Source organism: Scyliorhinus torazame, chromosome 15, assembly GCF_047496885.1.
Source record: "Scyliorhinus torazame isolate Kashiwa2021f chromosome 15, sScyTor2.1, whole genome shotgun sequence".
NCBI lineage: Eukaryota > Metazoa > Chordata > Chondrichthyes > Carcharhiniformes > Scyliorhinidae > Scyliorhinus > Scyliorhinus torazame.
The window spans coordinates 24205841-24494198 of NC_092721.1; the positions used below are offsets into that span (position 1 = coordinate 24205841).

The window sequence follows — 288358 nt, forward strand, 5'->3', positions numbered from 1 at the left end:
CTTCAGAATTCTTTCATATCACATATATATATTGCATCATCTGTAGAAGTGCAAAGATTCTCTGTCCTCCCCGCGCGCGACATGTTTCTTGGCAGCGGGAGGCGGTTCGCCGTTGGCCGTCGTGAGATCTTCCTGTCCCGCCGCTGTTAATGGGATTTCCCGCTGAACCTGTCGCCGTGAAGCCCGCCAAGGGGCCGCGCCATCGGTGGGACCGGAAGATCCCACTGGCGTGAACAGCCGGAAGATCTCGCCCTTTATGTTCACTGGGGAGTTAACCCGAGAGGCTCAATTGGCATTTATTGAATTGTTGGCTTCCCAATTGCATCACAAGAAATGTACAGTAAAGTTGAAGACATTACAAGCTGGGCCGAAAGGCCTGTTTCCATGCTGTAAACATCCATGACATTAGCTTTTATAAAATCTTTGAAAGCTTGACCTGCCTTGAATTCTTAGTGCCTCTTGTCACCCACAGCGAATTTAGATTTAAACAAAAGAATTCCTGTGCTGAGAATAAGTGTATTAGCAGGGACAATATTCTGATGGCTCTATCATTTATCAGAAGCAAACAATGAGAACTCCCATACAAAATGATATGTGTTAAGTAAAATGTGCTATGTACTAATGCATGAATATTTAGGAAGAGAATATGTTGGTACAGAGATAGTTTGTTAATGAGCTGTAATGTTGTGTTAATATAAAAGAAAGAACTGACCAATTGGTAAATACTGTTGTTCCTAATTATGCAGGTGTTCCGTTAGTCACTTGAAAATCACCCCACTTCTCGATTTAAAAAAATTATTTTTGAAGTTTTATTTGACAGCCAAATCCTTTCTGATAATATTCACAAAATTGTATCAGATCATTTAGTCAATTTTATGCATTAGTTTACCTTACATATATTTTCCTTTCTTTATTCATCATTCGATACTTTTGAAAACATTTTGGCAAATGTTTTCACTCTACTCATGTATATTCAGTACCTCAAAGAAACATTGGATTTAGCTCAATGAAATTTTACCCAATTCTCCAATTCGTGCCCCTGATGTGTGAGACTATCCATCAACACAACTTACTACCAACTCCCCAGACACAGGGTCATGTGGTAGGTTTACACTGCCACCTTGTGGTTGGAGGTTGTGTATAATATTATGTACAGAATTGCTTTATGCAGGTCATCACAGTCCTTCAGCAATTCTTGTCCTCACTTTGGGAGTAAAATTCCTTCTTTTGGTTAATCAACTGGAAATTGCTTGGTAAAATGATCAACTCTGACATCAAATGCTCTTGCATCTCTTCTGTAAAGAATGCTGACTCCAAGAAATGCAATTATTTCTTTTGTGACAAATACCATTTTTTCCCCTCAGTAACATAGCTCTTAAGGGCAACCCTGAAAACGTCTTGATTATTGCTCCCATGTCTTAGGGAGGTTCTGCTAGTGACTCCATTTTTTTGTATGGCTGGACAGAATGCTAGAAAAGGTTTGCGGTTCAATAAGCAATCCCTGTCAGCTTCTGCCTCAAAACTCTACACCCGCGACCATTCTTACTTTTCACTGTTTTATCACTACCTCTGCGAGGGTGGCACGGTGGCACAGTGGTTAGCACTGCTGCCTCACGGCGCTGAGGATCCGGGTTCGATCCCGACCCCGGGTCACTGTCCATGTGGGGTTTGCACATTTTGTCTGCGTGGATCTCACCCCTACAACCGAAAATATGTGTAGGGTAGGTGAATTGGCCTTGAAAATTGCTCCTTCATTGGGAAAAAAAGAATTGGATATTTTCAACTTTAAATAAAAACCTCTGCAGCCCATGTTCCTCTGAACGTTTCTCTCTGTTCATTCTGAGTTCTGCTCTTTAAGCTTTTCCTCTGCTCTGCATCCTGTTGAAATCAAGAGTTGCCATAGGGTCTTCTATTACCTTCCCATTCTTGTCTCATAGCTCACAACTGTGTAACTATTTATCCCTAATGTTCTTTCTTCCACAGTCTTCCATGCTTTTAATATCCAAATTTGACATTGGCTTAATCCATGCAACATGACTTACTTCATCTTCTATTTAGTTATTTTCAGACTTGCTGGCTTTCTGTACAATCGGTCTTTATGCTCATCTTAGATTATCAACTGACTAGACAAAAAACTGACACATTTAATATATTAATTGTATGAATATATATAGAACCGTAGAATTTCTACAGTGCAGAAGGAGGCAATTTGGCCCATCAAATCTTTACCGGCCCTCTGAAAGAACACCCTAGCAAGGTATACTCCCCGCCCTATCCCTGTAACATGACCTTTTGCATCTTTGGACCCGAAGGGGCAATTTAGCATGGCCAATCCACCAAACCTGCACATCTTTGGACTGTGGGAGGAAGACGCAGACACAGGGAGAACGTGCTAACTGAACACAGACAGGCTGGAATTGACCCGGGTCCCTGACGCTGTGAGTCAGCAGTGCTAACCACTGTGCCACCGTGTCATATATAAAATATATATATCTACACAGCTGATCAAGTTGAGATTTGTGTGTTCAGGGAAATACAACCATTTCCATTTTAGGTCCTGATGCAACATCACTGCCAAATGCAACATTGAGAACCTTCTGCTTTGACCTCAGCTGAGAGCATGCACACATTTTTCGATTTGATCTACAAACCATCCTGTGCCATTTTCGAGTAAGATGATCAATTTTTGCGAACATTATTTCAACAACACAAAAGCAGAATGCTGCACATTCTGGAAATACGAAATATTGGGCGAAACCTAATGGCCACACCACGCCAGAACTGGGGTGCGAAGCGGCCAGTAGATCCCATTAGATCTCGCGAGGTGTTGCGATCTGGATCTGGCTAACCTGCATATTAAAATGCTACAGTAAGCAGCACTTTGATATGCACTTGCTGGAGTTACCCAAGGCACGGGATCTATCCCCCATTCCTCGGAGACGGGTTAATATTGGTCTCCACAAATGGGGAGTAGGCGTACAGGGGCTTGGAGGGGTCTCCCATTGGGGGCCCCATGGGTGGCTGGGCTCTTGGCACGGTGGTACCCTGGCATCCCTGATGGATCCCCAGGGAACACTGGCACTACCATGGTGCCGAGATCGCACTGGCAGGGGCACTTCCAGGGTGCCAAGCTGGGAGCGCCAAGGTGACTGGGTGGCATTTTGCCTGTGCTGTGGATTGGGCCCCTGGGTGCCCTTATTAGCTGGGGTGTGGGGGGGCTCAATGCCCCCCCCTCTTTGTGCTGCACAGTGGTTGCGTTGGGGCGTCTCGAGATCGGGACACCATTTAAAAATGGGACTAAATGCGGCCTCGGTGGGCCGCTGAGGCTCCAAAATGAAACAGAGTCTCGCTATATTGCGGGGGTTTTATCAGCGCTATGAATGCCGGGAGACATGCAGCTAAACGCGCTCGACACGGGACTCTGTTTCATTTCTGTTAATGAATGCTGGAAATGTTCAGCAGGTCTAGCAACATCTGTAGAGAAAGATACATTTCAGGTAATGATCTTTCATCAGAACATATTGTTTATGTCATTGGCATCAATACAATTGGAACTGGATTGAAACTGGCAAACTCAATTCATCAGAACTCACTAAATAGTTATAGAAATTGAAGTATATCATATATGTATATGTATCATACATGTATACATATGTGTGTGTCCGTGCATCTTTGTTGAACCATATTGAACTGTCCGTACATAACGTCTTGTGTTACAATGGGTAGCATCCTTATGTCCAAGCCAGAAGGTTAGGACTTAATGGCCAAGAAAAGTGCATTCATAATGTGGCCAAACAGGTTGAGTGTCAACCTCCAAATCCTCCCAACACATGCCAATGGCAGGAGGTAAGAGCAGGAGAGGTTTCAGGTCAGCCTTTTGATGGAAAGAACTTTGCATACTCGGTGCATTGAAGTCCTGTACATAAGCAAAGTCTCCATCACCCCAGGTGACCAGAGGCTGCTCTCTCCTTCGAAGGGGGGCAGCTGACTGGTAGTAATTTAACCTGAGGATCGCCACACCTCAGGCAAAGTGCGAGGTTGGGAAGGCAAGTCTTGATGAATAACCTCAGCCAGTACAGGAATTGAGCCCATGTTGTTAGTCTCACTCTGCATCACAAACCAACTGTCCAGAGAACTGAGCTAAACCAGCTAGAAGCATATAGACGCAGGTATGTGCACCCTAATTTGTTGTGTCAGGGCATCTCATGGTGTCACCATTACCTAGACTTGCCCTTGTACGTTGAGGTTTTTAAACATTTGAGAGGCAAGTTGTTGAAAGTGCCTGTCGTTAACAGTGCAGCAAAGGAAAGGAAACATGACATTAGGAGCCCAGATGAACAACACAAGCAACAGTATACCTCCTTCATCAATTGGATTGAACGATTGAGAAATTAACAGCACTAGGATAGAGGAGAAGATCGAATGGGTGAATTCAATGCTAAACCATGTACAGAAAAAGAGAGGTTAGCAGAATAGGCAGGCAAGTGGCAGATGCAATTTAATACAGACCATTGTGAGGTGATGCAGTCAAGCAGAAGGGAGAGGGAGAGGAATGCTAGACATGATGGTACAATTCTAAAATGTGTGCAGGAACAGAGGGACCTGGGATGCAAGTGCATCGATCTTCAAAGTTGGCAGGATATAGTGAGAGAGAGTGAGGTTAGCAAAGTAAGTGGGTTCTTGGGCTTCAGAAATAGGGGCATTGAGTACAAAAGACAGGGAAATTGTGCTGATACTTTCTACAGCTCTGGTTAAGCTACAAATGGGACTATTGCATCCAGCTCTGGTCAACACACTTTAGGAAGGGTATGAGGATCCTTGAGAGGGTGAAGAATAGATTTACCAGAATGGTTCCAGTTGTGGGGATTTTAGCTCCACAATGTTAGATTGTAAATGCTGTGGTTGTTTTCATTGGGATGAAAGAGATTGAGGGGAGATTTGATTGAAGTGTACAAGATTATGACAGACTTGAATAAAATAGACAAGGAAGAACTGTTCCCATTAGCTGATGGCACAAGGACTAAGGGACAGTGATTGAAAGTTTTAGGCAAGAGATACAGGGGGGAATGTGAGAAAGAACTTCCTTATGCAGCAAAACGGTAGCACGGTAGCATAGTGGTTAGCACAATTGCTTCACAGTTCTAGTGTCCCAGGTTCGATTCCCGGCGTGGGTCACTGTCTGTGCGGAGTCTGCACGCTCTCCCTGTGTGTGCGTGGGTTTCCTCCGGGTGCTCCGGTTTCCAACCACAGTCAAAAGATGTGCAGGTTAGGTGGATTGGCCATGCTAAATTGCCCTTAGTGTCCAAAATTGCCCTTCGTGTAGGGTGGGGTTACTGGGTTATGGGGATCGGGTGGAGGTGTGGGCTTGGGTAGGGTGCTCGTTCAAAGAGCTGGTGCAGACTCAATGGGCCGAATGGCCTCCTTCTGCACTGTAAATTCTCTGAAACACTGCCCACGAGCAGTAATTTCAAAAGGAAATTGGTTAGGCACATGAAGATAATACATCTGCAGAGCTATGGAAATTGAGTGGGGGAGTACGATTGACAGTGAGCTGGCATGAACCTGTTGGGCCGAATGGCCTTTTTCTGTATTGCCAATTCCTCTAGGACTCTATGAAAGAAGGGTAGAGTTATGAGATGGGGGAAAATAAAAAAAAACATTTGTTTCTAATTTAAAGTTTTACATTTTAAAATCTCTGACAACAATTAAAAGTTAGAGGAATGAGACTCCACACTTGTAATGATTGTTAGCACCAGAGCAATTAACTGACAGCAGTGTTCACCTCTCACATTATGCAAATGACACTGAGGATGAAATAGGCAAAACTTCATATTCTTTGGTGAGTTTAGTTCGTATGTGCAACGTTACACGAACGGCATCGACTGTTGCATGTCTGGTGGCAAATTTTCGATTTCGGCAATTAACGTGCATCTGCCATCACCCGGAATCTGGCGACAGCATTTGTGCACGAATGACCACCTTGCTGTTCTTGTTTTGTTTAGACACAAGGAAAGCAGTGCTCCACTGATCAAGAGCTGCATGTGTGTTGAGGAACATACGCAAGTTAATGTGCTAAACATGTTGAAGCATATTTCTCAGCAGTAAAACAGTAAAATATTCAGAGGACAGAATGGGGAGGGCAATGAGGGTGTTTGCAAGCCATTTGTGGTCAAGGGGACATTCCTCCATTGAAGTGGGCGGTGCTTTGCTGGGGCAGTAGCACCAGCCCCCCGCCCCCCCCCCCCCTCCTCAAAAAACACCCTCAAAATTAAAGCTTTAAGGGATTGAGAGAAGAGAGGAAAATAAGTGTCGAATGATGGCGTTATTAGTGGGAGAGATAGATGAAAGTCGGCACAGATTGGCAGACAGGATGAGTGCTGCAGTTTGAGAGAGTTGGCACAGATTGGGAGAGGAGGGTTCTGCAGGAGTCGCAGTATTCGCCAGCTCTTTGTTGTGTTGGAGAGGGAGAAAAAGCTAGGGGCTGAACTGGAGACAGCAGCAGCTCTTGTTCACCCCCATCGACACACACACACAGCAGAAGGAGGTTTTTTTTGGGGGGGGGGGGGGGGGGTGGGAGGGATGGAGGTGATGAAGGTGATGGGGGCTGCAGCCGGGGATATCAGCTCCAAGGTGAGCGCCGAGCTGGAGGTGAAGAAGCTGCAGGAACTGGTGCGGAAGCTGGAGTGGCAGAACGAGCAGCTGAAGAGCCGGGCGAGCGCCGCCTACCCCTCCGCTGGCAACCCGGCTTACTGCCCCGCTCCTGGCCCGGGCTCGACCGCTTACCCCGGCAGCTACCTCCACCCCGCTCCCACTCACTGCCGCCAGCCTCCCGCCTGCAGCCAAGCGGCTGGCCGGCCACTCGGCTCCTCCGGCCAGGCCCGGCTGCTCCTGGAGGAGGTGGATACCCTGGACCTGGACAGCGGCCGCTGCAGCGGAGACGAGGACAACTGGTACTGTTCACCTCTCCTTACTGCCTTTGTCACCCGCTTGCACATAGCCATGTTTGTTATTGCTGGGGCGAGCTCAATGTATTTTCTTCTCCTCCTCCCTGTCTTTCCTCTCCCCCTCCTCCCCATCCTCTCCCCCTCCTCCCCATCCTCTCCCCCTCCTCCCCATACTCCCTCCCCCTCCTCCCCATACTCCCTCCCCCTCCTCCCCATACTCCCTCCCCATCCCCATTCTCTCCAACTCCCCCTCCATCCCCATTCTCTCCCACTCCCCTCTCTCCCCATCCCCTCCCCCCCATCCCCTCCCCCTCCCCCCATCCCCTCCCCCTCCCCATCCCCTCCCCCTCCCCTCCCCCTCCCTTCTCTCCCCATCCCCTCCCCCTCCCTTCTCTCCCCATCCCCTCCCCCTCCCTTCTCTCCCCATCCCCTCCCCCTCCCTTCTCTCCCCATCCCCTCCCCCTCCCTTCTCTCCCCATCCCCTCCCCTCTCTCCCATCCCCCCCTCTCTCCATCCCCCTCCCTCCCCTCTCTCCATCCCCCTCCCCCTCTCTCCATCCCCCTCCCCTCTCTCCATCCCCCTCCCCTCTCTCCATCCTCCTCCCTCCTCCCCTCTCTCCATCCCCCTCCCTCCTCCCCTCTCTCCATCCCCCTCCCCTCTCTCCATCCCCTTCCCCTCTCTCCATCCCCTTCCCCTCTCCCCCTCCCCTCTCCCCCTCCCCCTCCCCTCTCCCCGTCCCCCTCCCCTCTCCCCCTCCCCCTCCCCCTCCCCTCCCCTCCCCTCTCCCCCTCCCCTCTCCCCCTCCCCCTCCCCTCTCTCCCCTCCCCTCTCCCCCTCCCCTCCCCTCCCCTCCCCCCTCCCCTCCCCTCTCCCCCCTCCCCTCCCCTCTCCCCCCTCCCCTCCCCTCTCCCCCACCTCCCCTCCCCTCTCCCCCCCTCCCCTCCCCTCTCCCCCCCTCCCCTCCCCTCTCCCCCCCTCCCCTCCCCTCTCCCCCCTCCCCTCCCCTCTCCCCCTCCCCTCCCCTCTCCCCCCTCTCCTCTCCTCCTCTCCCCCTCCCCTCTGCCCCCTCTCCCTCCCCCTCTCCCCTCTCCCTCCCCCTCTCCCCTCTCCCTCCCCCTCTCCCCTCTCCCTCCCCCCTCACCCCCCACTCCCCCTCCCTCTCTCCCCCCACTCCCCCTCCCTCTCTCCCCCTCCCCCTCCCTCTCTCTCCCCCCCTCCCTCTCTCTCCCCCTCCCCCTCCCCTCTCCCCCTCTCCCCTCCCCCCCTCTCCCCCTCCCTCTCCCCCTCCCTCTCCCCCTCCCCCTCCCTCTCCCCCTCCCTCTCCCCCTCCCCCCTCCCTCTCCCCTCCCCCTCCCCCTCCCTCTCCCCTCCCCCTCTCCCCCTCCCTCTCCCCTCCCCCTCTCCCTCCCCCTCCCCCTCCCCCTCTCCCTCCCTCTCAACCTCCCCCTCTCCCTCTCCCCCTCCCCCTCCCCCTCTCCCCATTCCCACCCTCTCTCCCCATTCCTTCCCCCTCTCCCCATTCCCTCCCCCTCTCCCCATCCTCTCCCCATTCCCTCCCTCTCTCCCCATTCCCTCCCTCTCTCCTCATTCCTTCCCCCTCTCCCCAGTCCCTCCCCCTCTCCCATTCCCTCCCCATCCTCTCCCCCTCTCCCCATCCTCTCTCTCCCCATCCTCTCTCTCTCCCCATCCTCTCTTCTTGTTCCCATCCTCTACCCCTCTCCCCATCCTCTCTCCCCATCCTCTTTCCCTCTGCTGCCATCTGCTTCCCAATCTTCTCCCTACTCTCTTCCCCCTCTCTCACCCTCTCCTCCTCTTCCTCACCCTCGTCTCTTCTTCCTTTCCCGCTACTCCCTCCCTCACCCTCTTCCCCCTCCCTCCCCCTCTTCCCCTTTTCCCCCTCCCACCCTCTCTTTCCCCTCCCTCACCCTCTTCCGCATCCTATTGCCCCCTCCCCTCTCCCCTCCCCTCTCCCCCTCACCCTCTCCCCATCCCCTCTCCCCATCCCCTCCCATCCCCTCCCACCCTCTCCCCATCCCCTCCCCCCTCTCCCAATCCCCTCCCCCTCTCCCCATCCCCTCCCCCCATCCCCTCCCCCTCCCTCCCCATCCCCTCCCCCTCCCTTCTCTCCCCATCCCCTCCCTTCTCTCCCCATCCCCTCCCCCTCCCTTCTCTCCCCATCCCCTCCCCCTCCCTTCTCTCCCCATCCCCTCCCCTCTCTCCCATCCCCCCCCTCTCTCCATCCCCTTCCCTCCCCTCTCTCCATCCCCCTCCCCCTCCCCTCTCTCCATCCCCCTCCCCTCTCTCCATCCCCCTCCCCTCTCTCCATCCCCCTCCCCTCTCTCCATCCCCCTCCCTCCTCCCCTCTCTCCATCCCCCTCCCTCCTCCCCTCTCTCCATCCCCCTCCCCTCTCTCCATCCCCTTCCCCTCTCTCCATCCCCTTCCCCTCTCCCCCTCCCCTCTCCCCCTCCCCCTCCCCTCTCCCCGTCCCCCTCCCCTCTCCCCCTCCCCCTCCCCTCCCCTCCCCTCTCCCCCTCCCCTCTCCCCCTCCCCCTCCCCTCTCTCCCCTCCCCTCTCCCCCTCCCCTCCCCTCTCCCCCCTCCCCTCCCCTCTCCCCCCTCCCCTCCCCTCTCCCCCACCTCCCCTCCCCTCTCCCCCCTCCCCTCCCCTCTCCCCCTCCCCTCCCCTCTCGCCCCTCCCCTCCCCTCTCCCCCCCTCCTCTCCTCCTCTCCCCCTCCCCTCTGCCCCCTCTCCCCTCTCCCTCCCCCTCTCCCCTCTCCCACCCCCTCTCCCCTCTCCCTCCCCCCTCTCCCCTCTCCCTCCCCCCTCACCCCCCACTCCCCCTCCCTCTCTCTCCCCCTCCCTCTCTCTCCCCCCCTCCCTCTCTCTCCCCCCTCCCTCTCTCTCCCCCTCCCCCTCCCCTCTCCCCCTCTCCCCTCCCCCTCTCCCCCTCCCTCTCCCCCTCCCTCTCCCCCTCCCCCTCCCTCTCCCCCTCCCCCTCCCTCTCCCCCTCCCCCTCCCTCTCCCCTCCCCCCTCCCCCCTCCCTCTCCCCTCCCCCTCTCCCCCTCCCTCTCCCCTCCCCCTCTCCCTCCCCCTCCCCCTCCCCCTCTCCCTCCCTCTCAACCTCCCCCTCTCCCTCTCCCCCTCCCCCTCCCCCTCTCCCCATTCCCACCCTCTCTCCCCATTCCTTCCCCCTCTCCCCATTCCCTCCCCCTCTCCCCATCCTCTCCCCATTCCCTCCCTCTCTCCCCATTCCCTCCCTCTCTCCTCATTCCTTCCCCCTCTCCCCAGTCCCTCCCCCTCTCCCATTCCCTCCCCATCCTCTCCCCCTCTCCCCATCCTCTCTCTCCCCATCCTCTCTCTCTCCCCATCCTCTCTTCTTGTTCCCATCCTCTACCCCTCTCCCCATCCTCTCTCCCCATCCTCTTTCCCTCTGCTGCCATCTGCTTCCCAATCTTCTCCCTACTCTCTTCCCCCTCTCTCACCCTCTCCTCCTCTTCCTCACCCTCATCTCTTCTTCCTTTCCCGCTACTCCCTCCCTCACCCTCTTCCCCCTCCCTCCCCCTCTTCCCCTTTTCCCCCTCCCACCCTCTCTTCCCCCTCCCTCACCCTCTTCCGCATCCTATTGCCCCCTCCCCTCTCCCCTCCCCTCTCCCCCTCACCCTCTCCCCATCCCCTCTCCCCATCCCCTCCCCATCCCCTCCCACCCTCTCCCCATCCCCTCCCCCCTCTCCCAATCCCCTCCCCCCTCTCCCCATCACCTCCCCCCATCTGCCCCTCTCCCCATCCCCTTCCCCCTCTCCCCATCCCCTCTCCCATCCCCTCCCCCTCTCCCCATCCTCTCCCCATCCCCTCCCCCTCTCCCCCCACTCCCACTCTCCCCACCCCCTCTCTCCCTCTCCCCACCCCCTCTCCCCCTCTCCCCATCCCCTCTCCCCCTCTCCCCACCCCCTCTCCCCCTCTCCCCACCCCCTCCCCCCACCCCCTCTCCACCTTTCCCCACCCCCTCTCCCCACACCCTCTCGCCCTCTCCTCACCCCTCTCCCCACCCCCTCTCCCCACCCCCTCTCCCCCCTTCCTCTCCCCCTCTGCCCACCCCCCTCTCCCCCTCTCCCCACCCCCTCTCCCCCCTCTCCCCACCCCCCTCTCCCCACCCCCCTCTCCCCACTCCCCTTTCCCCATCCCCTCCCCCTCTCCCCACCCCCTCCCCCTCTCCCCACCCCCTCCCCCTCACCCCACCCCCTTCTCCCTCTCCCCACCCCCCTCTCCCCACCCCCTTTCCTATCCCCTCACCCTCACACTCACCCCTCCCCCTCTCACCACCCCCTCCCCCTCTCCCCACCCCCTCCCCTCTCCCCCTCTCCCCTCTCCCAACCCCTCTCCCCTCTCCCCACTCCCCTCCCCTCTCCCCCTCTCCCCACCCCCTCCCCTCTCCCCACCCCCTCCCCCTCTACCCACCCCCTCCCCCTCTCCCCACCCCCTCCCCTCTCCCCCTCTCCCCACTCCCCTCCCCCTCTCCCCACCCCTCTCCCCTCTCCCCACCCCCTCCCCTCTCCCCCTCTCCCCACCCCCCTCCACTCTCCCCATCCCCTCCCCCTCTTCCCATCCTCTCCCCATTCCCCTCTCCCCATTCCCTCCCCCTCTCCCCATTCCCTCCCTCTCTCCCCATTCCCTCCATCTCTCCCCATTCCTTCCCCCTCTCCCCATTCCCTCCCCCTCTCCCCATTCCCTCCCCCTCTCCCCATTCCTTCCCCCTCTCCCCATTCCCTCCCCATCCTCTCCCCCTCTCCCCATTCCCCTCTCCCCATTCCCTCCCCCTCTCCCCATTCCCTCCCTCTCTCCCCATTCCCTCCCTCTCTCCCCATTCATTCCCCCTCTCCCCATTCCCTCCCCCTCTCCCATTCCCTCCCTCTCTCCCCACCCCCTCTCCCCATCCTCTCCCCCTATCCCCTCACCCTCACCCCATCCCCTCCCCCTCTCCCCACACCCTCCCCCCTCCCCCTCCCCCTCTCCCCACCCCCTCCCCTACCCCCACTCCCCTCCCCTCTCCCCCTCTCCCCACCCCTCTCCCCTTTCCCCACCCCCTCCCCTCTCCCCCTCTCCCCACTCCCCTCCCCTCTCCCCCTCTCCCCACCCCTCTCCCCTCTCCCCACCCCCCTCCCCTCTCCCCGCCCCTCCCCTCTCCCCATCCCCTCCCCCTCTCACCATCCCCTCGCCCTCTCCCCATCCCCTCTCCCCATCCCCTCCCCCTCTCCCCATCCCCTCCCCCTCACCCCATCCCCTCGCCCCATCCCCTGCCCCTCTCCCCATTCCCTCCCCCTCTCCCCATACCCCTCTCCCCATTCCCCTCTCCCCATTCCCTCCCCCTCTCCCCATTCCCTCCCTCTCTCCCCATTCCTTCCCCCTCTCCCCATTCCCTCCCCCTCTCCCCATCCTCTCCCCCTCTCCCCATTCCCCTCTCCCCATTCCCTCCCCCTCTCCCCATTCCCTCCCTCTCTCCCCATTCCTTCCCCCTCTCCCCATTCCCTCCCTCTCTCCCCATTCCTTCCCCCTCTCCCCATTCCGTCCCCCTCTCCCATTCCCTCCCCCTCTCCCCATCCTCTCCCCCTCTCCCCATCCTCTCTCTCTCCCCATCCTCTCTTCTTGTTCCCATCCTCTCCCCCTCTCCCAATCCTCTCTCCCCATCCTCTTTCCCTATGCAGCCATCTGCTTCCCAATCTTCTCCCTACTCTCTTCCCCCTCGCTCACCCTCTCCTCCTCTTCCTCACCCTCATCTCTTCTTCCTTTCCCTCTACCCCTTCCCTCACCCTCTTCCTCCTCCATCCCCCTCTTCCCCCTCCCTCCCCCTTTTCCCCCTCCCTCCCTCTCTTCCCCCTCCCTCACCCTCTTCCGCCTCCTATTGCCCCCTTCCCTCTCCCATTGCCCTCTTCCTGTCATCCTCTCCACCCTATTCCCATCCTCCCTCATTCCCTTTCCTCTCACCATCCCTCATCCTCTTGCCATCTCTCTCTCTCTCGTCCTCTTCCACCCTCTCTCTCTCATCCTCTTTCATCTCCTTCTCAGCTCCATCTCCCACCATTTGTTCAATTTCAGAGATTCACCATATCCACCAGCATTTCACAATGAGTTGTCATTACAACCATGCCGTATGTTCCCCAAGGTTTACTCTCATGTTTGTGTTACAAGTCCACACTGTGTACAAGGCTGTATTTCATCGCCTAGATTTAGTGTCTGTTATGTTTTATTGCATCTGCCAATTGACATGTGATGCTGTTTAATAATAAAACAGTTTCATCCTGTCCTGGGACTAGGGTTGACTGGTCCAAGGTATATTTTTCTGAAGCTTTAATGTTGTGCCATTTGATGTTAATCTTCCTTTTGATTGAAAAGGAGGTCAATGATCATAGTGAAATCAAATTATTATTTACCAGTTTAACGTTCTCATTAAAAATTAAAACACAATTTAAAACCATTGTGTGTTGGAAGTGTTTAGCAGCCCATCACATTTTGACGTGATGTTACAACAATCCTTGGTGTATATAAGCCCACAGTGACGTACTTTGTGCTCAAATATAACAGAGAATGAGAATGCAGGAATCTATTAATTAACTCCAGGTCCACAGTTCCAGTGCTCAAACTACTCGACAGTGCACAATAACCACTGATAGAAAATATGTTACTTGTCTGTTTTATATTATTTTGCTTTGTTGATGGTCGTATTTTTAGGCCTTTTTAAGCCAATAGCGGTTACACTCGGTTTCTCCAGTTCCATCGAACAGGAATGTAAAAGCATTGTGGCAAATTCCCTACCGTATCAGTAATATAATGAGCAAAAATGTCAAATTAAACAGTATGTTTAATAAAGCAACAGAGGTCAAAGTACGTTATGATATTATTGGCATTGATAATACTCTTTTATCCCACTGTGTCCGTTGTCACAGCACGGCAGCACAGTGGTTAGCACAGTTGCTTCACAGCTCTAGGGTCGATTCCTGCCTTGAGTCACTGTGCGGAGTCTGCATGTTCTCCCCGTGTCTGCGTGGGTTTCCTCCGGGTGCTCCGGTTTCCTCCCACAGTTAGGTGCAGGTTAGGTGGATTGGCCATGATAAATTGCCCTTCGTGTCCAAAAAGGTTGGGTGGGGTTACTGGGTTACGAGGATAGGGTGGAGGCGTGGGCCTAAGTGGGGTGCTCTTTCCAAGGGCTGGTGCAGACTTGATGGGCCGATTGGCCTCCTTCTGTAAACTCTGTGATTCTATGATCGCGAAACAGCTTTATTGATCATTAGAATGTCATTTTTCAGTTTCAGGTGTATCCTCTACCCAAGACACTATAAGAAAATTTTAAGAAAATTGGATAGGAATATGGTTATACTGTAGGTACTGGTACCTGTTTTGAACAATACATATTCATCAAACTCAAGCTATACTGCTGACTGCACAGCATTCTCTCACCAGGGGAAAATAAATCTAATCACTTACTAGCAGGCAGGTACGGCTAAATTTTAATGTTAATTAATTGCTGGTAGGGCAATGTTCTCGACAATAATGTTGACAAGAGACAGAAGAGACCCTGAAAGTAAGTTCGAAAATGTTATTTTCTGGCTTGCCCTGTAGCATAGTGGTTAGCACTGTGGCTTCACAGCTCCAGGGTCCCAGGTTCGATTCCGGGCCTGGGTCACTGTCTGTGCGGATTCAGCACGTTCTCCCCGTGTCTGCGTGGGTTTCCTCCGGGTGCCCCGGTTTCCTCCCACAAGTCCCGAAAGTGAATTGGCCATTCTGAATTCTCCCTCTGTGTACCTGAACAGGCGCCAGAGTGTGGCGACTCGGGGATTTTCACAGTAACTTCATTGCAATGTTAATCTCCCAAACCACTACTTCACTGACTGGAGATCTCCTTGATGCGCAACCTCCTTGTGCCAAGGCCTGTTTCCTGGGTCCGGCTGCCACCTAATTTTAACGGCCAGGCATCTGCTTACTGCCGACTTTTTGGCCACCTTTGGCTGAGTGATTAAAATTACGGAACTATCCTGTAACACCCACTGGGTGGGCTAGCTCCCTGGGTGGCCTAGTTCCAGTCCAGATGATAAATGTGAGCCCGATATCTCAGTGTTGCCTCTGTACTGGCCTGTGAATCTATCCATGGGGTCGGGAGGAGGAGACATGGGTTTAAACCCACTACCCCTCACATCTGAAGGTTCAAGTGCCACCAATGAGCGAAGCTGACAGGAAATAGCTTCAAAATGGTAGTATTTTCAACGGCTGGTTGTTTTCCTGATGTAATCACAGATGTTGCACAGACAACTAAATAACACAACCGGGAAGCTACATTTACTGTTATGAACCACACTCTCGTGGATTTTTGGAAACAAAAGCTGAACATAAAAATTTGATAAAGTGGATGGAAATCTGATGGGCGGAGTCTCTGCTATTTTCCCCGTGTTGTGTGTTGATCAGGTGCTTTCATTCATAAAATTTGTTGTAATGTGTTTCTAATATCCCTTAGTAAAGCACAGATGCACATGGCATTTCTGGAACCTTGGGTCAGAACTATGAACAAAAATTGCCTGAGCAGGAGTACTATTGAAATGAAGCAAACGCAGTATATTTTAAAAACCAGGAGTATTCTCGTCGCCGAATAAAAGCTGTCATTATCCCTCTTCCAAAAAATAAGGGTTTGCGGTTGCAGTGAATCAAAATAATTCAATCCAAACTGTTTTGTTTTATTTTATTATTTCCTAATAGCCTGTCCTCAAAAAAAAAATCAGGATTCTCTTTTCCAGCTGGCAGCGCACCCCTGCCCGCGGGTTCCCCGGCAACGTGGGATGACTTCAATGGGAAATCCCATTAACAAGAGGCAGAATTAGCGAATACTGCAGCCAGCAAATGGTGCACCGCCGAGATACACGGGGCTGGGGGAACAGAGAATCCAGCCCCATGTGGTTTAACAACAGCAATCTATAATGCTGTACTTGTGAGCATCTATCATCATCACGAGGGCAACTAGGATTGGGCGATAAATGCTGGCCGAGCCAGAAGCCCACATCCCTTCAATGAATAACGAAAAATAAACTTTCGCTCAAGAATAGCTAATGTCATTTGAACAAGTGAACAATTGTTTTTCTTGAATGTTCTTCTAATGGAAATAAAAAAATATATAAACTTGGGGATTGGATGGTGTATAGACTGTGTTGTTTTGGATCCTGGATTGAACCCAGGCCAGATGGTACAATGGTTAGCACTGCAGTCTCACAGCACCAGGGAGCCGGGTTTGATTCTGGCGTTGGGTGACTGTGTGGAGTTTACACATTCTCCCCGTGTCTACAAGGGTTTCCTCCGGGTGCTCCGGTTTCCTCCCACAGTCCAAAGATGTGCAGGTTAGGTGGATTGGCCATGCTGAATTGCCCCTTAGTGTCCAAAGGGTTAGGTGGGGTTATTGGGTTACAGGGATAGGGAGGGGGTATGGGCCTAGATAGGATGCTTTTTCAGAGATTGGTGCAGACTAAATGGCCTCCTTCTGCAGTGCAGGGATTCTATGAATTTCCTCTATCTTCTAACTGTTCTAGATCCGACATGAAACCAGTGCGGGCAACCTCAGTCAGGTCCATAGGACCTCTGATTCGCAATATGGTGCAAGTTGGAAGTTTCATTCAGAGGTTATAAAGGGTGGCTGGGGTGACGTCATGGGAAACAAATACCAGAATGGAGTTTGTACCCTTCTGAGGTAGCACCTCATTTTTGAGGCATTTTGGAGAGAACCTCATTTCAGTTTCGGCATTTAGGCATTTGGTTAGGCTTACTGATTTCAGGCAATAGCCTTTCTTTTTTAAATGTAGAAGTGGAGATGGGGGGAGGTGGTATCCTATGACACAAATAATAAGCCGATTGTAATTTATTCTACAACGTGGGCTTCACTGGAGACCATAAAAATAACACACGGATTTCTGCACCCATTGGCACCTGTATCCTTTGCAATTGTGATTCCTCCAACCTGATTTTGTGGCCTCTGTCTGGTGAGCTACACCAAGATTAACTTGTCAGATTTAAACGTAAGCTGTGAATTCCTTAACTCACCATCTAAAAAAGTGTGCGGCAGCCGTACTAGAAGCAAAAGAAGTAGAATAGAGGCCGATCGGTGAACGATGCATCAAATGGACTGAGGGTGAGAATAAGGCAGGCAGGCAGACAGTTATAGAAGGAATGCCACCACAGAGTAGAAATGTAGATTTTTGAGGTTGGAAAATGGTTTTTCAATTTCAAAACAAAATACCTACATGGCGACCAGCTGAAACACAAAGCTTTTTCCTTCATCTTATTTGGGATTTTCAGTTGGTACAATATTGTATCATCGATAACTGGGAGGTCCGGTGGCCATGCGTTTTTTCCACTTCTCCTTTGAAGGCTGCCTTTCCGATTTTATCATTCCAGTGGTTGAAGGAAAATTTTTGTTTAGTCAAACAGGAATTTGTATGATTTTGTGGCAACTTATGTTACAATAGTAACTGACTTTATCGACCAAATGTCAAGATGAAGACGGCAAGTTCAGCCATCGGCAAGATCTTTTGATATCCTGGATAAGATGGAGTGCAGGAGTTTGATTTGAGATACTAAACTAATGGTAGCCCCTTTGAAAAATAATGGTATCTTGTATTTCAACTCCAGCTTATGTCAGTCAGGCACAGTGGTTCCCATTGCTCGTAAACATTAAAAGTATGCAAGCCTATAGACATTTGTTGCATCTTCAATGACTGGTTGATCAAGGGTTGACCAAAGGTACGCTAAGAGGGTTTCCCGTGCGTATTGTTCAAAATCATTATCCAAAAACCACCCAACTCCAGGTCAGGACCGAAGGAGTTACTTCACCATTAGAGGCATTCTCTTCCTGAAGAGATCCCCTCTCAGGTGGGCACAACTTACCTTGTGAACTATTTGAAGAGCAGATCAATGTGCATTTAGATAGGGCGGCACAGTGGTGCTGTGGTTAGTGCTGCTGCCTCACGGCGCCGAGGACCCGGGTTTGATCCTGGCCCCGGGGACACTGTCCATGTGGAGTTTGCATGTTCTCCCCGTGTCTGCGTGGGTCTCACCCCCACAACCCAATGATGTGCAGGGTAAGTGGATTGGCCACGCTAAATTGCCCCTTTGAAAAAAAAAGAATGGGCACTTAAAATTTGTTTAAAATGTGCATTTCAGTAGTAACTACATTACCGCAGGACCTCCCAATTATAGCCAATGAAGCACTTTGCATTGTGGTCACTATTGTAATGGATGACAAAGAATAGAGGAGTTTGCCACAATATTCAAGCCAACTTTTATTCCTCAACCCCAATGTTACTAACAAATGAATTATCCAGTCACTATCACACTGCTGCTTCTGGGACCATGCTGTATAAAGCTTGACTGCTCTTTTTCCTACATTTCAACAGTGATATGTTTCAAAAGTATTGCATTGGCTATAAAGTGCCTTAGTATGACCTGAGGTTGTGACTGGCACTATATAAATGCATGTTCTTTCTAAGATTTGGTTTTGTGCCCTTTTTCATCAAAGAAGAGCATCAAATACAATTTACAGTGCATCCTGCAGTTTTCAAATCTTTGAAATGGTCCTGTAATGTGGGTGTGCTTACAGGACGCTTCACCCAATGTCTGTGTCTATGTATTTACTTTGCGTATCTATCATTGTCCTGTGTTTTTCATGTATGGAACGATCTGTCTGGAGTATAGGCAGAACAACACTTTTCACTGTACCTCAGTGCACGTGACAATAAATCCAAATCCAAACATCAAGCAGCAATTTCTCAAACACATCTAGGTGGACATATAACTTTGCTGGATAATTTGTTGCATAATTCTCAAGAAATCAAGGGGACCAGCTGTGTTTTATCATAGAATTTACAGTGCAGAAGGAGGCCATTTGGCCCATCATTTGGGGCAGCACGGTAGCATTGTGGATAGCACAATTGCTTCACAGCTCCAGGGTCCCATGTTCGATTCCGGCTTCGGTCACTGTCTGTGAGGAGTCTGCACATCCTCCCCGTGTGTGCGTGGGTTTCCTCCGGGTGCTCCGGTTTCCCCCCACAGTCCAAAGATGTGCAGGTTAGGTGGATTGGCCATGATAAATTGCCCTTAGTGTCCAAAATTGCCCTTAGTGTTGGGTGGGGTTACTGGGTTATGGGGACTGGGTGGAGGTGTTGACCTTGGGGAGGGTGCTCTTTCCAAGAGCCGGTGCAGACGCGATGCGCCGAATGGCCTCCTTCTGCACTGTAAATTCTATGATAAAGGACTCTACGTAAAACCCTCTTCCCATTTAAAGTCCATCGCAGAAGCTACTGAAAAGAACGAGACCACTCTGGGCAGCTTGTGTTGAATCAGTTAGCATATTTTGAGGTTTCTTTTCAAAATTTCCTAAGTTCAGACCCTTGCCTCCCCCCTCTGTTTTTTCTCTGTTCAAGGTTATGGATGGACAATCATAGTGGCTTCCAAAATTCCCATAATGCACTCCCAAAAAACAATGTTCTGTGGCCCGAGTGCGAATGTGTAAAATTACCCAATATTGTAATTCTAATAACATGCCAGAGTATCCTCTTTTTTTGCCCTGTCCAGTGTAATGTGTAGCTATTAGCAAATTGAACTATTTCTTCTCAACTGAACATAGTCTAACGGTGCGATATTTACTGCCTCGAGTATCGTCAGGCATCTTGCATTGTATCTAGTTTACTGTAGTTAAGGAGTCACTGTTTTCTCTGTAACAAATTACTCTAGTTCGTGTCAAGGACACAGCTATGGTCACAGGTATAAAGTTTTCAGAATAACCTGACTTGTAACAATTCCTGTTTGGTGTGTTCAAGGGAATCTGTTTCATAGTCTTATTAATGGGAACTATTTATTCATTGAAAACTTGTTTTGAAGAAAATGTTCAAATACTTGAAATCCACCAAGCAGTGGTAGCTCTCAGGCTGTCCCTCGTGGCAATGGAACCCAATTACAAAGGAATAAACTGGACTATTTTTTAAGAGAACGCTTTGAGGACCTTATGTTTAATGTTGATCACAAGTTGTGAGCAATAATTCCTTGGGATGCCCGATAGGCATAGCATTTTCCTCTACCTCTTAATGTCTAATACAGTACTGTATCTGATGTTGCTATTAACTGTTTGAAACATCAGTTTGCTATACAGTAAGCTTCAGTAGCTTAAGATTAACATGGGGAACTGCACCAAAATGAATTATTCTTTGAAGGTGATGAAGTCAGGTGTGAAAGAATGCCATTTGGCGCATTGTGCCTTTTTTTGTCAATCTGGATTTAGAGGGTGGCTATGTTTCAGATCTCCCACTCAAGACCGTTGCAGTCATGCTGTCACGAGGAGGCTGTTGTAGGATTGCGATGAAGTGTCTTAAACCTCCAAATCTTTGAAGTGCAATCCACAATTGATTTAGCACAGTGGGCTAAATTGCTGGCTTATAATACAGATCAATGCCAGCAGCACGGGTTCAATTCCCGTACCAGCCTCCCCGAACAGGTGCCGGAATGTGGCGACTAGGTGCTTTAGGGGCTGTTTAGCACACTGGGTTAAATCGCTGGCTTTGAAAGCAGCCCAAGACAGGTCTGCAGCACGGTTCAATTCCCGTACCAGCCTCCCCGAACAGGTGCCGGAATGTGGCGAGTAGGGGCTTTTCACAGTAATTTCATTTGAAGCCTACTTGTGCCAATAAGCGATTTTCATTTCATTCACAGCCTTGTGTTTTACTGAGCCAAATGCTTAGGTCAGGTTGACGGCTGCGATGAAGGGTTCCTGGTGTCGTTCTTGACATTTTTTCTTGGATTTGGCTGGCAGCTAAGACCATGTCGAAGGTCCCCTGAAAGGTCTGAAGCCACACTGCGTCTCTGCGGGGATTTCATAGGATGTGCAGTGTGTCCGATTGTACAGAACAGGTGTAGTCACCATGCTCCTGCACTGCAATGAGAAATAGGCGCATTGGAGAAATTCCATCAGCAATGTCTCAGCTGCATCAACCTCTGGATTCAATAGTAGGACCGTCAAGCAAATACTGGTGTCCTTCGTGAATCCAGCTCCACAAGCAATCAGACAAAACTCCCGCAAAATCGACACTTTGACTCACTGGAAACTGTTGCTGGTCGGTGACATGAAGCCTCATGGTAGAAGCTCCTGACCCTGAGTAGATGTCACCCTCGAATCGTGGGACAGTTGGAAACGGCCTTTGACATCCAGAGTTTCCATTTGCATCATTTGATCTTGAATTTAATCCGCACCATTTGTTGCCAGGGCTCATCTCCGGCTTTACAGAATTATAAATTCCTCTGCTGGTCTGGACTTCGAAAATGAAAACAAAAGTTGCTGTAAATAGACCAGACAGCATCTATGTGGAAAAGCAGGCAGGTGATGATGTTTTGATTGTGTATTGATCTGAACTGTCATAATCCCTTCTTTCCCTCTTGGCAGCATTTTCTACTTTTAGTGTATTTTCTGTCGTGTGTCCATTACCCATTTGGGCGATGGAGAAGGTGGGGTGGTTTTGTGATTTACCTATGAACGCTATAATCTCATCTAAACATGTATAACCTGGCCCACTATGGTGCACTGACCAAGTTCGAGACGCTTGGTTACCATGTTGAATGTTTCATTATTTTGAAGATCTGTGTTGTGTCTCTTTGACGAAACTAATTTTCAATGGATAACAGCCACTTGAGCCTCTTTTCATAATCTAGTCCAAGGATTCTTAAAATCACCCTGGTCACCTTTGTTAAACAAATATTTGTGATTGCCCAAAAATTGGATCCCCTGCTGTACACTTGGTCTGGTCCATGACTTGTACAATATCAGAATAGTGGAAACTGTAACCAGATGCTCTGTAGATGGATCTCAGTCCTCAACCTGCTTTAGCATCAACTGCTTTGAACTAACCTGGTGCTTTCGGGAAATTATATAAAATCCATTTCCTGTTCAGCCTCAGCCGATCGGCGCTACCTACTTGTTTATTGTGCACTCGGAGAACAGAGAAAGCTGATTGGCCAACTACTTGGTGGATTTGTTCTGTGGCCCAGAAAAGTATCCAAAGTGCAGGTCCACGATTCGTAAGATTATTGGGCCAGATTCCGTCCTACTTTGCATTGGGTTTTAGACTTGATCAGTCTTTTTTGAAACTTTTTTTCCCGGGACAACGTTTTGCCAACTGACCAACTATGGCGACCCACGACAAAGCTCACCTATTTTTAATGCGAAAGGGGAGCCTACTTGGCCCTCACGATCTCACTCCAATCAGGTTTGCAGGAGGACAGGGAAATGCGCATATCAGGTGCAGACTTCAGTCAGTTCTTTTGTGCCGTCTTCCTCTTTGTGAAAACGGAAAATCTAACCTCGCACATGTAGGTTGTCGTAAAGGACAATAGCAACAAAATGCTTGTTTTATTCAGCACTGGATACTCTGAGAGATGCTACTCCAGAATGCTGACAACCCCATGGGCTTTTGGCGTATTTTTTTATGTGCTGTCACATGTCTGATACAGCAGCATAGCCTTTTAATTTGGAGTCAGCTGTAATTTAATGGCTGACTCTGCGCTCTCAACCTTAAAAGGGATTTTTCACCCGCCACTTCTCTTTCAATATCTGAAACTTCGCCTCTCATTTGCCAGTACTTCCCTGCATATGACACACATGGGCTTTGCATCCTTATTTGCATTGACACAATTGACAAAATCATACCTCAAGAAATTATATTTATACTGCTTTGCTCCAGAGATAAGTTTCTCCTTTGTAGGCTGTTAACCAGGGGTCCTGGAGCTCTGTTCTGAGCTAACATGAACACTGCTCTGTCCTGCCTTGGACACTGCTGAGAAGCTCTCTCCAACAGATTCAGATATGAGATCCTGACCAGGAGATACACTGCTCATTTGTGTCTCTGCCCATCTCTCTCTTGTGAGAAAACAATCCATTTGCACAGTCCTCTTGCCTCGATTACCAGCAGCTAGAAAATGGAAGAAGCTCTTTTCTGTGATTTTGTGCCAGAAGCATGGACATAGCGGGTGCTTGATGTCAAGTATACATGCAGGGCCCGTGACCTGCTCACTACTGCCGCTTCTGACTGGAAGACTGCACACGGCTTAATTTCCTCCTTATTTAAAAAGTGACAGCGGCCGCCATTCTCAACAAAAATATTGGTCGCATCTGTCGGGCACCTCTTCTATGATCGGGACCACCGTGGGAATGGCGTGACCGATCGCTCCATGACACCCCCGAAACCTGCGACTCACACTTTGAAAAACTAGATGACAGAGTATCAATCTGCTGTGTCTACTGGTCCTCTCGATTTCTTCTTGTTCTGTTGAAGTCTGTTTGAATGAATCATCTTCCTGAATTTTTCATGGTGTCCTCCTTTTAAAAGACGATGCATCCTGTTAATGTATCCTGCAAGCATTGGGCTGACGACAAAATAAAGCTCTTGCGTGTTATGCATATTTAAATTTCTTCTGTTTTGGTGAGCATTGTCCCACATTTATCCTACGTTAAAATCTCTTGGACTTTAAATCATTGTTGACTGCAAGTCTCCACCAAAATAAGATAGTTAGACTTGGCTTTTTAACCCCTGCGGCTAAAGAAATGTGTGTTTGTTTACATGCAGGATTTCAAATATCTTCAGACCTCAAGTGCTTGGAATTTCACCGAATTGGGAAGATTCAGGAGCCCTTTAAAAATAGTGGGTGGGTCACGATTGTGAGATTCACTAACCTATTCCTATTTTTAAAGTCAATTTAGAGTACCCAATTCATTTTTTTCCAATTAAGGTGCAATTCAGCATGACCAACCCACCTAACCTGGACATCTTTGGGTTGTGCGGGGTGAAACTCAGGCAGACACGGGGAGAATGGGCAAACTCCACCCGGACAGCGACCCGGGGCCGGGATCAAACCCGGGTCCTCAGTGCCGTGAGGCAGCAATGCTAACCACTACGCCACCGTACCCCCCCTCCCCCCCACTCCACCCCCACCACCCCATTCCAGGACGGTCCGGTTTTCAGGTTTGCCTTTTAAGGTTGTGGGTTAGTTTGGATCAAAACCCCACACCCTGCACTCTTGACCTGGCCTGTTGTGTTGTGGGGAAAGACGTGCTCGACGTCTCCACTTTTTTCATGGATTCAGGCCATGTTTTAAAGGACTCATGGTTCACAACCCCTCAAAGGAGTCATGAACTTACCTTTTAAGAGGTCCTCTTCATGACCCCCATGCCTAAATATGGCCCCTCACCCCCATTGCAAGCTATGGTATTTCCATGTTAATTGACCCACTATGCACTCTATAGATGTAATGTAAAAAAAGCTTTTAAAACGTCATTCATTATTTATTTTCCACTATATTTAAAAAAAGTCCTTTTGCTGCAACCCGATAAAAGTGTCAATCACCCCTTTAACATTTCAACAGCTGAAACTGCAAGCACTTGAAACCTCTTAACTTTGTGTAATCAAACATTGTGAATTCCACAGAAGAGATCAGAGAGCCAGAGATGTCAATGAAGCAGTGTTTTCTCTGGGGTGCAGGTATTTTTCAGCTCTTCTTGTTGGGCAATCTAGAACTGTTTAAAAATAAGGGGTCACTTATTTAAAATGTAGATGAGGAGAAATATTTTATCTCAGAGGATCGTTAGTCTCTGGAACTTTCTTCCTCAAAAGGCAGTGGAAGCAGAATCTTTGAATTTTTTTTAAGGCAACGCTAGATAGATTCTCGATTAACAAAGGGTTCAAGGTTATTTGGGGTCGGCAGGAATGATGGGTTGAAATCAGATCAGCCATGAACTTATTGAATGGCAAAGCAGGCTCAAGAGGCTGAGTGGCCTACCTCTGCTCCTAATTCATACCTTGTGGATTTATGGGCTCCTTAGTAAGTTTTCTTGAGTTTTTCTAAAATACATTTAGAGTACCTAATTTATTTTTTCGCATTAAGGGGCAGTTTAGCGTGGACATCTTTGAGTTGTTGGGGCGAGACCCACGCAAACACTGGGAGAATGTGCAAACTCCACATGGACAGTGACCCAGAGCTGGGATCGAACCTGGGACCTCGGCGCCGTAAGGCAGTAGTGGTAACCACTGCGCCACCGTGCCGCCCACATTTTCTCAAGTTATAGTGAAAGTACTTTTTTAACATAGTGGAAAGTAATGAATGAATGACTTTTTAGAGTTCTTTTTACACATCATATTGTTACGATAATGTTCATTAGTTGCATACAGTGAATCGTGGGTAAATGGACACGGAAGTGCCATATTTTGGCATAGCAGGCAGGAGAGGCCACGGGAGGGTAGGGAGGGGGCATATTCTGCCATGGGGAATGTGTTGGGGTGAGGAGTATGGGGGAAGATGGGCCTTCCTGTTTTCATTTTGACAGGGACAAAGTCCCACGGCATCTTGACGGTCCTTTTAAGCATCCTGCTTTAGCACCTAGCAACCCCTATGGATGCCTTCAACTTATTCTTGAGTGGGCTGGCTCAACTACAGGCATCACCTGCACCCGGACCATGAAGATGTGGGCACTGCCACCTGAGGTGGGCAGGTTAAGTCGGGCATGTTACCAGCCTCTGCCGCTTCGGTGATGCAAACCCAGGCTGTATTGTGCGTATGGAAAGTTCTGTGAAGGAAACTATAACTTACAGGTTTATGACCAGCAAATCAGTGCTACCTGCGAAAATAAGCTGGATAGGATTTTTGCAGTCCGCCACTTTGTGACATCTTGATTTTCGTTTGTGTGTTCTAAATGTGCGAATACTGTTTTGGACTTTACCTGAAATTCTTCAGTTTGTAGGAATGAGCAATGGCATCGCACCCCCAGTAAAACAAGTTTCAGTAAATATAGCGTGGCTCGGGTTCCCTAACTGAGAACCCTCGTCACTGTATTCTAGCTGCCCGGAATATATCACGTTGCCCTGTGTTTTGTCTGGTGTTCGTTGTCGCCACCAATTTGCAAAATAATAATAATAATAATCACTTATTGTCACAAGTAGGCTTTAATGAAGTTACTGTGAAAAGCCCCTGGTCGCCACATTCCGGCGCCTGTTCAGGGAGGCCGGTACGGGAATTGAGCCCGCGCTGCTGGCATTGTCCTGCATTGCAAGTCAGCTATTTAGCCCACCGTGCCTCAAACCGGCAAGTGATAGTGCTTGCCACATATGCTGCAGTTTCCTCCAGCTTGTACAAAAGATCAAGGAATTTCAAGTGCAATTTACATCCAGTGTAATTAGCTCGCTGCAATGTTTTGTGTTGTTGTAGAAAATCATGGTGCTGGAAACTAGGTATGCCGCAGATTAAATTGTGGTGAGTTTCTGCTTTTTGGTCGCATAAGGAGGCTCTTAATTTTTAAGCTTTTATTCCAGTTGCATGGCCACTAATGGGCACTTTTTAGAAGCCTTTAAATAATTAAAAAAATACTTAATTACTAAGAATCTAACTACTGTATACCAATGAAACTAGAAAGCGGTTTTGTCTAGCTTTCAAGACATTTTCGGTTATTTGAAATCTGATTTTTTTTAAAGGTGTTTTGTGACAGAAAAACATTTTTGACTGCATTAATAAAACTGCACCAAGTTATCAGTATTGAACATATTAATCTTTTAATGCACGAGAAACCGTCCCCCCGCTCTCCTCCCCCCCCCCCCCCCCCCCCCCCCACCCTCCGTCCGCTCTGGCAGATGCAGTAAGCCATTTAAGTCTCTATTCAGTTCTGTGGGACCATAATATCCCACCAGGTGGGAGAGACAAGGATTGCTGATTCACGGAAGAGTTTGCATTTGTGAATATGCAGATTTTTTGTGCGGTAGCTCGAATCACAAATTCACTTTGCAAAGCGACAGTGCAATTTTGCCGACGATATTGGAGATATTGCTGATAGTGCCCAAAGGGGAAACTCGATTCCTGTACATGCAATAATTATAAACTTTCCCAGCCTCCTGAGAATCCGAAACAAAGACACAATGCTGGTTCTTCGGCTCTCAAGATACGCAACTCGTTCACAGGGCTGGATTCTCCATTTCTGAGACTGTGGGCGGGATTCTCTGTTGGCTGACTCCAAAATCTCAAAACGTGATTGGGCGAAGAATAGATTCTGACGCCAAAACTGGGTCGGGCGGCAATTTGACGGCAAATGGCAATTCTCCGTCACCTCGACAGCGGCGTCGATGCGGCCCGGGACGCACATACAGTAAACAGCATTTGCATATCATTAACGGGCCCGACCCGGTATTCTCCAGGGTCTCAGCAATGCTCTGCTTATGATGGGCCGAGTTCCTGATGGCGCGGTTCACTTGTGCTTTTAAAAATCGTGAAACCGGCGTCGTGGTTGCTGAGGGAGAGAGAGGGGGTACAAAAGGTGTCCAACATCGCCATAGTTTGCTGACAGTTGTGCCGCTGGCCGGGGGGCTTCTGCCAGGGCCGGAGGGAGTAGCTGATGGGGGGGGGGCAAGTGGTGGGCTGTGGGGTCGGGGTGGATGGGGACGGAACCCCATTGCCGCACCGGAAAGGGAGCCATGCAGCTGCGTACACCGCTAACAACCCACTGTGAACATAGGGCCACGGGTAGTATAGGTGTCACCCTAGGTGCCCTCTGGCCCCAGCCGCCCTATCAGCTGTATGGGCGTGCTCCAGCACAACCAGTGCTATCTTGTTGGTTGGGATGGTGTGTGTGGGGAGCTAAGTGTTTCTCATTGTGGAATCGATTGTGTTCCACATGGCGCAGGTGGCAGTCCTTCCACAGTTGCTGAATCGATCCAGGTTCGGCGCCAGTTTTGCTGTCGTGGAACTCCACGAAACCTGCGTCGGCGTCAACACTTAGTCTCAGAAACGGAGAATCCAGCCTTAAGTGTTGATGCCGAAGCAGGATTTGTGGACTTTAACGACAGGAAAACAAGTTCCAAACTGACTGCCGTCTGGCTGCAACACGGTTAAGATAATTAGCTCCAAATTTCTTTGATGTGATCACAGAATAGAGGCAATTAAGAACTGCATTTCTGGTAACTACTTTTAGGTAATCCGGCACCATTCACGGGATATGAACTGAGTAGCTTAATCTCTTTCTGAGAAACGTACTGATCTGTTCTAACCCCTTTAAACATCTGATTGAAGAAAATTAACACTTATCCAGGCAGACACTGGCTGTACTTTTAATCAGAATAATAGTTATGTCAGAATGCCCGTGCTCTCCTGCTTCCCCAAATCAAGATGCTTTGTATGGAAAGAGATGTGGCTTTTCTTACCTTTGGAGTGTATATCCCAAGTAGATAATTCAGCAACAACCTTTTGTGAGTTTAAAATTAAAAAGAAGGTTACTTATTCTCACGCACCCACAGCCTGAATTAATGCAACGTCACACACTTGGTTTCACACACTTGGTTTCACAAACAAGTACATAGAGGATTGTGTACAGGACCAGATAGTGCACTCTTACAGATTGCGTTTACTTCAGACTCTGATTAAAGGTTTCTGTTCTCCCACGCAGCATCTTGAATAGATTTGATGATTATTAAAGTTGAAGTGAGGGTCATGTAAAGAAAAAGGGTTCACAGCAGGTCGCGAGGTTTCTTGCAGTGGAATATCTAGGCGGTTGGCTTTCAGGTGAACGTTGAAACTGGAACAGGTTGGCTGCTTGATGACTTGCAGCTGGTTTCAGGGTCTGGCTCTCTGGCTGGCTGACAACTAACGGTCCTGATGTGTTGGCTCCTGGGGTAGTAGTGGCACAGTCCCTTAAACCAGCTTTGATCACATCACTGCTGGGTTAACACTTCTGAGGCCCACACAGTCTTGTTTATTAGGGGGAAGTAGTGATGCCGTGAGAAGTAGATAGCGGTCATTGATTTTTGACCTTCCCTTCTGTCCAATATGAAACATGAAGACTGGCAGTCTGAAAATTGCAGATTCTTCAGGAATGGCCCACCCTGAAACTGTGGAATGTGTGAATTCCTGAAAGGGTTGAGAGGTACCCTCATTAATATTAACATTAAGGTCCACAAAGCCTAGCTTTTAAAGGCTCACCTACCACTGGTAACAACACTAAAACTTTATCTCTACTGGCAAAACTACGAACTTTGGATTTCTTGTCCCCTACCCGTTTCATCACATTTTGTGCAACTTTCAAATGTTGTCTAGCCAATTCACCTACTCTATTTAATCATTCCCCAAAATTTGACACGTAATCCAATAATGTAATTTCCGATTTCTCACCCATCAATTTTTCCTTAATCAATTTAAGTGGTCCTCTTACCTCATGACCAAAAATTAGTTCAAAAGGACTAAATTTGGTTGACTCATTAGGTGCATCCCTAATTGCAAACAGTACGAATGGAATTCCTTTATCCCAATCCTCTGGATAATCTTGACAAGAAGCCCTTAACATTGTCTTTAATGTCTGATACCAGCTTTCTAATGCTCCCTGCGATTCTGGATGGTACGCAGTTGATTTAAATTGTTTTATTCCTAAATTATTCATAACTTCTTTGAATAACTTTGAGGTAAAATTTGATCCTTGATCCGATTGTATTTCTGTGGGTAGTCCATATCTAGTAAAGAATTTAAGTAACTCCTCCACAATCTTTTTAGCTGTAATATTACGGACTGGAATGGCCTCTGGAAACCCAGTAGATGCATCCATTATAGTCAAAAGATATTGATTTCCACTTTTTGTTTTAGGAAGCAGTCCTACGCAATCAATTAGGACTCATGTAAAAGGTTCCTCAAAGGGTGGAATGGGTATTAAGGGCGCTGGTTTTATCACTGCTTGAGGTTTCCCTATCACTTGACATGTGTGACATGATTGACAAAATTTAACTACATCTTTATGTAGTCCAGGCCAATAAAAATGTTTCTGGATTTTAGCTTGAGTTTTCCTTATCCCCAAATGACCTCCCACTGGTACCTCATGTGCCACTCACAACACCTCCTTTCTATACCCTACCGGCAATACTACTTGATGAACTACTGCCCACTTTTCATCCGCCTGCATATGTACAGGTCTCCATTTTCTCATCAAGACATCATTTTTACGGTAATAACACTCTGGCATACTCTCAGATTCCTCTTCCGTATATTATTTCTGATATATCTGTTTTATTTCTACACCTTTCTATTGTAACTCCGCCAATTTTCCTGAACTAAAAATACTCGCCTCATCCTCCACCTGTTCTTGTTCTTTTTCAACCATCTGATCAAAAATCGTTTCTGGTAATTGCACTTCAACTTCATCTTCACTCTTTGATTTCTCCTCTTGTCTTAACCTGTGACTTTGCGACCTTGTTACTACACAATCCGGAAAAATCCCAGGATATTCGTCCTTCAACAATTCAGTTGTCTGATTTTCCACTGGCTTATCAACCACAGTAGGCATCAGTCCCACTGCGATCCAGCTATATCATTACCCAAGATAAACTGTATTCCTGGACAAGATAGTTTCTCTATTACTCCTACTACCAATTCACCACTCTTCACTGGACTTTCCAACCTTACCTTATATAATTGAACACTACTCCTCTCACCCTAAATTCCACATATTACCACCTTTTCTGGTAACATTCTTCCCAAAATACATAATTCCTCATCTCTTACCATTAAAGATTGACTAGCTCCCGTATCTCTTAAAACTGTGACTTCTTTACCTGCTCCTGATACACATGAGTAAACTTTACCTACACAAGTAAATTCTTTAAAGAGATCTGGCATCTTCTTATCAATCACTTCTTGATCAGGCTGTACAATCTTTTGCACCTCCTTCACTTCCCTTAGTCTTTCCTTTACCATTCTAACAAACCCCACTGTCTTATCCTGTTTTACCACATCAGCCTTCCCAGTGCTTTTCTTCAACCACCAACACTGTGACTTTACATGTCCTAGTTTATTACAATGAAAACATTTGAAACTTTCCATTTCTCTTCCGCCCTCCTGGATTTCTTTTTTAATCTGAGGTACACTCTCTTTATTGTCTCCCATCAGATCACCTTTACCTTTACCACTTGAGTATTTCTCATGTCCCCAGTTTCTATCCCTCACAGGCTGAAACTGATGTCGGAAACCAAGCTTTGATTTATGAACTAATTAATAATCATCTGCCATTTCTGCTGCTAATCTCGCAGTTTTAGCCCTCTGCTCTTCCACATGAGTTCTCCCTACATCAGGAATTGAATTTAAACTCCTCCAAAAGTATAATTTCTCTGAGAGCTTATTGCGTTTGGTTATTTTCAAAGCCCTTTTCCACCTATCAAAATTACTCTGTTTGATCCTTTAAAACTCCATGTATGTTTGACCAAATTCTTTCCTTAAATTTCTAAATCTTTGTCTGTAAGCTTCAGGCACTAGTTCATATGCACCTAAGATAGATTTTTTTCACCTCTTCTTACGTTTCAGATACCTCCTACGGTAGTGATGCAAACACTTCACTAGCTCTACCTACCAGCTTTGTTTGAATCAGTAATACCCACATGTCCTGTGGCCATTTCATTTGTTTAGCTACCTTCTCAAATGAAATGAAAAAGGCTTCTACCTCCCTCTCGTCAAACCTTGGCAATGTTTGGACATATTTAAATAGATCCCCACCACGTCTTCGACTATGATGCTCTGTCTCACTATCCTCATCAATCTCATCCAACTGTCTGCCAATTTTAACTGACTGTCATGTTTCATGGCCATTTTCCGAAGTTCAAACTCTCTCTCTTTATCTTTTTCCCTGATCTGTATCTCCCTTTCTATTACTTTTTGTTCTGCTAGGGCTATTCTTTCTTTTTCTTTTTGTTCTGCCAGGTCTATTCTTTCTTTTTCTCTCATTGCATATTCAAGCTGCTTTAATTCTTTTTCATGTTCAAGTTGCTTTAATTCTTTTTCATGTTCAAGTTCCGTAATCTGCAACTGGGGCTTTGCCATTTCTAATGAGTCAAAATGTATCTCAGGCAAATGTAAATGCTCAGCGGTAAGTACCTCATCTTTTCGCAATTTGCCAGGCAATGTTAACTGCAATGTTTTTGCCAAATCTAACAGTCTGCTTTTAGTCTCTGTCCGTAAGGTACTGCGTGTTACCGTGTCCACCCCCAAAAACTTCTGAGCCTCTGAAAGAGCCATTGTCTGCAACACACTCCCCACTTAAACTAAACTAACACACCTGAAAAGCAACCACACTATATGCTCACCCCTTACTGTCTTTAAGTTCACTAAGCCAATCCAATAGATAGGCTTTTATCCCCCTTGAGCCCCCAATTGTTATGGGTCAGAGTTTAGAGAACCCCAAAGTGTAGCATGGATTTTAACTGACCCACAACTTTTAATAGATTGTGGTGTGGGGCGCACATGGCGCACTCTACAGGTGTGATACAGCATAAATGGACAAGTGTTTTTTAAAACAAAACAATGTTTATTCTATCAACTCAAGTTAACCTTTTTAAAACAACCATTGAATATCTTAACACCCATTACTTCAAAGATAACCCCCAAAGACTAAGTAATCGTTTCAGCTGTTCTTTTAACATCCAAAAGACTTAACCAACCTTCAAACAGGAGCACATTAGGTTATATTCAATATATATGTAGTGAGAAAGGGTTCAACCGTGCTGCTGCTTTTGGTTACTTCAGCTACAGCCCCTTTGTTTTCTTCATGCAGCTCACTGGAAACACACAGACACACCCAAGCTTCTCTCTCAAACTGAAACTCAAAAAGCAGAAGTGAGCTCAGCTCCTCCCACCCTCTGACATCACCAGTAATATGATCAGCTCCATTTCTTAAAGGTACATTGCTTAAACATCCAATTCTTAAAGGTACTCTCAAATGACAGTTTGCATGACTAATTGGCAGTTACCTTTATGGAGACTGAGATGGGCAAGAATGAATCCAATAAATAATCTATCACAGGTTCAAATCATTTGTGGCACAGTATACAAACATGTGTGTTTCAGTGTGTGCCTGCATGTGTATGTGAATGTATGTTTGTGTGTGAGCATCTCTGTGTGTATGTGTGTGTGTGTATGCTTGTGTGAGTCTGCGTGTGTGTGCATGCATGTGTGTCTGTGTGTTCTGTGTCCATGCATCTGTCTGTGTGTTCATGTGTGCATTTCTGTGTGTTTATGTGTGTGCGTGTGTCTGTCTCTGTGTGTGAGTGTCTGTGTGTGTCTCTGTGTGTTCATGTGTGCTATTCTGTGTGCGTCTCTGTGTGCGTCCTTGTGTCCGTCTCTGTGTGTTCATGTGTGTGTCCGTGTGTGCATCTCTGTGTGCATGTGTGTGCGTCTGTGTGTGTGTGAGTCTGTGTGTGTCTCTGTGTGTGCACCTTTGTGCACGTGCCTCTCTCTGTCTGAGTGTGTGTGTCTCGGTGTGTGCATCTGTGTGTGTGTTTCTGTCTGTGTATGTGTGAGTCTGTGTGTGTCTCTGTGTGTGCACCTTTGTGCATGTGCCTCTCTCTGTGTGAGTGTGTGTGTGTCTCGGTGTGTGCATCTGTGTGTGTGTTTCTGTCTGTGTGTGTGAGTCTGTGTGCCTGAATATTCTTGAGTTTTTGTTTGCCTTGTTTATGGTGCAGCTGGTTCTTCGAATGGCCAATTTAGAATCACTACATGAATAATTCAGTACTTTGAGCTCTATATTCTGCCTATGTGTTAGTTTGAAGTTTTAATATACGCTTTCTGGTCTGAAGATGACATTTTATTTGGTTCCTGAAATATATATTGCATATTTGCATACTGTGTGTTATATTTCTTTGATGCCACAAAGCGAAAAGGTGCTCACAAACTGGATTCATGGAGAAGACGATGAGAGGTTATTAAGAATTTTGCTCAATACAGTCAAGATGGCGACCTGCCAAAAGCCCGCGCAAACACTCTGACGTCACTATACATCACATGATGCTAAACCGGCAGGAATGTATCCTCTGATACATCACACCCCTCCCCCTTTACTTTATTAGTGCAACAACAACAATGAACATTTATACAACAGATCCACTATGCATTAATTCTATACATATATAAAATTCAATAAAACAGTCTCTCTGAAGGACATTTATTCCTTTTTTGTAGAATTCAGTGTTGTTAAACTTGGCAACTTGAGACTTCAAATGTGTCCTCATTCCTTTCTGTAGATGGTACTTGTTGAGTAGTTATTTCCGTATCTGTCACTGTAGCTATTGAAAAGTCCCAGAAACAAAATCTGAACTCGTCACTGTGTCTGGTCTTGGTTTTGAAGTATCACTTTCTAGATTTTCCAAAGGTAGAACCTCTTGAGAGGTTTCTTTGAACTTACTTTGTGAAGCAAGTAATTGATCAGCGTGAGGTCGCCAAATTCTTCCCTCCTCCGTCTGTATGGTGTACGATATTGGACCTGACTTTGCTCAGGTCACAGCAGGTACCGATTTCTTGTTGGTGGTGTAGCTCCTAGCTAACACTCTTTCTCCCTGTTAAATACTCACTTTTTAGTGTTTTGCTCCCTCTTGACAATTTGCGCTCGTTGTGTCGTTTGACAATCTCTGAAGAATCAGCTGGAGTTAACAAAATCAAACTGTGTTCATGGTTTCCTCTTGAACAACAGCATTGCCGGTGAACTTTGCGTTACCGGTAGCATGTACCGTGTTCCGGTAAGGCATTAGGAATTTGTTTATTCTTCTTACCATTGTCCCGGGTCTTTCGCCGCTTTGATAGAATGTTTTAATTATTGCACAAAACATTCGGCCAATCCATTAGTTGCAACATGATGTGGAGCTGACGTGATATGGTGTGTCATGTTCCACTTCAAGAAGTCCTCAAACTCCTTCGAAGTAAACTGTGTACCATTATCATTGACAATCTGCTCTGGCGTTCCAAATCTTATGAATATGTCATCTCAAAGATCTGCCCAATCATCATTGACTTCATTATCGTGACTTCTGGCCATTTTGAGTGCATGTCCACAATCACTAAGAACATGTGACCCTCCAGTGGACCAGCATAATCAATATGTATTCTCTGCCATGACTGAGTCAGCCATTCCCCCGGGTCTTCATCAGTAAGGTTGTCGCCCCGCTGCTGAGCCAGGTTATGTAGGGAACAGAAGACTGCCATGATGTGGGAGATCCTCTGGGAAGTATATTGTAGGGCCTCACTAGACCTGTCGAGGCAGCAGAAGCGCAACTTGTGGAGGCCGAAGCACCCCTCGATCACAGATTGGGTGGCACTGTGAACCTCATTGTATCGGGCCCCTACTTCGGTCTCAGGCCCCAAATCATCAGCCAAGACGTGAGTGGATAGCCTTTTCCCCCAACAAGCCCATCCCTGTCGCCTGGGGTGACCCTCGGAAATTCCAGGAATTTTCAATTGCCCAAGGATGAAGCTGTCATGCATGCTCCCTGGAAAACATGCACACACGTGCATGAACCTCACCTGGTGGTCACACACCAGCTGGACATTGAGGGAGTGGAACCCCTTTCTTTTGATGAGGGGGATTCCCTGAAGCTGCAGGATGCATAGAGCGATATGGGTACACTCAATCGCCCCCCGAACCTGAGGCAGACCGGCTATGGTGTTGAATCTCACAGACCCCTCATCCTGCTGGGCTAGGTCCAGGTCAAAATGAATGAAGTCCCATGGCCTTGCATGCCCTTAAAGTTGAGGGCTGCCGTGACCTTCACGTCCACAGGGACTGGGTGTCCTCTGCCTCCACGTGGCGCCAAGTTGGGCTGAATGTAGCACAGATACCACAGTGTCTCCTTGGTGAGGTGGTGTCTCCTGTTGTCCAACAGCTCTGGAGGACACACGGATTCTCTATGCCCTCGGTCTCCTTCTTCACTTTCGAGCCCCCTGTTCGGCTGGTGTGACCTCCGGCCCGTCGGCCTGTCCTGCAGCCCTTCAGACTGTCCTGCAGCCCTCTGATCCCCTGTCTTTAGGTGTTCCCTGGGTGTGGCCGCTCGTTGCTCCTGGAGTCTGTGTTCCTCCAGCGCAGTAATAAGCAGTATGGCCCACTCCCCTGATTCTATCACAATATCTCTCGGTATTCTATGAGGGATGAGAGACAGACAGTCAGGTACGTGTTGCAGCTGCTGAACTTCAGTATCTCCCCTCACCCATTGGCCTCCTGGTCCCGGAAGGAGTCAGTCCTACACCTTACCCGGCAGCTACCACTCACTCACATCTCAGGTCCCCTTCCACCTCCGTTGCATGACTGACCCTGGTTAGTGTCCTCGCCCCGTCAGAGTCACCTCTGACCTCTCGTCTGGTTATCCCCTCCCTTAATCTCTTTATCACTGGGGTTTCTGACAAGTGGCTTCGCTGGTCGCCCATCCCTCATGGGCAGGGTCAACTGTGCGGTCATGTCCACCTTGTGGCCTATTGGAGCCTCTGTGGCAGATGCTGGAGTCCGATACATCTGCAGACGCAGTCTCTCTTGATCCAAACGTTTATCCTTGAATCCTGAGTTTTCACCCCTATCCTGGACTTTAAGACTGTGGGCCACTGACATTGTTAAGGGTTAACTCTTGATGGCCAATTAGTTTAACGATTATGAGTCTCCAGAATCTGAGAGGGTACAATTGTTGCCTGCTTCAGGGATAGACACAGTTAATAGGTACCCTTCTACTCAGGCTGCATGATTCCGAGATCTGATTGCTGTCAGGCCTTTACATTTAAGACTCCTGGACGACCACTCCATTAATTTTTGCGCACCCCCACCTCACCCCCTGCCCCCCCTCCACCTCTTCTTGCATGGCTCCCCTCCCCCGCCCTAGACAGGGCATCATATGGCCTCCGCTTTTTGGGTTTCATCCACCCAGCTTATTGGGCTCTCCCCCTTCACTCTCATCATACCCTAACCCATACCTCATGTGCCCTGTACCCACAGCTGCACCACACTGCCAAGCCTCAGTCAGCTTACTAACATAGTGCACTGAGAACGTTTTAAACAACACAGGCAGCAGACTAAACCAACGCGCTAAGGACTATTGATAGAAAACGGACAGCAATCTTCGGGACCACACATCAGCCGTGACCCCCATCCCTAGATAGCAAACTTTGTCCTCTTGGACTTCTTGGTGCTAGGCGGAGAGGGGCTCACCTCCCTCCTCCCTCTCACGGCACCTGGTTCGCACTTTTAGAAAGCAGTAGTAATTCATGCCCACATGACGTCACGCCTGGTGGATGGATAGATTAAATTAGGTCTGAAGATTCATCTTTAACCTTGTTAAATTCATTATAATGCATTCAAATCGATGCAAATCAGGTTTGCGCCCTTCCGAGACGTGGACCAAATCACGTTATCGGGGAGGGCCGGAAAGATCACATTCTGAAATCTGGCTGGCGCAAATCCCTTTTTTTGCCTCTTGCGATATTTTGCGGCGATTACGGGATTTGTACCCATGGCGACTGGGCCCGGTAAATCCCGGCCAGTGGTTTTTCTTTTCAAGCTTTAAATCCTTCCTTGTGCAGATTTTCTTTTGCCTGAAGCGTGATCGTTTGTGCTTAATTTGCACACTTGTGCGTTTGCGCAGCTTTAGATATTTTCCCGCTCGCGCTCAGTGATTAGGTGGTTAAATGAGCTGTGTGTTGCTGTTTATGACAAAACATGTGCCACAATTAATGCCTCCCAGTTGCTTCCTGGTTGCGAATTCTTATGCAGGGTAAAAAAATGAGCTGGTCGTGTGGCTTAATCGTGGATATACTTTGTACACTGTTCAGTGGTAAGAAGCGAGTTTTCTTCAGGTTCCTTTTGGATTCCCTCCAATCCAGCTTCCACCCACTCTCCGCATCGAGAAACAAAATAATTCGCTGGGACTTTGATTTCTGTAGGACAGTGTTTATTGAACATGATCACTTAAGAATAACTACTTTTAAACTCCCCATGAATTTCTAGAAATTAGAATTAAATGTGGTAAAGATCCATTCATCGTGTTAAATGATGATAAATGTTACACTTCTTCATTACAGGTTGTATGTTTCACCAAGGAAGCAACCCACAATGGAACAGAAAGCTCGGAGTCCTTTAGAATGGTGCAGACAAGTGCTTGATCATCCAGGCCATGAAATTCAGGCAGCAAAACGCTCCTTGTGTTTCAGACTTGACCAAGGTAGGAACAAAGTTCTTAAAAGACCTCCTGAGACGTGTTGCGAACAGCAATCTAATCCTTAAATACACTGTAACTCCTGACACTGATCGGCCAGGCCCCAGGAACGTGCACCCGGCTCGCGCCGTGTCCCGTGACGCATGCACGCTTCCCCCCACCACTGGCAACATTGGGGTGTGCCCATCAGCCGGTGCCAGTACTGATGTGTGCCTCCCATCTGCTTACTTCCTGCTTCCCCCTGGCTCCTTCCCTCCGCTGCCCCGAGCCCTCACCCATCCTGTCCTGCGCCCCTCGCTGTGCGGTGGCCCCGTATATGGTGTTGCGAGCTGTGATCTAGCTGGAATCCCACTTTGCGCATATTCAAGCTCTTTCCGCATTGTATTGTCTATAATGTTCTGAACAACTTTGGGTTTCAAAACAGTTAAATTGAAACTGCCGACCCGTCAAAATAAAAATGCAGGTGGGTCTTCACTCCCATGAAGGTCGATGGGAATAGCCTCAGTTTGTATGTGATAGAACAAGTTTGGGAAATAGTAGGTTGCAGTTTCTTTGGGTTTGAGGTCACAGGCGGTGCAAATACATGTGCAGGAAGTGCGCCCCTCCAGTTGGGGCTTCACTTAACTCAACCCTATAATTGCGAAACTTGTTTTAATCTGAGCACATTTGTTTCAGTATGCATTGGAGGACAGTTTCTTCTCTCTCCCTTAATTATTCTAAATGATCCTTTATTAAAGTTTCAATGAGTCATTTCAGGCAGAAGATAAGAAGGGAGAGTTTGCATTACAATGATGTGCATTGATGGCACTCGAAGCAGCTGAGAGGTTGCAAAGGTTAACAACAGTCCTGAAGTGTTTGCTATCCCAGAGTCCTTTTCAGGACGACCACCTGTTTTCTTCGATAGCGGGTCCGTGAGGTTGGGCGCCTTTTGACCGAGAGCTGCACAACAGCAGTCATGTCCCGCCACGGAATACAACGCATAAACCCCCGGTTGCAAAATAAATGACATTGGGGCTGGATGATTTGGTGTCTTTCTGTTTTAAATATTGAAATTAGACAAGATGGGAGTTCTGGAAATGGCGTGGGCATATTACATTTTGACTTTTATGGTTTCACCCTGACTTACTGAAAGCAGTTCTGTGATGTCAACTCTAAATAGAATGATTCAAGCTTGTTCATATTTGTAAATTGTTACCACAGTTACACAAAGGGGTTTGTGGTCTCTGATTATTTTTGAATAGCAGTGTTGTTGTTTCGCACGATTAGTTCTTTGTGAAAGGCCAGAACTACAGGCTGCTGTTTAGTGGATCAAATGAGCTTTTGTCCCCTTTTAATTTAGCTTTGCTTCTTGCTGTGTGTTGTAATGATACATTCATATTTCAAGGCACATAAATGTCTTCGACTACAAAGAACGGAGGGCTGAGAAATACTCTACGTAAGAAGAGGTTGCTCAAAGGGTTTTGGTAGTAGTTGTGATTGACGAGTATTTTGAATTCAGTAGAAATCCACCCTGCGTTTGACTATTTATGTTTCCAGGTGACCAGTCCTGTACGACTGAACTCTGATTAGTAATGAGATAGTCAGCGCCTGAAGCACATGCACCGTATCGAAGATTTTAGAGATTTGAAATCGTTGACTCGTCCATTTTTACCCAAGATGTTAAAACTAGTGTTCGTGTATTCCGGGAAATGGCACAGCTCCGTCATTTGCCTATATTGCTATCATGTTAGGCAGCAAATATATCACATCCACGGTTGATGTTCTATGTTTCAAGATGTAAGTTTGAGACGTGGTTCACAAGAGGCCACTGGGATAAGAATCTGCTTTAGTGTTACGGTGCTTCGTTGCTGAACTAAATTGGGGAAGGGGGCGGTAAAGAGAGAGCAAACAATAAATGGGGACAGTGTTAAAAAGTATTGATTGGTTCTTAAAGTCTGACTTTTTCAAAGATTTAAGCGGACATGGATTAAGGTACCCAGCCAGCCGCACCCGCCAACGCCACCCCAGCCCACGACGCCGTTTTGGTTTGTCAGCACCACTGTTACTTTACCCACAATAACTGAATAACCATGGGAAACACAAGTTGGGGAGCTGCCATTTCCTGCTTTAAAGGGAAGCCTCAGCTGTTCTGATTTAAAACGGAGCAAAGGCTCAGGCAACATTTTGGAGACGCTCACAGCTGTCTTTTGGCGACTTAGATAAATTCAATTGCTTTGTTCACTTTTGCCAACATGGCGCACTCCGGCAGGAGGATGAGAAGCGAATGAAGTGCAGATGGTCAGAGAGCAGACGGAAGGAGGCAAGTTTACACAAATGCTTACCTCTCCCAGCAGGAGGTTATCTGCACATGTGGAAGCCGCACTGTGCTGGGGAGCCGAATGTGGATTTATGTCACCTCCTGCAACCCACTGACACACCCGCCTGCCCAGGGGCACTACCACTCTGGGCTCTGCTTCTGAATCCTTCCGGGCGAAACAAAAGATGCTCTGAACACCAGTCAGTCTGCAGTTCAGTTGCGCTTTTAGCAGGCGCTTATGTTACACCTACAACATAACAAATCATGGTACCAGGACTGAACTGTTTCAATCCATATAGCCATACCTCAGTGTACAGTGACAACCAGCAACGATACCCAGGCAAGATGTTCGAGATCCGGGTTTCGCAGCGGCTCCAGGGCCACGGCGATCTCCGCGAAAACTGGCGGGCATTCCGGCAAACGTTTGAAATCTTCCTGGTAGCAGCCAAACTAGAAGACCTGGCCGATGCTGAAAAAACAGAGCTTCTCCTCACCATCACCGGTGCCAGAGCAGAAGAAATCTTTAAAAAGTTCAAGTTCTCCAAGGGGCAAAACAGGAGTGACTTCCAGGCAGTCCTGGACAAATCCGGCAAATACTGTGAGGAAAACACACTCCAACCAGCAAGAAAAGGTAAGAGAAGCGCCAGTACTCACCACGATGCCGAGATCCCGGAGCAGAGAACAGTTTTGATCGGCGGCCATCTTCCTAAAGGATCTGCACTTGCACAGTTGCGCGAGAAGCGCATAGAACGGGAAGGTCCGTTTGCGCATGCGCAAGACGCCGCGCATGCGCAATCACGAAAACGGTCATCGGTAAAGGAACAGCGATCTGCGCATGCGCAATCGCTTCCTACGCGCTACGTCACATGTGTCATGACGTCAGAGGTCCCGGACCACGCCCATTTAAAGGGGAAACGTCCCAAATCAAAGAAATAATATTTTAAAGCCGTAAAACAACCTTCCTTCATCTGGAATGACAGCACCATGCCTCAAATTGAACCAGGAAATGAAATTAACCTCCGAAGAACCCTGCAACAAGCAGTTACCAACGGCCAAACCGACGATTCCAACCTTGAATACATCGATACCGACCTTTATATTTTCTCTGGACCTCGCAAGCCCAATGCCAGCTCCGACGCAAACAGTGATGATATGGTCCTAGAAGACTGCGACTCGGACGAACCTTTCACCTTGGGAGGCTACCCCAGTACCAAATCCGAACCGCAGCTAGACGCGTTGCACATTGGCAACCCTCGTATTGAATCCGACGCAGACGCGGTCAAAGGTCAGCCATGATTCTATTGATCGGCGCCGCAGGCCCATGGGTGCACGGCCCTCTCCTGCCCCTATTTCAAAGCGTTTATTCATTGTGGTCTCCTAAATTGGGCATCGCCGTCTCAGAATCTGTGGTCTAATTCTTGGGCCAGGCAGGTCACAAGCACTGAGTGTTGACCAGCCGGCTGAGCTCATTAGTGGGACCCACAGGGAGTCAGGACTGTTTCCACTCAGCTGCATGTCAATATCTCATCATTAATCTTGACTAAGAAGGAAAAGCGGGACGTCTGCCGGTAAAAGGACAACAGTGCAGAAGGTAAAACACATGAGTTTCAAAATAGGAAACTCTGCAATCGTATTGCTGGCCATGCAGCGTTTAGGAACGAAAAGGCAAATTAATCCTTTGGGTGGATACCTTTGGTCAGAACTGAAACCTAGAAGTTAAGCAGGCATTTTAGTAATATTGGAGAGATGGTCAGAAAAAGAGAGGGGCAGGTTTGTGACCAGTGCAAAGACGGAGAAATATGACTTGCAAACTACTAAATCATAAACAGTTGGGTCATATACAAGATCATCCCACTGAAGCAATGAAAATATATTAACAGTAAAATAAATAGTTAAGAGGATAAAAAAAACGAGGAGTCTGCAGATGAAAAGGAGGGAGATACCGGAAAGAGAGAGAAATTGTAATTAATGGTCCAGGTTTGAAAGCTATCTGGTAAATATAGACTTCTGATAATTTTGGGCTATTTTTCTTGTTTTTATTGATGTTTCTGGATAACTTTAGCTCAGGCAGCATTATGACTTTTAACTGCCCTCTCCCTGGCAGCCTCCAAAATTGTAAAATACAAATTCAGTCACTCAAGACCAATTAATTTTATTCCCGCCACCATGTAGAACTGGAAAATGGCGGCGGCTGAAAGACACCCACGAATAACCACGGGGACTGCACTTTGCTATCCCTTAGCCTCTGCTCTTGCTAATAAAGCAGCTATCAGTTTAGATTCGCAAAACTAGGTTCTGTCCCTATGGGATGGGGCAGTGGGGTGTGTGTGGGGTGGGGGGGGGTTGTGGAGGGGAACGAGCGGAGGTGGGCCGTGGATGATATATTCCAGGACAGCCGTACAGAAGCTCTACTTGTGCAGATTTTCCAGTAGTTTGGTTCACAGGCACCTAAACGTGGCGATGAATTTCCACTTGTGACCGATACCCAGCTGACTAAAAATGTTCCATCCATCAAATGAATCTAAAACTATGGGATTCTATTTTTTACGACTATTTTGCCAGTATTTTCTTCACTACATAATAATGCACTTCTTACATTAGTAAGGCATTTATCCTTCGTTGATAGTTAAAGAAGATCTTGAGTGGAAGTTGATCAGTGTACCACTCACAAATTGTCCAAATTGGATGAACATCCAATTTAACATAGGAAGGTACAAGAAGGCAAGTCACAAGCAATAAAGCCGAAAGCACCAAGCGTTTTAGCAGGGTTAGAAGCAATGACTGGAAACTACTTTTGTTATAGAAGAACTTTCAAAGTGGGGAAGAAGGTAGAAAGATTGAGGGACTTATGGAAAGGAGAACAGAGACATAGCACATGAAAGGGAAATAAAGCTGGAGACAATGGGGTTATGAAGTGGTTTGTAGATGAGAATGAGACATTTAAATTTACTCCATTGGGACAGCAGGGTTAGGGTAAATAGTGAGATTTTTAAAATTCATTTAACGTGATGTGGGCTTTGCTAGCTAGGTCAGAATTTATTGCCCAACCCTAGTTGCCCTTCTGAAGAGGGTGGTGAACTGCCTTCTTGAACCACTGCAGTCCATGTGGTGTAGGTACTGTGAGGGAGGGAGTTCCAGGAATTTAATCCAGCGACAGTGAAGGAACAGCGACATATTTCCAAGTCAAAATAGTAAGTGACTTGGAAGGGAACCATCAGGTGGAGATGCTCCCAGGTTTCTGCTGCCCTTGCCCTTCTAGATGGTAGTGACTTGGGTTTGGAAGGTGCTACCTAAGGAGCTTTGGTGAGTTCCTGCAGTGCATGTTGTGGGGTGGCGAGTGAGCAAGGTTTATTGTAAGATAGTGTCGTAGATGAGTCCGGTACATGGTTAATGTAAGAGTACAGTACTGCCCACACTGTACTGTAAGAAGGCACATGACCTAGACTCAGTGCGGTATTGACAGAGATTTGTTAAGATCAAAGATGGAGTTAGCTCCATGTTGGTACCCTTTACTGTCTGCTCGTATATAGTTACAAGTATTTAATAAAGACTCGCTTTTAAAATATAGAAGACTACAATGATTTATTTAACAGACACATTCTGTAACCAATAGCATCTCAACATGGTGGCAATGGTGGGATTGCCTCCACAAAGATTGGAATCTGAACCATGTATTGACACAACAGCTGAACCAGCACGGTTTAACATAAAACAATGGAAGGAAAGAGTGGAAACATCCCAAATACCAGCCCAACCTTCAAGTCAACAACAAGTACCAGAACCAACAGAGCCTCCCACTCTCCTAACAGAGTGGTGAACGAGAATTGGAGATGTTACAAGGCCTCCAGTCCACCTGAACCTCTCACCTCCAGGACGTAAAGGGGGGAGATGGGGGTAGTGAGAATGTTGTTAACGCTGATACTGTAACGGGAATAATGTTGGAATAGCGTTGAGGTTGTAACAATAAAGTAAAGACTTAAGACTTATAACAATGTAAGACTTGAAGTAAACTGATGGAACTCTATATCCATGGGGTAAAGACTTAGGGGAGATATAATAGAAGGGTCTGGTATATTCAGAGTTAATGGTGGGACTGACTACAGTCCTGTCTCTATACAACCCTGCAAAGATGATGCAAGAAGGCACATGAATTAGGGTCAGTGTGGTGTCGACCAGAGATGTGTTAAGACCAAGGGTGGAGGTAGCTCTATGCCTGTATCCTTCACTGTCCATTTCTATGTAGTTAGGAGCAGTTAATAAAGTCTTGCTGTTAACATAAAGAAGTCCTTGTAATCTCGTGTGACAGACACATTCTGCAACCAGCATCATCCCAGAGATAGGACATGGGCACTGGAAATTTGGACAATTTGGAGCTAATAGAGACAGCAAGCATCTCATTGGTCAGTTTTACAGAGAGCGTTATGGTGACTGATGCACTATCAATTACGACGAGACGAGAGTAGAGAGTAATCGAGGCTTTATCACGCAGAGATGTGTGGCCTCCTACAGCTGCTGCCGAAATGGCTGCAGTTCGGAGAGCACACACATTTATACTCCGCCTACTGGGCGAAGCCAGCAGGCAGGGATCTACCCCCGTATCTGTAGTACAGGGGCCTTACCGTAATACACCTTATATACGATATATACAACACAACAATACAACAGTGGCGACTACCACATTCACACCCTTTTAAAAAAGAGTCCAGTGGGGGTGGTGGAAGGCTATTTACATGCAGGTTTTTTAACGTCTTAGAAAAAGTTTACAAGTTCAGATGATCGGGCGCCTTGATCCGCCGTTGCGAGCGCCGCAGTCCCGGTGGCGATGTAGGCGTCGGTTCGGGCGTGGGTGACTCCGGGAGCGTGTCGGCCTCATCTTCATCCCCGGGTGGGACTAAGGGGAGGACGGATCGTCCTGGAGCGGGAGATGTGTGGGGTGCGCTGGGGGGGAGGGTGGGTGGCGCCAGGGCAGAGAGGGGTGTGTGTGGGGACCCAGCTGGTGGCAGGTCCCTGAGGGAGACTGTGTCTTGGCGGCCATCGGGGTACGCCACGTTGGCGTACTGTGGGTTCGCGTGAAGAAGCTGTACCCTCTCAACCAACAGGTCCGCCTTGTGGAGCCGCACGTGCTTACGGAGGAGAACAGGTCCAGGAGCTGCCAGCCACGTTGGGAGCGAAACCCCGGAGGTGGACTTCCTGGGGAAGGCAAAGAGACGTTCATGGGGGGGTTTCGTCAGTCTCAGTACAAAGGAGCGACCGAATGGAATGAAGAGCATCGGGGAGGCCCTCCTGCCAGAGGGAGGTTGGGAGATTTCTGGACCTTATGGCCAGCTGGACGGCCTTCCAGACCGTCCCATTCTCCCGCTCCACCTACCCGCTTCCCCGGGGGTTGTAGCTGGTCGTCCTGCTCGAGGCAATGCCCCTGCTGAGCAGGTACTGGCGCGGCTCATCGCTCATAAATGAGGATCCCCGGTCGCTGTGGACGTAAGCGGGGAAACCGAACAGGGTGAAGATGGTGTTGAGGGGTTTGATGACGGTGGCAGATGTCATATCGGGGCATGGGATAGGGAAGGGGAACCTGGAGTATTCGTCGACCAAGTTAAGGAAGTACGTGTTTCGGTCGGTGGAGGGGAGGGGCCCTTTGAAATCCACGCTGAGGCGTTCAAAGTGGCGGGAGGCCTTCACCAGGTGCGCTCGGTCTGGCCGGTAAAAGTGCGGTTTACACTCCGCACAGACCTGGCAGTCTCTGGTGATAGCCCTGACTTCCTCGATGGAGTAGGGCAGATTGCAGGCCTTTATGAAGTGAAAAAAACGGGTAACCCCTGGGTGGCAGAGGTCGTCGTATAGGGTGCGGAGTCGGTCCACTTGTGCAGTGGCACATGTACTTCGGGATAGGGCATCGGGGGGGCTCGTTGAGCTTACCGGGGTGATACAAAGTATCGTAATTGTAGGTGGAGAGCTCGATCCTCCACCTCAAGATCTTATCATTTTTGATCTTGCCCTGCTGTGTGTTGTTGAACATGAAGGCAACCGACCATTGGTCAGTGAGGAGAGTGAATCTCCTGCCGGCCAGGTAATGCCTCCAATGCCGCACAGCTTCTACAATGGCTTGGGCCTCCTTCTCGAAGGAGATGTTCCGAATTTCGGAGGCGTGGAGGGTGCGTGAAAAGAATGCCACTGGCCTGCCTGCCTGGTTGAGGGTGGCGGCGTCGCTCTCGACTTGGAAGGGTAGCATCTCGTCGACCGCATGCATCGCAGCCTTGGCGATGTCGCCTTGATACGGTCGAAGGCCTGGTGAGCCTCGGCCGTCAAGGGAAAAACGGTGGAGTGAATGAGTGGGCGGGCCTTGTCCGCATAGTTCGGGACCCACTGGGCATAGTACGAGAAGAACCCCAGGCATTGTTTGAGGGTCTTGGGGCAATGGGGAAGGGGGAGTTCCATGAGGGGGCGCATGCGGTCGGGGTCGGGCCCTAGGACCCCATTCTGGACCACATAGCCGAGGATGGCTAATCGGTTCGTGCTGAACACGCACTTCTCCTTGTTGTAGGTTAGGTTGAGGAGTTTTGCGATGTGGAGGAATTTGGAACGGTTGGCGTCGTGGTCCTGCTGGTCGTGGCCGCAGATGGTGATGTTATCCAGGTACGGGAAGGTGGCCCGCAGTCCGTACCAGTCAACCATTCGATCCATCTCCCGTTGGAAGACCGAGACCCCGTTAGTGACGCCAAAGATAACCTTAAAGAAGTGGTAAAGGCGGCCGTCCTCTTCAAACGCAGTGTACGGGCGGTCCGCCTTGCGGATGGGGAGCTGGTGGTAGGCAGATTTCAGTCCACTGTAGAGAAGACCCGGTACTGTGCAATCTGATTGACCATATCAGACATGCGTCGAGCTGCGTGTACCGATTGATGGTCTGACTGAAGTCAACGACCATCCTGTTTTTCTCCCCAGTTTTTTACAACTACCACTTGAGCTTCCAGGGGCTGTTGCTGGCCTTGATAATACCTTCCCGTCGCAGACACTGGACTTCAGACCCGATGAAGGTCCTATCCTGGGCGCTGTACTGACTGCTCCTGGTGGCGACGGGTTTGCAATCCGGGGTGAAGTTCGCAAACAGAGAAGGCGGGTCGACCTTAATGGTCGTGAGGCCGCATACAGTAAGGGGTGGTAGGGGCCCGCCAAATTTCAGGGCTAGGCTCTGGAGGTTGCACTGGAAGTCCAGGCCGAGTAATAAGGCAGCGCAGAGATTGGGGAGGACGTAGAGCCGGATGCCGCAGAACTCTACGCCCTGGATGGTGAGGGTGGCGGTGCAGTACCCCCGGATCGCCATGGAGTGGGATCCGGAGGCCAGGGAGATTTTTTGATTAATGGGGTATACCGTGAGGGAGCAAGCCTTATTGTATCGGGGTGGATGAAGCTCTGTGTTCCCGGAGTCCAGAAGGCAGGATGTCTCGTGCCCATCAACCTTCACTGTTGTCGACTGTTGTATTATCAGGTATTGCGGTACCTAAGAGGCTGATGACCATTGGTTAAACCTAGGAGTTTATCATTGGCTGTTGATACGTAGCTCCGCCCTGACAGGCGGAGTATAAGAACCGGTGCCATCCCAGCAGCCTTCACTTTCTGTACCGAAGCTGCTGGGGAACAAGTTCTAGTCGATTAAAGCCTTCAGTTATGAAATCATTTCGTCTTGAGTGTAATTGATCGTGCCTCATCGACGCGGTCGTGAGGTTGTGCGGTCGGGACTGGTTGATCGTGATGGAGGCGAGACGTGGCTGATCAGCGGCGGTTGCAGGTGGTGATTGGCCAGATGAGGTGCCCGACGAGCAGGGGTCCTGCGGCGGGGAAGATGGCGGCGCCTATGAGGCGCACGTGGCGTGCGGCGTTAAAGATGGCGGCGCCCACAGCCCGCGTGTGTCGTGAGGGGGACAGGATGACAGCTCCCATGGGCCGCATGTGTTGTGAGGCGAGCAAGATGGCGAGCAAGGTGGCGGCACCCACAGGTCGCACGTGGTCTGAGGCGAGGAAGATGGCGGCGCCCACGGAATGCACGTGGGGGGTGCAGGGACAATAGCGGCGATGGAGCGGGCCTGGCACACAGCAGCGAAATGTCCTTTCTTCCCGCAGGCCTTGTAGAGCGCGCGCTCCGCGCCGGGTAGCGCTGCCGGGGGTGTTTTGTCTGTCCGCAGAAGTAGCACTTGGATCCCCCGGGGTTGGCTGGGGGCAGCCGCTTGTGGGGTCCACGGTGGGGTGTTCGCCAGCGGGGTCCATGATGCCCAGGAGGGGTGGGCCGAGTGGTCGGGGGCATATGCCTGTACATTTCGGTAGCAGCTGCTGGAGGCTACACATCTCTGCGTAATAAATTGATGCACTATCAATTATGACGAGACGAGAGTAGAGTGTAATCGAGGCTTTATTAGGCAGAGATGTGTAGCCTCCCGCAGCTGCTGCCAAGAAGGGATTCTTTCCCTGTGATTTTTACTGCTCCCGACCTCCCGTTGAGGGTACAAACTTGGGATTTTCTTTCTTTGATGCTGTCGTGGCACATGTGGGGAAGGGGGGAATTCTGCTTTTACACTTCCATTGTTGCATTGGGACAAAGCAGTTTAAAACAGGGTAGATTATTCCATACACGCTTCCTTGTTACTTTTGAATGTCAACCATAAACCATCAGAATGTCTGACAGTGTAATTGTGAAATGAAAGAAACATCTTTGCCTTGATGCTTTTCATTTGCGCTGATCTGCCTTCGCTTTTTAATTTAAGAAGTTAATGGGAATATGTTAAGTGTTGTACCTGTAGTCATTTCCGCAAATTAATTTTGCAAATGTACATTTGCTGTTGATAATTGTGGAAAGGCTGCCTGTTTTCCAGAGCAGGAATCATGCCACATGCTTATCATTACTAAATATAACCTCTGTTTACAGATAATGTGCAGTGAGATCGTTGCTCATTTATTCACTGCAACTATATGTTACCCAGTTTAATTACAGATCTCTGTACAGTGCATGCAGGAATGACATGATAATCACTGTGTTCCTTGGCTTTACCCATTTGCAAATAAAAGAACAGATGGTGAAAGACTATTGAAGACCTCAGTACTTAAATTAAGATTTGTATTGTTTTGGAAAGCATTCATTGTCTGCATCAGATGTTTCTTTTCCATATTATAACTATCTCCCAAATTACACAGCAAATGTAACCCAGAAAGTATGAAAATAAATTACCTTAGTTAGAAGCACCATCATAATGCGCCAGTTCATTTTGCTGCTTGCAGTTTAGAAGTTTAGCCTATTACAAAAGGTTAGTACATCCTTGCCAAGGCTGTAGTGATAAGCATAAGCAATTGCGCATGTAACCATGTTTGATCTCCGGCCACTAGGTGGCAGGAAAGTTATAACCATGTGACACTAATCGACAGGGAGTCTGTAGGAGACTTCATTGTGGCTAGTTGTGTTTGTGACTATTCCAGTTTGTTAGCATTAGTTTCCAACCCACAGTTAGTTATACAATAATAATAAATGACTCAGCTGATGAAGGAGCTACGCTCTGAAAGCTCGTGATTCCAAATAAACCCGTTGGACTTTAACCTGGTGCCGTAAGACTTCTTACTGTGCCCAACCCAGTCCAACGCCGGCATCTCCACATCAATAATAAATGTGACTAGTCGAGAACTAAATGTTCTTTGGTAAGCAAACTCAATCGTTGTCATAGTACTAGAACATAACAATAGCCACCAATAAAAATAGATAACTTTTAAATGCAATGGAATGATGATAGCTGGTAAGTGAAGGAATTTGCACAGGTTAAGTTTTATCATGACTTGAAAGCATTTCATCTGAATAGTGTTCAAAGATAGTAAGACAGTGCCCCGACAAAGTTACACCTTAGCTTTGAAACTGCATATTTTGGGAAGAAAGTGCTGGTGTAAATTATTGACGAAGATGCACAATTTTGTCCAGAAGCATGAAGTATTTGATATTTAACTTTGTAAAGGAATACAGTGCCTTTGTGGCCTAAGACTCTGAAAGCACCCAGATGAAATGCAGGGTTGTCCAGATTTTGACAGTTTCCATGGCAGCAGCGTGGGACTAACATGCCATGTTTTAAAATCAGGTTGCAAACGCTTGATATGAGCTGAAACCAGCCTTCATGGCCTCTTTGTTTTTTGCAACCCCCTGCTGGATTAACACCAGGTGAAAGTCGGATCCATTGTGGGATTCAAAATGAGGCTTTCTGCCTGCAGAGCTTCAGCAAAGCGGCTTCGGAGAGCAATCAAGAGCAGCAAATGATTTGTCCCCTTTGTAATAATGGCATTAAAGGAACCAAGAGACTCATTTATTTTATTAGTTATGAAATATGCAAGCAAATTAAGCACTCGCAAGTGTGAATCTATGCAAATGCTACGGTGATATTCAACAGGATGAGTGTGAGTGAACGATTGTTGTAATAATACTTGGATTGTAAGACAGGCATTGTCAAACTCAGGGGCGCGACCCGCGGGTGGGTTGCGGGCGGGTGAAGGAGGGTCGCGGAGCCATCCGTCGCGGCGCTCCCGCTCGCGCAAATCTGCGTGCAACAGCCGCACAAGCCGGCTGTTAATAATGCCTGCTGCAAGCGGCCTTCAAAATGGCTGCGAACATGTAAAAAAAAATGCGGCCGCACTGCTCCTCACATTCGCCGACAGCTGCCTTCACTTCCCAAAACTGGTCTGATCCTCCCCAGTGTGGGTACGACCCACACTGCTCCGGGTCCTTATCCTTCTTTAAAATCAGGGAGCTAGAAGCCTGCGACAATGCAGGGGAGAGTTCCCCCACTCGCTCGCCTCTTTATATATCCTCATCAGCAGTGGCTCCAGTTCCGCCCCAAACTTTTCATAAATCTCTACTGGGAACCGGTCCAGCCCCGGGGCTTTCCCTAGCTGCATCGCCCCCGTGCCATCCATCATCCCCCTCAACCCAATCTGGGCCCCCAGGCCTTGAACGCGCCTCTCCTACACCTTGAGAAGCTCCAACCCATCCAGGAACCACTGCATCCCCTCTTCTCCCGACAGGGGCTCCGACTCATCCAGCTCCTTATAAAAGGCCTCAAGTGCTCCATTCGTCCCCTCAGGGACCATCATGACCTTACCTCGTCCCTCACTCTACCAATCTCCCTTGCCGCTGCTTGCTTTCTCATCTGATTGGCCAGCATCCAACTCGTCTTCTCCCCATTCTCACACACAGGCCCTCCGCAACTGCCCCACCTCCCTCCCAGTAGACATGAACCCAAGCTCCATCTGGAGCCTCTGCCTCTCCTTCAACATCCCCTCCTCTGGCGCCCCCTAGTGCCTCCTGCCCATTCTCAAAATCTCATCCACCAGCCTTGCCCTCTCCTCCCGCTCCACCCTCTCCCTGTTCAGCTGTGACCGCCTCCGTGTCGTTCAACTCCACAGAGCCCCGAATGGCAACCCGCACCCGCTCTAACTCCACCTCATCCGCCAACAGCCCCATATCTAACCTCCACTGCGGCCGTTGGGCCTCCCCATGAACCACCCAAAAATCCACCCAGTGCGGCACGTGGTCAGAAACCACGATCGGCGAGTACTCCAAGTCGGCCACCCCCGCCAACAGCGCCTTATCCATCACGTAAAAAATCAATCCAGGTATACACCCGGCACATGGGAGAAATATGAAAACTCCTTCGCCCTCGGCTTCCCAAACCTCCATGGGTCTGCCCCCCATGCACTCCATGAACCCCCTCAGCTCTCTCGCCACTGGCAACACCCTCGATGACTTAGGACTCGACCGACCCAGACCCGGGTCCAGGACAGTATTGAAGTCACCCTCCCATAATCAGCCAATGGAAGTCCAGGTCTGGAATCTTCCCCAACACCTGCCTCAAAAAGTCCACATTGTCCCAATTTGGGTCATAAACATTTACCAGGAGTGCCGGCATCCCCTCCAGCTTCTCAATAACCATCACAAACCTACCCCCTGGATCGGCCACAATGTTCCCCACCTCAAACGCCACCCTTTTATTAAGCAACACCGCCACCCCCCTCGTCTTCATTTCCACCTGCCCCACCCATCCTTTCCTCAGCCTTGTCTGATCTCCCAACTTCTGGTGTGTCTCCTGTAATAACACCACGTCCGCCTCCAGACTCCTCAGATGCGTGCACTCATGCGGCCGTCTAACCGGACCATTCAGCTCCCTCTCGTTCCACGTGACCAGCCTGGTCGGGGGACTCCCTACCGCCCTCCCGTGCTAATCAGCCATACCCCTTTTTGAGCCAGCCCCCGGCCAGCATCATGCACCATTCCAGGCCCCTCACTCCTTCAGTCCACCCCTCCCGCCCATCCTCCCAACCACCAATAAACAAAGAGAACAAATGGCACACTCGCCATTGCCACTCTCTCATCGAAACTTACCCTAAACTGCCCACCAAGTACACTTCGCAATGATTACAAAGCTCCTCTCCAAGTTCAATGTCCTCCCAGTCCATGGTCCCTCATGAAGTCCATCGCCTCCTCTGGCAAGTCAAAATAAAACTCCTGTTTCTGATGTGTCTGGGGGACACACTTGCGGCCTTAGAAGAGCTGAAACTACCAAACGGACAAGAACTCTGATATTTACAAGGCACAAACTTTCTCCGCAAGCAGGTGACGAGGTACCCTAGGGCCCCGAGAGACACAATGTTGGAGGAACTACTGGACGCGGACAGTACGGAAAAAGGGAACTGCGGGGATGTTTACGGACAACTTTTCGAAAGGACATGCTCCCCACTGAACGAAACAAGGTATAAATGGGAGGAAGAATTAGGGAGGAAGTAGGTTGGGGCTCTGGAGTGAGCACTGAACAGGGCCAGCCCCATCCTCTGGCTTGCCCCAGACTTGTCGGGTTTTGGACAGCTTTCTTCAAGGCAATGTCCAAGATTGTGGGGGTGAGGGTGGAGCCGTGCCCGAAAGTGGCTGTCTTCAGGGTAGCGGACCAGCCAGAACTTCAAACGGGGAAGAGGGCCATTTGTATTTGCTTCCCTAATCGCCCGCCAGAGAATCCTGCTCGGCTGGCGATCAGCAGCACCATCCACAGCTGCAGACTGGCTCACTGACCTTTTGGAATTTCTCAACCTGGAGAAGATTAACTACGCCATCCGAGGGTCGGAAGATGACTTCCACAAAATACGGGGGCAACGCATCAGCCTGTCCATGACCTGTTCAAAGCCAACAACGGATAGAACAGGGTGGGGATGGGAAGCGGGGCAGGGGAACGCATGAAAACCACCAGGGCCACAGAAAGCAGATAGGAACTAAGGGGGGGGGGAAGAATCAAAGGAAACACCAAAGGGGAACCAAGGGAGAGACTGACCAGAGAGCCCTTCACAAAGCTACAAGAGTAAAACAAGCCATTTACGATGAAGGGTATTGCTCTCTTTGGTTGGCTCTTGTTGCTCTTATTAGCCTTAGTTTTATTAGCTCTAATTTTGTCACCTTTGCTCACGAGTCGCCAGGTATCTTTCTGATACCGCCACGTGGTTCAAGCTCTAGTTATGATTCATAAAACAGCACACCGCTTAGTAAGATTAAAATCAACGGTCATTTATTATGTACAGCAATAAATACTTACACAATAATCCTACTTTCTAGACTACTACCTACCACTACTGGCCAATACTTAACTTTTGGGAATGGCTTATCGAATTGGGTCTGGCCTGCGGGATTCAAAGGCTGATACTGGTCGATGGCTAGGAGTCTCTATCGGGTAGCGAACGCTGGAGTCAAACTTATGGTTTCTGGTCGATGGTTCTTGCGAAGGTTGCGAGCAGGAGAAGAAGGGAGAGAAGGGTCGATCTGAACTTGGCCCCTATCTTTTATAGGCCCCAGGGGCTTCCCACTTCTCGGGGCGGACCTTGACCCTGGTCCCAAGTGATTGGACTTGTTCCCAATCACTGGGTTCGATATGCTCCAATAATGGGGCGATTCCTTGATCGGGGAGTGGTCATTCACCTTTCTTTGTCTCGGCCACTGCTGGCGCTGAGAGGTCTGGATCGGCATTCAATTGCTAATATGTTGCAATTGTTCCCGGGGATAGCCGATTAAACTGCAGATGTCTGTGTTGATGTGCTGCTAATGGTCGCAGGTATCGATCTGGGCTGACTTCCCCAGAGCCGAATACGCTATTCTGTCTGCAGCTGTCCGTTTGTGCCCTGTTGGCTGCTTTTCATATCAGCCTTTTCGGTTAGCCATTTTACATTGGGTTTTGGCCAAATTAATCGGGAATCAGCCATTTTAGGTGGCTACACTCTGAATATGGCGGTCAATATAGTCGCCTTCCTTAATTCTAATTACGTTTGCTCTAGAGTCGCCAGGTATCTTTCGATACCGCCACAAGGTTCAAACCCGAATACTGATCAAAGGCTCGATACGCCAGTTAGTTAGTTCAAAGTCAATGCTTATTTATTTACACGTACAGTTAAATATACTCATGCACAAAACTCTACAGACTAAACTATCACTACTGCTAAAGCCTATACTTAGCTTTGGGCGCCCACTCAGTCAGAGGAACAATGGCCGTTGTTCGGTTCTGAGGCTGCTGGGGTCGAAGTGGTAGAGGGGAACAGCTAAGGTCGTCTGTCTGGTAGCGTGCGTTGACCTTGGACTTACTTGTTCCTGGTGCAGCTGGTGGACAGGTCTCTCCTCGGTGAGAGCCGGGTCCAAGAGAACGATTCTCTCCTGGGGGCTCCTTCTTATACCCGAAGGGCCTTCGCGCTCTTTTGGGCGGTCCTTGAACTTGGCCCCAATCAATTGGGCCGTTTCTTGAACATTCATATTGATCTCGTCCAATAAAGGGGTGGGTGCCCTGATGGCTGGGCGTGTCCTAGGTGGCCGTTGGCCTGCTTTGTTTCGGTCTCCTCTGGCGCCGGGGTGCCTGCCTTAGTATCGGTTACTCAAATGTTACTCTTTTGTTCCCGGAGATGGGCCATTACTATGCTAATGGGCCTACAGTTTTGGTCTTGTCTGGGAGCTGCGGCTCCAACATATAGACAAACCCTGAACCTGCTTGTTTTCTCAGCATTGTCCATTTCCCTTGCAATCTTCGCAAAATGTCCATTTTGTAATCAGGAAGTGGCCATCCCAGATGGCTACAAGGGGGGAGGGCCTAGGATAGAACGTGGAGACAGCAGAAAAGGGGAGGGAGGGAGCAGAGGTGGGGGAGAGCAAAGGTGGGGTGCCGGAACGGAACAGTCTTCAAACTCTTCTGTTCATTTTTTACCTCGGCATGATTGAGCTTTCCCTGTCACTGTCGTCGTCTTTCTTGATTATCTTTCTCATTATATTTCTTGCGGTTCATGGAATTTAATCCATCTGACATTCTTCCTTACCGTCCAATTTTCTTGGTCAAAACCATTTCTCGCTCTGATTGATGGAATAATGGCCACTTGTCTTTTGAAGCTCCCTCATATGTAAATCTTACCCTCCTGCGAGCTCCTCTTTAATTTTGTATTGTTATTGTGCAAAACACTCTTCCTTCACTCGAAAAGATGATATTTTTGGCATCAGTAGCCCATTGCGAATTGATTGCTAGTTTTCTACCTTGTGGAAGACTGAGGCTTACAGAGCGTGTGACAGGCATTAAATAGACCTGTTATAAGCTCACCTAGAAACTCATAATCCACTTTTAGCCGGTGTGGGAGCTGCGCATCTGGATCAGTAAGATTCCAAATCCCACGTAAATTAGATAATTTTCCCCTAATATAACTAGAGCAGCAGAACTGCACTTCATGGGTTATAAATATGCATGGTTTGGGCTTTTGGATGAAGGAGGTAAAGCAGATATTGTAGATTTATTTAAGGTATGAATGGATTCTGCAATTATTTCTTTCTTTGTGATTGAACTGAGACAGACCAGACGAATGGAGATGGAATGATCAGAAAATCACTGGCAGCCGGCATCAGAATTTCCGATCTGAGCAATTAGAAATTCCAGTTCGTGGAAAATTAGCCATTACTTGGGGAACCAGGTTTGGTAGGTGATAGGAAATCAGTGACGAGCCCACAAAAGTGCACTTTGAGACAAGGTACTTTGTCAGTTTGTCAAGTAGGGAGCTTTAAGGCTTGACATCTTTCAAAATCGAGTTGATTTTGCCTTTGGCAGTAACCTTAATGGCGACAGTAAATTGTAGTTCTTTTCAGATATCTTTTAGATATAAATAAGTGGTCAGTGCTGGAGGCAACTGTAATTAGTTAATGTTGGGTCAGTAATTTGAACTGGTTCCCTAGTCAGTAGTAGCTGAGTCTGCTCATTGGAATTGAAGCTTGTATTAATGTGTGAGGATTAGCAGATGTACAAAGTAAGTCACATGGGTGGCACGGTAGCACAGTGGTTAGCACTATTGCTTCACAGCTCCAGGGTTCCAGGTTCAATTCCCGGCTTGGATCACTGTGCGGGGTCTGCACGTTCTCCCCGTGTCTGTGTGGGTTTCCTCTGGGTGCTCCGGTTTCCTCCCACAGTCCAAAGATGTGCGGGTTAGGTCGATTGGTCACGCCAATCCACCTAGCCTGCATATCTTTGGACTGTGGGAGGGAACTCTGGAGCACCCTGTGAAAGTGTACAAACTCAGCAATAGCATGATGGAAAAAATAGGCAACTTATGTAACCAAGTGTAAGACAGCTGTGTCAGCTAAGTGCCAAGTTCAGACCCTGACAAACTAGACAAAGCTAAGAATCCACATAATCGTATCATACAAGGCCAGAAGAGGGAAAATAGTGCCTGACCTTGGTAAAACCTGATAACAAAGCCACGATCTAGGAATGTCCTAATAACACAACCTCCTCATGACCTAGGTCCATCTGCGTCAAGGCATCATGAGGGCAGAGGTGAAAAACAAAATAGGACCACGTCTTAAATCCTCTAAAGACAAAATACTGCAAATAAGCCGAGTCAGGGTCTTTCCATGACAACATGTTTGATCAGAAGTTATGACTGTATTGACATTTTTGAACAAGGTCTGTTTTTGTAAAATGATACAGCTTTTGTATAAATATTGAACTTTTTCTCCATGTCTTTGCGAGCTTGAAAAAGAATGAGCAGATTTACCTTAACAGCTCTCTCTCTCTCTAACCTGTACCCATCTGCATGCAGACTTTGGTCAATAAAGACAAAGTTATTTATTTCGAAACAGAGTTGTAAAGTTGTTTTCTTCACAGTCTTGAAGTAGGAAAAATTTTAAATGACGACAACCCGGAGGAAACCCACGCATGCACGGGGAGAAGGGGCAATCTCCACACAGACAGTCACCCAAGTTTAGAATTGAACCCGGGCGTCTGGCGGTGTGAGGCAGTAATGTTAGCCACTGTGCCGCATTTTGCAACCTGGCCTTTTACAAGAAATGAGTCACCCAAGAAAGGGAGCCAGAGAGAGTGGAACTCGAGAGTCAAAACTGAGGCACAAATTAGGTGAGCAGGTAGGTGATTGTGAGATTTTAGTTCTCACTAAACTTGGTCTGTAAGTTTAAACTGGTACTGGAGAGATAGAAATATACATTAAACTTATAGTGTAACTTGTTAATTTGCACAATATAACTACAAGTATCCTTGAGTGATATTTCTAAGCTTGAAACCTAATTAGCTAAATAAATAAAGATGGCAGGAAGAGTGTTGCAGCTGTACCAGGTGGCAAGAGATTGGACGCAGCTTCGGAAGCTAAATATTACTTTCTTGGTGAGCAGGGTGAAGGCAGACTTACAGAGATGAGATAGTCTCGCACTGTCGTGAGCTGGGCGAGTGCAATCAGTGAAGATGAATATCTCATCATGGTTCTTGTCCCTGTTTCAATGCCTGCAGGTAGTTCCTACCAAAGGTATTTTTGGTAGGGGTGGAAGGCATGATTTTGTCGTGTATATGGACAGGGAAGGTGGCGAGGATCCAAAGAGTGGTCCTACAGAGGGACCGGTAGTCAGGTGGGTGGGGGCAGCCGACCCTGCTTTAGTACTATTGGGCGGTGAGTACGGAGAAGGTGTTGGGTTGGTGGGGGGTTCAGGAGTCAGTTGATGGCCCCATTCCCAGTTTCTCTGAGGACGCTTTCGGGGAACCTGATGGTGGTGGCTACGCTAAAAATATGGAGGCAATTACGGCAGCACTTTAAAGTGGGGAGAGGGTTGAGGATGATACCGATCAGGGGCAACCGTATGTTTGAGCTGGCTAGGGTGGATGCCAGGTTTGGGGATGGGAGGATAAGGGGCAGTAATGGGGGATTTGTTCCTGGAGGGGCCGTTTGCAAGTCTGGGGGAGTTAGTGGAGGAGTATGAGCTTGCACAATCAGAGGCATTCAGGTACTTGTATAATCAGGTACTTGGTATAAATGTACCCAAGATCAACCTACATTCTTAAAGCGCCTTTCTAGTGTGCCCGACACTATGATTTGCACCAATGTTGACATGTTTTCCAAGATCTGCAAAATGCCCACTGAGAACTGGGTCGAGGGCTGGCAGCCGTTTGCTGCAGTTTTCCACCTTTGGTATTGAATATATTTGATCCACTTTCATTCAGACTTTGTCAGTGATTCTCTTTCTGAAATCATGATTTTCACCTCTTTTCTGTCCTCCAATGAAAAAGGAGCCCATGAAAATCAAAAGTGGCCCTCGACAGAATTAGCCCAGGCAGTTTTATTCAATCAAAAAGAGCCCTTGAAAGAAATGATTATTTTGACCCTTCAAACAGTGATTCCTCTAAGCTGCATGGCTGCACGACAGTCCATCAAGTGCACCACTTGATTATTACGGCGTGCACATCCTGATGGTTAAATGAGGTTTATTGCCAGTCTAGCTCACAAGCAAAGAAGTAACTTCCCCATGACAGGAAATTAAGAGATGGGAGCCAAATCTGCCATATTGACCAGATGGAATTAACAGCCCAAATTTCTGGAGCCTAAATGTCAGCACTTGTCTTTACTAAAGGATGAGGGAGGATGGGAGGCAGCCAACAAGAGGGAAGTGTCATGTGAGAGTGCCATTAAGAATTGAGTGTTTATAAATGGGTGTGTATATAAATATCTGTGGTGAGAGTACCTTTAAGAAATGGGTGTTTACCTATGCAGTGATGACAGAAAGTGGGTGATGCTGGGCTGCCTGTCAGCTTTTTACTTTCATTTTAGGCTGTTTACTGCAGGATGTGTTTTAGTTTATGGATAGCTGCAGTCACAGCCAAAAAGGTGTATGAGTTTCTCTCTGTAATCTAAAGACTGCAAATCGATCCTGGTGATTTAAACCTAATAACAATAGTGACTTTGACCTGATGTGCTTCTGGTAAAAGGTGTTTTAAGTCTTCTGGATGTTAAAAGGAAAGCTGAAAGGATTACTTAGTGTTGTATTCTTTGGGGGTTGTATTTGAATTAATGGTTGCTAAAACGTTCGCTGTATGTTTTAAAAAGGTTTACTTGAGTTCAGAGAATAAACATTGTTTTGCTTTAAAAATACTTTTCCATTTCTGCTGCACCACACCTGTAGAGTGGGCTGTGTGCTCCCCATACCACAATCTATTAAAAGTTGTGGGTCAGGTGATCTCCATGATACACTTTGGGGTTCCCAAAACCCTGCCCCATAACAGAAGCGATGAGGTAAAGTGTTGGAGAGGAAAATGGCGAGTCAGGAGATGTAGCGAGCTTGAGGTAACTTATTTCAAGTTAGCAAGAGGATTCTGGGGCCATTTATTACCACTGATCTAGTCATTCTGCTTCAGGTGGATTTGTAAAACGATTAAAGCAAGATTAATCCCAAAGATATTTGACACGTTGAAAATGCTCAAGCCCTTAACTGGACAGCGCTGGGCCTTCCCAAGATCACGGCATATGGGAAAGGAGGTCCTGCCTACCAATCAGAGGCTGGCAGCTCTATTAAACGGCAGTGCCTCCTGGTACTGCGCCCATTTAAGGCCTAGTATTGCTGCTGCTGCTGCAGGCCACAGGTAAGCAATGGTAGGTGCGGTTGTGGGGGAGGGAGGGGCAGCAAAGACATGGGGGTGCCTTGCTGCAAACCACCCCCCCCTCTCCCTTTTCACCCCCCAGTTCTGATGCCAGGCGCCTTGAGCCTTGATCAATGATTGAGTGCCTTTGAATGAGGGTCCCCTCCCCCTCTCCCCCGAGAACCTGAAAGCAACCCTACGCAGGTTAGCTTGTGAGCTCCCCACATTGCATGACCACCCCGTTTCCCCCCCACTCCCACCCCTGCCCACTGCTAAGTAACTGTCAGCGGCAGCAATTCATGGACTTAATTTGGGTGGAATTAGAAGTCGGGGGTGCCCACTGCCACCCTCCTTCCTGTTTGAATACCAGCCACTGCCACTAACCTCGCAATGAATGAGGGCATTAAACTCCGCCCTGTGTCTCACACCTTCAGACCTTCACCTGCCAGTTCAAAAAAGTCAACCTCTCTCCAAGTTCATAATGACACTTTACCTCTGTTTGATTATGTTTTTTTATAAATTAATGAGCTATTTTTCCCAATATTCACAGCAGCTTTATGTAAAGAAAATACTGAATAAGCTGAAAAAGACATTGCCTTCTGCACATTTTCCATCAATTCAAAAGGCTTGTCTCTTTCTATTTTGAGCCTGTCAAACTGAACTAAAGATCTTCATCTTGTGCCATTGCTATAAATTCATCTTTTCGCCTGTCAAATGACTAAACTACAAGCTAGAATATAAAAACGAACAATTGCCACTCTCATACATGGTAGTGCAGTGATAATGTTACAGGCTTAACGCCTAGAGGTTGTGAATTCAGATGCCACCCTGGTAAATTTAAAATTGAATTCTGTAAATCTGGTCATTTGTGGAGAGGTATGTGTGGCTGGGCTGAGTTTTCTTCCATAACTAAGGTAACAACAAAAATGGCCATTCGGCGCCTCGAGCCTGCTCCTCCATTCAGTAAGATCATGATTGCTCTGTTTGTATTTCTGAGTCCAGATTTCTCCGTTAACCTTTCATTTCTAGGCCTAACACAAATCTATCTACGTCCACCTTGAAGATATTCAATTAACCCAAAGTTCTATAGTTGCAAAACCCTCGAAGAGCAAAGGTTTCTCCTCATTTCAATATGAGAGAATGAGCCCTAATTTCACAACCGTGCCCCACTAGTCCTGGACTCACCCACAAGGGAAAACATCATTTCCACGTCCACCTTGTCAAGACCGTTTAGGATCTTCTAGGTGAAGTAAAGTCGCCATAGTCCCAGATGACCAGAGGCTTCTTTCCCCTTGGAGGGGGAGACAGCTGACTGGTGGCGCTTTGACCTGAGGATCACCACACCTCAGGTGAGGGACAAGGGTGAGAAGGCGGGACATTCATGAATAACCTCAGCCAGTACGGGAATTGAACCCACGCTGCTGGCCTCGCTTCGCATCATGAACCAGCTATGTAGCCAAATGAGCGAACTTAACTATACTTCAAACAAGTCACCCCACATTCTTTTGGGTATGGGTTCTTTGTTCCTCCTGATGGTGCACATTGCCACACAGTGCCTTGGATATGGGTGCACATAACCATAAGACCCGTTCAATTCCCGTACCAGCCTCCCCGAACAGGCTATTATTCCGCCCGTTGGTTTCCGACTGACGTTTTAGTCACACGTTTGAGCAGTGTGCACTGCCCCCCCATAAAATCCAGCCCATTCTTACTTCCAGATTAAAGGATATGTCCTTAAATTCCCTGTAACCATCAACATGTGCCAACTGTGAGGCCTGCCAGTATACTTGGCTCTCCAACTAAGCTAGTCTCAATCAATAACGAGGTCACACATACGAGTTAAGTTAAACCAATTTGATGTGAAATATTTACAAGTGCAATTTAAATTTTGGAAAAAACCACCTGTGCCACCTTTATAGGGGGTGGTTTAGCACACTGGGCTAAATAGCTGGCTTTTAAAGCAGACCAAGGCAGGCCAGCAGCATGGTTCAATTCCCGTACCAGCCTCCCCGAACAGGCGCCAGAATGTGACGACTAGGGGCTTTTCACAGTAACTTCATTGAAGCCTACTTGTGACAGTAAGCGATTTTCATCTCATTTCATTTCAGATGGATTTCAATGTAAGCAAGTGTGAGGTTAGGGTAGATCAGGGTACTTTGTAGATAGTGTGAAGCTAAATTCAGTGGCTGTCCAAAGAGACCTGAGGGTTCAGGTGCATAGATCTTTAAAATGCCACAAACAAATTCTTGAACAAATCAAGAAGGCCAATGGAATGCTAGTCTTTATATCTAGAGGACTGGAGGATAAGGCCATAGAGGTTATGCTGCAGCTTTACAAAACTCTGGTTTGACACCACTTGGAGTACTGCGAGATCTGGGCAGCACACCTTAGGAAGGATATTTTGGCCTTGGAGGGCGTGCAACGTACAAGAATGGTACCCGGACCTCAGGGGTTAAATTATGAGGAGAGGGTATGCAGATTAGGTCTGTTTTCTCTTGAATTTAAAAGGTTAAGGGGTGACCTGATCAAAGTTTTCAAGATATTACCAGGAAAAGACAGGGTAGATAAAGGTTAACTGTTGTTTACCGATTCTAGAACTGGGGGTGGGGGGTGGGGGGGGGGCGTAGTATTAAATATTAGGACCAGTCCATTCAGCAGAGATGTTAATGGTAGGAAGTGTTACGGGCCAGGGCTTAGAAATTCCAAAGTGTATTATGAAGCTCACCTGACCTATAACTTTTTTGTTGAATTTTGCTAGGATGAGCACAAAAGCGTTCACCTCAGGTGTGATTCATCGGACTTCCTAGGCATTTTTATCAAAACAAACTTCATTATAAGAATGTCGTTAACATATATAGAACACGTGGCAAGAATTTGTTATCAATTACAAACATGAAAAAACACACAACAGCTACAGTAATCCATGTGTATAACTCTTAATGCATCCCCCTTAGCTGTTCCAATTCAATAACAAAATCCAATAAAACCAAAACCCCTTTCAAGGGTGTGGCCCAGCACACTGTAACCTCATTTGAATGGGGCTGGTCCTTTTACTGAGATTCTGGTCCAGTTTCCAACCAGCAGGTTCAAAACTCCTTGCGGAAAGCAGCTCCAGCTTTAAGGTTGCCAAGGCAGTTTACCACACCCAATGTGCTTTCACTTCACTGGAACAGCTTTAAAATTAAAAGAGAGAAAACAGAGAAACTCCGTGCAGTCCAAACCAACAAACCGAAAACGATACCAAAACACTAAACCCCCTCTCGCCTGACGGCCACAGCCCAGCCCCACCTACAAATGGCATCACTGAAGCCGTGCTACAAGCCATGTGGTAAAACAAAACCTTTCTTAAAGGGACACTCACATGACAGGAAGTACTTCTACACACAAGGGATAGTCGAGGTTTGGAACTCTCTTCCACAAACGGCAACTGATGTTGAACAGTTGTTAATTTTAAATCTGTGATGGATAATTTTTTGTTAAGCAAAGGTATTAAGGGATATGGGGCAAAGGCAGGTATATGGAGTTAGGCCATTGAATAGCGGAGCAGGCTTGCACGGCAGCGTGACCCATTCCTGGTACCATGTTGCTATGCTTATGGCCGTCTCAGGAATGTAAGCACACTACAGATTTAAGTTCTCAGGACAGAACGATTAAAAAAATAAATCAATTTAGAGTACCCAATTCTTTTTTTTTTGCCAGTTAAGGGGAAATTTAGCACGGCCAATTCATCTATCCTGCATGTCTTTTTGGGTTGTGGGATTGAGACCCACGCAGACACGGGGAGAATGTGCGAACTCCACGTGGACAGTGACCCGGGGCCAGGTTCAAACCCGGGTCCTCGGCGCCGTGAGGCAGCAGTGTTACCACTTCACCACCTTACTGCCCAGGACAGAACGAATTAACTTGAATCTTTGCTCCTTGATTTATCCTGTTGAAAGCAAACATTTGGGACAAAGCACCAGCTTTGAGATGTAAAATACCAATGTGCTTCTCTGTTCGTGGTGTAACTGATCTAAGTGTAAACTGAGACAAAGGTCTCATTTTGCCGCAATAACTCGAGCCAGCATGGCATGATGTGAATCTTTCAATCTCCATTTTTGTTGCCACAATGCACCGTTGTCTGAATGAATGCTAACATATTTGAGAAATTGTGACTTTTGACCAGATATGTAGCTGTTAAGAATTATATGATTTTTCAGACTAAGCTATGCATATGGGCATTTCTCTATTTGGGTTGCGGTCTTGCTGCTGATCAAGCCTGCTTGTTCCAAGTCTGCATAATCGTAAATACGTTTCTGCTTCAAATTATATCAAAGCTTCAACCCCAGGGGAAGCTTGTGCCAGAGTGGGATCTAAGCCAGCTGTGAGAGTCTTGGTTATATAGCAAGCATTAGTGAAGCACATTACATATTGTCACCTCTTTGCATTTCCATGGTTACCTTGGGTGCTGGAATACACACTGAAACACACTGAAACCTTAATGCCGTCTCAGTCACGTTCATGTCACAATCTCCGTGCAGTCTTGACTTTTGAAAAAAGCCAGCAAAATGCCCGTCACATGCAGCAAGAAAGGCAAAACTGCACATTGTAAATCTAGTCATCACCAAGAGGCCATTGGTGCTTGTGGGGAGGGGGGGGGACACTCGAACCAGTAAGTATGGGGTAGTGGAAATGAATATCCGCCAGTTGTACGGTGGTGGCTCGGCAGAGATGATTTTGCAGAATTGGAGAAACTGGCTTCTTAATTCAACCATTTTTCTGCTGGATCTGTTTATTGTGAGAGTAAATTTAGCACAAAACTCCATGCTGGAGAAAGCCGGAACCAGAATATAGATCAGCAAAGAAGACCGTTCTGAGGGAAAGTGGAATTCTCTTTTCCCCCTGGCAGCAGCGAAGGGGTTTCATGTGGGCATAGGGTGGCTTCAATGCAAAATCCCATTGATAAGCGGAGAGAATCCCGCCACCAGCAACTGGGGCGCGGCCGAGAAACGTGCAGCTGGGGGTCAGAGCATTCCGCCCGTTATGTCTCAGTGTCTCAGTGTGAAGTGTGGTGCATTCATAAGATTTTTATTTCTCAGAAACTTGACAGCAAGCAAAATAGGAGCGCGGACAATGGGTGCAATTTTCCCGCCACATGCAACGGGTGAATTGCGGGAGAGCCCCAAATCGGGCTCCACGCGGGAAGTCTTGTGCGAGTCACCTGACGCGCGCCGCCTGGTGCGACCTGCATCACACCCTCGCTGCTCATGATCCAGATGTGGCTCCTTTAAATATCCCAGTGCCAGTTTCACCCGGTGCCCGGGAGTCAACGGCCGCACCAGCAATGCCTCAACCGAGCATTGGCTTCCACAGTCGTGGATTAGGTATGGAAGTACTTTGGGGGGTCTCGCAGGCCATTACAGCCTCCCAGATGGTTGAAGACAGGGCACGGTAGTACGATGGCACTTCTGCTGGCCCCCAGGTACCTTAGCACCATCAGCCTGGCACCCCTGCAGTGCCACCCGGACACCTTGTCAGTGCCAACTGGGACACTGCCAGGGTATCCTGGTTGACACTTCCAGGGTTCCTGGGTACTGCCAGGGTGACAATGGCAATGTGCCAGGGTGCCAGGCAGGCAGTGCCAATGTGCCAAGTTGACACTACCAACGGTGGGAGCCTGAGGGGGCCTTGTCCATGAAAAGGGGGGAATGAGGGGGTCGCAGAAAGGTTGGGGTGGGGGTTAAGGTGGAGGAGTCTGAGGGCAGTGAGTCCTGAAAGGGACGGGGGCTGCAGAGATCAGGGCAGCCTGTCAAAATAGCACCTGATCTTGAGGAGCCGGTCCTGCTAGTGAGCTCAACCTCCCAGTGCAGGAAATCATCGCAAGTGTGAGAAACTCCCTGAGGCGCTAAAAAACGTCTAAGAGCCATTGAATAGCAGTGTCAATCTCGGCATTGTAGCCGTCGAGAAACACCCCACCAAAAGCGCCCCAAACCGGACTTTGGATTATTTCCAGTGAATCGCGCCCTATGTCTGCTCAAATTATCTAAGTAAAGATTGCTGCATAAAAATAAAATGGAAAATACTGGGATTGTATCTCATGCCAGTCAACAAAGTCCCATTTATTTCTTTCATCGCAAGATGCAGCATTTGTGGGTTTTCATTGTACCTGTTTGTATAAAGATAAAATGCCATAAATTCTTTGCTCATGGCTTTATTCACAAGAAAATTGAAAATGTAATTTTTTTGTCATAGGTAACACAGAAGATGCAACACAGAAGCAGGTCATTCAGCCTAGTTATGCTCCGCTTGAGCCTCTCTCCAGCCTTCCTTACCGAACTCCATCAGCACAATCTTCTTTTCCCTTCTCTCTCCTATGCCTGTGCAGCCTCCCCTGAAAGGCATCTATGCTCTTCTTCTGGTCATGTCTGTGTGTCACTGGCAAGGTTCATCCGCGGTCTTTGTCTGCTGTTTCGTAATGCAGATAAAATTACAGAATTATGTGGTAAATCTTGGCATCCTGACTGGAGTTGCGGAGGCTGACACTGCATGGTTTCTGCAGTGAAATACAGATGACTTTTAAACAAGGCTAATATTGTAGTGATATTGCAGATATTCAATGGGGAATAATGTCGGCTGCAGCTCTCTCTCTCTCTATGCTGTGGTAGGATGGATTTGGGGGAAAAGACTGCTATAATTTCTGGGTCATTTATTTTTGTTCCAGTCTTGAGTCAAGAAAATTATCCGTGTACCCACCCCCCATGCTTTACACAGTTACTGTTCATGCTGCAGACGTAACAATCATTTCAATTCAAAGAGGTCCAATTGTCTTTCAACAGAAATACATAAAATTCTTTCAGTAATGAGTGTTGCCTTCATTGCCGAAAGCTTTTGTAATGTATGCATAAGCACTTGAAACTGCTTTGTTCATCATTAGGTTTTTGTGCGACTTCTGAACCTTGGTTCCTCATGTAATGTCCTAGTTGCAATGGGTGATGCATTCCCTGTCACTTGAATCTAGCTGTAACTCGAGTTCTTGTGCTCTGAAGATCCTGTTGTAACTTAGAATGGAGTGTGTACGTTAAGCATCCCTGATTTCAGGCAGGATATTACAAATTCGATTTCAACTACACTGCATTTTTAGAAAGTAGTTTTAATTATAAATTGTCATATGAGAGTACCTTTAAGAAATGGGTGTTTATAAATGGGTGTGGATATAAGTATCTGTAGTGTGAGTACTTTTAAGAAATGGGTGTTTATTACTGCAGTGATGTCAGAGAGTGGGTGGAGCTGGGCTGTCTGTCAGCTTTTTACTTTCGTTTTAGGCTGTTTGCTGCAGGGTGTGTTTTAGTTTTGTTTTCAGAGCTGGATAGCTGCAGTCACAGCCAGAAGGTCAATTAGAGTCTCTCTCTGTAATCTAAACACTGTAAATCGATCCTGGTGATTTAAAACTAATAACAGTAGTGACTTTAACCTGATGTGCTTCTGGTAAAAAGTTTTTTTAAAGTCTTTTGGATGTTAAAATGAAAGCTTAAAGGATTACTTAGTGTTGTATTCTTTGGGGGTTGTATTTGAATTAATGGTTGCTAAGATGTTCACTGTATGTTTTTAAAAGGTTAACTTGAGTTCATAGAATAAACATTGTTTAGCTTTAAAAAATACTTTTCCATTTCTGCTGTACCACACCTGTAGAGTGGGCCGTGTGCTCCCCATACCACAATCTATTAAAAGTTGTGGGTCAGGTGAACTCCATGATACACTTTGGGGTTCTCTAAATCCTGGCCCATAACAAATTAAAGAAATTTACTGAACTTGGTGACCTTCAAATAATGCTATGTACAGAGGCATGCCAGTGAAGGGTCAATTCTTACATCTCAGTGTAATTCAAACACTAGAGGGAACCGCCAGTTCTCAGTATAAATATCAGACCTCAGGTAATAATGGGCAGTTAGCAAAGGAGAAAGACTGAGTACAGCACGAGGAGTAAAATAGATTGGATGGAGTTAACACGAGGATATCATTAGTAACTACTAGATTATTGATTACTGCTAGACAGATTCAATTTGACTTTATGATTAGTTATAGCTCAGTATTGTGGGAAAACTTCATTTAATTAATCGTTATCCAAAAAAATAGTTTTGATTCAATCTAACGATTGGTGGTTTCTTAGTCATCAACTCATCGGACCATTTTGGATCAAAAGGCAAATTTTCACCAAAGGTAATATAACACTCCATAATTACCCAGACATGAACAGAATGTTAAAACAAAAGATTTGAGACAAGGCAGTAAAAGAGAATTGAAAACAAAGGTTCCTGTCCTGATATTGTGACTGGAATTCTTCTCTTCCCCCCCCCGCCCCCCCCCCCCCCCAACTCCTACTGTCGGGTTCAATGGCAGTCAGGTTTGGGGGGGGGGGGAGAATTCAGCGGGAGGCCCACAAATCGGTTTTACACCAGCGTGACTTTACAGCGAGATCTTCCGCTGGTGTCCGGCACGGTGGATCGGGAAACCCATTGGAGGCCGGCATGAAACTCAGTAGCTTCCCGTTAATGCCTGGGGGCTGCCTCTGGAGTTCAGGATAAAGTTTACCCGGATCCCTGGACCTCAGAACACTGCAGCATTGGGTGGGGGGAACATCTTCAGGTGGACCTTCCAGATTCGATGTGTTGGAGGGAGTCCATCGTCCAGCCTCTGAATGTTCCTGGAAATCCATGCTATTTCTCAGGGAGCCCATGTTTCAGCCTCAGTGTGATCCCGGAGATCAATTTTCATTTTCAGGAGATCCACCTTCTATCTTCAATAGTGGGTCAGTGATGATTGGCACCTTTTCAGTATGGTGCCTGGATAGAATGGCAGACTACATGCCATCAGGCCTGCTCAACTGTGGAATATAGCACAGTTGCATAGTTGATAAGGTTGGGGCAGGAAGATTTGACGTGTTCCCCCTCTGGCCTCCTCAGCGGGAAACACTCCGCGTTCCTATTCTCCGTGTAAAACTGGCCGAGTTCCCGATGGCATGGTTCTAACCTAGACCCAAACTGGGAGAATTCCGCCCTGCAACTCCTGTACATCAATGATTTGGATGTTGGATGAGGGGAATTGATAACCAAATTTTTAGACGATCCTGAAATGGAGGGCATAGGAATAATCCTGAGAGCACAAGGATGCAAGAAAGAGACATTACTAAGATGGTGGACCAAGGAAAAGAAAAAATAGCAGAAGAATGCCAGAAGTGGCATTCAATTCTCAGTAAATGTGGTCTGCTCGAGCTGGGTTTGAAAAAGAGTAAAGGAAATGGGGTAAGCAGGAACATGTGAAGGGGCAGAGAGAGTTGGTGATTTAAATCAACTCTATATTAGAAGCAGGACCTCCAGCAGATGAGGCTATTTAAATTTAAAAAAAGATTTTGAACAGTACACTGGGATTTATAGGTCTGGCATATGAATGTTGAAATGTAATGCTGAACTTATATTAGATGTGTTGGAGATGACTAGATTCAGTTTTCAAACTAGTAAATAGATGGAGCTCATCTTGAGCAAAGGAGGAACTGGAGAAATCTGTCAGCCAAGGGCCGGTTTAGCTCAGTGGGCTAAACAGCTAGTTTGTAATAAGAACATAAGAAGTAGGAGCAGGAGTAGGCCATCTGGCCCCTCGAGCCTGCTCCACCATTCAATGAGATCATGGCTGATCTTTTGTGGACTCAGCTCCACTTTCCGGCCCGACCACCATAACCCTTAATCCCTTTATTCTTCAAAAAACTATCTATCTTTATCTTAAAAACATTTAATGAAGGAGCCTCTACTGCTTCACTGGGCAAGGAATTCCATGGATTCACAACCCTTTGGGTGAAGAAGTTCCTCCTGAACTCAGTCCTAAATCTACTTCCCCTCATTTTGAGGCTATGCCCCCTAGTTCTGCTTTCACCCGCCAGTGGAAACAACCTGCCCGCATCTATCCTATCTATTCCCTTCATAATTTTATATGTTTCTATAAGATCCCCCCCTCATCCTTCTATATTCCAACGAGTACAGTCCCAGTCTGCTCAACCTCTCCTCGTAATCCAACCCCTTCAGCTCTGGGATTAACCTAGTGAATCTCCTCTGCACACCCTCCAGTGCCAGTACGTCCTTTCTCAAGTAAGGAGACCAAAACTGAACACAATACTCCAGGTTGACCTCACTAACACCTGATACAATTGCAGCATAACCTCCCTAGTCTTAAACTCCATCCCTCTAGCAATGAAGGACAACATTCCGTTTGCCTTCTTAATCACCTGTTGCACCTGTAAACCAACTTTTTGCAACTCATGCACTAGCACACTCAGGTCTCTCTGCACAGCAGCATGTTTTAATATTTTATCATTTACATAATAATCCCTATTGCTGTTATTCCTACCAAAATGGATAACCTCACATTTGTCAACATTGTATCCCATCTGCCAGACCCTAGCCCATTCACTTAGCCTATCCAAATCCCTCTGCAGACTTCCAGTATCCTCTGCACTTTTTGCTTTACCACTCATCTTAGTGTCGTCTACAAACTTGGACACATTGCCCTTGGTCCCCAACTCCAAATCATCTATGTAAATTGTGAACAATTGTGGGCCCAACACTGATCCCTGAGGGACACCACTAGCTACTGATTGCCAACCAGAGATACACCCATTAATTCCCACTCTTTGCTTTCTATTAATTAGCCAATCCTCTATCCATGCTACTACTTTCCCCTTAAGGCCATGCATATTTATCTTATGCAGCAACCTTTTGTGTGGCACCTTGTCAAAGGCTTTCTGGAAATCCAGATATACCACATCCATTGGCTCCCTGTTATCTACCACACTGGTAATGTCCTCAAAAAATTCCACTAAATTAGTTAGGCACGACCTGCCCTTTATGAACCCATGCTGCGTCTGCCCAATGGGACAATTTCCATCCAGATGCCTCGCTATTTCTTCCTTGATGATAGATTTCAGCATCTTCCCTACTACCGAAGTTAAGCTCACTGGCCTATAATTACCTGCTTTCTGCCTACCTCCTTTTTTAAACAGTGGTGTCACATTTGCTAATTTCCAATACGCCGGGACCACCCCAGAGTCTAGTGAATTGTGGTAAATTATCACAAGTGCATTTGCAATTTCCCTAGCCATCTCTTTTAGCACTCTGGGATGCATTCCATCAGGGCCAGGAGAGTTGTCTACCGTTAGCCCCATTAGCTTGCCCATCACTACCTCCTTAGTGATAACAATCCTCTCAAGGTCCTCACCTGTCATAGCCTCATTTCCATCAGTCACTGGCATGTTATTTGTGTTTTCCACTGTGAAGACCGACCCAAAAAACCTGTTCAGTTCCTCAGCCATTTCCTCATCCCCATTATTAAATCTCCCTTCTCATCCTCTAATATTTACCTTAGCCACTCTTTTTTGTTTTATATATTTGTAGAAACTTTTACTATCTTTTTATATTCTGGGCAAGTTTACTCTCATAATCTATCTTACTCTTCTTTATAGCTTTTTTAGTAGCTTTCTGTTGCCCCCTAAAAAATTCCCAGTCCTCTCGTCTCCCACTAATCTTTGCTACTTTGTATGCTTTTTCCTTCAATTTGATACTCTCCCTTATTTCCTTAGATATCCACGGTCGATTTTCCCTCCTTCTACCGTCCTTCCTTTTTGTTGGTATAAACCTTTGCTGAGCACGGTGAAAAATCGCTTGGAAGGTTCTCCACTGTCCCTCAACTGTTTCACCATAAAGTCTTTGCTCCCAGTCTACCTTAGCTAGTTCTTCTCTCATCCCATTGTAATCTCCTTTGTTTAAGCACAAAACCCTAGTGTTTGATTTTACCTTCTCACCCTCCATCTGTATTTTAAATTCCACCATATTGTTATCGCTCCTTCCGAGAGGATCCCTAACTATGAGATCCTGAATCAATCCTGTCTGATTACACAGGACCAGATCTAGGACCGCTTGTTCCCTCGTAGGTTCCATTACAGACTGTTCTGGGAAACTATCGCGGATACATTCTATAAACTCCTCCTCAAGGCTGCCTTGACCGACCTGGTTAAACCAATCGACATGTAGATTAAAATCCCCCATGATAACTGCTGTACCATTTCTACATGCATCAGTTATATCTTTGTTTATTGCCTGCCCCACCATAATGTTACTATTTGGTGGCCTATAGACTACCCCTATTAGTGACTTTTTCACCTTACTATTCCTGATTTCCTCCCGAATGGATTCAACCTTCTCCTCCATAGCACCGATGTCATCCCTTACTATTGCTCAGATGTCATCCTTAAATAACAGAGCTACACCACCGCCCTTACCATCCACTCTGTCCTTCCGAATAGTTTGATACCCTCGGATATAACCTGCCGCGTCGCTTACCATTAATGTTTTTACTTCCAGTTTTATTCCTTTTAGTATTCCTGGCCCTGTTCACTGAGCTCCCTTCAGTCACTGTACCTTGTACTGTCGCCCTTTTTGATTTTTGATTGTGGCTTCTCTGCCTTACACTTTTCCCCTTACTGCCTTTTGTTTCTGTCCCTGTTTTACTACCTTCCAACTTCCTGCATCGGTTCCCATCCCCCTGCCACATTAGTTTAAACTCTCCCCCACAGCTCTAGCAAACACCCCCCCAAGGACATCGTTTCCAGTCCTGCCCAGGTGCAGACCGTCCGGTTTGTACTGGTCCCACCTCCTCAGAACCGGTTCCAATGCCCCAGGATTTTGAATCCCTCACTCTTGCACCATCTCTCGAGCCACGCATTCATCCTATCTATCCTGACGTTCTTACTCTGACTAGCTTGTGGCACTGGCAGCAATCCTGAGATCCTACCTTTGAGGTCCTACTTTTTAGTTTAACTCCTAACTCCCTGAATTCAGCTTGTAGGACCTCGTCCCGTTTTTTACCTATATCGTTGGTGCCTATGTGCACCACGACAGCTGGCTGTTCATCCTCCCCTCCCAGAATGTCCTGCAGCCGCTCTGAGACATCCTTGACCCTTGCACCAGGGAGGCAACATACCATCCTGGAGTCTCGATTGCGTCCGCAGAACCGCCTGTCTATTCCCCTTACGATTGAGTCCCCTATCACTATAGCCCTGCCATTCTTCTTCCTGCCCTTCTGCGCAGCATAGCCAGCCACGGTGCCATGAACCTGGCTGCTGCTGCCTTCCCCTGGTGAGCCATCTCCCTCAACAGTATACAAAGCGGTATATCTGTTTTGCAGGGAGATGACCGCAGGGGACACCTGCACTGCCTTCCTACTCTTGCTCTGTCTTTTGATCACCCATTTTCTATCTCCCTCAGTACCTTTCACCTGCGGTGTGACCAACTCGCTAAATGTGCTATCCACGACGACCTCAGCATCGCGGATGCTCTAAAGTGAGTCCATCCGCAGCTCCAGAGCCGTCAAGCGGTCTAACAGGAGCTGCAACTGGACACACTTCTTGCACGTGAAGGAGCCAGGGACAGTGGACGTGTCCCTGAGCTCCCACATCATACATGAGGAGCATGACACGGGTCTGAGATCTCCTGCCATGTCTTAAACCTTTGGTTAACTTCAACAACTACAATTTCCCCCCCCCTGCAAAATAAACGAAGAAAAAATACATAAATATACCAATGAAAAGAAAAATAAAACAGAAAAACAACTTACCTGTCACTTACCAGGGATAAAAAGCACTTCCTCCCCACCCAGCCTTGAATTCCCACCTAGATTCAAATTACCAAACTCACTCTGCTGTCTCACTCTGGCTGTGCCTTCTCTGGCTCACTGTGAGAACTCACTGGGAGAGAGTTTACAAGTTGCTCTTTTTAAATTGGCCTGAGTTGACTCCCCTCCCCCACCTGCTTTTAGATCAAGGTAGATTTAAAGTGACTGACACTTAACTGCCAACCAGTTATGTGAGTGGGTGCGGCAGCCCTTGTTAACCTACACTGCACAATTCTAGACTAATTTAAATTAATTTAAACTCCTGAAATTTAAAAGCAGCTGACTTACTGATTTGATTTGATTCAATTCCCACCTAGATTCAAATTCCCAAACTCACTCTGCTGTCTCACTTTGGCTGTGTCTTCTCTGGCCCACTGGGTGAACTCACTCACTTAATGCAGGTTTAATTCACGTACTGGCTTACCCAAACAGGCGCCGGAATGTAGCGACTAGGGGCTTTTCACAGTAACTTCATACTTGTGACAATAAAAGATTATTCTGAAAAAAGGTTGAAGGCTAAATCAAACTTTGCACAGTTTTCTTTTTGAAATTTCGAGTACCCAATTCATTTTTTCCAATTAAGGGGTCAATTTAGCATGGCCAATCCACCTAGCCTGCACATCTTTGGGTTGTGGGGGCGAAACCCACACAAACATGGGGAGAATGTGCAAACTCCACACGGACAGTGACCCAGAGCCGGGATCAAACCTGGGACCTCGGCGCCGTGAGGCAGCAGGGCGAACCCACTGCACCACCGTGCTGCCCAATTTTGCAGTTTATTTATTCCTAATGATCCATTTGTAGAGTAGGTTTGCACCTACAAATGCCAATTAAGTTTCTTGAAGAATACAGTGTGGTTAAAAGTTGTATTTCTAGGCTAGAAAAGAAACATTAAGCAATACTTGCCACACTTAATTGGGTAAAAGCCCGACCGTGCCTGGTTTAGAAATCCAGTGCTTCGTGTTTACTTTAGTGTTGGGAATTCATTGTAGCGATCTCCATTATATACCCAGTCTGCCTCTCAAAGATCAGTGCTCAGGAGTGCTGTGATGTTAATGTGCTGAGAACAGCTGAGCCAGTTCCTTTTCGGAAGCCAGACCCTTTATGACTGGATGTTAGAAATTCCTGACAGATGCCTGTTTTTTTTTTCATGGGAAATGAGGAAGAGAGCAGTTTAGCTTGACCTTATATTCAACCCATTCATCGTAATTAATACTTATTCAGCAACGAGAGATCAGGCCAGCTTTTTCTTTGTTATGATATCAGCCTGGGCAATTCGCGTTTTTTGGTGTCTTAAAACTCCTGGGGAGGGGATTTGCCTCCACCCCCGGCGGTGTGTTCTACAGCGGCCAGCAGCGGGATCTTCTGGGCTCGCCGTTTCCTGTTGAACCAACGGGGGAGGGACTACCGTCGGCGTGACAGTAAGATCCCGTCAGCGTAAACGGACAGAAAATGCAGCCCACAATGTTACAGGAGGAGCCATCCACTGAATTCAAATGCCAAAATGGCTCTGATTTACTTGGTGGGGAGACTTAACTGAAACAAAGGGCGGGATTCTCCGACCCCCTGCCGGGTCGGAGAATCGGGGGGGGGCGGCGGCGTGAATCCCGTCCCCGCCGGCTGCCGTATTCTCCGGCTCCGGGGTTTTGGCGGGAGCGGGAATCCGGTAGCCTGGCCCACGGTAGCCTGGCCCACGATCGGGGCCCACCGATCCGCAGGCGGGCCTGTGCCGTGGGGGCACTCTTTCCCTCCGAGCCGGCCGCTGTCAACCTCCGCCATGGCCGGTGCGGAGAAGAACGCCCCTGCGCATGCGCTGGGATGACGCCAGCACACGCTGGTGCTCCTGCGGCAACTCGCGCCGGCCGGCGGAGGTCCTTCGGCGCCGGTTGGCATTGCGCCAAGCCCTTCCGCGCCGGCTGGCGTGGAGCCAAACACTCCGGCGCCGGCCTAGCCGCTGAAGGTGCGGAGGATTCCGCACCTTTGGGGCGGCCCGAGGCCAGAGTGGTTCACGCCACTCCTCGGCGCCGGAGTGACCCTCCCCGCCGGTTCCTGCCCCATGACACATTTTACAAATGAGCTCCAAATGAACCTTTAGTGTGTGAGTTATTTGTCTTCCTCCTCATATCGCAGCTTGGGTTTGAGTATAACGTTTAAAGGGTGGGTAGTTTTCCGGTCATGATGAATATGAATAGATCAGTGCTGCCTTATCCATAATTTAGATTAGTTTGCACAAGGCCATGCGTAATCGCTCGTTCTTTTGGGAATACAAGATGATGTGACAGATGGGCTTAGGAGGGGGCTCCTTCGTGAATTGTGTCCAGGGAATTATATTTTGTATGTCTAATCCTGAGGTAATCCCAACATATTGTAACATTGGTCCTCAGCCTGCACATTTTGTGCAAAAGAAAAATGTGACCATTTATGGCCATGGGACAAATAAGCCTCAATGGGAATAAGGGGCTGAATTCTCCAAAAATGTTCCCACGATAGTCCAGAAAGTACTGAGCGATCCTCTGACTTGGCAGGGTCCGGAATGCTTCTCGCAGTTCTGGCTGCGGTTACGGGACTCCGCACTTCCGGTTGGGAGTCTGCGCGTGCGCACGGCGGCGGCCTGCAGCGGTCGCCCGGTGGGACATGGCGGAATTGCACTATGGACCGTCATCACAAATGTAGGCCCCCGCCCCGAGATTCTGCGCTCCCGTCGGTCCGTGACGCCCGATCGCTCCCCAGGCCATCCATGAGCCCCCCCCCTCCCCACAATGATCGATCCCCCCGCCCCCCCTATCAGGGCGGCCACGGACTGAGTCCGCAGCTGCTATCCGAGGTTCCCGACGGCCAATACATGGTTAGAACCATGTTGTTGGGAACTCGGCCAGTTTTACAGGGAGAATAGCGGGGGGGGGGGGGACTCTGTCAATGGCCCCCTACCCGCACTGCGTAGATCATGCGTGAGCGACTCCTGAGCGATTCTCGGGGGACTCACTTCAGCGGCGGCGGTCCTGATTTCCGGGTAAGCGGCCCTTCTCCGCCGCCGTGCCGAACGCGATTTCGACGTGGAGGCTCGGAGAATCCAGACCCAAGGAGTTTACTTCCAAATGTGCGCTCTCATTGCAAGGTCGTGCTGGGACTTTTGTGGGGGGAGCAGTCCCTGTGATTTTATCTTCAGCCCTTCACAGGGAGCTCAGGTGTACTCCTGAGATGTAGGATGACATCTTCCGGCTCTTCACGCCAGATGATCCCCGCCCCCCCACCACCGGCCAAAGATGGGCCACCTCCCGCCACCGAGAAACACGCCGCGACGAAGATGGAGAATCCCACTCGCAGCATTTTTATGCCAAGAATGATTTTGAGGGAACATTTTTCCTTTTATTGCATTTGAACATAAAGGATCACTTAAGGTCAGAGAGGAAAGATTGGAGGGGAGGATCACACCCCTGTAATCGATGGATGAAAAATGTGTGGAGTGCATTACTCATGTACTACCCTCGTTACCCGATTTTGCTCTGTGTGCTATGAGCACCTAATGCTTAATACGCAGGATTTTTTTTCTCATTGAAGCCAGTCTTGAACAGGATCCCACCCCCCTCACTGCTCTCCCCCTCTCCGTACCTTTCTTTATTAAGACAGGGTGAAAAAAGTGCGGGATTTTTCTGGGAGTTATTCTTTTCATATTAAAACGAAAGGAACTGAATAATAATTTCTGGGAATTCCCTCCATTACCATGAACAGTAAAATCCCAGAGGATTGCGGATGATGGAAGGGCAAGTGTTGGTGCCTCGATTGAAGAAAGAATCTTGGGGGGTGTGGTGTGAGGGGGTTACAGGAATGAATTTTTTTTTTTAAAGAGGAAAAGCTTTGCGTATTTATACTTCTGTTTATTATAAAGATAAACTTTCCAAATGACTGAGTTGCCGGGGCTAGTAAACACATGACTGAGGGCCACTGAGGGGCTGGTTTAGCACAGGGCTAAAGAGCTGATTTTTAAAGCAGACCAAGGCAGGCCAGCAGCACAGTTCAATTCCCGTACCAGCCTCCCCGAACAGGCGCCGGAATGTGGCAACTAGGGGCTTTTCACAGTAACTTCATTTGAAGCCTACTTTTCATTTTCATTTTTTCATTTCATTGCGAGTTTAGATAACAAGACCCCAGGCCTACTATTCGTGATAGATCCTGCCAGTTTCTGGTTGGATGGTGCTGATGTTATAGGAGGCACTTCACTACTGGTGACACCCTCGGCGAATGTTTACAAATAAAATATTTACTAACACGGTAAAGTGGCAGCATGGTAGCATAGTGGATAGCACAATTGCTTCACAGCTCCAGGGTCCCAGGTTCGATTCCCGGCTCGGGTCACTGTCTGTGCGGAGTCTGCACGCTCTCCCCATGTCAGGGTGGGTTTCCTCCGGGTGCTCCGGTTTCCTCCCACAGTCCAGAGATGTGCAGGTTAGGTGGATTGGCCATGCTAAATTGCCCTTAGTGTTCAAAATTGCCCTTAGTGTTGGGTGGGGTTACTGGGTTATGGGGATAGGGTGGAAGTGTTGACCTTGGGTAGGGTGCTCTTTCCAAGAGCCGATGCAGACTCGATGGGCCAAATGGCCTCCTTCTGCACTGTAAATTCTATGATAAAACACAGCTGGTCCCCTTGATTTCTTGAGAATTATGCAACAAATTATCCAGCAAAGTTATATGTCCACCTAGATGTGTTTGAGAAATTACTGCTTGATGTTTGGATTTGGATTTATTGTCACGTGTACTGAGGTACAGTGAAAAGTGTTGTTTTGCGTACACTCCAGACAGATCGTTCCATACATGTAAAACATAGGACATATGATAGATACGCAAAGTAAATACATAGACACAGACATTGGGTGAAGCATACGGAGTGTAGTGCTACTCAGTAGAGAGGATGCATGGAGAGATCAGTTCAGTCCATAAGAGGGTCATTTAGAAGTCTGGTAACAGTGGGGAAATCTGTTAGTGCATGTTTTCAGACTTTTGTATCTCCTGCTCAATGGAAGAAGTTGGAAGAGTGAGTAAGCCTGGTGGGAGGGGTCTTTGATTATGCTGCCCGCTTTCCCAAGGGAAAGGGAGGTGTGGACAGAGTCAATGGGTGGGAGGAGGGCTCGCCTGATGGACTGGACAGTGTTCACGACTCTCTGAAGTTTCTTGTAGTCTTGAATTGAGCAGTTGCCATACCAGGCTGTGATGCAGCCAGATAGGATGCTTTCTATGGTGCATCTGTAAAACTTGGGAGGAGTCAATGTCGACATGCCAAATTTCCTTAGTTTCCTGAGGAAGTATAGGTGCTGTTGTGCTTTCTTGGTCGTAGCGTGGACCAGGACAGATTGTTGGTTAATTGCACACCAAGGAATTTGAAGCTGTCAACCATCTCCACATCTGCACCATTGATGCAGACAGGGGTGTGTATGATGCTTTGCTTCCTGAAGTCAATGGCCAGCTCCTTAGTTTTGCTGACATTGAGGGAGAGATTGTCATTATTACACCACCCGACTAGGTTCTCTACCTCCCTCCTGTAATCTGACTCATCGTTGTTTGAGATCCAACCCACTAAGGTCGTGTCATCAGCAAACTTGTAGATGGATTTGGAGCCAAATTTTGCCATACAGTCATGTGTGTATAGGGATTATATTAGGGGGCTAAGCACAAAGCCTTGCAGGCCCCGGTATTGAGGACTAGTGTGGAGAAGGTGTTGTTGTTTATCCTTACTGATTGTGGTCTATGGGTCAGGAAGTCGAGGATCCAGTTGCAGAGGGAGGAGCCAAGTCCTGGGTTTTGAGTTTTGTTATGAGCTTGGCGGGGTTTATGGTGTTGATGGCGGAGCTGTAGTCAATGAATAGGAGTCTAATGTAGGAGTCCTTGTTATCAAGATGCTCCAGGGATGAGTGCAGGGTCAGGGAGATAGTGTCTGCTGTGGACCGGTTGTGGCAGTATGCGAATTTCAGTGGATCAAGACTTTCTGGGAGTATGGAGTTGATGTCCCTCATGACCAACCTTTCGAAGCACTTCATAATGATCGGTGGCAAGGCCGCCGGAAGGTAGTCGTAGAAACATTGATTCTTCTTTGGCACCTGTATGATGGTGGCCTTCTTAAAGCAGATTGGAACCTCGGAACAGACTAGGCAGAGGTTGAAGATGTCCGCGAACATACTGTCAATTGGTCCGCGCAGGATCTGAGTGCATGGCCAGGGACTCCGTCAGGACCTGTAATTGCGAGGGTTCACTTTTAAGAATGCCGATTAGACTTCAGAGGCTATGATGGTCGGTGTGCGTGTGATCAGGATGCAGGGGCAGTTGACACCAGTTTGTTAGTTTCCTGCTCAAAACAAGCATAGAATGCATTGAGTTCATCAGGGATGGGTGCGCTGTTGCCGGAGATTCTATTTGGCTTTGCTTTGCAGCCCTTTCTGTTGTTTTAGCCTTGCCATAACCGATGAGAGACTGTGCCATTAGTCTGTGACTCGAGCTTAGTCTGGTATTGTGTCTTGGCATCCTGATGGCTTTGCCTGTCTTGAACGCCTCAGACCTGGCCTACAGTAGGGAGTAAATCACCCGGTTAAACATTGGTTTCTGGTTGGGGAACGGACGTACTACCCTCTTTGGCACGCAATCTTCTACACACTTACTGATAAAGTCTGTGACGATGGTGGCATACTCGTTTAGGTTGGCCAATGAGTACTTGAATATGGCCGTTGATAGCTGGGGCTGTGTGTTTCTTCTTGGATAATAAATGTCATCACAGTACTAGAGGGCCATAGGCTGCTCTCCCCTTTGAGAGCTGATTTAACCCGAGGGTCACTGCACCTGAGGTAAGGGAGAAGTCGGGCCTTCATGGATAACCTCAGCCAATCTGGGAATTAATCCATTGGTATTGTTAGAATTAGTCAAAATTGATTGTGGCAGGCCCAAGGGAAGTGAGACAATTACTTGGATTGGAGAGGTAAATTCAACCTCTCCATTTCTCTTGACTCAAAGTTTGTTCAACTCAAACGTTCTCATAATTGAGATTTTGCTTTTGTATTAAATCCCAGCTTCATTCCTTTGCCAAGGCAGGAGCTCATTGACTACCTTAGCCAATGGAGGGGACAGTTGTTCAGCTTGCCTGTCCCCTGATCAGCATCTGTCGACTCCCACAGAAAATATACAGGGGTTGACATTGGGTCAGGCCAGGATCAGGCTTAGCTGTGGTGCCACAACTGTGGAATAGCCCGTGGATAACCATTTGCACAAGATAATAGATGGTGAGTTGCCCTTCAGACTGTACCTTCAGGAGTGAAGGAGAGAATCTAAGTGATAAAGGTGTTTTACCCTCTACAGGTAGAATCATGCGGTATCGAGCCTGGCACATGATGTTCATTGTCACATCGCCAGGTTTGAACTTGCACATCAAGTTTTGTTGAATTGATAAACTCTTGGTACATTTCTAAAACTCCAGAGCGTCACCCTGGAGAGTTGGAAACCAGGTAGTTATTATTGGCTGTTGCTTTCGAATGTTCTGCTGCATGAAGCTCCTCCACGCTGTATGTATATACTTTGTTGTATTTTTATTTATGCTAACGCTTCAAGCAGAGCTTTGTCAAATCTAATTGTGTCTTTGCTTCTTTCCCTCAAAAGCCAAACGATGGAAAAACCTCTTTTCGAATTCTTACACTTCTGGCCTTCCATGTAGCTCGTTTGCAGGATATAGTCCATATACCAATGGGTTTAGCTCTCAAAGCCTCTACAAACCCATTACTAAACAATTACTAATCTCTGAAAGAACAGGTAGAGTATAAAACTGGAACAGCTTGAATGTTTGTTTCTCTTAATGTGAGCATTACACACATTCTGCTACCTGCATGCACCGCTTAATATAACTCTATCAAGGAAAACCTGGGTAATCTGTGAAAAATCTTGATTGTTTGGATTCTGATTTCTGTAATCAAAAGTGAACATGAAGAATAATTCCTTCATTCGAGTTATTCAAGGTGAATTGAAGCACCGTGAAAAAGATATTTGGTAGGGCTGATAAAGGTTAATATCCTCTTCTTCCAGGGGAAAGACTGCTCCAGGTATGCATGGGTTTTAAATGCATTAAATTGCCTTTGAATGTAGTCATTGTGAATGGTGCTACTATTGTAGGCATAGCAACTAGTTTAATTACATTCCTCCCCCACTCCCCGAAGTAGAGTCATTAAAGTGCTCCTTCCGTGTGTATTTTTTGGCGAGGTATTTGATCAGCAAGGCATGTGGGAAATTGAAACTCGGATTAATTCACGCTGAGGATTACTCGTACAACACATTTCTTCCTCGACTATTTTAGGTGAGACCTGAACCCATTTATGTTAAAAGGGTCAGAAAAGTACAGTCAGGATTTTCGGACAAATCCCAGACTTTCATCCTTGTGGCTCAATCATGAATTTCAATCCTGGCTGCTGCCCATTCTATTTTTAAGGGGGGGGAGGGGGGGTGCCGGCGGTGTTGGGGATGGGCTTGAGTCAGTGCTGCTGCCTCTGGAAGTTGCTGAGGCGGGCAGGTTAGAAAGCACAACTCCGTTCGCTGTGATGTTAGCTCAGTTCTATGAGTATTTGACACCCTAACCCTTAACCCCAAGCCCCAACTAACCATCATGCCCACCCACCCCCCATCTCCACAACTATTCACCCAGGATCCACCATGGACAGAACGCATGAGCCCTATAATGCGAATCTTTGAAATCCTCATACAATAAATAAATAATTATCGATTCAAACTCCACTAGAAATTGCTCCTTTTAGGAATCCATAAAACTATCAATCAAGTCCGTAGCCATACAAACTCCGCTTGAAAGAACTCATTCCTTTTAAGTGCCCTTAAATCTGTTGAAATAAGCAAACAGCCATCCAAAGTCCTCTTCAAAATACAAAACAACCTTTATAAGCTAAATCCATTCGTGGGGCTTGGAGCTCAGCCAAGTATTCATCTGGAGATTTAATTGCACAATGGAATAAACAAACCGCCCAGAGCTTAAAATAATTGTGCCTTTGAAGTTGATTAAACAAATGGCTATCTGTTCAAAGGTTCAATAGATGGCTTTTCAATCAAAGTCAGGTATCTATTCAAATATTTTAAATGGTCAGCATTTGTCTAGACTTTAAATCAAAAATCAAAGCACAGTTTAGATGATTTGGTAATATGTGATTCTCAATACTGTTCAAAACAGAAGAGCACTATGTCCACTGGAGAAATTACTCAATGCATCTTTTAAAAAAAAAATTTAGAGTACCCAATTATTTTTTTCCAATTAAGGGGCAATTTAGCGTGGCCAATCCACCTAACCTGCACATCTTTGGGTTGTGGGGGTGAAACCCACGTAGACATGGGGAGAATGTGCAAACTCCACACGGACAGTGACCCAGGGCCGGGATTCGTACCCCGGTCCTCAGCACCATAGTCCCAGTGCTAACCACTGCACCGCGTGCCGCCCTTGCAATGCATTTTAACACTTCTACAAAGCTAATCAATAATTTGGCCTCTTACCTCTTTACAGCAGAGGAAAGTCACTGCATCATAAACATTCTTAACTTATTACACAGCATCCAATGATGACATTTGAAGTTGGCAATACCCATTAAACTTATGCGGCAAAGGTTCACGACCTCCGATTAGGCTTTTCCCAATGGCTTCCGACTTCTCTGAGGTTCCCTGAACCATGCTTCTGATAGGAAAAATGGACTAGATCCCAAAATGGAGCTGGAACGGTCAGGATTGCAGTGTGTGGGCTCGCTGCCTGCACCCTTATCCTGAGGCCATACAAATTCCACATGGGGGCAAGAATCCTGGAATCGGGCCTCGCCCGCCATGTTTAACCCCCCCCCCACCCCCATTACAATATGCAAACAAAGGCATAGAAATTCAATCTGTGGTGTGCTCGTGCTCTGCTAGTCCACAAATAATTTGAGACGTCAGTGCTGACTGTAATTTTCTTTTTTTAAAAAATAAATTTAGAGTACCCAATTCATTTTTTCCAATGAAGGGGCAATTTAGAGTGGCCAATCCACCTAGCCTGCACATCTTTGGGTTGTGGGGACGAAACCCACGCAAACACGGGGAGAATGTACAAACTCCACATGGACAGTGACCCAGAGCCGGGATCGAACCTGGGCCTCGGCGCCGTGAGGCAGCAGAGCTAACCACTACGCCACCTTGCTGCCCTTTGACTGTCACTGAGGGCCACTGAGGGGCTGGTTTAGCACACTGGGCTAAATAGCTGACTTTTAAAGCAGACTAAGGCAAGCTAGCAGCACGGTTCAATTCCCGTTCCAGCCTCCCCGAACAGGCGCCGGAATGTGGCGACTAGGGGCTTTTCACAGTAACTTCATTGAAGCCTACTTGTGGCAATAAGTGATATTCATTTCATTTTCAAGTTATCTTCAGGGCAGTGCCAATAAAGGTCTTCGCTTTTGCCCATTTTTTTTTGCATTGAAAAAATGTTTCTGCTACTTTATTATATGTTGCTGCTGTTAATTTTACATTTAGTGATGTGGGGGCCATGTTCAGTAGCCTGCTGCACTTTCCCTTCTTGCAATGTGCGTTGTTTCAAAGTAAGTGAGGGGAAATAACCACAAGTCCTCTGGTTAGCATTCGTCTGTGTTTCCCCTGATCCACTAACTGTGCTTTTTCTATCACAGAAGAGGAAAACCTGCTTACTTTGAACTTGCCTCTGCTCTGTTCCACCAATAAATGGTAGACCCTAGCACCTTCCTCGTACTCCTGTACCATCAGTCGTTGCACCTAAACTTGCCTTGCTGGCTCCTCCACTAGCTCCCAGGAATGCCGACTGCAGGGCATGTGAATTCCCGCTTGGCGTGTTGCTGCCATACTAGCCATGGTACAGCTGCACAAACTCATCCACAGGGATAGATTTTTTTTATCCATGAAGGCCACCAATATGCGAATAGCATCTGGCAAATTAAATTGCAAACTTGCCACAATTGGTCAAAACCTATAAACCACGATGATTTTCACAGACTATTCATTTTAACAATGCTGCCACCTTTTAGGCTCAGGCAGCCTCGGGACTTTAATGCCAATTGGACATCTCCAGCACTGCCTGATATTTTCCCTCCTCATGACAACAGATCTAGCAGGATATCCTCGAGCTAATCTTTCCTGAGCACAGTGCACTTCTTGCATATGGCAAATGCCTGGAATGGACAATCAGCTCTTCTGTGATGGCTTAGGAGACAGTAAAATTCTCCTTCGAGTGAAGTTGGTCGAGGAAAGATTTATTAGAAGCACTTGAAATCATGAAATGTTTCGACAGAACAAATAATGAAAAACCCTTTCCATTGATAGAAAGGCCAGGAAGAAGAAGACACAGATTTAAGGAGATTGACATGAGAGCCAGATGTGGGATGAGAAGGTTTTCATTTTTAAATGTAGCAATTTATTACAACTGTCTGAAAGGATGGCGGAAGAATATTAAATTGTAACCTTTAAAAGGAATTGGTTAAATACTTATTGGGACAAAATTGCAGGATTATAGGGAAAGAGTAGGAGTGAGGTTACTCTTTCAAAGAGATAGTATGGACATGGTGAATTGAATGGCCCCCTTCTCTGCCATAAGATTCTATTGTATGAATCTCTATTTCAACATAATATGGATGCAGGGATGAGAAAGGAGAAAATAGGCTGTGCTTGAGCTTAGAATCATAGAATCCCTACAGTACAGAAGGAGGCCATTCAGCCCATTGAGTCTGCACTGACCTTTGATTGAGCTACCCATTTACACTCTCCCTTTCACCCGGCTCTAAACCTGTAACTCCATAACCTAACCTGCACATCCCTGGACACTAAGGGACAATTTAACATGGCCAATTCAACGAACCTGCACATCTTTGGACTGTTGCAGGAAACCGGAGCACCCGGAGGAAACCCACGCAGACACGGGGAGAGCGTGCGGACTCCGCACAGACAGTGACCCTGCCGGGAATAGAACCTGTGTCCCTGGCACCGTGAGACAGCAGTGCTAACCACTGTGCGACCATGCCGTCTTTATGATGAGTGGGAGGAAAATTCAAAGGAGTAATGACCATGTTGATAAAATGAACAACAAAGATTGCGAAGGAATAGTTGGGAAATAAAGGAGAACTGTACTTCACCAAAAATTCTAAACTGCAACAAATATCTGTTAATTATTATAGTCCTTCATGCTGTGGCTAATTTGCTTCAAACGGCTTCAAAACCTGCCAACAGCAGTTAGGTCTTGCCGATAAATCAGTCACGCGTTATGTGAATTTTGCCTGAGCCTTCAGCAGCTCGAAGAACTAATCCAGTCCAGAATGGCCAAGGCAGAAGTCTGTCGTGACAATTTGGTAGGTTAGTTCAAAAAACTACCTCTGACGTGGTAAAATGGAGCTGTGAAGGAGGTGCGCCATCGCACGACACTGACTAACGGTTTTCTCCTGATTTATAATCTGGCGACATTGTTAAAGGCGATTACAGAATTTGTAAAGCATCGACATAAATCTGCAGAACCAGGGACGAAATTCTCCCCCAACGGCGCAATGTCCGCCGACTGCCGCCAAAGACGGCGCCAATCAAACGTGCATCGCGCCGGCCCAAAGGTGCGGAATGCTCCGCATCTTTGGCGGCCTAGCCGGAGGGATTTCCGCCCCGCCAGCTGGCGGAAATGGCGTTTGTTGCCCCGCCAGCTGGCGCGGAAATGCAGCGCATGCGCGGGAGCGTCAGCGGCCGCTGTCAGTTTCCCAGCGCATGCGCGGGAGCGTCAGCGGCCGCTGTCAGTTTCCCAGCGCATGCGCAGTGGGGAGAGTCTCTTCCGCCTCCGCCATGGTGGAGGCCGTGGCGGAGGCGGAAGGGAAAGAGTGCCCCCGCGGATCGGTGGGCCCTGATCGTGTGCCAGGCCACCGTGGGGGCACCCCCTGGGGTCAGATCTCCCCGTGCCCCCCCCCAGGACCCCGGAGCCCGCCCACGCCGCCTGGTCCCGCCGGTAAATACCAGGTTTGATTTACGCCTGCGGGACTGGCAATTTCTGGGCGGGACTTCGGCCCATCCGGGCCGGAGAATCCAGCGGGGGGTCCCGCCAACCGGCGCTGCCCGATTCCCGCCCCCGCCCAATCTCCGGTACCGGAGACTTCGGCAGGGGCGGGGGCGGGATTCACGGCGGCCAACGGCCATTCTCCGACCCGGCGGGGGGTCGGAGAATGACGCCCCAGATGACCCAGTGCAGGCCGCTGTGGAGCTGCATTCTACTGTGGCAATCTTCTAGATGAAGCTCCTTGCCAATTCTGTGATTATACAGGCCTGAGTGTGGTAAACCACTGTTGCACCTGTATTAGGTGATGTACGGTAGGACCTGTACTACAGGTTCGCCGGTAGTCCCTGCCTGCTGGCTCCGCCCGGGAGGCGGGGTATAAATATGCGTGTCCTCCAGCCAGCAGTCATTTCACCAGCTGCTGTGGGAGGCCACCCATCTGATAGCAATAAAGCCCCAGCTGGATTCAACTATCGTCTTTTGTCCAATTGATCGTGCCTCAATTTATTGCTATCAGTTTCGAAGGATGGACCGCCGTATCAAACCGGATCGCCTGCAGCTCGATCCGCACTCAAGCGATGCCAGAAAGGACTTCCAGCACTGGCTAGCTTGCTTCGAGGAGTATATCAACGCGGCACCAACCCCTGTTCCAGAGGCTCAGAAGATTCAGATTTTATATTCCAGGTTGCGCTCCAAATCTTTCCGTTAATCCAGGACGCACCGAACTACACCGAAGCCATGACTCTACTCAAGGACAACTCTCCATGACGGTCGCCCATCGCAAAGTCCAGTCCTACACCCCCAGCTGCGCGGCCCACCCCTCCTACACTTCGTGGACCCCACGGACAGCCGCCCCAGCGGTGGCGCTGCCCACCCAGTACGCCTGCGCTGCACGCCAGCCAGCGAACCTCAGGGGCCCCCGATGCTAGTTTTGCGGCCAACAGAAGCACCCCCGCCAACGCTGCACAGTCCGCGCTGCCCTTTGTAAAGCCTGCGGGAAGAAGGCAATGTGCCAGGCCTGCTCAGTAGCCACTACCGCCCCCACCCCCCTCGGTCACGGACAGTGGGCGCCGCCATCTCCTCCCCCAGACCACGTGCGGCCAGTGGGCGCCGCCATCTTCCCCTCCGCGCAACACGTGCGTTCCATGGGCAACGCCATCTTGTTCCACCCCCGCAACGTGCGTTCCATGGGCGCCGCCATTTTGTAACCCTCAAGATCTTTGGGCGCTGCCATCCTGTCTACCCCTCAGCACATGGGCAGCACCAGCGTTCCAGGGCCCTGGCTCACCAGCCGCCCCATTATCCGACGACCAACCAAGACTCGCCGTCATGTCAATCGACCAGTCTCGTCCGCATAACCTGACCAACGCATCCACCAGCGTGAAAGCCGACGGACATGTAACCTCCTGCCTGCTGGAGTCCGGGAGCACCGAAAGCTTCATACACCCGGATACGGTAAGGCGCTGCTCCCTCACAATACACCCCGCCAACTAAAAAATCTCCCTGGCCTCCGGATCCCATTGCGTAGCGATCCGGGTGTACTGTACGGTCACGCTCACGGTCCAGGGCGTAGAATTCAGCGGCTTCCGCCTCTACGTCCTCCCTAACCTCTGTGCTGCACTAATCCTCGGCCTGGACTTCCTGTGCAACCTCCAGAGCCTAACTCTGAAATTCGGCGGGCCCTTACCACCCCTTACTGTGTGCGGCCTCGCGACCCTAATGATCGACCCACCTTCCCTCTTTGCCAATCTAACTCCAGATTGCAACCCGTTGCCACCAGGAGCAGACGGTACAGCACCCAGGACAAGACCTTCATCAGGTCCGAAGTCCAGCGGCTGCTTCGGGAAGGCATCATCGAGGCCAGCAACAGCCCCTGGAGAGCTCAAGTGGTAGTAGTTAAAACTGGGGAGAGACACCGAATGGTCGTGGACTACAGCCAGACCATCAAGCGGTACATGCAGCTCGGCGTGTACCCCCTCCCACGCATATCTGACATGTTTAACCAGATTGCGCAGTACCGGGTCTTCTCAACGGTAGACCTAAAATTTGCCTACCGCCAGCTCCCCATCCGTAAATCAGACCTTCCATACACCGCCATCGAGGCAGACGGCCGTCTATACCACTTCCTTATGTTCCCCTTCGGTGTCACAAATGGGTTCCCAGTCTTCCAAAGGGAGATGGACCGAATGGTCGACCGGTACGGGTTGCGGGCCACCTATCCGTACCTAGACAATGTCACCATCTGTGGCCATGATCAGCAGGACCACGACGCCAACCTTGCTAAATTTCTCCGCACCGCTACTCTCCTAAACCTCACCTACAACAAGGAGAAGTGCGTGTTCAGCACGAACGACCGGTACGGGTTGCGGGCCACCTATCCGTACCTAGACAATGTCACCATCTGTGGCCATGATCAGCAGGACCACGACGCCAACCTTGCTAAATTTCTCCGCACCGCTACTCTCCTAAACCTCACCTACAACAAGGAGAAGTGCGTGTTCAGCACGAACCGCTTAGCCATCCTCGGCTATGTGGTCCAGAACGGAGATCTGGGGCCCAATCCCGACCGCATGCACCCCCTCATGGAGCTCCCCCTCCCCCACTGCCCTAAGGCCCTCAAACGTTGCCTGGGGTTCTTTTCGTACTACGCTCAGTGGGTCCCAAACTATGCGGACAAGGCCCGCCCACTCATATAGTCCACCCAGTTTCCCCTGACGGCCGAGGTCCAACAGGCCTTCGCCCGGATCAGAGCTGATTTTGCCAAGGCCACAATGCAGATGAGAGATGTAGATCTCTGTAGATGAGACGCTGCCCTTCCAAGTAGAAAGCGATGTATCAGATGTCGCCCTTGCCGCCACCCTCAATCAGGCAGGCAGGCCCATGGCATTCTTTTCCCGCACCCTTCATGCCTCAGAAATTCGGCACTCATCCGTCGAAAAGGAGGCCCAAGCTATCGTTGAAGCTGTGCGTCATTGGAGGCATTACCTGGCCGGCAGGAGATTCACTCTCCTCACTGACCAACGGTCGGTAGCCTTCATGTTCAACAACACACAGCGGGGCAAGATCAAGAACGATAAAATCTTGAGGTGGAGGATCGAGCTCTTAACCTACAATTACGAGATTATGTATCGCCCCAGCAAACCCAACGAGCTCCCAGACGCCCTATCACGAGGTACATGTGCCAGCGCACAGGTAGACCGACTCCGGGCCCTGCCTGTGCGACATGACGTCTGCCACCGTCATTAAAGCCCTCAACACAATCTTCGCTCTGTTCGGTTTCCCCGCCTACGTCCACAGTGACAGGGGATCCTCATTCATGAGTGATGAGCTGCGTCAGTCCTTGCTCAGCAGTGATATCGCCTCCAGCAGAACGACAAGCTATAACCCCCGGGGAAACGGACAGGTAGAAAGGGAGAATGGGATGGTATGGAGGGCTGTCCAGCTGGCCCTACGGTCCAGAATCCTCCTGGCCTCCCGCTGGCAGGAGGTCCTCCCTGATGCACTCCACTCCATTCGCTCATTACTCTGCACTGCCACTAACAATACACCCCATGAACGTCATTTTGCCTTCCCCAGGAAGTCCACATCCGGGGTGTCGCTCCCGACATGGCTCGCAGCTCCGGGAACCGTGCTTCTCCGTAAGTACGTCCAACTCCACAAGGCGGACCCGTTGGTGGAGAGGGTGCACTTGCTCCCCAGTAAGCCTACGTGGCGTTCCCCGACGGCCGCCAGGATACTGTCTCCCTCAGGGACCTGGCACCAGCAGGTTCCATCCCCAAACCCCCTCCCCCGGCACCACCCTCCCCTCCCTCGTCACACCCTACAGCACCCCCCCCCCCCCCCCCCCCCCCCCAGCCCAGGACCATCCGTCCTCCCCCTGCCCACGCCTGACGATGAAGAGGGTTTAGGCATGCTCCCGGAGTCACCATCGACCAAATCAGCACCAACATCGCCGACACCACTGCGTCGCTCCAGAGGAACATCAAGGCCCCGGACCGGCTAAACCTCTGACCAGCCCACCGAAACATCAAAGGACATTTGTTTGCTCAAATCTTATAAATATTAACTCATTGTTGTATATAGTTATCCACCACCCCCGCCGGACTCAATTTTTAACAGGGGGTGAATGTTGTAAACCACTGTTGCATCTATATTAGGTGATGTACGGTAGGACCTGTACTACAGGTTCGCCGGTAGTCCCTGTCTGCTGACTCCGCCCAGGTGGCGGGGTATAAATATACGTGGCCTCCAGCCAGCAGCCATTTCGCCAGCTGCTGTGGGAGGCCACACATCTGATAGCAATAAAGCCTCAGCTGGATTCAACTGTCGTCTTTGTCCAATTGATCGTGCCTCACTGAGCAAAACGGAAGTTTCAATATCAATGGGTATAATTGCTCTGCTCCTATCTTGCTGCCAACAGCCAATAATGTTAACCTTATTTTACCTCCACACAGACCTGGGCCGGGGACCGTGATTTGGCAGGGACGTGGAATTGAAGTCAGTGGAAATTTAAATTAGATTGGATTTGGTGGTATGTATGGTGGGCAGCCAGGCCAAAAACCCAGGGTATGACCACCCTGCCAAGGTTGAAAGTTCATCCCGTGGAATTTCGCAGTACGATTACTTTGGTTTTCCTGTCACCTTGTTGCTCACATCTGCATTTTTCCCGCTTCATATTGGCTTTGGATTGAAATGTAACTTTTGCTTGGCTTCTTTGCATCAACCTCTGATGGGTCTTACAGGGTTTCATAGCTTTCTTTCCTGCTCAAGCAGATAAAGGCAGCATTTACTTTCGGCAATATTGATCGTGATCATTCGACAGGCTTGAAGGGCATTTCATTGTCATTTTAACGCAGGTGGTGACCCATCTATTTTACATCGTGATGCTTTTCTTAAAGAGGGAAGGAGAATGTGAAATGAACATCTTCAATGTTTTTCAGTTAACCTTGGTTGTGGTAAAACCTAATTAATATGTATGGGTCTTTGCATGCATGGAAACTTGGTTTCAATTGTATCCTGTCTGTGGACCATAAGGGTGCATTTATACTACTTCTACTGGTCAAAGCTGAAAATTGTCTTATTTATACTGCTTGCTTCCAATTGCAATTCACTTGTTCAGGAGCAATTTCTCCCCTGGCATGTGCAAAATTTCTCTCCTTGCACCCATATATCTTCAGAACTAGTTTTGATGCCATCTAGGCGTCATACTGGATGTGGCTTCAAACCCAAGTAATGTGAGGCTGCCATAAGGAAACAGACTGGCCCTGACTATGGAGCTTTACATCCATCAACACAAAAGTTAGAACATAGAACATAGAACAATACAGCGCAGTACAGGCCCTTCGGCCCACGATGTTGCACCGAAACAAAAGCCATCTAACCTACACTATACCATTATCATCCATATGTTTATCCAATAAACTTTTAAATGCCCTCAATGTTGGCGAGTTCACTACTGTAGCAGGTAGGGCATTCCACGGCCTCACTACTCTTTGCGTAAAGAACCTACCCCTGACCTCTGTCCTATATCTATTACCCCTCAGTTTAAGGCTATGTCCCCTCGTGCTAGCCATTTCCATCCGCGGGAGAAGGCTCTCACTGTCCACCCTATCTAACCCTCTGATCATTTTGTATGCCTCTATTAAGTCTCCTCTTAACCTTCTTCTCTCCAACGAAAACAACCTCAAGTCCATCAGCCTTTCCTCATAAGATTTTCCCTCCATACCAGGCAACATCCTGATAAATCTCCTCTGCACCCGTTCCAAAGCCTCCACGTCCTTCCTATAATGCGGTGACCAGAACTGTACGCAATACTCCAAATGCGGCCGTACCAGAGTTCTGTACAGCTGCAACATGACCTCCTGACTCCGGAACTCAATCCCTCTACCAATAAAGGCCAACACTCCATAGGCCTTCTTCACCTCCCTATCAACCTGGGTGGCAACTTTCAGGGATCTATGTACATGGACACCTAGATCCCTCTGCTCATCCACACTTTCAAGAACTTTTCCATTAGCCAAATATTCCACATTCCTGTTTTTCCTTCCAAAGTGAATCCCTCACACTTCTCTACATTAAACTCCATTTGCCACCTCTCAGCCCAGCACTGCAGCTTATCTATATCCCTCTGTAACCTGCTACTTCCTTCCACACTATCGACAACACCACCGACTTTAGTATCGTCTGCAAATTTACTCACCCACCCTTCTGCGCCTTCCTCTAGGTCATTGATAAAAATGACAAACAGCAACGGCCCCAGAACAGATCCTTGTGGTACTCCACTTGTGACAGAACTCCATTCTGAACATTTCCCATCAACCACCACCCTCAGTTGCAGGGCAAAGGTCAAGGAAACATCTTTCGGAGCCTTTCACTACAGTGGCAATTTTGAGAATAGGTTACAGCACAGGACTAAATTTACATTTTGGTATTGTATTTCGGAACCCCAAAACACCCAGTAGTTCTCATTGCTTTGTACTGAAACAGCTATTACTAATAACCATGATCAAACCAGCAGTCCGTGCAGTGACATGGTGGCCATTGAGAGGTGTGTAAGAGATGTTGAGGAACGGCTGATTTTTAAAAGCGCCTTTCAACTTTGCTCTCTGTTCTGGCTGAGATTGGTTCCATCATTGTGATACATGTCTGCTGTTTTGGAGTACAGTGTATCTGTTGCCCAATGCGTCGCACCCTGAGGCCTGCTGCGATTTTTAAATTAATTGACTTGCTTAAATGGATAGACAGGGTAGATGCAGGCAAGATGTTTCCCTTGGTTGGGGACCCTAGAACCAGGGGGCACAAGTTCATAAGAAGGGGAAAACCGCTTAGGGCAGAGATGAGGAGAAATTTCTTTACACAGAGGGTTGGGAATCTTTGGAATTCTCTAACCCAGAGGGCGCAGTATTGAGTATGTTTAAAGCAAAGATTGATAGATTTCTGATTCACAATAACGTAAAGGGTTATGGGGAATAATGGGTGTAAAATAGGCATTGAAGTGTCCGAACAGCCATGGCCTTATTGAGGTGTGGGGCAGGTTCGACGGGCTGAATGGCCTACTCCTGTTCCTATCCTCCCACTTGGAAAACTGAAAATAAAAGTTCCCTCAGTGGTGTTTACTGACTGAAAAGTTAATTGTCCTTGTGAGTTTTGGGTCGGGGGCATGGAATGCACAAAGTGTTTTTCATCAGTCTCCATCGTCCACAGTACCTTACAGGAGGCCTTTTTCCAAGTGCCTCTGGACCTGGTGCTGGCTGCATCTTGTAAGCTATTCCTAATTGTCCAAATTCTGTGGCAAGTTGAGCCTGCAATCCCTGTCAGATTCCTCCTTTTCCGAGTCAGTTTGTGAAAAGGGTTTGGAACCATCTATTTGCACAGTTGGGAGGCTGGTTTTAGTGTTTCAGATAGAAAGTTTAATTATCCAAAAAAACTGTCACACCTGTTTTTGTTTGCGTGTACTTACAGGTTGTGCAAGTAGAAATCTTGCACTCAGCCCCCAATCATCGATTGACAGCGAGCTGAGCACTTCTGAGCTGGACGATGAATCCATCTCCATGGGCTATAAGCTACAGGACTTGACAGATGTCCAGATCATGGCAAGATTGCAAGAAGAAAGTAAGTATGTTATGAGCTAAGGACAGAATGAAATGTCACCCGTGATATTGTCAAAGAATGTTAGCAACTTTGGCAGGTAGGGTGGTTCAAATCATTTCCTCAGGTGGGACCTTGACCCCAGATCTAGTCATTAATGAGCGACACTCTTGGATTTCCCTTGAATTACTTTTCAATAAAGCTCACCATGGAGTATGCTAGAGAGCCCATGACCTGCGAAGCACCCATGCCCAACTTGGACCTCTATCTACCACATCTGGACTCCTCATCCACACCCTTACAGAAACTCACATGGTATCTCTTTGATCCCTTTGTTTCTGAGTTTTACATGCAGGATTGTTGGGGTCCAACTTCCCACCCCTCAATCTTCCCTTTGCCTTCTATTGTTCCTCTTCTTCATCTACCTCCTTGCCTCTCTGTCTGCCACTGTGACTCCTCACTCCCCCCCCCCCCCCCACCTTGCACAGTCCTCTTTCCATATTGCCCCCCATGTCTTCGTTAAGCCACCTCCACTCCCCCAGCCTCACCTGGCACTCCACCCCCAGTCGAACTTCGGACCTTTGTTGCGGTGGCAGCATGTGTCCCGCAGCACAGACCTGTCCAGATAGAACTGGTGTGTGGTGTGAGGGGGAAGGAGACCCCTGTACTCCCCAACCCCTGATGGAGTATTGACTTGACTTGGTGACACGGGAGAGTCCATGGGTGCAGTAGCACGGTGCTGTCCATGAAGACAAGCCCAGCATGGAGATAGAGGCAGGGACTGGAGTGGTGTACAGTGTATCAGGTGCAGTCCAGCACTGTGACAGAAACTTGTTGCACTCACCCCGAACTCTCTGGCGAACTGAGGACCGCCCTGTGCACGCCACTCATTAGCAATCGGGATTGACGCTGACGGGAATTGCTGCTGGCGTGATGCAAGATTGAAAGATTGACGAGATGCCAGCGGGCAGCTGCTTTAATGAGCTTTGATGAGATGCAAATGAATGTAAGTGCCGTTTGCGCCAACTGCCAGCGGGAAGTGTGACCCGTCATTTATCTGCCATTGGGAGAATTACAACATGATTTTACACTGGCGGGTTTCTGATTTAATGGCTTCTTCCATGCTCACTGCGCCCACCACTAAACCCACCACAGGCTGGTTGGCAGAATACCGCCTTAGTCTTAAGCCCTCCCTGGCTGAATTCTTGCTCGGTTAAGCTCTGAATTTGGACTACTAATTGTTTACTTTTCAGGGCGTAATTCAAATTCCGTTTGATAGGAATGAAATGATCGTTTCTTCATGTAGACCCTGCAGTCCTCTACCGTCTCCTCGTTTTAAAAGTATTTTTCAGGTTTCGAGCAAATTGACCCGCGGTGGTGATTACAGCTCAAAGTCTCACAGTGGAATCAATTCGATTAATATTTGTTCATTTTAATTTAATTAAGCGTTTGAAAATAAAGCCCACTCTTAATTCAAAGCCTCGAGTCAAATTGCCTGATGATTTAATTTATTTTAGAACTAAATTCCTACTTGGGCTGTGTTGTATACATTGCGTACTTCAGATTATTGGCTCCAACAATTTTATCATGTAAAACTTCATCTGTATAATCAAGAGTAAACCCTTTTTTCTAAAGGTGACCTTATTAAACATAGAGTGCGCTACCATTCCAGCAGATGAATGCCTGCAGAACCAATGCTACATCTCATATTGCACTTCCCCCTCCACCTCTTCTCCCATATCGGGATCCTTTAATAGCTATTTGCTGTTTTCTCCAGTTTTGCTCATAAGTGCTTGTAGACCCATTACCATGACCTATCAGATTTCTGCTTCTGATCATACTTATATTTCTGATCCAAGTAACCCATTGGGAATTGTCCGAATAGAACTTTAGCTGTAAGATCAGTTACGGGGAGACAATGCTGTAGAGGTATTGTAACTGGACTCGTAATCCAGACACCCAGGGTAATGCCCTGGGGACCCAGGTTCGAATCCCACCATGGCAGATGGTGAAATAAAACATATGGAATTAAAAGTCCAATGATGACCATGAAACCATTGCCAATTATGGTAAAAGTCCCATCCGATTCACTGATGTCCTTCAGGGAAGGAAATCTGCCATCCTTACCCGGTCTGGCCTACATGTGACTCCAGATCCACGCAGCGATGCATTTGATTCTTAACTGCCCCCCACTGAAATGGCAAAGCAAGCCACTCAGTTCAAGGGCAAATAGGGATGGGCAACAAATGCTGGCTCAGCCAGCAATGCTCGCACCCCAAGAACGAATAAAGTAAAATAGAAATTGGCTGGGGACAAAAAGTGACCATAAGCGAGATTTTAATCCTGGTGCGTTTTCCCAGTTTGTTCACTGAGACAATGTAGCTCAGGTTGCTCACGGTCAGCCTGCAAATGATTCTTTCATAAACACAACCTGATTCGCTGGGTGGGATTTTCCAGTCCCGCACGCTCCGAGAGCAGAAATTCCCGCCTGAGGTCAACGAACCTTTCAATCGTTCATCCCATCCGCAACAAATACCGGGCGGGCAGGATCGGAAAATTTACCCCTCTTTCTTAAAAGGAGCCCAATCACAATGTCACGGCTTCGAGGATCGATTTAATCAGGCAGAAAATTCAATCTAAAAATCTTAAAGTTCTTCAATCTTAATATTTTATAACTAGGCACTGTCAAAGTTATATTACCTCATGTCTAGCAGACGTAAGTGCCTTTCATGACCTCCGTGTCCCAAAGCACTTCACAGACGTTGAAGCACTTTTGAAATGCAGCCAACTCTTGTATATTGTAAACATGGCAGCCAGTTTGTGCGCAACCAAGTCCTGAGCTGCAGTGTTTGATTGAGGGTAATTATTGCCCAGCACATCAAGGAAAGCAGCTTTGCCCTTCTTTGAAATCATGACGTGGGATCTGAGAGGGCAGACGGGGCCAGAGCTTCATGTCTCAGCCGGAAGACGGCACCTCCCAGCAGTGTTGCACTCTCCCAGTACATCCCTGGGATGTGTCAGCCTTGATGTGCTCAGGCCTCTGAAATTGCCTTTGAACCCAACACACTCTGACCCAGAGATGAAACTGCTGCCAGCTGAGTCATGGGTGACACCCCACTTACGCTATTTATTGAATAATATGCATTTTTATTCTTCATTCTGTCAGAAACCTGTTATAATTTAATGCTACAAATTGTGGCTTGTAAGTCGACCTTTGAAGTTCACAATATCCTTTCAGGATAGGGTGGAATTGCACACTGAGTATAAAATATGAGCCTCCAGGGTCGGTGGCTGCCATTTTGAAATGTGTGGGTGTGTCTTAGAGCTCCACACATCTTCTCAACAACACGACCCATATCACTTGACCAATCGAATGCGCTAACTTTAAAGATGAGTATAACTTTAAAAATGTCCCTCTGTGCTAAACAATTGAGACTGACTCCAACTGTAAGTATCCAGCCTAAACAATTCTAAAAATTGGAAGGTTGACTTGTAGGTCAATTACTGGCTGAAACACGCATTTTGGTGCTGACAAAATGGGATCATCTTATATGTGGGATCAAACTCTATACTGTGATCTGTGATAATTGTACAGTTTTAGTCCTGCAGGATTTAGGGTGGGAATTTCCAGCCTCGCCTGCCGGTGGGAACCTCCAGTCCCGCCAAAAGTCAGCGGAATTTTGGCTGGGCCGCCAAATCTCCCGTGACAGGTCCTGCCATGGCTGGGCTGGAAAATCCCAACCTCGGTCTTTTACGTTCAGTTGTAAATGTGGAGTATCTTCGCACACAGCAGCAAATGACTTACTAATTCACTTTGTATGTTCTCCCCCCCTCCCCCCCCCCCACCGTCCCCGACGATTTCTAGGCCTGCGACAAGATTATGCTTCCACTTCAACAACAATCTCTCAGCGCAGCTCCAGTACGTCGTTATATTCGGCAAAGCGAGGGGCCAGCACTGACATGGAGTACGACTGCTGCAGCCTGGAAGATGAAGAGGACTTTGACCAACTTCCGCCTCAGCCTCGTCTCACCAGATGCTCTCCACCGTTGCGAAGTATGCCACATTCACAGACTTTTGCCAGCATTAGAGAATGCAGAAGAGGCCCCGCCCCTTCCTCCTACTTGCAGCCCAGTGGCTATCCATCCTATTACTCGCAGGGTCACACAACTGATCCACATCAGTACCGAACAAGTACAGGTAAAATTCTAAAGATTGGCACAAATGTGCTTTTAAACCTCAACTAATATTTTCAGTTCCAGTCAAGGTGAAGATATTTGAGTTGGAGTTTCGAAGTTCCTTTGTTATTCGGTGCCAGCATCCAGCCATCCCAAATCAGGTCTGGAATGAATGTGAATCTGAGTAAAACCTACCTATTCTGACCTAAACAATGGGCCAGATATTCCAGTCTCATCAGTTGCCAGGATCATCCAGTCCTGGCAAAGATCAATGGACCTTCGGCTAGGCTGCTTCATCCTCTGTAGTGGGTCCCACCATGCGGGTGGCTGGGAAATCCAAGCCAATGTATCTTTTAATCTGAACTATGACTGGTGGGTGCTCTCTCTCAATCCCATAAATGCAGACCATCAGTTATTGTTAACTTGTTAAGTACCTGGAGGGAAGGCGGGATTAGGCTATTGAGTTGGATCATCAGCCATGATCATCATGAATGGTGTAGCAGGCTCGAAGGGCTGAATGGTCTCCTCCTGCTCTATGTTTCTATGTTTATGTTACTTCAGCAAAGAAACCGCCAGAGCAAATTAAAAGATAGCTTCATTCTACTTGTAATTATGAATTATGATGTTATTATCTGGCATTATGACGTTATCACTGGCATAAACATCGGAATAGATTTCAACAATGAGCACTCCCAACAGAACCTTTAAGCATCATGCCCCCGAGAGTACACACTGAGAATCCAAACCAATCAGAAAACAGTGTAGACGCACTGGGTGAGATTCTCCGAGCCCGCGCCGGATCGGAGAATCCTCGGGAGGCCGCGCGAATCTCGCCACGCCGCTCTGGTGCTGGGACGCGATTCGCCGGAGAGCGCAGAATCGGTGCGGCACCGGTCGGGGGCCACGCTACGCGGTCCCCCCGCCCCCCCAGCGATTCTCGGCCCAGAATCGGCCGTACAAAATACCCGAGTCCGCCGGCGCCGTTCTAACCTGGTCTTACCCGGCGGGACCTCGGCGTGAATGGATCCGGGGGCGGCCTGTTGAGGGGGAGGGGGGGGGCCGACCCCCAAGGAGGGGGCCTCTCTCCTCCTTTGTTCCGCGGCGGCCCCTGTAGCCCTACGCCATGTTGCGTCGGGGCCGGCGCGGAGAAGGGAGCCACCGCGCATGCGCGACAATCACGTCGGTCCCACTGCGCATGCGCACGTTGGCGCAGGTCCCAGTGCGCATGCGCAGACCCGCGGCGCCCATCTGACGCCAGGAACGGCAGCTGGAGTGACGTGAGTCGCCCCAGTGCCGTGCTGGCCCCCTGTAGGGGCCAGAATTGCTGCTCCTGAGGCCATGTTGACGCCGTCGGGAAACGCGATGGCGTTTACGACGGCTCCAACACTTTGCCTCAGGATCAGAGAATTCTGCCCAGGAGCGGGATTCTCCGCTGGCTGGATTCTCCGTTTTGTCGGCGGCAGTGGCTTTCCCGACGGCGTGGGGCTGCCCCACAATGGGAAACCCCATTGACCGGCCGGGCGTAATGGAGAATCCCGCCGACGGGTCGGGGCAGAAATGTGGCGGGGCGGAGAACCAGCCCACTGACTTCCGCACCGGAATGCTTGGCATGTTGGACCATCTCTTGATGTTTTGCGCCAGATTTGGTTGTTCATAAAGTCGATCTAGATAAGTATCAATGATACATTTTTCACCTGCATTCTTCAGAGCTGGGCTGTTAGGGCTCAGATTAGAAAATCAATCACGTACAGACTGCAGTTTTCCAAGTTGTGGGCTGCATGTACCATGGTCAGAATTCTCCGGCCATTCGCTGGCGGTGGGATTTTCTGGTCTGGCCAACAGAGCACACCTGCCCACGGGTTTCCCGGTGGTGCGGGGTGGCCTCAATCGGAAATCCCTTTGACAGCGGTGGGATCAGAGCAACGCGATGTCAGCGAATGGGGCGCCGCCTCCCCCGACCGGGAAACACACGGCTCAGAATCCGGAGAATCCAGCCCACATGTATCCCCATATTAGCTCTTAGCCAGGCTCCATGGAGGGAAGACAATTCCAGAAAGTGTACTCTCGAGTATGCAAGCTGAGCATTGATTGTACCCATATACACAATACACAAATGGGTCTTGTTACTTTTAATGTACTGACTGTCCCACAATGTTCAAAACACGAAACAAAAAACTGAGCACTGGGAGGTGTTGAGGAAGTCTTCAAAGGTGATCAAAGTTTACAGCAAGCATTCAGGAAATAGGGCAGAAGATTGAGCTTCCACTAAAGGAGTGGAGCCAGGTGGAGATGCACAAGAGGCGACAGTCAGAGGATCAAAGGAAGTCAGCTGAAACGTAAGGCTGGGTGTTGTTGCAAGAGTGTGGTGAAGAAAAGTCATGGAGTGAATGGTAAAGAAAGGTGATGCTATTGTGAGCCAGGCAGCAATTGGTTCGCAGTTGATGACCTGAACCAAAAAGTGCTTCTGTTAACCGTTCATTTGCAAAGAAACCGAGATTTCTGTGTTTTATCAATCGTAGGAGAAATAATGAGAACAAGGCAGGCATATTATATAACACTTCTGACGACCTTAAAATGCTCTATGGCACTTTCTAGACAATGATGTACTTTTAAGTGTGGACATTTTTCGAATCTAGAAACACATCAGCCAGTTGGCAGACAGGAAGTGCCCACAAACTGCATTGCGACAATAACCAGATACTGGCTCCTAACCTCCTGGATCCCCAGCGACAGATTTGGGTGGGGGGGTGGGGGGGGGTATCCCAAAGATGCCCTGGTGAATCTCTCTGGGAAGTTCCCCGACAATTGTCCAGAAGGGATAATCTTCCCTGGACAATTGCGCTGAACTAAGAACTATCCGACAAATCGATTTAAATTGTTAACTTTGATGATTCTTTTACACCATTAGTTACGCTGAAAGAGTTAGAAGAAATAAAAGCACTTCTCACTTCATTATAACTATTTTCAACACCCAGACCAAGCCCTGCAAAGGACAGCCCCCAGACTCCTGCGACCCTGGACACGTCCCCTTCTCTCTCTCTCTCTCTCTCTCTCTCCCTCCCACACACACACACACACACACACACAACAAAGCAGTCCATCCATCACGGCATTCCCCAACCCGCATTCCCCAACCCATACAGAACTCACCACCTCATGCCCAACTTGACCCCCTCCCCCCGACCTGACCCGACCCCACCCACCAATCTGTCTGACCTCTCCCCCCACGACCACCACACCTCCACCTAGACCCAATCCCCCCCCCCCCCCCCCCCCCCGCTCCTCCCCCCCCCCCCAACCTCCCTTAATGTCCAACTCGCTGCCCATGTCCAAACCCTCACCCCCCCCAGTATCCCATTCACTTACCTTAGACACCTACATTCTCCCGGGCCTGTTATGTTCAATGGGACAGTTAAACTCACCTGTTTTATGGCACCTAGTGGTGTAAAGAGAGGACGTGTGCTCCTTCGCTCGCTCCTTTTACACTTCGCCGCTAGAGCCTGGGACGCGCTTCGCTACTTGAGCGTTGTGGTAGCATGTATTAGGGGTCATGTGGGACTGTGAAGCCGTGATGCTATTGGCTGACAGATCCCGGGTCCTGGTTGGCTGTTGACCCCTGGCTCTGCCCTGAAGGCGGAGTATAAGAACCCGTGCTTCTCCCCGCCGCTCCATTCTGTTGCTGAACTGCTGGGAACAAGTCACGCTTAATAAAGCCTCATCGACTTCATCTCTACTCGTCTCTCTCGTAAGTCATTGTGCGCTAAAAGCGTTCCCTGGCCTGAGTCAGGAAAGTCATTGTGCGCTACAATTTATTAAGCGTGCTTAAAGGACTATGGAGCTCCGGATCGCCCCGGAATGCCTGCGGATCAGCCCCCACGCAGTGAACTCGGCAGCAGTTTTTAAACACTGGCAAGCTTGTTTGGAAGGCTACCTCCGAACGGCCCACGGCCGGATCACAGAAGACCAGAAACTGCAGGTCCTGCACTCAAGGGTAAGCCCGGAAATTTACCCTCTCATAGAAGACGCAGAGGATTTCCCGACGGCGCTTGCAGCACTGAAGAGCATCTACGTTCGCCCCGTGAACCAGGTCTACGCACGCTACCAACTCGCAACGAGACGGCAAAGTCCCGGAGAATCGTTAGAGGAGTTCTACGCCGCGCTGCTAATTTTGGGACGGGGCTGCAGCTGCCCGCCGGTAAACGCGACTGAACACACGGACATGTTAATTCGCGATGCGTTTGTGGCAGGTATGAACTCTCCCCAAATCCGCCAAAGACTTTTAGAAAAAGAGTCGCTAGGACTCTCAGAGGCACGGGCCATTGCAGCTTCCCTAGATGTGGCCTCGCAAAACGCCCGCACCTACGGCCCCGACCGCGCGGCAGCCCCTTGGGCTCCGTGGACCCCCGTCGCGACAAACCCCCCCCCTCCCTCACAGGCTTGCGCGGTTAAAATGCCAGATCATCCCGGGGGGGCCCGCTGCTATTTCTGCGGGCAAGCGAAACACCCCCGGCAGCGCTGCCCGGCCCGCGCAGCTATTTGCAAGAGCTGCGGCAAAAAGGGCCATTTCGCGGCTGTGTGCCGGTCCCGGGGGGTCGCCGCAATCCCCGGAGAAGAACGAGCCCAGCGCATCCCAAATGCTCCCCAACCCCCCCAGCGCCCCATGTGCGACCCGCGGGCGCCGCCATTTTGGCTCCCGGCCACCACGAGGGGAGGATGGGTGCCACCATCTTGTGACTCCCCAGCCACGTGCGATGCATGGGGCGGCCATTTTGTCCACCCCGACCATGTGCGATGCATGGGGGCGGCCATTTTGTCCACCCCCGGCCGCGTGCGATTCATGGACGCCGCCATCTTGGATGACAACAAAGGACCCCAGCATCAACGGCTCCACGGGGTCCGAAGAAGACACTGAGACACTACGACCACGACTAGCCTCGGTGACGCTGGATCAATCACGGCCCCGGACGCTCCAGACGACAACAACAACGGTGCTGATCAACGGACACGAGACACCATGCCTGATCGACTCCGGGAGCACCGAAAGTTTCATCCACCCCGACACGGTAAGACGCTGTTTTTTGACCATCCATCCAAGTACGCAAAAGATTTCCCTAGCTGCAGGATCCCACTCCGTAGAGATCAAAGGGTTCTGCATCGCGAACCTAACGGTGCATGGGAGGGAGTTTAAAAACTACAGGCTCTACGTCCTTCCCCAACTCTGCGCGCCCACATTACTGGGATTAGATTTCCAGTGCAACCTGCAGAGCCTAACGTTTCAATTCGGCGGCCCAATACCCCCACTAACTATCTGCGGCCTCGCAACCCTCAAAGTTGAACCGCCGTCCTTGTTTGCAAACCTCACCCCGGATTGCAAACCCGTCGCCACTTGGAGCAGACGGTACAGCGCCCAGAACCGGATATTTATTCGGTCTGAAGTCCAGCGGTTGCTGAAGGAAGGCATAATCCAGGCCAGCAATAGTCCCTGGAGAGCACAGGTGGTAGTAGTAAAGACCGGGGAGAAACAAAGGATGGTCATAGACTATAGCCAGACCATCAACAGGTACACACAGCTAGATGCGTACCCTCTTCCCCGCATATCCAACATGGTAAATCGGATTGCCCAATATAAGGTTTTCTCCACCGTAGACCTCAAGTCCGCCTACCACCAGCTCCCCATCCGCCCAGGTGACCGCAAGTACACAGCCTTCGAGGCAGACGGGAGTCTATACCACTTCCTAAGGGTCCCATTTGGTGTCACGAACGGGGTCTCGGTCTTCCAACGGGAGATGGACCGAATGGTTGACCAACATGGGTTGCAGGCCACGTTCCCGTATCTCGACAACGTAACCATCTGCGGCCACGATCAGCAGGACCACGACGCCAACCTCCAAAAATTCCTCCAGACCGCTAACGCCTTGAACCTCACATACAACGAGGAAAAGTGCGTTTTTAGCACAAACCGGCTGGCCATCCTGGGATACGTAGTGCGCAATGGGATAATAGGCCCCGACCCCGAACGCATGCGCCCCCTCATGGAATTTCCCCTCCCCCACTGCTCCAAAGCCCTGAAACGTTGCCTGGGGTTCTTTTCATATTACGCCCAGTGGGTCCAACAGTATGCAGACAAGGCCCGACCGCTAATACAGACCACTACCTTCCCCCTGTCGACAGAGGCTCACCAGGCCTTCAGCCGCATCAAAGCGGATATCGCAAAGGCCACGATGCGCGCCATCGACGAGTCCCTCCCCTTCCAGGTCGAGAGCGACGCCTCCAACGTAGCTCTGGCGGCCACCCTTAACCAAGCGGGCAGACCAGTGGCCTTCTTCTCCCGAACCCTCAGAAATCCGCCACTCCTCAGTGGAAAAGGAAGCACAAGCCATAGTGGAAGCTGTGCGACATTGGAGGCATTACCTGGCCGGCAGGAGATTCACTCTCCTCACCGACCAACGGTCGGTACCCTTCATGTTCGATAATGCACAGCGGGGCAAAATTAAAAATGACAAGATCTTAAGGTGGAGGATCGAGCTCTCCACCTTCAACTACGAGATCTTGTACCGTCCCGGAAAGCTGAACGAGCCGTCCGATGCCCTATCCCGCGGCACATGTGCCAACACACAAATAGACCGTCTCCAAGCCCTCTACGAGGACCTCTGCCACCCGGGGGTCACTCGGTTCTACCATTTTATAAAGTCCCGCAACCTCCCCTACTCTGTGGAGGAGGTCCGTACAGTCACCAGGAACTGCCACATCTGCGCAGAGTGCAAACCGCACTTTTTCAGGCCGGATAGAGCGCACCTGATCAAGGCTTCCCGCCCCTTTGAACGCCTCAGTTTGGATTTCAAAGGGCCCCTCCCTTCCACCGACCGCAACACATACTTCCTGAACGTGGTGGACGAGTACTCACGTTTCCCCTTCGTCATCCCCTGCCCCGACATGACAGCGGCCACAGTCATCAAAGCCCTTAGCACCATATTCACACTGTTCGGTTGCCCCGCATATATCCATAGCGACAGGGGGTCCTCCTTCATGAGTGACGAGCTGCGCCAGTTCCTGCTCAGCAAGGGTATAGCCTCGAGCAGGACGACCAGCTACAACCCCCGGGGCAACGGGCAAGTAGAGAGGGAGAACGGCACGGTCTGGAAGACCGTCCTACTGGCCCTACGGTCCAGGGATCTCCCAGTTTCCCGGTGGCAGGAGGTCCTCCCGGATGCCCTCCACTCCATCCGGTCGCTGCTGTGGACCACCACTAACCAAAGGCCTCATGAGCGCCTCCTTGTCTTCCCCAGGAAGTCCTCCTCCGGAACGTCGCTGCCGACCTGGCTGGCGGCCCCAGGACCCATCTTGCTCCGGAAACATGTGCAGGCGCACAAGTCGGACCCGTTGGTCGAGAGGGTTCACCTCCTCCACGCGAACCCGCAGTACGCCTACGTGGCGTACCCCGACGGCCGACAGGACACGGTCTCCCTGCGAGACCTGGCGCCCGCCGGCAACACACACACGCCCCCCGACACCGATCATCCCCTCCCTGCCACCGGCGCACCCCGCGACCGCCCCCTTCCCGGGAGGATCGGTCCTCCTCCCGTGTCCAACCAGGAGTGAAACAGAAACAAACATCGAAACGCTCCCGGAGACGACAACGCTGGAACAAGCACCTGCACCACCACTGGGGCTGAGGCGATCGACGAGGAAGACCAGACCGCCCGCTCGACTCGTGGCATCGGTGTGACACCAAGAATGTTGTTGGACTGTAACGAAAATGTTCTTTTCTCTTCCGAATATTGTAAATAGTTTCAGAAACCTTGTACATAGCCCAGTGTAGGGCTAAAATTGAAATGACATGCCCAAAATTTTTCCTCCCAGGACCAGCCTTGTAAACCCCTACCACCATGTGAACCACCGCCCTGAAGGCGGAGTATAAGAACCCGTGCTTCTCCCCGCCGCTCCATTCTGTTGCTGAACTGCTGGGAACAAGTCACGCTTAATAAAGCCTCATCGACTTCATCTCTACTCGTCTCTCTCGTAAGTCATTGTGCGCTAAAAGCGTTCCCTGGCCTGAGTCAGGGAAGTCGGGTGTGGCAGGCGCGTAAGAAATTAGCACAGATAAGTTGGTACAGAATGGCAATCAGCCACTGATTGCCACGCCAAGGAAGTTATGGCCCAGTATGTTTTCTGGGGGGAATGTTGGTTGATGGATAACTGTCGTCCATGACATCGGTGGATAAGTTAGAAGATTTACAGAGCATTTCTCAGGGGAAGGATAGAAGCTTCGATGTGAGTAAAGAAAAAGGGAATTTGCATTTGCAGAGCACCTTCCAGAACTTTGGGACACCCTATGGTGCTTTATAAACTATTAAGTACTTTTTAAGTACAGTCGCTGTTGAAGAACAGGAAGTGTGATAGCCAATTTATATGCAGCAAGGGCTCACAAACATCACTGCTTTATGATTATGAGGTTTTATAAGGTAATTATATTTTGGACTGTCCCTCCAATTCAAAATAAAATGACTGAATGAAAAGAGACATGCGACCAGCTAGTAATTCTGCGATAAGCCAATGTGACCTGGTTACCATGGCGACAAGGCAGCCCAAGTCAAATGTTTTTGCAATCTATCGGTGGAATTCTCCCATGCTCCCGCCACCAAGTTTAATGGGTGGGCGAGGGGGAGGGGAATTTGGCGGGAGGACCAAAACTTGGTTTTATGCTGGTGTGAATTTCCCACGGGATTTTCTGCTGGTGCTCACCATGGCGGGTTGGGAAACCCACTGGCATGAAACTGCTTTGCATCCTGCCAGCGGGATGCAGATGAAAGCCCAACTGGAATATTCCCCCCCCAAGCCCGATTCTCTGCGAGACCAGCAAGAAAACACACCGGTCCAGAATAGGCCTGGAGCCACATGGTGTGCAGAAGTTGGGACTTACCTGAACTATGCCCGGGGCTGTCTTCGGGATTTGGGATGGAGGCCGCCAAAAACCCTGGGCCCTGGAACCAAAGCAGTGGGAGGGGGGGGTGGGGGCGAGCATCTATCAGGTGGATCTTCCAGTTGCAGTGTCACCGAGGAGGTCCGTCTCCTCACCCCAGAGAGTTCCTGGAATTTCCATCTTTTTCAGGATGTCCATCTTCTTTCTTCAATGATGGGTCAGGGATGTTGGGCGCCTTCTATAAATGGCACCCAGATATGATGGCGAGCCGCACACAATCAAGCCTGCCCCACCACGGAATACAGTGCTAAGCCGCCAGATGCATAATTAATTAGTTCCGGGCCGGAGTACAATGGCGTGATTTCCTATCAGCCTCCTCAGTAGGAAACACTCCCTGTCTGCACCCCTGCTATGGGACTTAGTTCCAGATGGGAGAACTCTGCTCTATGTGCCAGGCATAACACCTAAAAGCAAAAGACGCAGCACTTGCTTTTGCACTATAAGACTTACAGATTCTGAGGCAGCTGTTCTTGGATTGTGCAGACTTGCTCATTGCCAGGCAGCCTGATGCAAAACCCCTGGACAGAGGGAGAGAGGGTGATAGAGGGAGACATGGAAGCAGCAGCCATTGCAAGCAGCAGGGTAAAAGCTATTTTCTGCTAGCTACCGGGCAGAATGCCAGTGAAAGCTCAGCCTGCAGAGATTTAAGGTCACCGGAAGATTCGCCCTGGCGATGCCGGGAGAAGGAATCACCAGAGTGAGCCTCGATGCTGAAGTCAGTTCTGGAACTAACTGAGGGAAACAGCTTTGGATGGTTTTGGATGTTACGGCTCAGCGAAACGGGGAGAAATGAAACCGCTAGAAGCTGGGATTGGCTTTGGACTGCAATTCTGCAGCGAATGTGCTGTGAAGTGTAATGCAGTGTGGGGTTTTCGAGTGTGGTAAAACGCTAATAGAATTACAGAATCACAAAATTGTTACAATGCAGAAGGAGACCATTTGGCCCATCATTTCAGCACTGACTCTCTGGATGAGTATTATGACTTAGTGCCATCCCCCTGCCTTTCCCCGTACCCCTGTATATTGTTTCTATTAAAGTAATCATCTAATGCCCTCTTGAAGCCTCGATTGAACCTGCCTCTACCACACATCCAGGCAGTGCACACCAGACCCGAACCACTCGCTGTTTTAAAAAGTTTTTCTCACATCACATTTTCTTCTTTTGCAAATCACTTTAAATCTGTGCCCTCTCGTTTTTGATTCCTTCACGAACGAGAACAGTTTCGCCCTATCCACTCTGTCCAACCCGATCATGATGTTGAAAATCTCTATTCAATCTCCTCTTAACCTTCTTCTCTTCATGGAGAGTAGTCCCAACTTCTCCAATCCAGCTTCAGAACTGAAAGTTTCTCATCGTTGGATCAGTTTTTGTAACCCCATTCTGCACTCTCTCCAGTGGGTTCACATCCTTCCTTTAGTGTGGCACCCAAAGTATACACAACACTCCACTGGTGTCTAGTACAAGTTCAGTACAACCTCCTTGCTCTTTTACACTATGCCTCTATTAATGAAGCTTTATTAATTACTCTCTCCACCTGTCCTGCCACCTTTAATGACTTCTGTACATGTAAACTCATAGATCATAGAATTTGCAGTGCAGAAGGAGGCCATTCGGCCCATCGAGTCTGCACCGGCTCTTGGAAAGAGCACCCCACCCAAGGTCAACACCTCCACCCTATCCCCATAGCCCAGTAGCCCCACCCATCACTAAGGGCAATTTTAGACACTAAGGGCAATTTAGCATGGCCAATCCACCTAACCTGCGCATCTTTGGACTGTGCGAGGAAGCACCCGGAGGAAACCCACGCACACACGGGGAGGATGTGCAGACTCCACACAGAAAGTGACCCAAGCCGGAATCGAACCTGGGACCCTGGAGCTGTGAAGCAATTGTGCTATCCACAATGCTACCGTGCTGCCCAGGTTCCTCTCTGCTCCTGTGTCCTCTTTAAAGCTGTATCCCTCATTTTATATTGCCTCTCCATGTTCTCCTGACCAAAGTGAATCAATTCACATTCTTCTGTATTGAACTTAATTTGCCACCTACCTGCCCACTCCACTAACCTGTCTATGTGCTTTTGAAGTTGACTGATGACCTCCTCACAGTTTAACTACTTCCAAATTTTGTATCCTCCATAAACTTTGAAATTATCCTCCGCACACCAAGATCTAGATCATTAATATATATGAGGAAAAGCAAGGGCCCCAATACCACACCTGGGGAATTCCAGGACAAACCTTCCTCCAGCCCAGAAAATAACCATTAACTATTACTCACTGTTTCCTATTACTCAGCCAATTTTGTATCCATGTCCCGACTGTCCCTTTGATTCCATGAGCTGTAACTTTTCTCACAAGTCTGTTGTGTAGCAATGCGTCAAATGCCCTTTGGAAGTCCATGTACACCACATCAACAGTGTTATCCTCTTCAACCGTCTCTGCCAGCTCTTCAAAAACACTCCAAGTTAGTTATATTGACTGATCTATAATTGCTGGGCTTATCCTTACAACCTTTTTTGAACAAGGGCATAATGTTTGCAATTCTCCAATCATGTGACACCTCCACTGAGTCCAGGAAAGACTGAAAGATTATGGCCAGTGCCCCTTAATATCTTCTCTCACTTCCTTTCCGTATCCTTGGATGCAACTCATCTGGTCCCAGTGCCTTGTCAACTTAAATACCAACAGTTTGTCCAATAACTCGTCCTCATTAGTTGTGAACCCCAGAGTTTCCTTCTTCCTTGGTAAGAAATAAAGGGATATCCCTAATTGAGGGGATACCCTAACTATTTTCTGTAGTTAGAGTATTAGTTGCCACTAAGTAATGTTTAGTCAATGTTGCTTTTAACTTGCTTAATGCAGTAAAAGTCTTTGAAATTGAAATCTTGTCATGCAATTTCTTCAAGTTGGGCAATGGGAATTAATTTTTTAAGAAGTTATTGTTCTCTATGGGGATCGTAACAAATATTATTTTGACCAGATAATCCATTTTAGGGATGTTGGTGGAGGGATAAATATTCGGCTGGAGACTGTCTCTTACTTTCTTCAAGCTAATGCTGTGGGGTCTTTGATGCCCAACTTTGAGGGAAGATAGGGCTTCAATTTAATGCCTTATCTGGAGGACAGCAGCTCGGACAGTGCAACATTCTCCTAGTACGACACCGTGAGCCCAGATTTTGTGTTCCAGTTCTCATACAGGTGTCGTGTTGGGTGTTCCGCTATACAAACGAACCAACACGGTTGTAGATGGTACAACTCTGTTTAATTACTCTTGATAACAACATCTGTTAACTCATAGAACATAGAACATAGAAAATACAGCACAGAACAGGCCATTCGGCCCACGATGTTGTGCCGAACCTTTGTCCTAGATTAATCATAGATTATCATTGAATTTACAGTGCAGAAGGAGGCCATTCGGCCCTTTGAGTCTGCACCGGCTCTTGGAAAGAGCACCCTACCCAAACGCAACACCTCCACCCAACACCAAGGGCGATTTGGACATTAAGGGCAATTTATCATTGGCCAATTCACCTAACCCGTACATCTTTGGACTGTGGGAGGAAACCGGAGCACCCGGAGGAAACCCACGCAGACACGGGGAGGACGTGCAGACTCCGCACAGACAATGACCGAAGCCGGAATCGAACCTGGGACCATGGAGCTGTGAAGCAATTGTGCTATCCACAATGCTACCGTGCTGCCCTTAAGAACAAATAAATCTACACTATATCATTTTACCGTAATCCATGTAACTATCCAATAGCTGCTTGAAGGTCCCTAATGTTTCCGACTCAACTACTTCCACAGGCAGTGCATTCCATGCCCCCACTACTCTCTGGGTAAAGAACCTACCTCTGATATCCCTCCTATATCTTCCACCTTTCACCTTAAATTTATGTCCCCTTGTAATGGTGTGTTCCACCCGGGGAAAAAGTCTCTGACTGTCTACTCTATCTATTCCCCTGATCATCTTATAAACCTCTATCAAGTCGCCCCTCATCCTTCTCCGCTCTAATGAGAAAAGGCCTAGCACCCTCAACCTTTCCTCGTAAGACCTACTCTCCATTCCAGGCAACATCCTGGTAAATCTTCTTTGCACCTTTTCCAGAGCTTCCACATCCTTCCTAAAATGAGGCGACCAGAACTGTACACAGTACTCCAAATGTGGCCTTACCAAAGTTTTGCACAGCTGCATCAGCACCTCACGGCTCTTAAATTCAATCCCTCTGTTAATGAACGCGAGCACACCATAGGCCTTCTTCACAGCTCTATCCACTTGAGTGGCAACTTTCAAAGATGTATGAACATAGACCCCAAGATCTCTCTGCTCCTCCACATTGCCAAGAACTCTACCGTTAACCCTGTATTCCGCATTCATATTTGTCCTTCCAAAATGGACAACCTCACACTTTTCAGGGTTAAACTCCATCTGCCACTTCTCAGCCCAGCTCTGCATCCTATCTATGTCTCTTTGCAGCCGACAACAGCCCTCCTTACTATCCACAACTCCACCAATCTTTGTATCGTCTGCAAATTTACTGACCCACCCTTCAACTCCCTCATCCAAGTCATTAATGAAAATCACAAACAGCAGAGGACCCAGAACTGATCCCTGCGGTACGCCACTGGTAACTGGGATCCAGGCTGAATATTTGCCATCCACCACCACTCTCTGACTTCTATCGGTTAGCCAGTTTGTTATCCAACTGGCCAAATTTCCCACTATCCCATGCCTCCTTACTTTCTGCATAAGCCTACCATGGGGAACTTTAGCAAATGCCTTACTAAAATCCATGTACACTACATCCACTGCTTTACCTTCATCCACATGCTTGGTCACCTCCTCAAAGAATTCAATAAGATTTTCATGGCTGTGGTTCGTACTTTACCCGTTAACCTGTGGACCCAGCCCTAACACTATCTTAGAGAGGCACTCAGCACATGGTGTATGTCTGAGTGGCACGCTGTGAGCTCTGTGCTCTGAGCTATCTCCTGCTGGAATGAGCGGGAACTGTGGTGTTCCCTGTTTTATAGTGCTGTGCTCTCATTGGTGATTGGCTGTGATGTTGCGTGTATGTTGATTGGTCCGTTGATCTGTCCATCAGTGTGTGTGTGTGTGATTGCGCCATGATATGTTTATATGACTATCATGACAACAGGTATCTAACCAAGAGGTGGATTTTTCTTTTTAATTTAGTGCCCAATTCAGTTTGTTCCAATCCACCTACCCTGCACATCTTTGGGTTGTGGGGGTAAAACGCACGCAGACACAGGGAGAATGTGCAAACTCCACATGGACAGTGGCCCAGGGCCGGGATCAAACCTGGGATCCCAGCGCTGTGAGGCAGCAGTGCTAACCATTGTGTCACCGTGCTGCCCTACGATCTCTGATTTATAATGAAAGGTGTTTTTAAGTTAATATATCTAATTAAATCAGCTTGCCAGAAATAGACTGCAATATCCTAGATGCGCACATTGTACGGTTCTCACTGCTTTGGGAAGAAAGTTCCTCTGGTGGTGCTAACCATATCCTGGAATTTATACTTCGGCAATGTTTAAAAAGATTGACTTTCCAGTTTCTTCGAATAATGAAGCTTTCTGAGGCCCCTTCCTTGAGACAGTTCCTCGCGGAAATGCACAGCGTTAAATGCCTACAGAAAAGTTTATTATATCCTTACTGTACATCTCTGGAAAGAAGTGAACAAACACTTTCTGTCAAAGAAGTGAATCGTTTGATTGGAGCAAGGTCAGAAAAGCCACTGAAATGAAAAATGGAAGAGTCCAAGTTCTTTCTGTGTAGTCGATAACCTGACAGTGAAATTGCAGGCAGAGGCAACTTTGAAATGTGTACTCTCTGTGCACGCATGAAATGAAGAGAAAAAGATCACACTTTCTGGATTGTTCTGAATTTTTACTCCCGACTAGTCATAGAATCATAGAATCATAGAATCATAGAAGTGACTGATAATGCTTGAAAAAATCACTTCAGCATTTGATTTTTCCGATTTCATGAAATTCGTTGATAGCGTATTTTGTACCTTGTATCTTGCTGCTCCTTTCAATCTCCAAAGGACAAATTAATGGCCATGGAATGTCATTACCCCATTGAATTTTGAACTGAAACTTGATCTATATTCAATGCTACCCTTTTTCAGAGATCTGAACCGTGCTTTCAATATCCTTGACAAATGTCCCAGTGGAATTGCGATAACAGCCACTCCTGTGATCCTGATATTTGATCGCTGTGGATCAAATATCATCGGCATATTTTCGTAATTTTAATGCTATATGCACCTATTTTCATCATAACAGTATAATATGTAACGCCATATATTGGTTCCCAAGCTGTATTAATGTCACAATGCAAAGTATATAAAGAAAAGTTGTAAACATCAGTGGTGGGAAGGGTGGCACCCCACCCCCCCACCCCTCCTGGTGCCGCCCACCCCCCACCCCTCCTGGTGCCGCCCACCCCCCACCCCTCCTGGTGACGGAGGCAGCTCGCCATGGATTGGCATCGGGATTTTTCGGTACCGCCGATGGCACTGGCGTTTTGCGTTGTTCGCCGGTTGCGCCGCACAGAACCCACGGCCTTGGCGGGACTGGAGGGTCCCGCCCCCAGGAAGGGCCGCAGAATTCAGCCCCAAGACATTCTCCAAATGAAATGGAAACCTGACTTTGTGCTGAATTATACATCCACAGTGTTATGTGCAAGCAATGAATTCACTCTCAGGCTGCATCTCAAATTAACACAAATGCACAATTAAAAACAGAGGAACAAGCGTAACCATTTCAACAGCCCCTCGGTATTTTCCCATCTCTTTTCTGATTTTATTTTTTAATACTAACTTGATAAATAGTTGCCATCTGAGCCATTCTGCGCATCTTGCTTCCAATTTCAATTTCCACAAGAAAAAGTGAAATCTCTTCAAAACTATTGGTTATCTGATATTTCCGTAAGTTGAGCTGCCTTCTGCCTGGGCAACTCACAGGAAATTGAATAGGAACATTGTAGTTTTAAATTTAACAATACAAGCATATTCTAAAATTAAATAGAGCTGCTATTTCATATTTATCTCACATTTCATGTTTTCTGCCCCTGACAAAGAGAAACATTAATAGAATCATAGAATCCCGACAGTACAGAAGGAGGCCATTCGGGCCATTAAGTCTGCACCGATCATCCGAAAGAACACCCTATCTAAGCCCACTCCCCCAGCCTATCCCCAAGACCACACCTAACCTTTGGACACTAAGGGGCAATTTTAGCATGTCCATTCCGCTTAACCTGGCACATCTTTGGATAGTCACCCAAGACCGGAATTGAACCTGGATCCCTGGCGCTGTAAGGCAGCAATGCTAACCAGTGTACCACCAAACACTTCATTAAAATTTCCATTTGTAGAAACATTTAATGCCCTATAAGCTGGAAATAACTTCATAGCATTGAATTTTTAAAATTTCTCAACATTTTAAGAATATACCTGGATTCCTAATGAGGCTTTTTAAATTCATGGCACCACCAGTGAACACTGAACTGCCTCATAAGTAGTACAATTTAACCTTTTTATGTAATGAATACCCTTGGCAGAAACTTATCGTCAGCATTGATGAGCCTTTAATTGTTTTACATTTTGTGAAAAGTACAAAAGTCCTCAGAAGAGTAAGATGAGAGTTTTTATCGAAACTGCATCTGTTGATTATAATATATTGGCCCAGATCACCTGGTCTCTGGATCATCGAGGACCAGCTGTACTCTGAAAGATGTGCTGCAGGACTCCTCAGAAGTCCCAATGCACTGATTCCATGGAAATCGCTTGAGAAGTTTGAACTTCTGATGGGCAATTCTCTTGCTCCTCCTTTCGATAGCTCTGACTTATTTAACTGAATAGTTCCCAAGGAAATGTTAGGCAGAAAAACTCTGGTTGAACTCCTGGGCAACTAAATAACTGACCAACCAATCGCTCACACTAACCTTCCAACTGCACCCCCCCCCCCCACTCTCTGGTATAATACTGGTGGGAATCACTGCTGGTTTTCAAAAACGGATGCCAGTCGCGTTGAACATGCCAGGGACTCAGAGGTGAGCATAGCCCTGGGGTGGTGAGGAACATGACTGAGCAGTGCCGACCTGGCAGTGCCGACATGGCAGTGCCAACCTGGCAGTGCCAGTTTGGCCCTTTATGTTGAAGGGTTGGGGGTGTTACCCTTGTTTGCCGGGAGACCTGGGGTGGGATTCTCCGCCCTGCCACATTTCTGCCCCGACCGACCGACGGGATTCTCCGTTATGCCAGCCGGTCAATGGGGCTTCCCATTGTGGGGCAGCCCCACGCCGTTGGGAAACCCCCGGGCGCCGGGAACGGAGAATCCCGCCGGTGGGGAAATCCCACTCTTGATGTGTCGTGGGAGAGGAGAACCTTTAATTTAACTTTGAGATTACAGGTTGCTGGCACATTTAGGCCATGCCCTCCACCCCCAGCTAGCTGTGTGATCCTTGCCAGCACTTTGAAATTGCACAGAGTGCCGTTTGATTTGTCTCGAAAAGGCACCTGCGAAACCAGTGAGTTTCACACTTCCTTTCTCGCCGGATCCAGCACTCTGTGGAAAGTTTGGAATATTCCACCCAATGTGTCAAACGGAGGATGCTTCAAATTGCATCATGACTGTAGTCTCAGTTAAAACATGTGGATAGCAACAGGTGGAGGAAACCTGCTTCCTTCCTGGGCAGGGGATTCTGAAGGAGCTTCAAGAAATATTAAAGGTTGTGGTGAATCTGAACTATTTTTTTCTGTGGAATTAAAACAAAAAATAATGAAAACGGACATAATTTTCCATATAAGTTCATAAGATACAGGAGCAGAATTCGGCCATTCGGTCCATCGAGTCTGCTCTGCCATTCTATCATGGCCATTCCATCATATAAACCAATGAGAGAGAATATGGGCTGATGTGTGAAAAGTTAGACCCTCCACAAGGCCATTAGAGGTAGGTTCTTTACTCAGAGAGTAGCAAGAGCGCGGATTGCCCTGCCTGCAACAGTAGTGGACTCGCTAACATTAAGGGCATTCAAATGGTCATTGGATAGACATATGGACGATAAGGGAATAGTGCAGATGGGCTTTAGAGTGGTTTCACAGGTCGGCACAACATCGAGGGCCGAAGGGCCTGTACTGCGCTGTAATGTTCTATGTTCTAACTATATGACAAAGGGTGACTAATTAAAATGCTGACCGTTTATTCCTTCGCAGAAACCGGCCTGTTCTGTTCCTAAGGCAATTTTTGTTTTTTATATCATATTTTCAATATTTGCATTATGTTGGTTTCCATTTTTTTCAAAAATGGGTGGGATTTTGCAGCCCCCGCAGTGTATTTTCCGGCGGCAGAGGGTGACTGCTGTTGGGCGGCGGCAGGGTCTTACGGTTCCGCCAATGACTACAGGGCTTTGGGTGCCGCTGGCCCTCCACCACTGGGGAACGGGGAGGGGGGAGGGGCGGGGGTGGGGGTGGGGGGGTGGGCTGGGCGGATTCAGGCCATTAAGTAGCACAATGCTTTTTGTGCATTTGTTCTAGTTGTAGGAAGTAGGTGCCTTTGTCAATGTTCAGTCTGTAGCTGAATAAAATGTTATTTTTACCGTTGCAGAAAAACTCAGGCGCAGCATGCCAAACCTGGCTCGTTCGTTCAGTACGACGAGTTCACCGGACTCCTTCAAGAATAGCAGAAGTTTCGATTCCAACCTACAGAATGGAATTTCACGACTCCAATCACCAGCTTGTGAGTATAAACTGTGCCCGTTGAGAAGCTTCCATCGTGGCTCGACATTTCTGAAGAGATACACTTGCATCGGAGACAGCAGAGGATCAACTCGCCAAATTGGTCCCTGGGAAGAGGGGGTGGTGCTATAATGAATGACTGAGAAAATTGGACTTAGATTCCCTGGGGCTCAGAAGAATGTGAGGCGATCTCATTGAAACCTGCCAAATTCTGAAAGGGCTTGATAGGTTGAGAGTGTTTCCATTGGTTGGGGAATCTACAACAGGGTGTGTGTGTGTGTGTGTGTGGGGGGGGGGGGGGGCATGGTCTTAGGTTGGGGGGCGCTCATTTAGGACTGAGTTGAAGAGAAATTTCTTCACTCACAGGGTTGTGAATCTCTGGAATTCTCTGTCCCAGAGGATTGTGGATGCTCCTTTGCTGAATATATTTCAGGCTGGGATAGACAGATTTTTGGTCTCTCAAGGAATGAAGGGCTATGGGGAGTGGGTGGGTAAATGGAATTGAAGACAAAGCTCGGCCATTTTTGTATTGAAAAGCGGAGAAGACTCAATTGGCCATGTGGTCTACTCCTGCTCCTATTTCTTATGTTCTTATGTGAGGTCAGTTCAGCTTTCGACTGATTACGTTCCTTATTCAATTGCGTGATGTTCCTTAATCAATTGTTATCCTATGTTGTCCTGCTCACGATGGCACAGTGGTTAGCACTGCTACCTTAGAGCACCAGGGAGCCAAATTCGATTCCGGCCTTGGGTGACAGTGTGGAGATTGTACTTTCTCCTCATGCCTGCGTGAGCTTCCACCGGGTGCTCCGGTTTCCTCCCAGTCTAAATATGTGGAGGTTAGGTGGATTGGCCATGCTAAATTGCCCATTAATGTCCAAAGATAAGGAGCTAAATTCTCCATCCCGCCCCGCCACATTTCTGCCCCGACCCGCCGGCGGGATGCTCCGTTACACCGGCCGGTCAATGGGGTTTCCCATTGTGGGACAGCCCCACGCCGTCGGGAAACCCCCGGGCGCCGGCAAAACGGAGACTCCCGCCGGCGGAGAATGACGCCCGTGGAGATTAGGTGCATTGGCTATGATCAACATGCAGGGTCACAGGGATAGGGTGGGTCGATGGGCCTAGGTACAATCCTCTTTTGGAGGGTCGATGCAGACTTGATCGCTGAATGGCACTGTAGAGGTTCTATGATTCTATGAATCTGAACAAATCGGACTTCCCTTTTCATATGAACCTCTTTCCAATCTGGTTTTTAAATATTCGCCTTATTTAGCCATGTGCCATTCTCGGACTAAAAGGGTGAGTCCATTCGCTGCTAGCAGGCCTCTCTCAGGGTTGCCTCGCTAATATTTTCTCAGGTGCACACAGGAACACTGAGATTGAGGGAAGGATTTTTCTCTCGCTCATGGACTAGCTAAGAATTGCCTGAGTGGTCAGCATAAACCTCCTTGTGGTCCGCAGAGCTTGTTTTAGGAATTTGAAAGTGTGTTGTGCAGTCTTCTTGACCTTTCCATAATACCCGAGACAAACCTAATAACATGTTAAATAAGGAGAACTTCGGATTTATTGCCTTAACCGGTGTTGCAATTAGCAACAACTAAATGGGGAAAATGGATACACAGTGACCAGGGGCGTCATTCTCCGACCCCCCGCCGGGTCGGAGAATGGCCGTTGGCCGCCGTGAATCCCGCCCCCGCCCCCGCCGAAGTTTCCGAAGGGAGAAAAGTCGGCGGGGCATTAATGGCGCCGCTGCCGCGGAGAATGTCACGGGTCTGCGCAAGGCAGCCGATTTTCGGCCTGTCGATATTCTCCCTTCCGGATGGGCCGAAGTCCCGTCGACGTGATGACCGTTCACGTCGACGTGAATCAAACCTCCTTTTCATCGGCGTGACCCGGTGCTCCAGGCTCACGCCGACCAGCGAGGAGGTGAGTGACGGCCTGGGGGGTTGGGTCTGGGCAGGAAATGGCGTGGCCGCAGACTGATTGCGTGAGGAGAGGTGTGTCTCGGCTTGTGTGTGTGTGTGTGCGGCGGGGGGGGGGGGGGGGGGGGGGGGTTAGAGTAGGCTGGGCTCCGGGGGAGTGCCGGGAGGGGGTCCGTGCTGGGGTGGAGGTTGGGGGGGGGGTCCGTGCTGGGGTGGAGGTTGGGGGTTGGGGGGGCGGTCCGTGCCGGGGTGGAGGTTGGGGGGGGGGTCCGTGCTGGGGTGGAGGTTGGGGGTTGGGGGGGCGGTCCGTGCCGGGGTGGAGGTTGGGGGGGGGGTCCGTGCTGGGGTGGAGGTTGGGGGTTGGGGGGGGTCCGTGCTGGGGTGGAGGTTGGGGGTTGGGGAGGGGGTCCGTGCCGGGGTGGAGTTTGGGGGTTGGGGAGGGGGTCCGTGCCGGGGTGGAGTTTGGGGGGGGGGTCCGTGCTGGGGTGGAGGTTGGGGGTTGGGGGGGGGTCCGTGCCGGGGTGGAGGTTGGGGGGGGGGTCCGTGCTGGGGTGGACGTTGGGGGTTGGGGGGGGGGTCCGTGCCAGGGTGGAGGTTGGGGGGGGTGTCCGTGCTGGGGTGGAGGTTGGGGGTTGGGGAGGGGGTCCGTGCCGGGGTGGAGGTTGGGGGTTGGGGGGGGGGTCCGTGCCGGGGTGCAGGTTGGGGGGGGGTCCGTGCTGGGGTGGAGGTTGGGGGTTGGGGGGGGTCCGTGCTGGGGTGGAGGTTGGGGGTTGGTGAGGGGGTCCGTGCCGGGGTGGAGGTTGGGGGGGAGGTCCGTGCTGGGGTGGAGGTTGGGGGGGGGTCTGTATTGGGGTGAAGGTTGGGGGTTGGGGGGGAGTCCGTGCCGGGGTGGAGGTTGGGGGGGGCCCGTGCCGGGGTGGAGGTTGGGGGGTGGGGGGGGTCCGTGCCGGGGTGGAGGTTGGGGGGGGGGTCCGTGCTCGGGTGGAGGTTGGGGGTTGGGGGGGGGTTCCGTGCTGGGGTGAAGGTTGGGGGGGGTCCGTGCTGGGGTGGAGGTTGGGGGTTGGGGGTGGGTCCGTGCCAGGGTGGAGGTTGGGGGGGGGGTCCGTGCTGGGGTGGAGGTTGGGGGTTGGGGAGGGGGTCCGTGCCGGGGTGGAGGTTGGGGGTTTCGGGGGGGGGTCCGTGCCGGGGTGCAGGTTGGGGGGGGGGTCCGTGCTGGGGAGGAGGTTGGGGGTTGGGGGGGGTCCATGCTGGGGTGGAGGTTGGGGGTTGGGGAGGGGGTCCATGCCGGGGTGGAGGTTGGGCGGGGGTCCGTGCTAGGGTGGAGGTTGGGGGGGGGTCCGTGCTGGGGTGGAGGTTGGGGGTTGGGGGGGGTCCGTGCCGGGGTGGAGGTTGGGGGTTGGGGAGGGGGTCCGTGCCGGGGTGGAGGTTGGGGGGGGGGGTCCGTGCTGGGGTGGAGGTTGGGGGTTGGGGGGGGGGTCCGTGCCGGGGTGGAGGTTGGGGGTTGGGGGGGTGGTCCGTGCCGGGGTGGAGGTTGGGGGGGGGGTCCGTGCTGGGGTGGAGGTTGGGGGTTGGGGAGGGGGTCCGTGCCGGGGTGGAGGTTGGGGGTTGGGGGGGCGGTCCGTGCCGGGGTGCAGGTTGAGGGGGGGGTCCGTGCTGGGGTGGAGGTTGGGGGTTGGGGGGGGTCCGTGCTGGGGTGGAGGTTGGGGGTTGGGGAGGGGGTCCGTGCCGGGGTGGAGTTTGGGGGTTGGGGAGGGGGTCCGTGCCGGGGTGGAGTTTGGGGGGGGGTCCGTGCTGGGGTGGAGGTTGGGGGTTGGGGGGGGGGTCCGTGCCGGGGTGGAGGTTGGGGGGGGGGTCCGTGCTGGGGTGGACGTTGGGGGTTGGGGGGGGGGGTCCGTGCCGGGGTGGAGGTTGGGGGGGGTGTCCGTGCTGGGGTGGAGGTTGGGGGTTGGGGAGGGGGTCCGTGCCGGGGTGGAGGTTGGGGGTTGGGGGGGGGGTCCGTGCCGGGGTGCAGTTTGGGGGGGGGTCCGTGCTGGGGTGGAGGTTGGGGGTTGGGGGGGGTCCGTGCTGGGGTGGAGGTTGGGGGTTGGTGAGGGGGTCCGTGCCGGGGTGGAGGTTGGGGGGGAGGTCCGTGCTGGGGTGGAGGTTGGGGGGGGGGTCTGTATTGGGGTGAAGCTTGGGGGTTGGGGGGGAGTCCGTGCCGGGGTGGAGGTTGGGGGGGGGGCCCGTGCCGGGGTGGAGGTTGGGGGGTGGGGGGGGTCCGTGCCGGGGTGGAGGTTGGGGGGGGGTCCGTGCTCGGGTGGAGGTTGGGGGTTGGGGGGGGGTTCCGTGCTGGGGTGAAGGTTGGGGGGGGGTCCGTGCTGGGGTGGAGGTTGGGGGTTGGGGGTGGGTCCGTGCCAGGGTGGAGGTTGGGGGGGGGGGTCCGTGCTGGGGTGGAGGTTGGGGGTTGGGGAGGGGGTCCGTGCCGGGGTGGAGGTTGGGGGTTTCGGGGGGGGTCCGTGCCGGGGTGCAGGTTGGGGGGGGGGTCCGTGCTGGGGTGGAGGTTGGGGGTTGGGGGGGGTCCATGCTGGGGTGGAGGTTGGGGGTTGGGGAGGGGGTCCATGCCGGGGTGGAGGTTGGGCGGGGGTCCGTGCTGGGGTGGAGGTTGGGGGGGGGTCCGTGCTGGGGTGGAGGTTTGTGGTTGGGGGGGGGTCCGTGCCGGGGTGGAGGTTGGGGGTTGGGGAGGGGGTCCGTGCCGGGGTGGAGGTTGGGGGGGGGGGGGGTCCGTGCTGGGGTGGAGGTTGGGGGTTGGGGGGGGGGTCCGTGCCGGGGTGGAGGTTGGGGGTTGGGGGGGTGGTCCGTGCCGGGGTGGAGGTTGGGGGGGGGGTCCGTGCTGGGGTGGAGGTTGGGGGTTGGGGAGGGGGTCCGTGCCGGGGTGGAGGTTGGGGTTTGGGGGGGGGTCCGTGCCGGGGTGCAGGTTGAGGGGGGGGTCCGTGCTGGGGTGGAGGTTGGGGGTTGGGGGGGGTCCGTGCTGGGGTGGAGGTTGGGGGTTGGGGAGGGGGTCCGTGCTGGGGTGGAGGTTGGGGGTTGGGGGGGGGTCCGTGCCGGGGTGGAGGTTGGGGGTTGGGGGGGGGTCCGTGCCGGGGTGGAGGTTGGGGGGGGGTCCGTGCCGGGGTGGAGGTTGGGGGGGGGTCCGTGCCGGGGTGGAGGTTGGGGGGGGGTCCGTGCTGGGGTGGAGGTTGGGGGTTGGGGGGGGGTCCGTGCCGGGGTGGAGTTTGGGGGGGGGTCCGTGCTGGGGTGGAGGTTGGGGGGGGTCCGTGCCGGGGTGGAGGATGGGGGGGGGGTCCGTGCTGGGGTGGAGGTTGGGGGTTGGGGAGGGGGTCCGTGCCGGGGTGGAGGTTGGGGGTTGGGGGGGGGTCCGTGCTGGGGTGCAGGTTGGGGGGGGGGTCCGTGCTGGGGTGGAGGTTGGGGGTTGGGGGGGGTACATGCTGGGGTGGAGGTTGGGGGTTGGGGAGGGGGTCCATACCGGGGTGGAGGTTGGGGGGGTTCCGTGCTGGGGTGGAGGTTGGGGGGGGGTCCGTGCTGGGGTGGAGGTTGGGGGTTGGGGGGGGTCCGTGCCGGGGTGGAGGTTGGGGGTTGGGGAGGGGGTCCGTGCCGGGGTGGAGGTTGGGGGGGGGTCCTTGCTGGGGTGGAGGTTGGGGGTTGGGGAGGGTGTCCGTGCCGGGGTGGAGGTTGGGGGTTGGGGGGGGTCCGTGCCGGGGTGGAGGTTGGTGGGGGGGGCCGTGCTGGGGTGGAGGTTGGGGGTTGGGGGGGGGGGTCCGTGCTGGGGTGGAGGTTGGGTGTTGGGGAGGGGGTCTGTGCCGGGGTGGAGGTTGGGGGGGGGTCCGTGCTGGGGAGGAGGTTGGGGGGGGATCCGTGCTGGGGTGGAGGTTGGGGGTTGGGGAGGGGGTCCGTGCCGGGGTGGAGGTTGGGGGGGGTCCGTGCTGGGGTGGAGGTTGGGGGTTGGGGGGGGTCCGTGCTGGCGTGGAGGTTGGGGAGGGGGTCCGTGCCGGGGCGGATGTTGGGGGGGGTCCGTGCTGGAGTGGAGGTTGGTGGTTGGGGGGGGTCCGTGCTGGGGTGGAGGTTGGTGGTTGGGGAGGGGGTCCGTGCCGGGGTGGAGGTTGTGGGGGGGTCCGTGCTGGGGTGGAGGTTGGGGGGGGGTCCGTGCTGGGGTGGAGGTTGGGGGGGGGTCTGTATTGGGGTGGAGGTTGCGGGTTGGGGGTGGGGTCCGTGCCGGGGTGGAGGTTGGGGGGGGGGCCCGTGCCGGGGTGGAGGTTGGGGGGTGGGGGGGGTCCGTGCCGGGGTGGAGGTTGGGGGGGGGGTCCGTGCTGGGGTGGAGGTTGCGGGTTGGGGGGTGTTCCGTGCCGGGGTGGAGGTTGGGGGGGGGTCCGTGCTGGGGTGGAGGTTGGGGGTTGGGGGTGGGTTCGTGCCGGGGTGGAGGTTGGGGGGGGTCCGTGCTAGGGTGGAGGTTGGGGGTTGGGGAGGGGGTCTGTGCCGGGGTGGAGGTTGGGGGTTGGGGGGGGGTCCGTGCCGGGGTGCAGGTTGGGGGGGGGTCCGTGCTGGGGTGGAGGTTGGGGGTTGGGGGGGGTCCGTGCTGGGGTGGAGGTTGGGGGTTGGGGAGGGGGTCCATGCCGGGGTGGAGGTTGGGGGGGGGTCCGTGCTGGGGTGGAGGTTGGGGGGGGGGTCCGTGCTGGGGTGGAGGTTGGGGGCTGGGGGGGGGGTCCGTGCCGGGGTGGAGGTTGGGGGTTGGGGAGGGGGTCCGTGCTGGGGTGGAGGTTGGGGGGGGGTCCGTGCTGGGGTGGAGGTTGGGGTTGGGGGGGGGGTCCGTGCCGGGGTGGAGGTTGGGGGTTGGGGGGGGGTCCGTGCCGGGGTGGAGGTTGGGGGGGGGTCCGTGCTGGGGTGGAGGTTGGGGGTTGGGGAGGGGGTCCGTGCCGGGTGGAGGTTGGGGGTTGGGGGGGGTCCGTGCCGGGGTGCAGGTTGAGGGGGGGGTCCGTGCTGGGGTGGAGGTTGGGGGAGGTCCGTGCTGGGGTGGAGGTTGGGGGTTGGGGAGGGGGTCCGTGCCGGGGTGGAGGTTGGGGTGGGGGTCCGTGCTGGGGTGGAGGTTGGGGGGGGGGTCCGTGCTGGGGTGGAGGTTGGGGGTTGGGGGGGGGGGTCCGTGCCGGGGTGGAGGTTGGCGGGGGGGGGTCCGTGCCGGGGTGGAGGTTGGGGGTTGGGGGGGGGTCCGTGCCGGGGTGGAGGTTGGGGGGGTGGTCCGTGCTGGGGTGGAGGTTGGGGGTTGGGGGGGGGGTCTGTGCCGAGGTGGAGGTTGGGGGGGGTCCGTGCTGGGGTGGAGGTTGGGGGTTGGGGGGGGGGGTCCGTGCCGGGGTGGAGGTTGGGGGGGGGGTCCGTGCTGGGGTGGAGGTTGGGGGTTGGGGAGGGGGTCCGTGCCGGGGTGGAGGTTGGGGGTTGGGGGGGGGGTCCGTGCCGGGGTGCAGGTTGGGGGGGGGTCCGTGCTGGGGTGGAGGTTGGGGGTTGGGGGGGTCCGTGCTGGGGTGGAGGTTGGGGGTTGGGGAGGTGGTTCGTACCGGGGTGGAGGTTGGGGGGGGTCCGTGCTGGGGTGGAGGTTGGGGGGGGGCGGTCCGTGCTGGGGTGGAGGTTGGGGGTTGGGGGGGGGGGTCCGTGCCGGGGTGGAGGTTGGGGGGGGGTCCGTGCCGGGGTGGAGGTTGGGGGTGGGGGGGGGGGTCCGTGCCGGGGTGAAGGTTGGGGGGGGGGTCCATGCTGGGGTGGAGGTTGGGGGTTGGGGAGGGTGTCCGTGCCGGGGTGGAGGTTGGGGGTTGGGGGGGGGGTCCGTGCCGGGGTGGAGGTTGGGCGGGGGGTCCGTGCTGGGTTGGAGGTTGGGGGTTGGGGGGGGTCCGTGCTGGGGTGGAGGTTGGGGGTTGGGGAGGGGGTCCGTGCCGGGGTGGAGTTTGGGGGGGGGGTCCGTGCTGGGGTGGAGGTTGGGGGGGGGATCCGTGCTGGGGTGGAGGTTGGGGGTTGGGGAGGGGGTCCGTGCCGGGGTGGAGGTTGGGGGGGGTCCATGCTGGGGTGGAGGTTGGGGGTTGGGGGGGGTCCGTGCTGGGGTGGAGGTTAGGGAGGGGGTCCGTGCCGGGGTGGAGGTTGGGGGGGGGGTCCGTGCTGGGGTGGAGGTTGGGGGTTGGGGGGGGTCCGTGCTGGGGTGGAGGTTGGGGGTTGGGGAGGGGGTCCGTGCCGGGGTGGAGGTTGGGGGGGGGGGGTCCGTGCTGGGGTGGAGGTTGGGGGGGGGTCCGTGCTGGGGTGGAGGTTGGGGGTTGGGGGGGGGTCCGTGCCGGGGTGGAGGTTGGGGGGGGGGTCCGTGCTGGGGTGGAGGTTGGGGGTTGGGGGGGGTCCGTGCTGGGGTGGAGGTTGGGGAGGGGGTCCGTGCCGGGGTGGGTGATGGGAGGGCAAATGAGTTGGTCCACCTGGCCAGGTGCCAGCCTCCAACAGTTGGACCCATGCGGTCCATGCCACCTGGCTGGGGGGAGGAGGGGATATGGGCAATGATGACATGTCGTCGTTCCCCTCCCCCCCACAAGGCCGTCATGTTTTCAGACCATCCAGCGATGTTGGCCGCCGTGGTGGCAGCCGCTCATGTCTATGTTGCCCTGGATGAGGAGGAGGAGGAGGAGGAGGAGGAGGAGCGTGCCAGAGAGGCGGCGCAGGCTGCCGCAGACGGGCAGGCGGCAGCCGCCCAGGCTGGAGGGACACCTGACCGACAGGACGAGGAGGGGGAGGAGGACGTCGCGGCCCCACGGCAACGGAGGCACCCAAGGGCGCCCCGTGTGTACCGGCCCCGGCAGTCATACCAGGATCTCACGGACCGGGAATGCAGGAGGAGACTCCGGATGAGCCGGGAAACCGAGTCACACATCTGCCACCTGCTGGCACACCTGTCACCGCGTGGCACTGGCGGGGGATACCCTCTCCCCGTGTCCGTCAAGGTTACGGTGGCCCTGAACTTTTATGCAACGGGGTCATTCCAGGCACCGAGTGGGGACCTGTCCGGCATATCGCAGACATCGGTGCATCGGTGCATCCGGGCAGTGACAGATGCCCTTTATGCCATGGCGCACCGCTACATCCGCTTCCCCGTGGACCGGGCCAGCCAAGATGCCCGGGCCGTGGGCTTCTCTGCCGTTGCCGGGTTCCTCATGGTACAGGGCGCGATCGATGGGATGCACGTCGCCGTGCGGCCACCTGCAGAGAACAGGGCCGTGTTCACTAATAGGAAGGGGACCTATTCGATGAACGTACAGGTGGTCTGCGACCACCGCATGATGATCCTGCACGACTGCGCCCGTCACCCAGGCAGTGTACACGACTCATTCGTGTTGTCGAGGTCATCCATCCCCGGCATGTACGAGGGACGCCATCCCCGGCTGAGGGGCTGGTTGCTGGGCGACAGGGGCTACCCATTGCGATCGTGGCTGATGACGCCTATACGGAGGCCACGCAATGAGGCGGAGAACCGCTACAATGATGCCCATGTAGCGACAAGGGGAGTGATCGAGAGGTGCTTTGGCGTGCTGAAGATGCGTTTCAGGTGCCGGGACCTCTCTGGGGGCGCCCTCCAGTATCGGTCAGATAGGGTCGGCCGCATCATTGTGGTGTGCTGCGTCCTGCACAACATAGCCCAGCAGAGGGGCGATGTGCCGCAGGCAGAGGAGGGTGGAGTGGAGGAGCAGCAGGAAGAGGCGCAGTCCTCCCCAGATGAGGGGGATGGGGGCAATGGTCAGGGCAGACGGGGTAGACACAGGCGGGTGGCTGTCCACCGTTACCGGCTGGCCCAGCGGGCACGGGGCAGACTGATAGACGCCCGCTTCACTGACTAGATGGGCGTGGGAATCGGGTAGTATGGCCACAGACCGCACACCATGGCAACAGCCGACCACCCACACCCCCCACCCATCCACCCACCCAGCACCCTCACCACCCTCCCCAACCCCACACACCCCACCCGCATGCTCACCACCCCCCCACCCCAATTGCCGATCCACCGGCGGCACAACGGGCCGGGCTCACCCAGTTGCGGGTGGACGCGTGTCTATCGCAGGCCATGGAGGATGATGACAACCCACCTCCGATGAGCTCCTGGCTCTACATCGTTGGACTATGTCTGACCCATGGCCACAGTACCACCATCCACCCGGACCATCCCTGCATGCGGCTGTGACACTGCAGCGCACGGTCCCATCCTCTGCCCGGGGGATGTTGATGGCGGCCCAGGGGGAAAGGGGCAGACTCACCTGGGGCTGAGGTAAGACCACCCGCCACACACACACTTGCGCTCAACGTACATGACACGCCCGCACACTTTGGACAGAGCACAAAGGCAGCTTCGGTAGGTGTAACATTGACTTTAATAACCAAAGGAGTTCATGCCCGTGCCCTAGCCCCTAAAACTCATCTGTGCCCTGCACCCGTGCCAACTTACTCAGTGTCTAATTGTTTGGCCTTACGTGCCCTTTGACTACGTCTACGTGGTTCCCCAGACGGGACAGCAGAACTGGAGGTGGACTCCTGTGATTCCTGCCCTCTGACACTGGATCCCTTTGGCGGCCGTTTCCTGGGGCGTCCTGGCCTAGATGGGCCAGGCTGCGGCCCGGGCGACTGGGATGGCGAGCTGCCAGCCTGTCCTGCCCGTTGCCCACCCGATGCACCTGGGACGGAAGGGGGGTAGTCCGAGGTGTCGCGGTGTACCGGGACCTCCCCTACAGAGGGAGCCGGGACGGACCACACCACCTCCTCCTCCCTCGGGGTGCCCGATGGCCCCCAGGCCTCTACATGGGTGGGGGATGGGAACGGACTGGCCAACCGACGCGCCCCCGACATCTGGCGCTGCCAGTCCTGGAGGCCCGTGCTGGTATCGACAGGGGTCTGCAGGTTTGCAGCCATGGAGCCCAGGGGGTTGTCAAACCCTGTATGTGACAGTGCGACGCCGGCTCGCACATGGCCACTGGCGCCGATGCTCTCAGCGATGGCCTGCTGAGACTGGGCCATGGCCTGCAGAGACTGGGCCATGGCCTGCAGAGACTGGGCCATGGCCTGCAGAGACTGGGCTATGGCCTGCTGAGACTGGGCCATGGCCTGCTGAGACTGGGCTATGGCGTTGAGCGCCTCTGCCATCTGGCGCTGGCACTGGCTCATGGTCTCCTGTGAGAGGGCAGCCATTTCCTGGGCCACAGACGCCGCCTGCACGGTAGGCCCCAGGCCTCGCAAACCGTTCCCCATGTCTGACACCGTCGCACCCATTGCCTCCACCGCGGACGCCACCCGTGCGGTGTCAGCCTGGGTGGCACGCATGACCGGGACCACTCCCAGCTCCTGGACGCGGGTGGACTCTTCCACCTGCGACCGCAGCCGCCGCAAGCCACCCGTCACCCTATTCGCTCGTCTCCGCGTCGGTGGTTGCATCGGATCTATGTGTGGGTGTGGTAACTGCAGGAACCCGGGATCCATCTGGGCGGCAGATGTTCGCTTGGCCTGGGCTGCCCTCCGACCGCCCGGTCCCTCTGCTGCTCCTACCTCCACCTGCTGTACCGGGACGGCTGTGTTGTGCGCACCAGTGAGTGTACCAGACGCCTCATCACTAAAGTGCCCAACCGTGGTGAGTGTTTCTGCGATGGTGGAGGGTGTTGGTGACAGCAGTGGCGTTGTGTCGTGCTCTTCGTCCCACTCTGACTCCATGGCACTTTGGGGTGGGGGCTCGTCTCCACCCATCCACTCTGAGTCACTGTCCGGTATTTCATCTTCCCGGGTAGGGGTGTCCTGGGTAGTGCTGTCCCGGGTAGTGCTGTCCCGGGTAGTGCTGTCCCGGGTAGTGCTGTCCCGGGTAGGGGTGTCCTGGGTAGTGGTGTCCCGGGTAGGGGTGTCCTGGGTAGTGGTGTCCCGGGTAGGGGTGTCCTGGGTAGTGGTGTCCTGGGTAGTGGTGTCCTGGCTCGGATGTGACGGGGGCCTGTGGCTGCCCCCCTCATCGCTGGGTGGTCGCTCCCGCATGTGACGGGGGTGTCGTCTCCCTGTTGCTCCAGATCTCTCCGTCTCCCGTGGTGTGCGAGGGGCATCCTGCGGGCGTCGCATGCTGGAGGGTCCGGGTCTCTCCGTCTCCCGTGGTCTCCGAGGGGCATCCTGCAGGCGTCGCATGCTGGAGGGTCCGGGTCTCTCCGTCTCCTGTGGTCTCCGAGGGGCATCCTGCGGGCGGTGTGCATCTGCGGGGATGGGTGCCTGGACGTTTGGTCCTGCGATACACAATGAAGCATGCATGGTTAGACATCAGGCAGTGATCAGGTGATACGGGGGAGGGGGATATAGGGAAGGGGGGATATGGGGACGGGCTGTTGGTGGCTCACTTGCTCGTGGGCCCCCCGATCTCTGCATCAGCAACCTCCCGGTCCTCAGGTCCGCCAGCCAGTTCCAGGGCCCTTTCCTCGTGTACGGTCAGTGGCCTCTCATCAGCGAGCCCTCCTCCAGTCCTCACATGCTCCCTATTGTTGTGTGCGCGCTTCTCCTGTGGCGGGTGGGGGGGGGGGGTGGTGGCAGGGGTAAAAGGCAACAGTGTTAGGCAGGTATATGAATGCACGCCATCGGTTGCGCGTGCATTGCAGAGGTTAAGGTTAGGGCTGGATTCACTTGGGGATATGGGGGAGGGGGGGATATGGGGGAGGGGGGATATGGGGGAGGGGGGATATGGGGGAGGGGGGGATATGGGGGATATGGGGGAGGGGGGATATGGGGGAGGGGGGTATGGGGGAGGGGGGGATATGGGGGATATGGGGGAGGGGGATATGGGGGAGGGGGGATATGGGGGAGGGGGGATATGGGGAGGGGGGGATATGGGGGAGGGGGGGATATGGGGAGGGGGCGATATGGGGGAGGCTCACCCTGCCTGCTCTGACGAGGTCGTTCACCTTCTTGTGGCACTGGGTGCCTGTCCGTGGTGTCAGGGCCGCAGCGGTGACGGCCTCTGCCACTTCCCTCCACAGACGCCGGCTGTGGCGTGGGGCAACTCTGCGGCCGTGCCCGGGATACAGGGCGTCCCTCCTCTGCTCCACCGCGTCCAGGAGCGCCTCCACATCGCGTGACTCGAACCTCGGGGCTGAGCGACGGCCAGCCATCCAGTCGGGTGTTGCGGTCGGGTGTTCCGGTCGGGTGGGGGGGAGCTGCGCGGCCTTATGAGCCGTCACGCCGTGCAGCGCGTATGACGCTGCACGGCGTGAACCACTGCGCAAGCGCGGATCCCGTCACGTCGCTGCTAGCCCATTTCGGGCCGGAGACTATCGGCCCATTTTTATGACGTGACGCAAGTGGGATTTGCGCCGTTTTTTGCGCCGATCGGCGGACTTTCCGCCGATAACGGAGAATTTCGCCCCAGATGTTACAAATATCGCATTTAAGATTTTTCAAAGGAAACTTTGTCTAGGAAATTAGGAAGAGAGAATGAGAGCTGAGCTAATAGATGCTGGAAAGTTTAAAGTCATATCGAAAAGTGCAGCATCAGTCCGAGGAGAGAGGTGTTGGAATGCACTGTCCGAGAGAGTGGTGGAGGCAGGTTCAATCGAGGCATTCAAGAACTGATTCCTGGGGTGGCAGGATTGTCGTGTGAGGAGAGATTGGGTTAATTGGGCCTATATCACTGGGATTTAGAAGAATGAGAGGGGATCTAATTGAAACGCATTAAAGTGTGACAGACTGGAGGCCGGGATGTTGTTTCCCCTGGCTGGAGGGTCGACCACAAGAGGTCACAGTCTCAGGATATGGGGTTGGCCATTTAAGTCTGAGATGAGGAGAAACGTCTTAACTCAGAGGGTGGTGAACCCGTGAAACTCTCCACCGCCTGAAGGTCGTGGAGGCCAAAGCACTGAATATATTTTCGAAGAAAGTAGATAGATCCTCGAATCTAAAAGTGTCAAGGACTATCGATCTGGGTGGCACGGTAGCACAGTGGTTAGCACTGCTCCCTCATAGCACCAGGGGCCCGGGTTCAATTTCCACGGCAGGTGACTGTGTGGAGTTTGCACTCTTTCCCCGTGTCTGCGAGGGTTTCCTCCGGGTGCTCCAGGTTCCTCCCACAGTCCAAAGATGAGGAGCTTAGGTGGATTCGATGTGCTAGATTGCCGTATAAGGTAACAAAGATGTGTAGGTTAGGTTAACGAGTTATTGAGATCGGGCAGGGATGTAGGCTTGGGTGGAGTGCTTATTCAGAGGGTCGGTGCTGACTTGATGGGCCGAATGGCCTCCTTCTGCACTGTAGGGATTCCATGAGAGGGCTCTGGAGTATGGTGTTGAGATAGATAATCAACCATGACTGTATGGCAGAACAGGGTTGAAGGGCCGAATGGCCAAATCCTGGTCTTTTTTACTATGTTTCCCATTAGATTATTCAATGAAAAGAAACGATTTGCAGGGTTACGAGGAAAAGGCAGGTGAAATTCAGGAGATGTTGCAGCCACAATGAGCTGAATGTCCCTGAGCTGAGCGGCAATACCTCTGTGATTCTGAGATTACTTCTATTACGAAAGGAACTTTGGCGGATGATAATTCCCCCTACATGAGGCGTTTACATCATTCCTCAAATTCCCTTATTCTACCTACAATTCTTTCTTACATGTAATTGGTGATTCATACTCTTCAGATGTTCTTCTAAGATTTTCCATGAAATAGAAGAAACCTCACCAGTTCAATTTGAAGCACTTTTGGCCGGATTCTCCGGAGTGTTGGCGCCAGGTCTGGATTTGTGGATTTCTATGACATCAAAACTGTCGCCGCACCTGGACCGGTTCAAGACCGTGTGGTGGTATGTATTAGGGGTAGTACGGTACCCGGTGATGCCGAGAGGCTATTGGTGGACAGACACGGTCCTGATTGGATCTGCCACCTGCTGGCTCCACCCAGTAAGGCGGAGTATGAGAACCCGGGTTCTCCCAGCAGCCGCATTCTGTAACTGAGCTGCTGGGGAACAAGTCTGCGTAATAAAGCCATCGATTGACTTCATCTCTTCTCGCCTCGTGAGTGATTGATTGTGCTACAATTTATTAGGCACACTTCAAAGGACTATGGAGCTCCGGATCGCCCCGGAGTGTCTGCAAATCAGCCCCCACGCAGCAAACTCAGTGGCCACTTTTAAACACTGGCTAGCGTGCTTTGAGGGATACCTCCGAACGGCCCCCGGCAGACCTACAGAAGACCAGAAAATGCAGGTCCTGCATTCCAGGGTGAGTCCAGAGATCTACACGCTCATCGAAGACGCGGAGGATTTCCCAACGGCGCTCACCATGCTGAGAGGGATCGACATTCGGCCTGTAAACCAGGTGTATGCACGCCACCAACTCGCAATGAGATGGCAAATCGCCGGAGAATCGCTGGTCGAGTTCTACAGCGCGCTGCTAACATTGGGAAGGAGCTGCAACTGCCCACCGGTGACGGCTAACGAACAATCGGAACTCCTAATCAGGGATGCTTTCGTAGTAGGTATGACCTCATCCCAAATTCGCCAGCGATTGTTGGAGAGAGACTCACTGGGGCTCACGGAGGCACGGGCCCTTGCGGCCTCCCTTGATGTGGCCTCGCAGAATGCCCGCGCTTACGCCCTCGACCGCACGGCAGCCCCTTGGGCTCCATGGACCCCCGCCGCGACCACCTCCCCGGCACCCCCAGAGCACCAGACCACCCGGGGGCCCCGCTGCTATTTTTGTGGGCAGTCGAAACACCCCCGGCAGCGCTGCCCGGCTCGCTCGGCCATCTGTAAAAGTTGCTGCAAGAAGGGGCACCATTCAGCGGTGTGCCAGTCCCGGGGGGTCGCCGCAATCTCCGGGAGAGAACTGGGACCACAGACTCAACCCCCCCAACGATCCATGTGCGGCCAACAGGCGCCGCCATTTTGGGTCCCGGACTCCATGCGGGGGGGATGGGCGCCGCCATCTTGTGACCCTCCGGCCACGTGCGATTCATGGGTGTGGCCATTTTGTCCGCCCCCGACCACGTGCGATCCGTGGACGCCGCCATCTTGGCTGACAGTCAAGGACCCCAGCATGGACGGCTCCACGGGGCCTGAAGAAAACGCCCCGATGCAGCAACCGCGACTGGCTTCGGTGACCCTGGACCAGTCGCGGCCCCGCACGCTCCAAACGGCAACGACGACTGTGCTGGTTAACGGGTACGAAATGCCATGTCTGATCGACTCTGGGAGCACGGAAAGTTTTATCCATCTGGATATGGTAAGACGCTGTTTTCTTTCAATCCACCCGAGTACATAAAAGATTTTTCTGGCAGCGGGATCCCATTCCATAGAAATCAAAGGGTTCTGCATCGCGAACCTAATGGTGCAGGGGAGAGAGTTTAAGAATGACCGACTTTATGTCCTCCCCCACCTCTGCGCTCCCACTCTCCTCGGGTTAGATTTTCAATGTAACCTTCAGAGTTTAACGTTCCAATTCGGCGGCCCTATACCCCCACTTACTATCTGCAGCCTCGCGACCCTCAAGGTTGAACCGCCTTCCTTGTTTGCGAACCTCACCCCGGATTGCAAACCCTTTGCCACTAGGAGCAGACGGTACAGCGCCCAGGACCGAACATTTATCCGGTCTGAAGTCCAGCGGCTGCTGAAGGAAGGCATAATCCAGGCCAGCAATAGTCCCTGGAGAGCTCAGGTGGACGTTGTAAAGACCGGGGAGAAGCAGAGGATGGTCATAGACTATAGTCAAACCATCAATAGGTACACGCAATTAGATGCGTACCCTCTCCCCCGCATATCCGACATGGTCAATCGGATTGCACAGTACAAGGTCTTTTCCACGGTGGACCTTAAAGTCCACATATCACCAGCTCCTCATCCGCCCGAGCGACCGCAAGTATACTGCCTTCTAAGCAGACGGGCGGCTCTACCACTTTTTAAGGGTTCCATTCGGCGTCACTAACGGAGTCTCGGTCTTCCAACGGGAGATGGACCGAATGGTTGACCAGCACGGTTTGCGAGCCACATTCCCATACCTCGACAATGTCACCATCTGCGGCCATGACCAGCAGGACCACGACGCCAACCTCCGGAAATTCCTCCAGACCACTAACGCCCTGAACCTCACCTACAACAGGAAAAAATGCGTGTTTAGCACCGACCGTCTAGCCATCCTTGGCTACATAGTGTGTAATGGAGAGATAGGCCCCAACCCTGAACGCATGCGCCCCCTTATGGAGTTCCCCCTCCCTCACTGTTCCAAAACCCTGAAACGCTGCCTGGGCTTCTTCTCTTATTACGCCCAGTGGATCCCCAACTACCCGGACAAGGCCCGCCCGCTAATTCAGTCCACCGTCTCTCCCCTGTCGACAGAGGCCCGCCAGGCCTTCAGCCGCACCAAAGCGGATATCGCAAAGGCCACGATGCATGCGATTGATGAGTCCCTCCCCTTCCAAGTCGAGAGCGACGCGTCCGACATAGCTCTGGCGGCCACTCTCAACCAAGCGGGCAGACCCGTGGTCTTTTTCTCCCATACCCTCCACGCTTCAGAAATACGCCACTCCTCAGTGGAAAAGGAAGCACAAGCCATAGTAGAAGCTGTGCGGCATTGGAGGCATTACCTGGCCAGTAGGAGATTCACTCTCCTCACTGACCAACGGTTGGTAGCCTTCATGTTCGATAATGCGCAGCGGGGCAAGATCAAGAACGACAAGATCTTGCGGTGGAGGATCGAACTCTCCACATATAATTATGAGATCTTGTATCGTCCCGGAAAGCTGAATGAGCCGTCCGATGCCCTATCCCGCGGCACATGTGCCACCGCACAAGTGGACCGTCTCCAAGCCCTCCACGAGGACCTCTGCCACCCGGGGGTCACTCGTTTCTACCACTTCGTGAAGACCCGCAACCTCCCCTACTCCGCCGAGGAGGTCCGAACAGCCACCAGGAACTGCCAAATCTGCGCAGAGTGCAAGCCGCACTTTTTCAGGCCAGATAGAGCGCACCTGATAAAGGCTTCCTGTCCCTTTGAGCGCCTCAGTCTGGACTTCAAAGGCCCCCTCCCCGCCACCGATCGCAACACGTACTTCCTAAACGTGGTTGACGAATACTCCCGTTTCCCTTTCCCATCCCCTGCCCCAACATGACCGCGGCCACAGTCATTAAAGCCCTCTGCACCATCTTTACATTGTTCGGTTTCCCTGCCTACATCCATAGCGATAGGGGGTCCTCCTTTATGAGCGACGAACTGCGTCAATTCCTGCTCAGCAAGGGCATCACCTCGAGCAGGACGACCAGTTATAACCCCCAGGGGAACGGTCAGGTAGAGAGGGAGAATGGAACGGTCTGGAAGACCGTCCTACTGGCCCTATGGTCCAGAGGTCTCCCAGTTTCCCGTTGACAGGAAGTCCTCCCGGATGCCCTCCACTCCATCCGGTCGCTGCTGTGTACCACAACTAATCAAACGCCTTACGAGCGCCTCCTTGTCTTCCCTAGGAAGTCCTCCTCCGGAACGTCACTTCCGACCTGGCTGGCAGCCCCAGGACCCACCTTGCTCCGAAAGCATGTGCGGGCGCACAAATCGGACCCGTTGGTCGAGAGGGTTCAGCTTCTCCATGCGAACGCTCAATACGCCTACGTGGCATACCCCGACGGCCGACAGGACACGGTCTCCCTGCGGGACCTGGCACCCGCCGGAGCTCCCCACACCCCCCAACACCAATCACCCCCTCCCTCCCGCCGGCGCGCCCCACAGCCGCTCCCTTCCCGGCTGGATCGGTCCTCTTCCTGTGCCCGCCCAGGAGTAGTGAAACAGGAACAAACATCACAACGCTCACAGAGACGACAGTGCCCGAGCCAGTGCCTGCACCACCACCGGAGCTGTGACGATCGGCAAGGATGACCAGGGCACCCACTCGACTCATTGAATCTGCGTGACAAAGCAAGATCTGTAAATAATTCAGAAGCCCAGTCAAAGCGCCATTGTAAATAGTTAACCGTTGATATCGATGCATAGCCACTGTATTAATGGTATCCCAGGACCGACCTTGTAAACCCCTACCACCATGAGACCCACCCACCCCGCCGGGTTCTTTTTTAACAAGGGGTGAATGTGGTGGCATGTATGTATGTATACGGTACCCAGTGATGCAGAGAGGCTATTGGTGGACAGACACTGGGTCCTGATTGGATCTGCCACCTGCTGGCTCCACCCAGTAAGGCGGAGTATAAGGACCCGGGTTCTCCCAGCAGCCGCATTCTGTAACTGAGCTGCTGGGGAACAAGTCTGCGTAATATGGCCACCCATATCCGCCGAAAGCGGGAGAGGACTGGAGGGGGACCGCTGGACCTGCGGCCCATCACCGCAGGAGGACAGAGGGCACTGGACGTGCTCGGAAGGCCCGAGGAACTGGCAGCCACCGGGGCAGAGTCGGCATTTGACGAGGAAGTGAGACCCTGCTGAGTTGCGGTTCCTCATAGCACGTGTGGCCCCACACCACCCTGATACCCACACCCCATACCCACACCACCCCCACATCAACACCACCCCTACATCCCCCCCCCACACATCCCCACCACCCCATCTCACCCATGGCCCGCGATGCAATCATGCGCCTTGTCTTGTGTCTTCCAGGAGTTGCTGGTGAGGGGCCGGACCCTTCTGGCGTCCCCCGCCCCCATTCCAGCCACATCCATAACCCCGTGTGTCGACCAGTGACTAGGATGAGACCGACATGGATGGAAGCCCTCGACCCGGATCCTAAAACACCCAGGATCCCGAGTCCGATGATGACACATATTTCCTGTCACAGCTGTCTCCAACACCCTCCACCATGCCAGAGGCACTCACCTCGGTTGGGCAATTTAGTGAAGAAGCTTCTGGGACACTATCGGGTGCACACCACACACATGCTCCGGTACAGCAGGTGGAGGTAGGAATTCCCGAGGGGGTGGATGGTCAGAGGGAGGGCCGACGCCAGGGACTATCTGCCGTCCAGACGGGTTTCGGGCTTCTGGGATGGACAGTCCCATCGATCGTGGAGATGCAGTCGCAGAGCCAGGGACTACATGAGGGGTTGACGGCGCGCATCCAGCACCTGCAGGTGCAGGTGGAGGAGTCCAAGAGCGTGCAGAAGCAGGAGGTGGTGCCAGCCATGCGTGCCACCCAGGCCAACATCACACTGGTTGCGCCCGTGGTGGAGGCCTTGGAGACAAAGGTTTCGACCATGGTCAACATGTCCAAGGCCTGGGGCAATCTGTGCAGCCAGTGACTCTGGTCCAGGACAGGGCTGCCCTCACACAGGCAGCTATGGACCAGAGTCACCTGGACATTGCAGTGGCGCTCCAGATCGTGGCACAGTCACAGCGGGCCATGTCTGAGTGCGTCGGCAGCAGGTGCTGGCCGACATGGCACGGACACAGAGGGAGGTAGCCCAGTCCCAGAGGGAGATGGCACAGTCACTGGCTAATGTGGCACAGACCCAGAAGGTGGTGGCACAGTCTCAGCACGATGTGGCACAGTCCAGACGGAGGTGGTCCTCTCCCCTGTGCTCCATGGTCGTGAGCATGCAGACCCAAGCCGAGACGAGAGCGGGCCTTTGGGTCAGGCATCTCCAGGTGGCAGGGGAGTCTCAGGGGCTAGCTCCACTTGCACCCCCTCCCATGGATCAGCCCAGGGGCCATCGAGGGAGGAGGAGGCGATGGGGCCCATGCCGGTGACTCCCGCAGGGTTAGGAGCCAACCCCCCTGCCGACAGGGTGCCTCGCAGAGGCCAGAAACCATTGAGTATGCCAGGATAAAAGCACACTGCCCGGGCATCGGCTGCAGGCATGCATGATGCGTAGCTGATAGTCACACACCAGCTGCACATTCATCGAGTGGACCCAGGACATCTCGGCGATGGTGGCGAACCCCTCTGCCCGGGCATCCTGGTGGGCTTGGTCCACATTGAAATGGATGTATTGTGCCGACTGGGCATATATGGCCTCTGTGATGGCGTAGATGCCCCTGTGCACTGAGCTCTGTGAGAATCCGGACAGGTCACCACTGGTGCCTAGAAAGCCCCCGGTTCGTAGAAGTTCAGGGCAACCATCTTCTTGAGCTGGTGTCCTCTCCCATTCCCCTGTGGTGCCAGGTGCGCCATGATCTGGCAGCTATGTCACACTGTTAACCTGCTCATCCGAAGTCTTCGACGGCAGCCCAGTCCGGCAGACCCTCGAATGACGAGTGCTGCCGGTACACAGGAGGCCTCCTTTGTACCTCCTCCTCGGTCAGTTAGGCGGCCGGTTCTCCATCCTCATCGGCTGCATCCTTTTCCTCTGGGGCACGCCCCGCTGCTGCAGCTTCCTCCTTGGGCAGTTCCGGCTCGTACAGCCGCAGTGTATCCCTTAGGGCCATGGTGGTTAGCAGGAAGGCCACCATTGCTGGTTGAATTCCAATATCCATTGTCTGCAGGGGGTGAAAGGCTGACATATTAACATGGTGCCCCATGCCCAACCAGGTCCAATGGGCTACATGGTGGCCTTCCTTCCCCCATCTCTGCAACCCTGGCTCCGTCAGTGCCCGGCACCGTAGGGGTCTCTGGCCCTGGCGCCCATCCCTGCTGCCAGTGGTACTGTCGGCTGGTGCTTCCCTTGCCAGTGGTGCACTCTGGCACCCCCTGTAGGGGCTGTTGTGGGCATTGCCCTTGGGTGGGCCGCGTGATGCCCTGCTGGCGGGTGGCGGCCGATTGGGGTGGGGGTGGGGTAGTGTGAGGACACCCATACGACCCGTGTCACTCTGCAGAACCATGGGCCAAGATGTGTGGTTAGTGGAGTGCGCAGCAAGGTTGCTGCCTTGCAGGCCGCGGCAATGGCGGTCCGTGCCTGGACACTGGCCCGGTCCTGTTGGCGGTCACCACAGCCCATCCCCCCATCAATCCGGGGTCAGGCCCGCTAATGATATGCAAATGGTGTTTAATGTGTGGGTGAAGTGGAATGATTGACCCCGCTATCGAGGTTCCGGAGACTTGCAATTCGGCATGAACCCGGCACCCACCACGATTTCGGCATCAGGATCAATTGTCCGCCCAATCACCATTCTTGATTTCGGCATCGGCCGACGGAGAATCCCACCCCTTATCTTCTCCTACTCTGGAACTGAGTTTTCCCTACTGCCATGAATTTTCATGTTCACAAAGTAACAGAATTGTATGACGCAAGAGGAGGCCATCCTGCCCATCGTGACTGCACCGGCTCTCCAAAAGAGCATCATAACTTAGTGCCATTCACCTGCCTGGTCCCGAACCGCTGCTCATTGTCCACATTCAAATAATCATCTAATGCCCTCTTAAATGTCTCAATTGAACCTGCGTCCACCATACTTCCAGACATCCAAGATCCAAACAACTTGAGTAAAAGCGTATTTCCTCACCACACATGTGCTTCTTTTGCAAATCACTTTAAATCTGTGCCCTGTCATTCTTGATCCTTATATGAGTGGGAACAGTTTCTCCCTGTCTACTCTGTCCAGCCCCCTCATGATTTTGAGCATCCGAATCAAATCTCCTCTTCTCCTTCTTCTCTTCAAGGAGAACAGTCCCAACCTCTCCAACCTAACCTCAATACATGTTCTCATCCCTGGAATCATTCTGGTAAACCTTTTCTGCACTCTCTCCAAATGGGTTCACATCCATCCAATAGGATGGGGCCCATAACTGTACACACTGGGCGCGATTCTCCGCTCCCGCGCTGGTTGGGAGAATCCCCTGGTGCGCCATTTTTCCCCGCGACGCCTGTCCGACGCCCTCCCACGATTCACCCAAGCGGCGAGAACGGCCCCATCGAGTTCTGCGCGGCACAGGCCGGAGAATCGCCCGGGACACCCAAAATGGCGATTCTCCGCTACACCCGCTATTCCCCGGCCCGGATGGGCCGAGCGGCCTGCCCAAAACGATGGCTTCCCGCCGGCGCCATCCACACCTGGTCGCTGCTGGTGGGAACAGCACGGGAATGCTGGGGGGGGCAGCCTGTGGGGGGGGTGGCGAGGGGGGTTCTTTCACCGGGGTAGGACTCAAAAGTGGTCTGGCCCGCGATCGGTGCCCACCGATCGGCGGGCCGGCCTCTCTGAAGGAGGACCTCCTTTCCTCCGCCGCCCCACAAGATCCATCCGACATCTTCTTGCGGGGCGGCGGAGGAAAGGAGGCCCCCCGAGTTTCTCGCGGCCCCGATCCTAGCCCATTTTCAGGCCCTGAATCGGTCGAGATCGGGGTCGTTTTGCGCCGTTGTGAACCTCGACGGCGTTCACGACGGCGTGGGCACTTAGTCGCGGGACCGGAGAATCGCGCCCAATATTCCAGCTGAGGTATAACTAGTATAAGTTCAGTATAACCGCCTTGCTCTTGTACTCTATGCCCTTATTCACAAAGCCCAGAATGCTATATACTTTATTAACTGCTCTCTCTACCTGTCCTGTCACCTTCAATGATCTTTCCACAGATATACTCATGTCCCTCTGCTCCTGCACACCCTTAAGAATGTTACCTCTTATTTTATATTGTCTGTCCATGTTCTTCCGACTAAAATGCATCACATCACACTTCTCCACATTGAACCTCATCTGCCACCTATCTGCTCACTCCACCAACTTGTCTATGTCCTTTTGAAGTTCTACACTATCCTCCTCACAGTTTACAATGCTTTCACGTTCCAGTGTTTATATCTCCAATGTGTGTAGAGCCCAATGCAAGGAATGTTGTGAAAAACCCGCATAAAACTCTGACTGGGCCTCTTGAAAGAATAGCAAGAATGGTTCCATTGCTGAGGAACTTTAGTTGTGTGGAGATTGAAGAAGCTCGGGACTGTTTTACTGGAGAAGAGAAGGTTGATAGGTGATTTAATAAAGCCTTTCAAAACCAAAACTATGTGGGTCCTGGAAAGAATCTGTTCCCCTTGGTGGATGGATTGAGAACCAGAGGACACCGATTTCAGGTGAAGCAACGATGACATGAGGGAAAGCTATTTTATTTGGGGAGTCAGCAAGATCTTGAATGCACTGTCTGAAGCTGAGATCGAGGTCCATTCAATCTTGGCATTAAGAAAGATTTTGGATCATTATTTGAGTAGAAAAAAATCTGTGGCGAAAAGGGAGGCTGTGAGACAGACATGCTTCAAACCCAGAGAGTAGGACGCATCTGATTACATAGGAAGTGTGCATCCACACACACGATAACAAACTTGAGGCCCAATCAGAGTTGCTACTGCAGGGCTAGCATGTTCATGACAGGCCAAGTGACCTCCTCCTGCGCCATAACCATTCTCACCACTTTATGATTCTATCAATATTTACATTTTAAATTTATGCTGAACATTTCACTGTTCTCTTCAGAAACCAAAAGCTTTTAAATAATATATCTTGGGTCAAAATAATCACTAAAACAGATCTTGTTAGGCTCTACTCCTGAAGACCTCGTTCTATGAACTTTCGTAATGCAATACTTTGTGATAAATATTTAATATGTGCTTGATAGATTAGATGGAATCAGCAATAAGTAACTAAACCTAAAACGATTCTGAGTTGGATCTGGCACTAATTTGGCTAAAGTCATCTGTGGTTGCTGCAGGACCAAGATGATCTGCCTCTCTGTCTGAGGCTGGAGCAGGAGAGGCCTGGAATTTGTTTGCATTGAAATATTTGTGTGTGTGCAGTTTTAAATTCCAGTGTATGGTGGTCTCATACTTATATAGAAAGCAGATTGTCTTGTTTCTGTGCTGAATGTGTATATGTCAGTGGTATTGCTCCATAGGATCTATTTTTGTGTGTGATTGTCTCGTCTTTTTAAGGGTATGGGAGTCTCAGTTTTGGATATTTTGCATTCGGTGTGAGGATTATTTTTTTTAGTGAAGCAGATGTCTCAATGTTTGCACATGAGGGCTTCCTATATAATCAAATGTGCCGCACTCCCGAGCTTTTGATGCATGCACCCAGTCCCTGAACTCCAAAAGATTGGGCATTTTCACGACAGGCAATGCTTCGTGTTTTCAAGACAAACTGGATAGATCGACCAGTGTAGGGATTCCTTGTAGCTAATTTTTTTTTTTTCTCGATGCCCTGTCTCGTTTTATCGGAGCCGAAAGCAACAGAAGCGCAGTTTAGTCACAGAAGCACAGTTGGTTTCATTTGCTAAGATTGTTTTCTGACAGGGTGGATCTTGCCATCACACGGTGTAGCTGATACGAAGGGCATAGATGCATTTAAGGAGCAGCTGGGTGAGGGAGAATGGAATAGAAGGATATCCTGACAGAGTGAGTTGAAGAGGAGTCGGAGGAGGTGGGTGTGGAGCATAAATTCGAACCCAGTACCCTGTTCTGCAGCTTAAGCTATTCGGTTGTAATCAGGTGTAATTTCTAAAGCTGGGTGAGTGTGCATGGGTCTTGCTGGAGCTATTTCCTGAAGCCATGAAGTTGAAACTATACAAGCCGATTTTTGTGTTGGTCGTATAGCAACAGCACACCTCAGCTGTGAGACCTTCCAGTTCTTTCTGATGTCCTCTTCGCTGTGAAAGAATTCAGATTGTAGTTGGGGGGGAAAAGCAATAATAAAATGATAGACATTGAATTCACAGTACAGAAGGAGGCCATTCGGCCCATCGAGTCTGCACCGGCCCTTGGAAAGAGTGCCCCACCTAAGCCTACACCTCCGCCCCATACCCGGAACCCAGCAACCCCAACCCAACCCCTTTGGACGCCAAGAGCAATTTACCATGGCCAATCCACCTATCCTGCACATCTTTGGACTGTCCGAGGAAACTCGAGCTGCCGGAGGAAACCCACGCACACGAGGAGAACGTGCAAACTCCACGCAGACAGTGACCCAAGCCGGGAATTGAACCTGGGACCCTGGAGCTGTGAAGCTACAGTGCTAACCACTATGTTACCGTGCCCAGTGCATAAAGCTGGCTTCAGATTTTATTTTGTCCCAAGATGCTCGCTGATTGATTCAAGCGTCCTTTCGAGAATGGGACACAGATTTACTCATTGCTTCCCTTCATGCAACGTTGAGTGCTACAGCTAAATGTTTGGAAGCAATTGGTCGTATTTTATGCAAAAGAGGTTAAGAGATGAGTTAAAGGTTTTCAAGGTGGAAGATTTTGTTCGAGGGGGGAAATGTTTCCTCTTGGTTAAAACTGTGTTAAAAAACATTGATTCAAAATTATTGGAAAGGTATATAGAGAGGAACTGAGGAGACACATTTTTGACTCAGACTTACTGGTATCTGGAGCTCACTACCTTAAATGCTGACTTTGTGGAAAATTTTAAAAGGGAGTTGGACAGGTATTTGAAGATGAGAAACTTACAGGATTATGGACAAAATACAGGGATGTGTAATTAAGTATGACTGCTCATTCAAAAAGCCAGCATGATCGGTCTCCTCTAGCACAGTACATTTCTATGAGTTCATGATTGAATGAAAGTCGTGCTGTGAAGTTGTACTCCGAAACAAAGTGATGTTAATTGGGTAGAGCATGATTACCTTTAGTGTAAAACAGCCAAAAACTGGAATCCGAAACAAGCACACAACATGCTGGAACTACAACGCCTCGTCTAATTTCCATAAGTGAGTGTTTCAGCCGCACGTCAGAACTAATAACAAGACTGACGCAGAAGCATTTTAATACAATCAGAACAAAGGAAGGAGAAGAGAAAGGAGGGACTGGTGTAATGATCTGCAACCTGCTTCAAAGAAAACTGGCGGTAGATAAACAACTGAAGTGATCTTTCCGCTGAAATAATGGAAACATGCATTAGACATTGAGGGAACAGTAGCTAACACAGTGGGACACAATCTAAGGCAGAGATGAGATGGTGGAAAACATTACAATAAAACGGGAGAGGGGGTAAAATAGTCAGGAAATCTGCTGGCCCTGAAAAGTGTTGGCAGGTTCGGGTGTTAGCAAGAAAAGTGCAACCTTCAAACTCCCATATACTGTTACTATGGTCCCATACTCCCATACTGTTACTATGGTCTGCCTAGCATCTCAACACTTAAAGTCAACTCATGACGAATGACATTAACCATCTCATATCGCCAGCATGTCATACTGAAAATAGATGGAAGCTGTGCTTCATGTCTGAGGTGATTGAATTCTGTCTTCAAACCAAAAGGTTGCAGATATGGGGCTGGATTCTCCACCGTCGGGTTGCTCCATTTTGCCGGCAGCACGGGGGTTTCCCGACGGCATGGGCACAATGGGAAACCCCATTGACCAGCCGGCGAAATGGAGCATCCCGCCGGCGTGCTGAACCAGACATTTGGCGCGGCAGGATGGAGAATCCAGCATCCTAGTGTTTCTACAATTTGCCTTGAACTTCAGTACTAAAGATAGAATCTCTACAGTGCAGAAGAAGGCTATTCAGCCCATCGAGTCTGCACGGACCCTTTGAAAGGCCACCCTACCTAGGCCCAATCCCCCATCCTATTCCTGCAACCCCATCCTGAGGGACAATTTAGCATGGCCAATCCAGCTAACCTGCACATGTTTGGACTGTGGGAGGAAACCGCAGCAGCCGGAGGAAACCCACGCAGACACGGGGAGAACGTGCAAACTCCACACAGACAGTGACCCAAGGTCGGAATTGAACCTGGGTCCCTGCCGCTGTGAGGCAGCGGTGCTAACCACTGTGCCACCGAAGAGGAAGTGGTCAGATTGGTCGTGGGATGGAGTTGCAGGGAGCCCAGGGCTTATTGTGGTACTTGCAAACCAGGCACCTAACCTGCCTTTGGTCTCCACGGGGTGCAGCGGAGATTGCAGCGTGAGCAACAATTGTAATATTCTGCGTTGACGAAAGGACGCGCATCTCTCACGGAAACAGTGTTCGCAGCCCTGGAGAATAGGGTGGGAGAAAGTGAGTGAATAGATTTAGTATCATCCGCTCTTGCAGGAGAAGGTGCCCCGCGGGGAAAGGCAGCTGAAGGAAGGGGTGGGGAAAGAATGAAATAAGATGTCACTGAGGGAACATTCCATCTGAAAAACAGAGAGGAGGGAAGCAGGAGATAGGCTTTGAAAAATAAAATGAAAATCACTTATTGTCACAAGTAGGCTTCAAATGAAGTTACTGTGAAAAGCCCCTCGTCGCCACAATCACCCAGTGTGCTGAACAGCCCCTGTGTAGTCTGTAGCTGGCAGGAGGTCCAGACGACAATGTGGTGAATGCAGAGGTTTACCTTCCATGCATCGAAGGAGAAAACAATCTCTTGGTGTGTTCAATGTGCTGCATTGAAAGCAGGAATTTTATTTTAAAGTAGAGCAGTTCTCCGATTGGAGCACCATTCTCATCCTATCCATCTCCGTGGTAACACAGCGGACGGCAGGCTCGTCTGCCATCCAATCCAAATAAAGTTCAGCTCCAAAAACCACACTGGCAGCATCAGCTGATTTGCCAGTGCCAAATGAAACAAGCTCCGCTCTCTCTCGTCAGCTGTGTAGACAATTAATATTATTCCACAAGAGGGAGAGAGATACATGCTGATAATATGTGACCGCTGATAGAGGCTGCTTATTGCTTTGTTTATTTTATTCTTTGTTAGTGTGTCAAAAGGAAGGATAACCAGGCAGTGAAGGATATAACACCGATGTCAAGTCTTTATTAACTTATTAGCTTTTATTTAGGGATACTGATCACATATTTGTGTGCCTCCAACAGCATAGCCCTATTTCAGCCTGTTTTTTAAATGTGTTAACACAGATAAATCCTGAATTAAACCCTTTACCGGAATGCAATTAACACCCAATTAATATGTGGTTACAAGCAGCTCCCAGTATTTTAAGGGAAACTATGGACAGATTTGGGAATATTTTGTTTCCAAGGGAAAATGTACAACAGAATGATCAGTCATGCAAACTTGTGATCTCACTTTTTTAAGGTTGCATCTGAAGCTTGCTCCTGAGTTGGTGGAAGATTTACATTTATCACTTTGTGAGTCACAGTGGGAATGGATATAGCAGAAATTTAGCTTGCCGCTGTGGTGATATGCGTCACTGTAAATACACAAGGGGTTAATGTGAACACACTACACCGAGCTAGACACCAGAGGGAGCACCAGAGACATCATGACACACAGACATTCAACCAATAGGTCAGTAAGATAGGACACGACCAATGGGCAGTCACGACACTCCCAGACGTGACACTACCACAGGGGGGGCATTACACCAACCCATATAAAAGGACACAGCACACATGCTCAGTCTCTTTCCAGTGGAGACAGTTAGTGAGTACAGACAGAGATGATTGAAACACATCACACCCACCACGTGGATTGTAGCAGACTGGTTAGTTAGTCTGAGTAGCTATAGCAGGATTAACAGGAGAGTCGAATCTAAGTAGGAGAATCGTTAACAGTAATACATGTGTTAAAGCTACCTCCAAGTCTGAATCTTCCTTTGTCAGAGCGCACATCAAGGAAGCAGCTTATGCTACGTCAAGAGCATAACAAAACAGCCGCCGCAACTCCGAATGCGCAGAGAGAAGATGGAGTTCTCTGCAGCAGTTGACACGCGGCAATGGCAAGCTGCCAAACAGAAAGCTTTGGGATAAGGGCAGGAACCAGTTGAAATAAAGAGTTATTCGGGACCATTTATAAATGATGTGGGCTGAGGAGTTTCGGGAGGGAATTTCAGAAAGTAGGGCCCCCTTTGTGATGTAGGATGAAGCGATGCGATGTGGGAACTTGTATCTATGCTGAATTCGCAATCTGGTTTTGTTTGACTGACTGACTGAACCGCTGTGACCAAAGGAATCGCAAATGAAACTGGTCATTTTTCATTTTCAACTGGTAACATTGAGTCTGCCTACTCCACAGCTCAAATCGTTGCAAATGATGTGTGAACTGCTTTTGTTGAATTGGAGCTTCTTCACACTCAAGTTTAAGTTTGTCAGGAGAAGCCGTATAATTATTTTGCATTTTTGATCCTTGTACCTTTGTTGCCACATTAACACCTATTGTGACTGAACAATGCAAGACAGCAACCTGATTCATCTAACTTTCAGACCAAGCCTTGCCGCTTGAAACAATGCGGTATATGCTGTCAGGGAAATGCTATACATGTCTACTACTGTATGGCGATCGCTGCTGTGCACTGAAGTTCATGGAAGGGCAACATTTGCATTTAAAGATCAGAGTAGTTGAATGTACCGCCCAAGCGGCCTAAACAATGGACTAAACAAAGGTGAAAACTCCTACTGAGGGGGTGTTGTAACCTGCACAGATCCTATTGGGTAGGGGCAATTAGTTACCCCATGGTTTATTTTAGGGTCCAATCAACTAAATAGAATAACAGCAATTAACTGAGGGATAAATTAAAAGGCGCTGCCCCTGGTAGGGGTACTGCCCAGAAATAATAAAGAAAAATGGAAACTTAGCAAAATCGAATCATAATGTGAAAAGAACGGTCGATAAAGCAATCCAACGCCTGCGGTGTCCACTGGGCATGGGAGGCCTCGAGAGTGACCGTGGATGGTTACGCCATGGATCTTGAGAAATATGAGTTCCCTTGATAAGGGGGTGGGTCAATTGCTAACCTTTTCTTTTTTTTTAAGTGTTTTTATTGGATTTTCACATTTTATTGTTAACCTTTTCTGTAGTATAAATAGAGCCGGCCAGTTCAGTACCGGCTAGAGAGAAGACCAGTAGCAAAGTAAAGTGTCGTTTGACTTACAAACTCGTGTTGGACTCTTCGTGGCCCTCATAAAAGCAGGGGGGGGGGGAATAAATAAATATGAAATGTGTTGTACAAGTAATCCTGAACTTCTCTTCACTTCTAGGTCCTTCTCTAAATAAGCTTCAACACCGAGTCAACAGCGTCAGCCATTTTCCGTTGTCAGTCCGGCAGCCACCTAAAGCAACGGCATACGTGAGTCCGACCGTGAGTAACACGAATGGGATCCATACGTCAGTCAGTTTGCATTCCATTTCGAGCACTGGCATCCCTCTACCAAATAGGCCTGGAAACACGGGAATACCGGGTCGGAGTGGCCTTCCCAGACCAACATCTACCATCGGAAGTAGTGGAATACCCAGGAGCAAACTGGCGCAACCTGTTCGAAGGTAAAGCCTTATTGCAAGAAGCAATTTTAATTTGTAAAAAAAAAAGGGATTTATTCCTTTCCATGTTTTTTTTATTATTGGTACCGTCGGCCGTTAACTCCTAGTTGCTGCTGTTTTGTGGCTTGTCCAGAGGTAGTTGAAGTTTAGTTCATTTCTACTCCATCAGGATAAAGTAACCTTACTTAACATGTGTATCAGGATCCGATAGAGTTTACTGGAGTCCATCAAATCTTTCACTCTATCTCCAGACGCCAACTTACAAGCACCTTTGCGCATGTGCACTCGCCTCACTTGAGTTGAATTATGTCCGCTCGCGTTTTAGGTTTCGTTTTCACCTTTGGATACATGATATTAGTGTCGAGGAGAGTTTGAGTTTCCCCTCATTGTTTTTAGTCAGCCCGAGGCAGAGATGATCAAGCAGTAATCAGATGCCGGATTTGCTCAATTATTAGTGAATAATCAATGTCTATACCACAAGCAATGCAGAATATTCCATTAAATAGTGCGATACAGGATATCCGCCTGCATAAGTAATTTCTAAAACAGGAGAGAAAAAATAATATGAAATGGATATTGTTGATCGTAGGTTTATGAGGATTAAGAGTAGAATTTAATGATGTAATGGAAAGTATATTAATGAGTGCTAAGCACAGTATGTTATGGTAGAGTGGAATATAGATTAATGAGGATTAAATGTAGAAAATGTAATGGGGGTGGGAAAGAATTATTGGAGATTAAGCATTAAGTGTGGTCCATTGTTATGTGGGCTATATCCTTAATACTGACCCTGCAGTTGTATATAAGCAAGGCATATGCACTTTGCAATTGCGGCGTCTCCAAATGCAGCCAACTCAAAATGAAACCCAGTTTCAGATGTCCTCAAATACCACGTCCCAGCAGTCAGCCATTATAACCATGTGTGCGTTTGTGTGTGTATGTGGATCAGTGAATAAAATGTCAAATATGTTATGTCAAAGCATACTTCCTGTCAAATATTTCCATTTAATTGTTCTCCTGCGCATGATTATAATGCAGCTACCTGTGCAAACTTGCCATGTAATTATAACCTCTTGTCAGCAGAACATTTGGGCGTGGGAGGGTATAATTACTATGCATGAGGTTCACGTCGACATTTGGGTTAGAAATATGGTCATATGGCAATTCAAAAATAAGGACTAACTGATTACTTCAGAGTAGATGGTAAATTATGTCTGCACACTCTGATCTCAGTATTCATCACCCTGTAACCCCATTTCAACTGAAGGCTATACTGAGTCTTGACTTTCCATATGCAGCACCACAAGAAACCGATGAGTCTTCCATCGCAGTCATTGAGTTACTGACTTATACCATTAAGAGCAATTAGTAGAAGAGCTGCCATGCTGTTGAAAATAATTTATTCCATTGTCAGTAAATTGACTTCAGTGAGTCATTTGGACAATGGCGGACATGCAATTAAGTCACAATCCAGTATGTTATTACAGAAATGGCTGTTCACAATATCAGCGGATGAATATAATGCACTTCCATGATCCTCGTGCTGTTTAAACTGGAACTGTCAACTTTGTGGCCTGTGAGTTAACTTGCTGTACGTTTTGCTTCATTTCCAGTTTTCTTCAACCCCCAAAGCCCCTTACTGCACACAGTTCTCTCAAAGATGGAAGTTGGAGAGACGGCTGTTACTGACCTTCACTGCCCCAGAGACTGTTTTAGCAGGAGGAGCAGTTACACCGTGATACCCAGCTGGCTGGGTTTAGGCATGTCACAAGATGTTTGCACCTACAGTTGGTTTCAGTGAAAATGCTCAAGCCTAGGCGAGGCACACGATTAAATAAGTTTTGTTAATAAGTAATATAAGTGAACTAACTGTTGTGCTTTTAAAACTTGGCCCAGTGCATTGTAATAATCTCAGATCTGCGGATCAGTCCAAAATGCCCTTGACCAAATTCAATATTTTTAATGTTAGGTTTGCATTATTCATGATTCAAACTACAATCAGTATTAAGATCAGTGTTTTGCCATAAGGGATTTCTTTATTATTTAGGAATGAAATTAACTTTGCCTTTGTTGAATTGCATTTGAAAAAAAAAACTATTACCCTCTTGAGTTGGGAACACTTCATTTTACGTGTGCGTTGCAAGCTAGCACTTGTTTAACAAAACTGTGATACCTCAACTAAAAGCAACAGTTACAAAAACTCCAGTTGTGTTGCAAGTGGGATTTAATAAAATCTCCACAAGATGGGAATAAGAAGCTAAAACTGCTTCATAAATGATAAGTGATGAGCACATGCTCATGGTTTTAGGTATACACCACATATAAAATGTTCATAGTATCCCAACGGTGCAAAATTTGACCAGTCGGCCAATCGAGTCTGTACCAACCCTTCAAAAGAGCACTCTACCTCGGCCACACCCCGCCCTATCCCTGTAATCCTGCGCAGTGATCATGGTCAATCTACCTAACCTACACATCTTTGGACACTAAGGGACAATTTAGCATGGCGAATCCACCTAACCTGAACATCTTTGGACTGGGGGAGGAAACCGGAGCACCCGGGGCAAACCCATGCACACACTGGGAGAACGTGCAAACTCCACACAGTCACCGAAGGCTGGAATCAAATCTGGGTCCCTGGCGCTGTGAGGCAGTAGTGCTAACCACTGTGCCACCGTACCGCCCATAAGGGCCACATATTTGTTCATTTCTGTGTATTGGCGCGAGATTTGAATACAGGAATATCTCAGCCAATGCTGTGCGACATTACATAGCATTACAAAGTATCTACAGCACAGAAACGGCTCGACAGGTGTAAGCTGATGTTGATGCACCAAGTGAACCTCCTCCAACCGTTCATCTAGCCCCATCTTTCTGCGCTTTTCCCCCTTTCCGTGTGCAGCTAGTATCCATTCCATGCATCAGTGCACCTATACTTTGTGGAAGCAAATTCCGCCTCCCTAACCATTCTCATGAATTTCCCATTGGATCATTAGTGGCAACTAATATCACACTCTGAAATGCGTGCCTTTTCTGGGTATTTACACTATCCGTTCACAAGGTCACCTCGGGTGACATGCCACCGCCAAGGACAGGGAGTTGGAAATAGAAACAAAGTGCTGGGAAAAGCTCAGCAGATCTGTGGACAGAGAAGCAGAGTTAACTTTCGGATTTGAAACGTGACCTCTGTTTCTCTCTGCACTGATGCTGCCAGACCTGCTGAGATTTTCCAGGCACTTCCTCTCTTTTTTTTTTAGTTCAGATTTCCAGCATCCGCAGTACATAGAACATACAGTGTAGAAGGAGGCCATTCGGCCCATCGAGTCTGCAACGACCCATTTAAGCTCTCACTTCCACCCTATCCCCCTAACCCAATAACCCCCCCTAACTTTTTGGACACTAAGGGCAATTTAGCACGGCCAATCCACCTAACCTGCACATCTTTGGACCGTGGGAGGAAACCGGAGCACCCGGAGGAAACCCACACTGACACGGGGGGAAAGTGCAGACTCCACGCAGGCAGTGACCCAGCGGGGAATCGAACCTGGGACTCTGGCGCTGTGAAGCCACAGTGTTAGTCACTTGTGCTACCGTGCTGCCCACAAAAGTATTTTGCCCACATAGTATTTTTCTTTTTATTAATACAATGAGTTGGAGATTGTCTGACCTTGAGGATAGTATGGGGAGTTACATCTTTGGTATGCTTTACACATCTCATTTCATCACGGGCCAGAACAACCACGTACAAGGTTGAAACCACTGGCGGGGCCCACAGTTATTTAACATCGCTTACATTCTAGCCTTGACATCATTGGGTGTTTACAATTCGACTTCTTTAACTCACAAATGTGGTGAACACTTATTCCAACTTATACAAAAAGCGATGAATACATTTGGCAGCGGGGCAAGCAATGGTGTGATGATTGCCTTATACTTTGGAAAGTATTGCAATTTTTTGATGAGTTGCTTTCAGATATTTCTTAAAGAAATTGGGGCTAGAAATTGGTTTTAGCTGACTTTTGGGTGTAGGGCCATGATTGCTGAGAGTCTGCGCCTGTTGCAAACAAGGTGAGCAGCACATAGAATTCGGGGGACCACTTCATTTCTTTGATTGTAATTACTCCACCCTTGGTGGCCGTGCCTTCGGTAGTCTCGGCCTCGAGCTCTGGAATTCTATCTCTGCACCTCTCTATCTTTCCTGAGCCTAATCAGAGGATCAGTCTTGCAGCGTTGTCCAATGGTTTTGCTCGGGTTTGTGCATCGCATTCAGCTGGGAACTTGGTCTTCGCAGACCTCCAAGCCAATATGATTCCTGTGCAACTGTAAATTTAGCCAATGCAGATGTATTGTTTCTGGTGAAACTACGAGCAGGAACAACTTACCATGGGTGAGCAATCCAGAGTACCAGAACTAACCCCATCAAAGTCATAGAGAATTGGAGTTACACGCACCTATATATGGCCCCTAGTTCTGGACCCTCTTGTAAGTGGAAGAATTTTCTCTACATTTAAAAAAAAAACTTTAGAGTCCCTAATTCACTTTTCCAATTAAGGGGCAATTTAGGGTGACCAATCCACCTACCCTGCACATCTTTGGGTTGTGGGGGTGAAACCCATGCAGAGGCGGGGAGAATGTGCAAACTCCACACTGACAGTGACCCAGAGCCGGGATCGAACCTGGGACCTCAGCGCCGTGAGGCTGCAGTGCTACCACTGTGCCACCGTGCTGCCCTTCTCTACATCTAAGCTATCAACCCCTTTTAATTTTTTCCACGAGCTCTGCAATGGTGACTCACGGTTTTCTCTATTACGGATAAAAGAAGCCCAGTCTGTTCAATCTTTCCTGTTGGGTAGAACTTCTGGTGTCATCCTTGTTAACCTTTTAATGACTTCTCCACTGCCTCTAGGACCGATCTATAATATGGAGAAAAGAAGTGTTTAATGCAGCCCAAGTGTGGTCTAACCAAGACTCCATACAACTTTAATCCAACTGATCCGCTTTTTAATTTCGTCCCTCTTGAAATGAACCTCAGTACTTGTGATCGCATTTTTATCGGCCTGTTAATCTACGTGTAGTCATTTTTATTTTCTCTACCCCCAAATCCCCCTCCTCTTCTACCCCATTTACAACACTTTCCAATGCTCTAGCCCAAAACTACGCGTCCACCCATTTCCCCCATACACACAGGCCCAAACTCCCAGCACTTCACTCGAAGCCTTTTACTTCATTTGTCCCACTTCTGCTGCCGATTCAGCTGACCCGTTTGGTCTGTATGGCTCTGCAACTTATCGACTGAACCCACTGCAGGGGAATTTGCATCATTTCAAGTCTCTTGTACAATGAAGTGCTTTTAAACATAATAAAGAAAGCCAATTCTAAACGTTGGCCGCAGCACGTGCGCGGCACGGTAGCACAGTGGTTAGCACTGTTGTTTCACAGCTCCAGGGTCCCAGGTCCGATTCCCGGCTTGGGTCACTGTCTGTGCGGAGTCTGCGCGTTCTCCCCGTGTCTGCGTGGGTTTCCCCCGGGTGCTCCGGTTTCCTCCCACAGTCCAAAGATGTGCAGATTAGGTGGATTGGCCATGTTAAATTGACCTTCGTGTCCAAATAAGGTTAGGTTGGGTTATGGGGATTGGGTGGAGGTGTAGACTTAAGTGTGGTGCTCTTTCCAGGGGCCGGTGCAGACTCGATGGGCCGAATGGTCTCTTTCTGCACTGTAGATTTCATGATTCAATCGTTTTCAATAAATTACTGCAATTTATTCATTACTGAAAAGGCTTCAATATGGTAAAGAGAAAAATGCTGAATTCTGAACACTGAACCCAAGACGTTGTCTGGCATCAGAGAGAGAACGCTAGCGCAAGCGACTTCCAGCGTTTCTGTTTTTATTGGGACGTCTGTTCCAGGTACACTAGTTCTGAATCGGTTCTGCTACTCTCTCCATTATGAGTAATGAAGATGTCAAATGTAAACGTTTACTTCTCTCTTTTGATGTCATTCAAACTATCTTGCATTTCTTTCGATCTTTGGCCCGACTGACTGATGTTGCTTTGGTCGAACTAGGAGTATTGGAATCATTTGCATGGTACAAATATAAACTGCAAATTTCAGCAGCCATTTAAATACAATCATATTTAAAAGTGTACTGGAAAAGGTGGCGCAGTGGTTAGCACCGCTGTCTCACGGCTCCGAGACCCGGGTTCAGTCCCAGCCCCGGGTCACTCTCCATGGGGAGTTTGCACATTCTCCCTGTGCCTGTGTGGGCCTCACCCCCACAACCCAAAAAGATGTGCAGGATAGCTGGATTGGTCACACTAAATTGCCCCTTAATTGTAAAAAATAATTGGGTACTCTAAATTTAAAAAAAAGTGTGCTGGAATATTGACTATTAAAGTCAATATGCTTTTAATAATTGGTCTATTACAGTTTTGTTAGATGGGTATAGTTTCTGAAAGCCATTTGAAATGAAGTAACTGTTAAGTTTGGATTGCAAATGTGTCAGACCAGTGCCATTGAGCACTGCAGCAATATTTTCTTTCTGTTTATCACAGTACCTCTCTGGCCACCATGTCTGTGAAAGTCGAACACAAAAATCTTTTCTTGTGCCATAATTCACATCATACAGCCCGCAAAAGTTGACACTCATGGAGTTTCACAGCATTTGGGCATAAGGAAATTAATCACTGACGATCCTGTTGTTTTGTTTAATTAATTTAATTTATTATTCGTAAATTATTTGTCCTATCAGTTGTGATGAAGCACATTGCACTTAAACCCAGCAATGACCATGTATGCGACAGTTTGAGCTGATTTTTTTAGAATAATAGTTGAACGTTTTGAAATGTTTTATTAATATTAGTATTGAGAAAAAGGTGCACTTTTTAATGGACACTCAACAACAATTTTTATAGAGGTTTTACAGTACTACTTATCACAGATTCATATAATAATGCTGTACAAGGGGTATTACAGAAATGCCAAATACATTAAGCCAATTACAATTGCATTTTACTAAATATTGCTTATAAAATATAATACATTATTGCCATTTTAATGTAGGAATGTATTGATGATTTTATGCAATAAGCTTGTTTTCCTCCCCTTTTGGATGGGTTACGCTATACCTCAAATGGTAGCTTAACTTGACCAAGACCAACAAAGAATGTTATTACCAACGTCATTTCACTTTTGCGGTTCATGGGTCTGAATCATTGAAAATAAAAAAAAGGTCATGTTGCAAATGTAACTTGCTTGCACTGTTCAATGCTTTATTTTCTGTTATCCTCACTTCTTGGGATCTTTATCCCCAGTACGCTTTCAAAACGAATTACATAAATTAATTGCCTTTTGCATTACATTTTTTTCTTTATAAGAATGATACAAGGGGTAAGTGATTATACCTATCAGAAAAAACTGAACAGTCTGTGGAGTTCTTTTCCCCAGGAAGACAGAAGGCTGAGGAGGTGACCTGATAGTGGTCCTTAAGATTACGCAAGAGATTGATAGGAGAGGTAGAGACCAAGTGATTCCATTTGCAGGCAGAGAAAATAACCTCCCATCGATGTAAGATTCCACCCCAATTTTCTTCCCACGCCTAGTGGTGCACGAAGGCAGACTTTTGTCTGCTGCCATAGTAATTCCCGGAATAGGTCGCTAATCTGTCGCAAGGGGCTCAAGGCTTAAGAGTCGCCACTCATGGCTGACTAGGAGTCCCTCCCGCTCTTACCACCAGCCATTGGCATGTTTGGAAAGATTTGCAACTCAAGTGGCGTGTTATGAATGCACCTTCCCTGGCCATCGAGGCCTTGGGTGGGACTTGAACCCAGAGCTTCTGTCCGAGGCTGGGACGCTACGCATTGCGCCACAAGACTACCTCCTCGATATATGATGGTCACTAAGAAATCTCGTATTGAATCCAGGAGAAACATCTCGACCCAGCGAATGCTTAGAATATGGAGTAATTGAGGAAAATAGCATAGACACACTTGTGATAAACATATAAGGGAGAAAGGAATAGAGCGCTCTGCTGATAGTGTCAGGTAAAGAGGAGACATGTGCAGAGCAGAAATGTCAGCTGTGCCCGACAGCCTTTCTCTGTACTGTGTACCCCATACACATCTTCATGTGATGTACAGACAAATCTTAATTTTAAGTAATGAGACATAGATTGCATTGGGTATGTACAGCCTACAAAGTCAAGATGCTTGATAGAGTACCCGCTTGAGACTATTTTATCCATGTTGTCTCAGAACTGAAAGTAGCAGGAGTTCTCAGACAGTTGTCAAACAGATGTGTGTAGTCACTGTCCAATCACACAAAGCTGTCCTCCAGTGTCGATGATGCTGAGAACAAGTAGCTGGTGTTTCATGTTGCAGTGTGCAAGGCTACAGCTTCATTCACAGTTGGCTTGCTCAGAATGACCGTTCAATTTGAGCATTGCTCAAACACCAAATAGGACATAATGGGAGCCAGTTGAACTCTCACTGGGTTTCGGATGGGCAGCAGAGGCAAAGTGGCTTTTAAGATCTGGGTGTCAATGACTTGCAGGTGGAGAGTTACTTGCAGGGTGGGCTTCTGCCAGGTTTGCATGGGGGCGAATTGCAACCCATCACTTTTCAAGGTGGTTGGATTCACATCACCAATGTTGGCCTTTGCATTTACTGGAAAAATCTCAAGCGGCAACGTGAATCAGAAGCAAGGGGCCAAGGTTTCGGATAGGTTTGTACAGATTCCAATTGAGGACGTAACAGCACTTCCTCTTTCCATCAGACAAACAAAGAGAGCAAGACAGAAGCTTCAACAGAAGTGGGATTGCAAAGGCAGCCAACACTTCATGGTACCAGCCTCGGGACCTGGATCAATGACCTGGTCAAAACAGCAAGGGAGAATGCAAGTCTTCATGTTGTAGAAACATAGAAGATAGGAGCAGGAGGAGGCCATTCGGCCCTTCAAGCCTGCTCAGACATTTGTCATGACCAAGGTTGATCATCCAACTCAATAGCCAAATCCTGCTTTCTCCCCATAACCCTTGATCCCAGTCAGCTCAAGTGCCATATCTAACCGCCTCTTGAATGTATTCAATGTCTTCACCTCAACTATCTCCTGTGGTAATGAATCCCACAGGCTCAACACGCTTTGGGTGAAGAAATGTCTCCTCATCTCTGTCCTAAATGGTTTACCCCAAATCCTTAGACTGTGACCCCTGGTGCTGGACACACCCACCATCGGGAACATCATCCCTGCATCCACCCTATCTAGTCCTGTTAGAATTTTATTAAGTCCCCCTTCATTCGTCTGAACTCCAGCGAAAACAATCCTAACCTAGTCAATTTCCCCTCATATGTCAGTCCCACCATCCCTGAAATCAGTCCGGCAAATCTTTGCTGCACACCCTCGAGAGCAAGAACATCCTTCCTCAGAAAAGGAGACCAAAACTGCACACAATATTCCCGTACCGGCCTCCCCGAACAGGCGCCGGAATGTGGCGACTAGGGGCTTTTCGCAGTAACTTCATTGAAGCCTACTTGTGACAATAGGCAATTATTATTATTAATATTCTAGGTGTGGCCTCACTAAGGCCCTGTATAATTGCAGCATCATACCCCTGCTCCTGTACTCGAAACCACTCACAATGAAAATCAACATACCATTTGCCTTCTTTACTGCCTACTGCAGCTGCACGCTTAGCTTCAGCAACTGGTTGCACACCCCCCTCCCCCAAATTACAGCCGTTCAGGTTTCCTGTTTTTGCTTCCAAAGTGAACAACCTCGCATTTATCCATTGGTTTGCCCACTCACCCAACCTGTCCAGATCTTGCTGTAGGATCCCTGCATCCTCGTCACAGTTCACCCTGCCACCCAACTTGGTATCATCTGTAAACTTTGAGATGGGACATTTTGTTTCCTCGTCCAAATCATTAATATACATTATGATCTACCTTGACTTCTAAAAGGCTTTTGACAAAGTTCCATTTTTAAAAAATCATGTTCAGGGGATGTGGGTGTCTCTGATTGGGCCAGCATTTATTGCCAATCCTAATTGCCCTTGAACTGAGTGCTACTTCAGAAGGTATTTAAGAGTCAACCACATTGCTATAGCTCAGGGGTCACATGTAGACCAGACCATATAGGATTGGAAAATTTCAGGGGGCAGCACGGTGGTGCAGTGGGTTAGCATTGCTGCCTCACGGCGCCGAGGTCCGAGGTTCGATCCTGGCCCTGGGTCACTGTCCGTGTGGAGTTTGCACATTCTCCCTGTGTTTGCATGGGTTTCGCCCCCACAACCCAAAGATGTGCAGGCTAGGTGGATTGACCACGCTAAATTGCCCCTAAATTGGAAAAAATTAAATGGCAACTCTAAACTTATAAAAGAAAAGGATTGGAAGATTTCCTTCCCTATAAAACAGTAATGAACCAGATGGGATTTTATAACAATCGACAATGATTTCATACTCATCGTTAGACTTTTCATTCCAGATTTCTATCCAATGTTCCCATCTGCGAGGTGAGGATCGAACATTTGAACGTTACCCTGGGTGTTTAGATTACCAGTCCAGTGACAATACCATGACAACACTGCTTCCTACTTTGGTAGGAATTCAATGTAAACCTCCAAATTGGATGATAAACTAATGGTAAAGTAGCAAGCAATGTGTATTTATGAGAGGGGTTATGCCAGATGAGGAGTGAAAGGAATAGTGACAGGGATCTAATTTGCATTAATGACCTAGATTCAGAAACTCAATGCAAAGTGTTTCAATTTGTAGATGATTATAAACTTGTAATATCGTATCTGGTTATGATTGCCAAGTCAAAAAAGGGAGATATTCAATTGCTCAGGGTAGCCTTCTTTGGCAATCACCCGCTAACAAGTATGATTGTCCACCTAAAGGAACTCTTGTGTTACTGGTCATGGGTTCTGTGGGTCACTGCGTGGCTGATGAGCCCGATCTTCGACCGCACACTTGGCAGGTGTTTCTGGGAGATGGGATCGGTTCTTGGACTCTAGATCACTGTTATTCCTTTCAAATGCTCCTTTTCTGGTTTTCCTTTTGTCCTGGAAGAAATGTGTCCCTTCAAACAGGAGGTTCCTCCAATTAGGTGTCTTCCGAACAATGTTCCCCCAGCCAGGTGTTGACGTCTATGTTGCATTTCTTGAGGTAAACATTCAGGGTGTCTTTGAAGTGTTTCTTTTGTTGTCCTCTTGTTTGGGAGCCTTCCTTGAGCAAGGTGAAGAAGGTTTGCTTTGGCAGTCGGGACTCTAACATCCTAAGCACACGGCCGGCCCAGTGGAGCTCGTTTCGGATGATCATGGCCTCAATGCTGGTGCTCTTGGCTCCTTCAAGGACTCTGATGTCAGTATGCTTGTTCTCCCAGTTGATGCGGAGAATCCACCTTCAATAGCATTGATTATACCTCTCCTGGGGCTTGACGTGGCGTCTGTATGTAGTTCAAATTTCTGAACCGTATAAAAGAGTTGGGATGACGACCGCCTGGATCTTGATGTCACCATGGAGACCATGGTCACCAAAGACTCTCATCCTAAGAGATGTGAAGGACGCACTCGTGGATTGGATGCAATGTTGGATCTCCACATCGATGTCAGTCTTAGATAAGAGGTGGCTCCCCAGGTAGGGGAATGCTGGAGGGAGAGTCCGGACCTTGTCCTGGGGCAGGTTGATAAAGGACTTGAGTCTTCTTGAGGTTGCGGTTGAGACCGATTTTTTGGAATGCTTCCGCGAAGCTGTCAAGCATGGCTCAGAGATTTTCTTCTGAGATGAGTGGAGATAGCGATAACATCCATATAGTAAAGCTCCACGAGCGATGTCAATGTCGTTTTCTTCTTAGATTTCAACTGGTTGACAATATCCATTCCACTGGGAAGCTTGCTCTTGACAAGGTGAAGGACGGTGGTGATGAAGGTGGAGAAAAGGGTGGGGCGATGACACATCCCTGCTTGACTCCAGTTTTGACCGCGAAGATTACTGTCTTATTTCCAGTCGGTGAGGAATGTTGGCGACACCTTGTCGTGGAGGAGTTGGAGGATGTTGATGCAATTCTCTGAACAGCCAAACTTTGACAGGGTCATCCATAGCACTTCCCAATTGACTGAGCCAAAAGCCTTAGTCAGATCGTGAAGGCCATGTCGAGTAGTTGATGCTATTCCTGGCATTTATTTTGAAGTTACCGAGCAATAAAAAGCATGTCCGCAGTTCCATGGTTTGGTCGGACACCAAACTGGCTTTCCAGTAGGATTTCTTCAGAGACAAGGAGAATGCGACTCGTGAGGATTTGGCAATGATCTTCCCGGTGATGGAGCAAAGGGAGATTCCTCAGTAGTTGCCACAGTCCATTTTGTCTCCTTTCTTAAAGATAGTGACAGTGACGGCATCCCTGAGGTCGGCAGGAATTCCTTCTCTGTTCCAGATTTTCAAGAACAGCTGATGGAGATGACGGGTGACCTCCTCCAAGTTTGAAGACCACCGCTGGAATCTCGTACATTCCTGCGGCTTTTCCATTCATTGTTTAATAGCAGCTTCAACTTTACCCATGCTGGGTGGGAGTCCCCTTTGATGGGGAGTTGGGGCATTTCTTCAAACATGTCTTCATCCATAATTGTATCAGGGTTTAGGAGCTCTTTGAAGTGTTCTATCCGCCAAAGGCAGATGTTTATCTGTCTCTCAAGAGGGTTCCGTCCTTACTCCGCAAAGGTTTGAATGCTGGGGTGTCGGGCCCATCATTGATGAGCTCTTCTCTTTGTCTTGCTAGTTATGTCATTTGTCAGGTGTGGCAAACTTTTCTCTTCTTGCCGATGGGGTCTTGGATGGTGTGGTCCTTCACGTCGAACCAGTCTTTGTGTTTCCTAGTCTTCTAACAAATGGTACCTTCACAGCTTGAGATGATGGCTTGTCTTCAGCTCTTTCCAGTTTTCTTCCAATCCATTAGAATGGAGATTTTGGAGAAGACATTGTTGGAAGTTCACGATCATGCTTGGCTCTTGAAACCGCTCAATGTTGATCTTTTTCCTGAACTGTTCCTTCACCTTCCTCTGTTTCTGGTGGAGTCTGTTGGACACAGAGGAGGGAATGAGCCAGTAGTATATCAACCTTGGACACGATCTACCGGCCACGTCGCGCTCGACCAGAAGCGTAACGTGGCCGGTACGTGCTACTTGAGGCCTCCTGCACGCTTCCCAGCCAGCACTATGCCTCACGGGATCTACCTGAGTCCCGGCAGGCAACACGACCCCAATGTGCAGGACCAAGCCACAGGAGGTTAGTTTCAGGTTTCCTTGTAGGGTCAGATGAGTAGCTTGAGCCCCCTCCTGCTGGACAGGCTGAGTGTCAGAATCAAAAAATAATATAGTGCACAAGAGACCCTTCGGGCCATCGAGTCTGCACCGTCACGTGAAAAGTACCTGACCAACCTACTTAATCCGATTGGCCAGCATTGGCCCGCAGCCTTGAATGTTCTGCCTTGCCATGTGCTCAACCATTGCAACCCGCCTCACCGTCCTCCCAGGCATTGCCCCTCTGCTACGCTGTTCTGTGGAGGATGCAGCAGGCCGCCACTTTGCAGGCAATCCTCTCACCGTCATACTGGAGGGCCCCCCCGATGCGGTGCAGGCACCTGAACTGCATCTTCAGGAGACTGAAGCGCCGCTCGATCACACCCCTGGTTGCTGCGTGGATGTCGTTGTAGCGGTTGTCAGCGTCGGTCTGTGGCCTCTGGATAGGCGTCATCAGCGATGACCGCAGTGGATAACCCCTGTCGCCCAGGAGCCAACACCCCAGCCAGGGCGGGGGGGGAGGGGTGCGGCACCTCGAACACGTCAGGAATCATTGAGTGAGCAAGGATCAAGGTGTCGTGCACACTGTCCGGGTATCGGGCGCAGACATGTATGATGCGCAGCTGATGGTCACATATCAATTGCATGTCCATCGACTGGAATCCCTTTCAGTTTGTGTAGAGCAGCCTGTCATCTGCAGGTGTTCATAGGGGACATGCATCCTGTCCACCCCTGGTGGGCTCGGTCCACACTGAAATGGATGTATTGTGCCGACTGGGCATATAGGACCTCCGTGAAGATGCGGATGCACATGTGCGCAGAGCCCTGTGAGATCCCAGACAGGTCCCCAGTTGGCACCTGGAAGGACACCGTGGTGTAAAAGTTAACGGTGACCACCATCTCGACGGCAGTGTAGCCATCTGGGATGGCCACGTCCCGATTACAAAATGGACACTTGCAAAGAATGCAGGGAACATTGGACAATACTGAAAAGCAAGCAGGTGCAAGGTCTGACTGTTGATTGGAGCAGTGCCTCTCAGACAGGACCGGTACTGCTAAGCCATCTACATACTAATGAGCCATCTCCGGGGACAAAAGGGAAACATTTAGATAAACAATGTTAAGGCAGACACCCTGGCGCCAGAAGAGACTCAAACAAAGCAAACCAACGGCCACCCAGGACACGCCCAGCAACCAGGGAACCCACCCCTCTATTGGAGGAAGATCGATAAGAATGATTGGGAAAGGCCCAATTAATTGGGGCCAAGTTCAAAGCTCGCCTAAAAGCGCGCGAAGCCCTTTCGGGTATAAAAAGTATTCCCCAAGAGAGAATCTTTCTTCTTTGGCCTTGGCTCTCAGTGAAGAGAGACCAGCCTAGCAGCTATGCCAGACCAAGTAAGTTCCAAGTCAACGCATGCTACGAGATAGACGCTCCTAGTTGCTATCCTGTAAACATCCCAACCCAGCAGCCTCAGAACCGAGCAACGGCCATTGTTCCTCTGACTGAGTGGGCACCCGAAGCTAAGTATAGGCTTTAGTAATAGTGATAGTTTAGATTGTAGAGTTTTATGCCCGAGAAGATTTGACTGTGTGTAAATAAATGAGCATTGCTTTTGAACTTACTAACTGGTGTATCGAGTCTTTGATCAGTATTCCGTTCTGAACCTTGTGGCAGTGTCGAAAGATACCTGGCGACTCTTGAACAAACGTAATTAAACAGAGCCAAATTAAGAGACAACACCAAAGAGAGCAACAGGGGTCATGCATCCTCTCCACCCCTGGTGGGCTCGGTCCACATTCAAATGGATGTTTTGTGCCAACTGGGCATATAGGACCTCCATGAAGATGCGGATGCACATGTGCGCCGAGCCCTGTGAGATTCGAGACAGGTCCCCAGTCGGCTCCTGGAACGACACCGTGGTGTAAAAGCTAAGGGCGACCATCATCTCCACTTCCAATGAGAGCGGGTGTCCTCCCCCATTCCCCATGGAGCCAATTCGGCCATGATCTGGTAGATATGTTGCACTGTCTCCCTGCTCAGCTGGAGTTTCCGATGGCATGCCCGGTCCGGCAGGTCCTCGAATGACAGCCGCCGCTGGTACAGACAAGGCCTCATGCAGAGCCTCCTTTGCACTACCTCCTCAGCCTGTTGGGCAGTCAGCTCTCCATCGTGGGCAGCTGCCTCCTGTTCCTTTAGGGTATTCTCTGCTGCTGCAGCTTCCTCCTCCTCCTCGAGCAGCTCCAGCTCGTACAGCCACAGGGCATCCCCCAGAATGTGGCGACTAACAGGAAGGCCACCATTGCTGATTGAATTCCAATATCCATTGTCTGCAAGGGGTGAAAGGCCGACATGTTAGCATGGTGCATACTTCCATGGTTGCCCCAGTTGGCACTGCGGGCCCTGCCCCCTCATGCCCTCACCCTCCATCTCCGCACCCCTGATCGCGTGATTGCCCGGCACCATGGGGCCTCTGGCCCTGGCGCCATCCCAGCTGCCAGGTGTCCCATCGGCTGGTACTACCCTTACCAGCGGTATGCTCTGGGACCCCCACCCGGTGCCCCCATAGGGGCTACTGTGGCTTTTGCCCTGGATGGGCCACCTGGTGCCCTGCCATTGGGTGACGATCGGTTGGGTGGTGCAGGGTAGTGGGATGGGGGCACCCATATGGTCGGTTTCACTTTGCAGAACCAGTGGCCAAGTGGGTGGTCAGTGGGGTGCGCAGTAAGATGGCTACCTTGCAGGCCGCGAAATTGTGACCGTGCCTGAGCACTGCTGCAGTCCCACGGGACACGGCCCATTCCCACATCACCTCCCCCCTCCCTTGGTCCTAGTAGGACCACCTCCCTCAGCCAGCCCGCCCAGTGTCCGGCCTGGAAGCCCACAGTCGCGGCTCTCTGGGTCCTACCTTCTCTCGCTCCCTCATCAGTCACAACGCCAGTTTCACGACTTTTAAAAGCACAAGTGAACCGTGCCATCAGGAATTCAGCCCATCGGAGGTGGAGAATCGTAGAAAGCCCGGAGAATACCGGGTCGGGCCCGCTAATGATATGCAAACAGCGTTTGCTGTACGTACTTTCCGGACCGCATTGACGCCGCTCTCGAGGTGATGAAGAATTGCGATTTGGAGTCACATCGGCTCCCACCGCGATTTCGGCATCGGAACCAATTCTCCCCCAATCGCATTTCCCGATTTTGGTGTCGGCTGACAGAGAATCCTGCTCGAGAAGCCTGAACTTCTCGGACCACGAGTAATGTAGATTCTTGAAGCAGGACAACGCCTCATTATAGGGGGGGTCCAAGGCAGGCCAGCAGCACAGTTCAATTCCCGTACCAGCCTCCCCAAACAGGCACCGGAATGTGGCGACAAGGGGCTTTTCACAGTAACTTCATTTGAAGCTTACTTGTGACAATAAGCGATTTTCATTTTCATTTCGTAAATGTTACAAGATGGTTCTGACCTGTTCATAAGATTTAAAAAGGGCCCGCAAGGCTTTTTAATTTTAGCTGTCATTGTCCTTGTAACATCTGGGCCAGGATTCTCCGTTTGGGAGACTATGTTAGCACTGTTGCTTCACAGCTCCAGGGTCCCAGGTTCGATTCCCGGCTGGGGCCACTGTCCGTGTGGCGTCTGCACGTTCTCCCCGTGTCTGCGTGGGTTTCCTCCGGGTGCTCCGGTTTCCTCCCACAAGTCCCGGAAGACGTGCTGTTAGGCAATTTGGACATTCTGAATTCTCCCTCTGTGTAACCGAACAGGCGCCGCAATGTGGTGACTAGGGGATTATCATAGTAACCTGATTGCAGTGTTAACATAAGCCTACTTGTGACAATAAAGATTATTATTATTGTTAACATTATTATGTTCTCCCGCACGAGATGAATTGCCTCTGATTTGCTCTCGCGCTGTGAACGGAAAGCCAGAGGTGATTCGCAATTCCTTGGCATGCAAACTTACGTGTAGAGTCTGCACATTCTCCTCTTGTCTACATGCGTTTCCTCCGGATGCCCTGGCTTCCTCCCACAGTCCAAAGATGTGCGGGCTCTGTGGATTTATCAGGATAGGGCTGGAGGAGTGCGTCAAGGTGTTCTGTCACAGGGTTAATGCAGAATCAATGCGTGAATGGCCTCCTCCTCCTACACTACAGGAATTCTAATTCTAAAAATTGAGCACTGAGAATTGGGTCCCAATCCTGTTTCTGGTTTCACATACAGAATTTGCTCAGCACTATTGTGAGTTGGGATTTCTATCAGTCTTCCAGTGCCTGTCAGAAATGGGCGAGCACTTACATTTAAGGGCATTGGCCTGTAGGGTGAATGTGCTAAATAGGGGGAAGGCTAATTATAACAATATTAGGCGGGAATTGAAGAACCTAGATTGAGGGCGGATGTTTGAGGGTAAATCAACATCTGACATGTGGGAGGCTTTCAAATGTCAGTTGAAAGGAATTCAGGACCGGCATGTTCCTGTGAGGAAGAAGGATAAAATTGGCAAATTTCGGGAACCTGGGATAACGAGAGATATTGTAGGCCTCATCAAAAAGAAAAAGGAGGCATTTGTCAGGGCTAGAAGGCTGGGACCAGACGAAGCCTGTGTGGAATGTAAGGAAAGTAGGAAGGAACTGAAGCAAGGAGTGAGGAGGGCCAAAAGAGGTCAGGAAAAGTCATTGGCAAATAGGGTTAAGGAAAATCCAAAGGCTTTTTACACGTACATAAAAATCAAGAGGGTAGCCAGGGAAAGGGTTGGCCCACTGAAGGACAGGGGAGGGAATCTATGTGTGGAGCCAGAGGAAATGGGTGAGGTACTAAATGAATAATTTGCATAAGTATTCACCAAAGAGAAGGAATTGGTGGATGTTGAGTCTGGAGAAGGGTGTGTAGATAGCCTGGGTCACATTGAGATCCAAAAAGAAGAGGTGTTGGGCGTCTTGAAAAATATTAAGGTCGATAAGTCCCCAGGGCCTAATGGGATCTACCTCAGAATACTGAAGGAGGCAAGAGAGGAAATTGCTGAGGCCTTGGACAGAAACCTTTGGATCCTCACTGCCTTCAGGTGATGTCCCAGAGGACTGGAGAATAACTGACCGGAGATCAGTGCTGGGATATTTGCTGTTCGTAGTATATATCAATGATTTGGAGGAAAATGTAACTGGTCTGATTAGTCAGTTTGCGGACGACACAAAGGTTGGTGGAATTGTGGATAGCGATGAGGACTGTCAGAGGATACAGCAGGATTTTGATTGTTTAGAGACTTGGGCGGCGAGATGGCAGATGGAGTTTAATTCGGACAAATGTGAGGTAATGCATTTTGGAAGGTCTAATACAGGTAGGGAACATACAGTGGATGGTAGAACACTCAAGAGTATTGATAGTCAGAGAGATCTTGGTGTACAGGTCCACAGGTCACTGAAAGGGGCAACACAGGTGGAGAAGGTAATCAAGAAGGCATACGGCATGCTTACCTTCATTGGCCAGGGCATTGAGTATAAAAATTGGTAATTCATGTTGCAGCTGTATAGAACCATAGTTAGGCCACACTGCAAGAACGAAGGAGGTTGAGGGGCGATCTGATAGAGGTCTACAAAATTATGAGGGGCATAGACAGAGTGGATAGTCAGAGACTTTTTCCCAGGGTAGAGGAGTCAATTACTAGGGGGCATAGGTTTAAGATCCGAGGGGCAAGGTATAGAGGAGATGTATGAGGCAAGTTTTTTACACAGAGGGTAGTGGGTGCCTGGAACACGCTACCGGAGGAGGTGGTGGAAGCAGGGACGATAGTGACATTTAAGGGGCATCTTTTTTTTTCAAAACATTTTTATTCTCCTTTTTCACATTTTCTCCCAAATTTGCACCCAACAATAAGCAATAATCAGTAGCGAATGTAATGTCAATCCCCATATCAATAACAACAATCCCATCCTCCCACCAAACCCCAGACATTGGCCCGCATGTTAACATAAACAAATGACAAAAAGGAATCAGGAATCACCCATAGTCACCGTTAACACATACAGTCCCCCTCCCCCCAACCCTCCCAGCCCCCAACCCCCCTAACGCTCGATGGGATCCAATTTTCGAAAGTACATATGAATAACGCCCATGAATTGTAGAACCCCTCCATCCTTCCCCTCAGTTCAAATTTGACCTTTTCAAGCGTTAAGAATTCCAGCAGGCCCCCCTGCAATGCCAGGGCACAGGGTAGAGAGGTTGTTCTCCACCCTAACAGGATCCGCCTTCGGGCGATCAATGAGGCGACATCTGCATCTGCGCCCGTTTCCAAACCCGGCTGGACCGACACCCCGAATATGGCCTCCCGAGGTCCCGGGTCCAGTTTCCCGTGCACCATTTTCGAGATTACCCTAAACACCTCCTTCCAGTAATCCTCCAGCTTTGGACAGGACCAAAACATATGAACGTGGTTTGCGCCACCACCCCCCCCCCCCCCCCCCCCCCCCCCCACCGGCAACGTTCACACACATCTACTACCCCCTCAAAGAGCCGGCTCATCCTTGCCCTTGAAAGTTGCGCTCTATACACTACCTTCAGCTGTATCAGCTCCAACCTTGTACACGAGGTGGAGACGTTCACCCTCCGGAGCACCTCACACCAGATCCCCTCCTCCATACCCTCTCCCAACACTTCCTCCCACTTTGCCTTGATCCCTTGTAGCGGCACCTTCTCCTCCTCCAAAATAGCCCTGTGAACCACCAATACTACCCCCTTCTCCAGACCCCCTGTCGCCAGCACCTCCTCCAGCAATGTGGAAGCCGGCTCTACTGGGAAGCTCTGTATCTCCTTTCTGGCAAAGTCTCAAACCTGCATGGATCTAAATATTTCCCCCTGCTCCAGCCCATACTTCGCTCCTAGCTCCTTCAATCCCTGCAAAACGACCCCCAAGAAATAAATCTTTTAGTGTCCTAATTCCTTTGTTTAAGGGGTATCTTGACAAATACATGAATGGGATGGGAATAGAGGGATATGGACCCTTGAAGTGTCGAAGATTTTAATTTAGATGGGCAGCATGGTCGACGCAGGGTTAGAGGGCCGAAGGGCCTGTCCTGTGCTGTACTTTTCTTTGCTCTTTGTTCTTTCTAACTTACCTTTGGTGAAACTGCAAAGCTCCAGGGCGTGGATTCTCTGTGACTGATCCATGGTGTTGGATTGGAACATCTAATTATTTACGACTGCATTGGAGAAACTGACTTTTCTAAAACCTTGCCCCCTGCGCCCCCATCCCACACCCGACCAGCAGTCCTCCTGTTCCTTAGCAACGTTAGATATCAGGGTCACATCGGCATTCATGAAGCTCACTACTACCACACAAATTACTAGAAAGTGATCATGTGAGATATTCCTGCCATTAGCTTTCATGAAGATACATTTGCCCATATTTTGCTTGCGATGTTATAGAACTCCAGCAAAAAGATGCCTACAATACTGTGTTGTTGGTTCAGAAACTGACAACTGTCCAGGTGGGGTGAGCTGATGAACATAACTATTGAGGAAATTTGAGTTCTTCGAAACCCACGTTTAAACTGCAAGTATCTGTTGTATTTGTTTCATGCAGTAGAGGGTAGCAGAGGCTTATGCTCCCGAAGTCTGTTTCGCTGAGAAGGTTGGTTAGCATGTTTAGCCTTTGTTGAACGGGTAAATGCAAACTTCTTAAATAGGTATTGTCCCAAGCTCTGAATCTAGCAAGTGTAGCACTGTAGATTTAATGTTAAAAATGATCATTCCTCCCGGTATCTTTTTTAATTCTAGTTTCCCATGACGTTGGGCTGAGCAGGTTTAAACAATACATTCAAAACAAGTTTTGATTATTTTTACTGTATTATTGGGGTAGTTTTCGAATACACAGTATGTGCCACTCCATCCGCTGGGCAGAATGGCCACTTCACTTTGTGATGTGCATCTGTGTCTATCCAGATGAAAATATTTTAGGTGGGCAATCACGGTAGTTTGCCGCCATTCTGGTCAAGAATCATCTGATTTAATCCCGTTTCAATGAATGAAAATCACCAAACATTTCAATGCTATTCAAGCTCAGGATAATAATGGAAGCATCTACTATCCTCTTAATAAAAACTCTTGTGATACGTGATTAGTAAGATGGTCCAGACTGGGGAAAAGGCAATAAATAAGGAGGAAATGTATGGGTTCAAGAGATAATATTGCGGTCAAGTGAGGAGGGGTGAAACTTGACTCTCCTATGACACAATCCCGACAAGTCTGACTGTTACAGGATTTGTTGCAAATGTAGAAGGAATCTTCAGCAATGCTGCGGTTTGGGTAGATTAGACTTGCAGTCATTTTCCAGCTGTACACTGGTGTCTATTAACCTATGAAGCAGCAGGCCATCCCGCTTTAAAAAAAAATCCTACTCCAGAAATACTTCACCATTAAAGTAAGTCAAACCCAGCCACCTTGCTTCCCAATCCCCTCCAAAATAAATCAGCTTATTGTCACAATGACGTGCCACGTGCACGAGTGATATTAGCGGTTAACTTCGCCGACTGACCAAACATATGCTGAACTGTTCATTCGCGCCTTTTTAAAAAGCAAGGAAAGACACCAACGAAAGATGGCTGCCACGAGTCACCTGACCCCCGGTATTATAATTTGGCCAGCTTCTGGAAAGTTCCACTGTGAATTACAATTCAGACATAGCACGGCATCCTTCTCTGGAATTTCACACATGGAAGACCCCGTAGGTGGGAGTGGGAGTGAGAGAGTGGGAACGGTCAGAAAATTCCGGAAAATAATTCATTTAGGGGGTTAATAGCTGCGACATTGCAGAGTCTACTCAACACCCATCCCCCCCGTGGCCATGAAACAATCAGTCACCATCAGCTCTGTCATCAGATAACCAAACCCCTTCTGAAATCATAATTGGAACAGAGCGGTCATGCGAGGGAAGTTACAATTTGGAATCTCTTTAATACAAATTGCTAAAGACAAAAGTAGTGAGTCGTCTGAAAAAGCTGCCAAGGAAGGTAAGGAGCTTCCTTCCCTTTACTCCCAAATTAAGACTCACTCAGAGTTCTAAAATCCTGCACTCTAGGCGGGATTCTCTGTCGGCCGACACTGGAATCGGGAAACATGATTGGGCGGTGAACCGCATGTCAGCCGAAAGTTGAGACCGGGGCCGAGTGCCCGACGGAATGTCATGTTCTTGTGCCTTGACAGCGGCCAAAATGCATTCTATGCTGCATGTACAGCAAACGCCGTTATCATTAACAGGCCTGTCTAGGTATTCTCCGAGACTCCCGCGATGCTCTGCCTCCGCCAGGAGCAATTACCAATCGTGAGGTTCACTGGCGGTTTTAAAAATTGGGAAACAGGCGCAGTGGTTGCTGAGGGAGAGAGTGGAAGTAGGTCATGTTCCCCGAGGCCTGGCCGTGGGCTGCCGGTCCTGCCACTGGCATGGGTGGCTAGCAGGCGAGGGGTCTGCCAGGGCCGGGGGAGAAGTGGGAGGTGACCAGGGAATGAGCCGTGGGGCTGGAGTGTCCCACCGGGACCAGAGCGTCTGGGCATACTGCCATTATCGTGGCCTGCAAGGCAGCCATCCTGCTGCGCACTCCACTGACCGCACACTGTGGTCCATGGTGACACCGGCCGTATGGGTGCACCCACCCCAACCAACCCCACCTCCACCCCACCAACCCACACCCACAACTGGGCACCACCCGCAGGCGAGACATCACGCAGCCCACCTAAGGACAACACCCCTGGTAGCCCCTACATGAAGGCAACAGACTGGGTGGGGGACAATAGAAGTGCCCAACCCATTGCCAGGTGACCCTGCCACACTCAAGACATGACATATGGTTGGATCGCGGGTTGGGGTGGTGTGGGAAGGTGGGGTGGTATGTGGATGTGGTGGTGGGATGGTGTGGTGGTGGTGGGGTGCTGGGGTTGAGGTGGTGTCGGGGCGGTGGGGTGGTGTGTGGATGTGGGGGTGGGGTTGGGGTGGTGGGGTGTATGGGGGTGGCGGGGTGCTTGGGGTGGTGGGACGGTGTGGAGGTGGTGTGGGGGAGATGAGGTGCTGTGTGGATGTGGATGTGGGGGTGGCGGAGAGGTGTGGAGGGTTGTGCCACGCGTGCCAGAGGGACACCTCAACTCAGCAGGGGCTCACTTGGTTCCCTGATGCCAACCTCCGCCTCGGCGACTGCCCTCTCCTTGGGCCCACTAAACAGGTCCAGTGCCCACCGCTCCATGCCAGTGAGGGGCTGCAGGTCCAGTGCCCACCGCTCCGCACCAGTGAGGGGCCGCAGGTCCAGTGCCCACCGCTCCGCGCCAGTGAGGGGCTGCAGGTCCAGTGCCCACCGCTCCGCACCAGTGAGGGGCCGCAGGTCCAGTGCCCACCGCTCCATGCCAGTGAGGGGCTGCAGGTCCAGTGCCCACCGCTCCGCACCAGTGAGGGGCCGCAGGTCCAGTGCCCACCGCTCCGCGCCAGTGAGGGGCCGCAGGTCCAGTGCCCACCACTCCGCGCCAGTGAGGGGCTGCAGGTCCAGTGCCCACCGCTCCGCACCAGTGAGGGGCCGCAGGTCCAGTGCCCACCGCTCCGCGCCAGTGAGGGGCCGCAGGTCCAGTGCCCACCGCTCCGCGCCAGTGAAGGGCCGCAGGTCCAGTGCCCACCGCTCCATGCCAGTGAGGGGCCGCAGGTCCAGTGCCCACCGCTCCGCGCCAGTGAGGGGCCGCAGGTCCAGTGCCCACCGCTCCGCGCCAGTGAAGGGCCGCAGGTCCAGTGCCCACCGCTCCATGCCAGTGAAGGGCCGCAGGTCCAGTGCCCACCGCTTCATGCCAGTGAGGGGCCGCAGGTCCAGTGCCCACCGCTCCGCACCAGTGAGGGGCTGCAGGACCAGTGCCCACCGCTCCGCGCCAGTGAGGGGCCGCAGGTCCAGTGCCCACCGCTTCATGCCAGTGAAGGGCCGCAGGTCCAGTGCTCACCGCTTCATGCCAGTGAGGGGCCGCAGGTCCAGTGCCCACCGCTCCGCACCAGTGAGGGGCCGCAGGTCCAGTGCCCACCGCTCCGCACCAGTGAGGGGCCGCAGGTCCAGTGCCCACCGCTCCGCACCAGTGAGGGGCCGCAGGTCCAGTGCCCACCGCTTCATGCCAGTGAAGGGCCGCAGGTCCAGTGCCCACCGCTCCGCGCCAGTGAGGGGCCACAGGTCCAGTGCCCACCGCTCCATGCCAGTAAAGGGCCGCAGGTCCAGTGCCCACCGCTCCATGCCAGTGAGGGGCCGCAGGTCCAGTGCCCACCGCTTCATGCCAGTGAGGGGCCGCAGGTCCAGTGCCCACCGCTCCGCGCCAGTGAGGGGCCGCAGGTCCAGTGCCCACCGCTCCATGCCAGTGAAGGGCCGCAGGTCCAGTGCCCACCGCTCCATGCCAGTGAGGGGCCGCAGGTCCAGTGCCCACCGCTTCATGCCAGTGAGGGGCCGCAGGTCCAGTGCCCACCGCTCCGCGCCAGTGAGGGGCCGCAGGTCCAGTGCCCACCGCTCCGCGCCAGTGAGGGGCCGCAGGTCCAGTGCCCACCGCTCCGCACCAGTGAGGGGCCGCAGGTCCAGTGCCCACCGCTCCATGCCAGTGAAGGGCCGCAGGTCCAGTGCCCACCGCTCCATGCCAGTGAGGGGCCGCAGGTCCAGTGCCCACCGCTCCGCACCAGTGAGGAGCCGCAAGTCCGGTGGGCTCCCTCCAGTCTTCTCTCTCTCCCTGCGGCTGTGCGCCACATTCTCCTGGATTGGGGGGGGGGAGACAGAAAATGCACAATGTTAGGCAGTCAGACGCAGGCAGCACATGGGGTGGGCAGCTGGTAACCCTTGTGAACAGGGCACCCGGCCATGAGGGGTCTCCCTGTAGGGGCTACCATGGGTGTTGCCCTGAGCTGGGCTGCGTGATGCCCCGCCGGTTTTTGGTGCCCGGTTGTGAGTGTGGGTTGGTGGGGTGGAGATGGGGTGGCGGGGTTGGTTGGGGTGGGTGGGTGGGGTGGGTGCACCCATATGGCCGGTGTCACCATGGGCCACGGTGAGCGGCCAGTGGAGTGCGCAGCAGGATGGCTGCCTTGTAGGCCGCAGTAATGGCGGTCATGCCGAGATGCTCTGGTCCCGGTGGGACACTCCAACTCCACAGCTCATTCCCTGGTATGGGTTCTGGCATGTGGTGCAGGGTGGGGAGCGAGCAGACTGCAGGCGGTTGGGGTTATGTCGTCCTCCGGGTCAGAGGGGAGGGATTATGGGTGTTGGTGCCGGGGCATGCTGCTGGCTACTCACCCTGGCTACCCTGAGGAGGTTGAGTAGCTTTTTCTGGCACTGTTGCCTGGTCCTGGCGATGGGACCCACGGCATCCATGACCTCTGCCACCTGCGCCCAGGCCCATGCACGGCGGAGGATGACAACCTCCTGCCCACTCCAGGGCACATGGCACCCCAGCTCTCCTCCACAGTGTCCAGCAGGGTCTCCAGCTCTGCATCTGCGAAGTGGGGTGCCACTCTTCGGGTTGCCGGCTGGTTGGCTGGAATGAGTGTGCTTATAAGTGACTGCAGCTTGTCAGCCTCTCGAGTACCAATCCTGGCCCTGGCAAATTGGACACCGTTTTTCATTGGAATTGCTCTTGTTCCACGTGGCGCCAGAGCTAGTCATGAACAGATCCTGAATTGTTTTGGGACTGGCGCCACTTCCGTGGTCGTAGAAGACCACCGATTCTGTCCGCGGGCATCAGCGCTTAGTCTCTGAAACGGAGAATGCAGCCCAGAGAATTTTTGATCGAAAGGAACCTCACGTGCAAAACCCATCGACTTCTGGAAGAGATGAGTTACCGATTAAAAAGAAATTCTGCGGGATTCTCCGCCGGCGGGATCCTCCGCTTCACCGGCAGCGCACCAACACCGGTGAGTTTCCCGACAGCATGGGGCGGCCACAATGGGAAACCCCATTGGCCGGCTGCAAGGCTTGTATCCACTTGATTTGAGAAGAGTAAGTGGCAATTTGAAACATATAGGGCACAATGCAATGGCCACGCTGCACCAGAAAGGCAGCTCGCCGTGGCTCAGCATGGCCGATAAAAGCCGGGAGACCCCACTCCCGGGATCGACCCAGCCTGGCCGGATCCAACGCGATCTCGTGAGATATTGCGATGTAAATGGGCGGGATCACTTTTTAGCAAATCTGCATATTAGAGAGAGACAGCTAGTCTCACTTTAATGTACAGATTCCAGAGACTCATCCCCTTTGCCTCAGAGAGCTCGGCTGAGCGCTGTTCAGCACTGGTCCCACAAACTGGGACCAGATGGAACTGTACTCGTGGGGGTCTCCCAGCTGCAAGCCCTTTATGCAGGGTGATGCTCTGGCCCTGTTGTTAAAGGGGGTGGGGAACCCTAAACTATGTACAGTTATCTCCTGTAATTAAAAATTCTCTGGGCTGGTTTAGCACACTGGGCTAAATAGCTCGCTTTTAAAGCAGACCAAGACAGGCCAGCAGCAAGGTTCAATTCCAGTACCAGCCTCCCGGATTGTGGCGACTAGGGGCTTTTTACAGTTACTTCATTGAAGCCTACTTGTGACAATAAGCAATTTAAAAAAAAAATTTTTTTTAAATAAAGCCAGCCAGTTTGTGTACCGACAGGAGAGACCCGGACGGCATCTTTCGTGCTGTGGAAAATAATAGTTATTGTAATAAAAATGTATTTCGTTTCAACAATTAGGTGTGGAGCCCTTCATGGCCGACAAAGTCGGGAATGTGAAGCTGAGGTTAAAATCAGAATGATCCATGATCTGAGTGAATGGCAGAGCAGGCTCGAGGGGCCGAGTGGCCTACTTCTGCTCCTAATTCGTATGTTTGTAACTTGAGCAAACGTTACTCATATAAAACATGTTTCCTTTTGATAAAATGAACTTGTAATTCTTAATTTCCAAAGTGCGGGGCAACGGGATATTGCCAGAATAGGGCTCCTTATGCACTTAAACGGATTTTTTTCTGTTTTGATTTGTAACATTCTCCTGGGAGCACAAACAAAAGATTAATCTTTATGTTATTGCAGAGACGCTATAAACAGTCCCTAATGTTCAAGCTAAACTGTTTTTAGAAACCGTGTTAGGATTACACAATATTGCACCTGCAGCCTGTGCTTGTTTTCGAGGTGTTTACTTTCCTCCAGGAAAACATTTCCGGAACAGCGCACAACTTGGGTCATCAGCGCCAATACCGCCACTTTGGTGTTTCACCATCTCGGAGTTCACAGGCCTTACTGAAACACAAGTAAATCAGATGATTGTCTTGTGTGTGTGTGTGTGTGTGTGTGTGTGTGTGTGTTTGTGTGTGTGCGTGCGACTATTTTATTTGGGTGGGGAAAATAAACCAACTCATGATGTCAAGCCTGGGGCTCAGTAATCAGAGACAGAACTGTCGCTGTGAGGAAAGGGCCGGCTGCAGCTTTTCTTCACTGAATAAAACGCCTCCAGAGCATTTGATATCTGTAGGAATATGGCTCATCTCTACTATTCTGAGCTGCTTTGATTAACCAACTTGTACATTTATACCTTCAACAAGATCAAAATCTCCTCTGTTCGCAAGGCGCTGCCAGCAAGACGCTTTTCCTGGCTTTGGTGCCTCTCGTACAAATTCTGCTTTTATTCAGCAGATCAAGAATTATATTACTTTATCTCATCTGCTGTACTTGAAATAAAGCCCACCTTTCACGAGCAGCTGAATTTATTTTTCCACTTCACTGTATTGGTGCTATTGAACTTTGCACTAAGGTAGGGGAGCACCCATTATTTTGCTGAAAGAAGGATTTGTATTTAATAATAATAATCTTTATTGTCACAAGTAGGGTTACATTAACACTGCAATGAAGTTACTGTGAAAAGCCCCCAGTCGCCACATTCCAGCGCCTGTTCGGGTACACAGAGGGAGAATTCAGAATGTCCAAATCACCTAATATCACATCGTTCGAGACTTGTGGGAGGACCCGGAAGAAACCCACGCAGACACGGTGAGAACGTGCAGACTCCGCACAGTGACCCAAGCTGGGAATCGAATCTGGGACCCCGGCGCTGTGAAGCAACAGTGCTAACCACTGTGCTACCGCGCTGCCCCGACATGGCACTTTTCACAACCAATGGACATCTCAAAGCATTTTACAGCCAATTATGTATTTTTTAAAGTCATAGAATCATAGAATCTCTACAGGGCTGAAGGCGGTCATTCGGCCCATCGAGCCAGCACCGCCCCATCTGAAAGAGCACCCTCTGAAAGTATGCTATGCCATGTGCAATGGCAAAAAAAGGATTCACCAAATAGCTTTACGTTCGGTACTCAAATTCTCCAACTGGTAGGTGCCCGATGGCTGGGGGTCATATTAATTCCCCTGCCTTCTTCAATATAGTATCATGGGATCTTTTACATCCACTCGAACAGGCAGATGGGCCCTCAGTTTAATATCTCAAGGCTGTGATCTTAAGTATTGCACTGGAGCACCAGCCTTGATTTTTGTACTCATATCTTGAAGTGGATCTTGCACCTGGAACTCGCAGGCAAGAACATTATCAACTGGATCACGGTTGACACTCAATTGGGCAACTGAAAAATTGGACAATTCAACTTGCAAGTACTTACATTAGTTCGCTTGATCTCAATTTAAACAGCTGTGAATAATGTAAGCCAGTGTTGTGTATTGTTACGACTCGTCCCAGAAGGACTCTCCCAGTTTGTTATCAATCCGGACGAGATATCCCCAGTTGGTTACGCTCCTGGGTGAGGAGGGACAAATTGGCTCCCCTTCTCAATTCAATCCCCTCGATTGGTCGTAACAAAGTTAGTTCAAAAGGATCCCTTCCCCCATGGATAGCTTTTCCCAGTCCAAATGTATGCATGTTTTAGAATGAGCCCATTTAACAAGACTTTTTTTTCACTTTTCTTGAGTTAAAGAAAGAGTGAGTTTATTAGTTACTGATACATGAGAAGAAAATAATAAAACGCAACACACAGACTATAAATGTGAAGTGAGTCCAAAATTGAAAGTTAAAAAGGTATACAGATCAGTCTTTGGCTTGCTCGTGGGGAGTAGATGGTGAAATGTTGTAGCTGTTAGTTTGGGTGATTCTGGAAGCGCTGACTTTGGCTGTTGATCAGTTGGTTTGAAGATTCTTCCAGCTCTTGCGCCGTCACCACCAGCATGTCCACTGTAATGGGCACGGCCGCCTCCGCCATCTTCTCCCCCTCAGATTCCTTTGTCGGACTGCTAATCTGGGTTTTCTTCCCAGCGGGCTCTTTCATCAAATCTTTCCATAAGACCATAAGACATAGGAGTGGAAGTAAGGCCATTCGGCCCATCGAGTCCACTCCACCATTCAATCATGGCTGATTTCAACTCCATTTACCCGCTCTCTCTCCATACCCCTTAATTCCTCGAGAAATCAAGAATTTATCAACTTCTGTCTTAAAGACACTCAACGTCCCGGCCTCCACCGCCCCCTGTGGCAATGAATTCCTCAGACCCACCACTCTCTGGCTGAAGAAATTTCTCCTCATCTCTGTTCTAAAGTGACTCCCTTTTATTCTAAGGCTGTGCCCCCGGGTCCTAGTCTCTGCTGCTAATGGAAACTACTTCCCTACATGCACCCTATCTATGCCATTCATTATCTTGTAAGTTTCTATTAGATCTCCCCTCAACCTCCTAAACTCCAATGAATATAATCCCAGGATCCTCAGACGTTCATCGTATGTGAGGCCTACCATTCCTGGGATCATTCGTGTGAATCTCCGCTGGACCCGCTCCAGTGCCAGTATGTCCTTCCTGAGGTGTGGGGCCCAAAATTGCTCACAGTATTCTAAATGGGGCCTAACTAATGCTTTATAAAGCTTCAGAAGTACATCCCTGCTTTTATATTCCAAGCTTCTTGAGATGAATGACAACATTGCATTTGCTTTCATAATTACGGACTCAACCTGCAAGTTTACCTTTAGAGAATCCTGGACTAGGACTCCCAAGTCCCTTTGCACTTCAGCATTATGAATTTTGTCACTGTTTAGAAAATAGTCCATGCCTCTATTCTTTTTTCCAAAGTGCAAGACCTCGCACTTGCCCACGTTGAATTTCATCAGCCATTTCTTGGACCACTCTCCTAAACTGTCTAAATCTTTCTGCAGCCTCCCCACCTCCTCCATACTACCTGCCCCTCCACTTATCTTTGTATCATCGGCAAACTTAGCCAGAATGCCCCCAGTCCCATCATCTAGATCGTTAATATATAAAGAGAACAGCTGTGGCCCCAACACTGAACCCTGCGGGACACCACTCGTCACCGGTTGCCATTCCGAAAAAGAACCTTTTATCCCAACTCTCTGCCTTCTGCCTGACAGCCAATTGTCAATCCATGTTAGTACCTTGCCTCGAATACCATGGGCCCTTATTTTACTCAGCAGTCTCCCGTGAGGCACCTTATCAAAGTCCTTTTGGAAGTCAAGATAGATAACATCCATTGGCTCTCCTTGGTCTAACCTATTTGTTATCTCTTCAAAGAACTCTAACAGGTTTGTCAGGCACGACCTCCCCTTACTAAATCCATGCTGACTTGTCCTAATCCGACCCTGCACTTCCAAGAATTTAGAAATCTCATCCTTAACAATGGATTCTAGAATCTTGCCAACAACCGAGGTTAGGCTAATTGGCCTACAATTTTCCATCTTTTTCCTTGTTCCCTTCTTGAACAGGGGGGTTACAACAGCGATTTTCCAATCCTCTTGGACTTTCCCTGACTCCAGTGACTTTTGAAAAATCATAACTAACGCCTCCACTATTTCTTCAGCTATCTCCTTTAGAACTCTAGGATGTAGCCCATCTGGGCCCAGGGATTTATCATTTTTTTATACCTCCTAGTTTCTCTAGCACATTCTCCTTTGTGATGGCTACCATATTCAACTCTGCCCCTGACTCTCCGGAATTGTTGGGATATTACTCATGTCTTCTACTGTGAAGACTGACGCAAAGTACTTATTCAGTTCCTCAGCTATTTCCTTGTCTCCCATCACAAAATTACCAGCGTCATTTTGGAGCGGCCCAATGTCAACTTTTGCCTCCCGTTTGTTTTTAATGTATTTAAATAAACTTTTACTATCATTCCTAATGTTACTGGATAGCCTACCTTCAAATTTGATCCTCTCTTTCCTTATTTCTCTCTTTGTTATCCTCTGTTTGTTTTTGTAGTCTTCCCAATCTTCTGACTTCCCACTACTCTTTGCCACATTATAGGCTTTCTCTTTTGCTTTGATGCATTCCCTAACTTCCTTTGTCAGCCATGGCTGCCTAATCCCCCCTCTGATAAACTTTCTTTTCTTTGGGATGAACCTTTGTACTGTGTCCTCAATTACTCCCAGAAACTCCTGCCATTGCTGTTCTACTGTCTTTCCCACTAGGCTCTGCTCCCAGTTGATTTTCGTCAGTTCCTCCCTTATGCCCCTGTAGTTACCTTTATTTAACCGTAACACCTTTACATCTGATTCTACCTTCTTTCTTTCAAATTGGAGATTGAATTCGACCATATTATGATCACTGCCTCCTAAGTGCTCCCTTACTTTAAGATCTTTAATCAAGTCTGGCTCATTACATAACACTAAGTCCAGAATGGCCTGTTCCCTCGTGGGCTCCATCACAAGCTGTTCCAAAAAGCCCTCCTGTAAGCTTTCAATGAATTCCCTTTCCTTGGGTCCACTGGCAGCATTATTTACCCAGTCCACCTGCATATTGAAGTCCCCCATGATCACTGTGACCTTGCCTTTCTGACATGCACTTTCTATTTCGTGGTGCATTTTGTGCCCCCGGTCCTGACCACTGTTAGGAGGCCTGTACATAACTCCCATTATGGTTTTTTTGCCTTTGTGGTTCCTCAACTCTACCCACACAGACTCCACATCATCTGACCCTATGTCGTTTAGTGCTATTGATTTAATTTCATTCCTAATTAACAAGGCAACCCCGCCCCCTCTGCCCACCTCTCTGTCTTTTCGATAGGTTGTGAATCCCTGGATATTTAAATGCCAGTCCTGAACCCCCTGCAACCATGTCTCTGTGATGCCTACCACATCATACCTGCCAGTCACAATCTGGGCCACAAGCTCATCTACCTTGTTCCGTACACTGCGCGCACTTAAATATAGCACCTTTAATTCTCTATTGACCGTCCCTTTTTGTTTTCTTAGTGTGGTGGACCTTGGTTTACTGAGCCTTTCCATACACTGTGTCATATTTTGTGGGATGGGGACAATCGTAACCACTCTTGAGTTTTGTCTGTTCGTGTTTTTTTGTATTCCTAAGCAGCTACGCTCCCCGCTGATTACTTCACCTCTTGGTTCCCTGACTTTCCCTTCCCCCCCAATCTTTAGTTTAAAGTCCTAGTGACCACCCTGTTTACTCTTTTCGCCAGAACACTGGTCCCAGCTCGGTTCAGGTGGAGACCATCCCAACGGTATATGTCCCCCCTGTCCCAAAACTGACGCCAGTGTCCCATGAAAAGGAACCCCTCATTCCCACACCACTCTTTCAGCCACATGTTAACTTCCCTTATTCTTCCCTCCCTATGCCAATTTGCACGTGGCTCGGGCAGTAATCCGGAGATTATGACCCTTGAGGACCTGTTTTTTAATTTGACGTAACTCCGCCGAGTAAATGTTCCCTAGATCAGCCAATAGGTTTGGACATGAAAATCCCTCGAAAGACAGGCCAAAAGGATCAAAAAACAAAGACCTTGGTGGGAGTCTCAAGTCACGTGACTTGCTCTCACACGACATTGCCGGAAATCCCCCAAGTCTTTCATTTTAACTAAATTATTAAAATGAATAAAATGTCACCAACTGCAATATCTTTATCACCTAGAAAGACAAGGGCAGCAGATGCTTGGGAACATCCCCATTTGCAAGTTCCCCTCCAAGTCAAACATCATCCTGATTGGGAAGTATAATGGCGTTCTTTCACTGCTGCTGGCTCAAAATCCTGGAAGTCCCTCCCGACCAGCACTGTGGATACACATACACATACAAATTAGGAGCAGGGGTAGACCACTCAGCCCCTCAAGCCTGTTCCGCCATTCAATAAGACCATGGTTGATCTGATTGTAACTTCAAACCCACATTCCTGTTATCTCCCCCAGTAACCTTTCACCCCCTTGTTAATCAAAAATCCATTCAGCACTGACTTAAAAATATTCGAACGGCCGGAATTCTCCAGCCATTCGCTAGAGGTGGAATTCTCTGATCCCGCCGACGGCCCACCCCCGCCCATGGTTTTCGCGGCGGCACGGGGTGGCTTCAAGGGGAATTCCCATTGACAGTGGCGGGAAAATAGAATCCTGCTGCCAGTGAGCAACGCACCTCCTACCGCTGCCGAGGAACACACGGCTGGGAGCCCAGAGAATCCCACCTAACCCACTGTCTTTGGATGAAGAGAGTTTTGGACACTTCCGAACCCTGAGATAAATAAATTCTCCTCATGTCCGTCTTAAATGAGCGACCCCTTATTTTCAAACAGTGACCCCCAGCTCTGGATTCTCCGACAGCAGGAGACATCTGCTCCACATCCACATTATGAGGGACATAGAAAGAGTGGATAGTCAGAGGCTTTTCCCCAGGGTAGAGGGGTCAATTACTAGGGGGCATCGGTTTAAGGTGCGACGGGCAAGGTTTAGAGGAGATGTACGAGGCAAGTTTTTTACACAGAGGGTAGTGGGTGCCTGGAACTCGCTACCGGAGGAGGTGGTGGAAGCAGAGACGATAGTGACATTTAAGGGGCATCTTGACAAATACATGAATAGGATGGGAATAGAGGGATACGGACCCAGGAAGTGTAGAAGATTTTAGGTTAGACGGGCAGCATGGTCGGCACAGGCTTGGGGAGCCGAAGGGCCTGTTCCTGTGCTGTACTTTTCTTTGTTCTTTTTTCTTTGGCCACTCTGTCAATACACCTTAAGATCTTAAAAGTGACTTCCGGGTGCGGCGATGACCAGCTGAGTCGCACGTTTCGGCAGCTCCCGGTGGAACGGACTTTTGGGCTCTTAATAAGAGCCCCAACGGCAATTTTAACGGCTAAAAGTACTGTGCGGTGAACCAGAAGGGAATCCCCCCTGGATACGGATGAAAAAAGGAGAGGAAGGTGGCCGGATTGTGGTGGATCCTTTAGAGCAGCGGCAAGGAAGGCAAGCAAAAACCAAGATGGCGTCGGAAGGTGGCAGTTTAATATGGGGCCCTGAACAACACGAGTTTCTGAAACACTGTGTGGAAGAACTCAAAAAGGAAATGAAGAAGGAGCTGTTGGCCCCGATATTACAGGCGATCGAAGGGCTAAAGGAGGAGCAAAAGACCCAGGAGCGGGAGCTTCGGGTCGTGAAGGCAAAGGCTGCCGAGAATGAGGACGACATACAGGTCCTGGTGGTGAAGACGGAGATGCACGAGGCACACCATAAACGATGTGTGGAGAGGCTGGAGGCGCTGGAGAACAACGCGAGGAGGAACAACCTAAGGATTCTTGGTTTTCCTGAAGGTGCGGAGGGAGCGGACGTCGGGGCATATGTGAGCACGATGCTGCACTCGTTAATGGGAGCGGAGGCCCCGGCGGGTCCGCTGGAGGTGGAGGGAGCATACCGAGTGATGGCGCGAGGACCGAGAGCAGGAGAAATTCCTAGAGCCATAGTGGTGAGATTCCTCCGTTTTAAGGACAGAGAGATGGTCCTTAGATGGGCAAAGAAAACTCGGAGCAGTAAGTGGGAGAACGCGGTGATCCGCGTATACCAAGACTGGAGTGCGGAGGTGGCGAGAAGGAGGGCGAGCTTTAATCGGGCCAAGGCGGTGCTTCACAAAAAGAAGATAAAATTCGGAATGCTGCAACCGGCAAGACTGTGGGTCACATATCAAGGGAGGCACCACTACTTTGAGACGGCGGATGAGGCGTGGACTTTTATTGTGGAAGAAAAATTGGAATGAGCGGGTTATTAAAAAAAGAACGTTTGAAACAAAGTGGTGGGGCGAGTATGGGGGGCGAAGAGGGGGGTAAAAAGGGGGGAAAGAGGAGTTTTATGTTATTAATCCTGCTATGTGGTAACTTTTCTCTCTTCCACAGGAGGCGGTGGGGGGAGGAAAGGAGGTGGAGGAGATGGGGCGTTGGCCATTGGGGGCGGGGCCAAGGGGGAAGCGCGGGCTCGGTTCCCGCGCTATGATAATCATGGCGGGAATAGGGAAGCAGGAAGGAGGGGGCGTCGCACGGTGCGAGCCGAGGTCACGGGGGGAAGCCGAGGTCGGCCAGAGTTTGCTGACTTCTGGGAGCAACATGGGGGGTGTAACTACGCTAGTGGGGGATCTAGCGGGGGGGGGGGGTGGGAGGGGGGAATTATTGGGCTGCTGCTGCTGGGGAGAGGGGGGAGCTGGCATTGTGTGGGATGGGCGGGGGGGCACCGCCTGGGGGGGACATAGCTGCGTGGGAACCGGGTGAGGAGCTGGAAAAAGAGGATGGCTAATCGACAAGGGGGAGGGGGGTAAAAAGCCCCCCAACCCGGCTGATTACGTGGAACGTGAGAGGGCTGAACGGGCCGATAAAGAGGGCACGGGTACTCGCACACCTTAAGAAACTTAAGGCAGACGTGATTATGTTACAGGAAACGCACTTGAAACTGAAAGGTGAGACTACGCAAAGGTTGGGTGGGGCAGGTGTTCCATTCGGGGCTAGATGCGAAAAACAGGGGGGGTGGCTATATTAGTGGGGAAGCGGGTAATGTTTGAGGCAAAGACTATAGTGGTGGATAGCGGGGGCAGATTTGTGATGGTGAGTGGCAAACTACAGGGGGAGACGGTGGTTTTGGTAAACGTATATGCCCCGAACTGGGATGATGCCAGTTTTATGAGGCGTATGCTAGGACGCATCCCGGACCTAGAGGTGGGAAAGTTGGTAATGGGGGGAGATTTCAATACGGTGTTGGAACCAGGGCTGGACAGGTCGAGGTCCAGGACTGGAAGGAGGCCGGCAGCAGCCAAGGTGCTTAAAGATTTTATGGAGCAGATGGGAGGAGTAGACCCGTGGAGATTTAGCAGACCTAGGAGTAAGGAGTTTTCGTTTTTCTCCTATGTCCACAAAGTCTATTCGCGAATAGACTTTTTTGTTTTGGGAAGGGCGTTGATCCCGAAGGTGAGGGGAACGGAGTATACGGCTATAGCCATTTCGGATCACGCTCCACATTGGGTGGGCTTGGAGATAGGGGAGGAAACAGAAGGGCGCCCACCCTGGAGAATGGACATGGGACTAATGGCAGATGAGGGGGTGTGTCTAAGGGTGAGGGGGTGCATTGAAAAGTACTTGGAACTCAATGATAATGGGGAGGTCCAGGTGGGAGTGGTCTGGGAGGCGCTGAAGGCAGTGGTTAGAGGGGAGCTGATATCAATAAGGGCACATAAAGGAAAGCAGGAGAGTAGGGAACGGGAGCGGTTGCTGCAAGAACTTCTGAGGGTGGACAGGCAATATGCGGAGGCACCGGAGGAGGGACTGTACAGGGAAAGGCAAAGGCTACACGTAGAATTTGACTTGCTGACAACGGGTACTGCAGAGGCACAGTGGAGGAAGGCACAGGGTGTACAGTACGAATATGGGGAGAAGGCGAGCAGGTTGCTGGCCCACCAATTGAGGAAAAGGGGAGCAGCGAGGGAAATAAGGGGAGTGAGGGATGAGGAAGGAGAGATGGAGCGGGGAGCGGAGAGAGTGAATGGAGTGTTCAAGGCATTTTATAAAAAATTATACGAAGCTCAACCCCCGGATGGGAGGGAGAGAATGATAGGCTTTCTGGACCGGCTGGAATTTCCCAAGGTGGAGGAGCAGGAAAGGGTGGGACTGGGAGCACAGATTGAAATAGAGGAAGTAGTGAAAGGAATTAGGAGCATGCAGGCGGGGAAGGCTCCGGGACCGGATGGATTCCCAGTTGAATTTTACAGGAAATATGTGGACTTGCTTGCCCCGCTACTGATGAGGACCTTTAATGAGGCAAAGGAAAGGGGACAGCTGCCCCCGACTATGTCTGAGGCAACGATATCGCTTCTCCTAAAGAAGGAAAAGGACCCGCTGCAATGCGGGTCCTATAGACCTATTTCCCTCCTAAATGTAGACGCTAAGATTCTGGCCAAGGTAATGGCAATGAGGATAGAGGATTGTGTCCCGAGGGTGGTCCATGAGGACCAAACTGGGTTTGTGAAGGGGAGACAACTGAATACGAATATACGGAGGCTGCTCGGGGTAATGATGATGCCCCCACCAGAGGGGGAAGCGGAGATAGTGGTGGCGATGGATGCCGAGAAAGCATTTGATAGAGTGGAGTGGGATTATCTGTGGGAGGTGCTGAGGAGATTTGGTTTTGGAGATGAGTATGTTGGATGGGTGCAGCTGTTGTATAGGGCCCCAGTGGCGAGTGTGGTCACGAATGGACGGGGATCTGCATACTTTCGGCTCCATAGAGCGACAAGGCAAGGATGCCCTCTGTCCCCATTATTGTTTGCACTGGCGATTGAGCCCCTGGCAACAGCATTGAGGGGTTCCAAGAAGTGGAGGGGAGTACTTAGAGGAGGAGAAGAACACCGGGTATCTCTGTGTGCGGATGATTTGTTGTTATATGTAGCGGACCCGGCGGAGGGGATGCCAGAGATAATGCGGACACTTCGGGAGTTTGGAGAATTCTCAGGATATAAACTGAACATTGGGAAAAGTGAGTTGTTTGTGGTGCATCCAGGAGCGCAGAGCAGAGAAATAGAGGACTTTCCGCTGAGGAAGGTAACAAGGGACTTTCGTTACTTGGGGATCCAGATAGCCAAGAATTGGGGTACATTGCATAGGTTAAATTTAACGCGATTGGTGGAACAAATGGAAGAGGACTTCAAGAGATGGGACATGGTATCCCTGTCACTGGCAGGGAGGGTGCAGGCGGTTAAAATGGTGGTCCTCCCGAGATTCCTCTTTGTGTTTCAGTGCCTCCCGGTGGTGATCACGAAGGCTTTTTTCAAAAGGATCGAAAAGAGTATCATGAGTTTTGTGTGGGCCGGGAAGACCCCGAGAGTGAAGAAGGGATTCTTACAGCGTAGTAGGGATAGGGGGGGGCTGGCACTACCGAGCCTAAGTGAGTACTACTGGGCCGCCAATATCTCAATGGTGAGTAAGTGGATGGGAGAAGAGGAGGGAGCGGCGTGGAAGAGATTGGAGAGGGCGTCCTGTAGGGGGACTAGCCTATAAGCTATGGTGACGGCCCCATTGCCGTTCTCACCAAAGAAATACACCACAAGCCCAGTGGTGGTGGCGACTTTGAAAATTTGGGGACAGTGGAGACGGCATAGGGGAAAGACGGGAGCCTTGGTGGGGTCCCCGATAAGAAATAACCATAGGTTTGCCCCGGGGAGAATGGATGGGGGATTTGGAATATGGCAAAGAGCAGGAGTAACGCAACTGAAAGATCTGTTTGTGGATGGGAAGTTCGCAAGTCTGGGAGCGCTGACCGAGAAATATGGGTTGCCCCAAGGGAATGCATTCCGGTATATGCAACTGAGGGCTTTTGCGAGGCAACAGGTGAGGGAATTCCCGCAGCTCCCGGCGCAGGAGGTGCAGGACAGAGTGATCTCAAAGACATGGGTGGGGGACGGTAAGGTGTCAGATATACATAGGGAAATGAGGGACGAGAGGGAGATTATGGTAGATGAGCTGAAAGGGAAATGGGAAGAAGAGCTGGGGGAGGAGATTGAGGAGGGGCTGTGGGCAGATGCCCTAAGTAGGGTAAACTCATCGTCCTCGTGTGCCAGGCTAAGCCTGATTCAATTTAAGGTGTTACACAGGGCGCATATGACTGGAGCACGGCTCAGTAAATTTTTTGGGGTAGAGGATAGGTGTGCGAGGTGCTCGAGAAGCCCAGCGAATCACACCCACATGTTCTGGTCATGCCCGGCACTACAGGGGTTCTGGGTGGGGGTGACAAAGGTGCTTTCGAAAGTAGTGGGGGTCCAGGTCGAACCAAGCTGGGGTTGGCTATATTTGGGGTTGCACAAGAGCCGGGAGTACAGGAGGCGAGAGAGGCCGATGTTTTGGCCTTTGCGTCCCTAGTAGCCTGGCGCAGGATACTGTTGATGTGGAAGGAACCCAAGCCCCCGGGGGTGGAGACCTGGATAAATGACATGGCAGGGTTTATAAAGCTGGAACGGATTAAGTTCGTCCTAAGGGGATCGGCTCAAGGGTTCACCAGGCGGTGGCAACCGTTCGTCGAATACCTCACAGAAAGATAGAGGGAATGGAAAAGAAGAAGGTAGCAGCAGCCCTGGGGTGGGGAGGGGGGGGGGAGGAACCAGAAGGACTCTCAGGGTTGTTAATATATATGTATAATATGTATAGGTCGTTGCTATAAATAATTGTATATTGGACTGTTAAATCATATTTTTGGAGAGTGTTTATCTGAGACAAGGCAGTTGCCATTTAGTTTTAGTTTTCGTTTTTGTTATATATTATTTATTCTTTGTTTATAAAACAGGTCATTGTTATTTATACTGTTGTATTATTGTGTAAAGGATACACAATGTACTGTGATGGTTGACCAAAAATTTTCAATAAAATATTTAAAAAAAAAAAAGATCTTAAAAGTTTTGATCCAATTGCCTCTTACTCTTCAAAACTCTAGTGGATACAAACCTAACCTCTCCAACCTTTCCTTAGAAGGCCTCCCGTCCATTCAAGGTATTAGTCTGACAAACCTTCTCTGAACTGCATCGAAAACATTTACATCTCTCTTCAAATAAGGAGACCAATACTGCTCACAATATTCCAGATGTGATCTCACCAATGCCCTAGTCCAACTGAAGCATAACAATCCTACTTCTGTGATCAATTCCCTACACCACGTGGTCTGCAGCAGTTCAAGAATATGGCTCACCGCCAGTTTCTCAAGGATAACTAGGGTTGGGCAATAAAAATGCCTAGCCAACAACTCTCACATCCCGAGAACGAATAAGAAGATAAACCAGAGAGAAAATGCTGGAAAATCTCAGCAGGTCTGGCAGCATCTGTAGGGAGAGAAAAGAGCGAACGTTTCGAGTCCAGATGACCCTAAGAAGATAATTGTTTTGAAGAATTTTGCATGCGTTTCAAATATTGTACTCGCGCATGGCTTAGTTCTTGAGACACATGTTGCAAGAAAAGTAAAAGGTGAAAATCGGATAATCCTGTTTGCCGACATTCCACAAAATAAATAAGAGACGTGCGGTGAAATGTATATTTCTATTTCCCGTGAGGAAACGCAGCCTTCGTTCCACGTTTCAGCGGTGTTGGCGCCGTTAGGGGAAATCTTCTTCAGAATGGAGTGACGTGGTTTCAACCCCAGAGGAATTTTTCCATTGTTAAACAACATTCAGAGCTGCAAGCAAATGGTTCGTAGCTTTTACATTTTAAGTGTTGCGCAATGCGATCGCAGCTGGAAGTTCTGGAGATTGTTTATTTGCTCCACCCAACTGTTTGGACGCATGTGAAAGCGACCCAGTGTGACTTGAAGGTTTTCCTCCCGTGCAGGTTTGGGTCAGATTTCAACACGGTACCTTCTGTTGGTCACAGGGGTCGGACTGAAATCTGTTTACTAATCAAATGCTTAATTATGGTACAGAGAGGCCTAAATCTAATGTTGTTGCTCCCATTTTCTAGTCCTAAAACAGGTTCAATCTGACATTTGCCAGCTGATTATAGCCTTTAAAGTTATTAATGGATATTAAGATGAGGTAGAAGTAGGGGCGGCACGATGGCACAGTGCTTCACGGCGCTGAGGACCCGGGTTCGATCCCAGCCCTGGGTCACTGTCCATGCGGAGTTTGCACATTCTTTCTGTGTCAGTGTGGTTCTCACCACCCACACCGCTTCCCCCGCCCCCCCCCCCCCCCCCCCCCAACCCAAAGATGTTCTGGGTTGGTGAATTGGCCACGCTAAATTGCCCTAAATTGGAAAAATTAAAAGACAAAATCCCCCAAAAGTTAAGATGAGGTAGACAGAGAACGTATTTCCACAGGTAAAGCCAGCCATAACTAGGGGTAATAAATATCAGATAGTTACTAATAAATCCTCTGTAGAAATTCAGGCAAACCTCTTTAATGAATGGTGAAAATGTGAAACTTGCTACCAGTGCTCGAGGCGAATTGCAATATTTTTACTTGAGGGAAAAAGAGATGGAAGAATATATAATAATAATCAGAATAATCTTTATTATTGTCACAAGTAGGCTTACAGTAACACTGCAATGCAGTTACTGTGAAAAGCCCCTCGTCTCCACACTCCAGCGCCTGTCCGGGTACACTGAGGGAGAATTCAGAATGTCCAATTCACCCAACAGCACATCTTTCAGGACTTGTGGGAGGAAACCAGAGCACCCGGAGGAAATCCCACGCACACACGGGGAGAACATGCAGACTCCGCACAGACAGTGACCCAAGCCGGGAATCGAACCTGGGACCATGGCGCTGTGAAGCACCAGTGCTAACCACCGTGCTACTGTGCCACCTTGATGGAATGAGATGAATTAAAGTGGAAAGAAGCTCACGTTGAGCATAAACACCAAAGGATGGCTTGCCAACACTGAATGGCCTACCTGTGTACTGTAAAATACTCTGTAATAAACCAATACGCACAGACAGAAGTTGAACAACCTGCTCAGACTTTTGAGACCTCTGCCCCCAGTCGATGAAGGAAGGATGCAGTCCCCTGCTGAGTAATACTCCCAAAGAATCGCTGGCAGAAAGCTTTAAATAAGAAAGTTATTTTATAGGAAGCACCTGTTGCACCACCAATCCATTGATATTAAGCTTCCTGTGGTTCTGAAACCGCAATCTGATGTAGGGAAGCTGTGTGCATATCGACGTCTGTTCATAGCTGTGCGGAGCTAATCTGAGACACTGTGCAGCATTGTTATCTGTGTGTGATGAGATGTGTCCAATTATCCTCCCGCAAGTAAGGCGGACCTTTATGGTACATAGAACATAGAACATAGAAAATACAGCACAGAACAGGCCCTTCGGCCCACGATGTTGTGCCGAACCTTTGTCCTAGATTAATCATAGATTATCATTGAATTTACAGTGCAGAAGGAGGCCATTCGGCCCTTTGAGTCTGCACCGGCTCTTGGAAAGAGCACCCTACCCAAACTCAACACCTTCACCCAACACCAAGGGCAATTTGGACATTAAGGGCAATTTATCATTGGCCAATTCACCTAACCTGCACATCTTTGGATTGTGGGAGGAAACCGGAGCACCCGGAGGAAACCCACGCAGACACGGGGAGGACGTGCAGACTCCGCACAGTCAGTGACCCAAGCCGGAATCGAACCTGGGACCCTGGAGCTGTGAAGCAATTGTGCTATCCACAATGCTACCGTGCTGCCCTTGAGAACAAATAAATCTACACTATATCATTTAACCGTAATCTATGTACCTATCCAATAGCTGCTTGAAGGTCCCTAATGTTTCCGACTCAACTACTTCCACAGGCAGTGCATTCCATGCCCCCACTACTCTCTGGGTAAAGAACCTACCTCTGATATCCCTCCTATATCTTCCACCTTTCACCTTAAATTTATGTCCCCTTGTAATGGTTTGTTCCACCCGGGGAAAAAGTCTCTGACTGTCTACTCTATCTATTCCCCTGATCATCTTATAAACCTCTATCAAGTCGCCCCTCATCCTTCTCCGTTCTAATGAGAAAAGGCCTAGCACCCTCAACCTTTCCTCGTAAGACCTACTCTCCATTCCAGGCAACATCCTGGTAAATCTTCTTTGCACCTTTTCCAAAGCTTCCACATCCTTCCTAAAATGAGGCGACCAGAACTGTACACAGTACTCCAAATGTGGCCTTACCAAAGTTTTGTACAGCTGCATCATCACCTCACGGCTCTTAAATTCAATCCCTCTGTTAATGAACGCGAGCACACCATAGGCCTTCTTCACAGCTCTATCCACTTGAGTGGCAACTTTCAAAGATGTATGAACATAGACCCCAAGATCTCTCTGCTCCTCCACATTGCCAAGAACTCTACCGTTAACCCTGTATTCCGCATTCATATTTGTCCTTCCAAAATGGACAACCTCACACTTTTCAGGGTTAAACTCCATCTGCCACTTCTCAGCCCAGCTCTGCATCCTATCTATGTCTCTTTGCAGCCGACAACAGCCCTCCTTACTATCCACAACTCCACCAATCTTCGTATCATCTGCAAATTTACTGACCCACCCTTCAACTCCCTCATCCAAGTCATTAATGAAAATCACAAACAGCAGAGGACCCAGTACAGCTAGTTATTCTAGGAACAGGTCACGAGCCTATCACCAGGGGCTTATAAATTGAGGGGAACCGCTCACTATCAAGCTTACCAGGAGTCTCTCCTCCTCTTACTGTCAACCATGGGTTGGATGGGTTTGCAGGTTGATACTCAACCTGTTTGACCAAGCTGTGAACGCCCCTTCCTTGGCTATCAACTCCTGGGGAGAGACCCGCTCAGAAGCAGGGATGCTAACCACTCTGCCACAAGGCCTCCATGCCCGGGTGTAGACAGATCAATATTGTTAACAAAGGTTTATATTTGTTACCGTTGTTTTTGAGTCAGTCGTCAGCCTGGATCTATAGTTAATACAGTTTCACTGTTGTTTTGCATTGTAAAAGGAATTAATAAAGTTTCAGAAAGTAGCACAAAATTGCCCTCAGAGAATTACAATCTAAAATCTTAAAAAGGCGAATGGTACAATTTTTCTCTTGAAGGGCCTATTTCGAAACAAAATGTATGTTTGATTAGGGAGGACCTCCGTTCCAAGAACAAAATTTACTGTGTTCGCTGTGAGCAATCCATCTAATTAATAGAACGAAATGCAGATTTTGCACTGAACTCATTAAATATTCATCGCCAGTGCTATTATGCAGTTATTAAAGAACTGTTACTTTTAATGGTGAGGACATTATTGCTTTGTTAAGCATCAAGTATTGGTTTATAGCAGGCACTTAAAAATGAAATGTTGTGCGGCACTGTAATTGGAAATGGGTTTGTAAGCTAATAGCATTACGTGGGGGCATTTACCTACAGCAGGGCTGTTCTCCGTGTGTTCCACCTGCAAAACTTTAATCAAGTTTATGCTTCTAAATGCCATTATAAACTTATCATAATCACTATTCTGTACTGTATCGCTTGCAGAAGGAATGACAGTTTTTTTCTTTACTAATACCAGTGATAAGACGAAATTCTAAATTAGTAAATGGCTTTAGGCGTGTGGGCAGCAGCCAAACTTAAATTGGAACCAGCGGTGAAAGATAACACCAGTTACAAGGTTCTGATGCTTATCGGCAGGAAATAGGCAAAATGGTATCCACAATCAGGGCATCATGTCCTCCCCTTGATTAACACTGGAAGTTCGCCTCACGCAAAATTGTGTCACGTGGTTTTTAATGACTCAGCGATACTGGCCTGAAACAGGCCGATTTGGCCATGCAGACCAGGGTTTTCTGGAAGTTGTAGGAACCTGATATGAAATTGGGCAGTAACTAGATGAACCTGTTCCAACATAAGCTCCAATTGGTTCTCCTCCACCTAGAGCAGCATGACCAGGGATCCAGAAATTTTAGAAACGTTTGTGTTTTGTAGACTTTAACTATTCTCGACACCACCCACCCCCCCCCAAAAACGGCTGCGGGCCACTGAGAGGCTGAGCTAGCCACCAATCTAGACCCAATATGAAGGATTCCCCCTCCAGTCACCTTCAAACACCTTCGACGGGATTCTCCAGCAGCCGATGCCGGAATCGAGAAACGTGAACGGGCGGAGCATTGCGCGTGAGGCGGAAATCGTGGCCGGTACCGGGCGCCCAACAGAATGCCATGCTCCGCGACAGTGCCGTCAGTGCGTTCTACTCTGCATGTACAGTAAATGCTGTTGGCATATCATTAGCGGCCTTTGCCTGGTATTCCCCGGGGCCTACGTGATACTACGCCTCCGCTAGGAGGAATTACCGATGGTGAGTTTTGCTTTTAGTTTCAAAAATTGGGAAGCAGGCGCCGTGGCTGCTGAGGGAGAGCCAAAGGGGGTCCGAAAAGTGTCCAACAACGTCATAGTATGCGGACAGTTGTGCCGCTGGCCGGGGGTCTTCTGCCAGAGCCGGGGGGAGTAGGGGAGGGCAGCCAGGAGGTGGGCTGTGGGGTCGACGTGGACGAGCACGGGACGCCATTGCCGCAGCAGGCAAGGCAGCTATGTGGCTGTGCAGGAAGTGCGCAAACCAGGTGTGATGTTACACTGGCGCAAATGACTGCTGCATTGTAAAAACGGGAACCAGGCGCTTGACATCTGAGAGGGATGAAGGAGGTGAGCAACGCCGTCTTCAACTAGTGCCAGGGAGTCCAAGCGGTCAGAGACCACTGGCCAGATCCGTAAAGGTGGGAGGGAAGCTCAGCGTGACCGGAGGTTGTGGGGCATGGTGGCGGTGTTGGTGGTTACCGGTATGGGGGGTCACACCTAGAGTGGGTGGTCCTGTGGTCTGTTGCCTGTACTGTTTTAATGTTTTGAAAGGGCTGTGTTAGTCTGCTGCCTGTGGCAAGGTGGTATAGGGTGGCTGTGGCTGTGGGCCACATGGGTTTTGGTGTGGGTGTGGGGGGGGGGGGTGGGGGTGAGGGAAGGGAGGGGGAGGGGGTGATGAGAGGCCAGGAGGCGGGACTGATGGGCTGGGTGGATGAGACCCTGAAAGAAGAGGCAACATGTTGCCCAGCTAGAGGGGCCAAAAAACTCTGGTGTGGCTGTCCAGGAATCTTAATTGTTGAGGCATGACAGCAATGAGATCCCTGAATGATGCAGCCTAAGTCAGAAGGGTGTCTATTAGCTTTGTCTATTCCTGAAGCAGAAATCAAATGTGCCCTCTAACATTCCAGAGACTCATGCTCGTCAAGCTAATTGGCCAATAAGAGTTAAGCCTTAACAATGCCAGCTACCCACAGGCTGAAACTCAAGGAGTGGAACAAATACTCAGGGTTCAAGGCTCAATACTTGGGTACACAGGATGGAGAGGCACTGGGCTTGCTTATATGCCAGACTCCAACACCTACCAGTGAGAATCCATTAGCCCCCAAGTGGGACATTACCGTCGAGTTGACTCTGCAAATTAAGGATATGCGAGCATATCAGAACCGCCGGTGAGGTAGAGAATAAGGGACGGGAGAAACAGGTGGGAGGACAAAGGTGACTCTGATTGGGCGGGGGCATAGGCTGTGGCCAGTCATGCAATGGAGATGGAAGGACCCCTCAGGTGTGAGTGAGTGGGAGCGGCCGGATAAGGTGTAGGACTGGCTGATTCAAGGACCGGGAGGCCAAAGTATCAGGGGAGGTGCTGATGTTGTGTGACTGCGACACCATGCTGACTGTCTCCCTCTTTCTCTCATCCCTCGCAGGTCACTGAGCGATATCGGCACGGAGCCAGTGCAGTTGGCTATTCTGCTTATCACAGCGCTGGAGGAGCACAGACTCCAGCAGCAACAAGCGGCGACAGCCAGGGAACACCCAGCGACAGGAGCCTTTCGGGGGTCTATGAGGAGGGGGGGTGCATGAATGCGTAGAGGGGAGTGGGGGCACATGTCACATTCAGGGGCTGGAGGCTCCACCAGCCATTAAGGGGGCACAGATGTGCAGGAGGAGACCGAGGATGTACAGGACCCGAGTGTGCTTCATAATGCCGTTGAACAACATGTGCCATAGGAGACCCTGCCTCACCAGGAAGACCACACGTTACCTATTCCACTTCCTTGTAGATGAGGCACTAAGTGGCTGTGGAGGACACCCACTCCTTGAGGCTGTGGAGGTTATGGAAGCCCTCAATTTTATGCAGCGGGATTGTTCCTGGAGCTCCACGGGTTCCCGGTGTGGCATCTCGTAGGCTTCCGCCCATAATTCCATCCATCAGATAACGGATACAGTCAATTCAAGGGCATTGGATTTTATTAATTTCGACCTGGACTAGACCCAGCAAGACGAGAGGGATTTGGCACCATAGCTGGTCTTCCACACATGTAAGGAGTGATCAACATATCGCTCCAAATGCCCCACAGCATCAGGGAGTCTCCTTTCTAAACAGGAAAGGGTTCCACTCCCTCAATATGCAGTTGGTATGTGACCACCAGATGCGATTCATGCCCCTTTGTGCACATTTTCCAGGGAGCATGTATGACGGTCACATCCGGCAATCTCCTATGGCACATGTTGTTCGTCGGTTCTATGAAGGACACTGGAAGAGAACGTCATGTGTCCTCCGGTGAGGAGGGAGCTGAGAGCGAGTCCGCTAAAGAGCCGAAGGATGGAGACAAGAGAGCGCATGGGCAGGAGGTCCCACTTCATGGACTAGCACCAGCATGTTGTCCAACAGCTCATAAAGGCCCACCCCCTCTCAACCCCGAGGGCGCCATGACCCCTATGCAACCAGGGGTCGAACGTTGCAGATACCTACATTTAAAAAAAAAATTCATTCATGGGCATCGCAGGCTGGGCGAGCATTTATTGCCCATCCCTAATTGCCCTTGTGAGGGCAGTTAAGAGTCAATCACATTGCTGTGGGTCTGGATTCACATGTAGGCCAGACCAGGTAAGGACAGCAGATTTCCTTCTCTAAAGAACATTAGTGAACCAGATGAGCTTTTACAACAATCCACAATGGTTTCATGGTCATCATTAGACTTTTAGTTCCAGATTTTTATTGAATTAAAATTTCAACATCTGCAGTGGCGGGATTTGAACCTGGATCCCCAGAGCATTACTCTGGGTCTCTGGTTTGCTAATCCAGTGACAATACCACTACCCCATCACCTCCTGATACAAGGAGGCTTGCAGGGTAATGGTGCTGAGTGTCTGCTGCCCAGTCTATGCAGGAGGGTGAAAATAATCACAGTGAGGAATAGTTGGTGATGCTCCTCAGCTATTGCTTATGTCTGACTTCTGCCTGTCTGCTGCCAGGTCGCTGACTCCCTGACTCATGTCTGAGTGAGGTCCAGGGCATAAACATTCCTTTGTCCCTTGGCTCTAGAGAGGGATTAGGGGTGAGGTTCCAGGGTTCACGGAATCATGCCTAATTCCTATCACTGTGAATGAAACAGTGGCAATGAGTGGGCCAGACCATCTGCCTGACATTGAGGGCCAGTGAGAAGAACTTTGTCTTGATGGGGAGAAGTGTCCTGCCACTGGGAGGACGATTCAAGAATGTGAGGTGTTAAGGTGAACAACAAGGCCCCAGGAGGTGATCCAGAGGATCCTCCTCCCTCCGTGTGCTCGTGGGGTCCTGGGCTGCCCCATGGGATGGAGGGGCAGCTGGAGTGAGCTCCAGAAACCTCAACATTGTCTGGTGCTTCCAGTCCTGAAGGCTCCTCATGGTCTGCACCAGGCAGTTGAACCCCGGAGCCAAGGTTCTCAGGGACTGAGCCATACTTCAGAGTCTTCCCGTCAAGGATCAGAAGTCTTGCCCATGATTGGGGACTTGCCCATGTCTCCGAACGGGTAGAGGGCATCCTGAAGGGGGAGGGCAAACAGGCAGAGGTCGTTGTACATATTGGTACTAACGACATAGGCAGGAAGGGGCATGAGGTCCTGCAGCAGGAGTTCAGGGAGCTAGGCAGAAAGTTAAAAGACAGGACCTCTAGGGTTGTAATCTCAGGATTACTACCTGTGCCACGTGCCAGTGAGGCTAGAAATAGGAAGATAGAGCAGCTAAACACGTGGCTAAACAGCTGGTGTAGGAGGGAGGGTTTCCGTTATCTGGACCACTGGGAGCTCTTCCGGGGCAGGTGTGATCTATATAAGAAGGACGGGTTGCATCTAAACTGGAGAGGCATAAATATCCTGGCCGCGAGGTTTGCTAGTGTCACACGGGAGGGTTTAAACTAGTATGGCAGGGGGGTGGGCACGGGAGCAATAGGTCAGAAGGTGAGAGCATTGAGGGAGAACTAGGGAATAGGGACAGTGGGGCTCTGAGGCAGAGCAGACAGGGAGAAGTTAGCTGAACACAGCGGGTCTGGTGGCCTGAAGTGCATATGTTTTAATGCAAGAAGTATTATGGGTAAGGCAGATGAACTTAGAGCTTGGATTAGTACTTGGAATTATGATGTTGTTGCCATTACAGGGACCTGCTTGAGGGAAGGGCAGGATTGGCAGCTAAACGTTCCAGGATTTAGATGTTTAAGGCGGGATAGAGGGGGATGTAAAAGGGGTGGCGGAGTTGCGCTACTGGTTAGGGAGAATATCACAGCTGTACTGCGGGAGGACACCTCAGAGGGCAGTGAGGCTATATGGGTAGAGATCAGGAATAAGAAGGGTGCAGTCACAATGTTGGGGGTTTACTACAGGCCTCCCAACAGCCAGCGGGAGATAGAGGAGCAGATAGGTAGACAGATTTTGGAAAAGAGTAAAAACAACAGGGTTGTGGTGATGGGAGACTTCAACTTCCCCAATATTGACTGGGACTCACTTAGTGCCAGGGGCTTAGATGGGGCGGAGTTTGTAAGGAGCATCCAGGAGGGCTTCTTAAAACAATATGTGGACAGTCCAACTAGGGAAGGGGCGGTACTGGTCCTGGTATTGGGGATTGAGCACGGCCAGGTGGTAGATGTTTCAGTAGGGGAGCATTTCAGGAACAGTGACCACAATTCAGTAAGTTTTAAAGTGCTGGTGGACAAGGATAAGAGTGGTCCTAGGATGAATGTGCTAAATTGGGGGAAGGCTAATTATAACAATATTAGGCGGGAACTGAAGAACATAGGTTGGGGGCGGATGTTTGAGGGCAAATCAACATCTGACATGTGGGAGGCTTTCAAGTGTCAGTTGAAAGTAATTCAGGACCGGCTTTTCCTGTGAGGAAGAAGGATAAATACGGCAATTTTCGGGAACCTTGGATAACGAGAGATATTGTAGGCCTCGTCAAAAAGAAAAAGGAGGCATTTGTCAGGGCTAAAAGGCTGGGAACAGACGAAGCCTGTGTGGAATATAAGGAAAGTAGGAAGGAACTTAAGCAAGGAGTCAGGAGGGCTAGAAGGGGTCACGAAAAGCCATTGGCAAATAGGGTTAAGGAAAATCCCAAGGCTTTTTACACGTACATAAAAAGCAAGAGGTAGTCAGGGAAAGGGTTGGCCCACTGAAGGATAGGCAAGGGAATCTATGTGTGGAGCCAGAGGAAATGGGCGAGGTACTAAATGAATACTTTGCATCAGTATTCACCAAAGAGAAGAAATTGGTAGATGTTGAGTCTGGAGAAGGGTGTGTAGATAGCCTGGGTCACATTGAGATCCAAAAAGACGAGGTGTTGGGTGTCTTAAAAAATATTAAGGTAGATAAGTCCCCAGGGCCTGATGGGAACTACCCCAGAATACTGAAGGAGGCTGGAGAGGAAATTGCTGAGGCCTTGACAGAAATCTTTGGATCCTCACTGTCTTCAGGTGATGTCCCGGAGGACTGGAGAATAGCCAATGTTGTTCCTCTGTTTAAGAAGGGTAGCAAGGATAATCCAGGGAACTACAGACCGGTGAGCCTTACTTCAGTGGTAGGGAAATCACTGGAGAGAATTCTTCGAGACAGGATCTACTCCCATTTGGAAGCAAATGGACGTATGAGTGAGAGGCAGCATGGTTTTGTGAAGGGGAGGTCGTGTCTCACTAACTTGATAGACTTTTTCGAGGAGGTCACTAAGATGATTGATGCAGGTAGGGCAGTGGATGTTGTCTAAATGGACTTCAGTAAGGCCTTTGACAAGGTCCCTCATGGTAGAATAGTACAAAAGGTGAAGTCATACGGGATCAGGGGTGAGCTGGCAAGGTGGATACAGAACTGGCTAGGTCATAGAAGGCAGAGAGTAGCAATGGAAGGATGCTTTTCTAATTGGAGGGCTGTGACCAGTGGTGTTCCACAGGGATCAGTGCTGGGACCTTTGCTGTTTGCAGTATATATAAATGATTTGGAGGAAAATGTAACTGGTCTGATTAGTAAGTTTGCAGACGACACAAAGGTTGGTGGAATTGCGGATAGCGATGAGGACTGTCAGAGGATACAGCAGGATTTAGATTGTTTGGAGACTTGGGCGGAGAGATGGCAGATGGAGTTTAATCCGGACAAATGTGAGGTGATGCATTTTGGAAGGTCTAATGCAGGTAGGGAATATACAGTGAATGGTAGAACCCTCAAGAGTATTGAAAGTCAAAGAGATCTAGGAGTACAGGTCCACAGGTCACTGAAAGGGGCAACACAGGTGGAGAAGGTAGTCAAGGAGGCATACGGCATGCTTGCCTTCATTGGCCGGGGCATTGAGTATAAGAATGGGCAAGTCATGTTGCAGCTGTATAGAACCTTAGTTAGGCCACACTTGGAGTATAGTGTTCAATTCTGGTCGCCACACTACCAGAAGGATGTGGAGGCTTTAGAGAGGGTGCAGAAGAGATTTACCAGAATGTTGCCTGGTATGGAGGGCATTAGCTATGAGGAGCGGTTGAATAAACTCGGTTTGTTCTCACTGGAACGAAGGAGGTTGAGGGGCGACCTGATAGAGGTCTACAAAATTATGAGGGGCATAGACAGAGTGGATAGTCAGAGGCTTTTCCCCGGGGTAGAGGGGTCAATTACTAGGGGGCATAGGTTTAAGGTGCGAGGGGCAAGGTTTGGAGTAGATGTACGAGGCAAGATTTTTACACAGAGGGTAGTGGGTGCCTGGAACTCGCTGCCGGAGGAGGTGGTGGAAGCAGAGACGATAGTGACATTTAAGGGGCATCTTGACAAATACATAAATAGGATGGGAATAGAGGGATATGGACCCAGGAAGTGTAGGAGATTGTAGTTTAGTCGAGCAGCATGGTCGGCACGGGCTTGGAGGGCCAAAGGGCCTGTTCCTGTGCTGTACATTTCTTTGTTCTTTGTTCTATTTCCACTGTGGACACCACCCTTGCAGTGTTTCCCTGGGTGCCACACATTGTTGGCAACATCTCCTGCGACAGAAAGCTTTGGGACTCCTCCGTTCTGCCTTGCAGTCGCAGGAATGTTGTTGACTACTCCTCCTGGTATTCCCAGCTCTGCCTTAGCATCTCCGGCAACTGAAGGATGAACGTGCCCAGAAGCACAGCACCTGGCCGGGGCACAGCTAATTCCTGGGATCCAGCAGCTCTCCTGGGACATTCCTGCCTCCACCTTATGTGCATTAGAAGCTGTGCGGTGCTCACTAGATCCAGAAGCCATTCTGCTAAGTTCACCCGCGGAGGTGTGTGTCTCTCTGCGATGGTGGATGCTGCGGCTGAGCGTTGTGATGCCTCTGCCGTGTCCTCCTCCTGACATTGCTGGTGGACAGCCCAGGCTCTTTGGTTGATATTCCTGCAAGGCAAGGGACATGGATTTAGTCCATGCCCTGGTAAAGGGTTTGGACTATGCAGAACTAGCTTGAGTCTGGTTATCAAGGTCCAGTGGCTCCTCAGATTTCAGTCACAGGCCCACCTCGCTGGCAAAGCATGCTGCTCCTGCTCCTCCTCTGTCCACTCAGGCACCTCAGTTCGGACATCCCACCCCCCCATCTTCTCTCACTCGCGGAGATTATGGGCAAGCTCCTCATGCAGGAACACAAATGGGGATAATATGGGCTGGGCGCCTGGTGGATCAGAGCCGATGATATCTGGCATGTCTGCCACTGCCCTTAAGCAGGGAGCGATTGTAATGAGGGGTGTCGAGGTTGCTGAGGGTGGTTGCCGGGGCCTGCGAGCTGGTGGCCTGTGGGGTTGAGGTGCCATCCCAGAGAGTGACAGCAAGGTGGAGTGCAGACCGGGGAAAGGGGACACTGGTTGAAATGCTCAGATGAACCCCCGGGACGGGAGAATCAGGCGTTTTGCGCCTCAGGCACGGCGCTTTTCACGGAAAAACATTCAAAGTGCCTGAAAATTGTGGAGTGGATTGCGCCGTCGAGGCTGACGGGGGTCGCACCAATTTCCCCACCGGAAATGACACTTTGCCATTTTTTTTCGGGCTAGTTCCGCCCATCCCGCACCCTCAGCAACAATATGGTAGGTTTACCATGTAATAAAATTGTTGTAAGGATCAAGAATTCCTTTCCAAGGAAGCACACAATTACCACTGAATGGTGCTGGGCAAGGTGGTCAGAGGTGGGCAGCGTTGCGGCACAGTGGTTAGCACTGCCACCTCACAGGGCCAGGGACCCGGGTTCGATTCCGCCCTGGGTGACTGCCTGCGTGGAGTTTGCACGTTCTCCCCGTGTCTGCGTGGGTTTCCTCCGGGGGCTCCGCTTTCCTCCCGCAGTTCAAAGATGTGCAGGTTAGGTGGTTTGGCCAGGCTAAATTGCCCCTTAGAGTCCAATGGTTAGGTGAGGTTATGGGGGATAGGGCAAGGGAGTGGGCCTGGGTGGAATGTTCTTTTGGAGGGTCGGTGCGGACTCGATGGGCCAAATGGCCTCCATCTGCACTGTAGGGATTCTGAAAAAGGGGTCGCACCTAAACTCAGGCGCAATCAAGAATAGCATTTCTCGCAAGAAAGAAAAGACACTGTAGGCCGGTAACAATCAGAACATATCTTACTGCTTACTGCTGTGCAAAGCCATTACACTGTTGGGCTGGGTGAAACGGGTCTTATTCCATGCCAGAGGTAGTTTTCCTGTAAAAGTTCCTGATAAATGTTTGGCCTCTTGCTTTCCGACGAGATCATTCTGGATCAAGCACAGAAACATCTGCTGTGTAGGCCAGGCCTTGATGTCTATGCCAGGAACACTAAACCTTTTGCAGCTGGACATCAACGTCCTGTGTGAGTTAATACGATTGCGAATTTGGTCCGCTGAGTAATCTCAATTAATCTACCTCCGACATTTGATCTGTTGAACCTGATTATGTCGCTCGGCATAATGAAACCATAAGAGATATTCTCTGCTTCTGTGAGTAAGAAATGGGTTTATTTTGTCATCTATATTCATGGTCTGTGTAAAATGATCGCATGGTCGATACCAGTCAGTTCTCCGCATGTGGTCCATGACACTTTATTGTATCCGTATCATATGGCACATTGCACAGAATGAGGCCACTCAGCCCATCTTACTTGGGATAGCACTTTGAAAAGTTATCCAATTTGCCCCACTCTTTCGCTCTTTCCCCATCCACCTGCAGGAGATTTATTTCCAAGTACATGGATTAGGCGACACATATTTAATATTTTGGGAATGGCATTCCAGCCTGACGTGAGAAAGAACATTTTTACACATTGAGTGGCGATGACCTGAAAGTCATCAACCGCTAGAGGGCTGGAAGTCAAGATGATCACTGGTTTCAAAAAGAAATTGGCCACCGAATGGATCATGTGCCTCAATGGGCCAAATCTCTGTCTCCCGATGGTGGCGAGAATGGAGTCATAGAGTTTTACAGCATGGAGAGAGGCCCTTCAGCCCATCACTTTCACACTGCCCATCAAACACCTTTATTATTATTGTCACAAGTAGGCTTACATTAACACCGCAATGATGTTACTGTGAAAAGCCCCTAGTCGCCACATTCCGGCGCCTGTTCAGGGACACCGAGGGAGTATTCAGAATGTCCAATTCATTTAACAAGCACATCTTTCGGGACTTGTAGGAGGAAATGCGAACAATCGTAGGAAACCCACGGGGAGAACCTGCAGACTCCGCACAGACAGTGACCCAAGCCGGGAATCAAACTCGGGTCCCTGGTGCTATGAAGCAACAGTGCTAACCACTGTGCTACTGTGGACTTTCTCTCTCCATAGAAGCTGCCAGACCTACTGAGTTTTTCCAGCATTTTCTGTTTTTATTTCAGATTTCCAACATCTGCAGTACTTGGCTTTCATTTTAGGTTGACCATTACATTGACCAGTGCACTGTGTACACATTGAGATGCATTACAGTGCCTTTCCCATTGGAAAAGCACTAGAAAGCATTCAAACCTGTGGAAAAGATGTGATGGGAAACACTTGTGACATGTTCTGGACTGTGATTTAAATATACAGAGATCTTCGGCTTTGGAAAAAATATGCCCTTCTGCTAAAGGTTAAAAAATATCCAAGTACCTGCTCTATGCCTTTAATTGACATGCAACCTGCTTTGAAATTGAAATCTAACATCATCTGTCTGTCATTTGTGGGTCTGGGGCTGCAAGGTAATTTGATACCTTTGGCAATAATGGATGCTTGGCTGAGTTCCAAAATCTGCTGGAGTACTCAGCTCAGTAGATGGTCTGTTAACATAGTTCGGGGAGTGATTGACAGTTTTAAGTGGTTGCGATCATATTAACTGCCTTCCATGTGCTTTCTGAACATCTGTTTGTTTGTTTACACAACTTAAAGAGATTTAACATTTTTCTATAGGGCACCAGGTATTTTTATTTACAGTATCAAAGACAGATTGTTGAATGAGAGTTTAAATAAGTAGGTGCAGATTGTGTTATCACTGGAATTCCCATTTAAATCGCGTGTTTCTTGAGGACTGTACATGGTGGCCACTGGGTGAATGGCAATGTAGGATACAGGGGGGCTTGGAGGGGTCATTGGATGGCATGGCGATATGAGGGAGTATGGATGGGCCATTGGGCATGTGACGGGGGCCTGGAGGGACTAAGGGAGCACAGAAGGGCTATGGCAGGGGGTGGGTGAAGGGGATGAGGTTTGAGGGTTAGGGACATATGAATGATTTCGGAGCTGGACTTCTGGCATCACTCCCCCCCCCCCCCCCTCCCGAATTGAAGCAAGCCATTTAATCAGCCTGCCTCAGCTTCCCGAATGCACCCTGCAACCCTCCCACACTTCATTGGATCTCCCCCAACCCCTGCCCGCTTACATCTCTCAAAGACCAAAATATGGTGGGAAGAGAGATTGGAGCTCTGCCTGCGTTTCAAAAATGAGGAAAGAGCTTGACTTGCAATTCATAAGCACAAGAGGACAATCTAGTTCTATGACTCGATAAGTATGTATCTAATTCCAAAGCATATATCAAAAAATATCAGTTATTGGCTCGATTTAATGACATTTGAATTAATATTATACAAGGATAGTAATGGAAAAAATATATGATTTTGACATAACAAAGAACAATCTGTTGACCAAAGTTGAGAAAAAAAATCAGCTTTCAAGAGTTAATTGGGTGATGGTATGAAAATGGAACATTTTTAGGACAATTTCTTTCAGTTTAACGTGTGCATATCAAAGTGAATGACCTTAACAAATAGCTCTTTTAAATTTGGCACAATCTGTCCCGGCGACCTGTAATCTTGAGATCTTTGATTTAAAGTTTGGGATTTAAACAGAGAACAGGCGAGCAGGCTAGTTGTATGCTGGGTTGTTTGTATCAGTAAGGATTTATTCATAGTTTAGGCTACATGTGGGAATGGCAGTAGTTTGCTTTGCATGGACTTCAAGTCGCACACAATCCTGCGATAATTAATTCTTGATGTAAGAATGACATCAGCAACATCTCCTGGCTTTAGTTCAGCAACTTTCCTCTTGGCCGAGGGACTGTGAGTCGCTTTTGTCATGTCTTTGCTCCAGGGGCCATTAACATTTGTTGTCTGCTGTTTACAAGAGTGGATACATAACTCCTCAGCTCAAAGGCATTCTGGACCTAAATATCGAGACGTGGGCACATTTTGTAAATATACGCTCCTGACTGAAAATTCCGATTTTCATATGCACAATTTATTTCTGTGCTCCCAATGTGCAAATTCACACTTACAGCACATATTGTAATATTTCTAAATGTCAAAAAGGTTGAAGAGAAATAGAAAACTGAACATTTTTTATAAGTTATAACCAGGTTAGGAAGGGTGAACTGACATCAAACAATCGAATCATAGAAGTTACAGTACAGAAGGAGGCAGTTCAGCCAATCGAGTCTGCACCGGCCCTTGGAGAGAGCACCTGACTTAAGCCAGACTTCCACCCTATCCCCATAACCCAGTAACCCCACCTGTTTTGGATACTAAGGGGCAATTTAATGTGGCCAATCCACCTAACCTGCACATCTTTGGACTGTGGGAGGAAACCGGAGCACCAGAAAAAACCCACGCAGACACGGGGAAGAAAGTGCAGACTCCACACAGACAGTGACCCAAGCCGGGAATCGAACCTGGGACACTGGAGCTGTGAGGCAGCAGTGCTAACCACTATGCAAATGTGCCGCCCTTTCTCCTTTCTTTGTCCCACTTGTGGGTTGGTTATAACAGGTTTTGAATTTTTGAATTTATGCCAATTCCATATGTATACCTAACTGTGTGTAGTTCGGTATGAGAAATACGCCAGCTCAGAGTAATTTTATTGCAGAAAATGTTAACAGAAGGGTTTAAATGTACAAATATGTCCAACTACCCCGAGCCTGCATAGAATAAATAAAACTCTGCCGAGTATCAGATCTTAAAAATTGGCCAAGTTAAAAAATAAAGTCAGAAACAAGTTACTCAAAACATTCATGATAAAGTATGCATTCCTTTGTACCATTCAACAGTAAACTGTGCGGGCTATAATAATAATGGGTAAATATGCCGGTAGGGTTAGGTGAATTAGAATGGGAGGATGTTAATCTGTGGCTGAAGCACTAATATGTACCAGTTGGATCAAAACGGCCTGATTCAACGCATGATATTATGGGCATTCACCTGATTTATGTTTGCGAGGCTGAAGTGGATGTTATGGAAATTCACCTCCGCAAATAGAATGGGTTACAACGAAACCCATGGCAGAGATTACGCACGATCTATAGGCTGTCGGATCAGTGTCTTGTTCTAACCTTCTGTTCTTGAAGTGAGACTCTTTTGAGCTTGTAAGTGTAAGGTTATGAAAGGATGAGGTTGCTAATAACCCCCAGTTTCTGCACATGCCCTGTAAATTTGGACTGAACGGACATGGGAAGCATTCTTGCTGCTGTAATCATTCGGAGCTTCAGAACCCACTGCGGCACCCACAAGGAATCAATATTATTTTCTTGTAACATTTGTTGTCAACTATTTTACCAGTTTACTTTCTCATTCCACAATCAAATTTGGATTTCTACTTGAGGCTGAGCGAGGTTGCCAAGCAAACCAATATTAGTGTTCCGGTTGTCATGGGGCTATTTGTTTTACAGCGGTTTGCAGATGCAAATTGTGGTGAATGGATTATGGCAACCATTCACCACTGTATTACATTGTACTATGTTGTTGCCCTTGTGGGCTCCACCTATGGACCATTGTATTGTATTACACCGCTTGTATCACGTTGGTGCCCTTGTGGGCTCCGCCCCTGGCTCAGCCCCCTTGAGGGGAGGTATATAGAGCAGCTGCCCTGTAGGCAGCTCTCAGTGCAGAGCTGTCGCAGGCAGGCACTGTTCTAGTTGATTAAAGCCACTGTTCACTTCAACTCTCTGTCTTGTGTGAATTGATGGTCGCATCACTAATTACAAGCAAGATGAATGACGATAAACTCCTGGCTAATTGGTAAGAGAGTCTGGATCTCTTTGAAGAAATACTTTAAAAAATGTATTCCTCCTCTTTATGTGAATAAGGCAATCCAAAAACATCTCTTTGTGATTCATAGAATCAGAGGTCATGTGGTAGTAGTAAACAAATATGGGTCCAGATTTGATGTTCTACAAACATTTCTGCTTTCAAAAATCTCCACTATGAAATCAGAGGGCTGATTCAATGTTTAGGAATCTTCCGTAAACGAGCGGCCCTTGCCACGAGCGCAGACTGGGAAATCACAGTAGAAAAAAACCTCAGGAGCTGAGGTAGATGAGGTAATGAATTTTAGCAGAAGGTGCTTCCTGAGTGGGCTGGCATTTTCAGAGTGCACAGACCAGGAAAATAGTGGACTGGGGACATGGGATTGCCTTTCCTGCCTGGGTCAGGCCACTCCTTGATGGGAGTGATATGATCACAAATTCAGCTCATAACGTGTTCCAGAGGGGGGCTAATCTTCAAATTCACTGCCTGGGTGATTGCCAGGTGAAGTGGATGACTGTAGAATCGGTCCCATTCAATGAAGCAAAAATTGGGCAGGTCCCTGTAAAGGACAAATGATCTGGTCCAAGTTAAAGAATACACTCCCCCCTCATCCCCCACCACCTCCCACCCCACCCGCTGCCTCATTCTCTCAAAGCGACTTATGTTTTGTAAATGCAAAGTTTTCTCTCCATACTTGTAAACCCAAGTGCTACGCCACCAAATCAACATTTTTAAATTTATCTCTCCTTCTGTTTTGAAGCTTGATATTCTTCAGCACTCTGAGCTTACACCTCGGTTTATTAGTAATGAAAGGAAATATCCAACAACGATAATCACAGCTGCACCTTAGTTGAGTTCAACATTGTAGGCTGGACTGGATAATGATTTGGTCATGAGGAAAGAACGGAGTAGACTTTCCTCCAGACCAGAACTTGCCTGTTGCTGGAAACGGGGTGCTCAAAGTCAGCTCTACTCTGCCACAATAACTGACAGCTCCTTTAGTCTCTGAGATGGAGGAGTGCAGGGTCCTCTTATGTTTTGGGAAGGCTGAGGGTGGAGGTCGATGGATGCTGGGGGTGAGCCAGCGCAGCAGTGGCCCACAATGGGTTTGTAGAACCTCCTCGCAAAGATAATTAAAAAGGTGCTTCTCGTCGGGATCAATCTTCAAAGCGTCTGCCTCCTGACGCTGGTTGGAGGGTCCAGAAATGGCCACTGGAGTCTGACCTCCATCACATGGTCCTAATTAGCATTTAGAAATGGGCCTAACCTGCGGCCCTCAGCTATCTAGAGGGGGTGCCATGGAAGAATTGTCATGACAACAAGCACAGTGGGAATGGGACAATATGTCCGTGGGAGTGCCGTAGAAGCATTGTCATGGCAACAACCATGGTGGCAATGGGACAATATGTCATTGCTCTATATTTTGGGGAGCTACTGTTCCATTTTCCTCAATCAGGAAGCCCATCAAATCACCCAACCTACCTCGAACAATATTCTTGGTGTGAACTATATTTCAAGGGATATTTGGAATCATTAGCAATGTTATGTACTTAGTAATTTGGCTAGATTGAAATTTGTGCACTTATTATTTTACTCCAAAGATTACGGTTACCATAATCTGAAAGGCTTGCAAACACTCTTGGTCATCGCGTGAGAAAGAATCAGGAACAGTAGGGAATAACTTGACACAATATCGCTTTGGTTTATTAACCATGGTGCAACTGTCTGCAGATGAGGTTGCAGTATTGGAAACAGTAAAGCAACACGGTATGGGAAAGCTTCCAGCCAAAGGCTTTTTACACTGTAATTGTTAAGTTGTTTGTTGGTTTTGTGCCTTTGACCATCATTTTCAATTCCCTGAGAAAGCAAACAGCAGAGGAAAAAGTAAACCCTTCCATTTTCTTACTCTCCTGCACATGCTGAACTCCAATCATCAATACTACATCATTTTAACCCATTTCATCCTGACTTATAAGGACCTATTTGAAATTTCTATTACTCTCAGTGTCTCCCCAGACATTGTAGCACTTTCAAGGTTAAATAAGACTTTCCGTCCATTGATTATAAATGTGCTAAATGTGCCCTATTTTGCTGGAAATCAAGATCTGGCTGCAGAATGGCTATCGCCAGTTTTATACTGCTGGCCATGACTAATTTTACCCTCGACATCTCAAATGTGGTTCAGATAGGAACAGGAATAAATCTTTTGCTTCCCTTGAACCTGCCAATTAGGTCATGTATGACCTGTACAAAAGCAAAGCACTGCAGATTCTGGAAATCTGAAATAAAAACAAACGATGCTGGAAATACTCAGCAGGTCAGGCAGCATGTGTGGAGAGAAACAAAGTGAACCTTTCAGGTTGAGACGACCTTTCACCGGGGCTGAATAAACATAGAAATGCATGAGTTTTGAACCAGTGAAACGGAGGAAGGGGCAGGAAGAGTGGAAGAGGTCCGTCACACCCACTTTGCTGTGTGGTCGGCGTCAAGACTGTGTTTTGGGGACTTGTCCGTTCTCTCAAAGTGTGCTGCCCAAGTTTTTAGCTTCTCAAAACTATTATTCTTCATTGCAGCAAGTGTTTACACATTTGGACCTCCATTCAGGGGTTTGAGCTTCTTCTCCTTCCAGTTCTCTCAATCATGTGGCCTGACATAATTATTACATCAGCATCATGCATACCTCTGATGCTAACTCTTTATTCTACAACATGGTGGTGTGGAGAGAAGGTAAAATTACAAAAGATTTCATGATGCAATGACCAAAGAGAGTGACATGGATGTAGTAAAGAAACAAAGACGGTGTCCAAATGAGGTGCGAATGGCTACACAGCACATGAAGGGCTAAAGTAAGGAACAATTCAAGAGCATTGTAGAAGTGCTGGGTCCCAATGTCAGGTGATCAAGGCCTTATGACAACAATAGTTTATTCAGTACTCTGAGCAGTTCTTACATGCTTCCACTCTGCCCACGCTCCGTTAAGCACTCCCGCGCTTCCTTCACATTACCCTTTAAGTAGCCGCGTCATCACGTGAGCACTCGGTCTACAACCGAAACCTATGCATGATCTGCAACTTTGTGCGTGGGAAAGCTAGAGGAGGCAACAAAGTTGTGCAGTTAATAATAATAACTTATTGTAACAAGCAGGCTTCAATGAAGTTACTGTGAAAAGCCCCTGGTCACCACATACCGGCGCCTGTTCGGGGAGACCGGTATGGGAATTGAACCCGCGCTGCTGGCATTGTTCTGCATTACAAGCCTGCTGTTTAGCCCACTGTGCTAAACCAGTTGCTCTGACCCCTGTAATGATCACATCATAAAGGACAATGGAACTCCATACTTGCCACCCTGTTAGAATCTGAACACCTCTCCATCATGCACTAACGCAACAATATTTGTGGCACATTGTTATTTGGATTTTTAAGTGGTGCAATAACGTCACTGCAGTGTTAATATAAGCCTTCTTGTGACACTAGTAAAGGTTATTAGATTATTAATAATAACTGACCGTCTTTGTGATGATCAACTGTTGATTATTTTGCCATGAGTTCTCAATGCTTACATTTCAATTGTTGATCCTTCCGTTAAGATGTAATTTTGTATCGTTTAAGTGTAATATCTCAGTCATTAATGTGTGTGATAGCACATGGCACTATTTTAAAAAAATACTATGAAATAACAGAATAAAACCGTGGTCGGAATAAAACGCTGTTTTACTAGAACATATAATCTTCATTTCTGTAGTTTGGACACTCAAATATTCATTTGAAAAATGTTGTCTTGGATATAACTTAAAAATGGAGCACACCGAACACACAAAATAGACCGGAGGTAGTCAAAAAAAAGTCAATGACTGATATGAAGCAATATCTGATATGGACAGCTACTTCTCTCGTAGCATTTCCCACTGTACGGGTACCAAAACCATCCCCTTATATTTAACCTTGGCAGGAAACAAAGACAGGGCAGTTTGGAGTTCTCTTCGGATAGTGAGGAATGTGAGGCAGTTCAGACATGCTAACAAGAGAGGTGATGTGTTGGGTAGGCTGGGTCGATGTGGACTGCACTTGGTGCAGTGTAGCGAGAGACAGACCTCCAACACTTGATAAGATGCAACACGATTTTATTTAACATCTAAACTATTATACATGTTCAACTGTGGGTTGACACTATGCTGACTTGACTGGAGACCTGATACTAGCCTAACCAGACTTACTAACTACCACATGGTGTTTGCACTGGCCAGCTCACTAACTCTGACTGTCTCAGAGGCTGGGTCCCGAGAGAGCGGGAAAACTGGTGCCCTCTGGCTTTATAGTGGTCGTGTCCTGTCTGGTGATTGGCTGCTCTGTTCTGTGTGCTTCCTGGTCATCCAGTGTGTCAATCACTGCTGTCTGCACTCCATTGTATACATAGATGTATATTATGACAAGAGGGACAATTTCAGAGACATTGAAGAGATATGAAGTAGTCAGGGTGATCTCAGGGAGCATAAGAACTAAGGGCAGGAGTAGGTCATACAACCTATCGAGGAGAGACTCATGGCTCCACTGTCCTGCCCTATTTGTATAATCCCTTACTGTCATATAGTCTATTGAAACAGATAGGGAATCTATAGGGAAAAAAGAAGAAATCTTGATTGGTTAAAAAAAAGTTGAAGAGAACAATAGCCTATGCCAATAAGGATAAAACTTCAAGAGTATGTTCATGGTGAAATATTCTACAGTATTCTTGTAGCATTTTCACTTTCAAAATTTAATTTACTTTCCTAAGCATTATAACCTCAGCTTTACTGGGCTCAATTCTCCGAAAAGGGAACAAAGTCCCATAGCGAGCACGTTTAGCCGTATGTTTCGCGGCACTCGCAGTGTCGAGAAACGCATGGCTGTTCAACGCGGCTCGTGCTGAATAAGGGGCCTGAAAGGGAATGCGCAGCCGAGGCCACACATAACCCCGTTTTATACAGTGGGGAGCTCCGCTCGCCGGAACGCCCATTGCCGTGAGAGATTGGGACATAATTATTAAATGGCATCCCGATCTCCGAAGCCCCCCAAAAAATCCTCAACCTCCCCCCAACACATGGGACACATATTTGATTTAACTGCAAACTTTGAATTTCCACTTTGCATCAGTAAATCGCAGTTGGATTGGGTAAAACAGAACTGTGAGACTGCCAAAGTTCTGCTAGACAATTGCCCCCAATAAACTCTAGAGCTACTTCGTTATTTCATTAGCACATGAGTGTTTTGGGGATTAATGTGCTGCAAAGATTGTGTTGGATCAACACAATGATGGCAATATTTCAGGGCGGCACTGTGGCATTGAGGTTAGCACTGCTGCCTCATAGCGCCAGGGACCCAGGTTCGATTTCGACCTCGGGTGACTGTCTGTGTGGAGTTTGCACTTTCTCCCCGTGTCTGCATGGGTTTCCTCCGGGTGCCCCCTTTACTCCCACATAGATGTGCAGGTTAGGTGGATTGGCTGTGCTAAATTACTCTTAGATGGGGTTGCGGGGATAGAGCTGGGAGGTGGGCCTTGGTAGGTTGCTCTTTCAGTGGGTCGGTGCAGACTTGATGGGCCGAATGGCCTCCTTCTGCCTTGTAGGGATTCTATGATATGATTGAACTGATTATACTTAACAAGCAGAGGCCATCTATCATACAATTACTTTTGCTTCAAATTAAAAGACTGTAGGATTGATATCCATTACAGGGTTTGAAAACAATAGCCCAGGCTGAGATTACACTGCAGTAATGAATGGGTGCTGCTTTGGCAGAGGTGCCATATAGTAATGAAACATTAAACCAGTGTCCTGTTTACCTATTGCAGTGGTACAGATAAAAATTAAAGATCCCAAGACACTATTTGAAGAACGTATAGGGTTGGCTTGATGTACTGATCAGAATTTCGGCATACCATAAAAAAAAATAGACTGGTAACTCACCTCATTGCTATTTATGGAATCTTGCTGTGTATGAAATGGCAGCCATGTTGCCTACAGTGCAACAATCACACAATTTCAAAGTGGCTCAGTGGTGTGAAGTATTTTGAGACACATGTTAACACTATCAAAATATTTGGGAGCGTTTGACTTTTTTCCCCTTAGAATCGCTCATTAAAGTTATTTTTCCTGAGCCACAAGAGGTTTTTCTTGAAAAGAAAAGTCGTAAAAACAGGATGCTGATTGGATACATACCTGAGGGGCTGGTTTAGCACAGGCCTAAATGGCTGGCTTTTAAAGCAGACCAAGGCAGGCCAGCAGCGCGCGCTTCAATACCCGTACCAGCCTCCCCAAACAGGCGCCGGAATGTGGCGACTAGGGGCTTTTCACAGTAACTTCATTTGAAGCCTACTTGTGACGAAAAGCGATTTTCATTTTCATTTTCATTTCATCTCTGTTTAGGAAGACCACAGTAGCCCATTGACGACTTGGTCAATGCAATCCATGGAGTTATTTGCCCAAGTTTTTAAGATAAAGATAGATAGTTTTTTGAAGAATAAAGGGATTAAGGGTTATGGTGTTCAGGCCGGAAAGTGGAGCTGAGTCCACAAAAGATCAGCCATGATCTCATTGAATGGTGGAGCAGGCTCAAGGGGCCAGATGGCCTACTCCTGCTCCTAGTTCTTATGTTCTTATGTTTTGGGTGGATTGTGATGTGTTCGTTCCTTGGGAGAAACTAATTGTAACACAATTAAATTGACCGTTGCCAATATTGCTTGTTGTGCAGACTCATTTCACATAATGTAACAAAAAAAAATTAAACAAAGGAAATTACGTTTTGCTCTTCAAAATAGCAAGGGAGGAAACCAGTGAAAATTCTAAAGAGTAGAGTACGCTGGCCCCGAGAGTTTGTATTGTACTGAACTGCTGCCTTAGAGTAAAACTAACGTCATTTTCAAACAATATCCTGTTTGAACTCATGCTATGTTAGCGTTACATTTCATTAAAAATATAATGAACTAAAGATAGTAAATGAAAACAAATTTATAAATTTGGATATAGAGTTATAGATTTAGGGAAAATTCCTAATATTTTACAGTAAATGCCCTGGAAAAATAATCTTCGTTCCACATTTCTGTTGGCAAATACCAGTCAAAAATAGCCTCTGCGCTGTTAATGATAATTGCAATCATACTCTTAGGGGTCAGTTACGTCGCTATTACTGTGTTGATACAACACAGACTTTGCAGCACATTCATTCCAAAAACACTAACAGTTTGACTAGAATAATGAAGTAGCCTTATAGTTTATTGGAGACAATTGTCTTGCAGTTCTACTTCAACTGATGCAACTGCAGTTTTGTTTCAATTCAATTTACATTCCAGTTTTAGCTATGGTGGGGGCAGGGAGAGACATAATTTTGACTTGGTAGTATGGTGCAGGGTGAACAATATTGACTCAGTCACCTGTTACACATCCCTCTTGATTTTCATCCGCATCAAGCAAAATTGAAAGGAGATGAGATCTATAACAGGCGACTGGAATGTTATTTTGTCCATTTTGCACCATCCCCCCAAAGTCAGCATTATTCCCATGATGTGCAAGTGTGCCTGTAAAATGGTGCAGGATCAGGTTAAACATGTCCAAAGGTGTGTAGGTTAAGAGGATTGGCCATGCTAAGTTGCCCCTTAGTGTCCAAAGGTTAGTTGAAGTTACGGGGACAGGGCGGGGGATTGGGCCTAGGTAGGGTGCTCTTTCAGGGGGTCGGTGCAGACTCGATGGGATGAATGGCCTCCTTCTGCACTGTAGGGAATCTATGATTCAATTCTATAATATGGTACTATTCTACAATGTGAAGCCGCATCTCTCCTGAATTACAGTAAGAAGTCTTACAACACCAGGTTAAAGTCCAACAGATTTATTTGGAATCACTTTTCGGAGTGTAGCTCCTTCATCACTCATCTGATGAAGGCGCTACACTCCGAAAGCTAGTGATTCCAAATAAACCTGTTGTACTTTAACCTGGTGTTGTAAGACTTCTTACTGTGCCCACCCCAGTCCAACGCCGGCATCGCCACATCTTGGCTACCATCTCCTGAATTAGTTAGACAACGTGTTAACAAGATAGAAAAACCATCATCGCTGTTTAAAATCTCTGATGCTTACCTGGTGTTTTTTTGGGGGAGCTTAGTGCGATTTGCTCTGGGTCTTAGGTGTAACCCACATACAAACACATTTCCATGGAGTATCTTTGCCATTTTACTGCACCTCATGCAGACGGGGAACCTTCCCCGCTCTGCCTGGTGTCAACATTTTCCCTCACTGATTCCCTTAAACCTTGAACTACATTTATATATTTTGGTCTGCAAAACAAATTAATTTGGCCTAGGGATTGTTTTGAGATCTGTTCAACGTTTTCACAGAAAAACAATTTATCTCTTGTATGGTTGATAGCCTCTGCGCTGTTAATGATAATTGCAATCATACTCTTAGGGGTCAGTTACGTCACTATTACTGTGTTGATACAACACAGACTTTGCAGCACATTCATTCCAAAAACACTAACAGTTTGACTAGAATAATGAAGTAGCCTTATAGTTTATTGGAGACAGTTGTCTTGCAGTTCTACTTCAACTGATGCAACTGCAGTTTTGTTGAGGAAAAGTGAGCTTTTAATAAGTTCCCATATAAATCAAATAAGTATCCCATGTTCCAAGTATAAAAAATGTAACTAGAATTTCAATGCCAATGCGTTTCACTTGAACTAATCAGCCTGGTAGAAGAAACCCAAAGTGATGGTTTGCACTATTTTACAGGCACGCTTAAACATTGTGGAAATGGTTCAAAACCAGGAGAGATGTGTACCAACTGGCTGAGTCAATATTGCCCATTTTGCATCATTTTCCAAAGTCAGAAGAATCCCTCCTCCTCCTGCCCCCATCACTTCATTAGGATCAATGCAAACATTAAACCTAGAAAGCAAATCTGATTCTGAGCACGTTCACCGGCCTCCTCCTTCATGGAGTCTCACTCAGCTTCCTTCCGGTGTCAGGTAGGGTCCTGACAGCCGGATTTGGTCGTTTTCAGACTGTAACTAAAGCACCAGCACAAAGAAACCTGCTTCATCCTAGCGTTAAAGTTTGGAGTTTGATCGCACCTTAAGACGACTACTTTGTGCTAAGCCACTTTCAGGAAAGCGAGTCCAGCTTACAGAGGGATCACAGCAGGATAATGTTCTTGTCGGATGGCCTGACTTATATTACAAGAACACTTGTAGCTAAAGCTATAAACGATTTATTAACATTAACTGTGGGTCAAATATATACAAAACAACAGACGAATAACTATGATCATGCACAAGCAACCTCTCTCTTCCAGCTCCTGAATCAGTCTGAGGTCATCTGACTCTAACATTCACTTATATACGAGTGAGACTCCTGGTGGTCAGTCAGTGAATTATAACACAACCACTGAATCACGACAGGCAGTGGGTGGAGGTTCAACCCAACCAGCAGTCCAGTTGACTGCGATTATTTTGTCTCTTTATACTGAGTTGGTAATGTAGGTAAAAATGAGCATACTTCAAAACAACAGTTTAACAAGTCTGATTTCCCATTGAAGAAGCTGAGCGAAAGCTGACTTTTGAGTAGCGGCAGTAAATGATCATTTTGTGACTATTCACTAGCGTCTATTGTATCGCTGATTTAATTCAGCCATATTCATAATACCATGCCCTAGGCTTTGGTATTTTACTGAAACGTTTTCCTTGAACTTATGCCATATTGTTCCAATAATCTAAATGAGTTACCTAATAACACTGCACCACTAAAAGTAATGAAGAAAAGAAAATGACTCGCCAAGATTTTTCATCTTTTAATGTCACGACCTACAGTATATCACTGGCACCAAGAATATTATTTTATTACCGGCCTGCATTAAATTAACATGAGCAAGAAAAACCCTTTGAACAGAACCTTTGCCACTGATATGGAATCACAATGGAATCACAGAGCATAAGAGGCCATTCAATCTTCAGTGCCTGTGCCAGCTTTTTGAAAGAGTTATCCAATTAGTTCCGCTCCATGACCCTCTCCTCAAAGCCTTGCAGATTTTTCAAATGTGTATCGAATTTCCCTGCAGAAAATTGCTGTTGAACCCGCTCCCACCACCTTTCAGACAATGCACTCGGAACAGAATAAGTCAGGTTCCTGACTGGGTATGTGAACGCACTGCCTTCTCCACTACTCTCTGCGTCCCACTTTCAATGGTGTCATTGAGTTTATAATGCCCCCTGCAGAATCTGAAAGCAATTTAATTTTTGGTCCTGATTTATCGTGTTATTGTGCTCACACGTGGTCACTGACCGAAACTCTTAGATCTGATGCCAGAGAATTATTTCAATTCGCACACATTTTCATTGTAGAGTCACATCCTCTGAAAATCTCCATTTGGGAGAGTATGGCCGAGATTCTCCCATCCTGCGGCCAGGTTCTGACGCCGGCATGAAAAGTGGCGCGAGCCACTCCGGAGTCAACGGGCCTCAATTGGCAGCTATCCACCCCTTCCTAGGGGGCTATCACAGCGCCCGAAAGCCGGCTCGCCAAGGCCGGCGCGAGTCGCGGGTGCGTGACACGGCTGGCGCGAGTCTGCGCATGCGGGTGGGTTCCTGACTCCATGCCGGCCCCCGGGCTATATGGCGGAGCCCTACAGGCATGAAGGAGCATAGGCCCCCACGGAACTAGCCCGCCCGCCGATCGGTAGACCCCGATCACGGGCCAAGCCACTGTGGAGGCGCTCCCCCGAGGTCGGATTCCCCCACCCCCCCCCACCAGGGCGACCCCACAGACAGAACTCCGAGGTCCCGCCGGGTGGGACCATAAGTAGCCTATGCTGGCGGGACTCGGCATGCACTCGGCCCGTCGAGGCCCAGAGAATCGCCGGGGAGGGGGTGGGGGGGCTCTCAACGGCCCCCGGCCGGCGTGGCGGCGATCCCAGGGGCACCTGAAAATCGGTGCCGAAGAATTGGCGAGCCGGTGTCAGAGCGGCTTGGCGCGATTCTCCCCCCCCACCGCCCCTACGGCGATTCTTGACCCTGCGCCGGGTCGGAGAATCCCGGCCTACATTCTCCCGCCATAACTGGTTCTGGTTGGCGCTGGCACTAGCAACGGTGCCCATAAGTGATCCCTCTCCCCTGCCATGCAAATTTATTCATGACCGGGAGCGCAAGGGATTCAGTTCCAAATCCCGCTATTGGTCCGCCATTCTGAGGGGCGACCCGATACTGAGGTCCAACGGCTTTTCCCCCCACAATCCTGTCCCATTCCCCAGACAAGTAGGGCATCCTCACCCCCTGCCCCCCCCACCCCCCTCCCTGGAATTACTGGGTCACCCCCCCCCACAGCACGCGGACCTGAGGGTGACCTGACCACCCACCAGACCCCCAACTGACCTGCATATCAGACCCCCTCCACCAAACCCCCCTACCAGAGACCCCTACCAGAGACACCACATCAGAGACCCCATATCAAAGATCCCTTATCAGAGCCCTCCGTATCAGAGACCACCCATCAGAGCCCCTCCCATACCAGAGATCCCCGCCCATCAGAGACCCCCCATATCAATGCTTATAAACATCAGGCTATGATTGACGGCTCTTGACCACATCAAACGCAGTTAGGTGCTTTCTGCTGAGAAAAAGAGGAAGTGAAAGCACTTAACTCCAAAATGTTTATAAACATTGAGGTTAGGTTCAAGGCAGGGTAATTGAGATGCATTCAAGCGTGAAAGGAAATGAAAATAAACTATCTAGGCACCTGGCTGTCTGGAAACTATTATCCTGTCAATTGGAGCCCACTAAAAGCTTTTTCTCTTTGAAACTGAATAGAAGCCTTGCAGATCAAAGGATCTAAGGTGGTTCAAAGCCTTGTTATGGCTTTCTATGAAGTAATATTTGCTGTTTTCTATACCCCTCTCTGAAGCAGCAGGTGTAAGGGACAGGTGAGTGAAAAAACAGCGATCCCAGTCTCAGTGGTCCATGGTTGAGGGTATCCCATCAACAGGGTGGCGTCTGATGGTGCGGTGGAGAAGGTCACACTGTGCCACCAATCGCCTCCATGCTTAGAGGCTGGTTTGTGGGCAGGTCCTACAAATGGCAGTGAGGCAGGGAAGTGTGCATCTGCCGCGAGCATAGCTGCAGTGCGATGTGGGTCATGGGTGTGACACACAAGTTGAGACAACCTGTCCGGGGGAATGATGGATGGGAGCTGGAGAGCGGGGGGGGGGGGGGGGGCAGACAGGGCTTGGAGGCACCTCATGGTCCTGAGAAGTGGGCTTGCTGATAGTGACACTGGTGAGGTTTCTGCCCTGAGAGGGGCAGTGTGCTTTGTTTAGGGTGAGCTCTGCTAGTCCCCTGCAATGGGGCTGAGCTTCTGATGAGATCACTGAGAAGTGGATGCACCGGGTGAGTCAATGATTGAGCGCTTGGCCACACTGATTGCGGTGATGTGTCAGCTGGGGTCTGAGGGTTTCCAGAGGGGTGACCTGGGTGGACTCCCAGATGACCAGAAATCTCTGAACATTTATAGGAAACAGTGAGCAGTCAGCAGTGTGAACAGCCAGGGGGCTGTAAGTAGCACAAAAGGGGTGTAATTTATAAGACAGACTGCAGCAACAGTGGTCTGAGCCAGGTCACCCTGATCTCGAGGGGAACACCCCAAGTCCACCGATTTGGCACCAAGTCGCTTACCACTACTCCCCCCAGCCCAGGCAGCCAAACCCAACAGCTTTGGAGAGTTTTAAAACATTTTCTTACCTTCTCGCTCTCTCTCAACAGCCATGGTGCCCAGGCCCCGCTTGTAAATACTTTCACTAATTTCCACACGGGTAACTTCTGCCTAAGAGGGCCAGACATCGTGGAATGGAACACACTGGGCGAAATTCTCCCCCAATGGCGCGATGTCCGCCGACTGGCGCCAAAAACGGCGCCAATCAGACGGGCATCGCGCCGGCCCAAAGGTGCGGAATGCCCTCAATGGGGCTAGGCCGGCGCCGGAGGGATTTCCGCCCCGCCAGCTGGCGGAAATGGCGTTTGTTGCCCCGCCAGCTAGCGGAAATGGCGTTTGGTGCCCCGCCAGCTGGCGTGGAAATGCGGCGCATGCACGGGAGCGTCAGCGGCCGCCGACAGTTTCCCACGCATGCGCAGTGGGGAGAGACTCTTCCACCTCCGCCATGGTGGAGGCCGTGGCGGAGGCGGAAGGGAAAGAGTGCCCCCACGGCACAGGCCCGCCCGCGGATCGGTGGGCCCCGATCGCGGGCCAGGCCACCGTGGGGGCACCCCCCGGGGTCAGATCACCCCGCGCCCCCCCCCAGGACCCCGGAGCCCACCCACGCCGACTGGTCCCGCCGGTAAATACCAGCTTTGATTTACGCCGGCGGGACAGGCAATTTCTGGGAGGGACTTCGGCCCGTCTGGACCGGAGAATTGAGCGGGGGGTCCCGCCAACCGGCGCGGCCCGATTCCCGCCCCCGCCCAATCTCCGGTACCGGAGACTTCGGCGGGGGCGGGGGCTGGATTCACGGCGGCCAACGGCCAGTCTCCGACCCGGCGGGGGGTCGGAGAATGACGCCCACTGTGTCCAACCCACAAATTTGTATGGACCTGCTAGCACGGGGCACAAACGTCGATATTGCAGCCAGCGAGGGACCGGAGCATGATGTCAAAATCGACACGTGCGCAAACCTTGATTTTTCAAATTCATGCGATTCTCCGCCCAATCGCGATTCGCCCTTCCGGCGTCACAAAGCGGAAAATTCAGCCCATGATGTTCTTCTCAATGAGCTGGTATTGCCCTCTGCACCTTCATTCCATTTATTGACAAGTGCAGGACAATCTCTTTGAATGCTCCTTTATGGGCCTTTCATTTACACAGCTCCACTATGCTAGGAGTCTATAATCAGGGTTCCCCAGCTCCTTCTGACTGCTATGATGAGCTCTGTGCACAATGAATAAATCCTCTGTAATACATCGCACACATACATGGTACATCAAATGGTGAGGCTGCTGGCGATAGCATTCAGAACATATACATGTTACAACTGGTTGGCCTCAATTTTCCAGAGTTGAACTTGGCTAGTTGGACTGAAACAAGAAGATAGGCACATGACTACAAGCTGTAAGAAAGAAGAGTTTTTGGATAATGGGCTAAACACAGAACAATAAACCTGGTGGAACCTACTGAACTCTGCTGAAGTGTTGTATAATGTCCAGGCTGCACACATGAAAGTTTTTCTCCAAAGTTTCTTCTACTTTTACATAAACAAACATTTCTGTTTAATAATAAAAATGTCACAAAATCAGTGATGAAAGTTCACTACCCTTATCTATTTTTTGAAAACAATACTGACTGTGAGAGAGTACAATGGAGTGGACTGAGCTCAGAGTTTGGCTGAATTTTTCAATCAACCTGGAGATTCAGTTCTAACGTTCTGAGTAGATTGTAGCATATCGTTACTGAGGCCTGATGCACTAAGTGTCAAGAACCACAAAGACATGTGAGACTTTAACCAAGGCTTTAATACACTACATAGGAAGCTTACCCGACACAGACGACCCCAGACAAAATGGGTCAGGTCTCAAGAAGCTGGGTCTTATACCTAACTCCCGGGGGAGTGGCCAAGGCGGAGCTCTCCGTGGCCAGGTCAGGTTACATACAGGTGACCGAACCTCTACAAAGCTACAGTACAATACACAGTACAATACCCAGGATTACAGGGCCACGTTACACACAACTATTATATAACTATGTACAATGCTAGGGAAGTACAGTGGTGTATCACCACAAGGCCTAACTAAGAAATTGGATAAGTCGGTTGGTAGAGCATCAGACTTCTAATCTGAGGGATCCAGGGTTCAAATCCCTATTTAAGTGCACATCATAAACACCAACGTTCTGTTCTCACTATAAGAGTTTATGAACACAGATAGAGGCCTCTGTCAGCCATCAAAAACTTAGGCCTGAACTTTGAGCCCTTTGTGCATGGGTGCTGGGCAGGCCTGGAACTTGGCAGGAAATTAGCGTCTGACCACGACTGGCCCCAGAACCCGATTTCATGCTTGCTGGCCAATCAATGGGCTGCCAATGTGAACCCGTGCTGAGAACTGCTCAGCGTTGGCGAGAGGGAGAGCATGCACTGAGAAAACGGAGGGCTGGCACTTCTATTGGGCTCCCTCAAGGCGGACAGCTGCACTGGAGCTCTCTCAGGGCAATGCAGGTCTCTACAAGTCAAAAGCGTTGGAAAAAAACACAGCAAATTGTGTTTATACAGCACCGTACAATGCCTGACAGCAATAATTGCCCATTTAATGATTGGCGGGCGCGCTTTCGACTGCCAAGCACGCCCGTGAAGCGAAATATCACGGAAGTGTGCTTATTATGCCAGGCGCTCTCTCAAACCGCATTAAATTGACGGGCAGCACGGTAGCATAGTGGTTAGCACAATTGCTTTACAGCTCCAGGGTCCCGGGTTCGATTCCCGGCTTAGGTCACTGTCTGTGTGGAGTCTGCACGTTCTCCCCGAGTGTGCGGGGGTTTCCTCCGGGTGCTCCGGTTTTCTCCCACAGTCCAAAGATGTGCAGGTTAGGTGGATTGGCCATGCTAAATTGCCCTTAGTGTCCAAAATTGCCCTTAGTGTTGGGTAGGGTTACTGGGTTATGGGGATAGGGTGGAGGTGTGGACCTTGGGTAGGGTGCTATTTCCAAGAGCCGGTGCAGACTCGATGGGCAAATGGCCTCCTTCTGCACTGTAAATTCTATGAATTCTATTAAAAGAAATTTAGCCATAATAGTCCTAATGAGACTAACTCTCTTGGAAACTAGGAAAAAGGTGACAATAAATTTTGCTTCGTTCATTGCTGAAAATGGGTATTCACGTATCAAGATAAAAAGAGGGGAAAGGTCTTTTTAGGGACACTGAAGCTTTTGTTAATCGCTAAATTGTGAAGAAATAATGCAGTTTGAATCAAGGGAAAATGGAATGCAAACAGTGTTCTGAATTCCTGGCTAGGATGAGGATTGGACATGTAGAACATAGAACATAGAACAGTACAGCGCAGTACAGGCCCTTCGGCCCACGATGTTGCACCGAAACAAAAGCCATCTAACCTACACTATGCCATTATCATCCATATGTTTATCCAATAAACTTTTAAATGCCCTCAATGTTGGCGAGTTCACTACTGTAGCAGGTAGGGCATTCCACGGCCTCACTACTCTTTGCGTAAAGAACCTACCTCTGACCTCTGTCCTATATCTATTACCCCTCAGTTTGAAGTTATATCCCCTCGTGCCAGCCATATCCATCCGCGGGAGAAGGCTCTCACTGTCCACCCTATCCAACCCCCTGATCATTTTGTATGCCTCTATTAAGTCTCCTCTTAACCTTCTTCTCTCCAACGAAAACAACCTCAAGTCCATCAGCCTTTCCTCATAAGATTTTCCCTCCATACCAGGCAACATCCTGGTAAATCTCCTCTGCACCCGCTCCAAAGCCTCCACGTCCTTCCTATAATGCGGTGACCAGAACTGTACGCAATACTCCAAATGCGGCCGTACCAGAGTTCTGTACAGCTGCAACATGACCTCCCGACTCCGGAACTCAATCCCTCTACCAATAAAGGCCAACACTCCATAGGCCTTCTTCACAACCCTATCAACCTGGGTGGCAACTTTCAGGGATCTATGTACATGGACACCTAGATCCCTCTGCTCATCCACACTTTCAAGAACTTTACCATTAGCCAAATATTCCGCATTCCTGTTATTCCTTCCAAAGTGAATCACCTCACACTTCTCTACATTAAACTCCATTTGCCACCTCTCAGCCCAGCTCTGCAGCTTATCTATATCCCTCTGTAACCTGCTACATCCTTCCACACTATCGACAACACCACCGACTTTAGTATCGTCTGCAAATTTACTCACCCACCCTTCTGCGCCTTCCTCTAGGTCATTGATAAAAATGACAAACAGCAACGGCCCCAGAACAGATCCTTGTGGTACTCCACTTGTGACTGTACTCCATTCTGAACATTTCCCATCAACCACCACCCTCTGTCTTCTTTCAGCTAGCCAATTTCTGATCCACATCTCTAAATCACCCTCAATCCCCAGCCTCCGTATTTTTTGCAATAGCCTACCGTGGGGAACCTTATCAAACGCTTTGCTGAAATCCATATACACCACATCAACTGCTCTACCCTCGTCTACCTGTTCAGTCACCTTCTCAAAGAACTATGTAAAGGAAGGGTACAATCATCACACCAAGTATTTATTGTTTAGAAATAATCAAAGACAAATTTAGAGAAAATATGACTCTGTCCCTCTTCTTAACCCCAAATCCAAATGGCCCTCCCGACTTAAAAGCTTTTGCCTGACCCAACTCATCTCCCAATGGGGATTTTGATATTCATGTCTCACGCAAGCATATCGCCCAGTCGTTTCTCTGTGTGAGAGTATGGCAAGCAAATTATTAATGGCAGCTGTAACAAAATGACATTCTTTGCCATGCTCCATCAGCAGATAACGGGGGAAGTTAGACTCGTGGCAGTCATGCCTTTTCGTCAAAACCCCATTGTCAGCACGTGATCCAGAGTGGGGAAGAGATGGCTTTGTCACTGCACTGGTAATCCAGAGACCCTGGGCAACGCGTTCTGGGGACCTCGGTTCGAATCCCCCCCCCCCTCCCCACGGCAGATGATGGAATTTGAATTCAACTTTACAAACGATGACCGTGAACCCATTGTCGATTGTCGTAAAAATCTGCCCTGCAGGGTTGGAAATTGGCTGTCCCGACCTGGTCTGGCCTACGTGTAATTCCAGATCCACAAAAGTGTGGTTGACTCTTAACTGCCCTCTGAAATGGCCGTGCCAACTACTCAGTGGCATCTGTTCATTCTGTTTACACAGGGGTTTTTGCCCAGCACCATGAGAGTCTTTTTGATGCCAGGGGATCAGAGAGCTCTGTGTGTCGTGTTATGCTTCTTCATGTAGCATAAGCTGCTTCCTTGATGTATTTTCTGACAAAGGAAGGCTCAGACTTGGAGATAGGTTTAACACATTTATTGAACAGTTAACAATTCTCCTACTTGAGTTCGACTCTCCTGCTAATCTTACTATAGTAACTCAATCTATCTAACCAGTCTGCTCTAATCCATGCAGTGGGTGTGATGCTTCCTGATCTGCCCCTGTCTCTCTGAGTGTCGCCTATGGAAAGAGAAAGAGCATGTGTGCCCTGTCCTTTTATATGGGTAGCCCCCTTGTGGTAGTGTCACCTCTGGGTGTGTGTTGAATGCCCATTGGTCGTGTCCTATCTTACTGACCTATTGGTTGAATGTCTGTATGTCATGATGTCTCTGGTGCTCCCTCTAGTGTTTATTTAGTTGCAGTGTACCTACATTGATGCATATCACCACATCCCCCCTTTTTTGTGTTACATATTTTCTGTACAGTGTTAAAAAAAATTGAACAAAATAGGTTGATAAGTGATGACATGTACAAGTCATATGACAGTGATGATCATACAATACCAAATAATATGTAGGAGTGCAAAGTTCATGAATTAACATGGTCGAGTGGCTTTCTTCTTTTGTTGATGAAGTGGCGATGTTGATGTTGTCATTGCTTTGTGAATGCCGCCAGTGTCCCTGTGCTTAAGGAACCAAGAAGTGGTCAAACCACTTCGTTGTCTGATTTGGACTCTTTTTTTTTCGATGCTTGTGGTAGCGATGTAGTATGTAATCTGTGTCGTCCGGCCTGGACTGTTTCTTGTGATTTCAATATTGATGCAGTATGTCACCTGCCTTGAAAGCTGGTTTGCTTGTTCGTAGTGGAGCAAACTCATCTCCCTTGAAAGCTGGTTTGCTTGCTTGCAGTGGAGCAAACGTGGATCGGTGACACTTGTTGTCGTGCCATGATATGGCTGTACTCTTGCCTGTTAGGAGCTGTGCAGTCACAGTGTCTTGCATTTGCAGAGTTGTACCATGTCGTACCAGTCGTTGTTCCAGTGTTGTTGTTTTTGTCATGCTTGTTGTTGATGTTGGTGCCATTGGCACGCTTCTTGTTGTTGTCTTTGTTGTTGTATTCATAGGTTTTGTTGTTGTGTTTGTTGCGCTCAATGACCACACCGAGTGGAGAAGTCGAGTCCTTCACAAAGTTACTTGTGTCAGTGTCCTTTGTGGCATCTGCTGTTTTATTGAGCGTGCCGTCTCTGATTCCTCGGCGCTCCCCGTCTGGAGTCATGTCCGGTTCACTGGAATCATCCTTGGCTTGTCGATGCTCCCCGTCTGGAGCCCTTTCTAATTCACCTGAATCAGCTTTGGTTTCTTGACACTTCCCCTCTGGAGTCATTTCAGGTTCACTCAAATCATCTGAGGTGTCACTTGAATCATCTGAGGTGTCTTGAAGATTTCTGCTGCTCTTGAACCAGCAGTTGTGAGCAGAAGCTTTATTTTCTCTGCATCCGCCATGCCACCTAGGTTGGACGCTACCAGGTAGATCTCGAATCTCAGCCTGAACGCATGCCAGTTTGCATTGAGATTGCAGTGATACCTGAGCTGCTGTGGAACCAGAATCTCAAACATCTTGCCTGGGTGCTGTTGCTGGTAGTCATGGATTTGTTGAGTTGAACTATGTAGATTTAACAAACACTAACTGGTACCATGTTCTGTAATGCTGCATGAAGAAGCATAACACAACACTGTGAACAAGAAAAGTAACTTTGTATATCCTTAACCGATTAGCTTGGAGAACTCTTACCGAGGCACGCTGAGTCTGGACAAAGTGTAAGTTCAAATAACGAATTCAATGCCAGATCATGCACAGAAAGCAAAACAGAGGGAACAAACAAAGGGATGGAGCAAGAGAGGGATAAATGGCAAAAGTTTAAAGCCATCTAAATTTAATTTTAAAAAGAAAATTTCCTACAATAATCAAAATCAGGAGGGATGTCATTTTCTATCTCTGTACAAGTTAATTATCAATTCTAGAAAGGTTGCTTGGTTGCAATTAGACCTTATCACACCATTGAATAAAATACTGACACTGGAATGGTCCTGATATGTTGCCGCAAATTTAGTGGGAACCTTGGGGTAGATACAGCAACCTCATACTCTTCCAGGTGTTTGAGGTCTCTTGGTGAGGTACCAGTATAACAAAGATTCTGGAGGAGCAGTTCAACTTGGACCGCAACTTTCTAATTTAACTGCATATGCGCTCATCAGGAGTTGCTGTCTGATTTACTCTTCAATGACGCTGAACCCTGATAGCCACTGCTATTATTCTTAGTGTTAAATCTGGGCCATTTTGTTTTCTGCACTCTCCACTGCATCACAATCCTCTCGTGTAACAATCTAAGTAAGTCATCTACCGATGAATAATTTGAATTAAAGTACTTTGATTTGCAATTCACTGTTCCTGAGATGTGAGTTTGTAGTTTATCAATCTTATTGTTAACAGTTAAACATTGACCGAATGCCTTCACTGAATGCTACAGGATAGCCACTTACATTTCGCATGAGTTTCATTTACATTGGCAGGAATATTGTTTGCTTAACAACATCATCCTATCTCTTGTGCGTAATCACACTCTGAAATAACTGACTCATTTCTTTTGGCTATTCCAAATATTCCCCAAGACATTTTTGACTTTTTTTTTCATGAACTCAGTGCCTCTTTAAGTTCATCGACTACTTGAGGTCTGAAAATAAAAGTACTTTGGCTGGATTACTTTTGCTACATGAAACCATAAGATTATCAGACAAACTTCAAACATCAACAAATAAACGAGTTGAATTTTCAAGCTCTACAGATCTTAAGATGCAGGGTCTCCATGAGAAAACATTTCTATCATTTTTCAGGCAGGATGATATTGTAATAACTTAATTTAAACGTGCGATTCCTATTGGTAAAGGGGAAGTATGTTAAATGGGAGTTTCAGGTTTCTCCTTTTTTTAATAATCCGCTGCAAGGAAACGCAGCTTTACACCTTGGGATCCACATTCACTCATTCTGATGAACTGGCTAAGCAGCCACTTAATCAGTCTGAATGCTGTCGAGTTGGCCAATTGTGGTGCACTTTCTGAGCAAAGGAGAGGGAGAGAGAGAGAGACCAGACAGACAAATAACCAGGCTAATTTTTGCCAAGTGTTTTTACTGTTGTCTGGAATACATCAGACAAAAAGAAATGTTGACAAGTGCTCGTATTGCTTCTTGGCTGCATGTCTGGTTCCATTAGATGGGATAAATCATCTATAGTTTCATTGATGAGGTGTAAATCCTCACATGGCACTGTTTGCTGAGGTTGAGATAGCTCTGTCACAGGCATTGCATGTGCTGCCGAGTGTGGTGACCATTTTGCATGGCTTTGGATCCTCGCTGTTGCTTCTCCTATCCTACTCCACCAACATACCAACAAAGGGAGACATTTATACATCTGGGATGCATGTATAAACTTAACACTGCTGTTTCTCTTCCTCGACTCCATGCTAAATGTCTTCTGAACCTTCCTATTGCCTTGGTACTCAGGCAGAGGAAGACAAAGTCAACACTCTGACCAAAACAAAAACTAAGCTGGTGCAACAAGTTGATGATCTTGAAGGTTCTCTGGAGCAGGAGAAAAAACTGCATGGATCTTGAACGCGCTAAGAGAAAGCTTGGGTGTGTCTGTGAGCTGCACTGCCGGTGATCTCTGCCATCCAAAAACTATCTATGGACCATTTGGTGAATGCAGAAGTGTAAATGTTTTCAGTCTTGAACGTAAACCCTGATGTGCTCCTGTTTGGAGGTTTGTTAAGTCTCACGTGACATTGGAACTACCTATAATTTGGACGTTTTCAACCACTAATTGTATTTCAAGATCAACATAAGCAAACTGGCATCTTGCCCATTAAACACTGGTTAGAAAAGCTACAAAAGCATTAACATCGATTCACGGCATTAAATCAGTTTGCTACCAGAAGCAATTTTTGAAGCATGGACAGATATTAATGCTCAAAATGACTACGCTTTAATGCAAGCTTAGCATGTGCACTGGCCCTTAACATTAAAAAAAGTAATTTTGCCTCCTGAGATTATCTAACCCCGAGGTCCTTCCTTGAATCAGGCTGCTAATAAGCACATCAGTACGGATAATGATCATAATATCCAAATAAAATGACCTACCTACTTTCATTATCAAACTATGCAACCTTAATTTGGTGATAGTGCTTGACATGTGTGATTTCCTTACCTCATTTCCCTTATAGTGATCTACATTACTGTTGTAAATTATTTGGTCAATGCAACAGTAGTGCTCTGTTTGACATTGGTTTATTGAAGAATCTCACATATATGCATATGGCTTAATTTGGGGTTTCTGATTGAGTGAATATTTTTTATTCCATAAAAGATACAACCGCAAGCTATTCGATTGGTTGATTAGCGTGAAAGTTAAATGATTGATTGTCCCTGTAATTCTTGTCTAATCCCATACACTGGTAAATTCTAGATGATTCAGGTACCCTATTTGTGAAATTGTTTGGACTTCCATAATCGCTGAACAATTAGTTCATGCTTCTTTCTGCAAATCCATGAACATTAAATTGTACCAATTAAAACTGAGTTTGGCAGTTCATCTATATCCAGAGCCAGATGCAACCTTTCATGCAGTTGTGAATTAAGTGACCAATGGCTACATAATGCATACATGAGTGTGATTTGTAGTGTGATATCTTGTGCACTTAAAATATATTCCTATTTCAACAAACTACACGATTGAAGGAAAATCATTTTTTTTCTTTTTCATGTTGGCGATATTGAAAACAATGTTTTCCTACTAACAAACCGCCTACTTACTTACGAAAAAATATGAATAATGTATTATGTTAGAAGAACTTTATTGATTGCTAAAACACATTTAACCGCAAGCTGGGAAACTGGAACATTAGCAGGCATTGGGCAGGCTTTACTCACCTTTGTCTCCGCCAAGACAACGGGATCGGGAATCTACTGAACTCTTTGTCAACTTTACCGGAAACACTTAACCCAGGCCATGGCATTAGCACTGTGTCTCTGGGTTCCCTGGCCAATCTGGGGGAAGCAGGTTTAATGATGCTTTGGATTTCTAATTAAAGGGATCAATGTGTGGGTTAGAAATGACAGGAATGGAGAGGAGATCTGGGGAGGCCACTGATCAGATCTCTCACTCTTAATTGGAACTCCTGCTGTGGGATCTGAGGGACAGAAATGAGCTGATCTTTTGCAAGGACTGGTGGAAGGCATCAACTTCTACAACCAGCAGTCAAAGTGTTGTTGTTAGCTCTGAGAAGCTGAAAATAGGATCAGGGGAAGCTCTGGAAATCAAAGAAGTCCCAGGGGCACCTGGCAATCAAAGGCGGCTGAGGGAAAGCCCTGGGAGTCATATAGCTGGGTAGAGCTAGGTGGTGGGAATACAGAGAAACACAGGAGCAGTGCCAGCTCAGTGAAACTAGCTGTCTAGCAAAGAGCTAAACTTGTGTCAGCTGTTAGAGGCTGAAGTGCAGACTTGGGAAACCAGGGAGAAGGAATCTTGGAAGACGAGTTTGAACTGGGTCATTGAAAACGTCATCTGAGTGAAGGGGAGTGTCTTTGAGAGGAATACAAGGAAAGACCTTCAAAGGTGGAGATTGGAATCCCTCGTGAAACAGAGTTTCAACAAAAGTGTTTGACTTGGTGGCTCCTGACGGTTGAGCGGGTTCTTGAAAAATTCATGGACTCTGTCTTGGTTGCATTTGTCATTTACTCTGTCGTGTGGTGTGTTTCACCACAGTCCATTTGTTCATTCACATATACCTCATACTTACCCGAAAGGTCAGAGCAGAAGATGCCTATTGTAAATTGTTTTATCTTCATGAACTCGGAGAGTAAAGTTTGCTTTTGTTTGTTCAAAACCCCTGGGAACTTGTGGCCTTATTCCCAAAGCACGTGTCGCATATCTCAACATTTATCAACCTTAAACAAAATGTCACTGGTCCCAAACCGGATCTCCTCCATGTCGTTGGACCTAGCCAAGGATCATAACACTAACTTCTCAAATCCCAGCTCGCCCTCATCCTGCTCTCTGTCATGAAGTGCAAACAGCAGATCATGTGAACATGGACTCTCATCTTCCATCTCTCCCAACCCCTCCACTCATTCAGTCCTTCCCTTCTGATTTTATGCTTTCAGATACCGAAGAATTGTTGAATGGCCAGTCAATGCAGGCTCATGAGTATGGTAGATGTTCTAACTGGAACGAGACCAAAAAGATGGTCCAATTAGACCCATCTTGAGCCTCGTTGAGTATGAGCTTCCTTGCTGAGGGGTGAGAGACCCTTAGAGGAGTAAATGGACTCTAGCATAAAAGTGGCCCAAATGAGAGCAGAGATTGTGCAGTCCCAGTTGGGACTTGAAGTGTGCAGTGTCTCTAGTTTACTTTGCAATAAAACAGTTTTCTTTACACATCTCATTTGGACTTCCTCTCTAGTCACCCATGAGGAAGAAAATGTAAAGGCATCTGGAAGGGGGCAGAAAAGATTGATGAAAGTTGACCCAGGATTGAGGGCCTCCAGTTACGCGGATGGATTGGAGAAGCTGGACAGTTCTTCTTCGATAAGAGAAGGTTGATAGGGGCCTGGGAAGAATAGGTAGGGAAGAAACATTCCCATTGTTTCCAATGGTGGAAGGATCAAGAACTGGAAGACACTGAGTTAAGGTAAAAGGCAAAAGTACAAGAACCAAAGGCAACATTAGGAGAACCTTTTTCCTTCTGTGATGTGACCATCTATAATTCTATGTTCACAAAGCTGAACCACATAATAGAATCACAAGTGCAGAGGAGAGCGTAGCGCACCTGTCACAATATGTAGATATTGTAAGGAACATAAAGATTAATGTAATGTTACTACCCTAGTCACTAGATGGTGCTATAGAGCAACAACATAAATGGCACGTGCATCCTTGACTTCTGGGAGAGACAGGAGAGAGATAGGAGACACAGGAGAGATTGGAAAGAAGTCAGACTGAGTAGATGTGAAATAGTTTAGCTGATAGGATAGTTTAGTATTGTAGAAGTGTAGTGCACTCTTTACTTATCTAATTCCTTAGTAAACGTTCAAATCTAATTAAGTGTAATGTAATAAATTAGCTTTGTTTGTTAAACACTGTTTTCTGTTCTGAGCAAAACAAAGAACAAAGAAAAGTACAGCACCGGAACAGGCCCTTCGGCCCTCCAAGCCCGTGCCAACCATGATGCCCGACTAAACTACAATCTTCTACACTCCCTGGGTCCATATCCCTCTATTCCCATCCTATTCATGTATCTGTCAAGATGCCCCTTAAATGTCACTATCGTCCCTGCTTCCACCACCTCCCCTGGTAGCGAGTTCCAGGCACCCACTACCCTCTGCGTAAAAAACTTGCCTCGTACATCTACTCTAAACCTTGCCCCTCGCACCTTAAACCTATGCCCCCTAGTAATTGACCCCTCTACCCCGGGGAAAAGCCTCTGACTATCCACTCTGTCTATGCCCCTCATAATTTTGTAGACCTCTATCAGGTCGCCCCTCAACCTCCGTTGTTCCAGTGAGAACAAACCGAGTTTATTCAACCGCTCCTCATAGCTAATACCAGGCAACATTCTGGTAAATCTCTTCTGCACCCTCTCTAAAGCCTCCACATCCTTCTGGTAGTGTGGCGACCAGAATTGAACACTATACTCCAAGTGTGGCCTAACTAAGGTTCTATACAGCTGCAACATGACTTGCCAATTCTTATACCCAATGCCCCGGCCAAGGAAGGCAATCATGCCGTATGCCTTCTTGACTACCTTCTCCACCTCTGTTGCCTCTTTCAGTGACCTGTGGACCTGTACACCTCGATCTCTCTGACTTTCAATACTCTTGAGGGTTCTACCATTCACTGTATACACTGTGACACTGTTCTGTGTCAACACTACAACCTTCACCACCTTGAAGAACAATATAAATAATACAACATGGTACCAGGAATGATTGCGAAAGATTTTTAGTTAGGTTTAGTAAAGTTAGAAAGAAGATCGTCAGATAAAAAAATAATGAGAAAAAAACTCCATCGCACTCTGCAAGCCAGTCGCATTTGGACGCACCAAGTGAAAGAAGCAAAAAGATGGAAGGTCTACAGACTCCTAAGCACTTCAAGATTACTGGTAAACTGGGTGTGAATTGGAAAAGCTTTAAGCAACAATTTCAGTTCTATCTCTCAGCTTCAGCTGTAGAGTCAGCCAGTGACCAGCGAAAGATTGCCCTGTTTCTCACTGTGACTGGACCACATGCCATAGAACTGCTTAATGTGTTTACTTTTGAAAATAGTGACGATCAGAAAAATTTGAATGCGGTAATGGACGGGTTTGATCTGCATTGTAAAGCTCGAACACAACAGGATTCAATTGTACATTGAATTAATGTTTCAATGAATGGATGCAGACTTGGATTGATTGTGTAATAGGCATGTAGTGATCCATGCCCAGTATTCCAACATGTTGACCTTGCGTGCAATGCTCTGTGCCAGAAATGGAAGAGCAGAAAATTACCCCAGAAATTCATAGCCAAACAACAAAACAGAGACTGAATTTAATTTCCTAAAAAACAGCTGAACCATTATTTTTAAAAATTCCTTTCATCCATTAAAATGATGGTTGTTTATTAAAACCCTCTTAAAAACTCAGGTAATGAAACACATATGGCCACTGCTACAATAGAAATGGCCAGCCTGATTTGCTCTTGCTCGCTAGAAGCCTGGTTCGAATCGCAAAGTTGCTTGTGTTTGGTAGCTTGTGGAGATTCTTCTGTAACTCGTTAAATACAATGATACCATCATGCATATTGAGACAGAAGTGTTTAACCAATTGTAGTGATTCTAATATGTGGAAGTATGAATTCCACTCATGATGTGGAATGGTCAATTCTTCCAGTCGCTATATTTCCTCTTGAAGTGTACCCTCCTCACATTTCACAACACTTCCAAGTTTTGTATCATCTGCAAATTTTGAACTGGTGCCAAGAACACCCAGCTCTCGATCCTTAATATAGATTTAAACTCACACAGTTCACTTTGACCAGGTCACGCTTTGCTATCTGGTGACATGAGTGGACACGAGATGCAACGGCATCTGGAGTGCCTGTGATAGCCTCCGTTCTGCAAAAGCCCACCACCATCTTGTCCTGACATACACTTGCAGATGGATAACAGTATTCCGGTGGGAAATACCATTGGACGCAAGCAGTTGCTGAGTCAATGTTGTCGGCCAATGAGAAAGAAGAAGAAAATTACAAGAATTATCATTTTTTTTTAGAAATATAATACTCGCTATTATTCTATGGCCCGTTGTTAGGGCCATTGTTTGAGGTGTTCCCCACTTACTGATCTGAAATAAATAACTTCCATTTATACCGTCTTCCTTTCCTGTCACTTTTTCTTGTGCAGCAGAAAGCTTTACAATGCCCAAAAATGGGGTCGTTTTTTGACTTTACGCTATCTATTTGTACATGTCGTATGAGAAATGGTTGAGGACTCTGGGTCTGTACTCATTGGAGTTTAGAAGGATGAGGGGGGATCTTATTGAAACTTGCAGGATACTGCGGGGCCTGGATAGAGTGGACGTGGAGAGGATGTTTCCACTTGTAGGGAAAACTAGAAGCAGAGGACACAATCTCAGACTGAAGGGACGATCCTTTAAAACAGAGAGGAGGAGGATTTCTTCAGCCAGAGTGTGGTGAATCTGTGGAACTCTTTGCCGCAGAAGGCTGTGGAGGCCAAATAACTGAATGTCTTTAAGACAGAGATAGATAGGTTCTTGATCAAGAACGGGATCAGGAGTTATGGGGAGAAGGCAGGAGAATGGGGATGAGAAAAATATCAGCCATGATTGAACGGCAGAGCAGACTTGATGGGCCGAGTGGCCTAATTCTGCTCCTATGTCGTATGGCTTTACATCGGAAAATCAGGCAGATTGGATATATGGTAATTCACTCAAACCCAGCAGAGAGGTAAAATTCGACCAATGAAACCCACATTTTCTGATCTTACCAGGAAATCAAGGACACTATACAATTTCTTATATGTGTACCCGGCAGGCAAAGCTGCTCGCTGACTTTTATATTATTAATATCAAATCATAGAACATAGAACATAGAACATGCAATGCAGAAGGAGGCCATTCGGCCCATTGAGTTTGCACCGATGCACTTAAGCCACCCTATCCCCGTAACCCAATAACCCCTCCTAACCTTTTTTTGGACACTAAGGGCAATTTTAGCAAGGTCAATCTACATAACTTGCACGTCTTTGGACTGTGGGAGCAAACCGGAGCCCCCGGAGGAAACCTATTCAGAGACGGGGAGAACATGCAGACTCCGCACAGACAGAGTGGACCAACATTCATCCTCAAGATTCTTAAATTTTCTTTCTGTATTCGCTCAAGGGACGTGGGCGTTGCTGGCTAGGCAGCATCTATTATCCATCCCTAACTGCTATTGAGAAGGTGAAGGCATGCTGCCTTCTTAAAGCGCTGCAGTCCATGTAGTGTAAGAGAACGCCCACAGTTCTTTTAGGGAAGGAGTTCCAGGATTTGACTGAGCGACAGTGAAGGAACAGCCATTATAGTTCCAAATCAAGTTGGGGTGTGGCTTAGAGGGGAACTTTCAGGCAGGTGTGATGTTCCCCTGTATCTGCCGCCCTTGTGCTTCTAGGTGGTCGAGGCTTTTGAGAAGGGTGCATCACCCGTAGCTAAATAAGGAAGTTAAGAATGGCATCAAATTGAAATACTATACACTCTGCAAAGATTAGTGGCAGGTTAGAAGATCGGCCAGATTTTAAAACCGGCAATGAATCACAAAAAAATAATTAAGAGGGAGAAAATAGAATATGAATGAAAGTTAGTTGGTAATATAAAAACAGATAGGAAGAGTTTCTACAAGTATTTCAATAGGAAAAGCGAAAATAGAACTAATGTTGGTCCGCGAGTGAATGAGTCTGTGAAAATAAAAAGATGAAACAAGGGAATTGCAGAGGCATAGATATTTTGTGTCTGTCTTCACTTTCCCAAACTTCCCAAAAGTATTTGAAAATCAAGAGGTGAACAGGAAGGAGGAACTTAAAACAATCACCATCATAAGGTTAGGTGAGGTTATGGGGATAGGGTGGAGGTGTGGACTTAAGTAGGGCCAGTACAGACTCGATGAGCCAAATGGCCTCTTTTTGCACTGTAAATTCTACGATTCTATGATTCGGGAAATGGTTCTGGTCAAACTGTTATACCTAAAGGCTGACAAGTCCCAGGACCAGATAGCCTAAACCTAAAGTCTTACAAAAAGTGGCTACAGAGATAATGGGTGGGGTTCTCCATCCCCGAGACGTCCAGAATGCGTTCCCCGATGAGAAGGAGAACAGGGCGTTGGGGTAAAATCGGGTCGGGGCTGAAGACCATGCTCCGATTCCTTGCCGGCCCTGGTGTGGAACCAATTCCACACCGTACGCCAGCGGGAGCATGGAATGCAATGCAAATGGCTCCTAATGACCCATTTGCATCTATTGAGAGGGTCCAGCTCCCTATGCCCTACTCACCCATGATTCTCCGGTCCCTGTGGCCGGGAATCACGTAGGTGAGGTTCACTTGTGGTCTCAGCAATCGTGAACCTGACGTGGTGGACTTTGCGACGATGTTAGAATCCATCCGGGCCCATCTCCCCCCCCCCCCCGCCGCACTGCAAATCAGTCCTGACGCCCCCCCCCCCCCCACCCCCGCACCACATGCCAGCCCCCAACCTCAAAGTATGGGGCTGACCAGGCCATCCAACACAGTGGCCCTTGTAATAGGGGGACCCCCATAGGTACCCCTATGATAGGGAGACCCCCCCACACGGACCCTTATGATAGGGAGGCCCCCACATGGACCCGTGTAATAGGGAGAGCCACCACAATGACCGTCTGCCTAAAAGAACTCCCTTCACACACCCACCCAGACACAGGCCCCCCACATAGTTCCTCCCCCCCAGAAAAGGAATCACAAGTGCACTCCAAGCACTGAAAGTATTCCAATCACTCAAGCGTGTGATTTCACTGCACATACATCTCTTTGATGTGGTCAATGTTTATATACATTGGAGTTCCACCACTTAGGCCACTGAAGCGTGAAGGGATGTGAATGGATCAAAGCTGCACATGGTTTTTACAAGCTGTCAATCACAAACCACTACTCCAAAGCCATGAATCGACTGCAGACATGGATCTGTGGGAACCAGATGCAGGCACATCTGTTTTCCTTTGAGAATTGAACACGTGGAGCTGCAAGGTGAGTATTCCAGTTATAAGGCTTCGCACAGACCTAGTCTGGAATGCTGTCTAGCTTCAAGATAGGAGGAATCCCTTTTCTGTGGGGGGGGCGGAATTGTGGGGGGGGGGTCTGTGAATGGAATTCCTTTAGGCAGAGGGTCCCTATGAGGTTCCCCTTTTACAGGGGTACCTGTGGGAGGTCCCCGTATTACAGGGGTCCCTGAGGGGTCCCCCTATATCCGGGTTCCAGCGGGGGGTTGGAGAATCTCGCCCATTGTTTAAAATCTTGCAAAATTCCTTAGATTCTGGACCAATTCCAAAGTATTAGAAAATAGCTAGTATAACCCCATTATTCAAGAAACGAGAGAGACAGGCAGCAGGAAACTGCAGGCCAATTAGCCTAACACCTATCATAGGGAAATTGCTGGAATTCATTGTTAAGGAGGTTCTGGTAGGATACTTTGAAAATCAAATTGTGATCAGGTAGGGTCAACATGGTTTTGTGAAAAGGAAATCATGTTGACCTCACTTATTAGAATTTTTCAAATAGTTAACAAACAAGATCAATAAAGAGGAACCTTCACATGTGGCGTATTTGGATTTCCAAAAAGCCTTTGATAAAATGCCACATCAAAGGTTAAAAGATAAAATAACGTGTGTGTTGGGGCTAACCTTTGGTATGGAGAAACAATATGTTAGATACTAGGATGCATGGAGCCGAGATAAATGGGTATTTTGGGGGGGCAAGGTGCAAATAGTGGATGCCACAGAGATTAGTGCTGGTGCCCACTTGGATGAAGGGACTGAATGTATGAGAGCTAAATTTGCCGCTGCTACCAACATTGATAGGAAGATTCACTTAACTTGTTCCTGGGATGAATGGCTTATTTAATGAAGAAATGTTCAATGGGCTGGACCTATACCCGTTGGGGTTTAGGAGGATGAAAAGTGATCTCAATGAAACATATAAGTTCCTGAGGGGATTTGATAGGGTAGATAGCGAGAGGATGTCCTGGGAGAGATCAGAACCTGGGGACACAGTTCAACAGTAAGGAAGTTTAAGACGGACGTTTTTTGTCTCAGAAGATCGTTAGTTTGTGGAATTCTCGTTCCAGAAAACAGTGGAGGTAGGGTCATTTAATTTATTCAAGGCAAATTAGACAGATTCTTGATAGACAAGGGAGTCAAGATTATATGGGGGTGGGGGGGTGGAGCAGACAGAGAAGTGAAGCTGAGATGGCAACCAGATCAGCCGTGATCTCATCAATTGGCAATGTAGGTTCAAAGCTTACTCCTGCTCCTAACTCATACGTTCGTTATATTCCTATGTTGAGACTGGGGCTGCCATTACCATGCTCCATTATTCAATTTATGCTTTTTGAGATGTCTGTCCTTGGTCCCCATCACAAAATCTGTTCCCTAGCCAGCAGCTCCATCTTGCTCCCGAACCACCGTCTCCATCACTCTCTATTGCCATGGTCTGAGATGGCCACCAGACTATCTGCGATCTTGGACACCTGAGATGCGCTCCTGACGCCATATCTCTTTGCTTGTCGAGACTTCATACACCCACATCTGCAATATCACTTAACCCCAACCTGTCTCAGCTCATCCACTACTGAAACCATCATCCATGCCTTTGTTACCTGGGCATGACTATGCTCTCAGGGCCTGGCTCCAAGTTCAGCCCATCAATAGCCCAACAAAGAGGAAGGGAATGGGTGACCACCAGGTAGTGAAAGAGGGCTATGCAGGCAGTGCAGAATTCTTCTGCGGCCAATCCCCTGCAAAACAGCTAAGCCACTTTGGATACTGTTGAGGGGAATGACCTCTGGGGGAAAGCAGCCAAATTTGTTGCACCATGGTTGATTCTGCTGCAGAGGGGAGGAGTAAAAAGTGTGGGAATGGAATAGTTAGAGGAGATTGAATTGTAACAGGAATAGAAGGTTTTTCTGTGGCCGCAAACAAGACTCCAGGATGGTGTGTTGTTTCCCTGGTGCCAGGGTCAAGGATGTCTCAGAGTGGATACAGGACATTCTGAAGGAGGAAGGTGAACAACAGTGGTTGTGGTATAAATTGGTATAAACTGGGCGGATTACGCCTGGGCAACGGGACTGATGCCCTTGGGGGGTACTTGTTAGAGCGGCTAGGAGTGTTTAAACTAATATGGCAGAGGGGTAGGAACATATGTAAGGATTCAAAGCAGGGATAATCAAGGACAAGAGAAAAGGGGTGGGAAGTTAGGACGAAATGATGTTGCATTAGAGGAGCTGTCTATGGAGCATAAACATGAACCAGCTGGGCTGAATGGCCCATTTCAGAGCTGTACCTTCGAGTTGATTATGGTATCCATGGAACGCCTGCATCGATCACGGTAACGCAGTGGTTATCACTGTTGCTTCACAGCGCCAGGGAACCGGGTTCGATTCCCGGCTTGGGTCACTGTCTGTGCGGAGTCTGCACGTTCTCCCCGTGTCTGTGTGGGTTTCCTCCGGGTGCTCCGGTTTCCTCCCACAAGTCCTGAAAGACTTGCTGTTGGGCGAATTGGACATTCTGAATTTTCCCTCTGTGTACCTGAACAGATGCCAGAATGTGGCGACTCGGGGCTTTTCATATTAAGTTAATTGCAGTGTTAACGTAAGCCTGCCTGTGACACTACTCAAGGTTATTATTATTACCTATCGTTGTTCTATACTTAAAAAAACAGCAACAGGTAAAAAGAGGGCAACTTTTTAACTTTACAGGGTCCAGCCAAGCACCAAGCTATCGAGCAAGCTCGAAACATCTGCGCAAAATTGCAGTAAGAGAGGGGTAGTGATGGTAACTGCACCCTGAATTCTTGGTGTAACCCTCGAGTCAACGAAACGAAGGGCGAGATTGCCAGGCACCATGATGGCACCGAGAGGAATGTAAACCACAGAAGAAGCTTTCAGTCACAGAGCAAGGGCAGAGACATGCCGCAGTGTATCGCTCAGTGCAACAGATGCAGGGAAAGGACCTACTCCAGGAATGCAGAGGGCGTGGGTGGTACAGACTTGCAGAACAAATGATCCTGGACAGCATTGCTACCATGGTAGGGTTAGACAGATTAATCAACACTGAAATGTTTACACCATTTTTTTCTTCGAGGAATGGGGCTGCATTAAAGGTGCATCACAAATGACTTACTTTAAGACGTTTCAACGAATTGAATTACATTGCTCAGAATTATCCGTTGACAAAACGAGTCAGCTCACTATTTTGTTGATAAGGGCAGCAGATCAATTGAAGGAGAGGAGGTGGGGGATCTGAACCTGATGTGCTGGTGCAAAATGACCACATGTTATGTACCCTGCCTGATTTTCTTCTCTATTGAATTCAACAAGAAAGAAAATGGGTCGAGATGCATAATTGGAAGCCAGTGACATATTGCTTATTGTGTCCCATCGCCCGTTGACAAAAAATACCCCGGAACAATTTGAAAACAGCCTTCATAAGTCCGGCTCCACTAGATGGCCCTCAAGCACAAGAGCTTGTGCACACCATTTGCAAAGTCCAACAACTTTGGTCTTTACCGACGTTAGCATGATTGCCACATAATGACAGCAATAACTTTTCATCACTATGTAAATTGCGATAATATTTCTTATCGACACAAGCAGGCAGCTTTGACTGTGCAATCTCTTCTGATTCGCACTCAGATGAAAATGATGTGGGTGTTTGATTTTAAAAAAAAGAAAATGGCCAAAAATGTTGTTTAATCTTCACATCCTGGAGTCCTGTGAATCATGACTCTGAAACAATGAAAGGGGAAAAGTTCCAGGTGGATCAATTTCACAGAACTGGACAGGGGTCTGAGGTAAGGCATGTTTTGGTGTTAATATCCTCAAATAAATGTTAATTATACATGGCCATGGCAAGTGCACTGGAGTTCAATGAGATTTCAGTGCCTTGTGGGGACTATGATCGAATTTAGTCCCAAAGTGATAGTTGCAAATTAAGAATGTGTTTTTTCCATGAATTACAAAGAATTGCCCTGTACAGTTCTCTAGTTTTGATTTTTGACATTGTAACTTTGGTCATAATGGCCTGCAAGCTCAATCTCACCACAACCATTTTTCAAACAGCAAATTAGCCTGTGTGGTAGATCTTAGATCATAGGATTTACAGTGCAGAAGGAGGCCATTCGGCCCATCGAGTCTGCACCGGCCCATGGAAAGATCACCCTATCTAAGCCCACATCGCCACCTTATCCCCGTAACCCCGTAGATGGGAAGAGTGCGCACTTTGCAAGCTGGATGTCCACCACCAGCCACGTTGGTCTGGAATTCTCTCGAGGCATCTGAGGCACACATGGAAAACATTGAATAACATACACAAATTTGGGTGCAGTGCTTGCTATCTTTTTTCTGTTATTGGGATGTGCCAGCCCCTGACCCACCTTGTGATAAAGCTGCCCAGCAGGCCATGGCACCTTCACCAGCACTTTCTAAGGGCACCATTCAGTATTGACACATTAGCTGCTGAGTTGTAATTTGGGTTATGATTTTAGGTCTGTTACCTAATCACGGCAAGCAATTTTTGATGGTGAAGGAGACCCATTTGCCGGTGTTGCACTGTTTTTGGCTGCTTTTAACTGCAGTCATGGATGATCTGGTACCGCTGCCTTTGCGACAGGAGAGGGGGAGCAGTGAAGAAGACAGTTAAGAACAGCTTTGGCAAGAATGAGCTGGAGGAGGGCGCTGCATGGGAGGCTATAACCCACAGTGGGTATTCAACGAGCAATTTTACAATAAGCAGGAGCAAGGACCTTTTCACCAAACAATGTCACTACCTGCAACCACAACTCGAGCCTTGCACCAGGGAATGGACAGCAGTGCCTTTGGCTGTCAAGGTTATTGAAGTCCTTAAGGCTCTTCTCGAGTTGGAGTCAATGTTCACAGTCCACCATTATCATCGCCAGCTGTCCCCCGATTAGGGGATGACATCTACTTAGGGTCACGTGTTTCTGCCACGGTTCTTCATGTGACTAAATGGGCTGATTCTTGACCCACAGGTTTTTAGGCACATGGGCAGGATGTCCCACGGGGTTTTAGGATCCAGAGTGCAGGATTTGTTTCCTTTCCTTTCCTTCTCTATAGGAACATGGGAATTAGGAGCAGAAGCGGGCAATTTAGCCCCTCCAGCCTGCTCCATCATTCAATCAGATCATGGCTGATCTGTTCCTGGCCTCAAATCCACCTCTCCACCTGTTCCCCCTATCCCTTTAACCCATTTTTAAAATCTGAAATATATCCATCCCCTCGAATCATTTAATGATTCGGACACCACCGCACTATGGGGCAGCAAGTTCCACAAATTCACCACCCTCTGCGAGAAGTAGTTCCTCCTCATCTCAGTTCTAAATCTACCGCCTCTCAACCTATGTTTGTGACCTCTCATTCTAGATTGCCCCACAAGGGGGGACATTTGGTCTACGTTTACTTTATCAATCCCTTTTATTATCATAGATACCTCGATCAGATCCCCTCTCACCCATCTAAACTCCAGTGAGCATAAGACCAAACTGTTTAATTTGTCCTCATTCATCAATGCTTTCATCTCCGGAATCAATCTGGTGAAGCTCCTCTGAACTGCCTCCAATGCCACCACATCCTTCCTCAAATAAGGGGACCAAAACTGGACTCCAGATGTGGTCTCACCAACACCCTATACAATTGCAACAATACTTTTAGACTCCAGTCCTTTTGCAATAAATGCTAACATTCCATTTGCTCTGCCTCAAGATTAAGACGAGGGGAAAGCAGCCAAAGAGGGAGAGATAGACCGGGAGAGGGGGGGTGGGGGGGGGGGGAACAGGACAGCTAAATCTAAGAGGAAGGAAAGGCGAACCACAGGGGGGGGGAGGGGGGGTGCGGGTGGGGGGGGGGGGGGGCAGGAGGTGGGGGGGGAGGGGAGGGAAGAGACAGGGAACAATAGAAGAGAGCCAGGAAGGTAGGTGGGGGAGGGGGTGGGGGGAAGGGGGGGGGGGGGAGGCAGGGAAACGTTAACTAACTTGACATCCACAGGAACAGAGAAAAAGGAGAATACAGGTGGAAGGCGGGAGGAACGGCTGAAGCGGAGGTGAGCGCGAGACGACAACGGCAGCGAAATCTGTCCGGGGGAAGCGAGGGGCAACACCAGCACCAGACCCATTCGAGGATTGCCCTGCGGAATTGTCTCTCCGGCACCCGAATGCATATCTACCCCCCCACCCCTCCCCCCACAAACAGATGCCTACTTACGTGTGTAAATAATTTGACCGCTGGGCGGGTGCATTATACCCTACCAGTTACATTATTTGATTTTGTACTTCTCTCGTGTTGTTACTGTTTTTTTTTTCTTTTCTCCTCTCCCTTTGTGATTTGTGTGTGTGTGTGCCCGTCCCTTCTACATAGATATATCATATCCACTGAACATAACGGCAAATATACTTTGTTCAGAAATCCAACAAAAAAACATTTATAAAAAAATAAAAGGCGTTGTGATTCAGAGTGTGATGCAATTTGATGGACAGGTTGCTGCCATTCTGTGCGATAGCAAGCTCCAACACAGTCATTCATGTCAGTGCTGCTGAATTTTAAGGAGAGATTCAAAATGTCTTTGAAGCATTTTCTTTGTATTTGCCTAGAATGTTGGCCATTTGGCCAACTCTTTATCGCCAAAGTGCTTGGCATGGATCCTGGTAGAAGCTCCCACTTAACTTTGTTTCATGTGCGACCTTTTGGGCACTATCATTGTCAACACGATCCTGATGGGTTAGTGGTCAAACCATGATGACTGGGACCACCTTGCCGCTGGAATCTTCTTCCACCTTTACAGCGAGTGGGTGCACAGTATTTCTTCCCCTGTTACGCCATTGAGGACCTTTCGGACCCCATCTTGTCTGGTACCTTGCCGACCTTGGTGTCTTTCGTGGCCCTACCAGGGGCAAGCAGCTCCTCACAGCATCACTCAAGGGGCCATCTCCACCATGTCAAGGTGGCAATCCAGCGAGGGACCACCATTATACTGGGCCAGTCACTGAGGCTGTTTACTTTAGGAGGAGCACGGCCATCTCATACATGGGCAAAGTGAAGCATGACAAGACAGCACTAAAGTTTACCGACATAGGCATCCCCTGGTGGCATGGTGCCATGGATTGCACCCACATTGCCCTGTACATTCCCCACAATTGGTCTAACAATCTTTATCAGTTGAAAGGCATTCATCTCTCTCAGCATATCATCATGCATCGCAAGGCAGAACTTCACACATATCTATCACTGGATCCACTCCAAAGTGATGGTAAAAAATGAGACTGAATCAATTACTTTAGATCTAATACCGCTGTTTAGTGAATGGCTTGCTCAAGGTAGCATTCTCTTAGCAGTTGCCCATCCACAAAAGGCAATGTTCTGGTTCCACTGATCAGATCACAAGCGCACTGTCTGTGTGGATTCTGCACGTTCTCCCCGTGTCTGCGTGGGTCACCTCCGGGAGCTCCGGTTTACTCCCATAATCCAAAGATGTGCAGGTCAGGTGGATTGGCCATGCTAAATTGCCCTTAGTATCCAAAAAGGTTGGGGAGGGTTTACTGGGTTACGGGGATAGGCTGGAGGTGTGGGCTTAGGTAGGGTGCTCTTTCCAAGGGTCGGTGCAGGCCCGATTGATGTATTGGGTGTTCTGGATCACATACAGGCCACCAACACTTGAAATAGTGCAACACTATTTTATTGAATCATTAACTGTTTAAACATACTCAGACTGTGGGTTAATACGATACCAGCTTTAACTAAAGACCTTTGCCTTGTCCTAACCAGTCGATGCACTCAGCACATGGTGAATGTCTGTGTTAAAGGCTGTGAGCTCTGTGCTCCTAGCTAGCTGCTACTCGAATGAGCGGGAACTCTGATGCCCCCTGTCTTTATAGTGCGTGTGCTCTCACTGGTGATTGGCTGCGGTGTTGTGTGTGTTGATTGGTCCCACTTTGTGTCCATCAGTGTGTGTCTGCACCATGATATACTGGTGCGTATTATGACATCCCCCCTTCTGTAAAAAATGTACCTGCGTGACAATAAATAGTGTGTTGTGAATGTCCCTGACTCCGTGCGTGCAAAATATTTACAGGACTATGTACATGAAAACTAAGCTATTTACATGGGAAGGTGCCTGGTGCAGAAAAACAGTGTGTCACAAGAATAACGAGATGAACACTATATACAAACCATATAAACGATTAAACAGAAGTACAGGACAAATCAGAAAGTCCATATGTCCACAAAGTTCACAAATTAAGTCTCGGAGGTGGGCGACGAATTCTGGTTGACCGTCATGGTGGCACACCACTCACCGTCTGGATCGATGCTGTATACCGACAGCGGCTGGTGTCTTTGCTTCGGGGACAGCCTGTTTTTCGTTACGACACCAACTCGAAAAGGCGCCTTCGGGTCCTCGGTGTCACTGCTGTGTGGGAGGTCCGCATCGGACTCGGTGACCGTGGGTTGAATTGCCTGAACATTCCTGTGAGGCTGGCTGAAGCGATATGAATTGGCACACTGAGCTGCTCGGCAGAAGGCAGCATAGTGGTCAAGTCTTCCACGTCATAGGCATTGTCAAGATTTGACAGGGCATTGCCACTTTAAATGGGCGGAGCCACAGTTGCCGCACGTCGTGATGTCAGCACGTTCGCTGCGCCACCGCGCATGCGCGGTGCAGCCGTGCATGGTGCGCGCCTGCGCATTATGTTCCTCAACGTCGCCGTCCCCTCATTTGGTGCGCACAAGCGCGGGAGTCTGCGAAAAATGCGCGAAATGGCCGCCCTCATCCAGGTTGAGGCCCTGGAGGTGCTCAATTGCTTGGACCCGTTCCATCTCGTGGGGACCTTGCCACGCCGTTTCAGCCGCTTGGATGTGGGAATACCGACTCGTGGCGTTTTCGTGTAAGACACAGGTCTCTATGGCGGTCGCTAGGGTGAGCTGCTTTACTTTGAGGAGCTGCTGACGTAGGGGGTCCGACTGAACACCGAAAACGATCTGGTCACGTATCATGGAGTCGGAGGTGGGCCCGTAGCTGCAAGACTGCGCAAGGATGCGGAGGTGCGTGAGAAAGGATTGGAAAGGTTCATCCTTACCCTGCAAACGCTGCTGGAACATGTAGCGCTCGAAACTTTCATTCACCTCTACGCTGCAGTGAGTGTCAAACTTGAGGAGGACCGTTTTGAACTTCGTTTTATCTTCGTCATCCGCAAAGGTGAGAGAGTTGAAAATGTGGATGGCATGGTCCCCGGCTGTGGAGAGGAGAAGAGCAATCTTTCTGGTATCCGATGTGCCCTCCCTGTCTGTGGCTGCGAGGAAGAGCTGGAAGCGCTGTTTGAATATCTTCCAGTTGGCCCCGAGGTTGCCGGCGAAGCGGAGCGGCGGCGGCGGGCTGATGTTGTCCATGTTGCAGGATGACGGAATGCTGGCGGAAGGCAGATCACTTGCAGGTAGGTCTAAGAAGTGCTAATATCCCTCAACTCCTGGTATCATGATGTGTTGGGTGTTCTGGATCACATACAGGTCACCAACACTTGAAATAGTGCAACCCTATTTTATTGAATCATTAACTGTTTAAACATACTTGAACTGTGGGTAAATACGATACTAGCTTTAACTAAAGACCTTTGCCTTGTCCTAACCAGTCGATGCACTCAGCACATGGTGAATTTCTGTGTTGCAGGCTGTGAGCTCTGTCCTCCTAGCTAGCTGCTACTCGAATGAGTGGGAACTCTGATGCCCCCTGTCTTTATAGTGTGTGTGCTCTCACTGGTGATTGGTTGCGGTGTTGTGTGTGTTGATTGGTCCCACTTTGTGTCCATCAGTGTGTGTCTGCACCATGATATATTATGACACCGATGGGCTGATTGGCCTCCTTCTGCACTGTAAATTCTATGATTCTATGATACTAAAACATGCATGAAAATTGTGAACCATGAAGTAAAATGCGAATTAGCTATTATGTACATCAAGGAACTGTAGACATGAAGTCCATCAGAAAGGTTGCAGAAGGAAAAGGTCAGTGTAACCTGTACATGGTATTGCTCAAAGAATTTGGATCGGATTCCTGTTGTCTTCTTTTTCTAGTATCAACACATTAACAGCTGGAAAGTTTCTAAACGCACAGCAAACTTGGATATTTTTTCCACTGCGCTCTGTACCAATCGTCAAAGAAAAGGAATGTGGCTGAAGCCATTTGTTTTCCAAAGGGTTTCCAAAGCTTGATAGATTGGGGCACGGTGGCACTGTGGCTTCACAGCGTCAGAGACCCGGGCTCAATCCCGGCTTCGCGTCACTGTCTGTGCGGAGTCTGCACGTTCTCCCCGTGTCCGCGTGGGCTTCCTCCGGGTGCTCCGGTTTCCTCCCACAGTCCAAAGATGTGCGAGTTAGGTGGATTGGCCATGCTAAAATTATAGTGTCTAGGGATGTGCAGGTTAGTTGGGGTCAGGGGGATAGGGAGGGGTTGGCGAGGGAGTGGACATGGGTAGGGTGCTCTTTCAAATGGTCGGTGCAGACTCGATGGGCTGAATTGCCTCCTTCTACGCCGAAGGAATACTATGAATCTCTGACGCATTTACCTCTATGACGTACCTAAGCAAATGCCTTCCTGCACTGAAGGGTTTCATACACTGATGTGTTTCCTTTTAGCAATAACATTGAGTCAAATTAAACTTTTATACTATCAGAACTGTAAGAACAACAGCACCTCAGACGAAACCTTATGCACCTTTCTGGCAGGGGCAGGGGCAGAAAATGCGGCAAGCCATTAACTTCGGCTGAACTGGAAGATCCTGCCTGAGAGAGGGTCCGTAATATTCAGCCCCTTGTGTTTCTATGGAGTAAAATGTCCCGAAGCTCTCCACAGAATCTTATTCAAACAGAATTTCAAATCAACCCACAGAAGGGGATCTATCAGGGGGTGACCAATATCTTGGTGAAAGAGTTTGGTTTTAAGGCCATTTGCAAGGAAGGAAAGAGAGCGGCTTAGGGAGAAACTTCTAGAGCTTCGGGCCTCAGAATGTGAAGGCACATCTACCGACGGCGAAGAAAATTGGGGACCCTCAAGGGGACGGGATTGGAGGAATGAAAAACCATCTAATGTGATCACAGGCAGAGGCTGATGTACTGAGTGACCCTCTGCTTAGGATCAATCAGAAATGGGACAGGTTCACTGCCTCCACATAATTACAGCACGATGGACTTCCCATGTGACCTGACTGTAAGTTATTCCGTCGATGAATCTTGCATTCAAAATTTGTTTGGGTGGTTTTCAGAAGCCCATCTCTGAAGTTCCTTTTAAATGTAATTACTTCGATCTGTGGGTTGTTTCAAAATGTTTTACGCAGGATTGCAAATGCTTTACAAGCTGTAGCACAATCAATCACTCACGAGACGAGATGAGAAGTAGTCGAACGATGGCTTTATTACACAGACTTGTTCCCCAGCAGCCCAGTTACAGAATGCAGCTGCTGGGAGAACCCGGGCTCTTATACTCTGCCTTACTGGGTGGAGCCAGCAGGCGGCTGATCCAATCAGGATCCAGTGTCTATCCACCAATAGCCTCTCGGCATCACAGGGTACACTAAAACCCCAAATACATACCACCACATTCACCCCTTGTTAAAAAGGAACCCGGCGGGGTAGTGGGCCGTATGGTGGTAGGGGTTTCCAGAGTCGGTACCTAGGATGCCTCTAACACGGCGGCTATGCTCCGCTATCAACTACTTATAATGCCGCTTTTACTGGGCAACCCCAAAAAATTATTTACAGAGGCATTTCTTGCTTCATTATACTGATTCGATGAGCCCTGGTCGTCCTCGCCGATCGTCTTAGCCCCGGTGGTGATGCAGGTGCAGGTTCGGGCCTCGTCGTCTCTGGGAGCGTCGCGATGCCTCGTCCCGCTCCAATACACCTATTCGGGGCCAGGGGCAGGACCGATCCACCCTGGAAGGGGGCTGCTTTGGGGTGCGCCGGCAGGAGGGAGGGGGTGATTGGTGTTGGGTGGGGGGGGGGGTGGCTCCAGAGGGGGGTCACTGGTGTTGGGGGGGGGGGCTCCGGCGGGTGCCAGGTCCCGCAGGGGTACCGTGTCCTGTCGGCCGTCGGGGTACGCCATGTAGGCGTATTGAGGGTTCGCGTGGAGGAGATGAACCCCCTCGACCAACGGGTCCGATTTGTGCGCCCGCACATGTTTTCGGAGCAGGATGGGTCCCGGGGCTGCCAGACAGGTCGGAAGTGCCGTTCCGGAGGAGGACTTCCTAGGGAATACAAGAAGGCGTTCGTGAGGTGTTTGATTCGTTATTGTACACAGCAGCGACCGGATGGAGTGGAAGGCGTCCGGGGGGACTTCCTACCAGCGGGAAACTGGGAGACATCTGGCCCGCAGGGCCAGTAGGACGGTCTTCCAGACCGTTCCTTTCTCCCTCTCTACCTGACCGTTCCTCCGGGGGGTAACTGGTCGTCCTGCTCGAGGCGATGCCCTTGCTGAGCAGGAATTGGCGCAGTTCATCGCTCATGAAGGAGGACCCCCTATCGCAATGTATGTAGGCGGGGAAACCGAACAGGGTAAAGATGGTGCTGAGGGCTCTAATGACCGTGGCCCCGGTCATGTCGGGACAGGAGATGGCGAATAGGAACCGGGAGTTTTCGTCAATCACGGTCAAGAAGTACGTGTTGCGATCGGTGGAGGGGAGGGTGCCTTTGAAGTCCAGGCTGAGGCGCTCAAAGGGACGGGAAGCCTTTATCAGGTGCGCTTTATCTGGCCGGTAGAAATGCGGTTTGCACTCCGCGCAGATTTGACAGTTCCTGGTGGCGGTCCTGACCTCCTCGATGGAGTAGGGCAGGTTCCGGGTCTTTACGAAGTGATAGAACCGAGTAACCCCCGGGTGGCAGAGGTCCTCATGGAGGGTTCGGAGACGGTCCACTTGTGCGTTGGCACACGGGCCGCGGGATAGGGCAGCGGAAGGCTCGTCAGCTTTCCGGTACGATACAAGATCTCATAGTTATAGGTGGAGAGTTCGATCCTCCAGCGCAAGATCTTGTCGTTCTTGATCTTGCCCCGCTGTGCATTATCGAACATGAACGCAACCGACTGTTGGTCAGTGAGGAGAGTGAATCTCCTACCGGCCAAGTAATGCCTCCAATGCCGCTCAGCTTCCATTATGGGCCTCCTTTTCAACTGAGGAATGGCGGATTTCTGAAGCGTGGAGGGTGCGTGAAAAAAAGGCCACGGGTCTGCCCGCTTGTTTGAGGGTGGCCGCCAGAGCTACATCAGACGCATCGCCCTCGACTTGGAAGGGGAGGGACTCATCAATCGCATGCATGGTGGCCTTTGCGATATCCGCTTTGATGCGGCTGAAGGCCTGGCGGGCCTCTGTCGACAGGGGAAAAACCGTGGACTGGATTAGTGGACGGGCCTTGTCCACGTAGTTGGGGACCCACTGGGCGTAATAAGAGAAGCCCAGGCAGCGTTTCAGGGCCTTGGAGCAGTGGGGGAGGGGGAACTCCATGAGGGAGCGCATGAGTTCGGGATCTGGGCCTATCACTCCATTTCGCACTACGTAGCCGAGGATGGCTAGACGGTCGGTGCTAAACACACATTTGTCCCTGTTGTAGGTGAGGTTCAGGGCGTTTGTGGTCTGGAGGAATTTGCGGAGGTTCGCATCGTGGTCCTGCTGGTCGTGGCCGCAGATGGTGTCGTTGTCGAGATATGGGAACGTGGCCCGCAAACCGTACCGATCAACCATTCGGTCCATCTCCCGTTGGAAAACCGAGACCCCGTTAGTGACACCGAATGGAACCCTTAAAAAATGATAGAGCCGCCCATCTGCTTCGAAAGCAGTGTATTTTCGGTCGCTCAGGCGGATGGGGAGCTGGTGGTAGGCGGACTTAAGGTCCACCGTGGAAAAGACCTTGTACTGTGCAATCCGGTTGACCATGTCGGATATGCGGGGGAGAGGGTACGCATCCAGCTGCGTGTACCTATTGATGGTTTGACTATAGTCTTCGACCATCCTCTGCTTCTCCCCGGTCTTTACAACTACCACCTGGACTCTCCAGGGACTATTGCTGGCCTGAATTATGCCTTCCCTCAGCAGCCGCTGGACTTCTGACCGGATAAAAGATCGGCCCTGGGAACTGTTCCGTCTGCTCCTAGTGGTGACTGGTTTGCAATCCGGGGTGAGGTTCGCAAACAGGGAAGGCGGATCGACCTTGAGGGGTGAGGGGCGCGAGGCTGCAGATAGTGAGTGGAGGTATAGGGCCGCCGAATTTAAACGTTAAGATCTGGAGATTACACTGAAAATCCAATCCCAGGAGTGTGGCAGCGCAGAGGTGGGGAAGGATGTAAAGCCGGTAGTTTTTGAACTCCCTCCCCTGCACCGTGAGGTTCGCGATGCAGAACCCTTTTATCTCTACCGAATGGGACCCCGCTGCCAGAAGTTTTTTTTGATTACTCGGGTGGATCGGAAGGGAACAGCGTCTTACCGTATCGGGATGTATAAAACTCTCCGTGCTCCCAGAGTTGATCAGGCAGGGCGTCTCGTACCTATTTATAAATATAGTTGTTGATGCTGTTTGGTGCGTTCGGGGCCGTGACTGGTCCAGGGTCACAGAAGCCAGTCTTGGTTGCTGCATCGGGGCGTTTTCTTCAGGCCACATGTGGCCATCCATCCCGGGGTCCTTAGTCGTCAGCCAAGATGGCGGCGTCCACGGATCGCATACGGTCGGGGGGTGGACAAGATGGCGCCGCCCATCCCTCCCGCATGGAGTCCGTGACCCAAGATGGCGGTGCCCGTTGGCTGCACATGGGTAGCTGGGGGGGTTGAGTTTGAGGATCTTGCGGCTACTCCCCGGGCCTGGCACACAGCTAAATAATGCCCCTTTTTCCCGCACCCTTTACAGAGGGCCGAGCGGGCCGGGCAGCGCATTCGGGGGTGTTTCCCCTGCGCGCAAAAATAGCAGCGGGGCCCACCCGGGTGATCTGCCGCTCTGGCCGCGCAGGCCTGCGGGGGGGGGGGGGGGGGGGGGGGGGGGGGCGGGGGGTCCCGGGGGTTCGGTCGCAGCGGGGGTCCACAGTGCCCAAGGGGCTGCCGCGCGGTCGGGGGCATAGGCGCAGGCGTTCTGTGATGCCACATCAAACGAGGCCGCGAGGGCCCGTGCCTCTTTGAGGCCTAGTGTGTCTCTTTCCAGCAATCGTGGCGAATTTGGGATGAAAACATATCTGCCACGAACGCATCTCGGACCAGCAGGTCTGTGTGTTCATTAGCCGAAACCGATGGGCAGTTGCAGTTTCTCCCCAGTATCAACAGTGCATTGTAGAATTCGTCCAGGGATTCCCCGGGGATCAGCCATCTCGTCGCGAGCTGGTGGCGTGCGTAGACCTGGTTGACGGGCCGAACGTAGATTCGTATCAGCATGGCGATCGCCGTCGGGAATTCTTCCGCATCCTCTATGAGAATGTAGATTTCAGGGCTCACCCTGGCATGCAGGACCTACCTGGATTTTCTGTTCTTCTGTAGGTATGCCGGGGGCCGTTCGGAGGTATCCCTGGAAACACACTAACCAATGTTTAAAAGTGGCCGCTGAGTTTGCCGCGTGGGGACTGATTCGCAGGCACTCCAGAATGATTTGGAGCTCCATGTCCTTAAAAGTTTGCGTAATAAATTGTCGCACAATCAATCACTCACGAGATGAGATGAGAAGGAGTCAAACGATAGCTTTATTGTGCAGACTTGTTCCCCAGCAGCCCAGTTACAGAATGCAGCTGCTGAGAGAACCTGGGCTCTTATACTCCGCCTTACTGGGTGGAGCCAGCAGGCGGCTAATCCAATCAGGATCCAGTGTCTATCCACCAATAGCCTCTCGGCATCACAGGGTACCTTAATACCCCGAATACATACCACCACACAAGCTTTCTTTACCACTGAGGCAGCCGATGCTGAAAAAAACCTAATGTGCATTAGATTTTCTCCCAGTCAGAATGAATGGGGAGAAAATTCCAAATTCTTGAAGCCTTACAACTTGTAAAGCTTCTAGGGTTTCATGGTAAAAATAGCCAAGGTATTTGTTTGTGCGTATTTGCACGGTAGCATAGTGGATAGCACAATTGCTTCACAGCTCCAGGGTCCCAGGTTCGATTCCCGGCTTGGGTCACTGTCTGTGCGGAGTCTGCACGTCCTCCCCGTGTGTGCGTGGGTTTCCTCCGGGTGCTCCGGTTTCCTCCCACAGTCCAAAGATGTGCAGGTTAGGTGGATTGGCCATGTTAAATTGTCCTTAGTGTCCAAAATTGCCCTTAGTGTTGGATGGGGTTACTGGGTTATGGGGATAGGGTGGAGGTGTGGGCTTGGGTAGGGTGCTCTTTCCAAGAGCCGGTGCAGACTCGATGGGCCGAATGGCCTCCTTCTGCACTGTAAATTCTATGTAAATCTATCATGATAGGCACTACTTTTGTTACTTACATCCTCTACTCTGTAGTCCAATGACTGCCCTAAATTCATTTCTTAAAAGTATTTTTAAAAATGTTTCCAGGTCCAGATTCAAGCATTGCTCAGGCAGTGGACGTATGAAGGCTGAGACCATGCTGAAATTTGGCATCGGCCTTCAACTGCAACTCTGGAATAAGCTGCCATGTTCCAATCATTCAATGTTCTCCAAGCGATTTTCCATTTTACACCTTCATACCGAACTCTGTTGCCGACATACTTGCATCAAGCCCCATTCCTCTGTTCCTCCCGCTCTCGCTGATTGCATTGGTTCTCGGATTGACAGTACCCCAACTATTAAAGTCTCATCCTTGGGCTTTGAGTCTCTCCATCTCTGTGATCGCCTCACAGCCCTCTGATACATCCGCCTTCCCCCAAGTCTGGCCTTTTGCACTTCCGTCATTTTAGTCGCTCCACAATTAATGGTTGTGTCTTGAGCTGCCTTCGTCTTTAAGTTCATTAATTCCATATGAACATACAAATTAGGAGCTGAATGCCATTCAGCCCCTCAAGACTGCTCTGCCATTTGATGAGATCGTGACAGATCTGATTTCAGCCTCAACCCGATTTTCTTGTCAATCCCCTGTAACCTTTGACACCCTCGTTATTCAAGAATCCGTCTACCTCAGCCTTAAAGAATACCTGCCTCCACTCCTCTTTCGCGAGGAGAATCCGACAGACTAACGACCCACTATGACGAAAAGGTTCTACTCGATCCCTCTCTAAACCCCTCGCCTTTCTCCTTCTTCAGCACACTCATTAAAATCTTTTGACGACCAGTCCTAATATGAGCCACGCATGTGGCTCAGTGTCAGATTTCGTTTGCCATGCTCCTTGGAAAATCTTACTTTCTTAAAGGAGCTACAAAATTGCAAGTTGCTGTTGCTGTCTGTGCCAGCTGAAACTCCACCGATTCCTCACCTCACAGGACAAACCTCTCTTTTTCTGGGGTCTGGGGTCCAATCCCGAATGGGACAGACCTGCAGCTTGCATGCTCAATGGGAACAAACTTTAACAGAGGGATGCTTCAGTGGGCGTGAGGCCTTCATTAACATAATTAAGAGGCTCAATGACCTGCTTTGGATGTTCATCTCAACCCGAAAATCAGTCCCTCGCAAACTTAGTGGTGGGACGATGGCGCACTCACAGGCGACATCTGGGTTAATGGGCGGAAGTCAACCAAAACATTTCTGTGATGAACGGTTATTGTATTACTGAACCTTTATCATCATGTAAGGTGATGTCCCCTTTAAGACCGGGCTTGGAACCCTGGGGGACTCTGCCACCGGCTCCGCCCACCTGGGAGTCGTATATAAGGGGCCGCCTTGCAGCAACTGTCTCGGCACCAGGCTAGTTATTAGCTTATTAAAGCTTTCTTTACCGTTTTACTCTCGAGCGTCGTTATTGAGGGCACAACAATTTATTAAGCTAAACTACATCAGGATGGACGCAGGCCTAAAACCAGAGAAGCTCAATCTGGAAGCACGGACACCGGAGGCAAAAGAAATGTTTTAATACTGTCTCCGATGCTTCGAGGCCTACCTGGGCTCCTCAGAGACTCCCATCCTGGGGCCACGCAAGCTGCGCTTACTCCACGCCTGGGTGAGTCACGCCACGCTCGAAAAGGCGACTACCTACGAAGAGGCGGTCGAGATACTACGCAAGCAGTTTGTCAAACCCATCAACAAGGTACATGCCCGGCATCTGCTCTCTACCTGCTGGCAACGCTCGGGGAAACGCTGGATGAATTCGTAGAAAAACTCACCGCGCTCGCCAGGAACTGTGACCATCAGGATGTGACGGGGCAAATCCATGTGAACCTGCACATCAGAGATGCTTTCGTGTCTGGCATCCGCTTGACCTACATCTGGCAGCGACTACTCGAAAAAGGGGCAAAATACCACCAGGACACGCTAACGCTCGCCACCTCGCTGGAAGTGGCCTGACATAATCTAGGCACGTACCCCGCGGACGTTACAAGCCCCCCTTGGACTTCCCCAGACTCGGCCACGTTACGGGCCTGTGCCACATGGCGACCCGCCCAGACCAGGGGCACACCGTGCTATTTCTGTGGGCAACACCAGCACCCATGCCCACGCTGCCCAGCCCGCTCCGCCATCTGCAGCGACTGTGGGAAGAAGGGGCATTTTGCGAGGGTCTGCCTGGCCAGGCCCAAGAGCCAGAAACACAAAGAACAGGAGGCCCAAAAATCAGGCTCACAGGCCCGCAGGCCTCGCAACGCGGCTGCGCATCGACCGGACATGCACCCTTCTGACGCGTCATCTGCCTCATGCGAATCATGGGGGCGGCCATCTTCTCGACCCGACACGTGCGACCGATGGTGGCGGCCATTTTACGAATCCGACTCGGCTGAGGACTTGGACTACCCGCAACTGGGAGCGATCACCCTCGACCAAACTCGGCTAAAACACCTGCAGAACTCTATGATGCAGGTCCAGGTCAACAGGCGCGACACTCCATGCATTTTCGACTCCGGGAGCACGGAGAGCTTTATTCATCCAGAAACGGTTAGGCGCTGCTCCTTGCGCACCCATCCCGTGTCCCAAACCATAGCCCTTGCATCCGGGTCCCACTCGGTCCAAATCAAGGGGTTGATCTCTCGATCCAGGGCGCCGAATACACCCGTTTCAAATGGTATATCCTCCCTCACCTCTGCGCGCCCCTGCTGCTCGGACTGGATTTCCAGTGCAGCCACCGAAGCCTGACACTGAAGTTTGGCGGACCCTTGCCCCGCCTCACGGTATGCAGCCTTGCGACACTGAAAGTCGCACCCCCTCTCTATTCGCGAACCTCACTCCTGACTGTAAGCCCGCCGTCACCAGGAGCCGGCGCTACAGTGCCCAAGACATGACTTTTATCAAGTCAGAGGTCCAGCGTTTACTGGGAGAGGGGGTCATCGAGGCTAGCAACAGCCCTTGGAGAGCGCAAGTGGTGGCAGTCCGGTCCAGGGAAAAGAAACGGATGGTCGTGGATTATAGCCAGACCAAAAACTGCTTCACGCAGCTCGATGCGTACCCCCTTCCTCGCATAGCAGAAATGGTAAATCGGATCACCCAATACCGGATATTTTCCATGGTCGATCTCAAATCCGCCTACCACCAGGTCCCTATCTGACCGAAAGACCGCCCCTATACTGCCTTCGAAGCAGCCGGCCGGCTCTTCCACTTCCTCAGGGTCCCCGTCGACATCACAAATGGGGTCTCTGTCTTCCAGAGGGCGATGGACCGAATGGTGGACCTGTACGGCTTGCGGGCTACATACCGGTACTTGGGCAACGTCACCATCTGAGGCCATGATCAGCAGGACCATGTCCCGAATCTCGAAAAGTTCCTCCAGACCGCCCGAGCCCTCAACCTGACCTATAACAAGGAGAAATGTGTTTTCCACTCAACCCGGCTAGCCATCCTCGGCTATGTCGTGGTAAACGGGGTCCTAGGTCTCGACCCCGACCGCATGCACCCCCTTAAAGAACTTCCCCTCCCCTGCAGCCTCAAGGCCCTCAAACGGTGCTCGGGGCTTTGCTCCGATTATGCCCAGTGGGTCTCCAAATATGCGGACAAAGCCCGCCCACTCATAAAGACCATGATATTTCCCCTATCGGCTGACGCCCGATCGGCCTTCAGCCGCATCAAGGCCGACATCATCAAGGCCGCTATGCACACGGTGGACGAAACTATCCCTTTCCAGGTAGAGAGCGATGCGTCAGACATCACCCTGGCTGCTACCCTCAACCAGGCAGGCAGACCAGTAGCGTTCTTCTCCCGGACCCACACCGCCTCCGAAATTCAGCGCTCTGCAGTCGAGAAGGAGGCACAAGCCATTGTGGAAGCCGTGCGGCACTGGAGGCACTACCTAGCCGGTAGGAGGTTCACCCTCGTCACTGACCAACGGTCGATAGCCTTCATGTTTGATAACGCACAACGGGGCAAAATAAAAAACGATAACATTTTGAGGTAGAGGATCGAACTCTCCACCTACACGTATGATATCAAGTATCATCCAGGAGGACCGCCTGCATGCCATCCACAATGACCTCTGTCACCCGGGGGTTACCTGGCTCGTCCACTTTATCAAGTCCCGCAACTTACCTTACTCAACCGAGGAGGTCAAGGCCATGACCAGGGCTTGCCAGATCTGCGCGGAGTGCAAACAGCACTTCTACTGGCCTGACAAGACTCGTCTCGTGACGGCTTCGGGGCCCTTTGAGAGACGAAGTGTGGACTTCAAGGGCCCCCTCCTGTCCACCAACCGCAATGCCTACTTCCTCACCGTCATCGACGAGTTCTCCCGCTTCCCATTCGCTGTCCCCTGTCCCGACATGACCTCGGCCACGGTGATTAAGGCACTGCACAGCATCTTCACCCTGTTCGGTTTCCCTGCTTATATCCACAGCAACCGGGGTACATCGTTCATGAGCGATGAACTGCGTCAGTATTTGCTCAGCAAAGGCATCGCCTCGAGCAGAATGACCAGATATAACCCACGGGGAAACGGGCAGGTGGAGAGGGAGAACGCGACAGTTTGGAAGGCTGTCCTTCTGGCCCTACGGTCGAGAAGACTCCCACCCACCCGCTGGCAGGAGGTCCTACCCGATGCCCCACACTCCATTAGGTCACTCCTCTGCACGGCCACGAATGAGACCCCTCACAACCGCTTGTTTGTCTTCCCCAAGAAATACACCTCTGGGGTCTCGCTTCCACCTTGGTTGATGGCTCAGGGACCTGTTCTTCTCCAGAGGCACGTGAGGAGCCATAAAACGGACCCCCCTGGTCGAGAGGGTCCAATTTCTACATGCGAACCCCCGATACGCCTACGTCGAGTACCCCGACGGCAGGCAAGATATGGTTTCCCTCCGGGATCTGGCACCCGCTGGTTCCCCCACTACAGACGCCCCCTCTCTCACGACTCCCCTGTGGTGTCCGGCACCCACTACTCCCCCCCCCCCACCCCGGTCCCACTCCCCGTCGGTGGACACCGAACACGCACGCCCCCTAGCGCCCCCCCCCCCGTCTCTACAGCCACCGCCAGCGTCAGCATCGCTACCCCCTGCCCCACCTATTTCCCATGCGCCCCAATCCCCTACCCTGACCCGGACCAAGGCTCCGACCACCGTGCTCCCGGACGTACCCTCAACTAAGACGTCCGTGTCCGCCGCACCACTGCCTGAGCTGAGAAGGTCGATGAGGACGATCAGGCCGCTGAAACGAATGGGCTTATGATTCCACTTCACCCCCACCGGACTTCGTTTTTTTAAACAGGGGGTGAATGTGATGAACGGTTATTGTATTACTGTACCCTTATCATCATGTGACGTGATGTCCCCTTTAAGACCGGGCTTGGAACCCTGGGGGATTCCGCCTCCGGCTCCACCCACCTAGGAGTCATATATAAGGGGCCGCTTTGCAGGCGGCACCCAGTAAGCACCCGTCTCGGCACCAGGCTAGTTCTTAGCTTATTTAAAGCCTTCTTTACCGTTTTACTCTCTAGCGTCGTTATTGAGGGTACAACAATTTCTAAGCTCGAGAGTAAAACGCCGTTTTACTCTCTAGCGTCGTTATTGAGGGTACAACAATTTCTAAGCTCGAGAGTAAAACGCCAAAGAAGGCTTTAATAAGCTAAGAACTAGCCTGGTGCCGAGACGGGTGCTTACTTTGGGCAAATTTGGCGGGCTGTTTCCCGTCGCCTTTTTGGGTGAGATCCACACTCGTATTCACCCACATTTAGGGTGCGATTTAAGAAAAAAAAGGTCCCGTTGTGGGCGGGTTTAGCAGGGTAATTTCTGGCACTTGTAGCACGGGAGGATCCCGCTATTGGATGGAACTCTGCTATTTGTTTCGAGCCACCGTGATGTACACATCTCAAGGCCGCATTTATCACCATATCCTGCACTGAGGTGCTCTTGATCTACCGACACAACATCCAGGCCCCCCAGCCAATACCCTAACTCACTTATTGGGAGGTCTTCAAGCCCCTCTGCACCCCACTTCGTACAGGCTGGGCACCCCCAGGCCCGATCCCCAGAACAGGCAAAATGCCACCTTGACACTGCCAGTGTGGCAGTGACCCTGCCAGCTTGACAGTGCTAGCAACCAGATGGCACTGCTAAGGTGCCACGGTGGCACTGTCAGAATGACAGGTTGGCAGTGCCATGGTGCCCGGGAACACTGCCAGGGTGCCACCCTGCCCAGAGGCCAACCACCCGGAGGTCCCGCTTACCTGGGAGACCCTATCAATGCCGTTTCGCCTGATCCCCGTTTGTGGAGACCAGTGTTAAACAGCACCCGGCTGGGGCCTCCGCAGCGAGGTCGATAGATCCTGGGGGCTGGTGTAGCCACTTAAAATGGCCAACTCCCGATTCAGAATGGCGAACGGCAAAGGCTGATGGGAAAGTCAGCCAACAAGACAAAAACGAGCAGCTGCAGGTTGGCTGTGTATTTACCTCTAGAAAGGCCAGACACTATCGATACCAGCAACCATCAGCATAACAATACAACAGCCATCTGCATACTGAACCCGCCGGCATTCCAGCTCCTCAGAGATCAGGGTGCCATTTTGAAAGGGTGTCCCGATCTCTAAGTGAGCTTGTGGGTCCACCACATCCCCCATTCACGGGCAATGTCACTCCCCCACTCACATAGGCATTACCCCCCCCCCCCCCCCGCCCCAAGTGAGGACACCCCACTATGAGGTTGTTGAGGCACTTTCATCCTGATACCCTGTAAGTGACCCTGCCAGCTTGGCAATGCCATCAGGCCACCCTGGCAGTGCAAAGGGTGCTGGACGTAGAGCCACGATGCCACCCTGCCACGACCAAGCCCCCAGGGCTTACCAATGTCCTGGGAGACCCCCCCAGTGCCATTATGCCTCGACCAGTACTAAACGGCACCTGATCGATGCCTCGCTGGGGAGGTCATTAGTTCTCAGGAGCCCAGATAATCTAGCACATATATATTCAAATGAGCCTAATGGTTCATTTAAATATGCTGTTCTGGATCTCGCCCAACGTGGGTAAGATCCAGATTGCGACATCTCATGAGGTTTGGTTGAATCTTGCGAGACATCTTAAGCGACACAAATCTCATGAGAGGCATCCTGGTGACACCAAGTCAGGCTTTACGAGGCTGGTAAATCAGGCCCAATGTTCCAGGCCCATGACCTTTCTTCAGACTAGGAAGAGTTAGAGATGTAGTAGATTTTGAACAAGGGATGGGTGGGACAAGGACGGAAGGATAGGGCGAAAGTCGGGCGAGATGGAATGATAGAAGAGACCAATGAGAATGGTAATGGTGAAAGGAAAGGAACAATAGAACAAAAGATGTTTCTGGAGCAGGTGCGCTGCTGAAGAAAAAGAAGTCAAACAGGTAAAGAAAAGGAACAAAGGAGGGCAGAGATGAAGGTTTGAAATCATTGAAATCAATGTTGAATCCAAAAGACTTAAAAGTGCCGAATTGGAAAATGAGGTGCTGCTCCTCAAACATATGCTGAACTTCACTGGAACAATGCAGCAGACTGAGGACAGAGATGTCAGGGTGACAGTCAAGTGGAGAATTACAATTCCAGGCCACCGGAGTGTCAGACTCATACTTGTGGACTAAATGGAAGCGTCCTTCAAAGTGGTCACCTTTTCTGCGTTTGGTCTCCCCAATGTAGACGAGTCTACCTTTTGAACAGCGGTAGCACATTAGATTGAAAGAAATGTACGTAAGTCACTTCTTCACCTGGATCAGTGTTTAGCTTTTGAAAGCTGTGGAGAGAGGAGATATTGTGACCAACACCTCTGCTTGTTTCTCAATCAGATGTTGGCCTGTTTAATGCCCAAGCATAACACGTACCAACTGTGGCCTTGAAACTAGATATTGGCCCAGGACCTCCAGGGAGAGGCAAACTCTGTTGGATTGTCATTTCTTACTTACCCAGGTCGGCAATATTTCTCTCCTGGGTTTCCAATCGTGGCCTGGTGAGAAATGGGCAGTGCGGCAGCTCCGGAGTCCTCTCAGTCCAGGGCAGCAGAGTCAGGGGGAAGGGTGCCATGCCTCCTTTTTCAGGCACCATCTGTGATAAAGTGGGTAAATTTAAAGGACCCAGCCCCTTTGACATGAGAGGAGGTAAGTGTGTAAGGTGAATGGGTCAGGGGGTAGGCGTTGCGATGGGTGGGGGGTTGGGTGGTCAGGGGGAGATGGTTAGGGGATCAAGGAAAGTGCTCAATGGGATTGGGGGTGTGGTCAGGGGTTGGATTTTAAAGGGGAGTGCTCCCTGCCCATCTTCTCCAATCCCCCCCCCCCCACCCGAAGATAGGGAGTTCTAGGCCAATATAAATATTGCCACAAAAATTAACTCTTTGACATCATACAGTCTGATCTTTAAACAAAGTTGATGCTTCTCTTGGTAATGATGTTCATACTGTTATATTCAGTGTTTATCTTCACACAGCACAGCTAAGGCCCAGTTCTATCATTGATGATCATAGGAATGGTGCTTCTCAGATACCCTTATATTATTTTTGACCAATTTTCATCTGCAAAATATGTAGTAAAATCAACAAATGTTTTGGAAATTGAAAAGTTGAGGATTTACGAAACCAATGGAAGACCTTGCGCATGTTTTTTAAAATTGGATTCTAACTTCCTGGAAATTGTTTATTTTTAGCTGTTATCGTCAACAAATGTCCGTATATTCTCAGAGCAAAATTCAAATAATTAGCTTAGCCAATTGAATAATAGCACAGCCAATAAAGAAGGCTAAAAGTCAAAATTTGTAAATGCATATGTTCTTTCGACTATTTGATTTTCCATTTGAAATCCATTGGAACTTTGCTTATTTAATGCAGTTACTTTTAGCTCTGAATTTCTATCCATAACTTAATAACCCAGTACATAGTTTCATAGAATTTACAGTGCAGAAGGAGGCCATTCGGCCCATCGAGTCTGCACCGGCTCTTGGAAAGAGCACCCTACCGAGGCCCACACCACCCTATCCCCATAACCCAGTAACCCCACTCAACCAAGGCCAATTTTGGACACTAAGGGCAATTTAGCATGGCCAATCCACCTAACCTGCACGTCTTTGGACTGTGGGAGGAAACTGGAGCACCCGGAGGAAACCCACGCACACACGGGGAGAACGTGCAGACTCCGCACAGACAGTGACCCAAGGCGGGAATCGAACCTGGGACCCTGGAGCTGTGAAGCAATTATGCTAACCACTATGCTACCGTGCTGCCCTTAGTACAAGGACATAGTTTAAAAAAAATAAATTTAGAGTACCCAATTATTTTTTCCAATTAAGGGGCAATTTAGTGTGGCCAATCCGCCTATCCTGCACGTCTTTGGCTTGTGGGGGTGAAACCCACGCAGACACGTGGAGAATGTGCAAACTCCACACAGACAGTGATTCAGGGCGGGATTTGAACCCAGGTCCTCAGCGCTGTAGGCAGCAATGCTAACCACTGTGCCACCGTGCTGCCCGTACAAGGTCATAGTTGTATTTTTCTACCATTATCATGCAGCGGGATTGTCCTTTCCCGGCATCAGCCTCGGGGATTTCCCATTGTGGCCACCACACGCCTCCGGGAAACTGCTGGGTGCGCTGCTGGTGGAACGGAGAAGACCACTGATGGAGAATTCACCCCCAAAACTTTAACAACCCAACAGAATCTGTACAAGGTAACATGATCATAACTCAAGTCTTGTGTTTCTTTTCCTGCTGATTTCCAGTTTTCAATCCGGAAAAGAATGTTGCATTTAAGTCGACAGTGCTTAAAACTGCCTTTTGTTTTCCTAACACCCACTGTTTATTGTTTTAAATTTATGAGCACATAATCTGGGCTGAGACTTTAATGCAGTTATGATAGAGTGCTAAGCTGTTGAAGGCAAGTCCTTCAGATGAGACATCAAAATGAGCCTCTGCCTGTGAATTGTATATTCATTTGGTTTGATTGTATGAAGGTGGCAGGCATTGATTAGGGATTCACTTGTGCCCCTATAAATAAACGCAGACTGAAATGGTTGGTGGGATATTGCGCAGCCCCCGCAGCATATTCTGTAGTGACGGAAGTGGCCCACCATTGGCTGGCGGCGGAACCTTTCTGTCCTGTCGCTGTAAACGGGGTTTCCCATTGTTTGCACACTCAGTGACGGGACGGTGGGGGGGCGTCAGTGAAACCGGATGATCCCACCGGTGGGACCGACTGGAAAACCCTGCCTGGTATTTCGCGGGTTATGAGGGTGTCATGTGAGAGTACCTTTAAGAAATGGGTGTTTATAAATGGGTGTGTATATAAATATCTGTCATGAGAGTACCTTTAAGAAATGGGTGTATATTACTGCAGTGATGTCAGAGAGTGGGTGGAGCTGGGCTGTCTGTCAGCTTTTTACTTTCATTTTAAGCTGTTTGCTGCAGGGTGTGTTTTAGTTTCATTTTCAGAGCTGGATAGCTGCAGTCACAACCAGAAGGTATATTAGAATCTCTCTCTGTAATCTAAAGACTGTAAATCGATCCTGGTGATTTAAAACTAATAACAGTAGTGACTTTAACCTGATGTGCTTCTGGTAAAAGGTGTTTTAAGTCTTATGGATGTTAAAAGGAAAGCTTAAAGGATTACTTAGTGTTGTATTCTTTGGGGGTTGTATTTGAATTAATGGTTGCTAAGATGTTCACTGTATGTTTTAAAATGGTTAACTTGAGTTCATAGAATAAACATTGTTTTGCTTTAAAATAAAATTCTCTACCACACCTTTAGAGAGGGCCGTGTGCTCCCCATACCACAATCTAGTAAAAGTTGTGGATCAGGTGAACTCCATGATACACTTCAGGGTTCTCTAAACCCTGGGCCATAACAGGTGCGTTCATGTAATCTGTAACTCAATGTTGATAAATGCGTGTAAAAATAAGCTCCAGCTCTATCCTTCACCAGCTGGATATTTGGATGTTAACACCATTTGCACTAAAAGATCCCATGGCGATATTCGAAGATCTTGTCCAGCATCTATCACTAAAGTAGATTACATGCTCGGTATCATATTGTTGAATGTGGAAACTGCCTGTGTGCACATTGGCCAGCACATTTCTTATATTATACCAGCGATTACACATCAAAAGTACTTCATTGGGTGTAAAGTGTTTTGGGGCCTCCTGATGTCATGAAAAAAACTATATTAAAGTTTTTCTCTTATAAAACACAGACAAAATAATAAATTACAAATGGGGTAGACCAAAGTGACCACATGTGGGATTTAATTTACTTGAAGATTTGTATGAGATTTCTGCCCATCAATGTTCTATTCAAAGCTATAAATTGAGGTTGTAGGGATAAAATCCACAATATATATTGGATTAAACTAATTCTGAAGTAATATGGATGAGTTGCTCTGTCTCATCAAATTAATCTCCACTTTATTGATGTGAAACGATAAAATGACATAAATTCATTAATTTGACTGTACACATTTTTAATCCTATGCCCCCTATCCTACCATTTGGCCTTTTGCCAAATTTGTCCTTGTCTATAGAAATTATGTCAAAAGTATTAATGTTCATTGCAGACTAGCCCTCTGGCTCCAGATAATAGTCATATGACCATCTGAAAGACAGTCCTGTAATGACAAAACAAGGCTTTCTTTAGATTGCTCCCCCCCCCTTTTTTTAATGGCGCTTTGAAAGAATGAATACTGTTTTGTTTCTGACTCTTACGAACTGGCTCAATTTAAGAGAAATACAAAGAGACTGATTCTTGCTGTCTTCATTCTGTGATCCAATTTTCTCACTGGGTTTATTGTCTTTGGATGGATCATTAGAGCGAACCTGCCCGTAGGTTTTATATTCATCCGCGATTTGGTCCCCTTTAAATGATAAAAGTTCCATCAAATGTCATTTTTTTATTGGCACACATGAAAACACATCCAAACTGTTTTTGGTTTAATTTTATTTGCCAAACGAAGGCTGCATGTTCATATAATCAACTTACGAGCTTTAAGCGTTCAGTGTTGAGAAAACTAAGACACAAAGGTACATTAAAATACATTCACATGTCCTACACTGCTAAAAAAGATAATCCGTTCATAATATTGCATTTTGTGCAGGCAATGGGGGTTCATTGATGCTAATGAGAAATGGAAATGCCCACAAACCTTTCCACCTCTTTCCTTACCATATTTCAGTGTGCACTGAATGGTGAATCTTTCAGAGACTAACAATTGGGACATTATAATTCATAAAACAAAGGCCAGATCCAGACGCCCAGATAATGATCCCTTTTGAAATCATGGTGAGTGACAATTTTGAAATCTCTATATTCATTTCAGAACAGAAGCAAGCAGTCTGCTGATTACTTCCAACTGGGAAAGGCCAACACACGTCTTCCGGCTGACAAAGCAGCCAGCCACCACCTCTCAATTCCTTGAAGTCTGTTTAATTATCAAAGGCTCTGATCATCGTTTGCCAAGAGGTCTAAGCACAGAAATCATATAGCGTTGCAGCCCCATTCAGTTCAAGGATTTTCGTGCTGTTGTCTCTGACCAGGAATTTATACGGATTGAACTTCACCATGAAGGACAAACCTTCTGGACTTTGACTTTCTGGACTCTGGAAATCACAACTAATATTCGTTTCTCTGGTTATTTTACTGTTGTTATCCATACTTGCAAAAGCTCACTCTTTTCTATTGCCCCCATACTGTGTTTGTGTGAGTGTGTTCGTGTTTATGTGTGTGAGAATGTGTGTGCGAGTGTGTGTGTTTTTAAGCGTGTGTTTCGGTTTGCGTACATCCATTCCTCCCCAGGTTTGATTGAGAAATAAACTAACCTTCTGAGTTAATCCTAAAGAGGGTTGGCTGCATGTTATTTATAAAATTGGATCACACAACCTGAGGGTTTGGGGAAACATACCACGTTATTTAAAAATAATTCAAAAACACCTCTGCTTATGGACAAATGGGGAGGGGTGGGGGGGGGGGGGGGGGGGAATGAAGGTCAGTTTTCCTCTCTCCTGTCGATAACATTTTTCGCTGAAAATCCCCCCCCCTCAGTGAGTTATTGTCATGATCTTGTTTTAGTTTCTTTAAAAGTTAGCGTGTCAAAAATGTTGCCCTAAGTGCAACCCATACTGCAAAACATGTGATCACCATTGTGTACAAAGAGCCAACTGGCTCTACGCAGTTGGTCTTTGAGCTCAATAGTAAGCATGTTCCTGCAGCACAGGTTATCTTCACTATTTGATAATTTACCACGAAAGAGCACAGCCACAGCCTGCTTTTTATCAGTGTACTGCCGCTCCTCTTCGTACCCCCTATTCCCTTTCAATGAGAGACGTCATTGTAAGGTTTGTGAACTGTGAAGCACCAGGTCATCGACCTGCTGGATAGGACTGGGTGGCAGAACTAAATAGAAGAATTAATGGTAGCATTTACAAACACAATCAGACAAAGGGGGCATAAAGGAAAACAACAAATTACTTAGTAGGAATCAATGGAAAAGTACTGCCTAATTAAATATATTGGGCTTGATCTATCAACCTCATTACGCCTGACTTGAGACACGATGAGGCAGGTAAATGTCGCAAGAGATCTAACGTGATCTCGCGTGATGTCACAATTGGGAACCTGCCCTCAGTGAGCGGATATTTCCATATTCAAGTGAGCAGTTGGGCTCACTTGAATATGTCTGCACCAGAGATACCTAAGGCACAGGATCTAATGGCCTCGCCTCGGAGACCCCAAGTGGGCACCGTTTAGCACTGGTTTCCACAAACATGGACCAGGCTTATTGGCACTTTGGTGGGTCTCCCAGGTGATTGGGGGCCACTGGGTTGTCGAGCTCTGGGCAGGGTCATACCCTGGAACCCCTAACATTGCCTGGGAACCGTGGCACTGCAAGCCTGGCACACAGACAAGGCCACCTGGGCACCCTGGAAGTCATCTGGGTGCAAATCTGGCAATATCAGGCTGGAAGATGGCACTGCCAGGGTGCCAGGCTGGCAGTGCCAAGGTGCCCGGGTGTCATCTTGCCTCTGCCAGGTATTGGACCCAGGATTGCCCTGCCCTTATGAGGTGGGGTGCGAGGGACTCTAGGACTCCTTAATTGGTAAGTTGGAGTATTGGGGGGGGTGCGGTCCGGACCCCACGGCGGGGGGGCTTTCAGAGATTGGGGCATACCATCTCATCTTCCACTGGCGAGCTGAGTTCGTTAGTGCAGGAAATGAGCCCAAGTGCAGCCTCTGAGGGGCATTCCTTGCTGTGGACTGGAAAAGAAGCAGAGCCCTGTTTAATAGCAGTGTCATTCTCAGCCTTGCAAGCACCAGGAAAAACTCGCCCGAAACGGAACTGTGTTATTTTTCCATTAAATCACAGCCAGTATCCTTTTTGAGTTTTCTCCCCTTTCGTCTCATGAAGGTGTTGAATTCCGTTCCATACATGATCGGTGCCCTCCAGTAGACGCTCCAAATTATGGGGAATCCTTTGAATCTTAGCAATAGGTTTTACCGCTCAGCATCACAGTTGAGCTTGAACCTGTCTTCAATTGACATTTACATTGTAATTTAAAGCTTTCGATGAGGAGCTGCCATTTTTTCTGACATCTTTCTTTGCTTCAGGGCAATTGAAATAAATAACAATATACTTCCGGGCGCCTCGTAAGCTATCGTAAGCTAAATCGGCCATGGCAAGACTTTCTGTGTTGCTGCTCCATATGTCTCTCAGCCAATTGAGCATTTCAAATTTGAGATTGACAGATTTGTGTTCTGCAAGGATATTAAGGATTATGGAATCAATGAGGGTAGAAGAAGATCAGCTATGTTAAACTAAAACTCAGGACAGATTCAAGGGGCTGAATGGTTTACTCCTGGGTGGAATTTCCTGCATCCCCCCCACTTGCCCCACCCCGCCGTTGCTTGATTCGGGGTGACGGAGGCAGCCGAGATGGCCCACCAATATCTAATGGGGGGGTCTTCTGGTTCCACTGCTGTCAACAGGGGTTCCTGTTGTATGTGCCATGGGGGGAGAGACAGTGGGCGGGGGGCGGCGGGGGGTGGGGGGGGGGGTGGTGTGGGGGGGGGGGGGGGGTTTCACCGTGTTTGGGACTGGACAATCCCACTGGTTGGAAAAGCTGGAAAATTACGGCGCACGCTACTATGGCTGGATTTTTGTGCAGTCAACAAGGTTTTGTGGAACTTGACAGATAGCACCCAATCCAAGGAAACGTGAACCCATTCCCATCTCTTCCAATTTTGGCAGTGCGGAATGAAGCCTACATTGTCAGCAGGTGTGGATCATGAGCCTGCGCCCTGCACTCCACAACTTACCAGCTCCATACTGGGCAGCACGGTGGCACAGTGGTTAGCACTGCTGCCTCACGCCGCCGAGGATCCAGGTTCGATCCCGGACCCGGGTCACTGTCCGTGTGGAGTTTGCACATTCTCCCCATGTTTGCGTGGGTTTCGCCCCCACAATCCAAAGATGTGCAGGGTAGGCGGATTGGCCACACTAAATTGCCCCTTAATTGGAAAAAAAACCTTACCAGCTCCATTGCAGAGACATGGGCATCTCCCAGTCTCCTGCAATTTTTGTGGAATTTGGCCAGTTTTTCAAGACGGTTCATGCTCCCTCAGAGGTGATGAATCATAGACCAGAATTTTATGTTGTCCCACTTGTGGGTTTTCAAGTAGGGGAATATGTGATATTGAAAGGTCAGGATTCTTTCCAGTTCTAGCTCCTCCCCCCCCGCCCTCCTCCATGTCCTCCCAGGCCTTCCCTACCTTTTCCCATCCGGGGTGCCCCTTTTTCCCTCCCCTCCCCACACTGGAACCCTTTGAATTTATCTGGGCCTCCAGTCGCTTAGGCTCCGACATCTTCCTGCATTTCCTCTTCTGTCCACTGCAGCGCTGTTGTTGCAGAGACTGGAGAGCTGCCAGTCAATCAGATTGGCTCGCAGATGTCTAAGGCTGGACTTCCTCCTGAGTGAGGGATGTGCTCCCTGCCAACCCCACCACCGAAAAAAAACATGCCATTGTCTGGATGAGGAGTCATTTTGAATGATAAGTTTAAAAGATCCTAGCCTTCCCCTTGCCAACCTATGCCCTTCCATCCACTCTCAATGGCCCCTCGTACCCTCCATGTCAACCTATGCCTCTCAATCGAGACTCAATATCACATCATAATGTCACTGCCAACCTAAAGCAGTTCCATGTGCATTCACTCAGTACACACTCTGTGCAGAACCAGTGAAACCTACATTAACAATGGCATGTGGGAAAACACTGTGAAAAACAGTCATTCATTCATAACTTCCTTTAGAAATCTGCTTTTACTGCAGCTCTATAAAAGTGTCAATCATCCAGAACTTTAAAATATCAATAGCAGAAACTACAAGCACTTCTGTAAATAAACATTGTGCAATTGATGAAATAGATTGAAGCGAAACGACTGTCAATCAAGCAATGTTTTCCCTTCTATGCAGCTATTTAACAGAATACTGGATGTTTGGACTCTGAACTTTTATAGGGCTGTGGTAATGCAGTTTTTTAAAAGACAATATGAATAATTAAGTGCTTCTTTTAAAGTTTTTTCACACATGACATTGATATGATCGCATTCATCTGATCTGTATAGAGTGGATATTGAATGAATAGGCATGGAACTGCTACAGGTTGGCATGGACGGTATGGGAGACCATTGGGGGTTGGCATGGAGGGCACAGGAGGTGGGTAGGGGCATGAGTTGGCAATGTGAATAGCATGGATGTATGGTGGAGTGGGGGAGGGAGAAAGAGGGAGCATGGGAGGGGCAGAGGGAGCATGGGAGGTGACAGCTGGAAAGCTAAATATTAAACAAAACAACCCAGAACAAAAATCCCACTTACTCCTGAGGCAGCCACACTGATTTGGAACATTTCCTGCTATTCATCTCTCAGATCAAAATGCAGCCCTGTATCCCTAATTACAACATTGGGTACTATATTTCCTCATTAATCCATCAGTCACGCAAGGCAAACCAAAATATCTTAATAAAGCCTTTTAGTCCATTGGAACCTATATTGACTCGAACTAAGTTTAATAATCTATGCAGTATACATCATTCGTTTGGTCATGACAACATTCCGCTCTTATTAACACAAAATTGATTTTTGAACTCAGAAAATTAAATTATCTAGTTAAATGACTTTGAGTAAAGGAGTACACTATTTTTTTGTCTAAGGGTAATTCAGCTGATAATCACCTGTTCAAATAAATGAGCAATTGACTTTAAATTGTAATTATGAATTTGTGTCATTTGATCTCGCTTACCTGATTTGAGTTCTGTTTGGTCCGTTTTGTCAGCCAGTCATGACATAAAAGGCGAGATGTGGGAACCACAAATTAAAGTCTGCCTTGAACTGAACTGTGCAACAGACAATGACAGGCTAGATTTGACAGAGGTCACGTCGATGTCTGTGATCCTCCCATCCTGGCCTCTTGTGGTGAGCAGACTGCAAGGTGGGAGAGATTATATGGTTGAAAATGTTAATTAAAACTTTTTCAGCTGTATTCATAAAATAGCACTGGGTTACCATTTCTAAATACATCAATTATTGTTTTTAATGCACATGCATTCTATTATGTTGCCCAGTTGCATTAGTTAATGAAAGAGTTTACATTTGTGGTTATCAAAATGTGTTTGAATGGAAAATTGAATCAAAATGTCACTTCAGAAAAATAGTTCAATTTAAATCCTGATTGCCAATCGCGCCCAAAGTGGGAACTCTACCCTGTTATATTTAGTGATTTCCTTATTTAGAATATTCATAAGGAAGCATCTGAATTGCCTTCTAACATAACTAAGAATGACAATTCAGAATAGCTTTTGTGATTAGATCCAGCAACCTTTGCAAATTTCAGGTGCATATATTTCAATCATTGTGCACAGGACTGTATTTTCTAGCCCTTCCTGCAGACAGGATCATCCGGTCCGCTGAAGACTACCCCCTCACGGTGGGACGGGCGAGGCACACAAAACACAATAGGCGTCAGCTAGACAGAAAGGTCCCGTAGACGGCCAATGACGAGCTGCCTCTGCCGCTAGAGAACATGGCAAGGGGGGCAGGGGATAGGGGAGGGGGGGGGGGGGGGGGGGCTGAAAATCCTGCCTTTAGTGTGTGGGACTTATTTAGCATGTCACCACTTTTTGAAAGGCAGCAGGAACCATGGGTGGTTTTCTCCGTCGGCACGGCGTCAGAATTCTCCGTTTCGCCAGCTGGTCAATCGGGTTTCCCATTGTGGGTCACCCCCACGCCATCGGGAAACCCCCGGCCTGCCAGAGGACTCAGCCCCTGTCTTCTCAAGCTTCTAACAGTCTTGCTCTTTGTCTCCCCCATTCATGTTCACTGTGTTGCGATTGAGCATTGAACACTATTTGGGTGTTGGGAATTAACTGGGGCTCTACTTGTGCCCCTGTTTATGTAAGCTGACTCAATCAAAATGGTTGTTGGTTTGAAGCTGCATGTTTGCAATATGTATCTCTGTAAAGTGTGAAGTGTGTCAAAGTTTAGTCTCCAGTTCTATCCTTCACCACTCACTTTAATGACTACAGCAGTTCAAACTGGCACTGAGCTAATAATGCAGTCGACCAGGCGTCAGTGCAGTGAATAACAATGATATCAGCCGCTGTACAGCATTTGTGGGAATTCCTGAAATGGGGTGGACTTGCATTTTTTTTTGAAGGATAAATTAAGATGAAACGAATGACCTTCTTCACCTGCAATTGTCTTGTGATTACGTAACATGTTCAGAAAGGACTGATGAGTAATAGCATCATCGGATGTACAGTGCAGAAGGAGGCCATTCAGCCCATTGAGTCTGCACTGGCCCTTGGTAAGAGCACCCTATTGAAGCGCACAGCTCCACCCCCATAACCCAGTAACCCCACCTAAACTTTTTTGGACACTGAGGGCAATTAAGCTTGGCCAATCCACCTAACCTGCACGTCTTTAGATTGTGGGAGGAAGCCGGAGCAACCGGAGGAAACCCACGCAGACACGGGGAGAATGTGCAGACTCCGTACAGACAGTGACCCAAGCGGGAATCGAACCTGGGACCCTGGTGCTGTGAAGCAACAGTACTAACCACTGTGCTACCGTGCTGCCCTCAAATTTTGAATACTATTCGTAAATGGCTGAAAAGTAAGTGGCCACTAGCTGGACTTTGACAATGGTGGTATTTCTTTTTTATCTGTAAATTGGCAACATGAGCCGGCATGTCTGATTTCCAACTCATGCTGCCCAACTTGCGATTCACAACTGCCAGCGTGGCCTCGCAAAAATCAGGGTTGTGAAGTTTAAATAAATTAACAATAATCACAAGCTGCAGGATTTAGCTCCCAGCCTTTACAAACCTATAGGCTTACAATATGACAAGCCAGTGTGTAAGTAATGTAAGTATAAGCAGTGTAGTCTGATGTTCCTGCGCCAGATTGCTATATTCCACAAGGGGCAGTACCTCAGTAATATCTGATCTCACTCCTGTTTGGAATGGAAAGTGTATATTTGCAATGTTTTGCAGTCCCGAGTCAGATGCTTTGAGGCAGATTCGGTATCTCTTTTCCAACACCTGACACAACTTGAGATTTTTCACTCAGCATCCTGTAACTTCAGGCAAGTCCAACTTTAGTTTGTGCCCCACAAAGTTGACCTTTAGCCAAAATCTGCTCCCATCAGAGACATTTTTATGGGCCGCATCTCCTGCAAGCCAAGCACAGTTGCGTCTCGGGTTTTTTCGAGACTCATTGCCATGCCTATTGATATTTATTCTCCAGTCAGAAATCTGGTGCCTCCTCATTTCTAAAGAAAAAAACCTCTTTCATGAAATGCGTGTCCACCCAATGTGGCATTTCATCCATTTATTGCTCTGGGTCCATCAGATGTTTTGTACTATATCTGAATGCTTCTACAATGAAAGCACGAATGTCCATGGCCTCAGGATGCTCATTGCCTGCGAGGGACAGCTTTTCAAGTTGGTGCAGTACTGAGCAGAACTGTGACAAATACTGACTTATGCTCCTTTCATGTACATTCGCCTCCTGCTGATTAACCTAGAATGGAGCATTTGTGATAGGGGAAGGGCTTTCTTCACTTCTGACTCTCCTTTAATGCTATTGTCAAATGCCTCTGCCTAGCCTCATGGTCTGATAAAATACATCCTCCTGTTCGCACATGGTGTACTGTTTCATGTGAAAGGTTACCTGCAATGAGATAAAGTGAAAACTTCAAAGTTGATTATTCAATTTGAAAGCCAGGCAGAAAAAAAAGCATCAAACTTTATTCAGTTAGAGAAAACAACTTCTGGCAGCACTGTGTGTGTTATAACATTCTCCCATTCAAATGATTACACAAAGTGTTAAAGTTACATGTTTATCCCCCCCACCCACCCACACACACACACACACCTAATCCTGCTCGGAAAGGTTAGGGGCATCACACTTCTCTGCACAATTTCCCGGTTTCTTTTTTCTGGTCCTCCAGTGTTTTTTCCTGGTCCTCCAGTGACCAGCAGTTTTGGCCTTACTGAAGCACTATTCAGCCTCACACTTGAACTTGATCGCTGCCGATCTTTACCTAATTAATTACACTAATTACACATGTCTGTGAAATGCCTCGGGACCTTTCCTCAAAAACTGGAAAAATCCGAAATCCAGCTTCGATCCAGTCCCGGGTTTCTTGGTTTTGAGATACTCCACCTGCAATGTAACAAGCAGTTAGCAAAGTAGCAACTTAAAAAATATATTTAAAGTACCCAATTCTTTTTTTTTTCCAATTAAGGGGCAATTTAGCCTGGCCAATCCACCTACCCTGCACTTCTTTGGGTTGTGGGGTTGAGACCCATGTAGACACGGGGAGAATGTGCAAACTCCACACGGACAGTGACCCAGACCCGGGATCGAACCCGGGTTCTTGGTGCCGTGAAGCGGCAGTGCTAACCAGTGCACCACCGTGCCGCCCCGCAAAGTAGCAACTTAATAGTTGATTTCATGTTTCCGTAATGAACCATTTGAGATCTACTGCGACCATCTGAAAGAAACTCATTTTGAAGTTATCCCTAGTCGGTATCCATTCTTATGTATGGAATCATGCCTAGGTTTAGTAATTAGGAAGATTGGTGTTGCCATCACCAGCAGGCAAAGTCTACATCAAGGAATATTTTAGATAGGCCGCATGGTTCAATCATACTGGGTGTGGTTTATGTTTGTCTGCAAGTCTATCTTGTGTCAAAAAGCTGCTGATGGTTGAACACTTAGCCACTGTGTTGTAGGATTTTCCAAGTTGTGCCTGAGGTCGAAAGCCTCTGCGGCTGAAGAAAACACTATAGTCATTACTAACTGATCACATGGGAGCTGACGATTCTCTAAGTCGAATGGTTGATTGATTTATTAGTTTCCTAATCAATTAATTACTCACAGGATCGGTGATGATATCGCTGGCGCATCGCATCCCCCCCAGCCTTGTAACCTTGTAAATTGTCCAGAACATTTTACAGCTATATGATTTCAAAAGAAAAAGCTTGCCGTTTTAATGATGTGGTAGGACGTAAACTCAGCAATTTGAACTGGGGACCAGGGGGGTAAACGTGAGACAGTAGGCTGGTTTTATGTCACCTTTAAGCTCTTTCTTAAGCCCAACTTGATGCAAGGCTAAGATGGAGCAATCTAAACGATGGCTTGGACCATAGACCTATGTCCCAGGTTCTTCCTATCTTATCTTAAACTGACATAAGATTAAGGCATACTAGCAGCTGAGGATGAATGATGCAGGCATTTCAAAGGCTGATTGTTATGCTCAATTGTGTTGTTAGATAGAGGCTCATAATGTTACCTTGGAACAGTCTCACTTAAAAAAAAACTTTCTTTGCTCTTTGTCTTGAAGGTTCCTGTCATGATATTCAGGTAAACATCATGGTGCAAACATACATACATACTGATGGACAGATCAACGGACCAATCAACAGTTTACCATTGAGACTGACCATCGCCCCCTGGTCCACATACTAGACTGGACTTATGAGCCTGTTTGTACATTGAACACATAATACCACTGTGTTAATATGTTTCTGTTCTTCCTTGTCGTTACAGGAGTTTGTTTTGTCGTTCAACACTTCCCCGTCCTTTGTTTATGGTACAACCTCGTTGTTATGTCACACCCGACATCGCCCCTTGTATATAATTTAGCCCCATGTACATGCTGTCGATATTGCACACACACACATTCAGCTGCACTCAGTACACATCTCTATTTACAACCACATGTTCTTGTAAAAAAGGGGGGATATCATGATATTCAGGTAAACATCATGGTGCAAACATACATACTGATGGACAGATCAACGGACCAATCAACACACATACAAAACACCACAGCCAATCACAGGCAAGAGCATACACACTACAAAACAGGGAACACGACACTTCCCGCACATTCCAGCAGGAGACAGCTCAGGGCACAGAGCTCACAGCAAGCCACTCAGTCATATACCATGTGCTGAGTGCCACTACAAGATAGTGTTAGGAATAGGTCCACAGATTCTAGGGTTATGATCGAACCTCAGTAACCAGTTTACCACTGTAAATTAATGTTAGTAATAAAACCGAGTTGTACCATTCGCAACCGTGTTGGTTCGTCTGTTAGCAGAGAACCCAACACATCAGTTCCAAGCTTCATTTGGAAGTCTCCCATACTTCTTGTTTGGTACGTTTGCCTGAAACGATGGGGAAGACTGAAAAATGTTTATCCCCATCGTTAACATTCATTCGTAAGAAGATGTTCAGTTCACCACAGCACCATCGGGAGAGTGGGGCATTGTTGGACACCTGTGACACCACCAGACAGGATGGTAACTGCTAAAATTAAACCTTCACCTGTCCTTGCCTCAAACCACACTCCCCATTCCCCTGTGATCCCACCCACCCTGTGACCCCCCCACCCCCGCCCGCCCAATCCTACCTTCACTCACCTGATCCTGGGCCTCGGTTGGGTGCAGTACCATCAGCAGCCACCGCTCCAATCAGAGACTGGCACCTTTTGGTGGGCAGGAGATCTTAGGCCGGGCACTAAAGAACGTAGGTGCCTCGATTCTCTCGGGCCTCCTCCACAGACCTGAAGGTCCCTGCTGCTTCTCTGACCGCTAGGTCCGACTCCCATTGGCCTGAAAAGATCCTGGGCCAATTTGTGTAGCCAATGTCAGACGGTGAAGCTTTGAACCTTTGATCCCTTCCTTTTTCCTCCAGTATTTTTCTTGCCACTGATTATTGTGGAGATAAGACAAATGAGAAATCTAACGAGTTTCCTGCTTGATACCGTTTCCTTCCTGTCAGGTTCATGAAAAGAATGCGAGCCTCAAAATAAGCCATTTCTGACCTTTGACCATTAGTGCAAAGCAGCTGAGAGTGCAGGGGCCTCCCATAGCTCGATGCTATTAGCTGTGTGAGATCAAAAACTTTGCTTTGACTCCTCCTTTAACCATCCCTCCTCCTTCTGTAGCCTCTCCTTCTTTTGTCCACTGTTTTCAATCTTTTCCTGCCTGACAGAGGAATTCCTGTGATTCTCAGTCACAAATAGTTTAACTTGAGAACAACTTGATAATCACCTTATGTAGTTTAATGTAAAGTATTAAGGCTTTAGTAGCGTGAGGGCAATTTGGAGAATTTAAATAATGGCCCCATCAGCCCTGCCAGGTGGATTAAAATAAATGTTTTCATGGTTTGTGGGGTTCACTGGCACTTATTTCCCTTCAATTGAATTACTTGATAATCAATTGCAGAGGGCAGTTAGTGCCAATTCATACCAAACTTTATTCCGAACCATCACCATTTCTCCTCACATTCTCCTTAGCAACTCACAACGTATTTCTGGACACTTACTGGACAGCGTTGATACTTCCTAGACAGCTTTTGACAGTTCTTTGACAGCTTGACAGTTTGATTGATTTAATTCCAACAATGACAAAGGGCGCCTCTCCCTAAACTGTCCCAGTACCCTACCCAAAAGGGTACATTACCTCTCCAAATGGGTACCCGAGCTGTCCAAAGAAGCCACCAAGTTCAGACCTCCTCTGAACTGGTCTGCTCTGCACACCCCTGGGTTCCATCAGCTGGGAGGCAGAAATTGGGTGTAGCTGGATTAACTGACTAGTTGCCTCCACAATTTGCTCCCTGGTCCAGCTTCAGTCTCACCCCCACGAAAATGGCGAATGCTGGGCTCGGGGGTAGAATTTAGAAATCTTGGACGTTGTAGGATTATTTTTTGCCATGAAGGAGTGCATCTGTCTTGTGGCAGAAATCCAGACCTGAGATGAATAGATCTTTGGGCACTGAGGGAAACAAGGGGTATGATAGGGATGACAAGTAAAGATGATGCAATTTTAGCTATCATTTTATTGAATGGCAGAGCAGAATTGAGGGGCTTTGTGGCCCACTCCTTATCTTGGGGGTCTAGGTAGGGATTCTTTAGGGTTTGCCTGCTACCCTAATAATGCTCTCATGGATAGTTATTTGTTGAAACCATTCTTGTTTATTCAAAGATCTATATACATCACAGTTCTCGACTCAAGGTTGTACTCCTGCTTCGAACCAGATCTCAGTCTCTTGGTCATGTGACATTGCATCGTAGTCACACAGAGGTCGACAAAAGAGTAAAGTCCCTTCGGCTCATCGCAACTCCGCCGGTCAAAAACAACCACCTATCTATTCTAATCCCATTTTCCAACACTTGGCATCGCAAGTACCATCGGGGGGGGGGGGGGGGGTGGTTTAGCTCAGTGGGCTAGACAGCTGGTTTGTGATGCAGAACAAGGCCAGCAGCGCGGGTTCAATTCCCGTACCAGCTGAGAATTCTGAATTCTCCCCCTGTGTACCCGAACAGGCGCCGGAATGTGGCGACGAGGGGCTTTTCACAGTAACTTCATTGCAGTGTTAATGTAACCCTACTTGTGACAATACCAAGATTATTATTATTATTAGTTGCATCAGTAGCATGTGCTCAGAATATATACAGAAAATCTGAGTAAAGCAAGTACCTGAATATGTCTTTAGCATCCATTGATTGTCATCATTGGCTACCTGCATCCATGGCAGCCTTGATATTTAGCAGTTACTTATAGTCATCCTCATTTTTCTAACCTGATACTTTGTCTTTCCTCTTGATGGTCAGTTTCACTGTCTGACATTGGTGTCTCGGCTCCAGAAAGCTGTTAGTTGTACCTTCATGCTGGCAACTATGTCTTCGGGGGCAATTCTCCCAAAAATGACTAAAGTGTCATTTTGAGCATTTTCCGTGGGGTCATTCGCCAGGTGTTTGAGCGCGGTCCTGGGGCGAAATTCTCCGGTATCGGCGCAATGTCCACCGACTGGCGCCCAAAACGGCGTAATTCAGTCGGGCATTGCGCCGCCCCAAAGGTGCGGAATGCTCCGCATCTTGGGGGGCCGAGCCCCAACTTTAAGGGGCTAGGCCCGCGCCGGACGAATTTCCGCCCCGCCAGCTGGCGGAAAAAGCCTTTGGTGCCCCGCCAGCTGGCGCGGAAATGACATCTCCGGGCGGCGCATGTGTGGGAGCGTCAGCGGCCGCTGACGGCATTCCTGCGCATGCGCAGTGGAGGGAGTCTCTTCCGCCTCCGCCATGGTGGAAGGGAAAGAGTGCCCCCACGGCACAGGCCCGCCCGCGGATCGGTGGGCCCCGATCGCGGGCCAGGCCATCGTGGGGGCACCCCCCAGGGCCAGATCGCCCCGCGCCTCCCCCCAGGACCCCGGAGCCCGCTCGCGCCGCCTTGTCCCACCGGTAAAGTAGGTGGTTTAATCTACGCCTGCGGGACAGGCATTTTAGCGGCGGGACTTTGGCCCATCCAGGCCAGGGAATCGCGAGGGGGGGCCCGCCAACCGGCGCGGCGCGATTCCCGCCCCCGTCGAATATCCAGTGCCGGAGAATTCGGCAACCGGCGGGGGGCGGGTTTCAAGCCAGCCCCGGGCGATTCTCCGACCCGGCGGGGGGGTCAGAGAATCTCGCCCCAGATCACTATTCACCGACACTTAGTCATTTTTTTGTTGCTTGTGGAGATTCTCACTGAAAAGTCCCACACTTATTTCGCCAGTGGTGAATTAAAGATGCCAGCAAGGCCGGGTCCTCAGAGATCGTGGCACAATTTGTTAAAGGGTGCCCAGATCTCAAAGTTAGGTTGAGGAACCCCCGTAACCCCACCTACGAACATCGCCATAGCCGCCCCCCCCCCCCCCCCCCCCCCCCCCCCCACCCACCACAGTCATGGGCAACCCCCCTAGCCTCGGCCTTGGAGGCACAACATCCCTCCCATCATTTAGCTCAGTGAGCCGCACAAATTTATATTAGTTCAATGACTCATTTTATGCTACAGCAGAGAATTGGGAGACCATTAAAGTCACTGCCTCTTTTTTAGCTTATCCAATAGGAAAGACCGAGCCAGTTATTCAACATAAGGGGTGGGATTCTGCGGGAATCGGCGGGGTGGGCAACTCCGCGGGAAGGAGAGGCATGAACCACTCCGGCGTCGAGCCGCCCCGAAGGTGCGTAATCCTCCACACCTTCAGGGACTAGGCCGTCGCCGGACAGGTTTGCGCCGCGCCGGCCGGCGCGGAAGGGGTTGGCGCCACGCCAAATGGCGCCGAAGGGCCTCCGCCAGCCAGCGCGAGTTGGCACATGCACGGGAGCGCCAGTGTGTGCTGGCATCATCCCAGCGCATGCGGAGGGGGGGGTTCACCTACGCGCCGGCCATCGCGGACTGGCACACCAGCAGGCGCAGAGGAATAGAGTGCCCCCACGGCACAGGCTCGCCGGCGGATCGGTGGGCTCCGATCGCGGACCAGGCCACCATGGGGGCAACCCCCGGGGCCAGATCCCCCCGCTCCTCCCCCGAGGACCCCGGAGGCCGTCCGCAGAGGCAGGTCCTGCCGGTAAGTACCTGTCGTAACATACGCCGGCGGGAGCCGCCGAAAACGGGCGGCCACTTGGCCCATCGCGGCCTGGAGAATCGCTGGGGGGGGGGGGGGCGCTGCTAGCGGCCGCCGACCGGCGCGCCACGATTCCCGTGCCCGCCAAATCCCCGGTGCTGGAGAATTCGGCAGCCGGCGGGGGCGGGATTCACGCCGCCCCCCGGCGATTCTCCGACCCGGTAGGGGTGGCAGAATCCCGCCCATGTTCTATCTCAGGGTATTAGCTGCCAGAGTCTGTATAGGGTTTTGCGTTCCCCTCCAATGTTTGAATTACCCCCGCTGAGAGTGATTTCAGACACTATTCTTTACAATGCATAGAAAGAAGTGGCAGATGGGCCGGTAGGGTCATAGAACCATAGAATTGCTACAGTGCAGAGGGAGGCCATTTGGCCCATCGACCCTTCAAGGGCACCCAACCTAGACCCAACCTCCTGTCCTATTCCTGTAGCCCCACCCAACCTTTGGACACCTGGGGAAATTTAGCACAGCCAATCCACCTATCCTGCACATCTTAGGACTGTGGGAGAACCCAGAGGAAACCCACGCAGACACGGGGAGGGACTGCAAACTCCACACAGACAGTCACCCGAGGCCGAATCAAACCCGGGTCCTGGGCCCTGTGAGGCAGCAGTGCTAACCACTGTCCCACCCGTGCTGCCTATATCCTACAGAATGAGTACAATACTGCACACTAACATGAACATTCAATAAAGATTGAATTTTTAAAAACACAACATTGGTCTGGATTTCATGCCCCCCGCTGGTGTGTTTTTGGCAATGGGTTGTGGGTTGGGGGAGATGGTGGCATGCAAAATAGACCACCACCTTTCTGCCCACTTCTGAGATAACTGCTGTCATATGGGAGGAGGGTAGGCAGACCCATGTGTTGTATCTAATTATTAAGAGTCAATTGAGTTTGTTTACAAGCCAATTGACCCTAGTGTTACGTTGCCCATGACATAACAGATTGGCCGGCAGTTCCAGAGGTCAGGACTTCCTCCCAGTGAGGAGTGGAAGCCCCACACTGGCCTTGTTCTTGCCGCTGGACTATATTATTGCACCTGGGCAGACAATTATTCCGTCCGTTGGTTTCCGACTGTCTTTTTAATCACACGTTTGAGCAGTGTGCACCGCCCCCCCCCAATAAAATCCAGCCCATTCTTACTTCCAGATTAAAGGATATGTCCTTAAATTCCCTGTAACCATCAACATGTGCCAACTGTGAGGCCTGCCAGTATACTTGGCTCTCCAACTAAGCTCGTCTCAATAAATAACGAGGTCACACACACGAGTCAAGTTAAACCAATTTGATGTGAAATATTTACAAGTGCAATTTAAATTTTGACCTGTGCCACCTTTATGTTCTCAAGTCTTACGTTAATGACTGTGGTGTTGGGCAGGGAAAGTTTGGCTGAATTGCTCTCTGTTTGACCAGGAGGCTCTTTCATTGCCCACCCATACCTGCTGCCTGTCAGCTGATGGCGGGTTTCGTTACTGAAAAGCTTCCCCTCAATGAGGAATCGCAGGTGTCTCCCGTGCACCCAGTTAAAAATTCAACTGTGGGGCAACACGGAGGCGCAATGGTTAGCCTTGCAGTCTCACAGCGCCGAGGTCCCAGGTTCGATCCCGGCTCTGGGTCACTGTCCGTGTGGAGTTTGCACATTCTCTCCGTGTTTGCGTGGGTTTCGCCCCTACAACCCAAAGATGTGCAGGGTAGGTGGATTGGCCATGCTAAATTGCCCCTTAATTGGAAAAAATGAATTAGGTACTCTAAATTTAGAAAATAATTTTTTTTTTTTAACTGTGATCACCTGGGAAAGGGGAGAAAGCGAGAGATGGTTCCACTGTCAGGAATGATGCTCCACTGGCACAATTCCACCCAGAGTTTATGACTGCCAGTGATACGGTGTAATTGGAAAGCGAAAGTTAAAAATGTTGCCGATAAACATGAAATGAAATGAAAATGAAAATCGCTTATTGTCGCAAGTAGGCTTCAAATGAAGTTACTGTGAAAAGCCCCTAGTCGCCACATTCCGGCGCCCATCAGTAATGCTTTCAAAAGCTTCGCCTGGATTCTCCGAATCTGCGCGCCAAAATCGCGATCAGCGCGTGGCGGGAGAATGATTCCCGGAGAATCGCTCGGGAGTCCCCGTGTGCGAACTATGTGGCGTGGGTAGGGGGCCACTGATAGAGGCCCACCCCGCGATTCTCCGAGGAAAACTGTCCGAGTTCCCGACGGCGTGGATCTAACCACCTTTCGGCTATCGGGAACGGCCGGTGGCAGCTGCGGGCTCGGTCCGCGACCGCCTTGTGGGGGTTGGGGGGATCATTCACTGGGGAGGCCTCATGGACGGCCAGGGGAGCGATCGGTTGGGAGTCACGGACCCGCGGGCACACGCGATCTCGGGTGGGCCTGCATTTCTGGTGGCCCTCCGCGGTCTGAGTCCACCATGTTCCACGGGGCAGCCATGGCGTGGACTCCCGACCAGACGTATCCGCAGCCAGAGCTGCGAGAATCACTCCGGGGCCCTGCCAGCCCCCTGCAGGTAGGAGAATCACTCAGGACTTTCTTTAGGAAAGTGCAGAGTAATTGGCCAGCGTTTATACGCTGGCGTGGGGCATAGCCCCATTATTGGAGAATCCCGCCCCTTGTTTTTGTAACGTTTGAAATTTACAAGCTTTTTACTCGGGCTCACCATGAGAGAATTCCATCTCCGGTCATGAGGCATTCCTGGAGCAGTTTCCAATCGTTCACGCTGGCCGCGACAATCAACAAAATCCGTTCATGCTATATTTCAAATTTGAAGTGGTGAAATTGTTCTTTAGGATGGAGCATTTAATGGAAAATGCTGAAAATCCCAAGATAGATTTGTTTGTTGAGGCTTACTTGTGCGAGATTAGTCTAACGGATTGCAACGGAGTCTGCACAGAAATAATCCGGGAGCCTCAATTCAAGGAAAGAATTGCATGCATGGCTTTCCAACGGACAAGGCAGACACACAGAAAAAGCTTTCAAGGAAGTTTTGGACCCAAAGGGCGTCATTCTCCGACCCCCCGCCGGGTCGGAGAATGGCCGTTGGCCGCCGTGAATCCCGCCCCCGCCCCCGCCGAAGTCTCCGAAGGGAGAAAAGTTGGCGGGGCGTTAATGGCGCCGCTGCCGCGGAGAATGTCACGGGTCTGCGCAAGGCAGCCGATTTTCGGCCTGCCGATATTCTCCCTTCCGGATGGGCCGAAGCCCCGTCGACGTGATGACCGTTCACGTCGACGTGAATCAAACCTCCTTTTCATCGGCGTGACCCGGTGCTCCAGGCTCACGCCGACCAGCGAGGAGGTGAGTGACGGCCTGGGGGGTTGGCTCTGGGCAGGAAATGGCATGGCCGCAGACTGATTGCGTGAGGAGAGGTGTGTCTCGGCTTGTGTATGTGTGTGTGCGGCGGGGGGGGGGGGGTGGTGGTTAGAGTAGGCTGGGCTCCGGGGGAGTGCCGGGAGGGGGTCCGTGCCGGGGTGGAGGTTGGGGGTTGGGGGAGGTCCGTGCCGGGGTGAGGTTGGGGGTTGGGGGGGGGTCCGTGCTGGGGTGGAGGTTGGGGAGGGGGTCCGTGCTGGGGTGGAGGTTCGGGGGGGGGGTCCGTGCTGGGGTGGAGGTTGGGGGTTGGGGGGGGTCCGTGCCGGGGTGGAGGTTGGGGGGGGTCCGTGCTGGGGTGGAGGTTGGGGAGGGGGTCCGTGCTGGGGTGGAGGTTCGGGGGGGGGGTCCGTGCTGGGGTGGAGGTTGGGGGTTGGGGGGGGGTCCGTGCCGGGGTGGAGGTTGGGGGTTGGGGAGGGGGTCTGTGCCGGGGTGGAGGTTGGGGGGGGGGTCCGTGCTGGGGTGGAGGTTGGGGGTTGGGGGGGGTCCGTGCTGGGGTGGAGGTTAGGGGGGGGTCCGTGCTGGGGTAGAGGTTGGGGAGGGGGTCCGTGCTGGGGTGGGGGTTGGGGGGGGGTCCGTGCTGAGGTGGAGGTTGGGGGTTGGGGGGGTCCGTGCCAGGGTGGAGGTTGGGGGTTGGGGAGGGGGTCCGTGCCGGGGTGGAGGTTGGGGGGGGTTCCGTGCTGGGGTGGAGGTTGGGGGTTGGAGGGGGTCCGTGCTGGGGTGGAGGTTGGGGAGGGGGTCCGTGCTGGGGTGGAGGTTGGGGGGGGGTCCGTGTCGGGGTGGAGGTAGGGGGGGGAGGTCCGTGCTGGGGTGGAGGTTGGGGGTTGAGGGGGGTCCGTGCTGGGGTGGAGGTTGGGGGGGGGGTCCGTGCTGGGGTGGAGGCTGGGGGTTGGGGGGGTCCGTGCCGGGGTGGAGGTTGGGGGTTGGGGAGGGGGTCCGTGCCAGGGTGGAGGTTGGGGGGGGTCCGTGCTGGGGTGGAGGTTGGGGGTTGGGGGGGTCCGTGCTGGGGTGGAGGTTGGGGAGGGGGTCCGTGCCGGGGTGGAGGTTGGGGGGGGGGTTCCGTGCTGGGGTGGAGGTTGGGGGTTGGGGGGGATCCGTGCTGGGGTGGAGGTTGGGGAGGGGGTCCGTGCCGGGGTGGAGGTTGGGGGGTTGTCCGTGCCGGGGTGGAGGTTGGGGGGGGGGTCCGTGCTGGGGTGGAGGTTGGGGGTTGGGGGGGGGGTCCGTGCTGGGGTGGAGGTTGGGGAGGGGGTCCGTGCTGGGGTGGAGGTTGGGGGGAGGTCCGTGCCGGGGTGGAGTTTGGGGGTTGGGGACGGGGTCCGTGCCGAGGAGGGTGATGGGAGGGCAAATGAGTTGGTCCACCTGGCCAGGTGCCAGCCTCCAACAGTTGGACCCATGCGGTCCATGCCACCTGGCTGGGGGGAGGAGGGGATATGGGCAATGATGACATGTCGTCGTTCCCCTCCCCCCCACCAGGCCGTCATGTTTTCAGACCATCCAGCGATGTTGGCCGCCGTGGTGGCAGCCGCTCATGTCTATGTTGCCCTGGATGAGGAGGAGGAGGAGGAGGAGGAGGAGGAGGAGCGTGCCAGAGAGGCGGCGCAGGCTGCCGCAGAGGGGCAGGCGGCAGCCGCCCAGGCTGGAGGGACACCTGACCGACAGGACGAGGAGGGGGAGGAGGACGTCGCGGCCCCACGGCAACGGAGGCACCCGAGGGCGCCCCGTGTGTACCGGCCCCGGCAGTCATAGCAGGACCGCACGGACCGGGAATGCAGGAGGAGACACCGGATGAGCCGGGAAACCGTGGCACACATCTGCCACCTGCTGGCACACCTGTCACCGCGTGGCACTGGCGGGGGACACCCTCTCCCCATGTCCGTCAAGGTTATGGTGGCCCTGAACATTTATGCAACGGGGTCATTCCAGGCACCGAGTGGGGACCTGTCCGGCATATCGCAGACATCGGTGCACCGGTGCATCTGGGCAGTGACAGATGCCCTTTATGCCATGGCGCACCGCTACATCCGCTTCCCTGTGGACCGGGCCAGCCAAGATGCCCGGGCCGTGGGCTTCTCTGCCGTTGCCGGGTTCCCCATGGTCCAGGGCGCGATCGATGGGATGCACGTCGCCGTGCGGCCACCTGCAGATAACAGGGCCGTGTTCACTAATAGGAAGGGGACCTATTCGATGAACGTACAGGTGGTCTGCGACCACCGCATGATGATCCTGCACGTCTGCGCCCGTCACCCAGGCAGTGTACACGACTCATTCATGTTGTCGCGGTCATCCATCCCCGGCATGTACGAGGGACGCCATCCCCAGCTGAGGGGCTGGTTGGTGGGCGACAGGGGCTAGCCATTGCGATCGTGGCTGATGACGCCTATACGGAGGCCACGCAATGAGGCGGAGAACCGCTACAATGATGCCCATGTAGCGACAAGGGGAGTGATCGAGAGGTGCTTTGGCGTGCTGAAGATGCGTTTCAGGTGCCTGGACCTCTCTGGGGGCGCCCTCCAGTATCGGTCAGATAGGGTCGGCCGCATCCACCCACCCCACCCGCATGCACGTCACCGCCCCCCATTGCCGATCCACCTGCGGCACAACGGGCCGGGCTCACCCAGTTGCGGGTGGACGCGTGTCTATCGCAGGCCATGGAGGATGATGACAACCCGCCCTGCGATGAGCTCCTGGCTCTACATCGTTGGACTATGTCTGACCCATGGCCACAGTACCACCATCCACCCGGACCATCCCTGCATGCGGCTGTGACACTGCAGCGCACGGTCCCGTCCTCTGCCCGGGGGATGTTGATGGCGGCCCAGGGGGAAGGGGGCAGACTCACCTGGGGCTGAGGTAAGACCACCCCTCACACACACACTTGCGCTCAACGTACATGACACGCCCGCACACTTTGGACAGAGCACAAAGGCAGCTTCGGTAGGTGTAACATTGACTTTAATAACCAAAGGAGTTCATGCACGTGCCCTGGCCCCTAAAACTCATCTGTGCCCTGCACCCGTGCCAACTTACTCAGTGTCTAATTGTTTGGCCTTACGGGCCCTTTGACTACGTCTACGTGGTTCCCCAGACGGTGCAGCAGAACTGGAGGTGGACTCCTGTGATTCCTGCCCTCTGACACTGGATCCCTTTGGCGGCCGTTTCCTGGGGCGTCCTGGCCTAGATGGGCCAGGCTGCGGCCCGGGTGACTGGGATGGCGAGCTGCCAGCCTGTCCTGCCCGTTGCCCACCCGATGCACCTGGGACGGAAGGGGGGGAGTCCGAGGTGTCGCGGTGTACCGGGACCTCCCCTACAGAGGGAGCCGGGACGGACCACACCACCTCCTCCTCCCTCGGGGTGCCCGATGGCCCCCAGGCCTCTACATGGGTGGGGGATGCGAACGGACTGGCCATCCGACGCGCCCCCGACATCTGGCGCTGCCAGTCCTGGAGGCCCGTGCTGGTATCGACAGGGGTCTGCAGGTTTGCAGCCATGGAGCCCAGGGGGTTGTCAAACCCTGTCTGTGACCGTGCGACGCCGGCTCGCACATGGCCACTGGCGCCGATGCCCTCAGCGATGGCCTGCTGAGACTGGGCCATGGTCTGCTGAGACTGGGCTATGGTCTGCTGAGACTGGGCCATGGCCTGCTGAGACTGGGCTATGGCGTTGAGCTCCTCTGCCATCTGGCGCTGGCACTGGCTCATGGCCTCCTGTGAGAGGGTAGCCATTTCCTGGGCCACAGATGCCGCCTGCACGAAAGGCCCCAGGCCTCGCAAACCGTTCCCCATGTCTGACACCGTCGCACCCATTGCCTCCACCGCGGACGCCACCCGTGCGGTGTCAGCCTGGGTGGCACGCATGACCGGGACCACTCCCAGCTCCTGGACGCGGGTGGACTCCTCCACCTGCGACCGCAGCCGCCACAAGCCACCCGTCACCCTCTTCGCTCGTCTCCGTGTCGGTGGTTGCATCGGATC

General features: G+C 49.5%; 1 protein-coding gene and 1 long non-coding RNA gene across 3 annotated transcripts; one reads left to right on the forward strand and one right to left on the reverse strand.

The window, feature by feature from the left end:
• Positions 1-6579: 6579 nt before the first annotated feature.
• slain1a (SLAIN motif family, member 1a) lies at positions 6580-155680 on the forward strand. 2 transcript variants are annotated; one of them, XM_072476203.1, is made up of 8 exons: positions 6804-6950; positions 37841-37980; positions 81520-81669; positions 94382-94531; positions 98373-98705; positions 117306-117437; positions 148156-148438; positions 150049-155680. In XM_072476203.1, exons 2-8 carry the CDS (start codon positions 37872-37874, stop codon positions 150122-150124), a joined length of 1233 nt encoding a protein of 410 aa, XP_072332304.1. In that variant the 5' UTR covers positions 6804-6950; positions 37841-37871; the 3' UTR covers positions 150125-155680. The 2 variants fall into 2 exon arrangements, with proteins under 2 accessions (XP_072332303.1, XP_072332304.1); XM_072476202.1 differs by lacking the exon at positions 81520-81669 and having other exon boundaries at positions 6580-6950.
• LOC140391561 (uncharacterized) lies at positions 66273-77061 on the reverse strand. Its single transcript, XR_011935107.1, has 2 exons — positions 76871-77061; positions 66273-66639 (listed from the first exon to the last, which is right to left on the reverse strand). It is a non-coding gene; the product is annotated as an uncharacterized lncRNA (long non-coding RNA).
• Positions 155681-288358: the final 132678 nt, after the last annotated feature.

What these genes read in the sequence shown, in the direction of transcription:
- slain1a (XM_072476202.1), top strand. Translation starts at nt 6,580, where the DNA reads ATGGAGGTGATGAAGGTGATGGGGGCTGCAGCCGGGGATATCAGCTCC. An exon ending in GTGTTTCAGACTTGACCAAG is followed by an intron (nt 37,981 to 94,381) that starts GTAGGAACAAAG and finishes GTGTACTTACAG; the next exon opens with GTTGTGCAAGTAGAAATCTT. An exon ending in GGCAAGATTGCAAGAAGAAA is followed by an intron (nt 94,532 to 98,372) that starts GTAAGTATGTTA and finishes GACGATTTCTAG; the next exon opens with GCCTGCGACAAGATTATGCT.